This window comes from Archocentrus centrarchus, chromosome 6 (assembly GCF_007364275.1).
Source record: "Archocentrus centrarchus isolate MPI-CPG fArcCen1 chromosome 6, fArcCen1, whole genome shotgun sequence".
Classification (NCBI taxonomy): Eukaryota; Metazoa; Chordata; class Actinopteri; order Cichliformes; family Cichlidae; genus Archocentrus; species Archocentrus centrarchus.
The window spans coordinates 11,522,930-11,811,287 of NC_044351.1; the positions used below are offsets into that span (position 1 = coordinate 11,522,930).

A 288,358-nucleotide genomic window follows, 5' to 3' on the forward strand; every position below is an offset into this window, starting at 1 on the left:
GCTCATATGCACTACAAACTTTTGAATTGTGCAAAAAATGAAATGTTACTGTTTTTCTTTGACAACAGTAAGACACACACTTGTGTGAAGAGAGTGTGGTGAGAAGGTGGAAGGAGTACTCTGAGGAGCTGATGAATGTAGAAAATGAGAGAGAACGGAGGACAGACGGAGGGCAGTTAGTGAATTGGGAAGTGCACATGTATGAAGGTGAAGCATAAACTGTAAGCATACAGAGGATGTCACTGTAATTCTCCTGACAGCTCAGGACATGAACAAGAAAGATGAGAGAGGCTTTATTTATAACAGAGAGAGAAAGACAGAGAGAGCTTGACTGGTCCTCAAAATGGGCCTTACATTAGCTACAGCTATTCTGCTGCAGATACTCAATGCTGGCAAACCATCCATTTAAGATGAATAATTTCGTTTGAGGCAAAGAGGCAGTGATCCTTTCAGCAGCCTAGCTTGGAGTGCTGTTTTTTCTTGAACAAACTTAGACTGTACATAAAAGATAGCAGTTGGTCCTGTTTTTGAGTCCTTGACTTGAGCATTTTGGCCATTGCCCTGTTAGTTCTGATTTACTGTCCTTTTGAACACTAATGGGGAACATAATGAGCCAAACAAGTCCATGACTCTAAACCAGTAATAGAGGCCATAAACTCATTGGGAAAAACCATTCAAAAGGTAATAGGTCACAGGAGTAGGTTTATTTCTCCTTAAACGTCTATAAACTGGGCTTCCTTTGGAAATCAAAGGAGGTGCTGCCCATTATAAAGAATGCAGGTTTAAAACACTTTTGGCTGGCTTTAGTTTTCAGAAAGAATTTATGTCCATCTTTTAAGTACAGTCTATCACAGGCTTCCATAAGGCTGCTGAATATAAAATAAATGACAACACGGTAAAATACAAATGTAATAACATAATGTTTTAACTGGTCACAAATGCAAAAATGTAATTTTTTATTTTTAAAAATCCCTTTGCCATTCACAATTGCTTCACTGTGTGTTAAACCATGTCTGTAAATGTGTGAAAATGAGAACTTGGAGCACTTAGACTAAAAGTGTTTGGCTGGTGAAATTTTTTTTTAACACAAAAACCACTCATAGAACTGCACACATGCTGCTCAAAACTGTTAATACACTGAATTATCTCTTATTCATAGTGCTTGATCACAGGGGCTTCATCATACATGTGCAAGAAGGGAACAGGAAGCATTGTCAAATATGAAGCTACACCTACATTATTAAACATGAGGCACACTGTATACAGCACAACATGTGGAGTTTGCTTCTTTTTTCCAGCCTCAACTGGAACATATGCATATATTTTTCTTCAGGCATATTGATGCAGCAATGATAAATGTTTTCAGCCAAGATGTTTCAGGGAAGTAATAATGGTGGGTAATGAACCTGTTGTTGTGGCACAGACTGCAGCATACTGAAAAGAGGATGGTGTCATTATCTTTAACATGACAAAACGAAGCACTGTGAGAGCAGAGCGGCATAATTTACCGTTTACCCCGTTTGCAGATTAGATGAAGGCATTTCTGTTATACAAAGAGACGATTTTCTGTTTTAGTCTTGAGGAAAAAACAAAACTGCCTTTTAATTCTTTTGGATTGAAAACAAAGAATAAAATCAGCTGCATTTATATTTGAAAACAGATAAAGTCTGAACTGAGGCTTTGTTTTTGTGGTGTTTTAAGTGCGCTCTGCTGTGTGCGTGCCTTCAAACTTCAAACCCATCTGAGCCTAAATGGAGGGAACAATTATGCATAAAAGACAATCCTATTGCTGTATCCAACACCAGGGCTTTTCACATAAAAAAAAAGATGAAACATTTGAAAACATATAATTTATGCATAATCTATAGCGCTGTGCTCAGGGGTTGAAGTCCGAAATGGCCTTTTTGGTGCAGATTTCCTTATGTTGTAGTTGCAGTACTTCAGCATCTAGCTTGCAGTACAGAAGAGGAGCGAGCGTAAAGGCAGTGATATTTTTAAAGTGGCTGGTACACTCAAATGCAACGTTTCTATTGGCTCAACAAATATCAGCAAATACACAAGTGTTTCTGTACAGTTTGTCACAGTGTGTCTGCTAACTAAATGTACAGCTGTAGTGTAGTGGACTGTAGTGAATTTACAGTAAAGCTCTGGTGCAGAGTGGCTGTGGTGTTCATGGTCAGAGTTAGGTTACATCAAGTATAGCATGAATTTGAATTTAAGCTGATGATGCTGAGAATTATTCACTGAATCCATCCTTTACACCAACTGTATACTGTCAGTGGGGGATGGAAAACAGCCAAGATAGCTTGTGAAATACTGGGTTACATCTTGTTGTATTCAGTTGTGTAAATCCATAAAGAGCAGCAGCAGCACAGCTCAGCTGATCACTGTCATGGTCTTGGGGCTTCTGTCCCGTGCTTTGTGTTTTGGGGGTTTTGAAGTTTTGTTATTGTTTCTTGTGTTCTCCTTATGTGTTCTTAGTCAGGCTTCCCAGTTGTGTTAGAGTTTTTCCTCCCCCCTTGTGTCAGTCCCCTGCATTTAAGTCTCGTCTGTGTCGTCCCTGTTTTGTTATCACTTCCTGTTTTATTCCGTGAATCACTAATCTTTGTGCTTGCTTTGAGTTTTGCTTCCTGTGTCTCACTTGTTCACCTGTGCCTCATCCTCTCCAGCTGCCTCACTCTCCCTGATTACCTCGTGTGTCTCAGTCTTCCCCTTATCCCTTGTCCGAGTCTTGTTGTCGTAGCGGCAGTGTTTTGTTCCTGCGCTCCCCGTGTCTCTAATGTTCCTTCGTTAATTTTTCCCCAGTTTAGGTTTCCTTGAGTTTTGGAACGTACCTTGTCCCATCGCTTGTGTTTCCAGCCAAGGAGGCAACGTGAAAAAAAAGAAAAAATTTAGTATACATATTATTACCAATATTATTTTATTAATATTGCTAACTGAACAAGGTTCAGTTAGCTCTGCACTAAAATAACTGGTAGAAAAAGAGCAACTTTCTTGTAGTGCTCAGATTCACCTACTGGCTATATTTCCCTGTTTTTAAAAATTATTGTTATTATTATGACAGGAAAATATTAGTTACTCTCTGGAGGGCTTTGCCTTTTATGATCCAATCCTCTCTCCCTACCCTGATAATTTCCATACACCCCCTCATGTTATTTATATCATATCAGAAGCTTAAGTAAGGTTTTGTACCTATACAGTCATGTAAAGGCAAAAAGGTCAAAAGCTCACCAGAATAAAAATAAATCCTTAATGATTCCACACTGAACAAATTATACAGACTAATACATAATTAATGCAATACAGTGGAATGCATAATGGAGACATCATTTGTTAAAGCCTGCAGGGGAATCAACAAGAACGATCCAGATGAATTTTCTGAAGCAACAAGCTTTGATCTGTGTTTGTGCTTCACGACTGGTTTCAGGCTAATTTGTTCTACTTTAATATCTTACAGGATCCATAGAAGTGCATGAAAACAGAAAAAAAGCAGTTATTGATGACATCAGCTGGAGTTTGATGAACTTTAGGGCAGAGAGAAGTTTTCCAGATTCACCGGACTTTTTCCTAAATCAATAGAAACCTGTGACCTGAGCTGCCTCTTTTCTATATTATTTCCTTTTCTGCTTTTTGATCCAGCTCGTCAAAGACTGTGAAAGCAAAACTTCACATTAATGCAGCTGTCAACAAACCACTGGTCTACAAATACCTTCTAAAAGAATGAATTTAGTCTTTGTGATCCCCAGAGAGAACCGACGTGTCAGTCCTGTTCTGTTAATGGGACACAGCGTCCAGGGGGAGGGACCTGCGCTCCCGTTAAAGACAGTTGCTATAAAGGAGCTGAAGACTAAAGATTGCACCCAGCACACTGAGACACACAGATGAAAAAAGCAGCAGAGTGTATGCGCGTGTGTGTGTGTCCCTCCATGTGAATAAAGAAACAGAAGCAATTGGGTGTAACAGTGTGAACGGGAGGCTGAGCCCAGAGCAGGGGACACGGGAGAGCAGCGAAGGAGAAGGAGGGTGAGAAAGAGTCAAAGAGAGAGAGAGACAGACAGAGGAGAGAGAGAGGAGAGACATCAGAGCGTGGAACAGGTTCTTTCTGCAGCCCTTGCACTCAGCCTCAGCCTCAGCAGACATGCCTAACTTTGCCGGCACCTGGAAGATGAAGAGGAGTGAGAATTTTGATGAACTTCTCAAAGCTTTAGGTAAGCCCTCTCTTTCCCCGCCTCTACCTCCATAGCCAGAGTTACATCCCTGCATGAGGCTGACTATCCATCATGTCCATATAGGAAAAGGCTTTTCTTGTTCTTTGGGAATGGCATGCCTGACTTCCAAAAACATCATACTGTTCGGAGAAGCTCCCTGGGAACAGGAGGCAGAGATCGGAGAGATGCTGCTGCAGGGAAATCCCTTGGCTTTACGGCAGATAAGAAACAGTGGATGCTAAATTCCACCCTAAACAGACGTGGTATTGTTACATGGGGGGGGCACAACATTATTCATGTTAAGTATTTAAGTAGGGCATGCATTAATGCCAGGGGAGGTCTCTGGAGCCCAGTGTTTTCTCTTGCCTCTGTTCTTTTTGGGGGTTTTTTTTTTTCACTCTTTTTTTCACCCTTCCTTTTCACCCTTCTTAAGCATAACTGATGGTTGTGATGGTTTAGGTTTAGACCAGAGTAACTGGGTCATTCAATTGTGTTGCAGCGTTTCGTCACGCTGGCAGCGCTGAAGCAGACAGGGCACGGCAAAGGGCCGGCTGTCTTTAGAATAATGTAGAACCCTTCAGGGAGAAGATCCACTGTGAGTGCACAGAGAGGTTCCAGGAAGTCTCCAGAACTCGTGACACCAAAATACTTTCAGTTTTAGGAGAGAAAAAAATCATCCAGGTTAAAATGGGAATATTGGTTTTAGTGTTTACAAGAACTGTGGAAAAATATAGATTAATATCAGCCTTTTCTTTTAATCTTTCCAAGTCTCTCTTTATATGGGAGTCTCTAAATTGAGGTCTTCAAAGACTGATATTCCTTTGAAAGCTCACCAAAGTAGTTCAGTACGTCTTCAGCACCCCCACCACCCCTTCTCTTATTTTGTTTTTGACATTCACAAGGCAGCACCAGCTGATTTGGTCTTAAGTCCAAGGGGGGAATCAGTCACTCCGCTAGTTTAGCATCTCATCCATTCACGAACACGTTAACATCTGCCACAGCACATGACCCGTTAGCTCTTACATAAGGGCCCGGTCAATGAGAGAGGGCTGTGATGGGCAACTAATGTGGATTCCAGTGCTGCAGGCGGCCACTTTCCGTCAACATCTTTATAATTATCTGCTGACTCCGAGGTTTCCCTACAGATGGAGTTGACCGTTACGTGCAGAGTGAACAGAGCCGATCTGTGCAACCTTGTGTCCAAAGCATGTTGTGAACGCTAAGTAGACACTTTAGACAATTGCTTATTGTCATTTCAGGAACTTATCTTTTCCAGCTGCACTGTGGGCTTGGTTTCATGACCTCGGGCTCCTTTCTAAAGGCCATATGTAACATCGGTAGTCAGGAAGGAAAACAAAAAAATCTGAAACATATGTGCAAATTAAATTCAGAGAAAATGTCATCTTTTTAGACATGAGGACAGCCTGCTTGGCTCACTGATGCTCATGCATATTTAATGCTAAGAAAACACATGGTGTGATCTCCTTGGATCATGGGTGGGGTCGAGTAAGCTGTCAAATTTGGGTTTTTAATCCTGGGTGTTAACACAGCGGTTTTGGGATAGGATGATCTAAACTAATTAGGGATTTGTAAATGAAACACGATGTTGTCATAAAGTCATAAACTGTCTATGAATTGAACTGTAAATCGCCTGTTGGTAGGAAAGGGCACAGAGACATAAAAAAGCCAGGATTTTGGCAGGACATAAGGCCAGATGGCCTTGCGGACTCAAACCAGGCATGCCAAAGACTTGTCACACGCCCGGGTTGAGCCACGTGCAGGATCACCACTTTTGCAACCATCAAACAAAAGGAGAAAGTCAACACAACGTCCTCGAGAGTTTGCTTCCTTTCCTCCCAGACATGGCTGGATAATCCCTCACAGTGATTTCAGTGCCAAAGATTCCACAGATTTCTCCCAGTTTTGTGAAATAGTTGAGGTCTCTGTCAGCGCCACAGAGCATTTATTGTGTTTTCACTCAGGAACAAATACATTGCTGTCATTCTTGGTTAAAATTCAAGCTTGTTTGGATGCAAACCCAAACCAATACGAGGAGACCTGCAGCCAGCTTGTCTCACTATATTTAATGTTGTAAGCTGATAGAAACTGACGTGCAAGCATGGAGAAAACTATATCTGGGTAGAATTGAGGGTAAACTGGAAGTTGTTTTCCCCCTTCCTTTTGTCACATACAAATGTGGCCATTTCTGACTTATGATCGTATTTTCTTTTTAACTAATCTGTCTTTTGTAGGTACAGTTTTTTTTTCAAGAGTGTACTAAGATATTTATGCCTCTTGTTGGCCTGTCCTTGTGACCAGAAAGAAGCAAAACATTGCCTTTTTCTTTTTCTTTCCTCTCTTCCATTGTCCTGTCTCTCTTCCCTCAGCAGCAGATGGCTGCCCCTCCCTGAGCCTGGTTCTGCTGGAGGTTTCCTCCTGTTAAAAGAGGGTTTTTCCTTCCCACCGTCGCCAAGTGGGGGTCACAGGGGGTCGTTTTGACTGTTGGGTTTTCTCTGTATTATTGTAGGGTCTTTACCTTACAATATAAAGTGCCTTGAGGCGACTGTTTGTTGTGATTTAGTGCTATATAAATAAAATTGAATTGAATCAAACTTTAATGAACACAGTTTAAATAATAAGCTAAGCACATCAATATGTTGTAAATCTCCCTGTCCACGGTGGGCTCACACACATGGCAGTTCTTCATGTTGCTGCTACTGGACCTACAAGAGAATTTAGATCAGAGACACCTCCTGATCTTCTTAATGGCATCTGGGATGAAAAGCTCAGAATCAGAGCTGATGTCCTGCACATGAGTAACACTAAGTTCTCTTGGCCCTGGTTGCACCACATTGGCAGCCATGTGGGGTTGCTCATTCCTTGGGCAAGGAGGTCATCCAGTCTCACCATTTCTGACATCCATATTTCTCCCCTTGATGGCTGCTGATGGGCGTGTTTTGGAGTTGAATGATGGTCAGTCTCATGCCATCTTCAACCTCACTGTCAGGTCAGACTTCAGACTATCCTACAGCCCAAGAGTAAAATAAGTTGGAAATGAGCAATAATGGGTTCACTTAATGAACAGCAACCTCTGAAACTATAAAGCAGTAAATAACCCAACAATAATAATGAGATTGACCTTTGTTTTTCCCGCTTGTTGGCCTGGTTTGGGTCGTGTCCAATCAGGTGTGAACGCCATGCTGAGGAAGGTGGCCGTGGCAGCGGCCTCCAACCCTCATGTCGAGATCCGTCAGGACGGGGAGCAGTTCTACATCAAAACCTCCACCAGTGTGCGCACCACCGAAATCAACTTCCGCATCGGTGAAGAGTTTAATGAGGAGACGGTGGATGGACGAAAATGCAAGGTAAAATTGCTGAGCGGGTTTCACTGGATCAAAAAATATATATAGCGGTAAACTTCAAGTGGCAAAATTAAGTTAAATGTAGTGCAGAATAAAGAGTAAAACTAACAGCTAAAGAAAGCTTGCCTTTGTGTTCACTAGATATTATTTTTGGCTTAGTTTAGTTTTTTATTGGCATATTTTTATGCCATCATGACAAGCTCAAGTTTGTTTCTCAGGCTCTTGAAGCTTGTTTATTTAAAAAATCCATTGGAAAAAATTCAGCAGCAATGCCTCTTTCAGAAAGCACAAATACTTAAAACCCTCCAAAAACCTTGTTGTGAGAAGTTAATGGAGAAATTTTTTCTTTCTACTGTCTACAGCCACCAAAAGGAAGGTGTCCCTTTATATCGTGTCCCTAGCATGAGCCTCTTGAGATGCACATAATGAGATGCACGTGTCCTTTTTTAAAATTTTAAATTGGTGTTAGTTTAAGTGTCGGGGTCAGGGTGTGGTGGGCATGATTCAAATCACTTCACTCTGATCTCTGAACTGCTAACAAAATGTCTGAGAGTTAATCAAAGCTGGGTTGAGCCTTTTATACAGATCAAGTTAAGAGTTTGTGTTAATACTGATGTGTGTGGAGTCTTGGCCTCTATAATGAGGTCTTCAGTCGGCATCCCCACAGCATGGGTATTGTATTTATTTAATGAAAAGCTGTGAAATATACACACAATTATGCATTCTTTTCTTTTCTTTTTCAGCTACATTTGTTTTTACCTCAACATTTGACTGGCATTAAACTGTGGTTGACATAATTCAAATATCTACAGATGTCGCATTTGATCAACTATATGCTTTATTCTGTTTACATTATTTGTACTTCTGGTGATTCTTTCTGTATTCAAGGCCTTCAAAGCTGTTTCAGTGCTATTGTTTCAAGGGCTGAATGAGAAAGTCCCATTTATTGGTATCACGCTCACGTCTGAGAATAACGGCAGCTTGGCGAGAGTTTCTTTCTGAACCTCTTCAGTCCCTGAGGGGGGACTCTTTCATCCTCAAAAGCAACTAAAGCTCTGACACAGGCACTCACACACACACATATATGCTATATATATATATATATATATATATATATATATATATATATATATATATATATATATATATATATATATATTATTAGATTTAATAACAGATCCCGCTAAATCAACAACCACTTAGTGTAATTCAGAATTACAACAATCTGAAAATGTAGACATCCTGAAAGAGCAGCTGTATTCTGCTGCTTGTAATGACAGAGAACTGGTCTCCTAGAGACATTTCCCGATATGATCTGAACAATGATGCCTTTACATCATCTATGAAGTAAATGCGGAGGATACACAATTAGATAAAGAGGAAGAGGGGGATCGATTAAGCCTGATAAGGCACATGTGAAAACAGATTTTTATGACCTTTTCGAAGCTGAGCTCCACCTGTGTCTGTGCGTCAAGGAATCAAATGATCTCATATGATCGGCTGCACTCATCTACAGATTACCTAATTGAAAATTAATTGCTTTACTTACCATTTCCTGACATTACAGGGATAATGTCAATGCATTGTAAGCGGAGGCCTTGAGCTTTTTCTTCTTTATGTTTGTTACTGTGTGTGTGTGAAAGAAGGAAGAAAAGGGAACTTGAAGCATTTAAGCATTTAAGCATTTGCATCTGCAAATGCACACATATGACAAAAGTGCATAAAGGGATCAGTTAAACATAATGTTAAATATACAGTTTAAGGCCTGATTTAGACTTATGCAGTGAATCTTTGTAGAACCTACGATGTAACCTATGTAAGTGGTTGACGTTTACGTTTTCCCGGTGTTTTACACGTGGTCCCAGCTGATAGAAATAAGTTTAATATCAACAGATGGCTCAGCTGCCCACAATTACTGCACATCTGCAAACTGCTTTGCGACCCACCTCCTCCTTTCATGCTGTTTCTGACTTCTGCTGTCACTGATGCCTGGTCTGTTCTGTATAGGGGGATCTTGCTGGTGATCTGGAGGTCGCAGACTGATCCATGCATAATATAATATAATATAATATAATATAATATAATATAATATAATATAATATAATATAATATAATATAATATAATATAATATAATATAATATAATATAATACAATACAATACAATACAATACAATACAATACAATACAATACAATACAATACAATACAATACAATAACTCTTCTTGTCCTTTTTGGGCTTATAATAAATATCAAAACTATTCAGTGTAACAGGGAGAGTATTTTAAGATCTTGCTGATAGAAAATGTGCCATTTGTGAAAAACCCATAAAGTCTCGATTTGAGATGAGTTGAAGTGTTTTGAGGACATTAACATACAGCTTAACACGACTAAATGTTTTTTTCACACACATGCAGATTTGCAACCAGTATTTTATAAGGAAGACAGTCACTCTTACGTTTCTTTGTGTTCAACAAGAATATAGAGCGACACAGCAGAAATCCTGCAGCTAGGAGGGATTTGGTATCTGGCAGTAAACTGTCACCCTGCTATAAGAGCCAGGAAAAAAAGTAAGTTTGGAATAAGAGAGAGCTGTGCTGCAGTATATTCACCCACGTGAATAAAGTATTGCAGTGCAGAGAGTTACATAACAGATGCGAGATGGAGAATCTTGTCTACCTTCTCTAGCCTATACATGAATTTGGAGATGAATCATATTTTTTAAAACATTTTGAAAAGCTCTTGATAAGATCCTGTCATATATTCAAACTTTTAGCTCCTCTGTTTTTGAGACAACTTTCCTCGAATTGGCTGCCCTTCTTAGAAGTTTTAAACCATATTAGGAATACTGATGCCCTTTAACATCATACAGAGCCACGAGTAGAAACTAAAGCTTTAGAGGAGTCTAAAGTCTAATCTTTTGGCTCACGGGGATTACTTGCACTGTACATACACTGAACTGAACTGTTTGAAATTCTGTTCATGATAATATTCGCAGCCACTGCAAGACTTATAAAAAAAAATGAGCATAACACATGACATGCCTTCATCAATGAGGGACTGAAGTAGCTTAGAAATCTCTTTTTGTTAGGATTGACCATCGTTCAGGTTCAGTAGCGTCTTTCACAGTTTTCAGGCTGCTTCTAATTATCCTGTATTATATCATTTCCCTGCCAGGTTTCTCTTCCAAAAGGCCAGACAGCTGTCTGGTTCCATTTTCAAATCCGTAATGGAAAAGTTAACATCCTGAAAAATTCCTGGGCAACAGGACACAGTGATATTCATGTTTGTGGAGAAGAAATCCTGCACACGGAAAGGAAAAATGTGTAATTGCATGTATGCGCTAAATTAAATCATTACAATTCAGCCAAAAGCCTGAGAAATTGGAGATAGGGTGTGTATTAATCATAAACCACAGTGTATTTCTCTGTCTGTATCACTGCAGATAATATATGAATGCTTTAGCTGCACTCACCAGATTACATGTGACACACAGACTTCTTGTCTTTAGCTTTCATTTTATGGTTTGAGCTACATGTTGCAGTCCGGGGAGCAGACATAACCCATTTCAGATCCCAGGAGACAGCGTGGCTCCTTCTGTCTGAGCCCTGGGGCAAGGCTAGACGGCGCTCAGTGTCTCTGCTAGGAAGCCGACAAGTCAAGTTGCCATCACACATTTCTCACCTCCAGTTGCTTGGCTTAGTGCATCAGCGTCACAGCATTTGCAGGCAAAATGCTTTTTGAATTACAGTTAAAAGGTAAAAGGCAGAGGTGAGCATGACTCTGGATTTGAATGTAAAAATGTCTGCAAATTCAATTGGCTGTCAGCTTTTATCAGAACAGAAAGGGGTTTGCATTCATTGCGTTTGGCTTAATCAAACTTTTATTATAGTATGTCGTGTAGCTTTTGAACACTTCTGCCTCATAGGCGCTAGAGTGTGAGGAATATGCACATGCAAAACAAGCCTTTCTTTGTCCAGCCTTTAAATTAAAATATAAATAATCATTAAAAACTGCTCTTGTGTTTCTCTTCTGAGAGCAAAGAGCACCTGAAACAAGTGAAAAAAAGAGGAGATGGTTGCAGAACAGTTGGACAATTTTACAGAGGAACAAAGTGACAACAACCTCAGTGTTGGACGGAGTTCAGCCACTAATTAATGGTTATGCAAACAGTGCTGAACAAGGACCAGACACTCACGGGCAGCTGATATTTAAAACATTATTTACCGTAGATGTTATCATGGTATCAGTTGCTACAGAGAATTTTTTAGCAGCTGCCTATTTACAGATCTAAGACACTCCAATTTATTCATGTAAATGGGAATTCTTCTTAACACACTAAAGTTAATTACGGAATTCCACAGGGTCCCTTAGGCAGTATTATCAGAAGACATTGCATATGTTTTCATTGTTATGCAGATGATACCCAGCTTTATCTATCCATGAAGCCAGATGATACACATCAATTAGTTAAACTGCAGGAATGTCTTCATTTCCTGCTTCTAAATTCAGATAAAACTGAGATTATTGTACTCGGCCCTACAAAACTTAGAAACATGGTGTCTAACCAGATACTTACTTTCCTTGGCCTCCAGTAAGGCATCTTGGAGTCATTTTTGACCAGGATATGTCCTTTGGTGCACATATTAAACAAATATGTAGGACTGCTTTTTTGCATTTGCACAATATTTTTAAAATTAGAAACATCCTTTCTCAGAGTGACGCTGAAAAGCTAATTCATGCACTTATTACTTCCAGGCTGGACTATTGTAATTCATTATTATCAGGTTGTCCTAAAAGCTCCCTGAAAAGCCTTCAGCTGATTCAAAATGCTGCATCTAGAGTACTGACAGGGACTAGAAAGAGAGAGCAGATTTCTCCCATATTGGCTTCAATTCATTGGCTCCCTGTTAAATCCAGAAATTTATTTAAAATCCTTCTTCTCACAAACAAGGTCTTGAATAATCAGGCCCCATTTTATTTTAAAGACCTCATAGCACTTAACACAGCCCTTCGCTCTCAGACTGCTGGCTTACTTGTGGTTCCTCAGATACTTAAGAGTAGAATGGGAGGCAGAGCCTTCAGCTTTCAGGCCCCTCTTCTGTGGAACCAGCTGCCAGCTTGGATTCAGGAGACAGACACCCTCTCTATTTTTAAGATTAGGCTGAAAACTTTCCTTTTTGATAAAGTTTATAGTTAGGGCTGGATCAGGCGAACCTGAACCCTCCCTTAGTTATGCTGCAATAGGCCTAGTATTTCTTCTTCACTCACCTCTTTTCACTCTCTCTGTGTTTTACACCAACTCTGCATTTAATCGTTAGTTATTATTACTCTCTGGCGTTCTTCCATAGCATGTCTTTTCTTCTGTCTCCCTCCCCTCATCTCTAACTGGTTGGAGCAGATGGTGTCCTGTTAAAAGGGAGTTTTTCCTTCCCGCTGTTGCCAAGTGCTTGCTCATAGGGGTTGCTTGATTGTTGGAGTTTTCTCTGTATTATTGTATGGCCTTTACCTTACAATATAAAGTGCCTTGAGAAGACTGTTGTTGTGATTTGGGGATTGATAAATTAAACTGCATTTCATTTTATTTCCAATATGCACCCAATCTTATACATATTTCACACTTACTCTTGAGAAACCTGTCTGTGTATTAAACACTTAAATGGACCATTATTACCACCAACCTCTCTGCCATTTATTCCTGGCAGGGTTTTACTGCCCTTTTTGGCTCACAATAGCTGGTCAACTGAGATTAACAAGCCTTTAAATCAAAACAGTAAAGTTGTAGGGAGCTGAAAGGTGCTAAAATACACCACAGAGTCACTGTTTCATTTAAAACACAATAAAACAATTAACTCAATGATTTTAATCATTTTAAACTGATCTGAGCTGCACATTTCAAGGTAAAGCTGAAGTGTTAGTGGTTGGCAGCAAGCCTGCTGTACCCATGTGCGGCGATTATTACACAAGACTAGAGCAAAACCTGCAGGCGGCAGTACCCACTGACCCTGGCACATGTGCCACAGGGGCGAGCAGGAGAGTATGAGTGTTGGCGTGGTTTCAGGTGGAGCAGGTTGGCAGAGGAGCCCTAAGTTGGTTTTAGCCCGAGGCTTCGCTGCTCCAGTGGTTAAGAGGATTATACACTGATCTGTGCCTTGTGAAGAGCAGAGGGCCGATTAATGCCACCGCAAGGTTAAAAAGCTCTGGTTAATCTGTGTGAGTGCGGTGGGCTCAGATGGCCCCTTCCCACTTCCAGGGTAGTAACTGATAAGGAGTTTCATGTCAGCGGCAGAGGTGACAGTGAAAGTGTAAGGAGATGACCTTTATTGGAGAGGCAGGTGATATTGTGCCTGCTCTGGTGGTTTTTGCATTTGGTAATATAAAACATCATCTGTGGTGCTGCATTTTGTCATTTGAGCCCAACATTGCAAAGAGCAGCTCTTCTGGGGACTTATAGTCTATAAAGACAGACTTTTACCTATGGGGTTACACAGAAAGCCATGAGCACACAGGTTCCATGAATTGCTGCAGTCATAATATCCACTTAAAGTTCTTGAAAAATTCTGACACAGTGAAAGTGATTATGTTGATGGAGGTAATACTTATCTATAATCCTTTCATGAAGACCACCAGCCTTTTAGAGTTCGGTGTAAATGGATACCAGTGGGGCTGAAGTTCAAATGTGATTTTCTTGCTTCTGACAGTGAGTCATTTCACAGAGCGGCAGGAACAGGCCTGAGGCGAGTGACAGGCACATCAAAATTCAGTGCTTCACACCGTGCCAGACAGGAGATTTTTTTTTTTTGTGGTCATTTTCTATTGTCTTTGTCATTCATTGTGCTCTCCCCATTACTTTATGTCCACAGGTAATAGTCTTTATGAAACAAAAGAAGGTTTACTTTCCAAATTCTCACACAAATAAACAGCCATTATATGTTTTTTGCAGCTACTTTGATGGCAAAAAAAGGTATAACTTCTTACATCGCCATAACTTGGTTTTGTCCATATTAATACATCCACACTACTCTAAAGTTTTAGCCCTTAAACCTTTAAAACTTTTAGAAACATAACTGACCCAGTTTTATTTTGAAAACTCTGGGACTGTATTTTTGTCTGAATAGGCAGAATGTTCAGAGCTTATGGGGAATTTTTTTCAATGATAATAAATATTTGAGGATAAATATTAAATATTAGCAGACCCCTTTATTGCATGGCAGCTCTGCTGATGATGGTATGCATGTGTGTGAAAAATAAACACACTGTAAAACCAGCTAACGATAAAAATCGCTTTGTAAGTGCAGACCATTTATCCTTTAGTCCAGAAAGAAAGAAAGAAAGAAAATGATGCAGTACTTAGGTTTACACTGAGATATTCATTCAAGGACACTAAATTAAGTTACTGGATTTTAATAATCAACAGTATTTTTTCTTCTCTGTCTTCCCCTTTAATGTGTATACATTTGCATATTTTAATGGATCTTTAATAAAATTATCATGGGATAATGGAAAATATGCCCCCAAAAGTTATTCTGAAACAATGAAAAAAATTGGCAAGACACATATTAGATGAACGAAATGGTCAATGACCATTCATCTGTGATTTTTTATTTTTATTTTTTTTGAGATCTGTGATCTTTTTTGTAGCACTCAGATTTAAATGGTTATTCAAAAAAAGTGGCACTTCTGCCCTGTCCTTACCACCCAGATGCACCTTTTGTACCTTGGTAGCTGCTGCAAAGAATAAACACTGCTGCTAGAGCGACAATGTGATCAAACTGCAAACTGTAGGAAGTGATGAGAGAAAGCTGAGTGTTATTTTAGGCTCTGAAAGAAATCTCAAAAAAATCCAGCATAAAACTTTAAACCGAGCAGGAAATGAGATGTTTTCCCCCACTTCCCAGCATACTGTTTGCATCTGGTAAGACATGAGAGATGAAAGGCAAAGGAAAGACGGGAGATTTTCTGATAAGTAAAACACTACAGAAAACAGAGGAAAAGGTGAAACACATGCTGTGGACAAAGTGAATTTGTCTTGGTCACAAATGTGTTTACATAAGCATGAAAATTTATCTGAGACTGTGAAAAAATCCTTCCATATCAGAGCTGAGACTGACACTCAGGTACCTCTATGGGTTATGCAAAAGAAAGAATGAAAAACAGAGAGCGAAATAAAAAGCTAATGAAAGAGTAAAAGAACGAAAGATTGAAAGAAAGTGCGAAATAGAGTAAAGAAAAAGAAAAGAGTGAAAAAATGAAAGGGCCAAAGAAATGAAGAAAAAGAGAAAGAGCAAAAAACTTGAAACAAGGTGCATTAAAAAAAAGAGCTAAGAAAAGAAAGTAAAAAAAAAGAGTGAAAGAACCAACAAGAGAGCATGAAAGAGGGAAGAACTGAGTGGAAGAAAGTGAAAAAGAGTGAAGAAAAACGCAAAAATGAAAGAAAAAAATTAGTGAAGGAAAAAGTGAAGAAAAAGGGCAAAAACAAAAAGCAAAAGAAAGTGAAGAAAAGACTTTCAAAGAGCAAAAAAGTGAAGACAAGAGTAAAAACTGTGAAAAACTAAGAATGAGCAAAAGAAAGAAAGCAGCAGACAATCTTTCCGCAGGGTCTCAACATTTGACAACACCCAACTTTGAATTTGAACCATTACTTCTTATGTCAGCAGCGCAGCTGTAGTATGTGACTGTACGCGATGTTTGGTAGAATCTATCCACAGATATAAACCTATGAAGACCTTAAAAAGGACTCAAACTGTCTTTGTGGTATAGATCCCACTACAGGAAATCTCTCCAAGACTTTCCATTGACACACACAGAGTCACAAGGTGAAAACTGTACCAGCCTCGCTGTCATGGCTGATAAATTGAAGGAATGCTGGAAGAAAGCCCTGCTGTTCTTCAGCCTGGCAAAGACTGTGGACGGCAGCCCGCAGGGATCTGTGCTGGCTTTGGCTACCTTTGATATGTTGATTAACATTTGCCTCTGAGAAACCGAGACTACCGCTGAATTCAAATCAGAGCACTGGTGCTCTTTTTTAAAATTACAAAATAGCACAAATTATCAAACAAATGATCCTGCAAGGGACACAAATATGTCACTATATGAGAAATTATTAAAAAACAAAAACAAAAAAAAGATATTGCAAGGCTGGCCAGATTTTTACTTTGTTTTATTTAAATGTTGTCTTGGATAATGCTGCGACAGTTCCAGGCTTTGGAGTGAGATCACTTGGTTAATTTGTTACAATGTAATGAAAAATGAGGCTGTACAGAGAAGGAGCAAATCAGAGTCAGACAACAATGAGACAAATAATCTAATATTTTTATTTAGGTATTGAGTGAGAAATTTGGGGAAGTTTGATTAAAGAATGCATTAGAGAAATAAAATGAGGTGTTATAGTAGAGATGGTGGTACACTGAGTTTCTAGTCTTTGTGCTAAACTGCATACCTTACAGCTTAACTCCATTAAACCAGCAGATATGTCAATGATACAAATTTTTTACAGTGTAATTTAACAGAATTTTTCCTTTAAATTTTAGAGAATTTTCTTGTAATTTTTAAATACATGAAATAGCAATAAAATTTAATAAAGAGTTTTTCTTAAAGAGTATAATTTAATGTCTCAGCTTCCTGAAATCCTGCATTTCTTTCAAATGACGACTTCTCAGACGTTCTGTTGTGTAGAAGTCTGTGAGACAATGTCCCTTCTGCTCCCTTCATTTATGAAATGTGAATAAAGATTTTCCTTATGTATTTATGGTTTCAGGTGTTAGTTTCAAATCTTGTTCAATGCAGCTCATTTTTTAACTTATGCTCTCATTTAGAATAAAATAGATGATCGTGAGGCAGCTATGATTATGAGTAATATAACTTAACATAACTTGCAGACATGCATTATGAGTATAATTTGAAAAAGCGCTGTTTGGGAAGTGATCTCATTGCACCTCCTGAAACAGTGTAAAAGGGTTACATGAATATATATCTTCCAGACAATCACGCTGACCCTCCTGCCTTTTCGTCCTTCTCTTCCCAGAGCCTCGCCACCTGGGAGTCAGAGAACAAAATTCATTGTCAGCAGACTCTGGTGGATGGTGACGGCCCCAAGACCTACTGGACCCGAGAGCTGAATGGAGATGAGCTCATACTGGTGAGCGCACACCAATAAGTCATCTTCTCACCGAAAGCCTCCTGACAGATTACAGCTGCTGCTGCTTAGAAGAAAAAAAGAAAGCCCTCTTCTTGCACAAAAGCAGAAAAGGCTGGGCTAAATGAAGAGAAAGACAAAGAAGTTAGGAACGCTCGTAGCAAAATGTTACTTTAAGCAGACAGAGAGCAGGATCTGTATGGTTTGTCTGTTTCGTGGCCTGTTCTCATGGAGACCCAGAAGACATCAGATGCATTAAGATGTGCCTCTCGAGCAGCTAGTGTACTCCGTTTGAGAAATGGTTAATAAAACGAGGCAGTGAGTGTATGAAGTCACCCTGGAGATTCATCCATAAAGGAAATGAGAGAGGCTGTTTCCCAAGGAGGCAAGCTTTCATCTACCCCACAGAGAGATGTGAAAAGAGAACAAGAGGGGCTGCTACGCTGACATTGCAGTAATACCCCCTGTATTTAGCCAGATTAATATGGGCAGGAGTCAATGGGTCTTAAGCCCCTCAAATGATGTGCAGGGGAGCAGAGCAACGCGCTGGACGAGCGGTTCTCAGGGACTCAACAGCTTTCTCTTCTCAGTGTTCAGCGCTCCCACACTCAGCTCTGTTGTTCTTATAAAATGAATGTCCAAAAAGCAAAAGCTTGAAACAATATGGAAGGTTCAGATGACGAAAAGGTCATCACAGAATGTTTGCATAGCTTTATGTTACAGGCCAGAATCAAGCACTAGTAAGAAGAGGAGAAACAGCTTTAATCAAACCCTCAGCGTCTAAATTGCATTTTGCTGGAAGCTCCTCATTGCTTGGACTGACGAGCTGAGAAGGCAGAATATATGAATTCTTCTTGAGGTGATAAAAGCAAAATGTGTTACAGCGCTTGCCCCTCTGGTGACACGTTGTCCCTGCTGCCCTGGAGGAGCTGAGGCTTTCACACACTCATGGAGAGGGAGCTTGCTGAGCTGTGACAGCAGCTGCGTGTTTCTCAGCTCTATTTCTCAGCTCTTCTCACCTCGCATGTCCTCGCATGCTGCTATGCAATCATAGTAGCTCGGCGCCACATTTGTCCATCCTACTGTAGAGCTTAAAGATAGATTCATACTATGAAATTGCCTCTCAGTGTATCTTGCCATCAATCACCTTAAAGAACTGTCCTACTAGGAGTGAAAAAAGAAAAGAAATTCAAAGCACAATGAGTGAAACTGTAGCTCCCTCTCTTAGAAATGTACTTCTGCCAGAGCCATTTTCATTAAAAAAAAAACAATAGTTCAGTCTGCACTAACTTCTTTTTTGTGGTATGGCTATGTTCTGGGACTTCCTTCTTCACGTCTTCACATGCAGTGAGACCTAAAACAGCAAGACACCCCCCGCCCCTCTGCTCCCAGAACAGAGCAGGAATCTATCACAGTGGGCATGACATAATTCAGGTCAGAAATAGCATGAATAGCATAAAAAGGAGTAGGTGGAGTTGATGAGGGGTGCAAAGTGGCTTGCAGAGGTAGCAGCAACTGTACACAGGCTGAGCCACTTAAACAGCACAGGAGATCTGACAGGATAGGACTCACAGAAGGGTGTCCGCTGAGCCATCGGCTGATCTACCAAGATGACGGCTAACTTTGTCTCCATATTTAAAATTTTTGCATAAACTCCAGACTGTTTATCTCCTTAATTTGTCATGAGAGAGCAAAGACGCTGAGCGAGGATACAAATGCAGGACAAAAGAAGTGAACAAAAAGTACTTGTGGCTGTTGCAAAGTCCAAAAGGGAACACAAAACAGGAATACGAGTTTTAACAGGAGAGCAGGGAAGCACAAATAGACGACCTGAAAAAAAGGGAAAGACAAGCCTATATACACAAGCAGAGGGCTACTTAAAAAACAAGACATGTAGGAACAAGGCATGTGTGAAGCTACTAAGGCGGGGCAGACAGTCACAAAGGATGTACAGGAGACACAAGGAAAAGCAGTTATTACAATAAGATAGAAATGGAAAACCAGGGGGACAGGGAACACCAGGAAAACAAGACAAGAAACACAATATTCAACAAACTAATGAGAACCTGGGACCATGACAGAAACAGACCAAACACTCTATGAATCGGTGAATGTAATTAATATTCTTTTATACTCCTGAATTGAAACTGAAAGCTTGACTGTTTTACTTCAAAATCACTGGGGAAATGTACAGAATGATACAGCTTATCCAAATACTTACTTTACCTTTACATCTAAAACACAAAGCCTTTTTGAACTGCTCCTCTAAATGAAACAAAACATCCTGATATCATTTAGGAAACTATATCAGCTCAAATTCACAGCACAGCTAAGATATGCATTAAAATACAAAAACACTGACAAATAAAAGAAAATCTTTTCTAATTTTTCAGCATGTGATGAAGCAGCACTGAGATCCTGGAAGATTTCAAGCATCTCTAAAAAAAAAAAAAAAAAAAAAGAAAGAAAGAAAAGGGCTAGGGATCACAAAGCAAAGATCTGACTGTGGCACTTAACTGGGGCACATTTCCATATGATTTGCATGATCCGTTTAATTGGTTTAGTCTGAAAATACTTGAGGGATGAAGTTGTGTGGACGTCTTTTCGCAGCTGCATCATCCTGAAGTGAAATCAGAGAGCAGAAGACTGGGCTCGAGCCTGTGCATAAATCAGTCATTAAGAAGTTTCCTTTGGTTTCGTCATCAGCAGTGTGAGGTAGACCCAGACTGATGAGCGTAAATTTGACTCTGATGTAGTGACACGTACATGACTGTTAAAAGGATTTCCTCAACATTTTAGGATTAGTTTATTTTTTTAGTGTGAAGCCAAAATCTCAAAGTGTGTAAAAAAGCCCCCATAATCCTATTCTCTTTATACCATCATACCCCAACAATGCAGATTGTGGCTTGGTTCAAAATTCAAAGCAAGAATATTTCCTACGGAGAAAGTAAGTGGATTCTTAAAGCCTTTGAAAGAATCTATCGCTTTGAATATCAATGCATAAAAGGGCAAAAATTAAAGGACATGTGCTGCAGCCCTGAGTGTAACGTGTTGCTCTTGACTTCTGCTCCTCCACAGAATAAAATATATTTGCATATGCACACTTCATTTTGCGTTACTTTGCAACTGAATCCTGTGCCTCAGCGTGGCTACCATATTGTTGCAGGGTAGCTACATCTCCTAATGCATGCTTTTTGAGGTGGCCAATCTGTCCAAATTCATTTAATTTTAATTCATTGCATTTTTAAACAGTTGCTTAAATGGTGTGAGAGAACGCTTTGATTTTAACTCTTGGTCCCACCTGTGCCGCTCCATTTAAAACAATCCTGGAAATGCCCCTGTATATGCTGCATAAATTTATAACCTTAGAGTTTAGACATGAAAACAAAGCAGCAGTTAGAAAATGAAATGAAATAATAATAAACAGAGGATGCATTCAGAAGCAGACCTAAGCTATTTCCAAATGAGCCCATTCCACTTCAACAGTAAGACAAGTACAGAGAACACATCAGTATTTCTCATGTGAGACGCAAAACTTGCTTTAACTTTGGGGGAAACAGTTTATGACCATCAGTCATGGGAGATTGGTTCAGAAACATATTTTCTGCTATTTTAGTGGTCCAGCATGTCAACACAAACTATTTTGCGGTGTCCATGACTGTGTGTAAAGGCAAAAAAAAAAAAAGTTCACATTGCATCAAGTTTTTGCTTTTATTCCCTCAGTTTGCTTAGAAAAGCGGATAAAGTCACATGCTTTCAGAGAGATTGTTTTTTGTGCGCTTATTTGTGCACACACAAAGTGAAAAAGTTGAAGTGCGTTAGGCGAATGTGCTTGTTGGATTCATAATGTGCCAAAAAAGTGCAAGCTACCTTTAAAGTTGTGGGCATTTCAAGTTTCAGATAGTGAAAGACTTTTAGGAAGGTTTTCTGATGCAACGGTTTGTTGAAGCAACACAGCACACAGTTTTAAAATGTGAAAATTACTAATCACTATCAGATGGCTGAAATGATCTTTTTGTCTCCTCTAGATTTTTGGGGCGGATGATGTAGTGTGCACAAGGATTTATGTCCGGGAGTGACGTGGTGCAACCTTCATCAGACCGAGGCAGACGCCCATTTGGGCCACAGCTCATTTAAACCCAACAACAATCTGTCATGCTAAAATGCTAACACATTTCTGAAGTATCCTGTGTTATCTCTAAGTATAAGCCTGCATAGTATCCAATAGCAATGTCCCTGTAATCTGGTTATTGGTAGTGAGTATTGTGTCTGCAGTACAGTAGCTGGGTATCTTCATATCCATACATACAATCCTGGTGTCAGCTGTTTATGTAGAATTTAGTCATCAGTTGCATCAATTAAATGTTCATGTTCAATGAGAAGACACAATAAAAATGGAACAAATGGTGTCTGGGCTCATTTCTTCTACTTCTACCATGCATGGACAAAAGTACAGTTCAGTGCAGTGCTTACATGTTGTTGATTAAGTAAGTAAGCCAAGAAAAATAAGTAAACTACATTAAACTACATCTTTAGTGTTACAGAGTTTCATCATAGAGTTTTTTCCATTTGGTTTTCTTCACTTGGGAGGGTTACAGCATCAGACATCTTAAGACAATTTAGTGTAAGATAAAGACCGTATGAAATTAGAGAGAGAACCCCAGCAATCAGACGATCCCGTAAGGAAGTGCATGACAACAATGGTGAAGAAGAACTCTCCAACACGGAGGGAAAGGCTATGCAACAGTGGCATATAAACATACTGTGAGTGAAAGAACACAGCAGTGGACAAGAAGTGCTCAGTTCATCATGGGCAGCCCCCCCATGCAGCCCATCCATCCATCCATCCATCCATCCATCCTGTGTGTGCTACTTGAACTCTGTGAAGCATTTAGGTGAGCTCTTATCTGGGGTGCTGTCACCTTGCGGTTCCTGAGGCTGGTAACACTGATGAACTTATCCTGTGCAACAGAAGTAACTCTTGGTCTTCCTTTCCTGGGGTGGTCCTGATGAGAGCCAGTTTCCTCATAATCTTTGATGGTTTTGCGACTGCACTTGAGTATCCTTTCAAAGTTTTTGAAAATTTTCGTATTGACTGACCTTCATTTCGTAAAGTAATGATGGACTGTCATTTTTCTTTACTTAGTTGAGTAGTTCTTGCTGTGATATGGATTAGAACGTTACTCAAATAGTGCTATTCACTGTATACCAACTCTACCTCTTCACAACACAACTGATGGTCTCAAACACATTAAGAGGGCAAGAAATTAACTCTTGACGAAGCACAGCTGTTTAATGAAAGCCTTTCCAGGTGACTACCTCATAAAGCTGACTGAGAAAATGCCAAGATGTGCAAAACTGTCATCTAAGGAAGAGGCGCCTACTTTGAAGAATCTAAAGTACAAAACATAATCTACAATGCAGACTATTTTCAAATAATGAAAAACAACTGAATTAGAAGGTGTGTCCAGACTTTTGACTGGTACTGTATGTAAAACATCTGATATTATTGCAGTTTATTTTATTTGCAGATGATACAAATATTATTTGCGCTGGAGAGAATTCACAGCAGCTCTTGGAAATTGTCACACAAGAAATGAATCAGTTAAAAATATGGTTAGATAGAAACAAGTTATCACTAAATTTGAACAAAACGAAATTGATGTTATTTGGAAATTGCAGAAAACATGCTGCAGTAAAATTGTTGATAAATAATGTTGAAATAGAGCAAGTCTTTGATACAAAATTTCTGGGTGTGACAATAGATAACAAAATTTGCTGGAAACCTGCAGGTTGAACATCCCATCATACCCTTGCCTTCCCCTCCTCACTCCTGCTTCTCATCATTAGCGCTGCTGTTTTGCAGAAACTCCAGAGAGACACGTCTTCGTGTCTGATGCAGCACTGAGGCAACAAGATTAAAGACCAAGCTGGGCGACAAGATAAGACCAGACAGACTGAAGCAAAGGCTTCCAAGCAGGGCTCTGTCATTCCAGCTTCACTAATGGAGCTTCACAGCGGCATGTTTAAATGAGTCGACTGTTCATGGAGACATAAGAAGTATGGAAGGGATTTGAAATCTGCCGAAAGACCTGGAGACAGTTGTTAGTTTCAGAAAAAAATGAATGGCTGATGAATAAATACTGTGGCCACAGTCCAAATATTTCTATGAATGTCTTAAAATGATCATTTTTTAATGAAAGAATGTCTCATCACCATATCTGGGCACTCTCATGACAGTGTTTCTGGCAGGAGCAGGTAATATAGCAGATATAAAGTAATTATTCAGCATCATAACAGCCAGGGGAAATAGTCAAGAAAATGTGTTTGTGCACAATTCTTACATTGCAGTCAGCACTACTCTGAGACATATTTTGATTAGAGGAATGTTTCGTGTCTGCAGCACACATGTTATTGAAACTCCTCTGAGGGATTGTGGGAATTGAGGCCCAATTCCAAAAAAGTTGGAACTCTGTGTAAAATATAAATAAAAACAGAATGCAATTATTTGAAAATCTCACAAACTCATATTTTATTCAGAATAGAAATCAAATGTTTAAACTGAAACCTTTTACTATTTCATGAACATATATTGACTAATTACCAATTTGATGGCAGCAACATCCCTCAAAAAACGGGCACTTGACTGCGGATAAAAAGATCATCAGAGGCAGAGTTTCTCACGGGGTCACCAACCTGCAATAACTGAATCGACAAATTGTGGAGCAATTTCAGAATAATGTCCCTCAACATAAAATTGCAAAAACTTTGAATATCTCATTATCTATAGTACATAATATCAGAAAAAAAAACTGTGCACAAGGGACAAGGCTGAAAATCAGTACAGAATGCCGGATGACTGGTGATCTCCGAGCCCTCAGGCTTTTGTTTGAGTAGCCTTCTACTCAAAGTAGAAAACACTTCTGTGCTCAGATGAATTGAAATGGGAAATTCTTTTTGGAAAACATGGATCCTGCATCCTCTGAACCAAAGAGGAAAGGATCCATCTGGCTCTCTCAGTGCTCAGTTTAAAAGCCTGCATCTTTGATGGTATGTTGGTGGATTAGTCCCAATGGACAATGAATACATAAATAATACATAATAAAGTACAATGAATGCTGAAGGGTATATACAGGATTTAGAGCAACATATGCTCCCATCCAAACATCTTTTTCAGGGAAGGCCTTGCACACTTCAGCAAGACAATGATAAACTGCATGCTGCACCCATTCCAACGGCTTTGTAGTAGTAGTGTCCCGGTGCCTGCAGTCCAGGCCTTTCATCAACTGACAACATTTAAAAACTATGAGAAAGAAGATCCTGGAGTGTTAAGTGGCTAGAATCCTCTATCTGACATGAATGGGACAACATTCCTCTCCTAAAAGTCCAGCAAGCAGTTCCCTCCGTTTCCCGACATTTAGAGACTGTTGTTAAAAGACGGGGGAATGCTGCACAGTGGTAAACATGGCTCCTAACTTTTTGGAGATGTGTTGCTGCCCTCAAATTCAACATGACCTTTTTTTTTTCTCAGTTTAAGCATTTGATATGTTCCACTGTGAATTAAATATATAAGTTCAGTAAAGCTCAGAGACCCACAATGAGCGATAGTGTTGTTCTAAAATGGTTATATGTATGATTAGCCAACTTTTTGAACTACTTCTAACAAAGTAATTTGCCCCCAAAATGTGAAACTGTTAGTTTAAACTTTCCTCTTTACATCTTTTACTTGAACTCTCTTTCCTCCTCTGATGTTTCGAGGCTTTTTTTTTCTCCACGGAAAAGTTTCTTTCATGCCTATAGCTTGGAGCAAAAACCAAATGCACCCATTCACACAGGCTGGAGTCAATAACCCAACAGTTTTAATTGGCTTTTTAAATCAATTTATTTGGAAAATGAATGGGAAGTGACTGTATTAATTTTTCTTTATAATCTGGGGTGTTAAAGCTTCTCTGCTGACTTAAAACTTTGCAATTGTTTTATTTAAACAGCATTTCAGTGCAGCTCAGGAGCTACGTTACTGTTGCCTTACATACAAAACTTTCAACAGAAAAACCGTTTGGGAGATTATTCAAAACACTTCCCCTGAGCAGGTGCACAACACATAAGCCTGTGACCTGGGCCAAGAAAGCTTCAGCCTTACTACAGGGAAATGTGTCGCAGCCTCACCAGTGGTCAGAGGCCTTGGCATGGCCTACAGTCCTGTCCTTGGGGTGGATATGGCGAGAAAGTGGCACAACATCAAAAGACAAAAAGCAAATCTGTCTTTGTCCTTCACGGCTGCCAGGAATTAAAAGGTTGTCCTTTCAACAGTCGGACTCACGAGGACCAGCACAGCAGCACGGCGACTGTTCCCATTCCTCAACGCCAAGGCTGCGAGGATGAGCCCATGCCAGTCCTGCTTTTTGACCTGGTATCCCCTCAAAGAATGAGTTTCCTCCTCAGTGCACCGCAATGCTCCGGGAAGCAAGGGCCAAGGGCGCGCGCCTGCTGTGATGTTAATTTAATGACGAGCTGCTGTTCGGATGGCAGGTCCAAACAGTTGAATAAAGCGATTGTTGTCTTTGTGCTTCATTTTGTAAAGATGGGGGGGGCCCTCTGCCTGAAGGGCAGCTCCCTCCTGTTTGGTGCCCAGAAGAGCTGCTCCCTTCTGGGCACAAAACAGTGGATCCTCTGTGCGTACACTGGAGCACAGCACTGCAAAGAAAATACAAAGTTTGCCCCCTCTTTGCCACTTGTTTACTGAAAGAGGCTTATTTGGATTTTTTTTCTCCCCCACAATAAGACTTTACACTAATTAGTTAATTAATCTTAAGTGAAGTTTCACCAAGTCAACTACTGAGATGTGGCATAGCAAACAACAAATAATCAGATTTAAACTTGCTTCCAAGCCAGCTGATCATAATTAAGAGAAACAGTAACATTCATTACCCAGCATTTCTACTTTAATAAACATCGACTTGCAACTTTAATAAGTACCAAAAACTAATTACAGCTGTGAAACATGGACTTCTCAATCTTTCCTCGTGGTTTTGGTAAAATTCTTGCCAAAGTTTTTACAATTCACTGGATTTCATGCAAATCCAATTTATTATCACGGTGACACAAAAAACACAAACATTAATTATAATGTTGACACTAAGAAATATTCAGGGATTTGCTAAAATCGGGTGACTCAATTTCACGGGGATCATAAATGTCTACAAATTGCATTGCAATCTACCTAATAGTTGTTGGGATACTTCAGTCTCCAGCAGAGTGGTGAACCGACCACCATCGCCATCCATGGACACACAGCATTAATATGGCTGCGAAACAATATTTGTTAATGTTACTTTCAAAAGTAACTAGATGACAAGATTACTGCCATTTAACCTCCTGAGACCTGAGCTCCTGCTTGCAATTCATTTTTAATTTCTAGATATTTGTGATTAGATGGACCTGATATGTATATAAACTAAGCTTTCTCTTTGAACAGGAAGTTGTATTTCGTTACATGGTTGTTACATACTTTTGTGGAAAAAAAAAATGTCCTCAGATGTGGACAATGGGATTATTTTATAGCATAACACGACAAAAATAACAAAAAAAAACCCACTGTTGAGCAGAATGTAATGTTCCCATATGTGGACACAGGGTCTCAGGAGGTTAAAATTAATGTTACGCCACTGTGATTAAGTGTTACCTACTATGAACTACTGGTAACTACTACTCAAAAAACTAACATTTTTAAGAATATTTTCATGTTACCAGAATAAAAAACTACTTTGCAAGCAGGTTGCACATTTTGGTAATACTATATTTACCCTAAGGGACATAATGACATAATGAGTTGATATTGGGGGCATTTCCTGCACAAAATAACCAGCAATAAGCTTGTTAATTCCCCTCAGAGAGACAGCCTTAGCTAAAAGCTAGCTTTTGGGGTTTTGGAGTTGTAGAACAGATATAATTCTCCTCCTGCTCCTCATAGGGCCTCCACTGCTATGGAGCTGTACTTGCAAAGTAGCTCTCCTTAGCAGCTGGCAAACACTTCTTATTGGCCCAGCACAAAATAATGCAAATTCTAGCGCAATGTAACAGCCATACCCCCCACCATCTTCTTAGCTGACGCAGTGGATTGGATAAACTCAGCTGTAGCTGTCTCCCAAAGAGTCAGGAGGACAAATTGTAAATGCAAAGCGAAATAACAAGTAATGTTAAACTGCTAGGAACAACAAAAAGGTAATCAGAGTACTCATATTACAGCTGATAAAGAATTGGAATGGTCAGAGCATTTTATCATGTAAAGCCTTGCAGCAGACAACTGAACCATATTCATTGAATATGTATAACCAAAGGCTCCATCCTGCAGCTGAAACACACGGAGGCTTAAAAATGCAAAGTTCAAAAGGTGCATCTTTGTCACGTTAATGACTCAGCTAATTATTATACAGTGCAGGCTTTGAATGATCAGAAAATACAAATTTGAACTCTTTTATTCACCACTGGCAGATGGTGCTTACTTTGGTGTAAAAGGTGTAAAGTGCAGCACATCAACTTACACGTACTGGATATGAACACCAAGGGAGGAGAGAAAAGGTCAAGTTCAGCCAAGTGTGCATGAGTGTCTGTGTGTGTGTGTGTGTGTGTGTGTGCCTGTGTGTGTGTGTGTGTGTGGGGGGGGGGGGGGGGGGGGGGGGGCTGTCACATTAAATTACCTGCTGTGCTTTGTGCCTCTGACATGCTCAGTGTATCTCGTCTTGTGATATATTTAGTCACGCTTAAGTCTCAATAAATAGCTTTCTCAGGACGGGACGTGCACATTTTCAGCACGAACTCTGCCTGCTCAGAGAAGAGAAGACAGGACCAAAAATGATGATGTTGATAATAAAGAAAACCACTTATACTTCTGCCACTTCACTAACAATCTCACCCAGAGGGGAAGACGAGACTGCACCAGTGCTGTGGTCTGTGTAAATATTCTAAATGCAAGGAGAACAAATTCCCCATGATTTTGGGCTTAATTTCCAAACTTGCTAGCAGGCAGTCACTGGTTTCTGTTCATTTTTTGGCAGGAAACGGTCATAGAAGCTTCCCAAACACTTTCACATTTGGTTGCCCTCTCTGTGTCAGTGTCACTTTGATGCTAAAGTAATTTGCATAGAAGCTGTTACCAATTTGACAAATCTTTCTTAGAGCTGTGATCAAGGACATTCAAATGACTGAGAGCTGCTGCTAAACAAGACTTTTTTTTCTACGTCCAGATCCAGTTTATTTCACAGCTTGCTTGTCACAACACTAATGTTTACTGTTTGTCTTTCTGGTTTGACTGGAGGATTTGTTTTTGAGCAGACACATGAATTAAGTAATACCCAAAAGAATAATGTAAATAATTTCAGCATTTCTGGAATACTGCTACGATTTTACTGCTGTTTTGTTTATTCTGTGGCAGGTTTACTGAATTTGATGCTCCAAAACTGTGACTGAACAGCAAATAAAATTCAACTGCATAGAATTTTTTTTTTGCTGCTAACCAAAGTGTCCCCTGATTATTTTGGGCAGAGCATCAGTAACACAACTGTTCCATGAAATCCTGACATGAGTCACAAGATTTAATGGTTTAATGTGATTCAGAACACATGTCCCATTGGAACTGTTTCTGAGATTCATCTCGTGAGAGACAAACAAAGTTGACAGTGATTTAAAAAATATTTCTCTCATAACACCACCCTTCCAGTCACAGATCATCAACAATATAAACTAAATTTTCCTACACTGAGTGCAAACTCAGTCCACTGCCAAAGAAAATGATTCAAGTAGTGTGTGTGGTACCAATCCAGAGGCGCCAAAAACTGCAGTTCCTCTATTGGCCACTTGAGATTGACTCAAAAAGTGAGCAAATTCCCATAGACTGCTACCCTATACTGCCATGTGTATTCACTCAGTCATCCAAATCATTGAATTCAGGCATTCCAATCACTTCCATGATCACAGGTGTATAAACCAAGCACCTAGGCATGCAGACTGCTTCTACAAACATTTGTGAAAGTATGGGTCGCTCTTAGGAGCTCAGTGAATTCCAGCGTGGTACAGTGATAGGACGCCACCTGTGCAGTCCAGTCGTGAAATCTTGTATTTTATTAGTCTGTTACTTAATTAGCAGAGCTGTGTCTGTGTTGCACCCATAAAATTTAAAGAACTAACACTTTGACAGTGAACATGGCCTGTATAATTCAACTCTCTGACACTTAAAATGATCAAAATGTATAAAATGGACTTAATGCTTTATTGAATATGACCCAAAGTGAGTGACTGAGCCCCTTTTTTTGCAACCACAAGTCCTGCCCTTTAAGCACATTAGCATGCAAGGAGTTGCTAACTAGCATGAAACACAAGGTAAAGCTTGGCAGATATGAATTGTTTTGGCAGGAACCAGTTGGTATCAGTTGGCCACTCTTGGCTGCTGTTCAGACTGAGGGTAGGCTTATATATGTAAATTTTGACAGCAGCGACCTAATCTATCCCAGCTACCACAGGGCGAGAGGCGGAGTGCACTCTGAACAGGTCTCCAGTGTGTCGCAGGGCTAACACAGAGAGACAGACAACCATTCACACTCACATTCACACCTATGGGCAATTTAGAATCACCAATTGACCTAACCCCACTAACTGTTCCACTGAAAACCACAGATGTGAATCTCATAGTGGCAGTAGAGGAAGAACAAAAATAAATCAACCTTCGTGGGATTCACTGGCTGGCCATCGGGAATGTCTGTACAAAAGCTGCTCAGATATTTCACTGGGCAAGTGAAAAATATGACCTGTTGGTCAGCGAAGGTCAGGGGATTACCAAAGTCAGAAGGTGAAAACCAGGCAACTCACAAAACACAGTTGGCTAAAACAACACACTGGTATAAGGATTACAGCCACAAAAAGGCAATTATGCAAAGCATCCTTTCTCCATGTAACACTGCACCACAGGATCTGTAGCTTAGAAAGATGAGCACACAAGATAAATAGCACACATCTGCTCTGTCCAGCCAGACTGCAACATGCTACAAGGAGTGGGCTTCAGCACCTCTCCTACAAAACAGCCTTTAAAAGCTTAAAATAGTTTGCTGGGATTTTGTTTGACTACTTTTAGTCGCTGGAGCTGAGCATATAAAATCTTCTGCTCAGCAAAGGAGCTTGCAGCGGTTATGTAAGGGTGCCAGACTCGGCTAATCCTTTTATGGAGGAGCGAGGAGCCTGCGGGGTAGAGCTTTCTCATCATTGAGACAAATCAGCCTATTAAGCAGATGTCTCAGCTGTGCATCCACCACCATACACAAAAAGCCTCTAACATACACAACGGCCTCTGGAAGCAGCGGGTAGAAATCAACCACAAAGTTGGGAGACAGATGGTCTGTGTGAGAAAAGTGATGAGCGCTTTGTTTTATTAATAACAGCTCTGATTCATGCGTCTTATACTTTTAATCCACCAAATTTTATAACTCAATCCAAAAATACTTCTCCTATCACAAAAAGGTTTGGATAATCGATCCTCATTCAGCAATGTCACTGATCTTATACACACAGCAGAAAATGCCATCATGCAGACTTTATGTTATGGCTCCACTAAAAAGCACAATCTTGTTGTTCTGAAAAGAGTGAAAAAATGCATTATGAAACACTTTAAAAGCCCTGCCTTTATAGATACAAAAGAATCAAGCAGAAACCTATGTGGTCACTTTGGGTGAGTTAATTGCTCTGCATTGTGAGTGCCAAGACCGCCAAGCATGGAGCACAATACAGTCTCTGTAGCTGTGATAATAGGTTTGCTCTCTGAGTCAGAAGTTGTGGAAGTGCTCATAGGGAGCTGTTGAAAGTTCAGGAGTGTGCACTACAAGGAAGTAATCACGCAGAAGAGCTTTTGGGGGGGTAGGGGGAAAAAATGCCCTCTACACCCCCCCACCTGGTACTGCCTTTGAGGATCTCATTGTTAGCGCTGCTAGTGGGAGGCATGAAAGGTTCTGCTGGCATGTGTCGGCCTCACTCCTTGTCAGGGCCTCAACACTATGGCAGGAAAGTGGGTGAAAGCTCTGTGTGTGTGTGTGTAAGTGTTTTGAAACGATCTGAAAGCTGAGGGTATACTAACTTTGGGGCATTTTCAGTCTCTTTCTGTACAGCATGTGGGACCACCCACACCTAGAAGAACTTAGTGACCTGTACCTGAACTTGTCCTGGATCCTGCATTTGTTCCTACAGTTCTGTGTCTCCCAGCACAGTCTCAAGAGCATGGAGATTTCAGGAAACAGGCAGTTACTCTAGCAGAGCTGGACAGGGTGTAGAATGTCCTTCACCAATCAGCAGGACCGGTATCTGCTCCTTTGCGCAAAGAGGAACAGGATGAGCACTGCCAGAGCTACAAAATGACTTCCAGCAGGTCACTGGTTTGAATGTCTCTGACCAAACAATCAGAAACAGACTTCATGATGGTAACCTGAGGGTCCAACGTCTTTTAGTGGGCCCTGTGCTCACTGCCCGATTTACCATTTACCATATAGTACCAGAATTGGCAGGTTCACCACTGGTGCCCTGTGATTTCACAGATGAGAGCAGGTTCACTCTGAGCACATGTGACAGATGTGAAAGGGTCTGGAGAAGCCGTGAAGAACGTTACGCTGCCTTTAACACCATTTAGCATGACTGGTTTGGTGGAGGGTCTGAGGAGGCATATCCATGGTGGGATGCACAGAACTCTACAGGCTAGGCAACAGAACCCTGACTGCCATTAGGTATTGAGATAAAATCCTTGGACCCATTGTCAGACCCTATGCTGGTGCAGTGGCTCCTGGATTGCACCTCAGACTGTCCAGGAGCTCAGTGATGCCCTGGTCCAGATCTGGGAGAAGATCTCCCCGCCAGGACATTCATCTCATTAGGAGAATGCCACAGTGTTGTCAGGCATGCATACAAACATGTGGGGGCCATACAAACTACAGAATACCATTTTAAATTGATGCAATTAAATTTCTGCAAGATTGACTAGCCTCCTGCATCGCTTTCACTTTGATTTTCAGTGTCTTTGAATTCAGCCCTCTGTAGGTTGATAATTTTCATTTCCATCAAGAAGAAGAAGAAACAGCCTTTATTGTCCCACAGAGGGGAAATTTGGGTGTAACAGCAGCCGCAGTTATTATAGATATAAATAAAGATATAATAATTCACACTATTAAGAAAAGAATATATATAAAATCAACAAACAATATTAACCTTAATACTACTACTAATAATAATAACACTATATACAATGTACATGATGTGCCTGTGTGTTGAACCTTAACAGGCCGGACTATTTACAGTATATTATATATTATCCTACATTGTGTAGGCTATTGTGGTTTTTGTTGGGAGCAGTGATGGTTATAAAGTCTTACAGCTGCTGGGAGGAAGGATCTGCGGTAACGCTCCTTTGTGCATTTAGGATGCAGCAGTCTGTCACTGAAGGAGCTCTCCAGCTCAGCAACAGTTTCATGCATGGGATGGGAGACCTTGTCCATCAGTGATGTTATTTTGGTCAGAGTCCTTCTGTCTCCCACCACTTGCACTGAGTCGAGAGGACATCCTAGGACAGAGCTGGCTTTCCTGATGAGCTTGTCTATCCTCTTCCTCTCAGCTGTAGACAAGCTGCTGCTCCAACATACTGCTGCATAGAAGATGGCTGATGCCACCACAGAGTCATAGAAGGTCTTCAGGAGTGTCCCCTGCACTCCAAAAGACCTCAGCCTTCTCAGCAGGTAGAGTCTGCTCTGACCCTTCCTGTAGAGCGCATCAGTGTTATGAGTCCAGTCCAGTTTATTGTTTAGGTGAACACCCAGGTACTTATAAGAGTCCACTATCTCAATGTCCACTCCCTGGATGTTCACCGGTGTCCGTGTGGTGGGTCTGCGCCTGCGGAAATCCACCACCAGCTCCTTGGTTTTAGCGGCGTTGATCAGGAGGTGGTTCCGCTGGCACCAGTCCACAAAGTCCTGAGTCCACTGTCTGTACTCTGAGTCATCCTCACCTGTGATGAGGCCAACTATGGCAGAGTCGTCAGAGAACTTCTGCAGATGGCAGCGTGGGGAGTTGATGGAGAAGTCTGCAGTGTAGAGGGTGAAGAGGAACGGTGCCAGCACAGTTCCCTGTGGGGCCCCCGTACTGCAGACCAGCCTGTCAGAGACACAGCCCTGTGTCCTCACATACTGTGGGCAGTCAGTGAGGTAGTCCAGTATCCACTCGGAGATGTGGTGGTCCACTCCTGACAGTTCCAGCTTGTCTCTCAGAAGTCCTGGCTGGATGGTGTTAAAAGCACTGGAGAAATCAAAGAACATGATCCTCACAGTGCTTCCAGGCTTCTCCAGGTGGGTCAGAGCTCGGTGCCGGAGGTAGATGATGGCGTCATCCACCCCGATGCCAGGCCGGTAGGCGAACTGCAGCGGGTCCAACGAAGACGACACCATGAGGCGTAGATGGTTGAGGACCAGCCTCTTGAGGGTCTTCATTAGATGCGATGTCAGGGCTACCGGCCTGTAGCTGCTAAGATCCTTTGGATGTTTGGTCTTTGGTACCGGTACCACACAGGAGGTCTTCCACAGTTGTGGTACTTTCCCCAGCTTCAAGCTCAGGTTGAACATGTATCCCATGATGCCACACAGCTGATCTGCGCAGCACCTCAGGAGCCTGGAGCTGATGCCGTCTGGACCAGCAGCCTTTCGCACCTTGATCTTACGTAGCTCCTTCCTCACATGATGAGTTGAGAGGGACAAGATGGAGGTGGGGGATGGGGGTTGTGAGATGGAGTCCTCAGAAGTGAAGGGGGTGGGTGATGGCTGAGAGCTGAGAGGTGTGAGGTCCCAAGAAGAAGAAAGGTTGGCAGTCATTAAAGATGGTGGGGCTGACAGCAGGGGGGACTGGGCTGGGGGAGGGGTGGGTGGCTGGTCAAACCTGTTAAAGAACTGGTTCAGGTTGTTAACCCACTCTAAGTCTCCCACAACCCTAGGGCTTGGTTTGTGGCCTGAAATTGAGTTCAAACACCTCCAAACCCCACTGATGTTGCTCTGCTGTAGCTGGTCCTCCATCTTCTTCCTGTAGATGTTTTTTCCATCCCTGATTTTCCTTCTCAGATCCTTCTGCACGGCTCTCAGCTCCTCCTTATTTCCTGATCTAAAGGCTCTCTTCTTCTCCTTCAGGAGAGCCTTTATTTCAGAGTTGATCCAGGGTTTGTTGTTTGAAAAACACCGTACCCTCCTGGTGGGCACAGTGTTTTCCACGCAGAAATTGATGTAATCAGTGATGCAGTCTGTGATGCTGTCGATGTCCTCCCCATGGGGGGCACAAAGCTCTTCCCACACAGTGGAGCTAAAGCAGTCTCTCAGAGCTTCTTCAGTCTCCTCAGACCATTTCTTCACTGTGTGTGTCACAACTGGTTCTCTGTGTACCAAGGGTTTGTACACAGGCTGGAGATGAACTATGTGGGATCCTTTTGTTCCTAACACATTACCCAGTCCACATCAGTATTGGTATCCAATATGATTTTTTTCCCATTGAGATTTGATATGTTTTCAAAGTTTTCCTCTAAATTTTTTGAGCAGTGCATTTTTGATGCACTCTCTAAACCATCATTCAAGCTTGGATAACATGTCACAACGCCACTAATTTGGACATCTGTGTAGGAACAACAGTACTTTTTCAACTTTACATTGGATTGATAGAAAGCCAGATTGCTGTCAGCTGATTTTATCCCAGTGTTATATGCAAAACAACTTTTTGTGAGTCACAGAACTGTTTTACTATGTTGAATTTTACAGTCTGACAGCTACTTTTTACAGTATACTTCAGAGTTCATGGGACACCTGATGGCATCGCATAAAAACTTTTTGAAAACTATTCTTGCCTGTTTGATACACTAATTCATGATCATGCTATCAGTCTGAGTTAAAACTGCTACTGTAGTCATTTGATTATTAAACAAAAATGACAGCTACTGCTTTCTGCTTCTTGAATTCCTGCTTGTCTCAATTTAATCATAACCTGAATATATCTGGCTTTTTAAATTTCAATCACTCTGGATTTTCAAAAACTGAACACACCAGAATAATTTTTTTGTTTTTTTAGTAAACATTAGCTGCCCTATAACCAGACAGCAATCTTTTGACAGTTTATTGTTTCAACTTCAACGTCTTTTCTCAGTGAAAGTGATGGAACACATCACAGAGGGAAGAAACCAGGAAATCTTCAGGTATGATGCTCAGAGGACATCTATCTCATCACCTATCCAGATAAATTCAGGCTTTCTGTCTCTTGATTTTTCTCCATAATTCTCCATGTAAACTCTGCACTGCATGTGAGATACAGTGACCCTGGGATGCTTGTGGGCAGTGTGAGGTCTCCCTCTGTAGGATTTTAAGAGAATTGACAATTTCATGGTGGAATTCTTAAACTCTCCCCTGGTGCTAAAAATCATGCTAACACATCCTTAGAAATGTGACCTTTTAATATCTTGTCAAATGCAATTTAAAAACAGCTTTCTTGCTCATAGTATGAAAGTACACTGAAAATCAGTAGAGACTTTCAGGCCTATTATTATATCATTTTCCCAGCACTTCCCAGAAGACCAGAGCAATGGATCCTAAAGATTCAATTAACTACACAATGTGACCTGGATGGGATAATGGAAGGGTGAATTACCCAGTCTAAAAATGATTCAATTACTCAAGTTAATTTCTTGGCTAAAATCTACATCTGAAATGCCCCAGCAGTGAGCTTCTTAGCTGCTGGGTCATTTCATGATGGATCGAAGCGTGTTTCCCACCTGACCCCCTCAGCTTCAGCTCATTTGCAATATCTTTAGTATGTTCAATGAAGCCATGAAAAATTTTTCTCTTTACTTTTATATGATCGATATTTTTAAAACTTCAGGCCATCGATGTGGGTTGAAATGTTGCGTCACTGCATCATTTTTCCAACATTTTTGAGCCCTCATAACTTCATAATTACAGGAGATAACCACATGAAAATCAAGGTTTTACACGCATACCAGTTTTCTTAATTTAAAGCTAAAACCTTGCTTCTTTTTAAAAAAACAAAAAACAAATAACCAACTCTAAGCAGCAAAATTGAACCATTTTAATGTCTGTGACGATGAGTAACAGAAACAAGCACGGATGTTTAATCTGTTTTCTGATAATTCAATGGAGAAAACTTTAAAAAGTGCTTTTAGGGTAAATGTTAAAGGGTTGCTTTACAGCACATGAAAAGTCTCCTTTTTTACCTTATTTTGATATCTGGCTCAACTTTTCCTTCTGCATCAAACCCAGTCTGATTTTAACACATGAATGTAGTTCATGGCCCAATGGAGAAACAACTACATTTATATGTCACATATTCTGTATAATAGTTTGGACCTTTTACGTTGTTAAAATAACTTCAGTGTCTGAGAATCTTTCCAATTGCACTCTGATATTGCTGAGATCTTGAGTCCATTTAAATGGATTTAGTTGATTTTACATGGAATGATCCTGCTCTGCTTAGTGGCATTTGAAGTGTTTGCTGCAGGTCTGCTGGCGCTGACTGAACCTCCGTGAAAGAGACTGAAAATCTTCTGCAGCACCGTCGACTGCTGCGTTAACCCCAATTTAAAACGTGTAGGTTTACTCAAGAGCTTTTTTTTTCATTGAAATGAAACAAATCTGGAAGGTGCCACCCTATTTCAGCTGAGATAAAGAGGTGTTTTTGTGGTTGGCGTGCTGGTGCAAAGGTGAAGGCTTGAATGTGGAAAGATTAGCCCTTTTCTGCCAAAAGCCATCATGGGAAATGCCAACAGACGTGATGAGCTGGAGATACAAGACTCAAAGTATACCATGAGTGCAGTCGCTGTCGAGGAGCGGACACGTTGTCCTGATATTGAATTTTCGGCGGTTGGTATGCGACTGTATTATGTACCAAGAGAATTCAGTCTTAAAACAATACTTGTGTACATTCCACCAAAGGTAACATTTGAAGTTCCACGAGAAGTTCTCCATGAAACTGCTGCTAGAATACAGACTAAACATCCAGAGGAACTCTTCATAATTTCAGGAGACTTCAGTCACGTTTCTCGCTCCTCCCGCCTGACTGGAAGCCATTCTGATCACACACACTTTGTAACATTGTCATAGAAGTAAACAACAACAAAAAAATCATCAGTACTGGAAGGCGCCTTTCTCTCTGTGATGTAAAACAGAGATACAGAATATCATTCATACCCACAGCCATCAATTCTTTTCAATTCTCATACAGCAGATGAGCTAGGTCAGACACAGGAATTTCCCTCTGGGATCAATAAAAGTTATTCTTATTCTTACATCCGGTTGTTAAGTGATGACGTAGAATTCCATTTCCAGGTCCAAACTGTCATGTGATCAATATGCCTCAATGCAGTGTCCCTCGTTTTAACCCATCCAAAAAAAGAAAAACACTCCGCTGTCATTTTACCGATGAGAAAGAAGAGGAAATGGCTGCAGGTGATGAGGTATGTTACAATCTTCTGTAATAGTGAAGTCATTGGTTAAGCCATTGCTGTTTATTTATTAGCATTTGGACCCAGAAATGATGTCAGACTTAAAGACTGTATAGAAGTAAACAACTCCAGAGCACTGAGGAGCAACTGCCTGCCTGCATGAAAAAGTTACACAAATTAACAAGAGGCAAACTGGGGTAGTTAGAAATTTCTTGATGTAATTACAAACTTTTTCTGTGGAAATCACTCTTTATATTATTACTTCTTACAGTGCACAGACAGGTGACACCTCATTTTGTACTTGGGCTGTTAAAAAGTACTGAATTTTATGCACCTCTTGTGTTAAAAAAAATAAAAAATTAAAAAAAAGTTTGTCTTCATATTTCTCACCAGCAATATTGAGATCCAGTGACTGAAAGTAAGAGATGAAAGTGTAGACAAAAATACATAAATAACACCACAACAAAAGGCTCTGTAGGCTACAAATGTTTTTATTACTTTAAATAATGTCTAAATAAAGGGACTAAAGACATGCTCATGTGACTTCTTCCATTATCAAAAATATGGTGTGGGGTGATGTTTGCAGCAGAAATCTATCCAGGGAGCGAAGCATGCATCACAAGGTGAGACTGTTGGAGTCCACTGAACTTTGAAATGAGTCCCACCATCACCACGGACGGTGTCGGTTGTCAAAAAGCAGGGCAGTGATTTTTTTTTTTTTTTAAACCAAATGTCACATCGAGAAAAGAAAAAAAAAATAAAATGTTTGTGTTTTATATAAAAACTGAAAGACCTGGATACATTTCTACTTAACCCCATCATGTTTTACTACAGAAATTAAAAAGCAAAGACATAAAGGAACACACAAAGGGGGCAAAAACATCTATATTATAATCAACTCCCTTTGGTAAAAACGGTAATAAATGGTCTTGCATTTGTCCTTTTCATATACATACTAACTTTAGCCATTTATCACTAAAGTCCACAGTAAGCTTGGAAAGTATTACTAGCACAACAACACAGATCTGTCATAAAAAAGTCTGAGACTATATACAGTGTATTTACAACATGAGGGCATGAGCAAGATGAGTGTGTGTGTGTGTGTGTGTTTGTGTGTTGAAGCTGGTGTATTGGCGTGGGCATCTTAAAGGTTGACTTCCAGGGCGGCGAGGATCTTGTGTGTTAATAGAACTATATATAATACACACACACACACACACACACACACACACACACACACACACACACACACACACACAGGAATACATGTCAGTATCTGACATTCACAAGCTATACAATTTTACAGTCTGAGACCAAACAATGTTGTGAGGCTCATATTTTTTTTTCTTTTTTTACATTAGATGAAACAGTGCTTTTCTATCTTAACCCGACAACAGAGTTTGGGGCTCAGGCACGGTTTCTAATAATGCTGCCATGTGTTTCGGAAAGGAAAATGTAACCCTCTTTCCGTCTGCTTGATGACACATGATTGTGATTTGGCCGCAACACAGGAACGTCTGAACCAGATCCCTCAGACTTTACTGAGCTCCCTCCAAAACTTCAATCTGGGAAACACAACTTCTGAAACATCTCCCCCTTTTTCTACATAAGTGCACTTGTCCATCGTATTGTTCTCAGTGAATACTACAGAATAACACTTTCATAAATAAATCCCTGTGTGACTGATTTTGATGGAACTCGATTACTCGGATGGCTTCAGACCGTCAGTCAAAGGCTGAGTTGAAGCTCAGCTGTGATAAAGTACAAAAAGCACCACGCGCTCTCTCTCTCTCTCTTTCTGGCTCACTGCTTACATCACAAAGCTTAGTAAAAAAGGCTCAGGGAAGTTTGTGACATGGCTCCGAGTGCTGGTAAGAGCTCAGGTCTGCGACTGGAACATGACCGTTCCTAAGTTTTGGCACCAAAGGCCCTGTGAGGGGGGGGAGAAAAGAAAAAAAAAAGGGCCCAGCTAAAAATGCTGGTTTTAAAAAGAAAAAAAAAATTTTTTTTATATATATCAGTAATCCTGCCGCCCCAGTAGCAACACACACGGCAGCTAGCTTAATTGTGCTCCCATGTCGCCTTTAAAAACACATTGATGACCCCCTTGTCCCTACCTCTATTCCTGACTTGTTTGACATCAGACCCTACACACCCAGAAGTCAGTCTGTTTGCCGTTTGTCATCGTGGCTCTGGTTGGCTATGGTGCCTTGCTGGGTGTGCTGTATTTCACACGATACTTATTGATGTTCATGAAGTGAAGGACCTCTGGGTGCCGGGTGGTGCTGCAGGGCAGTAAGCCTTCACGTCCCTCGCCCATCAGCCACTTGTTGGTCTCGGCACTCATGTCGCGCGTGACGTGCTCTTTGACCCACTCCTCTACCCAGGCCTGGAAGCGTTTGTGTAGTCGCGTGCTCACCCTCTCATGTGACTGAGGAAAAACAAGAAGGATGCTGCTGTCATTAAACAAATACTACATCTTCTATTCACTGAGTAGACTTAAAAAAAAAAATTGAAGACAGAAGCAACACTGTAATGTCAACTAAATATGAATGCTTATTCCACCACTTATAACATTATGCAAGTTATAATCTTGGACTCTAGGGTGAGGGTATCAGTTCAAAATAATCCCATTTTTATCTCCTACCAGGCAAGTATGATGCAAACCAGAAGTGCGAGCTTTTGCCTTTTGAAATGTGTTGGTTGCAGCAGAAAGCCATGACTTTTACTTTGAAGGTCAATAGTTTCATTTCTGGTTTGCATCGCTCTTTTTTGAAGTTTCATTACCGCTCTGTGAGTAGTTAGGCAGTGTCTGCAGAGAAGTCCCCATCTTCCATACAGACTTGAGCTGTCCGTGGCAACTAAAGCAGTCATAAGGATGTTTTGGGTGCAGCACCATATACCCCCTTTACCACCAACTTGACCCAGTGAGAGCCAGCAACCTCCAGCAGCCAGGCACCAACTGGTTGGAAAATACATGGTTTTACACAGTGGCTAATGACCAGCCTAAGTCTTTGTGACTGAGGCTCAACTCTCCTCCCTTTCTGCCTGCTCTCTTCAGATTGGCTGCTCCGTGTAAACAGGAGGTTTGTACAGCAGATGAGTGGGGTTTGTCTCTGATGACCATATTAGTAATATCTGCCCTCACATCATACAGAGCCAAGAGTTGAAACAGCCCGACAGCAATTTAGTATTTAAAGCAGCCAGAAGAGTTTTTAATTCGTTTTTTTGGATGATTTATACATACACTGCCGTCAATATTTAAAACTTTGGCCATATGAGCATCCACCACTAAGGAAAAGCTAAACTGTTTCCCTTTAAAAATGGAAGTGAGATATTTTAGGAAGCCTGTTACCTTGCAGCATCTCTAAAGCTCACCAATTTGAAGAGGTCTGGCACATAAGTCCCCTCTGTTCTTTAATCCAGTTTTAAACTTGATGCTATGGCATTTAATACAGCTTGATGAGTGTCTCTATTGAAATAATTTATTAGGGAGAAATAAAGACTTGCATACAAAGACTTCTTGTGTGAGGTATTATGCTTAACCACTTTGATGGACAGGTCTGAAAATGCTTTGCTAAGTGTGAAAACTGCAGAGGCGTCATTAATAATTTTTGAATCAAATGCACTGCTGCTGCTGACATGATGATGGCAGCATTACAACACAGCAGTGAACACAAATGGCCAAGAGTCACTGACTCTCCTTCCTGACATGATAAATACAGGAACGAGTAGAATACCAATGGCATATCAGCTAAATATGATAAATAAATAAAATATTAGTAAATACCTGGTGAGCTCGCAGGAGAGCAGTGCGTCGGTACATGTAATCCTCAGACTTAAAGACGTAGACCATCTTGTAAGAGTTTAATTTGAACATGCACTCCATTTTCTCCTTTTCCAGTGATTTTTTGCCACCCTCGCAGGCCTCCTTGTCCAGCTGCTCTCGGCCCTTCTGGTACTTCCTGATCCGTCTCAGATTCCTGGTTTAGACAAACACAAGCAAAAGTGATGAGTGAGACTTATACCATCCAGCAGGAATACGTCAGGACAAGTCAATTAGATTTGATACAATTTAAAAAAAAAAAAAAAACTCCTGTTTTTGGCAATGAAATGTGGAAAATTCTGTGAAATGACAGGATGTGAGAACTCACCTGGGAAGAAAAACAGGCTTCTGAGCGAGATGCTCCCTCAACTCAGGAGTGGTGGAATCTGGATTCAAGTAGCGTCCCACATAATCAGACCAACGCTGCAAACACAAAACAAGCACAAAACCAAGTTTAACACAGACAAGTCTGTAAACACTAGTACTGCGCCAGTATTACCAAAAGTTTGGCAACAGGTCCTTACTAGTATTGCCACTCCAGCTGGAAAAGCAGACACTCTTACTAGACAAAAAAAATTAAAAAACAATAACACTTATTTGCTGTATAGTCTAATATGCAGTGAACATGAAAATAATAATCAAATACTTTACTGGTTATAGGCATGTAAATGACCAGTTTCTGGACTGTGCATAATAAAACGCCACACAGCACAAGTGTGGGACTAAAAGACAAGTTACTACTGCAACCATAAACACTTATCAATATGTTTATTTAAACTAAATTTATGCAGCATCCTGGTTATTTTACCATTTATTAGGCATCACAGAGCCCATTTAATTAAGGCGAACCTATTATTTTCTGTCATTTCACAGAAGTTTATTTATATAAAACGTATTACATTCAAAATATGACATTAAAAAAAAAGAAACAAAAAAACCCTCCCCCGCATGTGAGCACACCAGCCCCACTGCCTGCTGCTGTTTGTCTGCATGTCAGCCAATAATAAAGATTAAAAGCGAGAAAGGAGTGAAACAGGCTCATTTCATACAGTGGCTTGTAGCAAGGCACAGGATAAGGTAAATAAAGATCATCTGTGAATGATGGGAAGCAATTATAGTAGAGACAAAGAATAAGCAGCTGGAAATTAACACAATAGCTCCTCTTTAAAAAATAAAAATGGGTTAAAATATGGGCTGAATGATATTACTGGCCTCAAAATTGCTCCTGATGCTAATGGACCTCGACACTGACAATTTACAGGTGTGTCTCTTACCTCGGCCTCCATGGGCTCGTCTGAGTTCTCTTCCTCTGTGTCGAGCAGTTCCACTGTGAGCTGCACTTGTCCTCCATTTCTCAGAAACATCACCTGACAAAGTAACAGGACAGTTACGTTCAATTCAGTTCAAGGCACTTTTTAATGGAAGAGAAAGACCCTACAGCAGGGGGAGAACCTCAATCTCAGAGACACTGAAGAGAAACAAGAAGGTGTGATAGAAAGATGGGGGGCGGGGTGGGAGAGACAGTGAGAAAGTGATGCACTAATCTAATAGTTGGACTAAGTATAGTGACAACAGACCAGTCAATAGGGCTGATCAATGGGCAAAAAGGAAATCCTTGCTGTGAAGTTTTACCCTTTCACTCCATTTTATATTTATTGAACTTCAGACTTTCTAATAAATTATAAAGAAAAGGGACGTGTTAAGTGGAAGTTTCCAACTTCACTTTTCCAACAAGTCAGTTTTCAATCAAAGTAAACAGGATGAATGGGTTTAAAACTGGTTTTGTAATTTTTTTTTTTTAACAAAATGGGATAAATGTTTAATGTAAACTGAAGCTTTAAAAGTAGGCCAAAAAGGGAAATTTGCTCATGGGTGACAGGTCACTTTACGCAGCTTTAGTTGCTGGGGCACCTGGGTGGCTTAGTGGTGAAGCTGGCGACTACATACATATGCTGCGTTGCGGTGCGGGTTCGAGTCCCGGCCCGTCACCAGTTTGCCCGTGTGTCTTCCCCTGTATCTTTCCCCCATTTCCTGTCTCTCTTCACTGCCCATAAGAGCCGCTGTGGCCAAAAATGCAAAAAGCAGCTTTAGTTGCTGTAGGCAATAAGCGCTTGTGGTTCATTACTGTAATCATTTTAGAGAGAGAGAAAAAAAAAAAAAAAAAAAAGGGTTGCTGATTCACCCCCTTAGGCACTCTCAATTTAAAACACACACACCATCTGATACCTACTACATGCTCTGATAATTACTAAGGAGGCAGATTGCACATGCCTTTTCACAAACCTGGCTGCTTTGTGAATCCTCGTGTCTTTGCCAAGGAAAGGACTAATACAGTTTCCTCTTACAAATGGCACTGCTTGTGTTTCACTCAAGTTTTAAATTGTTATAATGTGGAGACGATTTATTGGCAGTGAATGCACACCCAAAAAGAACATTTTTAATAAAGAAAAAATATAAATAAATAAAAGAAATTGCCAGTTAGTAAAAGTGGGATGATCCTCACTGCAACAAATTAATTTTGACATCTGGATTGAGTGCAGGAACCACTCCAGCAGCCTGATGGAAAATTACTTTTAAGTATCTCTTTTAAACTTTAAATGAACTCCTCTCCATATTTACCAAGTTTCAGCAAAAGGTCTAAACTCCCATAATGCCACGGTTGGGTTTCATAGGGAACTCCAACTTTATTTTATTTACCTTAAAGCAGTTCTCGTCAGACATGAGCTGCTCAGCTTTCCGCTGATAGATCATCTCTGCAGAGCTCCTGGAGGATTGCGTGGACATGCTTCCTCCGGTGGCTCCGTTAGCGCTCTCCGTCAGGTAGAGGTCCGTCACCTGGACGCAGATCTCGTCGCTCACAATGTGCTGGAGCTTAAGGATAGAGAAACGCATTAGCGACCGGGTGGTAAAAACAACAACAACAACAACAACAACAGTTCTTGCAAATCGCTACTTGAGAGAACAGATTCATACCTGCCGCACGATGCTTTGGATGAGCTTGTCCATTGTGAATGCAATGTAAGCATGGATAGTGAACATTTCCCTCAGGGAGTCCTCGTACTGAGACGCTTCCATATTGCCGTCCAGCAAATTCCGAACCATCTCCAAGAAAGCTGAATAGTAATCTTCCACCTCAATGTCCACTGGAGAGAAGAAGTATTTAACAAAAACAGATCACTAAGTGGAACAGCATGAAGGAAAAATCATTTAAACTTTTTCTATGCTTTTTGTTACAACAACCCAAAATAAAAGTACTGATGTTCTTTTCTCGAGGTGTCTATATTTTCAATAGACCGCTGAATGCATTACTCAGATTTTAACGCTCCTACAGTCGCAGCCCATTTATTTAAGAATTGATTTTAAGATTTTACACATTACTTTTAAAGAACTTCACAGCCCTGCCCAAGAAGATTAATGAGAAATGCAGTCCCTGCGACCACAGCGCAGAGCGTTCGCTGTCAGGGCTCTGCAGTTGTGGTCTGACTTGCCTGAGAAACTGCACCTTTTTTGGTCAGCATCTTCTCTTAACTCACTTTTCAGACTTCTCACGGGGCTTTTTATAAAGTCTTAGGCATTTTTATATTTGTCAAACTGTATTGTATTGTTGACACTGCACTTGAGTCTTGCATGAGTCTCATTTTAAATTGATATGCCAAGTGTTTTTATAATTCACACTTCGGGTTTGAACTATTGGTTTTTACTTTAATCTGATTTCCCCTGCTTATTTTATTGTGTGCTGGTTTTTAAGCATTTTATAAAGCTGGCTTTGAGAAGACCTATAAAAGCAGACAGCACAAAAGTCAAATTATTCAGTTTGACAATTAACTCTCTTCTTATTTCACCAACAGAAAAAACAAACAAATGTAACACAATCGGGGACATGGGGTATGTATGTATGTCTGCTACTCACTGGGCTCCTTCAGTCTTAGCTGGATGGCTGGATTGTCATTTTTCTCCTTCTTGAGCCCCAGGACTTCCCTCTCCCACTCCCGTTCTCTGACCTCCTCCTCGATCTGCCGCTCCGCCTGCTCGTACAGCCGCAGCAGGCGTGAGCAGAGAGTCTGGTGCAGCCGCAGGAAGACATACCAGTTGTTGTTGACCAAGAAGAGGTTGTAGGCATCGTCGCAGCCACGCAGCTTCTGCGCTGCCATGTTGCTGAATAGCAGCTTGGACTTAGAGGGGCTCCCACTGCCAGGGACGCCATTGTGCTTTTTGGAAGCTCCTTCCTCCAGTTCCATTTCCTCTTCCTCCTCCTCCTCCTCGACATCCGAAAGCTCGCCCCGCTGAGAAAACAGCATGTCAGGGATAAAGTGGTAGATGATTTGCTTGATTTTGTATTTGTCCTCCTTCTGAATGCTGGTCTGCCGCTTGACATGGTGGATGATGAGGGCTGCTGCGTCCTCTAGGATTTGGCTATCCTCGTAAGCCAGTGTCAAGTGGGGGCCTGTGCTTGGGGTGGTGTTCTCATCAGATCCCTGCTCCTGTCGCTGCAGAGCAAAGATAATCGGTTGAACATTATGTTTTCTGAAGCATTGTACAGAAAACCTTTACTCATGGCAAGTAGTGAAAATGTCCCAAGACATCACAGAAAGAAAGAAAATGACCTCATCATAGATGCTTTCGATTTCATTAAGCAAGGACTTTGATCGAAGCACTTTGGTGTCGTTCTGTTTGAAGTTAATGCCTTGATGGTCGAGAGACTTGAGGTAATACTTCTCGTTCTGCTCCCTCCAGATCTTGTTGAAGCCTCGCTGGGCTTCCCGCCACTCTTCCTCTTTTGTCTTTAACCTGTTTGAAAAGAAAAGTAATGTACAAACTCCAAATCTGAACAATCTGCATCATTCACATTGCAACACAGAGGGGGTGGTAGAGCGTTTTGTTACTCTGAATCATTTAATATTTGCGCTTCCTTCCCTGTGTGAATTGCTGTGTTTGTAAACTGTGGGTCATAACCTCAGATAGGCGACCAAAAGAAGCTGGTGCACAGATATTTACTGCATGCATGATGAGATCCTGTTATTCAAAAGCTATTCTTACTAAATTAGGAGAAATCTCAACTCAGCAGCTTTATGTTACCTTTAAAATTACCTCCACAAAGACCAAGCAACTGTACAGAGTTACAGCTGTACAGGAAATTATTCAGTCCTTGATTCAAAAGTTACCTTTTCAAAACAATGGGGACAGAAACAGCAGGGTTTTTCTTCAAGCCGTCAATGATGTCGGGCGCTTTGTCTCCATATATCCTCTGGATGGCTTTGCGGTGAATGACCTCTGAGGAGCCACCCAGCATGTTATCTAAGCGGAACTTGGCCTGCTCCTCTGCGGACATGCGGGACAACTTCCGCTGCACCGTCTCCAAGACTCTAATGGTAGCCAGGTTGGTCTCTAGCACAACATCCAACTGTGTGAGGAAAACACAGGTGTTTACATATAAAACCCTTTTGGTGTTATTCTGATCCCATTTCAAAAACTGTTGTTCAGGGCATTTAAAGAAATACTGAATTTCTAGAACCCCCCCGTTTAGGGATATCAGCCTTTTGCTGATATCATTAAAAGTCAAGTTACATGTACCAGCTCACCTCAAAGCGTTCGTCTTCACACCTGTAGATGTGCTCCTCATACTGAGTCTTCTTGGAGCTCACAAAAGTGGAGTCTTCAGACCAGGAGGGGAAGGAGACCCAGGTGTCGTTTAAGACCTGGACACAGGAGGAAAAAAAAAAAAAAGATTTGTCAGATTCAAGCTGCACACTTATACAGCTTGAATCTACAGAGGTCAAATCAAATTATATTAATGAGGATGAGATGCTGACTGTTAGCATTAAGCACAAATTGATCTGAAAAAAATAAATAAAATTTTCTTATAAAATCTTGTTTCACTCTATACAAAAAGAGAATTACTACGCTTATCCTTATTGTGACATATACACACACACACACACTGTCACAGATCATATTATTTGTATACATTATATTAAACAAAGCCAGAATTGTCATCCCTGTGAGCCAAAAAGGTCAAACCTCAGACCTCTCTAAATGCTGTTTTTTTTCCCCCCCTCTGTATGATATCAATGAGAGCAGATAACTTAAAGTCATCTAATGCATACAGCTCTGGCTGTGAGCACAGAAGCCCCTCCCACCTGCTCTACAAATCTTCTGTTTGCAAGTAACAACCAATCAGCCATGAAGAAGTGATAAGAGAGCCACAACAGCTTGTTTCAGACAGAAGATGAACTGAGGAGCCACACCATCCAGTATAAGATAAAGCTAAATCATGCAAAGCTACTCTAGTTGGACATAAAATTAAAAATACTGAGCTGGAAGCAATATAAGTAATCTTATACATTTATATGCAAATGTACATCAGTACCCCACCACATTAAATATTTCTTTCAGTCATCAGTAGTTAGAACTAAAGAAAAACACGGTAGCTTTATGACCCCCGGATTCTGCTCTCTCACCTCTTTACAAAGTGGAGTTCTGCCCGTACACTTGGGCTGCTGGTAGCTTTTGGGCAGGGCTCTATAACTGGAGCCTAGTCTCTTACAGGAAGCATAGTCAATCTCCATGGCGATGCCCTCAGTAGCCCGCTCCTTGGGGTACGTTTCAATGTGGGACATTTCACGATACCCCAGGAAGTTTTGAACCAGTTGAACAGCTCTGGGAATTTTCTGTTTTTAAAGAAAAACAAATTTTATATATAATTTTTTTCTTTTAAATCTGAGATTCTTTTTCCTACTGCAGTCTTCTCATATCATCCAAGACTGAGTTACTCACCCTAAAAACGGCAGCACCAGCTGCACCAGTTCAAGCCCTGGAAATCACCTCCTGGTTAAAGATGACCAGACACCGCAAGAAGTTGTCGTAGGCCTCTGCACTTCGCAAGGCTTTGCGCACTAAAATATATAATTAAAAAAAAAAAAAAAAGTTAGTACACACACACACACACACACACTTCTGCTCAAGTCTTATGGCATAATTCAAGTTTTGACAACAGACAGAACAACTAAAATACCCCGTGTTCTTTGAATAAACTGTGGCTTCAAAATAAAGTTAGGAATTACCAAAGATAATAAAGTCAACATGTTTTATGTTTACTACCGTGATTTAGTAACCCCCCCATACGACTGTCAAAGGAATCCACTTGTGTGTGAGAACAAATCAATAAAACACTACTGTCTGAAGGCAAGTTGCACAAAAGTGGGGTGAAGAAGAGGTGAAGAAAGTGGGTGGAGACAAGTGTCAGGAGTGATTTGTGACAGGTGACAGAAGGATAGCAAGAGTGAGAGTAGGTTTACAAAAACCTACTGTGATGTATGGTTTGGAAACAAAAAGACAGGAGGCTGAGCTGGAGGAGCAGACTTGGAAGATGCTAAGATTGTCTTTAGAAGTGATCAGAAAGGACAAGATTGGAATGACGACGTCACAAGTACAGTTCAGGTTGAGCAGTTTGGAGACAAAGTAGTGGATATACTGGACAAAAGGATGTCGCAGATGGAGCTGAAAGCAGGAGGAAATGAGAAAGACCACAGAGAAGATTCATGGATGTAGTGAAGGAAGACACACAGAGGGCTGATGTGACAGAAGAGGATACTAGGGATTGGGTGAGATGGAAGCAGATTATCTACTGTGGCAACCCCTAAAGGGAGGAGCTGAAAGAAGATGATTTTCTAAAAATCAAGTGGGACTATTGCCTTTCTAAAAATTTCAATCAGTTTTTTTTTTCTCTTATTTAAGCTAACAAACTAAATATAAACTCACCTTCTCAAAGAACAGAGATTCTGTGCCGACTCCATGCTTGCTGGCCTCTGCCACCGAGGAATCTTTCAAATTCAGTAACTTCGGCTTCTTCTGCAGCATTCCCAAAATAGCATTCGAGACACACAGGTACAATAATTATAAAACTATCTAGGACCTGACATAAAACACTAAAATAACTAAAAATAAAAAAATAGGGCTTGAGTGTAGCTTTAGGAGCGTGAGAATGAATGTACCTTGACAGGAGGTGTGGCCCCTGGTGTGGGATGGCGACGAATCTGGCAGCCGTTCTGGTTGGGCCTCTGCTTGTTGTTGAGCTGCAGCTTTTTGGCAGTACCACCGTGGTCGTTCCGTACGGACTCGGCTTCTCGGCAGTGGTCTTATTTAATAGCTATGAAGAATACAAAAACGCTGATTAAGAAAAGGGTACACGAATATGACAGCTCAGAGGCTAGAGGAGAGGGGGAAAAAAGGAACAAATGCACATTTTAATGAATACACTAACTTCATGTTTAAGGTAACTCGAGCTAAATCTGCACTCATGAGCAAAAGGTGGTATAGTTAAGGTCTGGATTCTACTCACCACTGAACTGTTGGCATCAGGCAGAAACTGCCCAAACTCAGAGAGCAGATCCTCTTGGTTCTTGAAGAGCCTGGCCACCTGAGCGTAAACCTCCTGTTCAGTCAGAGCTGGTGTGTAGTTCCCTCCGGCCTCCTTGGCATTACGCTGCTCCTTCTGTGGGTGGAGTAAAACACACACGATAAATGAAAAGTCCATCTAGTCTGCCCCCCCAATATATATATTGTTTCAGGCTTCCCTGTGAGCCAGAAGAGAGGAAGTTTCTGTGTAGCAGAAGCTAAAGGACCAGCAACAGCACAAACATTAGCTGTTCCACATATTTTGACACTGCCCCCAGTGACAGTACAAATCTACAGCTGAAATGGAGCTGGAAATGAGCACAGTAGGTCCCCTTTAAAAGATATCCTCAGCCTAATTTTAAATTGAATTCAAATTTTAAGCTCAGAGTTTCACTTTTGGTTTCATTTTGCACCACTGACCTGGTAGGTATGGAGGATCTCCAAGAAGGCTTTGTAAATGTCAGGCTGGCCCTGGAAGCGGTTTTTGATCTTGTTGACGTAATTGATGGCATGGTTGAATTCAACAGGCTGGTTGTTCTGCATGGGTGGGCCGGTGGGGGTCCCGCTGAGTGGTGGGTGGAGCTGCATGGGTGGGGAGCGGGGAGAGGTGTAGGCAGGGATGGACGGATTGCTCTGGCTGCTTGGTGTTAATGCCTGGGGCTGTAGAGGCTTAAAACAGTAAAGATTTTAAGTGTACTGAAACACATGCTACACAACAAAACTTTGTTTTTTTTTTTTTTTAAAAACCTTGAACCAAGCAATATTCAGTTTCTGCTCCACATTTGGTTCTCACCTTGCTGATCTTGGCAGGAGTGGGCTGCGTTACAAGGGGTGGGGCAGTGGTGGTTGCAGCAGATGGGAGCGGAGGACTGATGTTGGGTAGTTGCTCCCGTTATGGGGATGTTCTGAACTGAAATGCCATGCGGGGTGATGTGGTGATCTGACCAGGCGTTGTCACATTGACCAGGTCATTGGTCTGGACTTCGATCTTGTAGCCCGGTGGCAGGAAGGTGTTGAAGCCCATGATGAGATCAGGATGACCTTTGAAGAGCTGCGACACTCTGCTGATGACTCCAGGAGTGTCAATACTGCAAACACAGAAGCAGAAAAATGACTTTTAAATCCTGTTACACCTGGGAGGCGACTTGGAGTACATTTAAAACCTACCGTCATCTCAGGTACAAAGGGCAATGCGTACTTTTACAACTTTAAATTACTCAGGATAAATGCATATTTGCGGCCGCTAGCTATGACAGACTTGTTGCATGCTCCAGTTGCTTGTTCACCTAAATCGGTGTGAAAATATGCTAACTGGTTTTGAGGAGGGGGGAAGTAAAATGAAAGACTGGCCACAAACGTTTCACGTTTAGGGTTACAAGAGAATCATTCTGTTAACATATTAATAGTGCCGATCCAATTACTTCAGCTACGTGTTGTTATCTTTACATCGCCACACGACAGCAGCAGCTAGCCATAGAGCTAACGTAGCATGAAAGAAGCTAACTCGAACTAAGTTAAACTAAGCAGCAGAAATGTGGCGGTATTTCACGGCTGCCACACAATACCTTCCGTTTGTATGCATGCCAAATTATTATTTTTACTTTTATTTTTTTTACTTAACTGCAAACTGTGGTCCAAAGTGAAATGACATGACTAAAAAAATCCGCTGACGAAGATGCTACTTCCGCTCACTTTCCCTCTCCGTTTGCTCGGTCAGAGGGCGCGTTATATAAGGTAGAAGCGGGAGGGTCGTTGGTTTGGTTTTAACACGCGTCGCCCGCCAACTCGTTAAATACTCTTTAGCAACGACAAGTGTGAGGAGGAGGAAAAAGGAGAAAGTAGCGACTGTGATTGCAGTATTTACGACTCACTTGAACTAAAAAAAACAAACAAAAAACAACAACAAAAAAAAAACAATCTGGTGCAAATAAATTAGATGAATAACACCGATAAATTTTTACTGTATTAATACCAACAATTCAGCAAATTTATTGCTTGGATGTATTTATTTTTTACAAAGTTTAGATTGAGTCTGATGTCTTACACCTATAAAAAAGAAAAAGATTCCCACTCTTCCTCACAGTAATGATTGCAACATATTTATTTGAAAAACTACTATCAGATTCAAGGTAAATGCTGGATGGATGCATCCCCACCATCTATTATTTGTTTATCCTGCTCCTGCAGGGTAATATGATAAAATTTACAATTTTGGTCTAGAAAGTTGGTCAACTTTTGAAGCTACAACCTCGAATTAAAAACAATAGCCTCACCTTTGGGACTTGAACTCTCTTCATTATGTCTAAAAAGTTCATTGTAGACCTGTGGCTGGTTGCCAAACTGCAGCTTCACTTGATCCAAGTAAGACAAAGCATCTTCCACCTTAGAGAGAGAGAGAAGGGAAAGTCAGCTTCACATACTTTTTTTTTTTTTTTTTTTTTTTACATTATTTTTTTCAGTAGCAGTGCAATGTCTCTGATATTAAATTAGTTTCACAGTAAAAGAACCACAGTTTAAAAAAAAATCATAATAACAATAAAACAACAGGAGATGCACTGATTTAACAGCTGACAGTTGGTGTCAGATGATTATGTTTGCAACTGTAAAACTAAAATTGGCTCATGGACCTTGAGTCTCTGGAACTGCTGCTGGCCCTGCGCGGAGGACTGAGGAGCAGCCGTGTGGCTGTGCCCTGGAATCACTGAGGGCCCCATGGGACTGCACTGCTGGGCTGTGGTGGTGGGCGCCCCCATGGACAGGTGGGCTTGGTGTGTTGCCCGTGCCCGCCACTGTTCGGGGCCACGGTGGGAACCTGGGAAAGCAGAGAGGTTTTATTAAAAGTATAGCAAATACTCCTGTGTGACTTTGTCACAGAAGGAAGGAAGTGACACGCAGAGTGAGTGCACAGTAATTCATCTTAATACTCAGTTCTACTTGAAATTCACAACAGTCCACAGCTGACTGGTGGGGGAAACTGGAGCATAAGTGTGAGCACTTAGTAAAGAAAGTTTGTGTGTTCACACCAAGTTTTAGCTCTTCAAACAAAACAATCAAACAAATCTTCACTGGACAAACAAGGTGTACCTGATATCCTTGTGGGACGAGTAGTACTGGACGCCTGCTGTGGGCTGCATGTTGTCAGACACGGCCTCATACACAGCTGGAGCTGGAGCAGGGGCCAGGACACGATGCTGGAAACCCTCCGCGTTGCCAGCGAGGCGCCGCTGCGGGGACGCAAAAAAACCGTTTCCTGATCCTCCAGACGCCGCTTCATTATGAACTCATACTCGTGAGAGCTGCGAGACCTGGGAATACACAGCAGCATATGGAGCCCATTTCAAGCTGGCAGCACTCTGAGAAATTATCAGAATCTATTACAACCACACTCTCATTTTCATTCAAAACTGGTGGGAATATATTATTTTTTTACTAGTACTGTGATATACACAGAGTGCCAGATAACCACTTTTCTTGTTTGGCTTTGGCAGCACCCGATTACATAACCTTCTTCGCAGTGCGATCATAGATTTATTGAAACACTTGATGCTTTCAGTGGCACAAAAAAGCCTGCAGCTTTACCAAGGTCAGTGAAGTAGGACCATATTCATTTACTAACGTGATTTGATTCGTTTGACAGCATTTTTTTCTCATCAGAAACTACATCCAAGTGGCACTGATCTCCTTCAGCAGCTGATCGGCTTTGTGCGTGCTTTAGAAATGTTAGCAGGTAAAGTTGGAATACACACAGGACACAGCACATTGGAATGGTGAGGCACGTATCCTGTTGCTTTTTGGGATTCCCTTTGTTGGTTTGCATTGTGCATTTCTGCACCAGTGTTGAACCTGTGATAGACTGGTCCAGGGTACCCTGCCTCTTGCCCAACTGCAGCAAAAATGCAACTCATCTAAGTTTACTGCGATAGTTCCCATGTGTGCACAGGCCAGTAGCTGAATCACAAATAATGTAGCTACCAACAAGCAGCTCCAAAATGTATATAACACAATAGCTTAATCATAAGTAATTCACTACATCCCAATACTCACTGCACTTGCACTTCATTTAGGCACTTTTGTGTTTTGCTGCTTTCAGCTTCTACTTTGCTATATTTTTGATGGAAATATTGTACTTTGTACTCCAGACTATTTACATCAAAGCTCTAGTTTCATATTTTGCAGGTTTTCAAATATATATACATAACATACACAACCTAAAACTGCTCTATTATTACAGCTTTAGCTATAATAATAGAGCAGTATACAGGTAATTAAATCAGCTGCTACATTAAAGTAATAGACAAATTAATTAATCGATAATTATGATCTAATTACGGGGGTTTTCCTGGCTCAAAATGGGCTACACACGCAACCACTGTTGATCGCATATAATTAAGTGTCTTGTGCATTTTTTTAATTTCTGGCCACCCCACTTAAAATAAGTGGATAAACAATTTCTGTAGCAACTTTTATTTCTCATCAAATATTCAGATTTCTCGTAGATCTACGAGTGTCTCTGCGTGTCACACGGATGAAAATGTTAACATAAACTGAATGTCTGGGCAGCCAATGAAACGCACAGCCTACGTCACCGACAAACAGGTGCTGTGAGAACGTGGGAGTCCGTCTGCCATTCACAACTTCCTCAGGACGGCAACAGCTTACGCTCATTTGAATGAATTGCGTACTTGAAAGATAAAACGTTAAAGTCCGACAGCTAAGAATAAAATTCGACATGCGTTTGTCGAGCAAAAGTAACACAATGACAAACTCGAGTGCCCGTGCGCCGCTGCTGCTACTAACGCTTCCTCACTGCTCCCGTGAGCGGCGGAGCTCCACCGAGCCAGCAAACAGCCGGCTAAAGAAAGCTCGGCTGCGGTATTTATAGCCAGAAGCTCAGCGTAGTAACTTTATAGTCTCCCATATGCAAACGCGGTTATGTCTGTTACATGCTAACAGCCCGCAACTGCGGTCTATCCATCCCGTTTATAGGCCTAGCAACACAAGCAGCGACCTCGAGTTACAGCGCGACGCTCTCTCCACGCCCGCCATTTAGAGCGTGGCGCAGGAGTTCGGCGAATTTACGCTCCATTTTTCAAGCAGGTAAGACCGAAAAGCAACTCGCATGCAAGACACCCTACTGAATGTTAAGCCAGGAGAAATGTATAATGTTTATTTTAGTAACTTTGCTGAGAACTTGGGTCTGTCGACGGGAGCTGTGGGCTGCCAGCTAGCTGCTAGCTAATGTAAACAACATGGGTAGCCTGACACCGATCGCTGTCCGGGGCTAGGAGGGAAGCACATGCAGCTAGCCATTAGCGATCTACTTCGCTCTCGCAGAAACAGCTAACTTTTACTATTGATTTGCCATACTGCTAGTATTAGATCGATTTTGAGTGAACAGCATGCAAAGAAGCATCGATCCTCAACATGATTTACTTAAAACGGTTTCTAGCAGTTAGCTAGCTCCGCTAGCTTGCTGAATGAATTCAGATGAACTCACCCCCTCTCTCCCAAATAGCAAGCAGAAGTTCGGTGATGATGATACGATAATCCGTTAGCTTTTTGTTAACGACTACACCTTTGACTGGAAAAGCCAGCAACTCAATGTATGTATGGGAAGCAACTTATCAGCGCCGTATGAGTTGAAACAAACAATTCAAGCTACAAAGTGAGAATCTTCCCCAGAAAGGAAAACAATCTCCGATCGGTTAGCTGTAGGTGGGCGAGGCTTTCAGCTAGAGTACCGCCTCCTCCTAGAAGCTATTGGTCAGCCTGTTCAAGGAGCCCTGCACAAGGGCGGGGCGACGAATTGGGTTGTGAAATTGAACTGTCAATCAAAGATTTCTCGAGCAGTTACCAAGCACGCCCTTTTTGACTTGAAGCGCGACAATAATGCCAGCGCAGAGCGGAGGCTCGGCTGCAGTATAAATGGAAAAGTATAACAGCACCGTCTTTAGAGACAAACCTAGAAAGCAGAGTTTCTCCATTATCACATTATAACATGGTCGAGGAAGTACTGCATAAGAAACCACATGGGTTTCATTATGTGTGTTTTAGTGTGTGTGTGTCTGTGGGCCGAACAGAGAAAAGATTAAAGAGCATTTGATAAGAAATCTTTTGAGTTTTTTTCTATAATTTGCTTTATTTTGAAAACAGTATATTGTTTTCGCTTACTTGGAAGATGAATTTGAACAATAAAATTAGAGTGAGATACTCAAATAACAGTTATAACCTTTTAAATCACGGTGTATATATAATTCATATATATGCATGGCCTGTTTAACCCATTTGGGGCTCATGGGTAAAAAGTTGCTCTTCCATCACAGAGCACACTGCAAGTTGCTGGAAGCATCATGATATTTAGCCCAAACACTCAAAGGCACCACCACCACACCAGTTACCAGGTTTTCATGCAAGATAATCTGCAGTATTTTAATGTAAAAGCATAATATTTGGACACAGGGTTCTTTTGCAAGACAGTATTGTGTAAGAATAGATTACACATTAGTGTTTGCAACTTCCTAAAGAATTATTTCAGGGAGTTGGTTTACCAGAAAAAAAAAAACCAGGAATTTTCTGCTGCAGTGGCTGGCAATGCCCAGCAAGTAACTCTTGGGTATACTGAAATGCTGTGTGAGTAGCATTTGCCACAACCTGCTCTAACTTTCTGGTTTCTATTTAAATGCGTTTTTGCTACGAGTGCATCTTTGAGTGTGTTTTTTTTTTTTTTTTTTCCCCGTGGCCTGCTGGTTGCTACTGCGTTTCCCCATTGAGATTCATAAAGTAATCTACCCATCCACCCAACCAATAGATGCATTCAGATCTTGATGCACAATTAGCTACTTCCTGGAGTTTGGCAACACGTGACTTTGTGGGCGGGCGTCTGCCTTTGCGCCTGTGTCCCCTCCCATAGATTTAATAAAGGGGGCATTGCAGCCAATCGCGGCACGGCTCCGTCATTACAAATTCCCCAAAAGGTGGAACTTCCGAAATAAACCCTCGCCCACGACAGGCGGAGCTGCAACACCAGCCCGGGATTCCTCCTTCCAGTGCAGGCGGAGGATTCAGCTGCGACCGTAGGTTGCAGCACGCACGCAAACACACAGCGTTTCGCTATTCCGACTGATTTCCCCCGTATAATTACACCCATCTTCAAGAAAGCCGTGCTCCAAACCGAACAAACACACGTCCAAAAACCGAACGCAAAATTAAACCCATTTTAAGTTCCCGTTTGGAGAAAACGCACACAACACACACGGTGCAGCCCACGGAGACATCCCCCAAACCGAGACGCACAGCTAGGAGGATCAACTAGCCCCTGCGCTCTGTGTCGGTCGACGCTGGCTGCATACTCCAAACAAAAGGGTTCACGGCACTAAACGCGGATCATCCGGTCACTGACGCTTTACGCGAACACCGGTGGACTCGGATAAGTGGGGCCTCGGTGGCGATCGTGGCAGCTTTTATAAGCAGCAAGAGCCGATCCAGTTGTCCTTACTAAACAATGCCAAAGTCAAACGAAACGGGAACTACGGCGTAGCTGTGTGGAAACATCGGCGCGGCGGAGCCACGCCATTCTCCGCCTTCTCCCCTCTCAAACGCAGCCGAGCTGCCCAGTTTCCCCACAGACAGGACCACCGCGCGTTTTACAGCCCCTATTCTTTGTTTACTTCAGTAGTCGGGAGTAAAATGTCTAACCTGTCTCACCACAACAACTACACCCCCCACCTCCCCTGCCGATCCATTACATGCTCACACAACGCTGCAGACAAAATGTTTCGACTTCCAGACAGCGGGATGCCTCAGATGGTCACCGCACAGCCCCCGGGAGGTTGTTTACTAGCCGACATAATGCCATCCTGCACATTTATCCATCCAACACGTTCTGTTTTGGGCTATTCAGCTGCCGTTTACGAGCTAAATAAGAGCCTTTCATTTCATTTAAGCGCACAAAAAAGCGCGACTGACACCAAGATCGCTCTCCGATTCTTCTTAACAATCACACACTTGATATTGCAACAATACTCTTAATATTATTTAGTTTAACCAGCCGTTACATACCCAGTAAAAAGACTCCTTACTCCGGATTCGTGTTTGTAACAAAATAGTTGGAGACGCCCCCTCCGCTGGCATTGGCGCAAACTGGAAGACACGTCACTTTGTTTTGAATATCACCCGCTAAAACTGAGGCAGCGTCGCAGAAGCAGCCTCTTCTCTACCACACAAAACCTGCAAGTCAAATACTGGTAGAGGATAAATGGTGGCGGTGGTAGAAGGTATGCAGCGTTGGATAAATGTTTGTCACATGACGCTCAAAACTCTGAATAATCCTGCATTCGCTCGCTTGTCAAAATGTTTCGTAAACCCTGTATTAATGCTGTATAAATAGAGTGATCATAGTGTCTGTACATTGGTCGCATAAAGTAACTTTTCATCAAACAATTTCATTCACTCGGCAATAAAAGCAGAGGGAGAAATTCTGGGGCAATGCCTATTTTTGTATAACTAAAATAAATAACTGCTGTAATTGTTGCAGGGCCTTCATCTACTTTATTTTGTGAATTCATAACTAGTGTAGTGATTAATTATTATTTCTAATTGGGTTTGGTTTTCTTGGAAATATATGCTTGTTATCAGATTTAACTAATCTGTGCAACATCTACCCTTAATCTAACAAAAGCCTTTTATTTATTAATTTATTTTTAAAGAAAACTGTGATAAAGTAGTCAGGAACAACTTTTTCAGTTCAGAGTAGATATTGCTATTAAAATATGATGGCTTCAAAAAATGATACATAATTCTAGGAAAGGATTACTGTGGCAACAGTGGAAAGTAAGCAGATGTTTTTACCTAAATATTTATAGTTTATTTTGGAATTTAGTTTTACTCCGCTACATTTTAATGAGGGAAATGTGCAGGTTAAGTGTATAAACATAATATGATAGTGATCTTTATTTGATGATGATATGAGAAACGCATTCATTTATTATTATTATTATAATATAGTGATCATATTGTCTGTATATTGATTGTATTTGTTGCATAAAGTAGGTTTTCATCAAACAATGCCATTGCGTTTGCTCTAATTATTACCAGCAAAGGCATAGGGAGGAATTCTGGGACACCCAGAGGGACTATTGCTATTGTGTAAAAATAACTATGCTGGAATTGTTGCTGGCCCTTCAGCCACTTTACTTGGTGCTGTATTCACTGTAGCAGATTATAATAAGTTTAAATGTTGTAGTGTTTTATTATTTCTAAACAACAACTTTTCTTAGCAAGATGTAAAGACTTATTTATTAGATTTTGGTTTGCTAAACATGTAGCAAAAATCCTGTTTTTTTTATGTACAATGATCAATGATGCTTCACTTAAACTAATAATGAAAATTTCAGAAATTATTATTTTTCTCATTAGTTGTATTTGGATTTATGTTAAAGTAATTTTTCTTTTAAATCCCATATTCCCAGCAATATCAATCTTGTAATACAAATTCACCAGTTCACAAGAGGTGGCTTAGGACTTCATACAGCATTTTATGTAGAAAATGTAGTAGAGAACAAACAAACAAAAACCCTCAGCTACATGCAAATAAGATCAACGTTAAACAAAAACGATACGCAGCGAAGCTCGCTCTTCGTAAGCTTTACAGCTGCAGTATATGCAGAGCAATACAATCCCCTGAAGACATCATACCACATCCCAAAAATAAGCATTGTTGAGGAAAAAAAAAAAAATACCAACACCCTGCTGAAAACAGCTCCCAGCATTCTTTACGGCTGCAGAGTTTCTGCACACCGGGAGTGCATATATCATTTGGAGGGTATTTCTGTTTCAACACTGTTGCATATACAGCTCACTCCGTGGGTAACCTACGGTGTAGTTAAATTCACAATTTGTCAAGTGTATGCAGTAGTTTTGCAGTACACCATCTATCACATTATTTTAAGGGAAAATTTGAACTAATCATTACCTAGTCTTTTACTGAGGGGTTTATTTTGGTATAGATTTACTCTAAGATGCTAAGAGAGCTTAAAATCTATTGTTTCAAGTATATTTAGAGCCTGGTTGAGACTGGGTCTTTGAGTAAGAAATCTGATCAAATATATATAAAATCTGAATAGTGACCAAGATACTGATCATCTCCTAAAAGATATTACCTCCTTGTAAATATATCTAAATATACCTGTTCAGCATCAAGAAAATATCTCTTCAGCCAGTCATAGCAGCAACAGTGCATTTAGGCATGTACACGTGGTCAAGACAATTTGCTGAAGTTTAAACTGAGCGTCAGAATGGGGAAGAAAGGTGACAACATCGTTGTTGATGCCAGACAGGCTGCGCTGAGTATTTCAGGAACTGCTGATTTGCTGGGATTTCCCCCACACAACCATCTCTAGGGTTTAGAGAGAAAAAGAGAAAATATCCAGTGAGCAGCAGTTCTCTGGGCGAAAATGCCTAGTTGATGCCAGAGGTCAGTGGAGAATGGCCAGACTGCTTTGAGCTGATAGGAGGGCAACAGTAATTCACATAACCACTCATTACAACCAGGGGTTCTAGAAGAGCATCTTTGAACACAAGTTGAACCTTGAAGCAGATGGGTTATTGCGGCAGAAGACCGCATTAGGTGTCACTCCGGTCAGTTAAGAACAAGAAACTGAAGCTACAGTTCACACAGGCTCACCACAATTGGAAAATAGAAGATTGGAAAAACAGTCCCTGGTCTGATGAGTCTCAATTTCTGCTGTAACATTCAAATGGTAGAGTCAGAATGTGGCATAAACAACATGAACGCATGGAGCCATCCTGCTGTAATAGTGTGGGTGATTTGTCTTGGCACACTTTTGGTCCCTTAGTACCAACTGAGCGTCCTTTAAATGTCATGACCACGCCCATCTCTTTATGACCACAGTGTACCCACCTTCTGATGGCTGCTTCTAGCAGGATAACACACTGTGTCGCACAGTTTGAATAATAATCAAACTGGTTTCTTAAACATGACAATGAGTTCACAGTATTGAAATGGCCTCCACAATCACCAGAGTTTGGAGTCTAGGCTTACAGCTCATCACTCCCCACAAATATGATACATACAGAAGTTAGGTAGTGATGAATAAATATACCCGTAGAGTCTACAGGTGGATGCAGGGGTGGTGGAGGGGTTGGAGCAGCTTAAGTAGAACAGCAGATTGGAAGCCTGTTTGGTATGATTTCATTTTCCAAGGTCAAAGGTCAAGCTCATCAATTTTCAAAAAGAAAAAAAAAAACATTTCTCATTGGCAAAATTTTAAAATTAATCTCCGTGAATTTTTCATCTATCGCAATGAAATTTGGTACTCAAATTTAAACAATTACTGCTGCTAATTCGTTGTTTTTTTATTTTAAATTAAAATATAATAATGCAAAGTGAACTACAAATCCTACACAAAAATCATATACAGTTCAAATCTCAGCAAATGATGTTCTTTCCATTTAGTTTTTTTTTTTTTTACTATTAGGGTACATAAACTATATATGCCATTATGCGTTCACGTGGATCTCATTTTTAAACTAATATTTGTTTTTAAAAGCCAATAAAATTAATTTCAAGTTTTTGAGCTTTAGTAATTTATGACGGAGTGGCATCTGTTGCAGCGTAGTATTGGCACATAGAAAATGTGGGGGGGTGGGTGTGCCCTGCTTGTCAACCTAATACAATCATATTCAGTGAAGAACAGTAAAAGTGCAGGACAGCTTTGAAGACCAGGAAACACCACCTGTACAAACACACATGTTTGCGTAGTTTTTTTTATTTAATACAGTATAACTTGAATCACTAGTCATACAAATGATAAACAGGTTATAACAGAACAAATATAAAATTAATGTAGATAATTGTATAATCCTAGCTAATCGTATGAAAACAGTTGTTGAATAATAGAAAAATAAAATAGCGCACATTTTGTGTGCATCATCGAAAGGAAAAGAAACTCTACAAATCAGACTACATGGAGGATGGCAGACAAAAAAAAAAAAATGCTTCACTACAAGCAAATTCAATATGAATTCTGTAGCAAAGAACACTTTTTTTGTTTTTACCCAGCAACGACATAATGCAACATATAACACACAGTTTTTGTAGATGTGCTCAATAATAATGGCAAGATACTGGGACCAAAGCACAGATTTCAACCACAGTCTGTAGAACTGAAAATAACACAATAATAATGAAAATATACTTAAGTTTCTGATGCTCACGTTTCCCAGATGGACGTCATAAGGTGTAGGCACAGATTTGTGCTTGGTTCAACTCTATCATTGTCTAGTTTCCCAGTAAAATCAGCTCAATTTGTCCCAATAAAGCTCTATGCAGATTTTTTTTTTTTTTTTTACAGTAAACATTACTAAATGGTTTATATTTAGGAGTCACTAAATTTACAATAATAATCAAGTTATCCCAGCATCACGTATAGAGCTAAATTACTACTATGAAGCCTCATTTGTCCTCCCATCCTTTTGCCACAATGACCAATCTCAGAGCACGTTGGGAATAGTTATTTCAAAGTGCCAAGACGTGATCAGTTTAACCAAAAAAAACAAAAACAAAACAAAATTATTGCACTACTCATGAGGTCTTAACTGATGTACAGATGCACGCGTAAGTGGTAACTGCAGCATGAACTGCTCTAAACAAGTGTGTGCGCATATGTGTGGGGAGCTCAGCAATACATTCCCACAATAACTAAAGCATTAATGGCACAGCTCACAGAGAAAAGCTGCCATGGACTCCATATTTAGCTGAAACGGTCCTTGAGCTGAAAAGAAAAAAAACAAAAACAAACAAAAAAAAAGGAACATGGACAGTAATTTAAGGAGTGATCACAGACAAGACTTAACGCCATTTGGGATCTGACAGGATTATCATTTTTGGATGTGCTTTACTCATTCAGGCTGAGGAGAGTGCATCTACGGAATGAAACGGCTTCTTGGGAAAATGAATTCTGTGACTGTGGTTTCACCACCTCGTGTTCAGTATGACGCTCCTGAGACTATGTGAAAACTAGCTCGTACCATCTGGAGCCATTTTCACATCCAACGTCCACAGCCGAAATCGGTCATTAGCCGGTCTTCAACCTGCCAGCTCTTCATTAGAAAGTCTGTGAAAAAGCACAATTAGTTTTCCCCGCTACATCCACTGCCAGCAAGTGGGTGTCATGTGCGCCACTTACAGGATGGTCTGATCAGGCAGCTACCTCGCCTAAACCGCACTTCCAGCGGTGTAGGCACGTTTGAACCAGACCATTTCCTCCCAAGTTCTACACGTGAGAAGGGACAGTGGTGGAAAATATCCCAAATCTGACTCTCCCAAAGTTCAAACATTTATCACGAGCTACTGTTACATAACATAGACCACACTTCCACACGTGAACAGACATGGTACTGTTTTCAAGGAATGTTACCCCAAAATGACAACAATGTCAATATCTTATTCCCCAACTTCGCTAAGTACAATTTGTCCAAGAAAACACGAAGCAAGATAGCAGCCACAAGTCCATCTCAGCTCTTGTACAGGAAGTAATTCATCCTAGGTGGAATTTATATGGCCATGAAACACAACAGCAGCAGTTAAGGGAAATGTAAAAGCCTTTTTGGACTGTGCGGCCATGTTAAAGGGTTTTAGCTCTTGGGGTAAACTACTTCCTTTAAAAAAAAACAAAAAAAAAAAAAAAAAAAGGTCCCTAAACCATCAGCAACAAATAAATAAATGAATGAAAGGTCAACCAACATTATCTCACTTCATCCAGCGGGTCTGATCTCACACACGCAACATAACTGCGCAGCACTGAGCAGGTTCTTCACGCCAACATGCAGTTTTGGAGATATGTTTGGCAAAAACAAAAAGTCACATTATTGGCAGCCAGAATGTCATCATATTTAAAAAAACCCAAAAAAACCAAAACAAAAAAACCCCCCAAACAAGTCAACAATCAAACAATCAAGCCGTTTATTGTCACCGTCTTGTCCTGGTCTGCCAGTAAACAATGGCCTAGTTTTAAAAGAGACAGCGTCTGTGAGGAAGTTACTTTTCCTGGGCTAACATGGCTTGGGGTTAACAGACTGACTGCAGGAATCACAGGGCTTATGGACTGGTCTGGAAAGTCATGGCTGAAGCTCACTGATTGGCTGGGATGAGGCCCTGTCTTTGGGCGTGCTCCAAAATGGCGTTGTAGCAGAAGTAGTACTGGTCCGGGGTTTGAATGCTGAAGGCCCTCTGTGTTCTCATGCGCCGCACTGTCTGGCACGCGTTAAGTGAGCCTACGTCCTGTAGCTGGGACAGACAGATGTCCAGGGCACAGAAGGTACCTGTTGACAACAGCCCGTCAGTGACACTTTTTAAGAAAAGATTAGTGACAATGAAACGCCATCATCTTGGTTAAAAGCCTTATTCTCATCCAGTCTGTTAAACATATTGCTTAGGCCTCAGTCACACAGGCATAGAGACTGGTTTGCAAGTAGTTGCTGGTTGATGCAAAGAGGGTGCAGGACCAAAAACTTCTTTATGATTGCTTTGGTTGCTAGCAGATTGCTGTGGTCATCCACAGTTTGCATGAAGAGTCCAACTTCTCTGGGAGTACTCAGCATCTACTTGTCGAGCAGTAATAAAAACTTGAAGTGCGACATGAAACTGAGAATGTTTGCCATCAAAGAAAAAGCCATGGCTTAGCACTGGAGCCAGCATACACTATACTGCCAAAAGTATTCACTCACCCAAAATCACTCCAAATCAATGAATTCACATATTCCAATCACTTCTATGGCCACAGGTGTATAAAACCAAAGCACTTAGGCATGCAGACTGCTTCTACAAACATTTGTGAAAGAATGAGTCGCTCTCGGGAGCTCAGTGAATTCCAGCATGGTACTGTGATAGGATGCCACCTGTGCAAAAAGTCCAGTCATGAATTTTCCTTGCTTCTAAATATTCCACAGTCAACTGTTAGTGGTATTATAACAAGGAAAACAGTACTTGTCTGCCCCTTAGTTCCAGTGAAAGGAACTCTTAATGCTTCAGCATACCAAGACATTTTGGACAATTTCATGCTCCCAACTTTGTGGGAACAGTTTGGGGATGGCTCCTTCCTGTTCCAACATGGCTGCGCACAAAACAAAGGACCATAAAGACATGGATGAGCAAATTTGGTGTGGAAGAACTTCACTGGCCTGCACAGAGTCCTGACCTCACAAATGTGTTTCTGGAAGATGGTTAGAAATTCCCATAAACACTCCTAAACCTTGTGGAAAGCCTTCCCAGAAGAGTTGAAGTTGTTACAGCTGGAAAAGGTGGGCCGACATCATATTAAACCCTATGGATTAAGAATGGGATGCCACTCAAATTCATATGCGTGTGAAGGCAAAGGAGCGAATACTTTTGGGAATATAGTGCATTTCAAAAGATACAACTTTCAACTTGAAGGCAAACCTTCTCCGTGTTTCTTCATGAGTGTTTGCAGATGAGCAGGCATCTTCTATGCAGACTATGGGCAAGCACAGCAATCGGCTAGTGACCAAAGTAACCGCAAGGAAGTTTTTGGTGCAGTACCCTCTTTGCGACTGGTTCACCCACCAACGGCCAGCAACCACTTGCCAACTAGTCAGGGAACACACTTTTTTTTTAAACAACTGGTGGTTGCTGACTGAAATGTGTGACTGAGGCCTTAGCTGAGGAAGAAAGTTTATTTCCTGGACCTCACCTGTTCTCCCAATCCCTGCACTACAGTGGACCACCATTGGAGGTCCCAGCGGGTGGCCTGTCCACTGAGATCCCAGAGCCTTGACCATTTTTCTCTGTTGTCTCTTCACAGCTCCCAGGAAGTCAATCAGAGTCACTGCTGAGGTGGGTACGCCGTAGTCGGGCCAGCTGAGGTACTGGAAATGACTCACTTGTCTCTGTTCACATGTCTGAATACACACACACACACACATACATATACATATATACATACATACACACACACACACACACACACACACACACACACACACACACACACACACATACATACATAAGTATTTTGACAATTACATGCTTTTTGTATGATGGAAAATACATCCTGCTTGTCAAGCATTGTTCAACTACAGTGATAAATGGAGTACTTTGACATTTTGGGGAAGCAAAGAATTGGATGAGATCAATACCACTCTCTGCTAACAGATGAGTAGCTCAGCATAAAAAATTGGATGCAAGCAAAAATGGCTAAATACTACACTCAGTAATCTAACATTTCCTGTGACTTCCCAGTGAGAGAGGAAAATGAATCTCAGATTATTTGACTGCAACATTAAGAGAAATGCATATTTTTACCTCAGTGTTGTGCAGTTCAAGGGTGGTGTGGTTGTAGTGGGTGTGGCGGTCCACCCTCTGGTTCACCACCGCTATGTGGCCGTAGACCTCCTGTCCGCCGTCCTCCAGAGGCCAGTACTGTCCACACTTCCTCCGACTGCCTTCATCTGTCCTGCAGCAGAGGGTCGGGGCGTGCTCGATAACATTAATTGTGATTCATTTTAAAAAAGGAAAAAAACTGCAGCTTTCTGTTTCATCAACTCAATTACCTGGTTGTCATGACAATAACAAGGACATTTTGTTCCCAGACCATCCTCCAGAAATCACCGTAGGTCCTTTCCAGTGGTCCTACACAGTACAACGGGAGAATCGAAGCAAATTACAATTGCAGGGGAAAAAAAAAAAAAAAAAAAAAAAGTCAGTGATCACAGTGTAATGAGTCATATCCATTTAACTGCATGGAGGAGCTCCTTAATGAGATATATTAACTCATAATAAAGACAAACATTATTCAGCTCATTATGCACCACTGACAAATAATTTTGACCTTAGTAGTCCTTTCTGTCTCCTTTTTAATGAACAACTCCAAACTTGCACTAAGAAGCGGAGACAGTTTCTCCAGATGTCTCAAACATCTAACATCTTTTGACCCAGTCGCTGACAAGCATCTGCTTAAAAACAACTTACAACTTATGCTGAGTCATGATGTCCTCACTTTTTTTCCCTTTTAAAAAACAGCAGTCTCAGTGTCACATTAAACAAAAAACTAAACACTGATTTCAATAGTTTAAAGTGGACTTATTATGCTTTTTCTTATTTCCTAATATATATGAACTGTCTCAACGGTGGGAGCTTACATTAAACACAGCCAATGCTGCAAATTATGAGGTCAGCATACGCACCAGTTATCCCTCATGATTAAGGCTGCTCTAAACACGATGTTTTTTTCTACTCTTTGTTCTGTATGAAGTCAAATAGAAGGTATGTCCCTCCCCAACAATGGGGCTGCATGAGATAAAAAAAAAAGGCTCATTCTGGACTTTGAGTCATCAAAAGCGATACTCGTCCTGGAAATGAGCATATTAGGTGCAGTTTAGCAGTCCAACTGCAATAACCTCATCATGCTGTAAATTACAGTGGCATTATTATTGTCATGTTATGAGTAAACATGACGTTATCATTTCTGAAAATGCTCACATAAACATTGGAGTATACATTTACATAAAAAACTGTCAGAGTCGAGCGTCACTTCAGCTCGTTTAGTCTAATTCAAGTTATTCCTCCAGAGTTGTTCTTCATACAAGCAAACATCATACTTTCATATAATAGCTAGCGTTACTCCCAGAAGTGAGCCAAGGGTTTTGCCAGCATTCTTGGAGGCGGCGTGTTTACCAACACAAGCTTAAGTAAAATGCTGCAGATGTTATCAGGTACACGGTCATTAGTGTTAGCGTTCTTCCCACTAATCCTAGAAATGATCCAAGCAGCTTAGGGATTCCTGTAGTGAAAGGAGGAATGCTTCATTATAAGTTATGCACATGGTTGGCTGCCATGTGTGTTCCGGTGCATGTTGCAAAACCCATCAGAACTTGTGGTCCTATCAGTGAATGAGTGATTGCTCTCATGAACCCCCCCTCTTGTTTTAAAGAATGGAATAATTTAATGTCTGGGGCTGTAATTGGAGATCATTAAATGTGAGGACTGTGTGTTCAATTGGAATCAATAACATATTATAAAAGAAACCCCTCTAAATAAAAGAACTAATGAACTAAAAATAGAATAAGAAACTAAAACTTTGGGACAGTTATCGTACCTTGAGTACCAATGTATGCATTCTTCTGTTTGTAGCCATCCATGAAGCTCGCATTGATGTAGTCAGATCTCTGTGAGAGCAACAAAACTCCGTCACATAAGGTGCAAAGAATGCCAAATACACTGTCAGTTCAGGGGAGTGTGCTACAGCCTGTAGAGATGGTACTAAATTGTCTCCATGGGCTGAGGGAGCATTAAACGACTTTAGACTTTAGTTGTCCACTAGTGCTGGACAACCACCAGCTAGCTTGTAAAGCAGAGTACGAGGAGTGTGGCAGCCAGTTAGAATTTTTAAGCTTGGCACATTTCTTGGCAGCCGAGAGTGACCATGAATGGTCCCCCCCCGCCTTCTGATATCAATGACACCAGTGATGTGCACATTTTAAAAAGCATTTACCTCATTCTTTCTGGGTTTCAAACGAACTCTTGTCTGATCAAGGCACAGCACGTCGCCATAGCGATTCCTCTCCTGATTGTAGGCTGCTCTGTAGACAAATTAACAATCCAATTACAATCAACAAAGACTGAACTCAAGTGTCAGTTTTCTGGTCACATTCTACCTACTAACATGTGACACTGGCAGGGATATGAGGTCTATAAATGGGCTGTTAAGACCCAACATTAAATTTCAATCTAAACCTGCGGCTGCGAACTCACTGTGCACAGTGGAAGGTTCCGGGCGGTGCTTCTTTGCGCAGCTCCTCATACTCCTGATGGATGCCTGAGCGCTGTAGCCTGCCGAGGTGGGCCAGCAGCTCCTGAGGGCGCATGGACTCGGGTCCAGGGACATGAATGGAGGTATCTTCAAAGGGGATGGCCACCAACTCATCCACAGGGTCTATTCTGCCATTCTGGCCAGCCAGTAACTGCTGGTTCCAGCTGTATGCGTCCAGAGGCAGCAGGCCACCGAGGTGCTGAGGGAGACAGTCTCTGGGGAGGTGTTGGCGCAACTCAGCCATTTTTACCATCTGAACCTGGAGTCGGGAGAGATGGCATTGTCACAAAAATATATATCTACGGCCACAGACATTTTTCCCCTCTTCATCTTTTCTGACTGTTTTTCACTAGTTTTGCATTTGGCCAGAGTCAGTGTTACTACTGCATGAAGTGATACCTGGACACTACAGAGGGTGCACAGGTAGTCCAACTCCTCCAGGATGCCACATCCATACATGCCATTGCCAGAAGGTTTGCTGCATCCCCAGCACAGTCCCAAGAGCATGGAGGAGATTCCAGGAGACAGACAGTTACTCTAAGAGAGCTGGACAGGGCCATAAATGGTCCTTAACCCACCAGTAGGACCGATATCTGCTCCTTTGTACAAAGAGGAACAGGATGAGCACTGCCAGAGCTACCAAATGACCTCCACCAGCCACTGGTGTGAATGTCTCTGACCAAGCAATCAGAAACAGACTTCATGAGGGTAGCCTGAGGGTCCAACGTCACTACTTGGTACTGTGGGGCCTGACTGGCATTTGCCATAGAATACTAGAATTGGCAGGTCAACTACTGGTACCCTGTGCTTTTGAGAACAGGTTCATTCTGAGCATGTGACAGACATGAAAGGGTCTGGAGAAGCCGCGGAGAACTTTATGCTGCCTGTAACATTGTTCAGCATGACCCATTTGGTGGTGGGTAAGGGATGGTCTGGGGAGGCATCTCCATGGAGGGACACACAGACCTCTATAGGCTAGGCAACAGCATCCTGACTGCCATTTGGGTATCAGGATGAAATCCTTGGACCCAATGTCAGACCCTACGCTGGTGCACAACAATGTCTGGCCTCATGTGGTGAGGGTATGCAGGCAGTTCTTGGAGGATGAAGGAATTGATACCATTGACTGGCCCCCACACTCGCCTAATAGAATCCAATCGACACCTTTGGGACATTATGTTTCGATCCATCTGACACTGCCAGGTTGCACCTCAGACTGTTCAGGAACTCAGTGATGTCCTGGTCCAGATCTGGGAGGAGATCCACCAGGACACCATTTGTTGTCTCATTAGGGGAAGATCCCAGTGTTCTCAGGCATGGACACCAGCACGTGGTGGCCATACAAACTACTCCATACCATTTTAAGTTGATGCAGTTCAATTTCTGCAAATTGCCTCCTGCATCATTTTTTCACTTCGAGTATCTTTGAATTCAGCCGTCTGTAGATCGATCATTTCCATGCGATGTGGCATCCTTTCTTCCCTAACACATTACCCAGTCCATATCAGTATAGATATGCAGCATGATTTTTTTTTCCCCCCATTGAAATTTGATGTGTTTTCTAAGTGTTCCTTTTATATTTATGTAACCTGCACAAAACAGAGTACACTCTCAGAAAAATTAGACAACCTAGTGAAATAATAAATATCAATTTGTTAGAAAGGTTATTTCAAATTTAAAAAAAAAAAAAAAAAAAAAAAAAGAATACAGGCCACCAGTTTGCTCAGCTTCATGTCTGCTCATATTCTCTTTTCATTGAAGAGATGATCCACTTTAACTTATTAATTTATGACTGATGTAAAATTTAACTGATAGCAGTTTTAAAGGACAGCAGTATAGCAACATTCAAAATGATCATTTTAATATCATTCTGTATTTTTAGAGTTTTTATGTGAGCTAAAGCATAGCCTAACATTCACAGCTCATCTGCAAGTTTATAACATACACATAATTTAGTTATGGGATCAGATGGAAAATGCAGCAGTAGTTTACATGATGGTGCATTGCTGTGTTACCTTACACAGGCCCACTGTTAAAGGAGCTAGTAAAGGAAGCATTGAGGCATCTTTCTTAATATTTATAGAATTTAACCAGCTGCAATTACAGCTGCTGTGCAGATACTTTTGTGTCACTTCATTCAGTTAGGAACCTGCCTATGCAAAATTGATTATTGATGACATGGACTTATTGGTATCCTGTTGCAGGCGCATCAAGTCAAGTTTTTTATGCTTATCTTGTATTTTCATTCACAGTTTATCTCCTATTCTTGGCATAAAATAATTCCATGCACAGTGCCTCTTCAATTCCATACTAATAAAATAATCAAGGGTAATAAAGTGGGCGGGTGACTGACTCCAGTGATTCAACATCTCAGGCATGTGTGAGGCAGCAGGATGGCTAAGTGGCTAGAGAATCTTATAATGACTTGCTCAGTTGGTACACTGAATCACTCACTCACCGTCTGCCATTTGAGAAAGATGAAGAACATTTTTCTTTTTCTCTTAATGAATCATCATAAAAATTAAGCTGAAGAGCTGGTTTGAGAAGTAATCAAAGTGTTTACCCTCTCCCTAAGTTTCTCCTTGAGAAGCAGGCTGAGCAGATTGTAGGGCACTCGAAACCAAACTGGGGCCCCGACAATCAACACTTTCTTCAGCCTGGCAGGGAACGCCCCCTGGTGGACAGAGACAGCACAAATTACAGTAAACAATTTGATCCTTTGTTTCAAAGTCATAATTTAAATATTCTGCTAAAAATTCTTAGATTATTGAATTTGAAATAAGAAAAGAAATTCTTTCCTAAAAAAAAAAAAAACACAACCTGCACAGTCTCCAAAACTTACAGGTGATAATTTCCAAGGGTGAAGTGAAAACACAGGAGACAGTCCAAAACATAAAGTCAGGCCTTCACGAGTTTATCTTATGGTATTAATTATACTGTTTGTGACTGAGGACAACTCAGCTGCTCCAGAGAGATCAATATGTGGATCAACTGCTGCTTCTGTGTTACCAACTCCAGCTGACATACTACTACATGTTTAAAGCATAACTCACTTAAATGTAGTAGAACTGCAGGTATCTGCCAATATAAGAACCACTAAGTATTACACAGTCACTGTGTATGGATTAAGTAATACTTAAGCTTGTCCATTCATTCGGTGAGCCATTCATTTTGCCCTTTGGACAGTTACTTAAATCCTGGTAGATGCCACACTAAAAAAAAAAAAAAAAAAAAACACACTTCTTTACAAGATGAACAGAACTCTGCAGCCCTGGAAAGGATCGAAGATTTTTATTTCCTTTTGAGAAATAAAGCAATGTTTACATCTAGTTGTGCAAATAGTTCCAGAGTGTGTGTCTCATTTTTGGAGAGGCGTACTCTGGGCATTCTCTGTATATGTACATAATTATTTACAGCAGCTAGTCACTATACAGCACTGTAATCCCAAACCTTGAGCAAGTTGAGGATCTTTTTGCTGAGGTCCAGCTCAAAGTTTGTGTAGTTGGAGCCTGCCATGTCATAGATAAACACCAAGCCGTTCCTCTGAGTCTCGAAGCTGTGTGGGGGGAAAAAATAAAAATAAAAAATGTAAATAAATAAAAACTGTCTGATCCAACTTAATTAACTTTCAAAACATAATTGCCAGTTAAGTTTTTTTTTTTTTTTTTTTAAATGTACAAAACTGGAATTAAATTTTAAGGATTCCCTCAAAGAAAAGTAAAAGTGGATGACATGCTTGGTAGTCTAGGTCAAGCATGCTATTAGATTACAATGCACTGCATGCAGTATTTTTCAAAATAAAACAAATACCCAGTGCTTATCAAATAGTGTTGGAGCAATAATTCAAAACAAATGTGGCAGTTTTGTTGCAGCTTCTACTGAAAACTGCAGTCTTCACCTTTCCACAGCCCGATCTAGGAGGTAGAAGAGGGCCTGAAGCACCACGTGGTTGCCTGTCTTGTTGGGGTGATGAAGTTTGGCTGTGTACAAGGCGATGGAGGCCCCTGAAGGGTCTCGTACACTCTGAAAATACACAAATACACAACACTGGCAGGTTATCATTCAACCGAGTAAAATCCATTCATCACAATTCTCCTGCCAACTGTTTTCCCCTGTACTGAACCAGGGATTGTTTATTGGCACTGGGTTCATTCTCTGTTGTTTACCCTTGAGCCACGAGTAAAGCAGCACAAAATGAGCTCTAGCTTACACATTTCCTTATTCTGAATATTGTGATGAATATTTTAAATATAGCATTAAAACTTCTCAGATGCATGAATTGTAACGCCATAGAAACTGTGTTTGGAAGGAGTTCACTAGTTCACCAAGTGTGACAACAACACCCAAACAGAGCTGCATAAATTAAGAACTGGAAAAAACAAAAATAAAAACAAAACAAACAAACTAACATACATGACCACAGGGGGGCACTTAGGTTCATATGTTTAAAAAAAAAAAAAAAAAAAAAATTGACAGGATGAACATTACTGATGCTGCAGGTCTTGGACCTCTTTATTTTCTTCCTGGGGTAGACACGGAACACGTTTTCCAAGCCAAAGCTGAGCAGGGCTGAGGCTGGGGGGTGGGGGGTGGGGTGGGGGCTCTTCACTTGAATGGAGGTGTTGAGCAGAGATCCTCCAGAACAGTCCTTTGTAAGTAAATAAGCCTGTATTCTCTGGCATGAGGTCTAAAAATACATCAGACAGGATATGATGCCCGCTGCTGAGACTGGAGCACTCCGACGTCAGGCAAGAGGATATGCAGCATCAATGCCACTGTGGCACGTCAGTGGGGAAGGAAAAAAGGGAAATGCAGGGAAATGGGAGTGAGTGTGTGGGTGCCTGTGTGTGTGTGTACGCATGTGTGTGTGCGCGTGCAGTGGAAGGCGGCATCTTTAATGGTTACAATTTGGCTGACAAAAGGCTAAATTTATCTCACACCGGGAAACCATCTGGGAACGTCAACAAATACCCCCCCAAAAGTGCATCACTATGAGAGCCTGGTTTTTGAGTGTGCAGTCTAAATGTTACTTTCAATAAAGAGTGAAGTAATGCATTTGCAAATTCAAAAAACCCCAAAAAACAAACAAACAAAAAAAAAAAAAACAACAAAAAAAAAAAAAACACTGCTGTGAAAGTAGATGGCTGCTGATTTTCCACAACATGCCTGTGATGTTGCCACTCTATTGGCTTCAATTTCAGTTTTTACAAAAAACAGCCCACAGCCCCCAGCCCACAGCCCCCAGCACACACACACACACACACACACACACACACACACACACACACACACACACACACACACACACAAAAAAAGCTGGGGTCACTGAAGTTTCCAGCAAGCATTATCAAACAGAAACTGATGAAGGAAACTTGTTGTGACAATTACTCCACAACAAATTTTCTCCATTTAAAAAATCAGTTTGATGGAGAAAATTTGTCACGGATTACTTCCAGCTGTGGATAAGCACACATTTCCCAGTGTTTAAATGTCACTGGAAACACTGGGATGAGGTAGGTTATACAAACTGACTAAATATATACACAACATTGGTCTAGCTGTTTTTTTTGGGGTTTTTTTTTTTTTGGACATTTCCATGTGGACACATTACACAGTATACCTTGAATGGATCCTAAATGCGGAGGATATTTAGGGAACGCACTTACCAACACAGTGAACTTTCCACTGAGCAGCTCTGACCGCAGAGGCTCCTCTTGAGGCTGAAGTCTGACAATTCCTTCTTTAAGACGCGTTTCCTGAAGAAAACAGATCACAGCAGGTGAAGCCATAAGATGCCGTCACTTGAGGCAAATTCCTCTCTGAACAATAGTGAATCACCTGCCTGGCTTTCCTGCCGGGAGGATTCCTCTCTGCTAGGTTTTTTTTTTTTTTTGGGGAAGTCTTAAACTCTAACTTGGACATGTCATTTCAATTTACAGTTGAACTTACTGATTTATTTTGAATAATAATAAACTGGAGGTATTTGAAGTTCCCACTGCTGAATTTCCTTTACAGTGATTTTAGACAGAGGCATTTTCCACTCACTGATTTCACTGCAACCCTCTTATTCCTTTTAAGATTGCAAGCACTCGGGTCTGTAATGATAATGGGATGTACAGATAGACCTCACTAGATTGCCATTATGGCCTGAAATATATCAGAAGGAAATGATAGGGTTACATATTAGCACACTTCCTCTCCACAAAACGCAGACTGCCTTTTGATTGAGTGCAATCACATCCTGCATTCTGTAGCTGCCCAGGACAGCATGATCTGTCACGTTGAATCAAGGGTCAGTGTTTCAGGGCTGCACACTTACAAAGACCTGCATTTGAATCAAGAGAAGGCCTATGACTGAGTACATAACCTATAACAGGGACTGATCTGCTTTGAATGTGGCAGTGTGCAAACCAACCAGCTGATGTCAGTAAAAATCCTTCTGTGCACCACTAGGAATGTGTGTGTTAGGCCAACACCAAGGAAGAGAGTATTGACAGGCATAAATCAGATCAATGAAAGCAGTCTCTCATTGCCGTTACACAGTGCTAAATTCCACAAAGACATTCATGATGTTCTTCAGCTCGGAAGTGCTGGGATTAGCTTGCAGTTCCCTCACCATGGAGTCATTTGAGATGCTGTGATATTTTGCTTGAACCAGGCCAGCTTGAAGCTTGCCAGCCTACTTAATGTAACACTTAGCTGGTTTACTTGTGGTTTAATAGCATTTAGTAACATTACAGTAGGATCTCAATCCAAAATAGGAAGAAAACAATCCTGTATACCAAGTGAAAAACAAACAGATCCTTGGTTTATCGTTTATGGCACCGAACCAGGTTGGGTTCTTAACTTCATGGCAAAATTTAAAGCTTTCTGCACTTGCGGTGCTCACCTCGGTTTATTAAAAGGTGCCATGCATGACTCAGTGAAACTGCTCACAGTACTTAAGAGTAGAAGGTATGACACCAAGAAGCAGCACAGTTTGACTGCCAGCCTCTCACTGCTCTACCCCTCCAAACAAACAGCACACTGGAAAATTTCTCTCCAAGTTTTTTGACTTGTCCCCAGCCTGCGTCCTGGTGCTGACACAGCATTAAACTGTGTTAAATGAGCTCTGGGATGGCAGGGGAGACTAATCCTTCTCAAAGTCACATTCACGGCAGTCATGAATGAGTCGCGTTTATGCAGGCCAGCTACTCGTTGCTGAAACCTACCTTGATGATTGAAATGACTTTATGAAAAAAAGGGCCGTGCTAAATTCCTGCTGCATCCTGAAACTGTTCGGGCCGTTAGAATTTGTGTGAAACTTGTCTGGGAAATTTGCTGGATTGGTGAACCAGAGCAGATCATTAAGTCTGATCCCATGCTGCCGCCCAGAAGGTTTCATCTTTATCAGCTTCCAGCTTGATGGTAACAATATCCAACTGTCCCTTTAGTCCTTAAACTCAACTCATCTTTTTTCTCACTGTCAGGCCTCTCGATATCCCTACAGCAGAAGATTATACAGCCAGTTGTTACAGTTTATTTCTCCCCCCCAGGGTGGTGGCTAAGTGCACAACAAACAAACAGGAAGCAAAAAAGGGAGATGATCAGCAATTGGAGGTGACCATTTGAGATGAATAGATGATATTTGCCTGTTATGCTTTGATAAGGCTCGAAAAGACCCCCCCAAACTAATCCTATTGAAAAAAAAAAAAAAAAAAAAAAAAGAGGCAACATGCAATCTATTTCATTTGACTTTTCACACAGAATGTAATTGCATCTACTGCTACTTTTGTGTTAATATGGTTTAGCATGTGTGCCCAATATGTGAAACTTTATGTTCCTCCTTTAGAGCAACTTCATAACCAAACCAGTGATCTTCTCTCATGACAACACAGCTCTTACTTCGATAAGTAACAAGCTTTCTGGAAAGCTCAAAAAGCCTTCTTGAAATATCCCCTGCTGTAAAAAAAAAAAAAACAATCAGTGTGTGTGTGTTGGTTCGTGTGTGTGTGTGTGTGTGTGTGAGGCCTCGAGGTTTCTGATGCATCTGCTCAGGCGATCTCTTGCTTGGCAACAGAAGAAATATGCTCAATGAAAAGGGCCTTGTGTTACTGTTTCTGGGCATGGTGAAGACACCCCACACTCGTCAACCTGTTTATTTCATCTTAGGTTTTCAGAGACGACTTCGATTGCTTTGCATTCGGGTGCAGAGACAGTTTAGTGGACAGAGATAGATACTTGTTGCTAACTGCAACATTGGTTCTGATAAAACTACACATAAATGTATGTCCATCAGAACCAATGTGATTCATAACTGAAAAACAGTACATCTGGCTCTGTCCATATTCTTTTGATAATGTTTAAATAGAATGTATTTTAAGTGATGAGGTACATACTGCTCTAAATTTAGATTTCTAATAACTGGAAACATCTGTTCACCAAAACAACTGAAATAATTTGTTATAGCTAAAGCCAAAGCGAGGCGCTTTTGGCTGTTGTGAGCCCCGGCTGACGGAGGCGTAGCGTCATATAGCGCCACGAGTGACATCACTGTCGCTAAGGTGTTCCTTCACCTGCTCGTGACCTTAAGCTGAGCCGAGAAGCAGCAGCCTTTTCAAAACAACACCTGTCTGCACAGCCCACAGCGACAATACTAATCCATCTCTGCTTTTAGCTGTGCACACCTGATTTCAGCATTATACAATAAAGATGTGTTCTTTTTAATGCAGGACACATCAGCTGCAGGATGAATCATATACAAGTGGGGATTTTGGAGCAGTATAGGTAGGAATCAAAACTTTCCAACCACTTAATTTGTCCAGTTTTTACAAGTTTCTGTTGAATTGAAAGTTGCATGTTGCGCTAATACTGGATCAGAAATTTAGTTATCATAAAGTTCAGGTGACATCCCACCCAAGAGAAGCTTTTACTTTGCTTTTCTAAAGAAAGCTCCAACCTTCCATTCTGACTTGGTGGAAATTACCTAGAATTTCCATAAAATTCTACTGAATTTCCCAAATATTTTGGTTGGAGGCGGTAAATGCAATCAAAACCTTGGGGGTACAAAGTCAAGAACAGTCTTGTATCAAAGCACCTTTTCAACAAGCTTAAACATGCCAGGCAGGTCGTTTTTACACAACCACAGCACTGTTGAGAAACTGTTACGAACAAAAAGACAAAACCTGATCGATTTAGCGGTGCTTGTAAACGGCAGCAGACTCCCTCTTTAGCTGAAGGTGGTGAATCCATAGCAGCAGCAGAGGGAGGAGGACAGAGAAACGGACTGATGTGTGGGTTCTTCATTCTCATGTCATGATTATCATTTTGTTTTACTGACACATTTTACATGTGTTCCATTACACAGTAGCTCTGCAGCAGTGAGACTAAACTAAGTTCTGTTTGATTCTAATCCTCCAATAATTATTTTTAAAAGAAAATAGAGTAATTCTCATTAAATATTAAAAAAAAAAAAAAAATACAGACTAATGGAAAATTAGAAAGCCTCAACCACCTCACAGCTGCAATCGCAGCACTTATGCCCCAAACCCTGAATGGAGCTGAACAGATAACATGCCCACTTCAATATTTGTTTACCAGCTGCAAGTCAAATCACTGTAATGTTACATAAATCATGTCATGTAGGAAAAATCCCTCGCTAAAATGGAAAACTACCGTTTTCAGTCGCCGAGTTGCTGACCTTGAACGTTTGCTCCTGAGAGCGTTACAGCAACATCCAATACCCTTACCCTGTAACTGTGGAACAGCTCGATAGCTCGGAGCACATCAAACTTGCGAGCCATGAGGAACTTGACGGCCAATTCCCTGGACAACGGGGACACTCCATGCTGACTGGTCCACTTGTTGATTTCCTCCAGAAACTGCCTGGTAGCCTGAAACAGACACAGATGTTGTAAGAAACTCTGCGTTGTCCCATAATCTAAGGGTCAAGCAGGAAGGAAGTGAAACTGGGGTTTGAACTTGATACATCCTCAAAGGAAGTGCTATCTACAACCTCAGATTATTTGATGTAATTTTATGGCTTGATGCAGTGTTGTGTATACTGTTGTATGTCCTTGAGAATGAAGTAAAGAATGCACTGGACACAATTTTTTCATGAGGAAAGGCCATTTTTTTGAAGAAGCCATACAGGGAAAGAAAAAATATCCAGGAAATATTTATCCATGTATGTTAAGGGTAACATTTGTTCCTCGAAATGAAACTTGCAGTTTAAAGCGTGAACGGCGGAAGACAACGGAATCCTGCTTAACTGGTGTTTATGACATGAAGCTGCTATAATGACAAGGCTACACAGACATAATAGTACTTGGCAGTGAAGCCTCTTGTCTAGCTGTCGAGTGTTGGCATAAAAACAAGTAAAGCTGTTTGTCTTGGACTTGTTGAAAGGATGTCACTGAAACTGAAAGGTGGGCCCGGCTTTGTTAAAAGAAAACAGAACTGGCTTTTGGCATTGCTCTTCCAAGAGAAGATGATTAATTGGCCATCAAACGTCTGATGGTAAATCGTGCACATGTGCGTCTGAGGTGATGACGCCAATTAGTTTCTTAGGAAATCACAGGAAACCCCAGGAAAGAGCCACAGTGGACCTAAACAGAGATACGCTAAAAACGATGACTGATGTTATGATTACTGGAGATTATGTGGCATCAGTGCCCAATATTTATTCCCCTTTTTTGTTCTCCATTAACCATAAGGGAAACATCTGGCTCTTTAGGTGCCAAATGCTCCATATTTTCACTAGCTTGTTGTCAACTTTGTGTGCCATTTGGTGCTGAGCAGGCACAGAGTTTTTAAGAGCTCGCTGAAAACAATCCTCTGCTGCAAAAAATGACGCTATGAGTGACAAAAGGGAGCCAAAACCATAAAGCTGCGAGCCCAAAAACCAAAACAGAGAAGTGAACTCCATAAAGCTTCATAGAGCTGAGGGGAACTGCAAACTCATGGCACTCCTTTGTGGGTTCATCACATGTGATAGCTATTAATACACGTTTTTCATAACTTCCTTAAATAACAATAAAGTTGACTCTTAAAATGTTGCATTTTAATACTTTTAACATCTTGCTGGCTACATACTGCACTTGTAATTTAGAAAATGTGTAACTTAAAGGCCTTCAACCCATCTTGCAAGCAACGTATGAATTTAGCCCACAGTCATTCAAGGGCTTCCTGCCACTCTACTCTTATTATACACACCCTCAGGCCCCCACACCCTCCCGCTCTCAGAGTTAGCGAGTCAGCACCAAGTGAATCCTCAAAAGGCGACAGAGGAGGCAATGAAAGCTTGCGCTTTTACAAACACAGGGTTCCGCTTTTCTGCTTGGGCGCAGCAGCAGTCGGGCACGCATGGGAGACAGGAAGTCAAGTTCAGGGAATCCGCGGCTCTTTAGGAATACAGAACGATCACTGATGAGCGCTGAGCCTAAAGACAGGACGCCACTGTCTCTCCTCGGCAAAGCCAGGGCTTTCAGAGACAGGAGGGCCTGCAGCTTCTGCTCTGTTCAGACGCTTTAGCATGCAAGGGATGAGGGATGATTGCACCTGACAGGGCTGAGGCCTGTTGATATCCGATTCTCATGGGAAAAATGTGGGAGGAGGACATACTGAATTATGAGCTTTTCACTGGATTAAATAGATGATACAACATGACATAAAATGGTAGCAATGGTCAACAATGAACTGGAAAAAAAAAAAAAAAATCCTAGAATGACTCATTAAGATAAACCTGCTGCATGCTAAATTAGGTCGCTGCAGGAATTAGCAAGCCATATTAGAGGAATCTGAATCGCCCCTTTAGAACATTTCAGGCTGTTTTTAGGGCAGAAAAATGTGTGCATTTCTGGGCATTTGCTTCTGAGCAGCTGAGAAAAATCGCCGGGCATGTCACCCAACATTGATTTCACATGCGAAGAACTGATCTAACCATCTCAGCTGTTGCAAAATGATTGCAACCCCATTAGTCTGGTGTATCACACTGCAATGGAATTACAAAGGGCTGTTTAGGGGTCCATTCCTCTAAACATTTGCCCCACCTCATGCCTGTCCGGAGTTCCTGCCACAGAAAAGTGACAACTGTGTCTGCAAGTTTCCTCCTTTCAGCGCAGTAGAGCTGATTCCAAACAACAGTGTCTATGTTTGGAATCAGAGAAGTGAACAAACCCAAAACGGTCCCGTACTGGTAGTTTAGACAGCTCTATTCACAGATATGTGTGACACCTCCGTCAATTCCACAAGCAGTGGCCTTTGGAGTACTGTGTTTTTTTAGCTATACCTCCTTAATCCAAATTTACTGGAAAGATTTACTGTAAAAACTGCAATAAAACTAACCAGCTACATCAACACAATATAAAATCTGACTTATGAAATGGAAAGTGGACTTGAAGAGCGCAGTCCTCGGCCAAAGCCGATGCAATTAACTTGCAATTTTAAAGAAAATGATCCAGATTCATAAGATTTATTGGCTTCTTCCTCTGGCCTCCACCTCTCCAGCACATTTCATGAAATTTAGTGTAGATACTGTAGTTTCTTTTGCTTTAGCTCTAAAGCATTTAATCAAGTGGTAAAAAGACATCGAGGAGAGAAGGCTTTTCTTAAGATACATTTTTTTTTTAGGTGTTTCTTAGATTAAAAAAATTCTTGTCTCAGAACTGACACCTATCCCTTATTAGATTCAAAGTTATAAAAATGTATTAGACAGTGCTTTGCCACAAGAATGAAAAAAAAAAAAAAAAAAAAAAAAAAAAAAAAAAAGCGCACTCAAATTAATACGGGCCTTCTGCTCTTTGTCGTTGCACGGTGAAGAGTTGACCCTTTGGTTTCGGCCAAAGACAACTTCCTGTCAGATTGCCGTCAGGTACATTCAGGTTTCCAAAATTTCAGTGGTCTGACGGCTGCTCTCGGTCTCTTAGCCTTTTAAGGACAGCCTGCCAACTCCAGGCAGTGACCCTCTGTTTCCGTAGAAGCCGGTCTTGTTTGGTTTTTCTGCGCTAGGGGCCATATCCGCCAGAGTGGAATTTGAGGATGAACCAGTTTGTTTTCATGATAGCACACAGGATTACTGTGGAAGACTCACTGCGGAGGAGTGACTTATTCAATTCCTGGAGGATGCATAAATATTTGCCTGACTTGGCCCACTTCTGAAATAGCTGGAGATTTTTTTTTCCCCCTTTAAATTCTTGATTATTAATTAAAAAACAAAACAAAAAAAAAACTTAATGGGTCCTGACATGAATCGAAATAGCCAGAGAGGTTTCTGCAAGTACAGAATTAGTTTGTATCGGGTCACAAGTCATCCCGAGTGCTGAGTGAAACATTTTAAGCACGTGGTTCCCGGCCTTCCAACACACAGCTGATGTTACATAATCCTGTTTGTTGTGAGGGTTGTTCGCTGGCTGTGTTGACAATGACAGACAATAACTAATTGATCAAATTCACTGTGGTTGGGAGCTGCTGGGTTGGGAGTTAACAGATGAATTTGCAACTGATTTGCAGCTCTAAAAGCAAAAATCCACATGTGCAAAAATGTTCCTCCGCCCTAAACTGGGGGGGGCGGGGGGTCGGTCAATGCTACAGGAGACCACTACAGTCAGAAGGAAATATATCACAAATTGATCACTCGGGAATTAGCAGATTCACGACGGTATGAACCACACCTGTTAGCATCATTAATGTCCCACATGACACCTTTATAATGCTGTACTTTGAACTGTGGACATGATTCCACAAACGCAGCTCACTGGCCATGCATTTGGGCTGCCCTGGTAAGGCGACGGGATTAAATAGAGTGCTTTGCCTAGTAAAAAGCCTCCATTCTCAAAGGCATGTTCTTCGGTATAAGACAAAGAAAGCTACAAACCTTGCAACGAGCAAAAAGCTGGAAAATGTTGATGACTCATTTTTTTTTTTTTTGCTTAATAAAGCAACCTAAGAGAAAGGCAAACAAGATGAATGTTCCTGTCACAGACAGCACTTTAGGTTTATGGGGTGAGGCAAGCTGTAGATCCACAACACAGTTATTCATTGCCTGTTCGTATATTCATGATTTCAACTTTCTGAGAATCATGAGTTGACTAAAAATATTAAATGTTTGTAATCTATGTGCATTATACCCTACACTCCTACTTTCTGTGCTCTTTAAATGTCCATTTCCTGCTGCTTGATATTTATTATTCAGGTACATTTCCCTCCCGTCCATGGATAAACTCATCTACTTTGAACAATGTTGCCAATCAATGATCATGATTACTTTTTAAATAATTTTGCCAATATAGTATACACTATATTGGCAAAAGTATTTGCTCTTCTGCCCTCACACACATATAAACTTGAGTGACATCCCATTCTTAATCCATAGGGTTTAATATGATGTCGGTCCACCCTTTGCAGCTATAACAACTTCAACTCTTCTGGGAAGGCTTTCTACAAGGTTTGGGAGTGTTTATGGGAATTTGTGACCATTCTTCCAGAAGCACATTTGTGAGGTCAGGACTCTGTGCAGGCCAGTCAAGTTCTTCACACCGAACTCTCTCATCCATGTCTTTATGGACCTGCTTTGTGCACTGGTGTGCACTCATGTTGGAACAGGAAGGGGCCATCCCCAAACTGTTGCCACAAAGTTGGGAGCATGAAATTGTCTAAAATGTCTTGGTCTGCTGAAGCGTTAAGAGTTCCTTTCACTGGAACTAAGGGGCCGAGCCCAACTCCTGAAAAACAACCCCACACCCTAACCCCCCCGCCTCCACCAAACTTTACACTTGGCACAATGCAGTCAGACAAGTACTGTTCTCCTGGCAACCACCAAACACAGACTCATCCATTGGATTACCAGATGAAGAAGCGTGATTCATCACTCCAGAGAACACACTGCTCTAGAGTCCAGTGGAGGCGTGCTTTACACCACTGCATCTGACGCTTTGCATTGCACTTGGTAATGTAAGGCTTTACTGAGCTCCTGAGAGCGACCCCTTCTTTCACAAATATTTGTAGAAGCAGCTTGGTTTTATGGCCATGGAAGTGATTGGAACACCAGAATTCATTGATTTGAATGGGTGAGTGAATACTTTTGGCAATACAGTGAATGTCTATAACATTTCCTTTGTGTCTGTGTTAAGATTTGCCAATGGCTTATTTTGGCCAAGCAACAGAAGAAAAAAAATATTTAGTAAACCATAGTGACAAGATCAAAAACTCTTAACTGGAGAGAAAAACAAAGTTCTGTTTATACAAACTTTGCCTGATGAGGGTCTGAGGCCCAACATGTCATGTTATATAATTAAAACAAGTTGATTCTATCAGTGCATGTTTACTTAGAATAAGCTTACAGTAAACAACTAATTAATACTGTTGTATAACCTTTTTTCCTCGTCATTTACTCATTTGGTTAAATCTATCAGTATGTCAAAGACAAAGATCAGTATCAATAATTTAAAATCTGAAGCATAGGTAGGAAACAACAAACAGCAGTGCTGCAGTCATCTCAGCTCCCGCCACTGGTGTCTTTTTTAAATGAACAGCCGTTAGATGTGTTATTGCTGTAATCCCGGTAGTGCCCACATTATCAGGACCCCCTAAGGGACTGCCTTAATTCTTCACAGCACAGATTCAACAAGGTGCTGGAAACATTCAGCATCACACAGTTGCTGCAGATTTGTGGGCGGCACATCCATGATGCCAATCTCCCATTCTAGCACATCCCAGACGTGCTCTGTTGGATTGAGATCTGGTGACTGTGGAGGTCATTTGAGTACAGTGAACTCACTGTGATGTTCAAGAAACCAGGTTTCATGAGATGAGATGATTTGAACTTTGTGACATGGTGCTGGAAGCAGCCATCAGAAGATGGGAACGCTGTGGTCATAAAGGGATGGACATGGTCGATACTCGGGTAGGCTGTGGGGTTTAAGTGATGCTCATTTAGTACCAAGAAGCCAAAAGTATGTCAAGAAAATATCCAACACATCATTACACCAGCAACCTGAACCATTGATACAAGGGAGGATGGCACCATGCTTTTGTGTTGTTTATGCCAAATTCTGACCCTAGCATTCAAATGTTGCAGCAGAAGTTGAGACTCAGACCAGGCAAAGTTGTTCCACTCTTCTATTGTCCAACTTTGCTAAGGCCACACAATTATAGCCTCAGTTTCCTGTGCTCAGCTCACAGGAGTGGCACCTGCTGCAGTCTTTTGCAGCTGTAGCACATCTGCTTTCAAGCTTCAATGTGCTGTGAGTTCAGAGATGCTCTTCTGCATACCCTGGATGTAATGAGTTGTTGTTTGAGTTACTGTCTGACCATTCCCCTCAGACCTCTGACATCAACATGGCATTTTCACTCAGAACATCCGCTCACTGGACATTTTCTGTTTTTCAGACCATTCTGTGTAAACCCTAGAGATGGTTGTGTGGGAAAATCCCAGTAGGTCAGCAGTTTCTGCAGTACATCAACCATGCCATGCTCAAAGTCACATAAAAATCACCTTTCTTCCCCATTCTGATGCTCAGTTTGGACTTCAACAGGTTCTTATTGACCAGTTCTACGTGCTTAAAATGGACTGAGTTTCTGGCATGTGATTGGTTGATTGGAAACTTGCATTAATGAGCAGCTAAATGGTATCTAATGAAGCAGCAGCTGAGTGTAAACTGGAAATCCTATTTCTACCATGATGCTCGGTTACAAGAAATGATCCTGAATGTCTCAGTACTGACGCTAATACTGATGCCAGCACTCTGTCCACTACATTCACATTCTGGTAAGAAGGAGTCATGGTGACTGTATCAGTGTCTCAGCTGGAATTTCACTGAGTGGTTAGTGACAGCAGTGCTGCAGGGTGACTGCAGCGTCATGATTATACCTTGATCCTACCAACAAGGCTGATGCATTTCTTTATTATTATTATTATTTTTTTCCCCAGGGGATTCGTGGCTGCGCTTCACATTGTCTTTCCAGCATCTACTTGATTATAGATGCCATGCCAATCTATTTACAAATGTAGGACTCCTGTTGCCAAGCGGCTTCGATTCACTTCACCGAGTCCCATTTGGCACGAGTCAATACCAAAACAGGAAGTCAATAACGTCACTATCTCCCTATTCCCACTTTCCCTCACTCTGCTGCTTCCGGGGAGTAGACTCAACACACACACACACACACACACACACACAGACTCTAAAGCACATGATAGACACACACACACTCTGTAACTCATAAAGTCCCCCTTCCCCCCACCCCCGAGTCTAGTGGAAATACTTTTAACAGCTGCCTTTAGAATGAAGTACCACTACACCAGTATATACTCCCAAGAGAGCAACCCAACCACACATACACACAAATGCAAAAATGCACACAAACACACACACACACACCTCCAGCCCCCACCCCTTCCCCCCCACTAGGCTGTAGATGTAATGAGGGCGTCCGGTACCCTAGCGGGGGCCCTGGCTCACACAGGAAATGGAGTAGGCAGATAAGGAGCTTTCTGCTGGCCAGATGATGAGGAGTCAGTGGGAAGAGAAGGCACGAGCGTGACCGGCACCGAGAAGGAGTGTATATGAAAAATCTAGCTTGTGCAAACTCATTGTTATTCCACCACAGTAACTGCTTTGCTCTGCTGACGCTGGATTTCGAAATACCTGCTTAACAGCACTATAGTTTTAATGGGTTCTATTTAAACTAGGAGTTGATGAAATCTTATATAATCCAATACAACAGCCACGCAGAAACCCGTAACTTTGTGAGTGTTTCAGACTGGTGTTGATTCAACTTTCATTTATTTTTAGAGGCAGCAGTCTGTGGTGCTGTTTAACTCAATTATATGAGGTGAGTGAGGTGGAAAAACACCAGAAACTGTAGAACACAGAAGATTTTAGAATAATTCTGATGTCTGAGAACGACTGGGTCCATTATATGTTGTGTATGATATAAATAAATACTGAATGCATTAATTTGCAAATCATGTAAACTTTGCATTTCATAATGGATGAAATATCTGGACTGCATGCAGGTCAACTTAGCAACCAAAGTCTGTTGTAATATGTGCAGAATGTGGTTTACACTGCTTAAATCAACAAGGCCGTCCCAGAAAAAGACATCACCTGGGTGGCAGTGAATGAAAAACCTGTTTATATATCGTTCAGCATTCATGCTGCCTTCACACATGTCCAAGTTACCAGTGTCAAAGGTCATCACAAGCTGTGTGCTGACTTTAAGCCCACAGTTCGCAGGATCCACGATTTCCAAAAAAGAAATTTTCAATTTTCAGTTGACCAGGACAGTTTTTCACTTCACCTCAGCCCATCATGTATGAGCTGGGTTTCAGAGAAGGTGATTGAGATCCAGAGATTCTATCACGTTTTTTTTCTTTTAAATCTCTCCCCACCCGCTTCATCTTACATTTGTGGATGCAGTTACTGGTAATGGTCTTTTTAAGTCTCCCAGAGCTCATGTAACAAATTTTTTTTCTTTTTTTTTTGCTCAGAAGAGCGTTTGTTTTTAATGCCGAGCTGCCCGAGGGCCCCAAAAATCAGGGCCAATAAATATTGTTTTTTGGCCTTGTGCCTCATGTGCAGGGATTTGTGTGGATTCTCTGAATCTGTTAATGATACCATGAACCGCAGATCATGAAATCCCTAAATTTGCTGAGAAACATTATTGTTAAAACTGTTGCCCACGCAGCCTTTCCCAGAGTGCTGAGCCCCTCCCTATCTTTACTTCTGACTGAAAAGCCTCACAGGGATGTTCTTTATATACCCAATAATATCACTAACCAACTAAATTATTTCTGAGATGTTCCAGATTTTGTTTGTCTGTTTGCTTTTTTTTTTTTTTTTAAAGGAATACACAGTTTTTCCAGCATTTTGTTGCCCCTGTCCTAGTTTATTCGATCAGTCATTCAAATATATTTCAATTTATGATTTATACAACATCCTATTTTATTTTATTTTATTCAAGAAATGGCTAATACTGATCAGCAGTACACAAACATATACTGAACTGTACAACCTTAATGAATATAGGGCTCATTGTAAGGTTGCCACAATATAGACTTCTAGTTTTAGGTGTACCTGACAAACTGATACCAGAGACTATATTCTGTAGGGCTAAAAATGTTCATTCATGCATAATTCTCCCACTACTCACACATTGTTAAAGACTTTAAAGCTCAGGAATATTCAATTCACAGCCACAAAAGGCAAAAAAAAAAAGAAAAAGCAAACCATCTTCACAGTGGAGAAGCTGGAACAACAGGATGTTGAGACATTACGTCCATAAATAAATAAAACAAACACAATGGCCGACTGCTTATCTGTCCATCATCTAAATGATTTATCAAGCATATCCTTCTGCTCTAATAATCAGGAGTCTCATCATTCCCAGAATAAATGCTCCATTCTTCAGGCTCTGAGTTCTTGAAGCCTTGAATGAGCCAATAGGCCTATTCCTGTTCTTGGAATAGTTTTCTCAGAATTTTCTCACTAAGCCTAAGAGTTGAAAAGCAGGCCTAATATCCAAAACGGGGGTGGGGGTGGGGGGGGGGGTATAAGCAAAGTTTGCAAAAATATTTTTTCATAAATACAATTTTTTTTATATATAGACACAAATATCTGAGGCATTTCCTCCATCACTAATCTTAAATGTGTGACGACATTTGCGTTAAATGGTGCTCAGATAGAACATACACCCAAGTTTTATTGCCACAGCAGTAGCTAAGCCAAGTTTCTACTGTGTATATTTCTGAATGACCCAAATGTGGAACCGGGCAGCGTTTCCAACTCTCACACCAACCCATTTCCCGGTAATATCACGGTCGTTTAACTACGACACACGAAATAAAATATATTTTTTTGCCCCTATTTTCAGGGGCCGATACAGACAAACTCAGCCTGCGCTGCAGCACATCAGCTCAGCTGCAATGAGAGCAACATATGCGCCAGAAATCGATACAATATTTCCGCTCTGCATTCGGGACCATTTCGCAGCAAATCCACCATTGCGCACTGCCATCGCCGCTCGCTGCGGCGCGCACACGCAGTGCACACAGGGCCAAAAATACCTCCAGGTAGAGTCAAGGCTGAAAGGTTTTTAGTCCGTATAACGTAGAAACAAAGAAGTATAAAGACACGGACTCTCGAGGCCTACCTGTTCTTCCTCCGCTGATAAAGTAGCTGCCATGATTCCCGTCCAATCGGTGACCACCTTTTCGCCGAGACGCGTCCGTTTCATACAGCAGAAGATGACGGAGACGTCCGTGTGTCTGTCCCTCGTGCAGAAACGGAGCTTAGGGGTTGTCCCTCTGGCTCAAACTTGAAGGCATCTAAAATACTACAGTTGGAGCTGAGTGATACCGCCTGACTGCGAAGCGCAGAGGCCAATTAGTGTAAATCTGCCAATCCAGAAACTAGAGCCGCTGATGTGTCAGATTTCACCGAGGAGAAAGAAGGAAATTAGAAATGGAAGAGGAAAAAAGAAGAAGAAGGGAAAAAAAAAAAAGAACAGGACTCGGAGCAGCTAGACGAGGGCTTTGCTTCAGCTCGGGTTCACACCATGTTCTGCAGCTCCTCCACCTAACTTAACACACATAAGGCTGCGGCTGACCGCTGGCTCCTCCATGCCATGTATCGCAAGTTTTTCGCTGTGAACCTCGCCTTTATGCTGCGAGACAGTGATACACACACACGACCCTGAACACTGAGAGAGACCGCAGGCTTTTCCTTCTGCGTATTGCTGTGCCCCCCCTGGTGGATGAGACGAGAAAGTGACGAAAGCTCACTGACCTCCGCCTCCATTCATAAAAACAGAAAACTAACAGGAAAATCACCACTCTGAGCATCGGTTAAACATAAAAAAAAATTACATTCATTATTACATTATTCTTCCTGTAAGTTTGACCTCAGTTCATTTCACTTCGGCTAATTAAGTGAACAGTTTTGTCTGGGGAGGTTACATTTCTAGTGTAGCCTATAGGTTTTCTGCATTTATCCTAAAGCAGCTTTTTCTTCTTTTTAATAATAATAAATTCCCTGCAAAGTTGTAATAAAATCCTACTGTTTTGCCATTTTAACACTTGCATTATATCTAGCATTTTCTACTTTCTACTAATGTAAGTTGCTCAGTGAAGTTAAGGAAACATGGTTCAAAAGCTCTTCATAAGGGTGGCATGACAAAAAAAAAAAAAACAGAAGTTGGGGGATGAAGACTGTTTTGTTTACTTTCTAGGAGTGTGTCCTTTGAAAAAAAGAAGAAAAAAAAAACAAAAAACGAGGAACCTGGAGAAGTGGAGGACAAAAGAAGAAGTAGCAGACCTCTATAGCAACAAAGACCTGACACAAGACCTGAGAGATGCATCTGGGTCTTCAGTTGATCCATCTACTGTTTGCTGAAGTCTGTGGAAGGGTTGCTGTCAAGAAGTAATTTTGAATTGGAAGGGGAGAAAAGGCTGAGGTATGGAGGCTCTGTCATGTTTTGGGGCTGTTTTTCAGTCAGTGGTGTTTTTATCCACCGTGTAGTACCACCTGGAAAGCATCTGACTGGCATCGGCTTCATATTTCAAGATGTCAGTGATCTAAACACAGTGTAAAAAGGTATCAGGATAGAAAGTCACACCATCAGTCATGGTTTGGCCTCCCCAGAACCCAGACCTCAACAGTATGGAAGCAGTGTGGGATCATCTTGATAGAAAACAGAACAAAAGGCAGCCAACATCCAAAGAGTAACTCTGAATGTCCTTCAAGAAGCCTGGAGAACTATTCCTGAAGTAATTACAGGAAAGCTGCCTAAGAGAGTTCAGGCTACATTGAAGAATAAAGATGGTCAGACCAAATATTGATTTTTAAGCTCATTAGAATTGTACAAACTGTTTTTCCCTCATATACTGTATTTCCATTTGTGTTTGCACATGTTTCAGTAGATCCGTGTATCTATTTTCCCAGCAAAAAGTAAAGAAATAAAGGGTGGCTCAAGACTTTTGCACAGTACTGCAGGTAATTTATTTGGTGAACTACAACAACGCCATTGATCTGGCATTGTGATATCATACACTTTTTTCCCAGTTAAAAAAACAAACAATGAATCCAGTGAGCAAATCTAGAATAACCACTAGCCAGTAAGCACCATGGGTGGGACTGACTGCACTGTTGTGGCGTTGGTTGAGTTTGTCAAGCTGTGCATTACAACAGGGATATTTTTAAATTGTCAAAACGTGCACACAGTCTGAAGCAATATGTTTGCATGCCCAGAAATCTATGCTAACATATAATGATATTAAATCAAGGTGTATAAATTGGTTGTTAGCCAAAAATTAACAGGGAAAAACAAATCTCCTACTCTTTAAGGATGGAAAGGGATATACAGACAGAATTTCTACAGCTGAGGCAGGCAGAGACACTCCACATGGCTCCATTTTTGCCTCTGCCTGAAGGAAAACAAGCATGTTCCCCCAAAGTTTCTGTTTTTGTGGGAAAGCTTCTATGACAAATTATTATTATAATATAGTGACTTTTCAGGCACTGTAATCTATGTTTAAGGTATATACTAGCTTTGTGCACATTTTTTACAAGTCTGCATCACAACTGCACTCTCCAAACTACTGATGCACATTACTAATGCATGACATAAAATGGGAGGAGATGACTAATAATAGTAGGTCCATCTGTAATAGTTGGTTGCACTTAAAGCAGTTTAATTAGTGAAACCCTCGACTCTTCCTTCCTTCATGCTACATTATAATACAGTACAGATTACAGGAAATGTATGACATCATGAGAATGAGAAATTAAGTCCTATAAAGTCACTGTAACATGAGCCACAGACGCAATGGAGGTCTCCCCAGGAATATTATGAGCTGCTGATATAGTTCAGCAGGGAGGTGATTTTAAGTGCAGTCAGCAGATTGCATATGCTGCAAAGCCATCAATGGCTCTCATTTTCATGCCTTTGGGTGTTTTAATGAGACTGCAAAAGTGAAATGATGCAAAACAGGGCGAGAGGTTGGGATGATTTCGTCACAGGTAGTCAAAGAAGGAAGGGCAGATGGCAGACCTGTTTGTCTATGTGGTTTTGTGGGTCATCAATTATAGGAACCCTGAGATGCATGAGATCTTTGCCTCACAATAAGCAAACTTTAAACATGGAAGCGTGAGAAAGTCTGGCTTGAAAACTAAAGGGAAAAGGGAGTGGACAACAATAGACTTCCTGTGAAACCAGCTGACATCATGTCCTTTGGGAAAATGTGATTGGTAAACCTTTAGCCCTCCCCCCTCATAGTGTCAATCTGCCCCCCCCGAAAAAAAAAAATAAATAAATAAAATAGCACTCAACATGTAAGCAATAAAGATTTAAGCCAATATAAAGGTCAGTAAAAGCTGGAGAGGGAGATGAGGTTATTTATAATTTCCAAAAAAACCCCAAACAAATTGCTTCACTAAAAGATTCAAGTTGTTTTACAGAAGGTCGGTTAATGACATGAGCCACTCCAGACTTTCTACATTAAGTCTAAAATGGGTGCTAAATTGACTTAATAAGACTTACAAACACACTTAACCAAACTCTGTGAACCGAGTGCTGCACGAAGCTGTATGATCTCAGTGTTGTGCGTGGGAACTGAGGAGATTTAATGACCTGAAGAGGAGTTTACATTCTTTACTAACATGCCACACAATAAAGAATTATGACGTTAAGCTCTCCATCTTATTACTGGCAGACTGTAAGAGAGAGCGCTGCAGAAGAAACACAAATCTGCCTCACTCCTTAAATATCTTGTAACAAGGTTTTGTAAAGATCAGAGCATGTGTGTGTCTGTGTGTGTGTATGTGTGTGTGTGTGTGTGTGGGGTGGGGGTGGGGGGCTGAGAGCACTATGAAATATGTAACTGTGAATTGGCAGGTGCTCAGTTTCCTGGAAAGTAATTGGTGCTGCTGAGTCATATCGGAATTCTTGCAGTAACCACACATCTCGCTCTGCTCTGTTTGGCATGTCTCTCAGCGCAGAGGTGAAAGAGGAAGTATCCGACTGTACTCATCGAACTGCATTTGTCAATTTGCTCTGGATTACACAATCCATATTCTTTAGAGATTTCTGCTGAAAATTGTAACCACCGATGGAAGAAAACCGGGAAATTAAATCTATAAACCTTTTGGAAACTTTGCTTTTGTTGTTTTTCGAAGTATCTGCCATTATAAAAAAAAAAAAAAATTAAACTGAGTCATCACAAACCGCATCATGCTTTCCAGGACTTATCGTGTGTAATTGTGGTGTACTGAACTTCCTACAGCTGCATTGTGCAGTTTCTGTTGTGACCTCCTACATTTCCCAGAATCAGTTAACCCCAAAGTGTTAGAATGTGTTATTTTCACCTGTCAGTGTTCCACGTAGGTGGTGAGAACAGTGGTGATATCGCTGTCAGAGCACGACAAGGAGGAAATTATGTTTTTCCAAGTGTGAAAACAGTGAGTGTTGATACAAACATATGACAGTCATGCAGGTCTATCGAGGCAGCAAAGGATGAGTTTTATGAGACTGTTTTTTTAAACTGTGACTTCCTTTTAGAAAGACGAGCATGCTCTGTTTCAGATGGTTCAGAGTGTATTTTTGTTACCAAGGTTTTACACCTCAGTGTCCTGCCAACCTCCGGTTTAACATTCAGTTATCACAAATTCTATCTCCTATTATTTGGGTCAACCTTAACAGACTTCAAATGACATGTAGGTGAAGGGAACAGGGATGACGAGGAGGTGTTGGGTAGGTATGGTGTTAAAGAAAGAACTGCAGAAGGACAGATGTGGTGGATGGATGGAACTGACTGTGGTGAACACGAACACATGAGACTGCAAGGTGGCGGCAGGTGAGAATGTAGCTAGACAGCATTGGATGGTAGTATATCACAGGGACAGCTCTGAGTTGAGAGATGAGGGTGAGATGGTCTGGGCATGTGCAGAGGAGGGATAGTGGATATATTGGACAAAGGATGTTGAAGATGGAGCTGCCAGGCAGGAGGAAAAGAGGAAGACCTCAGAGAAGATTCATGATGTAGTGAAGGAGGACTTGCAGAGGGTTGGAATGACAGAGGATGATGCTAGCTAAGGTGAGATGGAGGAAAATGATTTGCTGTGGTGATCCCTAAAAGATCAATAAATAAGAAGATTAAATAAAAAGTAATTAGCCAATGTAATATATGTAGTTAATGAAGGGGCCATTAAGCCTACAGTAAGTCATTATAACAATTTGGGAATTGTGACTATCTGTGAAAATTTTTCTGCCCATCAAGGCAAGGCAGAGATATTTTATGAGGTAAGTAAAGGTTTTTCTGCTGGTGGAAAAGTTCTGGGGATTAAGTACAAATGCCTCATCCTCAGTGAATCAGAACTGCGGATTCCTGCTAATGAAGCAACCTTAAGTTTATAATCCTAACTTAGAGAAAAATACAGAGAAATGATTGAAAACAGAATGAAGCTACTTAAAAAGGGTTTAAAAACACTAGAAAAGAAAGATGTCAGATGTACCTGCATTAAAAAATATGCTACAAACTTCAGACAGCCGAGCTGTGGTAACCTGAGGCAATCATCTGTGACGTGCTTTCTCAGAGGATGTGCTGGCACAGGTTGCTCAAACATAACCCCGACAGACACTCGCACGTCTTTTCCTGTTGATGGGTTCCAATCTGCTCTTCACGGTTACGCAAATGGCTCAATAAGCCAAGCTTGGCTCAGCGCACAGGAGAAGAGATGCTCATGAATACTGCTAATGACTGATCCATCAACATGACGAGCCATACACCGGAACATCATCCTGCTCGCAGTTATACTGACACAGCAGTCAAGTCTGAACTGTCTGCCTCAGGCTTTTAAATCCAACTCAATTTATTAGTTTTATGTATGTATATGATAAAGCCTTAAATCTTGTCTTACATCGAACTTAACTGATTCTGATACACTGCAGGCTTTTAACTTGCAAACATTCATCAGTCTGTGGTAACACAGTGAGTGAAGGCCAATAGAAAAACATTTATTTAGAAGTACACACACTTTAAAACATTTTCTAAGCAATTTTAAATTGAACATTTCATTGTAAAAAAAAATCCACGTCAGTGTGGCTGATAAGCATTAACTCACAGGATGTGACCTCTCAGCATTACTGTGCCTTCCAAAACGCTGAGTGTTCATTCTGCAGACTCTCTGTAATGTTTGCTGATGATCTACTCACAAAAACCTGCAATCCACTGACAACAGTGAGTGCAAAAAAGTGTAGCGGATCAAACTAACTCGTGATCACAAGTGTTACTGTGCTGCACTTTGGACAACGCACAATTTTACAAATTTGCATATAGTGAACTATTAATCGTAGTGGCAAAATACTGTGCGAGGAAAGTGTTTCCAAGCAGGTACAACCTGTAAATGTCAGACTGGATTTTTAGCCATATGAAAGTACAGCACAGGTCTACTAATCGGCACTCCGAGGATGTCCAGAGCAGTGCCGGATTAGAATTAGCCATGCTTTGCAATTGGTTAGAGCTGCAGAACCATTCAGGACACATTCTAAAGAACTATATGTGGGCTGCTGCCACCATTCAGAAACACTGACTTGGCAATTTGCATCTCGTTAAGCCTCCCACTCAGAGCTCCATATGTGCTTCTCTTATTGGCTTCTGATTCTGAAAGTTCAGAGTGTCCTCACTGCCCTGACTCGGTGTAGACAGGTACTCTAACTCATAGCCCCCGCTTCTGTTGGCCGGGCGGACTTCAGTTGATGTTTTTTTATGTTCCAGGATCTGCTGCAGCTGATGGCTGGCATATTCCGGCTTCTTGGTGAGGGGTCCCGCAGGAATTTCTATACCCAGGATGTCGGTGACCATGTAGGGGCGAAGCCAGCCAACCAGAGGGGTGCTGCCAGGGGTGTAGTGGGTCTGGCGATGGTAGAAGAGGAGACCATCAACCTGCAACCAGAAAATCAGAATTAAGGCAACGAAAGCCTGATGGCAAACCTTTTTTTTATTGTATAAAAATAATGAATAACTGGAGATAAATGAGTCAAAATCCGCTCTTACACTGAAGCTGTACTCTGCTGCCAGGGCTGCCTTTATTGATTCTGCTGTGCAGTCTGTGCTCTGAAGGCCCACAAACCGGAACTGTTGGACCAAACAAAGTCAGAGGACCACACTGCTAGTTCAAAACACAATTTGTTTTCTTGTCAAATGTGAACATTTACTTTCCAGTGACGAGTCCACTCAACAAATAAACCTGATTTGGCACCTATTGAGCAGTTCTACACAAACACTTAAAAATGAATAGGTGAACCTTGAACTCCAAGTTCTCTCTGACTTCCACAAGGCCCATAATCGTCAAGATTTGTCACTTTAGGGCACAATTAATACAGAAATTGGACAGTGATTTCCTTTGGTCTCACTGTGGCCTGAAGAGTTCTGCATTCAAGTTCAGGAGTTTATTCATACCATATGTGGAAATAATCAGCGAGACACAAAACACAACAAACGAAATGCAGAAAATGTGCGACTGTGTAAACATGCAAATAACAAACTATAAGAAATAAAAACTGGGGGCATTAAGAGAAAGGCTTTGATTTCTGATGCTGGTACACACCGGGTTGCGTTTGGTGATCTCTGATAGGCCGTCGGTTTCCTGGACTTTGGACTGGAGCCAAAAGAAGCGGAACTCGGTCTGTTGATGATGAAAGCGAGCACCGTAAACAAAAATAACTCCTTTTCACATTGTGAGCCAATGAGACGGGCAACATGGCAAAAAAATAAAAAATAAAAGGACATCTGTGTCCCAGACTCTGCTTCTTATGCAATTAGACAAGCATTCCTGGATTGCTGGAGGATTGGAAGACAGTCTTACTGGGCAGTCGTAGACCGGGTGGCCTCTCCAGCACATGACATCCAGAATGTAGTAAGTTCTGTCCACCACACTGTAGATGCAGTCCAAGATTGTGTAGTCTGCACGTAACACATAAGAAAGAACACTTAAAGTCTTATAATCATTTCAGTCTAAATGAATGAAAACCAATAAGAATTTAGAACTTCATATTATGGCACTGTACAGTGGGTTCAGTGTGACTGTTCATAGCTCTCTGTTGTGTAAATCACAGTCCTGTGTGATGTTTTGTAACAAAAAAAAAACAAAAAAAAAACCACTGAAAGACACTGAGACAATGACCCCCTTTAACATCAGGTTCTCTCTTTCAGCAGCATCTATATTGGTATAAAAAAAAAAAATCTCTTCACTAGAATTAATCTAACGCTGCCAAAAACTCACTGAAACTAATTTGGAAGCTGTTTCGATGTGGCTGAAATGATGTAAACTCACAGGTGAATGGGAGAACCTGCTGTTCGTGAAGCACTTCCTTGTGTTGTTAAAACGCCTCAGCGGCCCATTACGGAGATCCAAATACACAGACAGGCCCACCTACCTTTTCCCATAGCAGAGTTGTGTCTGTTCCCACCGGGCAGCAGGGAGGGGAAGCGGTTCACACAATAGCCACTCTTGGTGTACGCTGCAGTGGAACCCTTTAGAAGAAAGAGTCAAAACAATACAATACAGAACAATACAGAAGGGAAGAAAGCAGTGTTATCATTTCGTTTGCTTGTCTCCACAGTGTTGTCATTGTGAGCATTAAAGAGCAGGAGTTTGAAACTTCTTTTACAATGTTTACGTTGGACTATAAAAAGGAAAAAAAATAATTATACTGTATTTTTTCCTCATTGTCTCCATACATCAAAGGCATTTGTGTATGCAGCCCATCAGAACACTGCGACACATACAGTACCTTTAAAAGCTGCCTTGAGTCACAATTAAACTCCACATGCAAGGTCAGCTCATATAAACACAATGGGAGACTGGCAGAACTGATAATAATTTACGCTCACAGGCCACTTTATTAGGTACACCTTGAGAATGGGCCAAACTGCTTCCAGTTGATGGGAAGGTAACAATGACTCAAATAACCAACCGCTACAAGTGAAGTATGCAGAAGAGCATCTGTGAATGCCCAGCACGTCAAACCTTGAAGCAGATTCTTGGATATGACAGTAAACTCACTGTACTCAAATGAGCCTGCACAGTTACCAGACCTCCATCCAATAGAGCACCTCTGGGATGCGGTGGAACGGGAGATTCTTCATGGATGGAGCCGACAAATGTGCAGCAACTGTGCGATGCTGTCATGTCAATATGGACCAAAATCTGAGGAATGTTTGCAGCACCTTGTTGAATCTATGCCACGAAGAATTAGGGCAGTTCTGAAGACGAACGGGGGTCCAACTTGATAACAGCAATGTGTACCTAATAAAGTGGCCTTCAAGTGTATATTCACTAAATAAATCATAATTCATTGTATTTTCTGGTAAACTCCTTATGATCAGATTGAGTGCTCCACTGTTATTCAATAAAATGAGGCAAAAGCTCTTCACGTTAGTAAGCCAACAACCGATACGACTCACGTCATCAATATTTAATTGTAATTTAACTACAATCACTCATTTAAAAAAAATCACAGAAAATCAGTAAAATGAGAACACCAGGTAATCATATGGAGCTCTCTTTTTTTAAGGACAACCATCTTAATCAAGCACGAATGTCAGCAGATGAAACCCGTCTCACTGAGTTTTCCTCAGGAAATGGAAAACGTGTTCTGTCAGATCTGTTAATCTTGTGTTGCTTCAGGAAATTTATTGTCAGTGAGGTCGAGCCCCGATATAATGAATGAGGAACCAGATGACTGTGGATGCACAATCATTTTACTCGTGGTTGTAGAGGGTGCGTGAGTTTCACAGGTTTCCCACTGATCACCTCTCATGTTTCTGCGTGCTGTGACAGAGAATTGAGGTCGAGGTGAAAAGGACACTGGACCAGAATTACAACGAACCTTATTCAAGTGTTTTTAAGCCTTTCCATTACTCATAAACAGCGATAACAGGCAATTGAGGCGTGTTATATTTAAGGCTACCTCACATAAACAACTGTTGAAAGTAATTTTGGAAGAAAAAAAAAAAAAAGAAGTACACTTTTTCACAAGAAGCTACAATAGCTCATTTCACTTCTCTAAATTTATGTTCTGGTGACGATATTGAAATTTATACAGAGGATATAAGATGCTGAAGGGTTAGTCTGCGGTTTGGTTTGTGACTTTCAGGTTTCCCATGATTCAACAGAAGAGTCCTGGTGATCACCGCTCCCCTGCCTCCACTCATATCCTGACTCTAATTTGACTCATAAATTTGGAGTTTCGTTTTTCATTTCTGCGGTTTTAAATCTAATGCAAACCTTTGTCCTTACAGTAGTGCACTCTTACCCCCTCTTTAAAGCTAAAACTAACTCACTGTGTACTAACTGGTCAACAAGATTTATCTAAAGGAAGTAACAGCTGTAAAAAGGTATCCAGAGGGGAACCTGCAGGGGCTCTCTTCCCCAAGACACATTTTTCTCTTCTAAAATTAATGAGCAATAGTGTTAAATAATGATTATTTAACTACAGACCAAAATAATCATGCACCTCTAGGTTCCTCGATACCATTTATTACAGTACAAGACCATCCTGACAGCAGTATATGTAGAATGGAAGGAAAGAACAGGGGGGCAAATGTTTGGATATTAAACATCGTATCAGGTATTTTATCTCCTCTAAAACCTCTGAAACTCTCTCTCTCAGACTCGCATTGCTTTTGTTGTTGTTAGCAAGTTAAACGAGCAGCAATACAAACACAACATTGGACTATAAAGTGGCACATTGGGTGATGACGGATGGGTGACCTCGGGCGCTGCTGACCTACTTTAGCTCAAAATCAGCACGCCGCTGCAGCGGGGTTGAAAAGGAGACACCAAACAAACCTCAAGAAAATTACTTTTGATTTTTTGGTGGATATTATTCAGCTTTTAAACCAAATTGTTAATTTTATTTTGCATTTCCTGAATGGAGGAAAGAGGTATAAGCATATGGGACATATTACAACCTGTTACTTTTTTCATCATTACAGGAGCATGCAGTCATCTTTTTAATTTAATCTACTGACTTTAATCGACTGACTGCGACTCTTTGTCACAGCTCCAGGAAAATTCTCCCTCGCTGTTCGCCCACATCATTAGATATCGGGTAGTGTTGCTCAGACAAGGTGGCTCATTTCAAACACAGAGACAGCCCACATCATCCTCTGCAATACCAGGAAGGCAGTGTTGAATTTACAAACAACAGACGCAAAGTACTCGCCTTAAAACTGCGAGAAAGTAAGTTTGCCGTGTCAGCAAGTAAGTTTGTAAAAGTGAATTCTTAATGAGATACCTTTAAAGTTACTTGCTAGATTCTGAAATTCAGAAACAGATATTAATGCTGAGGCAAAGAAAAGAGGAGCGGTTCCTACCTTAGAGGCAACAATCAGAGATCTTTTGCCCACAGGACAAACCAACATCAGCCAATCAGTGTCCAGTTCTGATGGTACATCCACCAGCCACTCTGATAGCATGAGCTGAGGAGGAAGAGGGACAGTTCACCTTCATCAGCGCTGTATTTAAAACTCCAGGAGTGACAATGAAAATACACTCCCGAACACAACAGTGTGATTTATTGCAAAGTTTCATGTAGGGTGTCCAGGAGTCCCACTTTATGAGGGACTGTCATGTATTCAGGAGTCAGTACTGCAAATAAGACACTTTTCTTTCAGACTCAACATTATAAATGCTGTCACACATTGTTCCACACAAACATACTCTATCACACTTTTTGTTTGTTGGGATCTCTTCTCCCCTTTCTCAAACCTGAGAGCAGAGCTGTAACCTTAGCGCTCAAGCGCCCTCTGCTGGACAGGACAGGAATACACCAGAACTGCACAAAGAGCGGGAGTAACATCCACCTATCAAACACTGACCTGGTTTGCATAATGTTTTGGCAGCTTCCTCCTCTCAATCTCCATCCCCTCTTCTTCCGTGTTGCCATCTTGTGCCTGCTCTCCCTCCTCCTGTTTCTCCATATCTTCCTCCCCATCACTGTCTGCCCCCGTCCAGTCCCCGTCAGCCAGACGCCGCGCATGGTTGACGTAGTTTAACCTTTTACTGAAATGAGCAATGGACAGAAGGAGCCATTGAAACATTTTTGCATAGCATGGTGTAAATATAGAGTGCCAGAAAATCAATGAAATAAGTGTGTCCACTTTGGAGGAATTCAAGCTGGAGGAAGTTGAACATTTTTGCAGAATGCTGCTGTTTTAAGTGTGAAGGTTGAAACAGAACAAGGTGGATGATGGAAAAGAGTCTCCAGTGCTCTTTGAGAGCTTGAACAAAAAGTCCAGCTGCCTTCTTTTCAAGCGCTCAAGACAACAATGACCCCGGATGACTGAGAATCTGCACAGAGAGCCTCTGGTGCATTTCGCAAATGCAGTGGTTCTCTCATTTATTGGTAGCAACCCTTCAATGGTGAACATGTGATAGAGTTGCGAGATGGAGGTAAGAGGGACAGAAATCCAACTTCTTGTTTTGTGCCTCAAAGAAACACATGATAACTCAGGTTATTAAAGTACTTTTTTTTTTTTTTACATCAGTGTAAATATACACTCACCCGCCACTTTGTTAGGTACACCTGTTCAACTTGTTCAATGCAAATATCTAATCAGCCAATCACATGGAAGTAACTCAATACATTTGGGCATGTAGACATGGCCAAGACAATCTGCTGAAGTTCAAACTGAGCATTGGAATGGAGAAGAAAGGTGATTTAATAGACTTTCAGCATAGTATGAATATTGTGCCAGTCAGGTTAGTCTGTTTTAGAAACTGCTGATATACTGGGATTTTCCTGCACAGACATCTCTTGGGTTTACAGAGAATGGTCTGAAAAACAGAAAACATCAGGTAAGCAGCAGTTCAGCAATGCCTTGCTGATGTCAGAGATCTGCTTCAAACTGATAGGAAAGCAACAGCAACTCAAATAACCACTCACGACAACCAAGGAATGCAGTGGAGCACCTCAGAACACTCAACACGTTAAACCTTGAAGCAGATGTGTTACAGCAGCAGAAGAGCACACAGAGGGCCACTCCTGTCAGCTGAGAACAGGAAACTGAGGCTACAGTTTGAATGGCCTCCGCAAATTTTGACAAAAGAAGATTGGAAAAATTGTGGCCTGGTCTGATAAGTCTCAGTTTCTGCTGCGACATTCGGATGTTAGGCTCATAGTTTAGTGTAAACATGAAAGCATAAATCCATCCTGCCTCGTAGCAACAGTTCAGGCTGGTGGTGTAATTGTGTGTGGGATATTTTCTTGACACACTTTTGACCTCTTAGTACCACTTGAGTATCGTTTAAACACCACAGACCTGAGTATTGTTGCTGACCATGTTCATCCTCCACAGTCATCAGACCACAGTCCAATAGAGCACCTCTGGGATGTGCTGCCATCCCAATACAGATCAAAACCTCTGAGCAGCACCTTGTTGAATCTATGCTAAGAAAAATTAAGACAGTTCTGAAGGCAAAAGGGGGGCCAGGAAATGTGTGCCTAATAAAGTGTCAGGCGAGTGTAGGTGCACACTAAATAATAAGGGGTACAATTACCTTTTTTGCCAATCAAGAAAGCGCTGCCGTCGCTCACTCTGCTCCAGCACGCTGTACTTGCTTTTGTACTGGGCCAGTCGAGGGTGGGGGCAGGCTGTATTGTTGGGCTCCTTGGACACAGCAAAGCTGGCCGAGAGGGCTTGGGTCAGGTCATCCATGGGGGCACTGCAAAACAATACACTAGTAATTATTTTATATTATACGAAAGAGTGGGTAAAAGATTTGAGAATAATGGCTAGACGTAAGCCTGAAATTAACCAGGTGGCATCAGCAAAAACTTGCAGGACTGATCTGCTTCTGAAGCTAGAGCACTTATGAAGGCTGGAATACAAAATTAACAATATGTAATGCGAGTCATTACAGCAACACTAGTGTTTGTTTGTGATACACCAGTGCTGCTTTCCATTCTTTATGGCAATTCTTCTGACAGTTTGGTTGTCTGTTTAAATTTTACTGGAAGAAAAAAAAAAGGATAAAAATTGCTGTTATGTTAATAAATCACATCTCAACAGCTGGGATGAAAGTGTTATTTTATATAGTACCTTTCAAGATTAATATCACAAAGTGCTTCACAACAAAATGCTAAAAAGATGAGTTTGTAGCTGCTTTTTAAAAGAGATCACAGTCCACAGATCTCAGGCTCAGTCCCACTCCCCACCATGCTGTGGCAGATCTAGCATTTTCTTTTTTTTTATTATTTGAATTATTATTAAAGTTTAAGGATTTCTTTTCGTTTTTTAACAGTTACATGAATCTGCATTTTTCCAGAGTCCTTGAGTAACCGTGTTACATAATCACCTCGGTACTGACGTCAATATTTGTGAATATTTCTCCACAATATGTACATCCCTAATAATTAATCAGCTAGTTTCTGCACATGCAGTCTGTCACGGCAGATGATCTGATCTTCATAAACAAGTCTCAACAGCCATGTGAACATACATGTTACCGTCAACACCAGCTTAGGCTCGTATTTTTAACTTATTTGTTCCTGTGTGTACCCAAAACCAAATGCAGTCTGGAAACCTTAGGAAATAGTGAAGGCAGGTGGTATCACTTCACTTACTCAACTAGGAGCTGCTTGATGTTATTTTATGCTAAACAAACTCTCAAACGGGCGATAAAGTCTCATCTAGTTGGGCATCTAGCTGGATTATACTCCACGGAAAAAGCCCGGCTAAACCTCCGATTACAGACTGCTACAACCGGCCAGTCTCAAAGATTAGCTGCTAGCATAGCATCGCGCCAAACGTGCTAGCATACTGTGGGCCGGTTAGCAGTTAGCAACCCTGACGCTAGCGCGTTTCTAACGTTTTCACACAAACTACAAACCACACAAGTGTCGGACCCAAACTACACATTACACAGGAAACTGTATGAGATATTATAAAGCTAGCGTAAACCAATACCTCGGACATTCAGGGAGGACGCTGCCGAAACGTCACGCTGCTGTCATCGCGTCTGCTTCTGATTTTTAGTTGGCCGACCAAAAAGCGTCAAACTAACCCGGAGTTTACAGTCACGTTATACACATGATAGAAATAATTTCTGACGGATGCGCACAGGATCCGAAATTGATGCAAAAACGGTTTTATTAAGACAAACTCTCCAAATTATCCTAGCAAATAGGACCCGTTAAAAAGATATAGTGGAATAAATAGTGGAATAAAAAAGTAAAATGTAGTGGAGTTAAAGTATAAAGTGGGCCATATAAACAGGAAGTAAAAATCTGCTAAAATACGCAACATTAAAGCTACATTGTTGCTTGTTTGGTTTGTTTAAGCCTTGAAGTAGATACTATATCAGCGTTATTGTGGTAGCCAATAGAAATACGTTTCCTTCCATTGTCATTAAATTATCAAGACTATATTTAATAGTAATCAGCATAATAATTAATAATAACACACATAATCATAATTATCGTCATCATTAAGTCTGATTAACAAGGTTATTATAGGGAAATAAAATTAAACTAAAACAACAAAACCAAAGTAAAACTGCTAGTTAACGGAAATAAAAATAAATGTGAAAATAATGAAAACTGACTGGAAAAAAATATTGTGACCAGAAAACCAGCTAAAATAAAACAAAAATGGAGACAAAATTACATATCTTTAGTTTTAGTCTTTATCTGGAAACAAAAATACAAAAGAAAAAAAAAAAACTTGAAAATACCAAGCTGTAATAACCCCGCTGCCTGATTACATAAACTCTGTTTGGATCCTGTGATCTTCTGTGTGCGTGATAATCCTTCCCCCCTGACGGGGGCGGTGTTGAGCCTGCTTCGCCTCCTTTAAAACGCAATAAAGGAGCTGATGGGGGAAAAAAAGCGAAGTTGCCTTCAATTGTCTGACCTGCGCGTCATGGAAAGAGTTACTTTGTTGCCGCGCACAAATGGATAAACTCCAAGAAACATCACGGCCCGTGATGTGTGTTGATACTCTGTAGGCGCGGATTGTTTGCCGCTCGGTTTCTGGTTGTGGTTTCACTGAATCCCAAAAGGATCGACTGGAGATGCGCAGGGACCTGTTTACAAGGAACACGCAGCAAGTTTCAGTCTGAGGGAATGCAGTTCGGGCTTTAAAAATGCACAGGGATACCATTACTCATCCGGCTGTTTTTCTTCACGCCAGGCCACTTTGTCTTGGAAGTAGTCTTATCGCGGATGGTTTTTAAGCTCTGTAATGAGACACAATTGGACAAGAAGTTAGCAGCGAAGCTACGGTCCACTTTCAGAGGATTAAAACGACCATCGGTGCTTTGGAGGAGCTCTTTGGTGGAAGCACTTTTGGTTTTGAACCTGTTGTGTTTGTGATGCGAAGAGGGACAGGGTTCATCTGTAATGAGGAACCTATTGTGTTATAGATCTTTTGTAGCTTAAAGTTCTTGTTAGACCTGTAAGTATAATACAATAATAGGTCAATAGCCTCAATGGGCTGAGGATACTAATTGTTACATTAAGCCTGTTTTAGAAGTAACAGTTTTATATAACTTTTGACAACCTCTGTGTTTACTTAGTGTGAGATCATTAAATTTACATAGGTCATATTGTATTGTGGTGTGGCACACCTGATCGACCAGCTGCAATGCCATTTGATATGAGTTTAAATATTACAGTGAGCTAGCGTCAAATGTTTCCAATACAGCATGCACCAAGACAGTAGCATCAGTATAATCTAGGCACTATGTGCATGTAGAATTCTCTGGTTTAGCACCCACTGGAGTATCAAGATGTCAGTGAAAGCCAAAGCTCTCTATACTTTTTTAAGTGAAAACAAAGAGGAGATAAGTATCCAGGAGAACGAGGAACTGGTTATCTTTGACGAGAACTCGGTGGACGGCTGGTTTCAGGGGGAGAACAGCCGAGGGGAGAGGGGTCTCTTTCCTGCATCTTATGTGGAAATTATTCGCAGTCGCTCCAACTCTAACGTGACCGACTGCTCCATAAGCCCAGCAGGCTCTTTAGGAAAGGACTCATCCACTCCAAACACCTCGCTCCATTATCAGCAGAATGACTATGATGACGATGATTATGATGACTGGGATGACTGGGATGACAGATCCACTGTGGTGGAGGATGCTGATCACACCAGGAGTGCTGGAGCCAATGGTCATGCCCCTCAGAACCCACTGTCCAACAACCCCAATGTGCATTATCGGCCCAAGCCGGCATCCAGACAAGACAGCATCTCCAGCTCCAGGAAGGGCAGTATGGTGGGCAGGAACTTAAACAGATTTTCCAGCTTTGTCCGCTCAGGGGTCGAGGCATTTGTGCTAGGTGATGTCCCCATGATGGCAAAGATAGCTGAGTCTTACACCATTGATATGAGTCCCCTGGGGCCCCAGTGGAAGGAGAACCCACGACCTTTCTCCTGCTCCATTGAGGATCCCACCAAACAGACTAAGTTCAAAGGCATCAAGACCTACATTTCATACCGGGTGACGCCGAGTCACACAGGACATCCTGTCTACAGACGCTACAAACACTTTGACTGGCTGTACAACCGCTTGCTTCACAAGTTCACTGTGATCTCTGTGCCTCACCTGCCTGAGAAGCAGGCCACGGGGCGATTTGAGGACGACTTCATTGAGAAGCGCAAGAGGCGACTGATACTGTGGATGAACCATATGACCAGTCACCCAGTCCTTTCCCAGTATGAAGGCTTTGAGCACTTTCTGATGTGCGCTGATGACAAGCAGTGGAAACTGGGCAAAAGAAGGGCAGAGAAGGATGAGATGGTGGGCGCCCATTTCATGCTGACTCTCCAAATCCCCAATGAGCACCAGGACCTTCAGGATGTTGAGGAGCGGGTTGACAACTTCAAGTCCTTCGCTAAGAAGATGGATGACAGCGTGATGCAGCTGACACACGTTGCCTCGGAGCTTGTGCGTAAACACCTGGGTGGATTCAGGAAGGAGTTCCAGCGACTTGGAAATGCCTTCCAGGCTATTAGCCAGGCATTCACGCTGGACCCACCCCATAGGTCAGATGCACTCAACAATGCCATATCCCATACTGGCCGCACCTATGAGAACATTGGAGAGATGTTTGCAGAGCAACCTAAATATGACCTCTTCCATATGCTGGATAAGCTGTCGCTCTATCAAGGCCTGCTCGCCAACTTCCCTGACATTATTCATCTACAAAAAGGTGAGCCTGAGAAATTTTAATGCGTGAGAGAACTTTCTGAAGAAGCTTTGCATGAAAAAAAGAGTAACATGTGCAACAGGAGTCAAAAATCGTAAAGATAATTGCAGCCACAATCAGCACCAAATGTTCAGCCTCAAAACTGTTCATCAAACAAACAGATCCAGGCACTGGGCCACATAATGAGCATTTCTGTCATGTCATTTCAATTTTGAATTTATCAGGAGGCTGCAGTGAAGGGTAAAGATTTCACTGGTTCAAGATATTTGTTTTTTTTAACCTAAATTCTATGACTTAGCCATCAATAATCAGAGAGCCTGCATCGGCTGCAACGAGGAAGTGTTTCACTTTGCTAACTGTTAGGAATAATACACAAAGTGCCTGCAAATGGGAACATGGTGAGCTGATGGCCTATAATCATGTTTTGTTATTCAGTCCATGCAGTTTATTTTGTTATGGATGACAGACTAGGTCGGGTCTTGCCTTCAGTATCTCCCCTCCCCCTTTATCACAGACACACACAGAGATATACAACACCTGAACCCAAGACTAAATAATAGTCTTAGCCTGGTCTGAGGGGTGAATATTAGGTCACACAAACTCCCACATCCTATTTGTTTTTTTTTTTTTTTTTTGAGTATTGCTGTAATAAGAATCTTTTTAGTCATTTTGCATGCATAAATGCCAAAAATATTCTTCAGTTTTAGTTTCTTAAATGAGAGTATTGGCTGCTTTTTGTTGTCCAATAGGACAAACATACAAAATTGCAGATTAAATGCAAAGCAAATTACTAAATACTTTAGGATATAGGCTCATACAAATGCATACTTTAAACAGTATTACTCCATAATTTTTACGCTTATTACACTTTTAGGTGTATTAATCAGTGCTATGCTGTATATTATACATTTAGTGACCATTTATATTATGTTGAAATAAGTTTGTAGCTTTGGGTCTTTTAGTTTCTGTTCACAATTTTATGCAAAAAATAGGACTCAGTAGTGTAATAGTGTAATGTTACAGCAGTCAGCCATGTTTACTTTGGTATCATTGACAAGAAGTGGTCTATTACCTGTGTAGTCACAATAAGAGGCATGTTATCAGGTTGTGTAACTATTGTGACCGTGGCCTTTCTCAGTATTTTGGTTAGTTCTGTAGTTTTTACCTAAAGCATTATTTGTAATTTCACATATATAGTACCTATATAAAGTTAGTACAATACTGTGCAAAAGTCTTGAGCCACCCGTCATTTCTTTATATTCTGCTAGAAAAATGGGAAATAGGGTTACCGATTTAATGAAACATGCAAACATACGTGGAAATACAGTATATACAGAAAAACAGAGTTTATACAATTCTGACGAGCTTGAAAGTCAATATTTGGTATGACCATTATTCATCAACACAACCTGAACTCAGCTTTTTTTGTAATTTCTTTGAGTAGTCTTCAGAAATAGGTCTCCAGGCTTCTTGAAGGACATTCAAAGCTCTTCTTTGGATGTTGGCTGACTTTTGTTCTGTTTTCTATGAAGATGATCCCACACTGCTTCAATAATGCTGAGGTTCGGGCTCTGGGGAGGCTAATCCATGACTGATAGAGCTCTGTTGTGTGTTTTTTCCTGTACAAGTATGCGTTTACGGTGTTGGCTGTGTGTTTGGGATCATTGTCATGCTGAAAAATGAAACTGTTCCCAAATCAAATGATTTCCAGATGGTGGATCAAAATCTGACTGTATTTTCTGTGTTCATAATTTCATAAATTTTGACAAGGTCTCCAACAGCACTGGCTGAAATGCAGCCCCAAAGCATGGCAGAACCAAGTTTTAAAGATGGCTCTAGACCCTCAATGTTCTGTGCCACTCTTTAATTAAAGATTTGATATTTGGACTCATCACTCCATAAGACTTGTTAACACCGACTTTCACTCCAGTTCTTGTGTAATTTGACATACCACAGGCTTTTCCTCCTGTTTCCCTTCATTAAGAATAGCTTCTTGACAGCCACCCTTCCATTGAAATCAGTTCTGATGAGGCTTCAGTGAACAGTAGATGGATCAACTGAAGGGTCAAATGCATCTCTCAGGTTCTGTCAGGATTTTTTATTTCCTATTTCATGAGGACATGAGGTTCAGACACTTTTTATCTGCTGGAGTTTTTTTTTTTTTTTTTTTTTTTTTTAGGCCTACCGCTTTTTTTTTTTTCCTCTACTCGTCCAGTTTCCTCACATTTTGTTAAGGACACGTATCACACCGTGCTGATATGAAAAAAAAAAAGTATTCCTCTGAAAATGGTCTGGTACAAGGACTGGACTGAAAAGTGAAAAAGCAGCCAATGTCCAAAGAAAAACTTTGAAAGACCTTCAGAAAACCTGGAGAATTGTTGCTGAAGTGCATTTTGAAAAATTATAAGAAATTTTGGCTCCTTGGATGCAAAATAAAGAAATGAGGGGTGGCTCAAGACTTTTGCACAATACTGTATATACTAGTATAGTATATAGTGTATAGTATAATATTGCTTCTGTTGGAAATGTAAAATGCATCTCATCCTTTGCACAAGCTTTCATAGTTGGTGCTATTGGATAATAGCATAGAAGTGTGCACTGAGTAACTTTATTGACCTGAAATCATGAAACACGCCTTTGTTTTGTAACTCTGCTGGTCCTTATTTGCATACCCATTCATATGTTTGTGATGGCTAATTTTCCTAATCCTACGGTGAGTTCTGATAACTTTGGAACTTGTAAAGTTTTCCGAGTGCTGATAAATAAGCATTCTGTGTCAGCTCTCAAACAAAAAACACACCTCAACTGACTGGAGTTTGTTTGGGAGGAAGGAAAGGGGCTGCTACCAGAGAGAAAGGAGGATTGCTGTTGGTAAATGTTATTATCTCCTTCAAACAGCTGGTATGCATTATCACAGAGATTATTTGTAATACAATTCAGCTAGTTACACGAAAGCACCCCACCCAGGAATAAATGAGAAAATCTGAGCTGTCTGAATGAAATTAAAGGGCCATTCCACTCAGAACAAAAATCACTGGAATCTTTTAACCCTGGTGTTTCAGGTTATGTAGATAGGTTAAGTGTTATGTACAGAGTTTGTTAGACCTCTGATACTGGGGGTGGTTAATTTATAATCTAACCACCCCCACTGTATGAGAATATGGTGAATAGTACATTAGTGCAAGAAAACTATGCTTACCAGGAGTGTTTTGAAGGAAAATCAAAGCTGGTAGGCCCGGCATTCATTTGCTCATTTGGTGCTTATAAGTTGATGCGGAATTCCTGAATGACGTAATTTACTATTATTATTTGCATGTCCATGCATACACACGTGCATGCACGTACATATTCATCTGTGTGCGAAAAATGTCAGTTTTACCATCTTGTACTGCAGCTGGCCATGATGGTTCCTATTCTCTGTGGCAGCCTCATTGAGCCCGGTGTAGCATCACTTGTACCAGATCTCTTTTTGGTAAAGTTCCCCTCCAGCTTTCAGTAGACCTGCAGAGCACAAGGAGGGCTACCGTTACCAACTTCAGTCCAAGATGAAGGAGTTTGAATACATACACCCAGGGGCTGGGATCCTCTCTGTGGAAGCAGCTTATTTATAACAAAGACAACCACAACAACAACCTGGCCAGTGAGCCTGCCTCGTAGGTAGAATATGACACAGGATGGGGCTGGGTCTAGCTGGTTAACAGAGACTGAACCTTCAAAATAAAAGAAAGGCGACTGACCACTCACAAATTGATTGTGGGTGGTGGTGTTCTCTCAGATGGATATGTTAAAATGACTTGCCCAGTTTACTTGGGCAGCTGTTGATATAAGTGGGCAGCCCACCCAAGTAAAGTCTGCGTGTGAGGAAACACTGAGGTAATAAAAGCATAATGTTGGAATCTGTAAAAAGCTTTGGCAGCAGAATTGAAAAGTTGACAAATAATTCATATCACTAGCCAAGAGGCAGTAAATACTGTAGGACACTGTGCAGCAGTATTGTTGTTCAGGCAGAGACCCTTTCCCTCTGCTGAGTCTTCCCTGCTGGTCCAGATAACTCCCCTTTATGTGACTTGTGTTCTGCTGAACCAGATACAGCTGTGGCAACACTCAGAACACAGAGATCTGAGGTCAACCTTTTCCGGTGCACCCTCCTCCTCCTCCTTCATCCCTTATGGCTTTTTTTTTTTTTTTCTGCCTGCCTTCACTGAGGTCTACAGGAGCTGGTTTCTATCTGTGATCCTTGTAAGGATGTGATCTCCAGGAATTTTAACTGGCCTTGAGATGTGGTGGTGGGCAGCGAGTGAATGTTGCTGAATCACGAATCGGGGTTGCGTGAGGAGAAGGTTTTTGGGTAGTGTCAGAAAAATGTCAGGGTGCGCTCCGTTTGTGTCCTCATCCCAATTTTACTGTCACTGTTTTGACTTTTACCCAACAGATATTTACTTTTGCTCTCTGCTGTCAGTCAGTCTGCAACTAATGCTGCCGCAAATGCTTCACCTCTGTTTCGTTATCCTCGTCACATCTTTTCCCCTCCTGTTTCTTCCACTTCCACCCATATCAGAACTCTCTGACTGGGAAGTTTCCTTGGCTTCAGTAAGAGAGAAAGTAAATCTAGTCTGGTGCAGATGCTTCAACTCCTAACGGCGCCGTGCTTTGAACCTCTGCCAAAGCAAATCGCATAGTTAGACCTTGATCTCATTTGAATACAACTGAAATTCTTGACCTGAAGGCTTTATAACATTGCATTGTTAGAGAATAAAGGCCTTCTGAGGCTTTTGTGTGAGGCAGATCTACAGTTGCGTTGCCTTTTACAATTACTTGGTTGTTAGTCATCGTGGCCTCTGAAATTGACTGTGCCCCTTCACTTTGAATGCTTGGAGTTATTGTAGATAATAAGAAAACGAGCTGTGCTCCATCAGCATTCATCAGGTCTTAAATATTAGATGTGTGATCTCGGGAACTAATGATACAATGACAATGACGTTATTGTGCGACATTGGTGAGAATTGAGTTGATATCACGTTCATTGCACTGATCTTACACAAAAACCAGTCCTTAAGGTGTTGAATAAATACAAAAAGAAAGCATAATAGAATGAAACCAGCGCACCCTGCAATGCTGGTATCAGACCAGGCGATCTGGTCACATGCTGTGTAAGATGAGATCTGGGGTGTTGGCTTTGGTTGAACTCTTGTAACATTTCCTGTTAAATTGTAAAACTGAGCTGTTCTCCTTTTTTTTTTTTTTTTTTTGGCTTTCATATCCTTCATAAATGTAAAAAAAAGAGGCTTTTTGTCTTTTTGCTCCTTTAGCAGCTTCATAGTAGGAAAAACCTGCTATGATCCACACCAGAGCAGAGCATTATTCAGTTTGAGAATGAACTAGCTCCCCTGGGATGCCTCATGCAGGCCAGCCAGGCTTTTAATATGGACAAGAGGTTAGTTGTACTCCATATGGCAACACATAACAAAACCACATGTAGGCTCTATCATTGAGAAGGAAAAGATATTTTGTTTTCCAGCTCCGGGGTAAATGTGTGTGCCAAATGCCCCCTTGATCTGAACAGATAATACACAGCCATCTTACTTTCAGTTTAAGTATTTATAAAATCACTGCACAGCTCTTTGTTTAATTTCCAAAGAATTGACCAGGAGCACATAATGTGTTTACATGATCTGACAAACATGTTAAGGATTAATATTCCATATACTGGTGAAAACCCAAAAGAAAATGCAGCATTATCCGCAGGTATGCAAACAGTAATCTGTGAAATTAGGCTTGCATTTCGTGAGCGTATAGTGGCCAAGTTATGGCACTTCTGGATTTTGGCTGATAACAGTTCCTTTTACCAACTGTGGTGAGTCTGGAGAGCAAAGGTGTTTCGCTCCCGTTTGCTTACTCATAAATCTTGACAAAGGCTAAGGCCTTGGCTTTATACACACACAGCTTATCCACATGCTTCTGCATTCCTGTCTGTGTTGGCCCAGTGTGATGTTGTTTCACACTGAAGGAGAATACAGATGTCTCAGAGACCTCAGACTTTACCAGCCTCCTTTCTTCTCCCAAAGAAGCACAAATTTTGCAGTGTTAGACTAAAAAAGGCATGAGGTAAGAGTGGAATTATCTTATATGGAAAAGACCGGCACTGTGTGCAACAGTATTCAGTGCTGTGTGTAATCCAGCGAGATCACTAACCATGAGCATAATGACAATACAGTTTGAGACCTCTCTGAACATTATGCTTCACAGATATTCCATAGCTTGGAAAATGAAGGCGAGTTTGCTAGCCAAGCTGGCTTCTCAAGTTTAAACTTGGCATATTGGTGTGTAGCTACAAAGGCTGTGTCATCTGCTTTGGCACAGTGATCAGCATAATTTTACCGTAAATGGGCCAATCTCAGACATAATCAAGTTTCAACGTGGCAAGCAGACGGTGGTGTTAGAATTATAAATTTGGAGAAAACGCTACTTAGGCCAGATCTAGAAAGTCACGTGCTATACATCCAACAGCAAGCGTCCAGTGTCCCAGTAAGACAGGCCACCCTGCCAAGACTGAAAAACTCACCAAATGCAGCCATTTTATTTACAGCTGTGCTTTATTGGAGTAATAATTTACCCTACACGAGGAGACAACTTTTAGCCAAACTGCATAACTGCAAACATTGTAGCCTCTCAAACCTGACAGACAGCAAAAGCTTCTTCATATCTTCCTCACTTAATGTCTCATCACCTGAAATCTAGTTCCTGTTGTTTAGCCAGCATGCACACAATGCTGGCAGCCTTGCCGTCAGCATCTGTGTTTCATTTTTTCTACAACTTGCTGCTGTGCTGCCATATTAGATGCATCAATCATTTTAAAATATTTTATCATTGCAACAGCAACAAAATGCTCTTAAACTTGACAACGGGATGACACCATTCTTTACTGGGTTTCCAACTGTGTATTGCAAATATGGAGTGGCCCAAGGACACTTTGACTTGCAGACTGTAGGAGCTGGGGATTGAACTGGGGGATCAGATTAGTAGACGACCTACCCTACCTCCGCCTGCCTGCCTGTCTAAGAGCCCACAAATATGACCTGGCTGCTCAGGTAGCTGACCTGGCCCTCTAAAAGATTACTGTGCAGAAGCTCTTGGTGTGTGAGATTAATCAGAAATATCAAATGTGGTGTTTGTGTGTCTGTATATATATGCAGCAGACTCTTATTCAGTGCAGGCTGTATCGTGCTTCACCACGTAGTGACTCCTGACAGCATATTATGGATGGATGGATAGCTTGTGTTAGCTTGATTCTTTGTTTGCTTGCATTATCATGAATAAATGGAAACTAAAAGTCACTGCCATCTGTGTTTGTTCATAGTTTGAGTTTGTTTGGATACACCAGTTAGCTCACAGAATGGTGTTTTTGCCCTGTCTATTAAGCTACATTTCAATTTCTACATCCAGTGCAGCCCGAGTACCCCAAACTAAAATGTAATCTTTTTCTTCTTCATATTTCTGTCTTTTATACAAGCGTTTAGTTCAAAGGCATCATTATTCACATCAGTCTCTTGGAAAAACCAAACCAAAAAACTGTAAAGATGTTTAAAGAAGAGATAAAGAACTAGACAAATGTCATAGTTTTATACTGTTTTACCTGTTCAGCATATCTGCCCACTCATGTGCACTAATTATGGATTACAGTAGGTATTTGGTGCCCTCTCTTGTAGGCTGTGAAGTGGGACATAAACTCCCCATGTCTGTTTCTTTCTCTGTTGTCACTCGTTTGCAGAGACACACCTAGGCCAACACCCACCTATGCTGCAAACCTGTCTTGAATGCACTGTTTCCTGTGTGCTACATTTCACAAAAGACAACTGTGGAAAATATCCTGACCCCATTCTCCCCAAATCAGCTGAACTACATGTGTGAAAATGCATACGACAACAAATGTAGTGGCCATGATTTTGATGTTCAAAGGCCCTCACTAGAAATGTTTGTCTATTGTGAGCTACTGTAAGATCATGGCAGGCTCAATGGAGGAGGACCTGCTCCCTGTCCAGTTTAGGGTTAAGTGATGCTTTCCCAACTGGCCACCGTCAAACAGGTGGAGGTACGTGTAAAGAGTCTCTGGAGCTGAAAAAGGCGACTGGACTTCTTTTTGTTTCTTGAAGACGTTTCACCTCTCATCCGAAAGGCTTCTTCAGTTCTCAACCAAATGGTGGAGAGACCCAGGTATTTAAACCCCTGTGGGCGTAGTCCCCTGGAGGTGGTTATGACCCTCTATTGATCATGTGCTTGAACACATGTGCCCAGGTGTGAAGGGGGCGTGGGTCATATTTAATCAGTGGTTTCAGTTGAAACCAATTTAGGACTCCGCTCCATTGTTTCCTGTGGCCTATTGAGGTCACTGGAACAAAGGTGTGAATGGGGGTTGAGACGTCTGGGAAGGGAGCTCAGGACAGCACTGTAAGCGGGGGAAAGTTGGTGACGTAATCCACCTCCTCTGTTCAATGATGGTTGTTCACAGTGGACATAGATGGCTTCTTTCACTCCTCTTTCAAACCATCTGTTTTCCCTGTCCAAAATGTGGACATTGGCATCCTCAAAAGAGTGCCCTTTTTCCTTCAGATGCAGATGTACTGCTGAATCTTGTCCTGTCGAGGTGGCTCTTCTATGTTGTGCCATTCGTTTGTGAAGAGGCTGTTTGGTTTCACCAATGTAGAGGTCCGAGCACTCTTCACTGCACTGAACAGCATACACTACATCGCTGATCTTGTGTTTGGCGGGTTTGTCCTTGGGATGAACCAGTTTTTGTCTTAGGGTGTGACTTGGTTTGAAGTATACTGAGATGTCATGCTTGGAGAAAATTCTTCTGAGTTTCTCTGACAAGCCTGACACATATGGGATGACAATGTTGTTCCTCTTGTCCTTCCCATTCTCTGTAGTTTGTGTTTGGCCTTCATTCCTGTGCATCTTAGCTGATTTGATGAAGGCCCAGTTGGGGTAACCGCATGTTTTGAGGGCTTTCTTAATGTGTGTGTGTTCCTTATGCTTCCCTTCTGCCTTAGAGGGAACACTTTCCGCACGGTGTTGTAGGGTCCTGATCACCCCAAGTTTGTGTTCCAGAGGGTGGTGGGAGTCAAAGAGGAGATACTGGTCTGTGTGTGTGGGCTTCCGGTAAACTTCAATGTTGAGGCTTCCATCTTCCTCGATAAGCACCGCACAGTCCAGGAATGGTAACTTGTTATCTCTGGTGTCCTCCCTGGTAAAACGTATGTATTTATCCACTGAGTTGATGTGACGAGTGAAGGCTTCTACTTCTTGGGTTTTGATTTTGACCCAGGTGTCATCTACATATCTGTACCAGTGGCTAGGTGCCTTCCCTTTGAAAGAACCAAGAGCTTTACTTTCCACTTCCTCCATGTAAAGGTTGGCTCCAGAGACTACTATGACCTGGATAACTGAGAATCTACACAGACATACGTGTAAAGACAACAAAAAGAAAGGAGGCGGGAACTTGTGATGCTATTTACAATTGTAATAGAACCCTATAAACTACACTCTTAATATGCTCTCAGTTCCTTGTGCTTTACAAGTAAATCATTTACCAAGCTGAGTCCTAAAGGAGAATGACCACTAAATTAGAAAATGAAACTCGGGCCAAAATTTTTGGTCAATGAATATTGGTATTCGGTGACAACTGGTATATTCATCCAGGTGGCCGGCCCTGATGTAATTATGTAGTCGATTATGTTATCAATCCATCCATTTTCTTCTCCTTTATCCAGTTCAGGATTGGTGGGGAGGGCAGCACGCACAAACAGGCTGAACTCCACACAGAAAGGTCTTAGCCTGGATTCAAATGCAGGACCTTCTTAATGTGAGGTGAATGCTAATCAGTTTAAATCTTTGCCACTCCGATTATGTTATAATGAAAACAACTTGGAATACTCCATCCCAGTTGTGCTAATAGGTCCCACTGTACAAACTGGTCCTTCAATTGGGGGCGGAGCTAATGATGGGATTGACAGTGAGCTTATCGTGGTTTATCTTCCTTTCTGACTTAAACTACTTGGGGTGGGGGAAAATTGATACAGCACAGTATCATATTTTATGTGGCAAAATCAATCCAGGGACATCAAATAGTGATATTTTATTAAAATTAAAATATTCTGGGAATACTATGAACAAGAGGGCTCATCTCATGTACCACCATCCTGAGATAGCATTAGCTGAGCAAGCTAACAATAACACTGACTTGTCCGAAAAACCCATAGCTTGACAAAGCTACCTCCTAATTCAGAGCAAGCTAATGGCTCAGTCACATGAGTAAAAATAGGACAGCAACCTCCTTGCATGTACAAGGCTGCCTGATGATTGTGTTGAATTTTTTCACATTCTGCGGCCGATTGCAACTTGTGAGTAATTGGTTGCCCAGAGCTTGAGGGTGTTGCACACTCACGTCCACTTTTGATGGCAAAGCGATTGCATAGGTCACCTGATAGGAGGCAAACTTTCTGCAGTCACGGACTGACTTGAACAGACTTCAGTCACTCTCAGGCTCATTTATAAATGAAACAGCAATTGTTATGTTGCCATCAGTCTGAATGAGTCTTTGTCAATGAGCGCAACTCGAGGGGACTCGACTCAACTGGCTGCCAGCTGGTTATATTCTGGTTATATTTGTATAGAACAGGAAGGTTGCTGAGTGCAAATTTAATAATTAAATGGGATTTTCTGTTAAATGTGAATGTCTATGTAAACAGCAACAAATATGTGATTTTTGACAGTTTATCACAGCTAATTTCTGTATTATCAGAAACAGATTGCATGTAGCTGCCATCCTGACTCCATTCAATCACAGACTGATTGCAGATTGACTCCATCTTATGGCAACATTTATGGCAGGTTTTAGTGACAATGTTGGTATGCTTGCTTTGAACTGCCTTGCTGCTGAAATGTGCTATACAAATACATTTTTACTTACTTTACTTGCTTGACAGTCTCATTTTGAAGCAAAGAATAACTGAAGTGAGATAACTTTATCTTACTGGATAAAACAGATGATAGACAAAATTTAATGCTGAAAAATCGCAAAATATGTTATGGCATATTGCAAAATGTTATCAATTGTAATAATATTGCATCATGACTGAAGTACTGTGATAATATATTATGAGGTGTCTGGTGATTTCCACCTTTAATAACTACCATAATCTACTCATTTAAATTTTATCCAGTGACACTAGTGGTTGAACTGAAACTAGCGACTGAGGTCCTGTAGTCATCAAGAAAGTGGTCACTTGGGTCCAAAGTTAGCAGTGGACTGTGGTGGTTTCCTGGTTGTTGTTTTGTTACTATATCTAAGCTTTAATACAGTAGGTGTTGGCTGAGGTAGGAGGTCCCCAAATGAATGGGAACAGCCTAAAGTTATACCGGCCAGACATTCTTCATTACAATTGCATGCCTTACTTATAAAATTTTTATTTATTTTTTTTTTTGATTTCCTCTGCCTCTGCCAAACCATTGCAACACTTCCCAGTAGATAAAAGTAAACAGTACATCTGTTCCACAACAGAAGAGCTGACACTATTATATATTAATTTAATGTCACAACCAGAAACACAACAGAAAGCCTTAAGACCCTGAGGGATTTCATGGCATCCTGACTCTTGTCTCACAAATCTCAGTAATGAAAAGTTATACAAAGGAATTATGATGTCACAGTCAATGCTAACACTGCTCATTTGTTTTGCTTGATGTGCGATGACAGAAGCGATGCTGTTGTTGTCTGGACTTTGTGACGCAGGGCTGAGTTTGAAACGCTAAGTTGTAACAAAGCCAGACATATTTTTTTTTTTTTTTGCTCCAAGTTGCAGCTGGAAATCCCAAATATTTTCATCCTTGTCCAGTCCAACTTTTGATTTCAGTGCGACAACACGCATTTTTCATACAGATGTAGGAAACCTGAGCTGAAGAGAATCTAATATAAACACAGACGTTATTAGCAGTAATGAATTACACTCCCATCCAGAAACATAGCTGAACATATCCTTCTTAATAAATACAATAAGTACAGCATAAATGTTTGGCACGGGGGTGGATTTATAACTCCCATCTGTGTGAATGTGAAATATACAATAGCTTAAAATTAGATTCTCTTTACACATTAAAAAGAAGAACAGCTGTTGAACATCTCAGAGCATGGCTTCAATTAGGAGATTCAGTTTGAGCTCTGGAAGCTTCTTTCATAGTTCTTTGAGTGGAACTGTTGTTGTCATGGTCGAAAAAAGTATCATCCAGGGTGCAGAGGAATTTTGGCCGATCGCAGATTAAACGTTTCAGGTAATTATAATTCCCCATGAAGGCTTGAGGGGGTGGTTCAGTTTTTGTTTTTTTTTTTAAATCAATCCTCATCTTTAAAGTACTGAAAAATCAGAGACATTTGCTTTTTGTTTCAGTATCATGCAGCCACTGCGTGATAGTGCACTGGCTTTAAAGATAACATTTCTGAGATGGATAAAATTGGTTGTGAGCACATTCCAGCTTAGGTCATTAACTCCAGCTCTGTTTTATCTGTGTATCTGATTGGCTGCTGTAAACACTATTACATTTCCTGCTAACTCAGCAGAGGGTTTTTTTTATGTTTGTCTGTCCTCGAGGCTTTTGAAGCCAACTTTAAATGCTGAAAGATATTGCAGAGTCCTTTTGACCCTGTCATGCATTCTTGAAGCCTTCTCTGCTCTTCTCTTCTCTTCTCTTCTCTTCTCTTCTCTTCTCTTCTCTTCTCTTCTCTTCTCTTCTCTTCTCTTCTCTTCTCTTCTCTTCTCTTCTCTATTTTCAGCTCTTCTGCACATGATGTTCTCTTCCTTTCCTGTGTTTTGCTCATCTCCATGAAGCCTAAATGTCAGTATTTATCTTCATCTTTGGATTTCAGTGCTTTGTTTCCTTGTTGCTTTTGTACTGAATAGTAACAGCCTGACATGAAAACAGTCTGAATTGGAGCCTAAAGGTTGTGCTAAAACACGAGAGCTACAAAGTATCTTTGGTTCACTAGGCAATTTGAAGCCATATCCAGTTTTCCGTAATGCATCCATGATGATCCAAAATGCAATCCTGAAAACAAAGTGTGAGTGGCCATTAGATTAGCAAGCGGTTGTTTGGTAACTGAGGAGACCATACCATACCCCCGCCCCCCCAAACTGTACCCAATGACCCAATGGTATCAATGGTATCAGTGGGTTTTCCCTAGTTGAAAAAGAGGGCAGCCATATTCATGGAGATGGAGTAGGTTCGAATAGGCTGCAGCAACCAGTGGATACAAAATACAACTGATTAACAACAAAACCCCTCATCCTTCAGAGGCAGGACTACTGTCTAAAAATGAGTACAGATTACTGCTGATGTGTGTGTGTGTGTGTGTTTTTCCCCAGTTAGTGAAATCAGTGAGGAAGCGTATTAAACCTACCTTCTGTTTAATGTTGACGATTGCGCTTACAATCACTCACTCACTAAACAATTTCCCGATGACTGTCAGCTCAGTCACTAGTTTCATGTCATACTGAATGAAAAAGTCAGTTTTGTAACTCGAATCATTCCAAGAGTCAGAAAGGAGGATTATCGTGCTCCACACTGAAAGTGTAAAACCTTTGTCTTTTTTTTTTTTGTTCTTGTTTTTTGCTGTTTGTGTTTTCAAACTTGAGACCAACAAAGAACAAATATCTCATCAGTTCACTGTGGTGCTTGACACAGACGTCAGCCCTTTTACACACACACACACACACACACACACACACACACACACACACACACACACACACACACACACACACACACACACACACACACACACACACACGCACACTCAGAGGTCATTACTAATGGTCAGTGTTTTGTGGCGACAAGCCTCACTTGTCCTCAGTTAAGAAATATTTATTCATTTGTCCAGTGTAATAACATCCACTAATCTTACTCAGTCACGTTAGTTCTTCTGGTATTTGAAATCTCTGAAACAAATTTCCAGATTTGTTTATTTTACTGTTCACCCATGATTCATTCTGATTACACAGACTCAGAATGGTTTTCTTGTCAGTGCTTAAAATTTGAAGGGTTATAGGCTGCCAGTGTTTTAACTTTGTCTGCATTCTAGTAAAGTGCAAAGTGTTATTCAAGCAGTGGCTGTTTCAGTTCGTTGTTTCAGTAACTATGGCACATTTTTATGGATTTTAAAATGTCATGGCGTCACCTGCAAGATATTTTTCCTTTTGCTTTTCAGTGAGAGAGAGAGAGAGAGAGAGAGCAATTTGCCCATTCCAAGTGCTAAAGGAAAAATGTTGTGTGTTTTGTGGTTTGCATCGCAGTAGTGATGTCATTACATACTGGAGGCTGCACTTTCATATAGTATCCCAGTAAAGTTTAACTCCTCTTTCTCTCACACACACACACACACACACACTCTTTAGAGAACTGTGAAGCATTTCTTAAGTGTGATCACATTTAGCCTTACTTTTAATGGTTTTTGAGGAAGTGTTGATTTTGTAATAACAGGCTAATTTTAGTTCAGCTCCCTGCCACTCAGCTTATTGCTGGTAGGAAAAAAAAAAAAAAAAAAAAGGCAAATTATTGTTTTAGAAAAAGCATGGTTACAAAAGCCAGCTTACAATTTCACTATGCAGATAAGAGACCCTGGTAACACTTTATAATAACAGTTATTGTACTGCTAACAGACAATAACATTATGATTACTAATGTTTACTAGTCTTTGGTAGTCTTCTAATTTGTCTTCCTTTATGTCATTAGGTTGTGAAATAACTATTTTATGAATTATGTAGTTATTACTGTATGCTGTATGTATTCTTAGCTGATAAGAGAAGTTTCATTAGTGATTGTTGAACCAGTTTCAGTGTGCCAAATACTGCCCTTTAGTGGGCATGAGCATTCAAGCAAAAATATATTTGATTTTCACTGGGAGCTGTTCCAATATCCTTAAGAGATCATACCCCATCCCACATTGCTCTCCAGTGACTGTGCATAATTGTGTTAGACCTGTGACTGTACAGTACAGCAGCATCTGGTCTCCTATGCTTTACTGTTCAGGTGCCTGGTAGCTGGTAGCGCGTTCTTCAACATTCTTCTTCTGTTGCTGTTGTTTAATGGCAGTTGTAGGTATATTACCACCAACCTCTGGTGGTAGTGGCAGATTATTTTTTCCAGTTTTTTACTTATTGACTATTCAAATATTTGAAAATCATGGCCATAATTTTGGCCTGAGTTAGTACTGTCACCTCACGCAGTTCCTCCCGCAGTCCAAGGACATGCATGTTAGGTTGGCTGGTGATTCTGAATTGGCCATAGGTGTGAATGTGAGCATGAATGGTTGTTGGTCTCTACGTGTTATCCCTATGATAATCTGGCAGCCTGTCCTGGGTGTACCCTGCCTTTTGCCCTATATTAGCTGGAATGGGCTCCGTGGCCATCCCTATCATTCAGACAAAGATGATGAGTTCTCATAAATACCACAAGGCATCTTTTAGCATCAGTTCTATGACACACATGTTGTTGCAATAGTGAGAATGCCATGCTTCTAACTAACTAGAGATATGGCAAATCATTTTTTTTTCCAGTTCCTGTAATTTTAGGCAACTGTCAACCCACCTGCCTTCTTATGCTTTCTTTAAAATGTGTGTCATAAGCATCTGTTAGAATTTTATGAAAGCCATTCAGATAATATCAATGCATTACACATTTATGATTCATTTACAAAGACTTTTAAGCATGTATTGCAACTTTGTAACATACAAATAATCTTCATAGATGGTTTAGATAACCAGTTACTAAATTTAATTATAATTTCATTGTTTATTCATAGTTAAAAAAAACTATTAACTTAAAATTTAGTTGGCTATAAAGTGACAATTTTTCCACATTTCTAGCTGCCCAGACAGGCTCATTTATATCACTTAATAGACACTTGTCACAGTAAATATCTTGTCAAACAGTTGACACTGTCAGTCTGTGCTATGGTATGTTGCTGAGCTGCGCTAACCTTGCTGGTGTCATCAGATTTATACAAACTAGCCGCATCTAAAGAGGCACTTCTTCAATTTAAAGATGACTACACTTAACGATTAATCAGGAAGAATGATTTAATTGACTGTGACTGGAATTGATGGTCACAGATGAAACTGAGTTAAAATTAGATACACATGCCTCAAGAGTGCTGTGTTTTAATTTCTGGATGGAAAAGAAATCTGCAGTCTCTGGAGAAAAATAACAGTGCTTGTTTAACAAGGACAAGTAGACAACTAAAGCACATGCAAGCATCTTTCCACTGTCAGATTTTATGATGATGACAAACAGGATGCAGATAGATGCAGAGCTAGCAAAGATGTGCTTTTCCAGAATTTGCCCAGCAACGACCCCCGGGATAAGAGAGGGCTGTGGGAACGAGGAATTTCGCAGTTGTATGAGTTCAGACATGCTACTAGTTGGTCACTAGTATCTCAACTTTCTTCACTTCTTTTCTCTTCATCTTAAACCTTAAATGTGTAGCGGCATATATCAAAAAGTCCTAAAAGAAAAGCAGTAGTTTACAAAATCCTGATTGCACAGGTAGTCATGTTATTTTAGATAACATTATTTTAGCGGATTACAGCAGGAGGTTGTATAATTCTTTTCTTGTGGACTTTCAGTCAGCAGCATCAGACCTGTTGGAAGTACTGCTACAATCGCTAGAAAGACAACTATCTAGTCGCTTAAATGAACTCAAATGAATTAAACCTATTTAACTAGTTATGCTATCCATCCAACTCCTGCTTATCTGCATCCACTTCCTCTTGATTCAAGAAATTATAATATAAGGAAGAATGGTTTCATGCTTCTAAACTAGGAACTTAAAAATTAACATTTAAATTTGAAATATCTGCCAAGCTCTGCTAGAAAAAAAAGTTTTCTTTTCTTCATCTCCCTTTCATTTTGTTTTCTGCCTCTTTGACTTGCTTTACGCCCCCAACCCAACCCTTATGGAGTTCCACTATCTACCCAGCACACACCCATTAATCTGTCACACTGCGGTAGCTGGTCTGGTTAGGCAGGATAAACAAATCTAGTAACTTTCTGGACCACTGGTTGTGTATCAGTGAAAAAGAGGAATTGGTTTGTAGAGCAGTTGGAAACCAGCTCAGTTTTACTTTTAATCTGACACATTTTTTTTTTCTTTTTGTTTGTGGGTTTTGTAGCGTTAATAGTCTTGTGTTTAGCTGTAAGCAAGAGCTTCTTGGTGGTGAAATTTTTACATCAGCTGAGCCAAGAATTTTAAGAGAGGAATTTTTTTCTTTTTTTTGGTGGAAAGCTAAGCAACAGCATTTTGGTATACAGTTTTGCATGAAGTCAGAGAGCACATTTAGCTGCAAGGAAGAGCACGTCAGGCTGTCTTTGTTGTGAGATTCTGCATGATTTCAATCTCCACACACACACACACGCACACACACACACACACACACACACACACACACACACACACACACACACACACACACACACACACACAGCCATGAGTGCCTTGCCTTTGTGTCCCACAGACATGCTTTCTTGAGATGCACATTCTCCTCTCATGTGGAAAACAGAGTACATAAATAGGTCAGAGCTGCAGACTCTAGTCCACATGCCTTTTCTGCTTGAACCGGCTCCAACTGCTATTCATGCTTTCCCAAACTTCTGCCAGGAGTTTCATATGAAATGCTGTGTAGCATGACCTCACATTTACAGTTGATGGATAAGATTCAGGCGAGTACTTAAGAGGTAGCACACCTAGCTTGTCCAGACTAGTCCTGCTGGCTAGATTCACACAGCCTCTGACTAAAATCTGCCTGCTTCCTTTATTTCAAGCTTAGGTTCTTTGAGACAGATGATCTGATGGGAAATGCAGCATGGCGTCGTGCCATTAGACTGCCATGTTCTTTGCTTTGGAAAGTGACCTCATAGCAGTCTGGGTGAATGCGGTCCCAACTAGTTCTCAGTACACTGAAACTAGACATTTGGTATGCAGTTAAACAAGAAGTGATTGTGTGGTTTCTTCGCCGCTCTACCTATAAAGTGTGTCCGGGGAGATGGTTACAATGTTTAGCTTGAGATATTAAAATCAGCATAGCATATAGTGTGTCATGCTGTAATGGAGACCAACCCAAAGACTATTAAAACTCTGTGACTGTTTCTATGCTATATATATGCTTTTTTGTTTTGTTTAAAAACAAACAGAAACCCCCCAGACTCTTTTCAGTGTAAAGTGAAAGAGGACTAGATGGAGAAAATTGGGGGGGGCAGTGGTGTTTAACATGAAGTAATGTTTGTTTTATTTGTGTGGTTTGTAATTTTAGATTTCTGCATCCATGTTTTAAATAAGTCACTTTTATTATCCTATCAGTGCTTTTTCATTGGTTCGTTATCGTGTAAAGGGGAGACCGAAACACATCAAAACATTACCGTTTTCATCTGAAAACTCGCCAAAAACGGCATATTTTTGATGCGTTTCCGCCTTCGAAAACAGAGTGAAAACGATGTGTTTCGAAAACGGGGTCCAGAGTGGAGCGTTTCAGAAACACACCGGCTTGCGTTCTCGTGTAAACGCTTGAAATCGGCGTGATTTGAAAACGGGTGACTCGCACATGGTTGCGACGGCCACAGTTTTCCGCGTATGCGCAAATTGATAAACCGTACTCACGGATTCACGAGTGCTTCTTGTGCTTTTCTTGTGTTTTTACCGTTTTGTAATTCAGCGTTGTGTGCAGCAGCGATCCAAACTCATCGTCTGTCCACACAAAACCTCTCACATTGACCGTTTTGTAAGTAATGAACAATTTGCAGCACTTCCTACTGTGTCCCTCCATGCATGCGTATCTTGCGTAAACAAGTTTTGCAAAGAAAAAAACCAACGCCAACTTGTGGTTTCACGTGTCACCGTGTAAACGCAGATCGTTTCTGAAACGCATCGAAACGGTAGGCGTTGTGTAAACGGGGCCTAAGAAACGATTCACCTCATCATCCCTGTGAAATGCTGTTAAAAGAAACATGGCTTCATTGTATTACAGTAAATATGAAGGTGTTAATGTAAATAGTCCCTGTAGGCCATCAGAAAGCTCCACACATTCTGGAGTGACCACCTGTTCCTGAGACCATTCGCTTTCTTTACTTATTTTTATCGCTGTTGTTGTAGCCTGGTACCCCATGGCCCAATGACCAGACCCGTTGTTATTTGTATTATATTAGCACTCCTTCCACCAGTTTCTGTTACCCCACTCTAGCATTCTTGTAGTAGTAGCATTCTGGGTTGGTTTACCTGCACAGGCCCACTCTCTGTGTCTGTAAACCCACCGTATGCCAGCATACTTTAATAAACACATTGCAGCAAACTAAAGGAAAATGGGACATGGTGTAAACTTTTTCTTCAGCATCTGGGGATGCGATGTTGTGTTCTCCATTTGGTTCAAATTCATCGTGCGTAGCCCGTATGTAACTTAATGGTCACCAAAATTTGAAAAAACACCCCCCAAGAAAACTGGCAGTGCAACGGGTTTTTCCTAGAGTTTATAATGGACGCCGTTGCCAGTTCTCAGAAGCTTGGCAAGTAAAACCAAAACAAATGTGCATTACCGCACACCACAAAGGTAAATGAGAACCTGTTGTCATTTGTGGGAACTGGACCTTTCACTTATGGTGTTGTGCTCAGCTTCTAGCCTGCCTACTGTTTGTGCAATAATGCAATAATTAAAAAAAAAATGACATTTGTGTAACTTTCTCTTGACTCAGGCGCCTTTGCCAAGGTGAAGGAGAGCCAGCGGATGAGTGATGAAGGGAAAATGGACCAGGATGAGGCCGACGGCATTAGGAAACGCTGCCGGACTGTGGGGTTCGCCCTCCAAGCGGAAATGAGCCACTTCCATCAGCGGCGAGAGGTGGACTTCAAAGACATGATGCAGGCCTACCTCAGGGAGCAGATAGCCTTTTACCAGCGTGTTGTCCAGCAACTGGAGCGTACCCTACGCATGTACGACTGCCTGTAGAGACACCAAACTGCTTTCTGGGTCAAGATGCCAAGGAAAAAGGAAAAACACACAAAGAAGAGAAGGAAAGGAAGATTCAAGATTCAAGGTGTTTGGTTCAATTAAAAAAACTGAATGAATGAAGCATTAGTTACTGGAAAGACATACAAAGGCAGTCAGTCTTTGACTTTGATAGATTCAAAGTTCTTGTTTTTTTTAAAGACCTACTGTATCTTTTATTTCTGAAATACACGCCACACATCATATGTTTATTTGACACAATTTAAGTGTCGGATAGGTTAAAATAAGAACATAGGTTTCAGAGGTAGTTGATTGTCTATAGAAACGGGTTCTGTTTTTAAAATTGTCCCCTTCTCTGGAGCATTGTGTACTGTGGCTTCATCGGTGGTTGATTCAAGTCACATCCAGTGTAAATTGTTTAAAACCATATTATTCTGGTTTATTAAAGAGCTGTCCTTTAATATTCCTGATTTTATTTTATTTTTTTCCTCAACAGTACTTTCTGGCCAAAGACACGCACTGTACATTAAAGTGGAATTTGCCTTGTCGAATGCTCACTTGGCTCAGGCGTTTTGTACTAAAAATGACAAATGGCTGTCTAAACTTTGCACCATGTGAAAAACATACTGATACCACGTCATTTAGTGAGTCCTCTTTTTTTTTCCTCCATGAAGTTTGTGCCTTTAAGGATCTGATGTAGTAGATCCAAGGGGACCCTCGTCTGTCAACTGTAGTGTGGCTTGTGTTTTACAGGGCGAGTTGTTGGAATGAGCTCAGTTACGAGACAAGTTTGCACATGTTTGTTTTTTTTTATATACTTTTTGGTCATAGTAATGGGTGTGTTTGTGTTGTGTGGGTTAAGGAATGTAATGCTGTGCAGATCAATTCCCTTGTCCATGATGGATATTAAAAAAAAAAAAGGTGTATCTTTATTTGTAGCAGCAGGTGTATGTTAAAGTTTTATATGAAAAGTGTTCAGATAGTTAAAGCGGATTAAGTGATTGTATGAGGCAAACATCAACTTGTAATCATATAATTAAAGCAAGACCACATTCCTGTTGTATTACCAGAGTTTTGTGTTCATAGTAAGCGTTTCAAAAGACTGAATGCACAAAAAACAAAAATACTTTATATGGTTTCGATAGTCTCTTTCCTATAGCCGTCATAAAGAAATGAATGAATTCACTTCCTTGCCCTGAGTTGGATGAGAAGATTGATAGCACACTGGGCTTTATTGCACTCCCTCAGATAAGAACGATGCTGTTTTAGCTCCCGTCCCTCTAAGCCGGCTTTCTTCCGATTGGTCGCCCCTCACAAACAAGACTTGAAAGCAGGTGTGTGTGGGGCTTCTGAACTCACAATCGGGAATTAGGTAGCCTGGCTCTTGTCCATTGGTGATTAAAATCAATGTCTGCATTCCCACAAATTAAAACTGGAAAAAAAAGAAAAAATCTGCTTTATTAAGGCTTTTTGTTAGTCCATCACATTGCCCCCTGGAAACCTCCAACTTCTCCTTAATTCTTCTTTTTGTACTGATTTCAGAAAACCAGATGCAGTGTGCTGGTCAGAGGTTTTGAGGTGCTTGCAGATTTTCTTTTCTTTAGTCATAGCCAGGCTAGCTGTTTTCCTCCTTTTCCAGTCTTTACGCTGAGCTAAACCAGCTGCCGGCTTCATGTGTAACCGACTCGACTAGAGAGTGGCACTGATCCTCTCATCCGATTTACAAATCAAATACATGTTTCTCTTATTTTCCAAATGTTAAACTATAACTTTACCAGTAACATTTGAGGTTTTGAGGTCCACTTTCTTCTGCCTGAGTTAGAGGAGTTCAAGCCATGTTACTCATCTGGTTTAACGAGGAAATTTTCATGGAGTTTGGAGGAGACTATCTTTAGCATTACCTCAAGGGAATGTTTTTGTAAGCCTGACACGTTTCCTCAAATGGTTTCCGGAGTCGGTGGCGTGATGCTGATTGTGGAGTGAAGAGGGGGTTTAGCTATTGGTGGTGTGTTCGGGTGTGGGTGAAAAGTGGAATGAATTCATCTTTGTGAAAATCTCTGCTGCGAATTTCAGTCTTTTAGAACTTTATTATGAGTGTCCTGTAACAGAAACGTGCTGAGTCAGCATGCAGGCAAATGCTCTGTGTGTGTGTTTGTGTGTGACTCAGCTACTGGTATTTTTCAGTCCACATCTGCAGCCTTAAACTGCCTGTTGTTTATTTTTAAACAAACCTTTTCTTTTTGTATGTTCTTTTTTTTTTTTTAAATAAAAAAAAATCAAATTTCTGTCAGAATCTACACTGATTGCAGACCAAAGACGTGTTCTGGGCCACTCGGATTTGTTGTGAAATGATATGTGCTCTCTGGTTTTCTTATTCAATCTGTTTTAAATATTTGGAAAAACTAAAAAAAGAAAAAAAAAAAAAAAAAAGAAGAAAGAAACAAACCACAAAAATGATCATGGAGACTAAAGGCTGAAAGAGAATTTGGACAGAAGAAAGACATGCAAGGTGAAAACGAAGCCCTCTTATGTTCCAAAGCTGTGTGATAATTGAAATGGCAGGCATTTCACACAGATGACTGTTTCTGAATATGGATGTGTGACTCTGTGAGTTGCAGGAGCTTTAGCTTCTCGCACTGAAATAACAGATGGTGATTTTCAGCAAGGAATTTGTCACTTGATTAAAGGGAAGAGGACGTATAAATCTTAATAAAAAAGTAATGATGGTAATCACACTTTTGTTTTTGTCATCCTTGAAATATTTCAAAAATCATGCCCCGCACGAGCATTGCTCTGTTAGCGTGCACATATTTTATGTCTGTTATTAAGTTGTTGTGTTTTTGTTTATTCACAGTGACCCTCCATTTCACTGAAGCCTGCGTTTACCATATCCATAGAGCCTCTGCTGGTGGTGTCATATGCTTCTTCTCAGTATCTGCTCAGGATGTGATGACACATGCAAACAAATTTCCCTGAAAGTAACCAAAGCAAAGACTTCCGGGAGCTGTTATCCTAATTTTCCAGTTTGGATAAACATATGTAGACTGCAACATTATAGCAAAAATAAATTCGCCTCAAACAAATATATGGACATCCTGCTGGAGCGCTTTAACACTGTGGCTCCTGACTCAAATATCTCAACAGCTACTGAAGGTAAATCCTGCGCTGACTGTGGGGGCTCCCCTTAACACTTTGCTGTCTACACGCATTTTTGATGAACATTTTATGAAAAGTTTTCCTAAAAGCCAGAGGGCGTCCCGCTGCGTTGCTTCTTGGACACATTCTAAATGCCAAACTGCTGCCTAAAGAAGCATTACAATACGCTGAAGTGAAACGCAGGCTTTTCTCTTTAATTTGCTCCAGATGTTTCGGAAGCAAACATTTCATTCGGGCTGCTCAAATCAACATGCTCTGTTGTTAAAGGGAATGAGTTGTTGGCATTCGTCTTAACAATCTTGAGCTCCCTCTTCTGTTTTAACCCCAACAGCAGGTGTCTTAGTGATACTGCTTTGTAACCTTTAAGCTCCGCTGTGATGACATCCTGTAGAGTGATGCTAACAGACTGAAGTTACAGCACTGGCTGTCAAGAACAAATTATTAGCCTATTGCAAATAAACACACACACACACACACACACACAGAAATCCAGATGTTTTTGTTGAACCTGGTGTGTGGGGCTAGTGTTTAGGCTCTTTCACATTTTTGGAGTGGTGGGATGATGTCACCTTCATGATATGTACCAGGAGGAGACATCATGCCATCATCAAGTTCACTCAGAAACCCAAGAATGACAGAAGGATGAAAATGTAAAGGCGAGGCATTAATCGCTGCACTAATTTGAGTCGTGAAAGTAGAATATTTTCAGACAAATTGTCTTCCACACTCTTCCATGATGGTTACTGCAGAGTGTTAGTGAAGCCAAAAAAGGCCTCAATGGCAGTAAAACGACACCATGGCAAAAGTTCCAAACCCTTGAGGTACTGCCATAGTAATGCTAACAGTGCACTTCTCCACGGCAACTTAATTTGTGTGAGGAAGTGTTGGGAGGTGTGTGTGTGTGTGGGTGTGGGGGGGCTAAAATAAGTTAACTTTGCTTTCTTTGAGGCTTTTTCCGTCAGACGCAACTGAAGCCTGGATGAGCCAACCCCCTCTTTTCCAAGAGAAGGAAATAGTTGTTGAAACGGATCCAGCTTGGTGCAAAAAAAAAAAAAAAAAAAAAAAGATAAAGCTGTATTATAAAAATCTCAAAATGGCTCGAAGCTGTTTTCACATACCCGTTTCTACAAGTCTCATCATGCTTTGGAATCAAGTCACCTTTATACTACAGCTCACAAGCTTTTTTTTTTTCTTCCTCTTAAGATCCTAAAGCAAGTCGCTTGGCTCATTTAAAGGGAAAAAGTTTGGACTTCTTTAAGGTCCAAGTGCTGCTGCAGGGGCACATGGTAAAAACGTTATGGCCCAAAGTGCCAGCAGATGTCTATAAAAAAAAAAAAAAGAAAGGATGCTGCATGAAGGAAAGGTTTCAGCCTGCAGAGTCTGGGGAAGAAAACTGCTCCTCCAGCCCCATCGACAGCAAACCTCAGAGGACACGACATACCCAGAGTTCTCATTTGTTTCCCTTAATGAAAAATCAGTCTGAGCTCCAGAGCACAGCCGCTAATGTGTTTAGGTCCCAGCAGCAGAACAACTGTCTGCATCAACAGTTGGACTGCAAACATATATCGCACATGGGCTTTTAATCTCAAATTTCCCAGTCACTTCCCTGGAGTTTGCAGTCAGTGTAAAGCATTAAAATGCATATACTGACGATGCTACTGCTTTCTGTGAATGACCAGGGTGCTTGTTTAGCTTCTGAACTGTCTGCAGTGGCATGGACTTGACCTCTGTGATGCAGAGGATTACAGTCCTCCTCCTTGAGGATCTGAAGGAAACAAAGGCAACAGATGGTCGAATCAAAACACGTGGTGGGTCTGGTAATCCCTCCTCCAGCTCCTCCCGCTTGCTGCTGGGGCCAACGTCACAGCGGGGCCAAAAAAAAAAAAAGCCAACATCAAAGCCAGATTTGTGCCTCCATTAATTTTTGTTTGCAGGGGGGGGTGCAAATCCTGGCTTACTGATTTAACTTTTTAGAGAGATAAGTTTGCTCACGTACAGTTCTGTAATCCAGATAGAGACATTTTAACTGCTCAAATTAATTGAAATAAATGCAAAAAATTCCTCAACACAAGAAGTTAGTAAAGCTAGACTCTGCACAATAGAAATAATTAAAATTTTTGTTTTAATTTTAGCAGTTAAATTTATGTCTTGGGACCCCTTTAGGGTCCCAGTCCTTATGCTGAAACCCAGCAGCTTAGAACTACTGAGGATTTCAGTGTGTTTAACACAGACACCTCAAATGTGGACTTACATCTTTGACAAGTTGGTTCAAAACTGCTCCAGAAACTTTATTTGTAAACTGCTGTAAACTGACACATGTATGCGGGAGCCATGCTTCTCAACAAATGATGAGTCATGTATGGCCTCATCACGAGCCCAAAGCCTGAGAGAGAGTAAACAGTATACAGATGTAGTGAACAAAGCTTGTTGTCTAAATTCAGTCAGTGTTTGACATGTCAGCTAATAGTTTCATTAATATGACAGCAAGATGAATGCAGAGGCAGGTGGGATTTGAAGCTGATGAAAACATAGCCACTGTAGTGTTTCTGAAACATATGGAAATGATTTTTTAAATACTTGGCTTCTGGGAAATTCTGAGAATGAGTCATCATAAAAGAAAGAAAGAAAAAAACACCTTAAAGGGGCTGATTTAACACAAGTGCTCTTTAACCCAAATACCTAATCAGCCAATCACATGGCAGAAATTCAGTGCATTTAAGCATCTAGATATGCTCAAGACGACCAACCGATGTTCAAACTGAGCATCAGGATGGAGAAGAAAGGTGATTTAAGTGATGTTGCATGGTTGTTGGTGCCAGACAGAGCAAAAAAAAAAACTGAGGCTGCAATTGCACGGGGGGCTCAGAAAAACTGGACAAAACATCACCTGGTCTGATGAGCCTTCATGTCTGCTATGATATTTGCATGGTAAGGTCAGAATCTGGCATGAAAAACATGAATCAGCTGCCTTGTATCAACAGTTCAGGCTGCTCGTGCTTGAGGGAACGGTGTGAGGGATATTTTCTTGGCGCACTTTGGGCCACTTAGTTCCAAGTCAGTATTGTTTAAACACTACAGCCTAACTGAGTGTTGTTGCTGACCATGTCCATCCCTTTATGACTACAGCGTATCCATCTTCTGATGGCTGCTTCCAGAAGGATAACAGACCGTGTCACAATGTTCAAATCACGTCAAACTGTTTTCTTGAACATGACAGTGAGTTCACTGTACTCAAATGGCCTCCACAGTCACCAGATCTCAGAGATTTGCATCATAGATGCACAACTATCACATGTGCAGCAACTGTGTGACAATATGGACCAAAATCTCTGAGGAATGTTTGCAGCACCTTGTTGAATCAGTGCCATGAAAAACTAAACTTGGTACTTGGTACAACTTGGCAAGGTGTACATAATAAAGTGTCTAGTGAGTGTAGTTCTTAGTATGGCTCTATCTCATACTTCTTTAATTCTTTGTATTAAATCTCTGTTTGCCTTTGGCTGCTATTCTGTCTAGACTTTTGTCTTTTTACCTCTCTTTGGCTGCCCTCTTTCATCCCTCTGTCTCCTTGCCCTCCACTCAAATACTGATAAGGGGGTGGGGTGACCTAGACTTCTGCCTGACTGGTTCCAGATGCATCACAATGGCAAAAAAACGCCTTTCAGATGGTGGAAGTGCTTTCTTCTGCCCAGTAGACAGCTTTGACCTATAGTCTTGCCACCTATAACACATTTCATGTGTTGCAGTACAAGAAAATACACTCAGCCATGGTGAGTCAGTAGAAATGGAAGTCTTTTTTCTGAGGTTTTGTATTTAATTTTGCTGCATGATCATTTGCTTTGAGTAACTAAAACGCCAGTCTCTCTCTCTCTCTCTCACACACACACACACACACGCACGCACATTAAAGATGCCAACACTCTAAGATTAAAGGTCACATCTCCATTCGCTCCCCCATTTCCTCTCTTGGTCCTGTAGCTAAAAGGGAACCATCTCTTAATACTTCTTGCTAAAATGGCCCAGGCTGAAGGCTGGTTGAGAAAGGACATTCCAGTGGGCTGGACGAGCAAGCTTCCACATTCTTCTGGAAAGTCCCAATAAAATCTTTTGCCCTTGTTTATTTTTTGCTTTTTGTTTGTTTTTTTTTTTTGATCAGTGCAGCTGTGTCCCAAAAGACAGGTTGTATCATAGAAATCATACTGTATATCTTTTCTTACTGACAGGCATTTTAATTATCTGACTTAGTTTTCAGTCCACTAAGCAGTAATACATGTGAACAGTCCTCTGGCAAAAATGGAAGGCCAGAAATCCATGAAGTCAGACTGATATACAGCCTGGAGCAGCACCGCGAACAAGAAAGTAAATACAGTGAGCCAGCATCATATTTTATCTATGCTAATGGCCTGTAAGTGTATACTAATGTGACATCAGAATGCAGGGCGTGCCTGGGTCCTGGCTTTTGAAAGACACGTGTAGTAAATACTCATTGCCATGTACGCCTCAGTGCTGTCACATTAAGCTGCATTTTAACAGCTCAGATCATGCAGTACTTTATACACTTTGTAACACTATTTGCTTTCATTTGCAGCTGGGTGGAAAAAAAAATGTCATAGATCAATCCTGCTAATCTACAGGAGCATAATTGGACTTGCTTTAAAATGATAAGAACCCTGCAACAGGTCACAGGCCCAGACAAGTAACACATGCTTTAGGCACGTCACTTGGCAAAGCCTTATTTCTCAAGACGTAAAGTGATTGCAAAAGCTCCAAAAATTTTTAGACAGCAAGCGAGTCAGGCTTGAGGTAGCTGAGCAAACTGCAGGACCTGCTGGGAAAATAAAGACAAAACAACTCAGGCTTAGATCAGACAAATACACGGCATGTAAACAATTCTGCCAGCACACAGAGAGCTGCTGTTGCATCCAGACTGCTGTCTCTAATTCAAACAAAATATAGACACAGGACTGCTGTGTCATCACATGGAAACTGCACTGAGGGTTGTTCTAATTTGAGCACTTCTGTATCTGTTTTAACCTTTCCCCATTCTTCATTAGGCAAACCCGATACTAGACACTTTACCTTAGCTCTGTTTTAGAATTTGGGCTGTTATTTAAAATTCACATGTAATGGTCTCTTACTGTCAGACAGCTGAACTGATGTTTGAGAAAAAGAATTCAAGCAACAGGAGCCAATCAGTGGCACCAGCAGTTTGTCTTAGTAAAATCAAAGCAGCAGTAGAAGTATCATCAAACAGCTTTTGACTTGTTACTATTGTGTAGTCAGTGAGGATATTACAGGGGGAGCTAGTGCAGGTTTAGCTTCCTTTTTTTGAGAAAAATGTTTTGTTCCCAGTGCATCATCATGTAGTGTTAAATAATGTTACACATAGAGAAAGTACTGGTTTGATGGAAAAGAATAAATTCGTAAGTTTTGAAAGATGGTTCCCCACCATGTGCCTCACAGTTGTTTGGTCCCCTGCCTGCCATTCCCTGAATCATTTATTTTGCAAACTGTAAAGAAAGGCTGTGTGAGACACTGCTATTTACTTCTACCACTTATCCATCCATCTGTTTTTTTTTTTTCCTTCTGCTTATCCAACTCAGGGTTGGAGGAGCTGGAGCTCAGCCCAGCTGTCATGTGGTGAGAGGTACACTTTGGACAGGTTGCCAGTCTGTTGCAGGGCTAATGCACAGAGATGCTCACATTCATTTGAATGGCCAATTCAGAATATGGTTAATCAACCTATCATACATGTCTTTGGACTGTGGCAGGAAGGTGGAGTACCTGTGGAGAACCCATGCAAGCACAGGGAGAACATGCAAATTCCACACAGAAAGGCCCCGGCCAGCCAGTGGATTTGAACCCCATTATGCTGTGAGGCCACAGTGCCAGCCACTGCTACCAGTGAGTAAAACTGACCATATTTACTGTTGTAAGTAAGTCTGTGTCCTATTAGCTCTCTGACTTCTGCTTCAATGAGACAGTGGAAGTGTTACTGGGCAGTTACATCTCCTAATACGTCTTTATGGAGGCAGGAGGTCTGTACACATTAAAATCATTATAACACACTGAATTTCATTCAGTTTTTAAGTGACTGTCATGGCCCTCCAGTCATCCTGTGCTGGCTCACCCATTCTCTCTCTTCTTCTCTGCTCTTCAGCTTCTCTCTCTCCCTCTGTCTATGTGTGTGAGTGTGGGTGTTTGAGTAAGCCATACTTTGTGTTTCAGGGGTGGGTCCTCCCTCTGCTCCCACCCTGCAGTCCTGCACACCTGGGATTAATGAACTCACCTGTCAGCCGTCTGATTTGCTGTGTGCTATTTAAGAGGAAGGAAGACCTTTGGCAGTGTTTTTATTGGCTTGGGTTTTATTTCTGATTAGGATATTTCAACTACACTTTATTTGGTATCTTTGTTGGCTTTATTTCAAGTGCTCTCTTGAAAGTGCATGGACCTGAGCTTCTTTAACTGGAATAATCTGTTTGGGCTTTCCCTGCAGTTTCACGTCGACTCAAATTTATCCAAAGACGGCTGCGTTTGCTGGAGCTATTCAGCAGCACATTTGTGTTTGGAGGACAACTGAGATGTGGCTCTAAAATGTTCTTGAACGCTGGCAACAGAAAAGATCTCAGCTTGTGGAAAATTCTCATCAGAGCCTTCAACCTGAAGGCTTTAAAACAGCTGCCAGAGATTGCTCATCTAATGAGCTGTCAGAGTGATGAAGAGCTGCAGGATCCTGCAACTGGTTTTAAAATAATACTCAATTCAATTTCAATTTCATTTCAAAAGAGTAACTTTACTGAAGAAAGTTTGTGAATAGCTGCAATGGAGAACTGTTGCATTCAGCCTTCACCCTTTGTGAGGTACTTTGATTACATCCTGTAAAGTTTTTAACAACCGTGTCTTTTTAAATGCTCTTTAGTGAGCAGTATACCAAATGAAGTCAAGATGTGAAAGTCACAAAACTAGAAAAAAATTATTTTAAGACTGTTATAAGTTTGATTCAGTGGCAAACACTAAAAGCACAATAAAGCCACCCCAAACAATAAATCTGGAAGAAATTAAAATATTAAAATTGACCCCAATAAAAGGCCACAAGCCATAAAGGGTTTGGGATTTTTAAACACTGTATTCTGCACTACCTAATGAGCTACAGAGGAAAAATTGAAATCGGTGCTGCTCATTAACAGCAATTTAAAAAAAAAAAAATCCATTTATTTTTCTCTGCACTCCACAAGAATATGAAGGAAAAAATTGGTTAACCAGCCACTGCTCATCTATCCACAAACTGCTCTGACTCAGCAGCAGGTTAATGAGAATTATGCGCTTCCATCAAAGTAGCTGCAAAACCAAGCCTACAAATCAGCAATCTATACCTCTGTGCATAATCCTCAGCAGTCCTCCTCAGCATATAATCAACACTTGTTTTCTTTACTTACAAACACACAAACCCCTCTCTTGTCTCACTGGAAGATGACACCATTCACCGCACTGTCACATGCCTTTGTTTTCAATTTCAAGGAGAGAAATTAATACATGGCTGGGAACACCACATCCCCTAATAATTAAATCTGAGATTGTATTCCTGCTCCTTGGAAACTTCTGAATGTGCTACTGAAGTCTCTCCCTGTCAACCTTTTCCTCTCCGGATTTGCAGTAGAAGTTTCCTCTGGAGACGACAGCCATTTCCTCAGCCTGCATTCCCGAGACACTGCCCGATCCCTGTAAACAACATTCCTGCTATGGGAAACAAAAGCCACAAAAAAACATTATCTCATTATCTGATCCAAAGACTTCAACCATCCTTTTATTCTGCAGATTACCTTACACAGTAATGAGGGACACGTTTTTTCCCCCTAACATTCTCCTTGAAGTTATCAGATACGTTAAACAGCAAAGATTAAGGTGAAGCATGCACCATGTTAGCACCGATTCTCACTGACTTCATTTTATACACTAGATGACTAAACTGACAAAAAAAAAAAAAAAAATCACACAACAGCAACAGAAACAAGCAGTTTAAAGGGTACATTTGGTCTAATTTCTATAGGTTTCCTGTAACTGTTGCAAGTTTTCCGCCAATCTGAGTCTCTGTTTGTGTTGCTGTTGATGAAAGCTGAGTGTATTTTGGCTCATTGATTTTAATTCAGAAATTTTTCCTTATCATCTTGTTGCCCGTGCTGTTTATCTAGCAAGCCTATAAACTAATTTGAAAGTTAGCCACAGCTTTCCAGAGAATTTGTGATTACACACTAAAATAGTGCACAGATGTGGGCAGATGTTAATATATCCACCCACTACTTACAGATGGGAAAAAGGAGGAGAGAAAATGAAACAATGAGCTGGAATTCATGGTGACTTTCAAAATCAGTAAGTCTGAGCCAACACACACACACACACACACACACACTGTATAAACTAATAGACTTCACATGTTATGTATGAACATGGCTACTACCGTGTGCCTGATGTTTTTGGTGTAGAAAAATAATTGCACTAACAGCAAAGTTGTCAAATTCACAACAAATGCTTCTTGTTCCACCTGAACACAAACCTGCAGCAATTACTACCTGATGAAGTCCAGCATTTTCTTTCTGGTCTCTTTTCTAGATCCCGAGAGAAATGTCTGTCAGCTGCTGAGGGCTCTCAGAATAACTAATAACTAGACCCATATGACCAGATGCCATGGCGTTCATATGGATCATAAATCCTGGTTTAAATGACTTTAACAGTTAGTCCCTAACCTTATTTGTCTAGCTGGTGCTGAGCAGATACTGTACAGTAGTTTTTTTTTTTTTTCTAACCATTTAAAAAAACAACTGCTTGCTACATCCAAAAAGGAGTGAGAGGGAGTGAGACTGAGTCAGAACAGTAGAGTTTAAGGCTATGGCAAAACAATAGCCCTCTTTCACAGTAGATATTTAGATTTGTTATAGCAGGAAAAGTGTAGGCAGGGCAAACTTATTAATGATTAATCAATTCCATTTAGCAGCTTTCTCAATAAATCATAAATGCACCAGACTGGATTACAAGTTTAGCCCACCTAAATGGGATAGTCATTTGAATGTTAGGAACTAACCTACAACTACACTTTTCCTTCTAAGCTAAATATGACAACAGAAAAATGTCAGATGAAGGGAGCTGTAGTTTTGGATGAATTTCATTGCATTCAGTTTCATATACATTCAGACTTTAAAGTTATATTGTGTGTAGTATCACCACTAGATATCAGTAGATTACAGTCAACTGAATTCTGTTTTCTTGCCCTTCCCAATTCAAGTCCACAATCCTATCTATGGCAGCCACTCTAGAACAAACAACTCTGGCCACCTTTCATCCGGAGTGAGTGTAGGCTGTCAGTCCACTGTTTACCTCATCTGTCAGTGTGAGTCCAGGTCTATTTACTCTGGAGGAGGCTGTAAAACTTTGTGAAAGGAGCTCTATAGTGAATGAGTCAGCGAAGCTCACTTCTGTCCGATGACAGCGATACTGAGGTGAGTTGTTGAGGACATCCTGAACTTTTCTGGTGGGAAGCTTTGCTGTTTTTTCCTCTGTTAGCCGCTGTTAGACAGTGTTAGTGACACTTTCTTTAAGATGGAAAATTTGGATATTTGGCAAATAAATTCTCATGCAATGTGAGAATGTAATCAAACTGTTAATCAGAGGGAAAGTGGGATTTTTAGGACACTCAAGCCTAATATTAGCTCATAACCAGCTGTTATTGTTTAGCTGGCTCATTGTCAGCTGTCTGGAGAAGGGAGAGTTGCATGGCTAACATGCTGACAATAAGTAAGTTTGACAATAGTGGGAATAAATATCTTTATGCAGGCGAACACATATGTGGCTGTCTCTAGCCACATACATAAAATGCAGTTAGGTGGAACGGGGAGATCCATCATGGCCACTGTATTCAAGATGGCACACAATAAACAAATCACATTCTGTGCCCATAGCTATCAGGTAAGTCAGCCTGTAACATTTTGACATTCAGACGATCAGTGATTCAAATATTGTACCTTCTCTCTTTTTAAAAAATAAAAATAAAAAATAAAGGCAGAGACCACTGTGAAGTAAAATGTCAGTGCATTGCAAACAAACAGAAAAATACAAAAAAGCTGTTAAATATCAGGCAGGCGAACAAGACAGGATGAAATGCTGTGACTGTGGAAACACAGCTGACAGCTGATTAGTACTTAAGGGGAATGAGAGGCAGGTGTGCTGGCAGGTGAAGCTCAGGTGACTGCAGATTACACCTCCATCACAGTATTCTGACTTGTCACAGCAGGGCTATTACTCATGGATCTATTTTTTTTTTTTATAGTCCCAGTAAGCCAAAAGCCAACAAGTATGGGTAGTGTAGCAACTTTATTACAATACAACATATAATGTGCTAGTACAGCTGCTAGTAGGACTGACTGCACTTAACTGGAATGCTATGAATAAGAGTGCTTGATTGTAACACTGAGTTCTCCACTTGGAGACATTGTAAGTGTGAACTATGTTTTGTGTTCAAATGGAGTACTGGCCAAAATAAATGCTGAAATCCAGAGGTCTAACAACGGGCCAAAAAAAAAGAAGAAGAAGAAGAAGAATAAATTAAAAAAAAAAAAACAACTAGTCAGTTAAATCATCAATCAGTCAAATCCTGTAGACATATTTTTATGGCACAAGCCAAATAAAAATCTTACCTTCACTTTCATTTTAGGTGGAAAGTTGGAAAAAAAAAAAAAAAAAAAAGCACGGGCATTTTTTTAAACTGACACTGGAATAATGATTTTAACAGTTTCAGTCATCCAAGCAAAGCTATCTCATACCAAACTTTCCCCTCCCCGTGTCACCCGGGACAGAATAATCTGTTCATGAAACAAAGCAAACGTCAACACTGAAAAACCAACAGTGGACTGTAGAAATTAAACAGCCAAGCGTAACTAAAAGGTTTTATTCCAACAACACAGACATCCATGCTTAGTGATTCACTGCTCTCTGATGTAATGTATGTATTGCTTAATGTTTCCAGAGAACTTAAGTGTTATTGACCACACTGTTCTGGCAACAGTGTGACTCACTTTTCATATGTTAAATATGTCCTGGATGGGGGAGCTTTTGGAGTACAGGGGATTATGCCTGTTGTTGCTGTCTATTTGGTCCCCATACAACTGTAGGAAGGGCCTGGTTCACATTTCCAGCAGTAATCCAGACTTTGTTCAGACAGAAAGTCTAGGTGCTGCCAGGTGAAGAGCGTGTTGGATTTGATGGTCTCAGGATCTCATCTCTGCTTTTGTGGTTCTGTTGGCTTCACTGAGTGATAACGTCCAGCTTGCACATCCCAGCTGCTTCACAAGTGCAGCGTGTTCAGAGTGTGAAAACAGCTGGGAAGAAAATTAGCACCTCCAAATCTGAAGCCCATGGCTCTCTGCTTGACAAGAGTGGAGTGCCCACTCTTGTTGGATGAGTTGTCAAGCTGTCAAGTTACTGGTTTATTTAAGTTCCCACCCACACCTACGGTCATGGACTCTGGGTAGTGACTTAAAGAATGAGATCACCAATATAAGCAGCAGAAATGAGCTTCCTCCAAAAGGTGTCTGGCTGCCCCTTATAGGTTAAAGAGCTTGGTCATTTGGGAGGGGCTCGGCGTAGAGCTGTTACTCCTCCACATTGAAAGGAGCCAGTTGTGGTGGCTTGAGCATCTGACTAGACTGTCTCCTGGACATCTCTGCTTAGACTGCTGCCGACATGACCCAGACCCGGATAAGCAGCAGGAAATGGAACGGTATGGAATCTTCACAAATACAAATCAAACCATCCATCCATTCTCTTCCGCTTATCCTGTTCAGGGTTGCGGGGGGGTTGGAGCCTATCCCAGCTGACATAGGGCGAGAGACAGGGTTCACCCTGTACAGGTCGCCAGCTTGTCGCAGGCCCAACACAGAGAGACAGACAACCTTTCACACTCACATTCATACCTTTGGACAATTTAGAGTAGCCAATTAACCTAACCCCCCTGAGTGCATGTCCTTGGACTGTGGTAGGAAGCTGGAGTACCAGGAGGAAACCCACGCAGACACGGAGAGAACATGCAAACTCCACAGAGAGAGAGAGAGACAGAGGGGCCTGGGCCAAAGTGAAATCAAACCCAGGCCTTCTAGATGTTATTCTAGCTGTGAGGCAGCAGTGCTAACCACCTCGCCACCATGCTGAAGAAAAATTGGGAGACACTGTCATGATGTTCTCATGCAGTTATCACAAACTAATCCTGATCCTTCTGGATCCAAGACGTCCTTGAGTTCTTAAAAAAAAACACACACCAAAGAATCTTCAGGTAATACAAAGAATTTAACAGGAAACTGTACAGTAGTTCTCCCCAGAACTCTAGTACCTCAATATCAGTTCAGTGAAGCAGGCGGTTCATTAAGTTTCCCTGTTACACTTTAAAGGTGAAATTCAAAGTAGGAAAATCCAAAATCCAGATAGCCTTATCAGACAGTCTACAAATAAGTGTGTGACCTACAACACAGGTGTGAATGAGCTGCACCTGGTTATCTGGTAATCTCACACTGTGCACATGCTGGAGTTTAAGCACAGACCAAAGGGAAGATGATAAGAGCACCCCCCCCCCCCCCCCCCCCCCACACACACACACACACAAAAGCAAACGTACACACACAAAAAACAAAACAAAAAAAAGCCATGCAGACATGCCGTATTCTTTCCCCTCTTGTTTGCAGTTTGTGAGTATTTTTATCTTTTTGTCTCTGCTATTCTTCCTCTGACTCAAGCTCTCCTTGATGGTTTGAGACTAAACTGTGAACAGATATTGCCAGGAATTAGCTGCATCCCAGCGAATCTTACACCAGTAATGAAAACATCCACCCACTTAGTAAACAAGTCACATTCCTGGTGTTTAAGCTGTCAAATGAGCTCGTAGGGGATATGCCAGTATCGGTCTTGTGCAAACAACCCTGTTTTCTTGTTTCAAAACAAAACGATGTCATGTGAGAAGTGAGGATATAGCTGTCAAATATGCTTTCATATTAGAGTGTAGGAACACTGCATGGCCATCATTCATGGTTTTTTTTTTTGACATATTTGGTCAAGCAAATGCTTGATCTTCTTTAAACGAGTGTCTGCAGCACGAGGGAAATTCACTTTTTAAAAACATTCATTCTTCAGTAGATGATGTCAGTACACACTTGGTCTCAGAAACAAGTATTGCCTCCCTATAATTGAACTAATTTCTTGTCAGCATTTTCCAGAATTGTTTGCCATCCCTGTTGAAAGCTGAGATGAAAATGGGACTCATTTGTTCTTTTTTCACCAGCCAACTTCATGAGCCTTCATTTCTTCTTTTCGAGCCATTACTTTGTGCATTTTGGTACCGTGTGTCTAAACAGCTAAAAGGTCCATTTCTGGTTCAACTTTGGACAAATGCTTTTACATCATCTCCAAGCATTTATAAATGATGATTTAGTGTTGAATCAATGATTGCAGGCTGTCCAGTCCCTTAGGCAGTTGACAGTTGACATGAGGTTCTCATCCTAAAAAATCAGTTTTTGGGCTGCACCTGTGTAACGGTACTTTATTCCTATCTTTGATTCTTTCCTCAAAGTCTCCCCAAAACTGTGTTTTTGCTAGCATGCTTTCCATTCTGTGGTCTTTGGGATCAGATTGGAGCAGAGTTGAAATTTGGGGTTATTTTGGTGACTTCTCTCTCTCTGTTTTTTTTTTTTTTTTGTACCAAGCAGACTGATCTTGGGCTGACTTTGCTAGGGTGCACAGCTCTGGGCAAACTGTCATTTGTTTAAAGTCTGCATGACCTACAGATGGTTTTCTTGCACTGGAAAGCCTTAATTCAACTCATTTATAGATATTTTTACTCCCGCCACATACTTCTGGTTGTTTTAGTTTTATACTGTAGTGTCTGAAGCGACACTTGTGGGTAAGCGAGCCTCTCATGCCTGCACAAACTACCTCATAAGCACGTTTTTATGACCAATACCTACGTCTTAAAATTAAGTGACCTCTAGCAGTCGTACACGAAAGGTCGTGTGAATAATGGGTTCGGCTTTTCCTGGCAGACTCCAAAGAAATACGTAAATATCAGATTTCTGAAAAGTCTATGGGGTCTAAATGGCATTAGATACCACAGGAAAAGCTTAAACATTAAATGGACTAATTCATATATAGTGCTTTTTTACTTGAGCACTCAAAGCGCATTATCCAACATGCCACATTCACACCCATACAAGCACTTCAGTATCTGACCCCAAGGATACTTTGGCAGCCTAGAGCAGCCAGGGATCAAACCACCAACCTTCTGATTAGAAGGTGACCTGCTCTCCCTTCTGAGCTACAGCCACTTTACACACATATTATTTTAAAAAGTAGCCTGTAGTTTATACGCCATGTCACAATAGCAGGCTGCGTTGCCTCCTGCCACCTGTAGGGGTGCTAATATGGTTTGGATAGGAGGACATGCTGGGCTAAGCGCTCGGTTTTTTTTTTTAGCACCTTTCAGCTGTTTTGTTTGTATTGCTTGCCGCTTTGCTATGAAATTAGTTTTCAGCCAAAGAACAAACAAAAGAGAGTGAAAAAAGGACAGTTAGAAAGCAGCTGGTGACTGTGTCGAAGGGTTCAGCTGCTGAAGAGTGGAATATTTCACACGAGTTTCTGTGGACAAACTAAGATTTTTTGTTGGGTAATTCTAAAAAAATTATAATATTTTTTTTATCTGCTGGATGTTTGATTGGGCAACTGTTTGCTAACAGGGTAGCATTTTTTTAAAGGTTATCTGTAAATTTTTTCACATTCAAATGGAAAAGGGTATGAAAAAAAAAATCCACATGAAATACTACTTAAAAGTTTGTTAAAGCATTTTTTCCAACCATTTGGATTTTGATTAAAGAACTCAGTTTTCCACCCACAGGATGGTTCACATTGTTAGATGGTGGCCTGCGGAGCAGCCTCGATGATGGAAAGCAGTGGAAGCAGACGTGCTGTTGAATTTCCAGAAGGGCTCTCACTTAAAATAACTTCCCAGTCGAGTCTTGCGTATCATGTCTGGGCCACTGCCTCACCGTGCTCTCGCACCTTCAGGTCCACCTCAGGACCGCACTTCCTCTGGTCGAGTTACAATTTGGTGCCTTCCATCTCCAAGATCAACACAGAGAGCTTGCACAACATTTCTTTTCTTCAAACCCTTTGATTCAAAAGCAGACTGTAAAAACACATGCCTGCCAGTTTGTAGAACAACAAAGTCAGTAAGAGGAATGTTTTTTGTTCTCCAATGTGGGAAAAAAAAAAACCTGTTTTCCATTTTTTTTTTTTTTTCATTAGTGTGTGGATTCAAACTGATGCAATTTGTTTTTCTTGCTGCATGTAGTGACACAATAAACCCTGGAGGGCGCTTCCACCCCATCAGCTGGCTTGAACAATGACACAACCTAGATCCCGCCTTCAGGGTGGGGTGACTGCGAGCCACCCTTATAATTCCCTGCCCATGTCCAGGCTCTTGGCCTCCTCTCGTAATTTTGGGGGGCATAAGGATGGATGAAGGGATGACAAGGATGGCGTGTGGGTGGTGAAAGAGGGGAAGATAATGAGGTGAGGTGGATTGAGGATGAAAGGAAGGTTGGAGGCAGCATTCTGTTGTTCTTAGTTCTCTGTAGTCTGTCCCACTCCACTGCAGGGTATTACAGACACATGCGCACACTCTCACACACAAAACAAAACAAAGATTTCCATGACAATAGTGCTCCAGCCAGTGGGAGTAACAAAGCAGGGTGACCACAGTGCTTTCCTCACAGGGCAGGATACGGTGAAAGTCTTGCTCAGAGCTGGCTCGGAGGAATGTCTGTTTTTCTGGCCAGGCCACGAACCAAAGAAGCCATTTCAGTGACTTCAGAGGCAAGCTGTCCTGCTATAGTGGGGGTGTGTAGTCAGCTGAGGAATGAATTGTATAAAATTAGAAATCAGTGGAAATCAAGTGCTGAACTCATGTATATAATATGGAGTAGGCTGTCCTCCCTATCATTAATCAACTAACATCTTGGATGCCATCTACAATGCCAAACTGAGCAAAAAAAGGTAAAATTATTCTATTTGTGTTTTTCTGGGCAGTCAGACAGCTCCAACCCCCTAAAACAGCAACATTTCCAAAGGAGAGCAGCCTGCTAATAGCATCCTAACATTCCCTCTGAGTCTATTAACTTTTTAAGAATGACCAGTGATAACCAGAGCCAGTGATCGTTTGTGCACTGACCAACTGGGTGACAGCAGGAAGTACATATGGGACTTTCTGTTGTCATCAGGTACTTAACAGTGACTGAACTGTAGCTGAGATCAAGAAGGTGGGATCAAAGGTGGGAGCTCACATTGTGATAGTTGTGATTATGCACAATATTAAATCTGCTACTATCCCCCAAATATAATCGTTATATACAATTAACAGAGCAGGCAGTAGCTTAAAGTTCTAGGCAATTATTAGCATAACAGAAGGAGTGCCAGTTGCTAACTAGTATCATCAGTATTGTTTATTGTCACACACTGGGCAGCAGGCCCTTCACAAAGCAACAAAAAAACTATTATCTGTTATCTACCAGCTGTTTGTGTCCAAATGAAAGGCCTTTCTTCTCACAGGACCAACTGCTGCAACAGGGTTGTCTTTCACTCCTCTGTCCCTGGCCCAGCATATACCGGCCATACATGTGGCCCATAGGGACCACCTCAAACCTCCTCTGACAGCTGTGCACAAGTGCAGACTTGCTGTTCGTGTGTTCAGAATGAATCTCAGATGATCCTTTCAGAGTACATGCACGATGTATCGGTTTTCAGTTTCTTGGTAGCTTGGAGCATTTATTTTAGTGCTGCATGCATGCAGTTCACTCCTTTCACTTATCACTATAATTCTAAGAGAGATGTGCAGCAGTACATTTAAATGTGATCCTTTTTTGGCAGGTACAAGTGTTTATAGCTGCATTTGTGCTGCAGGAACTCCCTAGTAGGAATCTCTGCAGTAATTCAGTGACTTTCAAATTCAAGTGCCAGGGTCTAAATGAAGCTCTAATGAACTTAAACAGTTCCTGCTTGGAGGTAGTATAAAGTACAGAATTGGGGGTTTTCTGATTGGTCAGGTGCATATCTTGTGTATTTCCACCACTTACTTGATTGAACGGAAGCAGTTGCCTGTAAAAATGGTGTGTAAAAACAGCATGGTCTAATTTTACCTATTGCAGGTCATTAGACGGTGGTGGAAATGCAGACTACCAAAGTTCTGTAGAAACCTATTGTTTCCCCTGATTAAAAGTTCAGAGCACTGTGTGTGGAAACACGGTTATTTCCCTTTGTATCTGCTACCCTGAAGCAGACTGAAACACTAATCCAGCTGTGTATTCATGGCAACAGGGTACGAGGTGCAGAGTACTCATTCAAAAGAGGTCAAAACTCCAGCAACACGGGCGTCATCAGGGTTATAACTACAGTCTCATCCACACCACATCCTGTTTTAAATGCTATCTCTGTAATGTTTTATCCTGACACTGATGAAGGCCTCAGGCTGAAATGTGTTGGTTTATGAAGCCCTTCTGTATACTTCAAGTGCTGCTGGAAATTTGACCTCCTCAGAGCCTTTAAATTTGACAGCACCGATGAAACAGTCAGGCATGCAAGTTTTATTTTCAGGTCATAACTTTCTGCCACGCAAGTGGGAGATGTCATGGGAAGGTGGGAACAGCATGCACTGAAACGCATTCAGTTTAGGTGGATTGCACTGTTGCATGCTCTGAGAACTGACGGAGAGTGTAGATAATGTAACCAAATAAAATCCAGAGCAAACAAACAGGCTCGGAGCCAGTGCGTAAGAGCTAAAGCCAGTGTCAACACAAACTCTTATTGAAGGTTAGCATACAAACTAATGCTGTAACTCAAAAAGGCTGGAAATAATGCTGACTTGAAGCTTTCATTATAAAGTAATGCTTTTATCTAGAAGGTTTTTTTTTTTATTTTTTATGACTGGTCGTGTTTTGGACAGACACAGAGAAGATAATTTTGCCAAAAAACATATGATACATGTTTTCCATGCTTTGCTGATTTGACCAGCTTCGACTGCAGGCTTGTAAAAACAACTAGATGAGGGCGCGTTTTGTACCCTAACTCTGCACACACAACAAAAATCTGATGTGTCACTTTTTCTAGGCCTTGATTTTCACAGCTGAACTTTTTTTTTTTTTTTCTTTAATGGTATCTCAAGAATGATAACTCCTCCCTCCCTCCTTCATGTGTTTTCATTCTTGCTGGGCTTTTGGGAGAGAGGAGGAGTCCAAACCGAGAAATTGGTGGCTCATTTTCTTTGACCTGGCCAAGACATACAGAAAGGAGTCCTACATTAAGAAACACATTTCAGTTAACATCAGGATGCTGCAGCAGGGACGGAGGATCCCGTGGTTACAGAGAAACAGCCACTACTGAGATACAATCAAATCTGTGGGAGGTGTCCACTTAGGATCAGGAGAAGGAAATGATTTCTTCAACAAAAGCACATATTGTGGGTCAACAGGGTTTGCATGTTTTGGCAGCAGTGTTGAGATCTGCAACACCACAAACTTTTTCGACGCCAGAACATAAATTATTTTCCTCCAGGGCGCCTGTAACTCAGCCTAATAAGTGCTTATAAAGGCATGGCAGCACATTAGGGTGGTGTTTTTTTAAAAAAAAAAGCTACATGTACTAATTTATTTTAGCGGTGACCCAAATGAACTTTTGCCTTTGGTTTTACTTTGAACTGAGGATTTGACTTGATGCACATACCATGACACAAACTGAATTCCAGGTTCTTTTTCCTGGTTTCATTTTCAATTTCTTCACATTTTTAATCGATTTGGTTTTGGGGCAGTTTTTAAGCACTATGCAATCATTTTTCTTATCATTTTAAAATACATTTAACTTGAGACCTGTCATGCGCAGCTCCTCTGTGTCCATGACCTAAGCAGACACATGTGGACGAACAGCTGTGCCAAGCAGCTTATGAAACCTGCAGGACGAACACCCGAATCCGAGCACAGCGGACCAATGAAAAGGCAGGAGAAGACAGGAGAGCGCATGAAATGTAAGAAGCTGAGAGAAACCATGAAGGCAAAGGCCATTCACTGGAAAGAATGACAGATGGAGGCAGATTGAGCTTTAATTCAAGAACAGTTCTGCTTTCCACATTGGCCATCTGCACCCTAACGCCATCTGGTGGCCAAAAAAAGAAAATAATCCATATAAATAAAGCCGAGAAAATTATGTTTTTCTCTCTTGGACAATTATTATTATTTCTTGAAGGGACCAGTCAATGAACCAGTCTCCCGGTAACTTATATTAGAAGTAAAGTAAGAATGCTGTATAAACAATTTGCAGTCTACAAATAAAAAATTGTCAATCATTTTTTTTTTCAAAGCAAATCCATTTTGTACGAAATATCAAACAGACTGGCACAAGAGCTGCAAAACAGAATTATATTATTTGATTTCAAATTTTTAATTGAGAAACCCCTTAGAGGGAAACACAGCAAAAACACAGATGTACTCTATTCTAGCATCCAGCACACTCTGGTTAGCCAAAATCCAGAAATTCAAATACATCTGTCATAAACCTTTATATATAAATATAGATGCCGGTGCTCCAGTAATGCTCTTCCTGCTGCTACTTCTCGACTGAGGAAATGCTACTGAATACCAGCAAGTAAAGCATGTAAGAAGGGGGCTATATGGGTAACTTTGCAGCCTTGACAGCAGTCATTTCAGCAAAAGTCACAGACAGAATAATGAATGCAGGTTTTTGTTGCACAAACATTTTATTTCCATTAGTGCTGAGAAGAAAGTGTGGGACATACTGCAGCTTTAAAGGACATTTCTCCTATTCCAGAAACAATTTGCATTTCCCTAATAGCACTATTTATTCTGTAAAGGCACCTGCAGTTTACAGATAAGCTTCATCTCTGACAAAATACACATAACTTGAATATGAATTGATGTATGGGGAGTGACAGAAATAATAAATAATGAATAAGGAGAGGAGGAGGTGATGAAACCTGCAGTAAGCAGAAAACAGGAAAGTGACGGGCACCTGCACAAACACACACACACACTCACACACACATATAGCTGATCAGTCTAACTGAATGTAGTTACATGTACATACAGAGTACCTTATGATGCAAAACATGATATACACACTCCCTTGCCACTTTATTAGGTATATCTGTAAAATCTAATGCATCCCAATACAACAGCTCTGCCTATTTTTTTTAAGCTTGTGCATTTTCAGTGTTTGTTGACCTTGAAATATTATGAAAGCATAGGAACTATATCAGCCAAAGCTAAGTATTTATTAGCATTGTGAACATGTAAAAGATTTAAAGGCTGAACTCTTTACTGGATTGGATTAAATTTCACAGCGTAAATAAAGTGATCGGTGGGTTTAGATATCAAAAATGTTAATCAGGCCCAAAATTGTACTCAAAAAACACAATATTTACACATAAAACTGGAATGATGCAGATGTGATATGCTGCAGGAGGGAACCTAGCTTTTCATTTCACCCATCTGTAAGAGATAATGTCACTGGAAATACACAGTCTCCTTAAACACATCACTTCCTGAGCTCTGTGCTGTCTAAAAAAAAAAAAAAAAAAAAAGCTACCTATATTTACTCAAAACACTACAAAAATAGAAGATCAATAGAAGATGAATACTCTGTGGTATATTCAGTATACGACCAGCAAAAAAAATAAGCTGTCATTGGTAATACAGTATGAGGAAAAAAATGTACAGCAAATAGTCAAACCATCTTAGAAAACCAGTCTGTTTTCTCTTTATGGGATCAAAAATTTTTTATGGTGCATTTTCACTTCACCTTAAATGCTTCATTTAGCTTGAAAAAGATAAACACACAGGCCAGAGTGACAAAAAAAAGAAGAGGTTTCTACTTTTCTTAGGTTTAACATTAAAAAAAAGTTGAAAAAAACTTCTTATGTTTACCGTCTACATATTCTGCTTACACGCTCAAAACCAAAGCTACTTTAAAAGGCCTCCTGTGAGTTACCTCTTTAATTAACATAACAAGTGGATCATTTTATTATTCCCATCCCAATATCGATTATTTTTATCATTTAATTAACTCCTAATTCCACACTCAGGAAACTGGAAACGTCCCACTTTGGGATGACCTCACCCCCTGCCTGTCGGCCAATGTGGATGTCTTACAGGCCACCATTACTAAAACAACATCCTGCTTGAGGTCTACAAACTGTGTGGTGTGTAGTTATGCGGTCAGTGCTGTGCCAGTCCAGTAAATATTTACAAGTACTTTGGAAGCATTTAGAAATAATAACATATGACAGATGATGACGTGACTCAGAGCTAAATTCAATTAAACTTGTGCATGTTGTCACAACAAGGTTTTTATTATAAACACCTTTAAAAAAAAAAGATTTTCTCAGCAAAACTGTGATAGAAGTCAAGTTTAATCATGATGAAATTAAAGTTCTGCACTTAAGGAAACACATTTATTTATTTCCTCTCTTAGGTGACGAGCTTAGTACAGCCCAGTTATTTGTGTATTCAATACAACCAGAAGACCTTTAGGTTAGCTCTGCCTAGCTTGGTATAAACACTAAAAACAAGAGAAAAGTTTAGACTATAGCTTCACGTTCAAGTTTCGATCAGTGACACGTGATGCAGCGAACAGTATGCACAGATATTAAAATGGTACCGGTCTTCTTATCTTTTTTTTCTTTAGTGAGAAAGTGAGTGAACGCGTGTTCTCCTTTAAACTGAATTTAGCCCTGAGAAGCGAAGGAGCTTTAAACAATATAGAGCAAATACAAAGAGGCAGTTTTCCCATCTTCTTGATAAGTGATGAAGTAAATCAATGGAACACTAACGCGCTTAACTTTTCTGAACCAAAAACTGAATCTCACCATACCCAGGGCTTTAAATTTTCTATCCACTCACTGAATAATGTTGGCTTATGGTAACATGTGGAATGCACGAGCAGAACGCCCCCCCAAATACTTCTTTGCAAACATATGGCATGTTTATGTCTTCATTTGTGCCCTGTGACAAAGAGGAATGATAAAACTAAAATAAATAGACGCGGCATGAGCCCCTGTAGATAAGAAACTGCCTCTTTCTTTACCAATAACTATTCAGTGTTTCATTGCCTGAGAATTTGTCCAGAGCTATGCTGAGATAAGTAAAGGGCTTAAAAAATTAGTCTCATTTAAATTGCTGTGGCAAGAGGTCTTTAATACTGAGAGGAATGATTTGAGGAGGCTTCCCAACACTCCTTCTGTGTCCGATCTCAAAGTGTTTCAGACCCAGTACTGGTTCTTTTTCAAGGCCGGGTTTGTTGTCCGACAGTGCTGCAACAACTCCGGGTCTGCATCTTTGGAGTCCATCTTGGACATTGGGATGTTATTGGCTGGGTCGGTTTTGCGAAAGGTCTCTGTGGTGGCCACCTCACCGTTTTTGGGCTTGGATGCTGCCGTCTGGACATTGTGCTTGCCTGTCTTGTTTTTACGAATCACATAGTAGGCCAAGACGGCTGCCAGTAGCAAGAGAAGGAGGATTACCATGATAGGAATTAGAATATTCCAGATGTTGCCACGCTGGGCAGCCTGTGGTTTCCCTTGTGGGCTAGAGCCAGAAGTTGTAGTGGGGATATTTCCGTGGGGCCAGTCTATGTTGCCCTTCCAGTGAGGGCTTGCTGGAGTGGCTTTAGGGAACACAGGGAGGTCATTACTGCCTTTGGATGATCTTTCAGAGGGAATCCTCAACAGAGTGACAGGGTAGACCCCAGAGGCATTATAGGGACCGGTTTGGAAGGAAAGCACACATTCTGCAGGCGGGACCCCGTGGGCTTTGAGCAGGAAGCGGGCCTCGTCCTGAGTGACACCACCGTGAGATCCAGAAGAACTATTTAAAATTTCCATAGCTACACGGCCCTCATCCAGGTCCTTTTGGCTGAATGAGCTCACGGAGTCACCTGCATTAGAACCTCCAGACTTTACAAACCGAGCCCCTCTTGGTTGCTGGATGACAGTGAATATGGGGGTGGCTCTGGTCTTGTTGGCGAGGGGAGTTGCATCCAGAAGCTTTTTGTCCAGTTGGACAAGCGCACCCTGGGGTAAGAGAGGATCCTGAGCAATGTTGGCTAGAGGCTGCACAGTGATGTTGAGGACAGAGGAAATGTTAGCAGCCTGGCTGCGGGCTATAAATGAAACACTGTCTCGAGGTGAAGTGGACTTGACAAAGCGGACACTGACTCGGCCTTCTTTGATCAGTTTTTGGGTAAAGGCAGACGTAGGCTGCCGATCTACCATGACAGCTGCGTACTTGGGAACACTTGTGATTTTGTAAAGGATGTCCTCCTCAACAGGGCCCCCGGTACTGACCCTCAACATCTCTTCAGTCACTATGGTCTCATCGTTGCCCTGTTTCACCTTGATCTCAGGGGCTTTGTCAAGAAGCAGGGTGTGGGCCAGGACGACAATGTGCAGTGTGTGTGGTTCTGTCTGGTGTTCTCCATCTGATACTGTGAATTCCATAAAACTGTCTGCAAGGCTGTCATCACTGTAGAAGCCCACCTGTCCACGACTGACCATCTCTTGTGTGAACTTAGAGATGGACTCCATTGTGCCCGAGTCAACTAGTCGACCATTGCTTGGTGCTTTGGTCACTTTGAAGTGCACCTCATCTGGAGGACTATCCTCGTCGTGAGTGTTCAGTTGTTTCTTGGTCAAGATGGTCATGGAGCCTTGAATAACCTCAAAGAGTGTTTCTGTAGTGACTAGTTCGGGGGGGTCAGAGCCCCTCCGCTTAATTGAGATGTTAAAGACCTCCTCCAGGACCACAGACTCGGCAGGTGAGGCCAAACCACGGCCCTCAGACTTCAGACGGGCTCTGAAAGCAAAGCTGTCAAATGAGGCTCCTGTATCATCGTGGACATATTCCACCTTTCCTTGAGTAACATCTTCCTGCATGAAGGTTGGGGCATCACGGGGCAGGTCCCGACCATCCAGCGTGATACGACCATGACCAGGGAAACGCTTAATTTCAAAAACTACATCCACATCGCCTTGCTTATCTTCTGGTAGGCTAGCCAGAAGGTTGGAGGCATCAAGAATTGAATCTTCAAAGGTTTTCCTGTGACCCTGCACGATATCCAGACCTGAGCAGAAAAATCACAAACAAACAAAATATTACATTTAATCAAATAATATATTTTTTTCAAAGATACCTAATATTTATGTTTGTCTTTTACTGGAGGCTTGTTGTTTTGGGAGCAACAGAAGTAAACAGGGTGATGGATCTGTTTGTGGCTTTAGACTCTTAAGAGTACATTACTGTAAGGAATAAGGAAGATAATTTAAAAGGAAGAACAAGCTGCAATTCACCTGCATATTCATCAGAAATTGATTTTTTTTTCTTTTAACTGTATTCAGTATTAGATCTTTTATTCCAGCTTTAGACTCATGACAGTACCCAAGCAGTATTGCATAAAAAAAAACGTCTCGTATGGATAAACTCGGTTGACTAGCTGAAAAATATTTGACACGTCTGTTTAAATAATGGCTGCAGCTGGAGTCCTCTAATGGGGCTTTACAGGCTCAGATACCTAACATCTGCGCAAATGTATTTCTAATACGTTCGGCTTTGGTGGGTGCTGGAGCGGTCATTTAGGAAAACGCTTATTTATCACAGTGGCCTTTAAAAAACATGTAATTTATTTAATTGAAACTGTTGCGTGTGTCCCTCGTTTCATCGTTTACCTTTGTTCCTCCACAGCTGTGAGGAGATGTTGCTGTGTGCAGCGTAGTAGGAGACAGTTATGGGCAGCATGTGGTGGACGTCTGGAGCTGGCTGGGATGAGAGAGTGAGCTCAATGGAGTCCCTCACCACCCAGAACGGTTCCTCAGGTAGCTGGTGCTCGTAGTAGACCGTTCCTGACTCCAGCTGTGCATCAGAGGAAACAAAAACAGGAGATGCTAAGTTGTGAGGTCATAAGTTGGCATGTTTTACCCTTTTATTTTCTTAATTCAGTAATCTCTTTAAAACATCTTTGTCAGCAAATATTTTATTTTTACTTATTCCTGCTACCTTTGACAGCAATATCAAGAGCTTATGGCATACTGCAGTCAGTCACTTGTTTACTTGAGTAAATTTATAGACAAAGACTGACATTTTAGCTTGGTAACATTTTTTTTTATTGCTTTCTTTCCCTTTGCAGCAGCGGTTTGGCTCAGCTGAGCTCGATTACAGAGTACGGGAACTGGAATGTGACAGCCTCATATCACCGTGTCTCTTCTCTCTCTCTGGCACAAACACAGAAAGGTGCACATATGAATTTCTGCATGCACAAACAAACACCCTTCTGAATAACTCAAATCATCAAATGCTTTTGGCTTGACGACGTGTTAGATTTTCTGTCACACTCCAAAGGGAGTACTTTTAAGGGGAAAGCATTCGTTCTCATGCTCGTCCAAGCATGGTCGGATGTCAAGAATAGTCCTGATTCCACTGCTGCCAGTGCAGCTGCATGTGTAGTGGTACTAAGCTATAAATGCTGTGTACGTCATAATCTTTCACCAAATCCATTAGAGGCTCAAACTAAAATCAGTAATGTTTCAGTATTCCACATTTTTTTTTTTGTGATCTTATTGGACAATGGAGGCCTTTGGAATCAAGATTCCCATCATGATGACTGTTTTTGCCAAAACAAGTTGGTCTTAGCCATGAAAAGCATTTTATTGTACTTAGAAATCCTTAATTTGAGATTACTCTGCCAATTGTACAGTGGGTGGTTTAAATTATTATTTTTAAAGTACATAAAGGTACAGTAAGAGCAAAGCTTCAAGCACTCACTCCTCACACAATATTAAAAGATTTCAAAGGAACAAAAAGCTTCTAAACTAAGGACCTAATCCCGGGGACACATTGTTAGCAATGACGCCCCCTGCTGGGAAAGAAATGTTTATGCCTCATAAACTGAGTTTGAAAGATTATGCATTTAAATTCAACAAACTGCAGCTACATGCATATAGACATGAAACAAACAAAAGCTGTAGACAGCATCAGATGATAAAGCAGATCGGTCATGACTTTCAGGGCTTTGGGGTTTATTGGTCTTTGGTTTAGTAACTTTAAAGTTACATTGTTTAAAGAAATGCAGTTATTGGCATCTTCAAATGTGCTTCCTATTAGAGCAGCAGCAGGATTTTAACCCATTTTATAAAAATATATAATCCCAGTAAACGCAGATCATTGCCAGTGCTTTGCTTTTATTTGGGTAGGCTACAGTGAAGATGGGATTTCAAGATTATCTTCATATTCAGTCTTAAATATCTAAAAAAGAGTTTTAAAATCAGTTCTCCAATAAAAAAAAAAAAAAAAAAATCACTCCAACCAACCAGTGATTTTCTAATAAGGACATTTTCTACAGTAAGAAACTTTCTATCGTGCCAATGAGTTCTGCCTGTTTGTCCAGACTGAGCGAGCCTTCCTGCTGAATTTGCTCCATTAAATTCTCTCCTATAAATGAAAGTAAAGGCTGAGGAAAATACTGCATAGAAAACAGCACAAGCTGATCCTGTACTACCAGCTTATTTTGAAAGGATTAGCTGTCTTACATGCATGGCAGAGGTTTTATGTTTTCTCGTAAGAGTGCTTGATGGTCTGTGCAGCAGGTGACTGACGTGCCTCTTACAGCTGTCACTTCTTAGAAATACAGACCTGCTTTTAATAGTGATGTGAAATCTCTAAGAGGATTTACTTTAGAAAAAAGTATTTTCAGTGTGTCCTTTATTAAAGGAATGAAATTGTTTTTTTTTAATTTATTTTTGTTTCAGTTTCATTTCCGATTTTATTGCTTTGATAGATACATATATGCCAGAAATACATATTTAGCAGCTCCCACAGAAAAAAAGCAATTACCTGTGTTTGTGAGAACTGACTAATTTCCTCATATTGGTTCCTGTCATTGGCCAAGATGAGTCTTCCCAACCGAGGTGGGCGGGTAAGTGAGTAGCTTATCTCATTTCCATCCTCACTAGTTACAGCCCCCAGATTGGCACTTGTGATGAGCTGCCTTGTTCCTGTGAAAAGACACACACACACACACACACACACACACACACACACACACACACACAGACACACAGGCGGTCCTATGAGTGCTGGTGACGCTGCTGAATATGGCCTCTTGGCAGTCTAGTTCAGCTTGTAAATTTAAAGCCTCAAACTTTAGAGGTTACTTTAATGCACAGAACAGAAGAGCTCCCTGATGTGGGGTTGGGGGGGGGGCTCGGTGGTGTCCACACTTTAAAAACATTATCATCTGATTGTTTCATCTCCACGTTCCAACCTTGTTGTTGGACGCTGCTGCATTTCTGCATTTTTAAAGAGCACAAATCCATCACGACTCCTGTGGCCTCTCTGCTCTGTGTGTGTGTGTGTGTGTGTGTGTGTGTGTGTGTGTGTGTGTGTGTGTGTGTGTGTGTGTGTGTGTGTGTGTGGCTCAGCCTTGTTGTTGGTTAAAAACAGACCTGAAGCTTATTATACATCCCTTCTACAGACAGGAAGGGAAAGAGAAAACAGTAGATGGCGACAGCATGGACCCTGCAAGCTGTTATTGGCTGAGGGGTACACACCCACTCCCTGAAGACTGCAGCCCAGAAATATCCCAAAAAAAGGATTAAAGTAAGAAAATTCAGGAAGAAAATTACACCTCCACACTTTCAGTAGGTCACAAGTGACAGCTAAATGGTGCTGTCTGTAGAGAAGGTTGTTGTTGAGAAAAATCCTGCTTATTACACCTTAAATAAGCTTCGGGCAGCGTTGTATGTTTGGGTAATAACCAGAATAAGCACAATTCTTAAAATGGATTTTATTGCTGTAAGAACTATATACTGCATGCGAGACGACACATTCGTCACTGCGGCTATCACTGCCGTCGCCAGGAGGATTTTTGGCATCTTACCTGGAAATACCATGAGCGCCTCCTGCGTTACCATAGTGATGGTGTGCGGCCTGGCTGTGACGACAAATCTGTAGAGAGGAGACGTGTGCTCGCCGTCTGTCACCGTGAAACTGAAGCTGCCAGAATCCTCACCTGGAGGAGGACAGATTGCAGGATTTTAATGGGTCCATTTTTTAAGTTCAATCTTTGATTGTGCTTGTGTTTGTTTGTTTGTGCCCTTTTTGTCCCTCTGAAACTTTCCAGTTGCTACACTTACAAAGGCAGAGTGTTATTTAAAGCTTGTTATACCTCTGTTTCCTTGTTTAACAACAGAAAAACCCCAACACGTACTATCACAATAAGGTCCAAATAAATGTTGCGTTAAAGTACATTTTTTTTTCACAACCGAGCCACAGTATATCTCTAGGGTTTAATTGGCCTATCGATCAATACCGGTGACATACTGATTACATTATAAGGTTATTGAGATTTCTGCTCAGAGAAACATAAAGACCTGTGTTTAAGCTTGTTGTATTAGTAGCACTCTAAGACAGATGCAGCTAAAGGTCACAGCAATCAATGTAACAATGGAGATACAGCGTGATTGAACACTTAACCTCTTATTCTAATGATCTCACCCCTGTGAATGAAGATGACCTCTCCTTTGTTTATGTGAGCCTGCGTAAAATTTAGGATCTCATCATCAGGAGCCTCTTTCAGTGCAACCATCCCATTGGTTTGCATTTCAATGTTGTAAATCAGCTCCTCTGCAGGAGTATCAGCATCCTCAGTGCTCAGCATGCTGGAGGTGATATCAGCCTCCTCACCGTGAAGAACCTGTGAAAGACAACAAGATAGATAAATAGACAGATAGATAGATAGAAGCTAAGAACAAAAACAAAACCATGTTTATCCCTAAAACAGCCAGCTCCAAAGTAAGAATTTAAAAGGTTAATTATTCCTCCATGGCAGTCTGCACAGTCCTGTTATCAGAAGATGGAACACAGCAGTGCAGACTGAATGACTCTCCCTAGGTGGAGAGCCCTTAATGGACTTCTAATGGTTGGCTGGCTGAAAAGAGCATTAATTGAAAGAAATGGGCCACATCTCTAGAAAGACATTCTTAAATAGCTGGAATCAGTTGGGAGAGTGAGCCCAGAGTGCCTTGAGTGAGAAGTACATATCGATCTAGAAAGCCATTCACCCTTCAATACCACACTCCCTCTTTTTACAGACCCTGGATAAAGACTAAAAAGCCTCTGGGCAGAGGAAGAGAGGACACCTCAGTGGTGGATATTCATGCAGTAAGTGTCAGTCATTGGGAGACAGAAAGCAGAGACAGATCCTAACAAAGTACAGGCTCTGTACCACAAACTGGTAATCGAACAAGGAAGACACACAGAAATAAACAAGAAAACAGAACATGTGATCACTGTTTGACAGGTGAGCTCAAAACAAAGGTGTACTTCCTCCTAAAGTGTAAAGTGTTCAGTGAAGTAAGGAACACCTACTTTAACCAGTTCAATTCTGTAATTCCAAATTCCAATGAACTAAACAACATCTGCAAATTAAAAATAATCCTAGAAGAAGGAGACCGTGCATATCTGGCTGGGCTTTTCAATGCCCCATAAAGTCTGGGTATAAATTTCTGGGTTGCATGCACAAATTAAGAGACATTGACAAGAATGCAGGCAAAACCTGGGGGGGAAAAAAAAGGCATCCTATCTGTGTAGCATTCTTTTTTAATGAGGATGCAACTCACGGGTTAAAAAAAAAATACTTCCACAGCTACAGATTTCTCTGTGTAGATTAATGGCGGCTGTTTTTCAACACCCCCACCCCCATGCTCATGGATGATATCTAAATAAAAAGCTGATGCTGCTCTTTCAGCTATTATCATAGTCACGGCATTAAAATCTTTTAATGATACAGGATTTCAAAATGCACCACTAAATATTGTGAGTAAGGTATGGGACATAAATAGTTTTAGGTCTTAAGTGGGGTTTAGTTTTACTTTAATAGCAGCTGAAATGCTTAAATGAATATTTAGGTTCATGCTGTAGGCAATTCAAACATTAAAAAACCAATATTGCGTTATGGCGGCAAACACAGTTAATGAAATGTAAAGAATTATTTGCAACAAGCTCACAACTCTCTGAGACTGTGTCTCTATGCAGTGGTGCTTTGAGCTAAATGCTAAAGCACTATGCTAACATGCACACATTGAATATGGCAAGATGTTTAGCACGTCTACTGGTATAATGCTTATGATGTTGACCTTACTTTAGTCTGTTAGTGTGCAGAAAACAACAAAAAGATGGGCATGCTGTGAGGCTTCTGTGTGTTCACAGACCCTGGGTGCTTCTGAGTTGAGGGCTCTTTGTGGAGTTATTTGAGTTTGGGTTCCTGTTTGGATTTAATGTGTTCCAGTGTTTGAAATTTTGGATTCCTGCTTGGATTATAACCAGATTTCTGGTTTGACATAATGTTCTAATAGTCAGATACTTTGGTTACTTCCTGGTTTTACTTTGAAAGTTTATTTTCTTTGGCGTTCTGAGTTAGTTTTGCTTCCTTAAGTTATATCACGACAGCTCAAGTGTTCACTGCATTCAAATTTTTTAATTAAAAATGTGACTGTCAATAAAATTTAAAGCAATCACCTACAGAAGACCTGTACAAAAAATAATTAAACAATCAAATCTATATTTCTTGGCGTAGCTTCACAAAATTCTAGTCTAGTGGACTACTGCAAATTCAGTCTTGAGAAATGCTGAAGACTCATCAAACAATCCGCGTCCCTGGGGCTGCGTTAGCTTCTATTTCCCCACTTTATCCACTTTTAAAGAAAGTTTAATCTTCAGTTTGGAAGCTTTTGTCTCTTTAAGTGCTTTATGTCATTTCTGGTATTTCAGATACCTCTAAAGTTCTGCAATATAACAAATGTTTTATGAAGTGTATAATTTAGTTGCCTTCCAGTCCACTGCTTACAACATCCCACTCAATTTGACACTCCATCAAAGCCCTTTCAAAGCCCAGACTGCATCAACAGTTCAAAGCTGTGATCCATCATTATACACTTACTGCTTTTTCTGTTGCTAGATTTTGTCCTTGTTGCACTTGAATGATAACGCTTAAAAAATGGTGATGAGTGCAAAGATAAGTAGATTTGGAGTCCCGTTCAAAGCAAAAACTAACTAGTTTAGACACCTCGGTTAAAACTAACCCAAACTTATTTGAAAGGAAAGGTAAATGTTTTTGGAAGTTGGATATATAGTTATTGCTTCAAAGGCAACCTATATGAGTAAATTTAAATGTCTACTCCCTGACTCCCTTGGGTGCCAGGGTTTGGAAAATGGAGTTGGTGATGTTTTGAAGCAAATATGTGGCAGAATTTGGGATAATGTCCAAACTCAGCTTGGAGGGGACAGAAGCATGCTTCATGAATTTGGAGAGGCTTCAGCCAGCAATCTACCAAACATGTATCTCACACTGTGGTACCACTGGGACTGCTGCCCACTGTATACCTACAGAGCCTGTTTATCTGATTGTGACTGGGCCTGGTGATTTTTTATTTGTTTAGCCATAAAGGACCTGGACCAAGAAAGAAAAAGAAGGGATAATAAGCTTATGTGTGTACAGTTCCTTAATGAAAATAAATACCTAGATGAGCAAGAACATGCGCGCGGTGCTAGGTAGAACTGACAGCTATATCACATCAGCCTACAACAACAAACAGGAAAGCTTTATCCTCCCTGTTGCAGAAACCTGCAGAGACCTTGTGATATGGGGCTTTAGAGAATCTCAATCTCCTTGGGGCAGTTTTCCTCTCAGGCCTGCAAAAAGCACAGTCTGATAGTTTGTCCGGGGGCACCCTGATGGTGGGGGAGTGCAGACTAACCCAAACATTGCGAGCCAAATCTGGACTCTGTCAGAGAGGTTTGCAAGTGGATTGCCTTAAGGCAGAACACCCACTTCCCTCTTTGCACCATGGATGAGACAGCTGCTCACTGCATGCCCACCCCTCTACTTTAGGCCTATTCTCATAGAAACCTTCAGTGTACAGTATGCAGACATGACTCAGCTGAAAATAGCACCACCCACCTGGCTAGATTCTCAGCATTAAGTAGCACTTCCGCAGACAAATTTAGTGTCCCATCATTCAAGCTAAGGGGAGATGCTGCTAGTAATGAGGTATTGGAGGAATCATGTTAATGCTGAAAACTGCTCAACGACAGCCTATCACAACCTTAAGAAAATCTTTCAAGTCAACTAAAGCACAGGATTTATTCACCTTTACAAAGAAACTGCAGTTAAATGCCAGCTCTCATATGAACTAGGTTCAACTAAGTTTTTCAATAGGCTGGCACAAGAAAGTACCCTGTTGGTCTTGAATAGGAATTTGCAAAGAGCAGATGCTCTTTTTTAAAGTACACTGATTTAAAAAAAATTTTTTTTTTTACTTTCTTGTGATGTCCACAATCTATTCAATACTAATTATTTGCTGAAATGTGCACCGTGCTTCCTTGGAAAATGGTATATGTTAGCTGACAGGATACAGAATTTAGCCGGTAAGAATGCTCAAGTTGAGGTATTATAGATATAATTACAAGTGCAATTCCTGGTCTTTACACTAGATGGCCACATTAGCCCATTCTCAACCACAGCCAATGTAGGGCAGGTAATCCGAAAATGGTCTTGCAAACTGATAGGTGCTAAATGCATTGATTGTTATATAAACTAAGAAGATGGACTGCAAATTCAATCTGATTGGAGATAATGGCTGGCATTTCATTTGGAGGGAATAATGAAGTAGCTGCCATAGGTAAATGACTTAGTTTGCCAATGACTTGATGTCATCATTTAAATGTTTGAGACTCTGAGGGGTGCCAGATGTGTGCAGCTGTATCCAAAACTGTCTGGACATCTAAAGTATTGGCTTGTTTAAATAAAAGGTCCACCACTCCTCTATACTGAGGAGTGGGAGCTAAAGCCGGACAACGGCAACAGGAAAGATTATAATGGCTGTAGTGGCCTGTAAAGATGACAATAATGGTATTCCATTTCGATTTCCACTCCCCTTGTGCATCCCATTTTTCTCAGAGATACAGGTTAACTACATGCCCTCTCTACTCCTTTGTGTTATAATGAGAAATTAAACAAATTTACTAAGCAAGGGTAATGAGGCTATCACTCAAAGTCGAGGTAATCTTGTAAAATGTGAAAGAGGCAAAAGCAAAACAGGCAGAGCGAGGAGGAACTGTTCAGGAATACAGCAAAGCAAGGAGGAAGTAGACGAAGACAGACAGGGTTTAAATTCTAATCAAGAGCAGCTGTATCCTACACACTGGGCCAAATGTGATCAGACTGAGCAGAACCTGATCACGGTCATGTTAGTCATCGTGTCTGCAGAGGTCACTACATGTACACTTCCTGCTCTAAATCAATCTAAGTGCCACTGGGCCAGCCCCTGCTCTGTGTGGGTTAGACATCCACATATTATTATGTTACATTCTGCAGCCGCAGCAGAGGAGTCGCAGGGATTGGATGCTGCCCTCACTCTGCCAGAAAGCCGCGGTCTCATCGACCATCTTGGTTTTCCAAAAATACGGGTTGCCAGGGAGACGAGGAGCCGCAGGCAGAGCGGGGAGGGCTGGATGACACAGTTGGTTTCCAGTTCTGTGAGCTGATTACTGTCGACTTTTTCCAACTGCGTGACTACTCCTGCTGTAGAATCTACGTTATTCATCCTTCTAAACTTTTCTTTCATGACTGACGTAAATCAGTTTAAAAGCTTGCCACAAACTCATTATAAGCCTTCACTGGCGTCATTCAAATGCCCTGTTAGATATTCACCTTTCTTCTTTCAGCATAAAGTTCTACAAATTCAGTGTGGAGGTGTTTCATCCTTTGACAGTCTGCCACTACCAACTTATGAAACATTATCCAAATCACAGGAGGAAAGCAAATACACACGTCCATCAAACTTCTGTATCGTTACACTAATTTTACTTGGAGCCCAGGCACAACTTACCCCTCATAAAAGGGGAAGGGCCTGTTTGGTATATTGTGTTAGGACAGTGAGCCATGTAATGTGAGTTACACATTAGTGTAATTAGTGAACGTTAGCTAACTGAGACTTGAACAGAGCATATTTCCATACTAGACAGATTTGACAAATATTTAAACTGAGAAAATTTACCATTTAAAATAAAAAAAAAGGTCAGTCTGAATTTGATGGTAACAACAAATCTCAAACCTTGGGCGAGCGCCATATTTACCGCTGTGTAGCATCCTTTTTTCTTTTAACAACAGTCTATGAATGTCTGAAAAATAAGGAGACCAGCTGCTGGACTTTTGGGAGAGGAATGTTGTCCCATTCTTGTCTGACAGAAGATTCTAGCTGCTCAGCAGTCCTGGGTCTTCTTCGTCATGTTTTACAGTTCATGATGTAAAACATAACTGCAGGCAGGCCAGTTCAACACCCAGACCCAACTACCTTTTAGCAACATAATGGTGCTTCTCCACGTGTGCAAGCTGCCATTTCCATAACCACTAATGCACCTCCATACCATCAGAGATGCAGGCTTTTGAATGGAGCACTGATAACAGGCAAGCTAAACAAGCTCCCTCTCCTCTTTAGTCTGAATGACACAGTCTCTGTGTTTTCCAAAAAGAACTTCAAATTTCAATTTGTCTGACCACAGAACAGTTTTCCACTTCGCCTCAGTCCATTTTAAATGAGCGTCGGCCCAGAGAAGATGCCAGTCTTTCTGGATTGTGTTCCCATATGGCTTCTTCTTTGCATGATGGAGCTTTAACCTGCACTTGAGGATGGCACGGCGAGCTGTGTTCACAGACAGTGATTTCTGGAAGTGCTCCTGAGCCCATGCAGTGATTTCCATCACAGAATCATTCCCGTTTTTAATGCAGTGCTGCCTGAGGGCATCCAATATTGATTTGTCCATGGCAAGCAGATACTTCTCCAGATTCTCAGAGTCTTTTGATAATATTATATGCTGTAGATGATGCGGTATTCAAAATCTTCACAATTTTCACAACGAGGAACATTATTCTGAAATTTTTCCCCAATTTGTAGACACGGTATTTTGCTGATTGGTGAACCTCTGCCCATCTTTACTTCTGAGAAACTCAGCCTCTCCAAGATGCTCTTTTTATACCCAATCATGTTGGTTATTAACGTAATTAGCAGAAAAATGTTCCACCAGCTGTTTAGTTTTAGCACCACATACTTTTCCAGCCTTTTGTTGCCCCCATCGCAACTTTTTGCCGACACGTTGCATTTTTTTTTAATGAAATATGTTTTCTATGTTCTATTGTGAATAAAAATGGATTTATGAGATTTTTAAATTATTGCATTCTGTTTTTATTGTTGCACAGCTTCCCAACTTTTTTGGAATTGGGGTTGTAGCATTCAGGTGCTCTATACCTGAATATCTGCCTCAGACTTAATAGTGGGCACACAGTAGTGAATCACTGGCCCTCTATAGTAATGTGACTTGCATGACTCATGTTCTAAATTTTCACTTTTGAGAAGGTCTCTTTATAAAAAAGCAAACACTGAGGAGACAGTGCACATGTCAGGTCTGCATAGTTCAGACTCAATGTATAAATTCCATGCATTCATTTTACTTACTGCATGAAGTGAATTTTATATGCAGTTCATACAAGATTCATGACTCTGGACTGTTACTGCAGCTGAAACTATAGTGTGAGAAACATTGGTAAAGCCTACAGATTTCATTCAGAGAAGATTGATAGATCAGCTTCTACTGACAGATAGATTTGGGTGTTATTTTGTTAGAAAATCAAACTAAATGAAGACTAAAGCATGGAGCACTATGGGGTAATTCTCATAAATTGACTGCCTTTCAACATACCACAATCTCATCAACGTTATAAAGCCATTAATCTGTCAGTCTTTCATATTTTGTGCGACTCGAACATGAGACCAGAGTTTGAAGCAGGTGGTAATGCCTATAGCCTGCCAATCACATGCACAAGTCAAAGTAGGTCTCTCTTCCTGCATACAGCAGCAGAGAGAGCAAATATATTCGTGAAATAAACCGTAGGGAAGCAAGTTAAGTTTTTCCCACACTTTCAGCTCATAACTTGTTCCCAGATTATTTGAAACGCTACAAAAAAAAAAAAAATCTCTTTTCTCTTTCACAGGGAAAGAAAGCTGGTGGTCAGCTTGAATTCTCATCAGGTAAAAATGTACAAGACTTTATGGGCACAAATGAGTTCTCTATGGCAACATTTATAGCTTGTTTAGCATGCGGGAGAAATGTTCATCTATCGCACTTTCATAGAGCAAAGGATTACCTCCATTCCGGTGTTGCGTGTCAGTTTTGGCGGCTCATCGTTGACAGGTATGACCGTAATTGAGATGGTGACAGAGAGGCTCCTGCGTTCAATCTCATAAGCAGTGGCAGAGAGTGTGAAACTGTCCTCTGTGCTCTCTGTGCTGTCATGCATGTAGTAGATTTGTCCAAGTTTCATCTGCAAGAGACAAAAAGGGTGCCAGCTGTCATTCAACTCTCGTCATGAATCATACCCGAATAAAATGGAGTGAAGGTTGGACGAACCTAAAAGGTAGAATTACATTTTACAGTGTGAGTGTGTCTCTTAACATCAGCACACAGTGGAAACCAGGGAGTCATAACTTCCTGATAAACCTGGATGAACCTGTTAAGAGGAACTCAAAATCATGACCTGCATCTAATACAATGCTGTTCACAAGTTTTGAGCCATTTTTTTTTCTATATTTTGCGTCCAAGGAGTCTTGAGCGATAGCTCTCCAGGCTTCCTCAAACTCTTTCAAAGCTTATCTGTGGACATTGGCCACTTTTTCACTCATTTTCAGTCCGGTCCTTGTACCTGACCATTTTCAGAGTGAATGTTTTTTTTTTTGGTTTGTTAAGCTGCTTAACACTGACCTACAAATCATTCAATCATAAATAAAGGCTCCCAACTCAAGGGATGAATCAGTGTTGCGTCTACACAGACAACTTAGCAAAGAACCAATCAACAGGTTTCATGGAGTGATGAATCCAAATTTAAAATTTTTGGTTCAAATCTTTTTCAATATGTATGGAGGACGACAGGAGAGAGGTACAGCAGTGAGGGTCTAGAGTCATCTGTAAAACACGGTGGAGGCTCTGTCATGGCTTGTGGTTGAATTTCAACCAGTGGTGTTGGGGATCTTGCCAAAATTGATGAAACTGTGAATGCAGAAAAGTACCATCACATTTTGATCCAGTGTCTGATTGGCAACGGCTATCTTTAGCATCAAAATGATCCCAAACACACTGCCAATGCAGTATAAGCATGACTGGATAGAAAAACACGATCAGTCATGGATTGGCTTCCCCAGAGTTTGGACCACCACATTACTGAAGCAGGGTGAGATCATCTTTACAGAGGACAGAACAAAAGGCAGCTTTGAATGTCCTTCAAGAAGCCTGGAGAACGATTTCTGAAGACTACTCAAAGAAATTACAAGAAAGCTGCCTAAGAGTGTTCAGGCTGTGTGGAAGAATAAAGGTTGGTCATACCAAATATTGACTTTCAAACTTGTTACAATTGAACAAACTCTGTTTATATATATATATATATATATATATATATATATACACACTCAATTTGCATACATGTTTGCACATTTCAATAAAATGACCAAAATGAGGAGTGGCTCAAAACTTTTGCATAGTAATTTCATTGAAACATGTGGCTGCCTGCTATTTATGGGTGGAATCAACTTGTTTATCACACCTCTTAAATGGCACAATATGCTCATCCTTCACAGCAAAACTCAGTCCAGCTGAATTGCCATCTTTTCTGATCTTTAAGAAAGGATTGCATTTGAACATAGAGACAGTAAAACTACTGCCACAACATTATATTATTATAGTCGAGTAAAATAAAATCAAGGTACTGATAAGGGTAGTCCACAAAATGTTGCTTGGAACAATTTGAAACTGCACTTTGTTACAATGCTCTTTGTAACTTTTAAAAGCAGTCTAGAAATAGGCTCTTTTGCTTTCTTGCCTGGAGCTACTGTAGATGAGAAGATAAATACCACTCTCTGGTCTGGGTCATAAATCAATTGGTTAAATATGCCAAATTTGCCAAGAAACCGTTCCCCTAGCTCAGCATAAAGACTGGTCTTTTGCATAGATTAAATAAACAACATATGGTATGTGAGCGGGTTGTTCCTGGTAACTGGATCTTTTTTACTTTTTCTTTTCTGATAGCAATTTAGTATTTTATGAGAAGCCAGACCAACCATCTTCTGATGTAACCTTTATTGGACATGTCTTAGGAAAGAAAGTGGTTGAAAGTATGTCTGCAAACTATTTCTTTAAAAGGTTTATATTATTAAAAGATGAGCAAAATATATTGTGTATAGCACAGACTGTATTTTTTTTTTTTCCAACCAAATAATATAATCCAGGGTTTCAGGGTTGGGAAAAGGGTATAATCAGGCCTAAAAGTATGATAGCAGCTCAGGAGCAAAGAAAATCTTGCTCGTGAGATGAAACCTCGAGAAAAACCAGATGCAGAAAGGAGTCAGTCATCCTGGGCCAAACAAAATCCTTTACCTTGTTTCAAAGGTTTGCAGTCTGGGTCAAATAATCTAACTAAACATGCCTTATCACTGATAGTGTATGACAAATTTACAGATTCTGAATGCTCCTCTGCAAAGAGAACAATTAGAACTTTGTCTAAACAAAAGCCAGAATGCCACTGAGATGGGGGGACCTGCTTCAGAGAGCATGAATTGCCAAATGGATTCCATATGACTGGCATCCTTCTGGAATAGCAACCCTCATCATCATTACTGATGAGGGAAAGTCAGAGAGACAATCAGTCTGCTTGCTGGAACAATAAACAGTTGCTGGTAATTGGACACTTGGCCAACTCAGTAAGGCTGATGTGTAATGCTGTGTTTATTACTAGCTGCAGACTTTATGTTACTCTAATTTTAGATTGATAAAAAGTCTCTTGGTCTGGTTGGCTGCTGTACTTTGAAATATAAACTGCAAAGGTATGCTCAGTGTATTCAGGAAACATGTACTTTGTGAAAATATAAAGACGACAATGTAGACTTTAACAGGTTACCACAGATGGGAGACCTGATGGAAGGCTGAACCTGATTAAAACAAAGACACGTGTTACTGGATGTGTATATGACAGATTCTGTGCTTTTGTGACACATCTTGGCCACATGGCACATAAAGTTAATTTACATTCTCGTATCAGGCATTCATGTGAATCTGTATGAGTCACAATTTTTCTCATATCAGACCCTCTGTGTTATTGAAGGCTTACATAATCTCAGTGCCCCAACTAATGTCTTTATTGCAGCACTATGACCAATATGTCCAGTGTGCAATCCCAAGTGACAGTGGGAACTTTCCTATTTGAGCTTCAAACAATATAGCAGATAAAACACAGCTTTGCCAAGTGGCAGCCTCTGGAGGTGAAAAATTAAGCCATGCTAAAAACAGTAGTGTAGTTCCGCTAATGGCCACTTGAGGCTGGCTCCTAATGTGAGTGCATTCTCTTTGATGCACATGTTAAATTTCGTACTTTATGGCAGAAATAAAAATGTTTACAGCCTAGTTCAAAAAACTGCTTTGGTCATTGGTGCTTAATTAAAAGCATGGCTGCAACGACCCAGGTGGCAGTAGCTGCAAGCCAATAAGCAGGCACCTGTGTCTGTATGATGCACCCTTACAGAACGTGGAGCCAACTTGCTGACTACACTAACTTAGTGCACCATCTGCCTCAAATATGGTCACATCTGTCTCAACCAAGCAACCAAGCAACCAAACCAATACAAGATGTTGATGGCCAAACTGGGAAGCTCAAGGCTTCAAAATGGTGACCGCAATCAGTGTATGACTTCACGATGGCTGCAAGCATCCCGTTTTCTATAGTGTACAAAATGTAGACCTATACACAACTTTAATTTTAGAAGAATTGTGGCTTCATTTACAAAATATGTGAAGTGAGGCTTGGACATATATTCTGAAGTGCAGATCATATTTGGGATAACTGAGTGTACTGCATTCTTTGAATATAACATTTGAAGAAAACACAAAAAAGTACAAATAGGGCAAAAAATATAAAGAAAAGTGTAAAGAAAGATTTTTTTTCTTCTCATATTCACAAGGTGGCAGATGTTGATGTCTATGTTCATTGCACTAGACTCATCAGACTCTTAAAGAGACAATATGAGTGAGTCTGGCAGTAGTAAAGTGTGGGAGAGCCTGTGTGCACTCGCACATTATTATAGGAATTCACCAAGCCAGTTTATTTTGGCTTCAGGCGGTCCAAAGGCATCGTCAGTTTTTCCACAATGCTTCAGCAAAGCAGAGCAAAGTACTGGGTTAGATGTAGAGTTATAAGATATATGTCTAACTAGCTCCACTAAACTATGCAGTCCATTCAGAATGCATGAGGTTTTTCCACCGGTAACTACTCATGCATTTTTCATATTTTCCGAAAGCTGGGGTGCCTGAACCACATGGAGGGAGACCAGCTATCTGTGATGCAGAAGCTCCCAGATTCTCTCTCCTCTCTCCATCTGGTACAGCAACACAAATCCAAACAGCACTGAGTAGTAGCTGAGAAAAGTTCCAAAAATGACGCATTGTTGTGGTAAGCCTCTTGAACAACTGCCCTTTTCCATAAGTGTGAGAAAGATGTTATTCTGCCCATTGCTTTTTTTGGGGAATATTTTTGGACCCAGTGTGACAAAAATATATGAATCTTTGGCCAAATGAAATTCATTTTTTGTGCGGACATCCCTAGGAAAAAAGTGATTAAGTCCATTTCATTTTTATGATGTTATACTGAGAATCAAATGTTTTGGTGCACTTGGCAATACATGTGTTGCACATAAGCTAACCATTTGGTGAAAGCAGTCATTTGGTAAATAAAAAGTTTGCACTTCATCTTCCTGCCAACAAGCAGGGCAACAACAAATGTCAGATTTTTGAATGGAACTTCACAACACACTTTCCAAGGATTTACGATAATTCTTCTCCTCCAAACACTCCTCTATGTGCTGGTTCCTCATGACACTGGAAGGTTAGACATTTCTGGCAGACATTCACCGTTAATGGAAGTGTATCACTGGTGCATGCATGTACTAGAAATAATGAATGCCAAAATAAAATGCATAGAGCAGAAGAGCTCATTAATTATGAACTTATGTCTGCGTACCTCTTCAAATGTAAAGTAAGAAAGGTCTTCTCCATCCAAGTAGCGGAGATCCCCGTGCTGTGGCAGCTCTTCCACGTTAAATTCAATGTGTGCTGAGCTGTAGAAGGGATGTGAGATGTTTATAATTTCTGTATTAATTGCTCTGCTAAGGCCCTCTTTCACAGTGAAGTTAAAGGTCTGGATGGGGATTAGCCTGGGCACGATGTTCACAGGGATGTGCAGGTCCTCCACTGTGGTAAAACCATTACTGACGTCCACTGTGAACACATCCTCTCCCTGAAAGAGATGAATGTAGGAAATAATTTATTGATATTCAGAGAAAAAAACCTTGTACCTTAAAACCGTTAGAGGCTGTGGTTGCCTTTCGTCTAGTTTCCGTTTCATTGTGAATGTGAAAGGGAATACGATCCTACATCTGATTAATTACAGCTGAATAAGTTAAATGAAAGAAAGGAAAAGAAAGAAAAAGCAAACCTGGATGGGTGCAGACACATAGAGAATCTGCTCCTGATCAACGTCTTCCTGGGTGAAAGAGTGAATGTAGTCGAGGACAGGCGTGGCCGAGCTGTTCGTCAGCTTGACCACATGTCCGTGCCGAGGAGGTTCTTTAATTGTGAACACCATTTCACTTGGCAAAATATCAGCTTGCGCCACCTAAAAGGCAAAGGTACGTTCTGTTAATTTATGATTCAGCACGTTAATATATCCTAACTGTTTTACAGCTTGATAAACATGCAGACTGTACATAGCAAGCTTTGCAAGAACCCTGTGCCACCTATGGGGCATTACATGCATTAGGAAAAATTTGAAGTGCAGTTTGGATATATTTTGCTCTACTTGGAGTGGACAAAAATGGCGATGCACAACCTCAGCAGCTGGCAAAAAGCTAATTAGCTAATAAAACTCTGGAAAAGAGTTTTCATTTGAAGGTGGCGGTGCTTAAAAGCTGCAGTTAGATTTACTTGTCTTGTTGTTGCTCTGTTAAAAGAGGCACAATAAGGTACAATAGTTCTGTTGCTGTATTAAAACAGTTTAATGGTAGTTTACAGTGCATAATTAATGGCCCTGCTATAGTGTCTAATATAGAGTTGAGACGCATTGTTAGACAGCACTGTGAACAGAAACTTAAATAGACATTTGTGACATTTGGCAACAGTTAAAGCCATACTGCAGATTTACGCACAGGCAGATTTATGGTCATCCCGCTTTGAGAAGTTTTAATCTCTGGCCTGTGTGGAGCCTTGGAGTGTTTAGGTGTCATGCTTGCATACAGCAATATTTCAAAAGATCATACCACTTTTCATTTCATTGTACAGACAGATACGGGACAAATTCCCAGAAACAAAGTCAATATTATACCTCTGGTAAAGGGCACTCTGTCAAGGCTTTGTTCAATGCATATTTCAGAACTGTGTATACTGTGCAGTCATTACTGTACAATTAATATGCATTCAGTACCGTAAAACCAGTGTATGAAAGAGATAATATTTTATTCTCAAAAAAAATTTAAAACTCATTTATTATTTTTATAGTCAAGGTCTTAAATATATACATAGTTTGCTATGAATGTATCAACATTTTAAACTGCATTAACTGCTTCCAAGATAAACTGCATGCAGGCTCATCTTATAAATTATGGTGGGATTCAGGAAGCTCCTCAGGGGATACTTAGTGCTCTGTTTTCTGCACTTAATAGAGTGCAATTTAGTACATAAAGCAAATTAAAAGCAGTAACTGTAAAGTCATATTTAACCCTGCTTTCATGTGGTTATAATATAGATTAAAGGCAGTGTTTAAAAAAAACAGCACCGTATGCTTGGCAACTCATGGGAAAGATTGTTTTCACAAAGAGAAAATACATTTTTTAAAGACAATATTTCTGTCATATGAAGAGTGCCAAACTGCATAAATATCTAGGGTCTTTCTTGCTAAATAAAAGCAAATGTGTGCTGCACAGCTTGAATGTCAGCAAAGCAAACTGTTGCCGGTAGCTCATCAAAGTATTGTAATTACAGAATCAATAAACATTACCTTGAGATGAATATGGCTGATTACGGTGTGCTCGCCCTCATAGGAAATGATGACATCATTGTTAATCACTTCAGGCTCAGAGAAGTAACCTTGCTTGAATATTTTAATCTTGAATATTCCCTCTTCGGAACGTCCATGTGCTTGGACAGTGAAGCTGAAGGAGTCCTTGGACTTCAGACTCTCATAATTGTGCTCATATGACACAACGCCTTTTTTCAAGTCTTCCTGGGTGAACACTGATGCCTCAATCCCACTCACAATAATCCTGCCATCTCTGGGTGGAGATGTAATCTGGAACTTAATCTCACTGTCATCTCTGATGTCCATGTTGGATTCTGCACTCAGCAGGGTGGTATTAAGGGTCTTGGTGCTTCCATGATCAATGACAATGATTGTGTTGTTCACCACTCGCAGGTAGGGCTCGCCTGCCTGGATCTGAAGCAGCGCAGTGGTTTTGTGGAAGCCATCTGACACCTGGAGTGTTAAACGTTCCCGATCTGCTCCGTGGTGAATGAATAAGACTTTCTTATCTTGTAGGTCGGCTTGTGTAAAGCGGAAAAGGGGTTGCGATGGATTTAATGTTGAGACAATATCGCCCGAAAGGATTCCCTCACGAGCGTAGACAATTTGGCTGTCATTGAAGCCTGAGTCATCATCCTTAAATTGAACGACGTCTGTTGTTAGCAGGCGCTGACCATTACGGACCACACTGAAGACTTTATCCACTATCCTGACAGGAGCATGCTCGTTTTTGGGATGGATCGATATTCTGAAAACATCACTCAGCATCTCTCCTTTTTCATCATTTACTAAGAAATTGAACTCATCGCTGCTCGTCTTGGAGCCATCATGCTTGTAAATAAGCCTTCCAAGCTGGAGATCTTCATTACTAAAAACTCTTATTGCCCCCTCAAATCTAGGCATTCCAGGTGGGGAGTCCCTTATTAGCCTTCCATGCTTTGGCTCTAGAGTAATCCGATACACAAAATCAGTAGAATCCAGAGAATGTAGCCAAAGGTAGTTTTTGTTAATGGCATGCTCACTGCCCTGTAAGACAACCAGCCTCTCATTGGTCAAAACGGGGGTACCTGCACGGGCAATGATATTAATTGGGAAGGTGTACAGAGGAGAGTGCTCATCCCCAGCAAAGACTTTGAACTGAAACTGATCTGTAGCATCCATAGCTCTTCGCACGCTGACCCTGTAGCTAACAACATGGTCCAAAATATCTTTTTGGGTGAATATGTCACCCTCACCCAGCTCTTGGTCTGACAGCAGGAGGCTACCCAGTGTTGGGGGCTTGACGAGGATGTATTTAATTTCTTTTTGTTCTAGGATTTTGCCAGGTACTTCAGCTTGAAGCTCTGTGATTATTGGCTGTTTACCATCCTCCACTTCCAATGGTACCAGATTAGAAACTTTCACAGGAGCAGGGACAATCTTGACTAAGAAGATATTGTTCCAGAGGGATAACTGCCCCAGATGAGCACTGAACTGGATCCGCTCCTCCACAATGTCTTTCTGGTCACTTGAGTCTGTGCTGATGTATCTAAGGAGCTCTTTATCTAGATCAGACTGATGGAAAGTTGTGACTTGCTTGTACATTCCATCATTGGTCATAATCTGCAGTTCTCCAAATGTTAGCGGTTGTGTGATGTTATACGTAATATCTCCATTAGGAGGATGAGCGAGAGCAGCCAGCTTGTGAAAGCCTAGGGTCGCATTATTTCCTTGTGATAAACGAAGGCCAGCGTTAGTGACAATAGTTATCCGTGGCTGTGTCACAGACAACTTAGACGTAGTGGAAAGTCTTACTGACTGTCCATCAGACACTTTCAAGGTAATTTCACCAGCACTGCCACCTCTGTGTACAAAATAAATATTTCCATCTTTCAGCTCCCTGCAAGTGAACTTTGAGATGCTCACTCCTGGTTGCTCTCTATTTTCCAAGTAACCAACATCCCTGAAAGGATCTGAGGTAACAGTTACAACCAGTTCATCACAAAGGGCGTCAGAATACACAACCTTGAGGATGCTGAGGCTCAAACGAGTGCGGCCATTTTCAGTGATGGCGATTTCTTCTCCACTAAGTTGTGGCGTGTCGACTGGAAGAGCATACACCACACGTGGACGGATTTTAACTGGGAGGATGTAATTGTGAGGGGTTTTTAAACATTCAGGAAGGTAGGTATAACTTTGAACAACCACCTCTAGCCTGATTTGATCTTCAAGCCTTTCATTTCCATCATGCATATACTTGATTTTCTTATTGACAACATCAAGTAGAGTAAACTTGTTTACGGCTTGTCTGTTAATGTTCATGTCAATCAAGCCATACCAGGGATCACTAAGGAGAGTAAAGACAATCTGTGACTGATGCATGTTTGCAGCACTGAGGTCAAATGTAGGGTTTAAGTTGTTGATATCAAGAAAAACCTCTCCACCTTCTGGCACAAGTAACGGGGTGACATCTAGAAGCTTTGTTACGTTTCTATATATCTCTGGCATATTTTCTGTTGGGTAGCACTTCTGTTGTTGACTCAAATCAACATCAAAAAATGGGCTACTGACAGTAGGGGAGGTTGTGGTTAAGTCTCCATCATAAGTTGAGTAGTCATAGTCCTCTCCTTCACATTTAACATGAACGTCTTTGGTCACCAGAGCATCCTGCAGATTTCTGTCTTTCTGATTCACTTTAATTTCCTGCAAGCATCCAATGAAGGACTCGTCTGTCAAATCCTCCTCATAGAAGTGACTCAATGGCCCACTCTCATGAAAGAATTCCTTCATTTTTGCCTGGATGCCTCCCAAATACAGGCTTCCAACCAAGTCCAATTTTTGTGATGGGTCAAGAGGAAGGGAGGAAGACTGGCTGTCTACATTAAGAACAAAAGAATCCTGACTGATTATGATCTTAACTCTGTGCCACTGATCATCATCCAGCTGCACCTGGGTGTTCTTCAGGGCTTTTATACCACTACCGAGGTCCAGTAAACCTTTGAGATGGCCTTTCACAACACCAACAGCAATGAAGTCAGAATCTCGGCCTGGGTGGAAAACAAGTAAGGCATCCTCAATGGTGGTTTTCATCAGAAACTCCAAGGCCCTTGGAGAACCACTAGCTCCGCTCCAGGTGGGGAAGGATACAAAGGAATCAGGAGTGCTGAAACTGGTGGCCTCGCCATCTCCAGCCTCAAACTCACTGCTGCAGGATTCCTTTGTGTCATGGCACTGTTTAAATGCTGAAGTGAGAATATCAAACTGATGGGATTTAAATGTGACTTCAGTTATGCAGCCACGAAAAGGAGGAATAGCATTACTGAGGTACGGGGTAGCCAGGTCTCCGGTTCCTCCAAGCCAAATGCCCCGGTCAATATTGAGCTCTTCATCATCATTGCTCACAGGAACATATGTTGGAAAGGCATCATCGATTGTCATGGTGAGCGTGCCGTCTTGCAGCACCAGTGAGACTTTGTGGTACTGAAGATCGCTCAGCCGTACAGCTTGAGATGAGGACATTGTTACGTTGACATTGCCCATGCTCATCCGAGCCTATGAGAAAACAAACAGTTTATTTCATTTAACAGTTACATTGTTTTGTGTCATTTGTATATTGTGAAACATGGGGTATTTTTGTGTGCACATTTAACTGGAATGGCTATTATATGAAATTATCTCAGTTGGACAACATACTTAGAATGACTTCCTTCACGATGGTGTGATTAAACAAGGTTATAAAAAAAAACTCTATACAGCTACAGTACTGTGCACAAGTCTTGAGTCATCCCTCTTTTCTTTATATTTTGCTTCCAATCAGACAGATTTTCTTGTAATTCTTCCAAGTGGTCTTGAGCAATAGTTCTCCAGGTTTCCTTCAAAGTTCATCTTTGGACATTGGCTGCTTTTTCACTTCCAGTCCTTGCACCTGACCATGTTTTGAAGAATGTTTTATTGATTCTTTTGTTAAGCCACTTACCACTGACCTGTGAATCATTCAAGCATAGAAAGGCACCAAACCTAAGGGATGAACCAGTGTCAACACATAATACAAGAAAATCCAGGAAAAGCCTGACACAGGACCTCAGAAATTATCCGGTTCTTCAGTTGATCCATACACATCTACCTCAACATTACTGAAGCAGTGTGGGATCATCTTGATAGAAAATAGAACAAAAGGCAGCCAACTTTCAGAGGAGAGCTTTGAATGTCCTTGAAGAAGCCTGGAGAACTGTTCCTGGAGACTACTTAAAGAAATTATAAGAAAGTTTGCCTAAGAGAGTTCAGGCTGTGTGGAAGTTATAACAAATATTGACTTTCAAAATCGTTACAATTGTACAAAGTCTGTTTTTGCCTTATATGCTATATTTCTGCGTATGGTTGTATTTCCCTGTTTCAATAAATTGCTGCACCCATTTCCCATTTTCCCATAAATATAAAAAAAAAAGGGGTTTGCTCAAAATTTTGCACAGTACTGTATGTCAGTATTTATAAACCACAATTTTCTCATGAATACACACATGCAAACTAAAATGCTGTGGTCATTATTATTGCTGGATCCTCTCAGTTACCAATTATTGGAGGTTAATTATTTGCATAATTGAAGACTTGAATTCAAGCCTTATTTTTTTAAACAATATATCCAAGCAGTGTATTATACAAACCAAGAGAATTACTAAGGTAATCTAGTGTTTACTAAGCTATATGTTAAAAATGTATTCCTAGAAGTTTCACTGACAAAATCAGAGATCACAATATTCTTTAAAAAATGTTGAACTACATGATTGTTCAACAGCTCTGACAGATAAGGCAATTTCATTTTTATGAAGCCTTGACTCTATTTGCTTAGTGTATCTCATATTGCTGAAATAACTTGCACTGGTAATATTTCCTTTTATTACAAATAACCTTTGGTTTCCCCTCACTGGAAATGCAGCAATATCATCCTTTCTGGGGAAAGTCTGTGTGTCTTTGTTGTTGCACAACTGATGTTAATTCTGCTACTTTTATTTAGACATAACCTATTTCTATTCCAGTGAGACAACCAGAGAGGACAACAAAAGAATCTAATCAATCCACTGTTCTACACCTGATGAAATGTAATACATTTATTGAATCTAAACAGATTTCAAAACTACATTCAAAGTCATGTTGTTCCGAACCTGCTGCACATTTTGATACTAATTTCATACCTGATCTCTTTGGGATTTTAATGTGTGACAAATTAAACAAATGATCCTGATGAAATAACTGTTTTGAGCTCATTTTTATGTGGAAAGCACTTTTGCTGCACATTATTTCACTGAAATTAGAATAACACGATGCTCTGCACTATGCATAGGTGACTCCAACAATGAAATATTTATCACTCTAGCTGATGTTTGTTGAAGTGTGGCACTACAGTTCACTGTGAACGCTATAAACTGCTGATCTAAAGCTGCTTTCCCTCCTTCCTATGTTAGAAATATACTTGTTTGTGTATTTTTGCCTATTCTTTTGAATAGTTGCTCTGTTTTTGAATTTTCATTCCAATAGGTGCTAACGCTACTTTGTTTAACAAGAGTTCTAAGGGCTCAGATTTTTGCCTTGGCTAAAACTGCACCTGTATTTTCCCATTCTGAAGCTCGAGGAACAGGTAGTCCTCGTTTCCCGCAGCCAGGAGCAGCAGCCCGCTTCGTCGACTTGTCTTGATCTGAAGTGACAGGTGGAAGGTGGAGACATCTTGGAAGGCATGCAAACTGCAGAAACTGTCCCCAAAGTAGGATTCTGTAAAGAGTGAATGTAGGTTATTGCATCTTAAAGTATAACATATACATCTTACCCCACATATAACACAAACGCATACTTTCTTTGCACCGTTTATTGTCTTGTTTGTAATTTTACCAGGAAAAGGTAAAAAATGTTTTTTAGGTAAACGTAAAATATCCTCATTTTCATGACCATTTGCATTCTCTGCACTGTGGAAGCATAACATGGCCCCCTACAATGGCCCACACAAAAAGACACCTGCACAAGATGCTACGTTATGAACTCATCCTGAAACTGCTGACTGGCAACTCTCTGAATTCTGATGTGGAAGTTTGGAGAAACCAATTAGAGGAGCATTTTTTTTTTATCCTCTCACGTCACAGCGCAACTTTCTCAGGCACTGATTTCTATATTATCAGGTGTCCTCCAGCTGCTCCTGGCTGAAGAGGAGCTCCTCCGGCCTCAAAGGGATTCTCTCACTGAGACATCAGTCATTACCCCTGCGGTGATTTTCCGGGCACATAGAGACTTGGGGTGCAGGATTTCCCAGGCTTGAGCTGTCTCATTTTCAATGATATGCTAATTCAGCCACCTGCTTCGGACTGTGCTCTCCGGAGCCCTTGACAAAATGTAAACCAGGGAGGAAGTCAATTATTTTCCAGTGCACATGCTCTGAAATTAAACTGGACCACCTCCAAGACCCCATTTTCTCAGCACTGGTTTTCCATGGCCTTAGCCAAAAGATATAGAATTAGTTACCCACTTGCCATCACAAGGGTGGTAGTTCAAGACACAGAAGCTCACAGCAAAGAAGGCAATGTTCTGATCAGGCTATGCTAATGCTTTGGAATATTTGGAATAGTCCAGCAGAAACAGACAGTGCTGTGTCAAAGTTAGAACATTCCTGGGAGATCATGAGGGACAAAACCATCTCTTAAAATCAACAGCAGCATCCACTAACCTAGCAGGACTGGCTTCACGCAATAGGGCATAAGGCAGAGGAGAAGAAAATATGATAGGCTCGAAAATTCACATTCATAGCTATAAATGGAGAAAAGTATTTTCTCAAGAGTGAAGCAAATGAGTGTGTGTGTGTGTGTGTGTGTGTGTGTCTGTCTGTAAAGGACAGCCTGTGTCTGGCTTGTATCTACATTGATGTCATGCTGCCAACTTCAAAACACTGAAGGGTGCATTTGTCCTTTAGTTTCTCATCTTGCAAGTGAACCTTTCCACTGCGGATCTGCAACAAACATTGAAAATGTAAACAAAGGCAATCATTTTGATGTTAGCAAGGACGAGCACAAAGCTTTTTTCATCACGCCCATAGTTGTGCATTTTAACTGAGAGGCATTTGCTTTTGGTTCCAGGGCTGCTCTGTCATGAAGAAAGTCAGTGATGAATGGCCTAAGCACAAGGCCAAGCACACAGAGAGACTTCCGACAACACACAGTCATAGAAACATTATAAATATCACAAGAAATGGCTTTGTAATTATCACATGCTAAACTCTCTAATACAGATTGTGTGAATGATAACAAATAGAAAGTGAAAAAGATCAGAAAACATACTGAAAGACAATGAAATCAAGCCTGGTAATTCAACAAGAAAATGTGACAGAACATGGGAATATCTGTATTACAGAACTGAATGAATTTACCACAGTTACACATCATTCATTTTCAAAATGTCACGTTTTGGAGGCTATTGTCATTAGAAGTTACTGACTATGCCAGAGGCTATTATAGTACAGTTCAGAGTTTTTGGTTAGACTGAGGTATTCTAAATGAAATACTAGTGCTAATTGCATAGGACCCTCAAGGCTGAAACTGAAAAAAATGGGGGAACAGAATCTTTTCTTACAGGCAATTGCATTAACAAAGAAAATCGCAATGAGCTCCATGGTTCTTAAACCCAAGCTTTTGTTGGATTGTTCACTGAGCATGGGGATAAAAAGCTGAAGGAGAGAGCGATGCCAAGACAATTCTGCCTGGGGATTTTCTGGTTCAAATTCAGCTCGCTGCTGTTGCCTTCAGGAAAAGGAGCACATTTTCTAATGATACACACAAAAGCTTTACTCTCTGCAGTGTACCTGGACCTGCAATTCATTAGTTCTCCATCTAAGCTGTGTAAAGCTCTGTGTAGAATAGGCTTCATGTAGGAAAAGCACATTTTCAACATGCTATCTGTACAAATGTCCCGCTCCGTGAGACTTCTTTTGTCTCTGCATCCTCGGTTAAACCTGTTCAGTGTTAACACTTTCTAATAAGCTCGCAAAGAGATACCTCCAGGATGTCAGAGAAGGGATTTCGATAACGTCACAGTGCATCACACAAACCTCTTCTCTACTCTTCTACTGCAATATAACACTAAACTACATTCTCCATCTTCCAGGCACTTGGGGCTGGGTGTAGATGGGAACAGGTTGAGGGGATTCTGCTGACAAGGCATCATCGTACAGAAAGGAACATCATTTCTCCCAAAGGGTGTAGGCTGGAGCTGTGATTCTTCTGCCACACTTGGTATCAGTCTGTGTGCTGAAGTTTAACCACCCAAGAGCACGGTCTCTGATAAGCTTCAGCTACCACACCCCCCCTTAACACCACTTTAACACAAACCATTCTGTGTCAAGCAGAATCCTGGTCTCAGGCCAATGCAGATGGCTATAATTTGATGACTGACTGCACTTGTATTTATAATGCTCGGAGGAAACTGAGTCTTCCTCTCTTTCAAGAATCACTGAATGAATTACCCTGTTGTCTTCCTCTCCCTTTCCTCCTCCTCCTCTTCTCTGTCCTCTTTTGGTCTCAGTCTAGCGACACATGTCCGGAAAAAAGCTACGGGGAAGAGAGACACGCTGACCACAAGTGCCGGAAGGTTGGAGACATTGAGCTGACTTTGTGTCCTGTGACTTGTCTGTTCTGAACAGTCAGAATCTCTTCAGTCATATTTTAAGTAACTGTGAAGATGTCAAACTGACATGAATTAAGGTTTCAGGATGCTGATTATTGAACTACTGATTGCATTAGTCATTAAGGAAATCTTTAAACTACACACACACACACACACACACACACACACACACACACACACACACACACACACACACACACACACACACACACACACACACACACACACACCATTAAAGTTAGTGCCACTGAAACAGAATCATGTTCTTACTTTTATTTATTATACTTATTCTACTTGTTTAAAATATTTAGCAGAAGAAGGAACCTTGTGTGTGTTTCTCTCCTAAAATTTTGCCATGGTAACGCTGCCTGCAATCCAAACAAACCACCTACTTGTGTAACCCATGGTTAGACCATGGTTAGCCTGACTATAAATAGAGGTTATGTTTGCCATTTCTTTCCTTTGCAGGGCTTTGCCTACTGCAACAGGGCATAGTGGCTCGAGAATATGAAGAATAGGGTGTTGGTAACCATGGATAGAGCTGGAGATCTTTTAAATGTGTACTTGTATTTACTATATGGCAACATAGTCATTACCATGAAACAATTATAATCCTTTGCAAGGGTCAATAGCACTTACGCCTGTGGTAAACATTAGTTTTACAATTCTGTCTGCAGATAGCAGCTCTGTGAACTGTTATGGATGAGAATAGGAGTAACTGCACTTTACAAATCTATTAAACTAATCAGCTGACTGAACTGCCTTGATAATTAATTGCTGTTTATCACACCAAAATGCCAAGAATTCAGTTGCTTTGACTTCAGCTGTGAGTGTTTTCTGTACACCCTAACTCTGACTCTTTCTACACTTATACAACCTGCGTTTTACATGCCCAAAATCCACCTCAACCACCTCCTTCAGTTCTTTGCTCTGACCAAAACTAAATAAAATATGCCACTAAGCATAATCAAAGCAGCAATTATGTAATTTAAAAAATATATATTGGTAATAGAACTAGTCCCAGTTGTCAGCAACCATAGTAAGTTTTAACTTTAACTTGTTTTAACTCAGATAAGAGTGCTAACCACTGCAGGACATTGCCACCCCTCTATACTAACTATGAATACAGTTTTCAAAAAATAATATTTTAATCACAGCATCCTCTGTGCTCTTAAAAGGAAGTGAGCAACATGTTCACAGACCTGACTCTGAATGCAGCAGCCTGTATGAGACAGTAGTGCTAACTCCAGTGCAGTTAAACAGCAGAGAGCTGAGCCACAACTTTACATACCTTGACAGTGCTGCTTTATGAGGACCCCTTCCAGACTTTTCAGAAGTCACCAGGGACACACTTTTACAGGCTTTATGGAGCCATTTCTCAGATCCAGCTATGTTAGCGTGAAAGCAGGCTGCATAATTTAGCCCCCCCCCCCCCCCCCCCCCCCTCAAATCCCTATCTATTTCTGCATCCCTCTGAGACACTCCAATCACAGCCAGATTGAAGAGGTACAATACTTAAAAAAAAACAACAAAAAAAAACCAGGTTTGTGGAGTCACAGCTGGAGGCCTCCTCCCTGGCAATAACTACAACTTTTGAGGCTCTCTCTATAAAACTCACACTTACAAAACAGACAAGGGGTAGCGGCAGCAACGAAAAATTATGACCTTTCTCTGTGAAAGGAGAATGGAAATGCAGTGCAATTTTAGGTTAGGAAAATGGACCTGTGAGAAAAGGGAGGGAAAGCATGGAAACGGAGGACTCATGTTGTCCGGGTTTGTGCTGTGAATGTGAGCGGGTGGTCTGAAAAGCTTGGTTTCTGTACAAAATGAATGGAAGCCCACTCTCTTTGGAAGGATATAAAAGTAGTAGCGTTTTAAAGTTGTGTAACTGAAGACTAACGATTTGCCAATAAATAAATAAACACCTCACCATAAAACATAAATTTGACAGACATGCTTCTATTTATGTTTTTGTTTAATATATATACCTTTTTGTTTTTTCTTCACTCGTGCATTTTAAATGAGTTTGAGAAGAAAAAAAAAAATCTGGATTAATCAGTGGTTGTGGGGGAGTAGCCTAACACTGTTCAACATCCAATCACATCACTGGAAAAACCAAACAACAGTCTTGTTTTATACTCCAGAAAGTTGCCATGAACTCTTCTTCTGTCTGTACACTGACTCGCACAAAATGTCCCCACAAAAGTTGGCTGCATTTCACTTTAAATGTTCACCAAACTGTTTCAGGCAACAACAGACAAAGATATATTGTGACAGTTCAAAAGTACACAGTGGGACATTCTGAAACTGTCAAGCTATGCTTTGGGTACAAGCTGCACATCTTTCCTCAGTCTTAATATTCCAGCCAAATCAGCTGTTTGATTAATTTTCAGGCTGTTGGCTCCTAACAGCCTCGTTGGTTCTAATGACTTTAGCTGATGATCTCACTCACCGAACAGCATTGTAAGACAAACACAGCCATGAACAGACGCATTGTAGTGACTCAGGGCTCTGCTGTAGTTTATGACTGACTAATACAAAGCATGCCACTGTCAGCCCAGCTGAGCTACGGAAGCCATCAACCGCCAAGGTCCCACTTGGTGAGTCCTGTTAAAATAATCTCTCCGTGACATCAGAGGACTTCAACCTGCAGTTCTCCCAACATTAAATGACCCTCACTGTGCCCCTGCACACATGCTTTCTTTTGTCAAATGCTCATGCACTGAAAGAAATATTCAAACAAGGGATTGTTTATACACGTGGCTGTGACTTTCTCTGTTTTCCCTCAGCCCCTAAAATTGTTTATGCACTTGAACCGAAGGACATTTAAACACACCAGTAATGAATTGCAGCGCGAAGTCTCACAATGTGAAAAGCGAGTATAATAGGGTGTCAAGGGAGCAGACAGGAAGGAAGAAAGTATCAATGGAAATTACATGTAAACTATCAAACTTACAGTGATATCTTTTATCATCCTGCAGAACAGAAAGTGTGCTGTCCTTCAGTGCCTTTTCATCTGAAATCTAATTAAAGGCCAGTCGAGAATTTTCATTAACCTACAGCACATTGAAAGGTGATTGAAAGGTGACAGAACAAACTGAGAGCACAGCATTGTAATGCATGGATAGCCAGAATGGCCGGGCCTTTTTCACAGCATTGATGGACCAAAGAGTAATAGCAGCAGGAAATTAGCAGGCAGTTAAGTACAGCCTCTTAAGTTTCTAACATTTACAATGTCAACACAAAATGGGAGCGCAAAGAGGTTCTGTGTCCTGTTGTTATGTCATGATTAGCACGGATAATTAAACAAAATTATTTTAATGTTGGTTATTTTAAGCCATCGGTGTGAAGTGCTATACCACATCACGCCCGTGTTAAAGTCTGGATTTAATTAATAGACATCGTCACCCCCCCAATTTTCCTATGACAGAATTCAGTTTAGGGGATTTTTTTTTCACATCATTATGATTTATCTGATGCAGCCTATGTTAGCATGCTGATACAAGCCCACTTCATTACAGTACATCTCTGGAGACTGGAAAGGTGGTCTCACTTCAGAAGACTTTCACCCAGGAAACAAGTCTTTAAGTGGGAAAAATTTACCTTCAGTCTGAAAGCTTTCTGCATTTTTTTTTAAGTATTATTTTAAATTTTTGGACATGTAAGGCTGCTGGCTCCACAGACCAGTGGCCATTCCTGTTATACTAATTTTAATTCCACTGGAAGTCCAGCCTGAAGGCTGCATGGGTAGTTGGCACATGCAGACTGTCACAGAAAATTACCCAGTACAGTATGTGGATGTCTGCACGGAGCCTCCTGCTCATTATCCGATGATGAAATTTACATCACTCACACCTGACACACTTGGTGAAATTATGTCATGGATTTAAGGCAAACTTTATTTTTATTTTTTACATTTTTATTTTCGCTCTGTTTTTGGTTAACTTTAAGCACCAAAATTATTTTGTTTTGGGAACCAAAACTCCACAGGATGTAAAACATATAGCAGTTTATTACCTTAATATATTGTTTTTAATGGGATGCAGGGGGTGTTAAAGAAGTTTCTATGGATATGTTTCACACTTTTTTGATTATTTCCCATAATTCCTCATCACACTCGCAATACACTGTAACTAACTACAGTTAAAACTAAAGATTGGCATCTTAAATACACTTATTTGCTTTCTTTCTAGAGAAGGCTCTAAATTTAGTGGCGCTGCAGCCAGAGTCTAACTAGCTTAGCATAAAAACCTGAAGCAGGAAGAAACAGTTAGCTCTGCTAAAGTTAAATAACATGAAGGACAACACTTCTCTACAGTAGGTCAGTACTCCACAAATAAATATTAGTTTGCATATAAATGCTACAAGTTGAAGAGGTCTGGGTCTTTAAATGTAGCAGCAGAGCAGGCTACGCTACAAAGCTACAAGTTTCAGTTCCAGAATGCTTTTATTTGTCATTATACAGAATGTACAATGAGACTGGAGGGTACGTTCCCCAAATTGTTTCACTTAAAGCCACTGAAGAGAGCACTGTGGTCACAGGAGAGACTTCAGTACTCCATTCTGAGTTTGCCAGCTTTGCTAGATAAGCTGTCACATGCAGCCTGTGTTTCTGTGTCTCACCTCAAATCCCCCTCTACAATTAGTATTTCACTTAATGTCTGCAAACTGTGCTCTTGAGATTTGTGTCTTCTGCTGTGCTCGGGGTTTTAATGTTTTCATCATACATATGGCTGATACGCTGTTGCAGACTTCTGAGAGTGCCTGAGGCATTTTTGGAAGTGCCACAATTTAAGCATGAATGAGCAGAGGACACTTGACAGCACTACGATTTGGTCGTGTAATTTACGCAGCCACACTTTTTGGGGGGGTATTGAAAGTGTATGTCTGCATGTTTGCTCTCATCCTAATTCTTTCATCGTTAACAGTCATTTCTGACAGTATCAATAGCTCCATTCAGCTTTCGCACTGAGTACCCTCATGACTGCAGTACTACAAGTACGATTGCATGCATCAGTCACTCCTCCGCTAATTATCAGCATGACATTGGCTTTTCAGTGGCTTGGAACATACTTTGCTGAGTAGCAGTTCACTGTCATAAATCATTCCACTTAAATGTCAGCACAGGGAATGAGATTTAGAACCTGAACCCAAAAACCTTGCTCAGCTGGGGTTCAGTGCCTGAGAACACTTGATGGAAATGGGGTTTAGGTTTGGCTTGGCTCTAAATATGTTCCATGCAGATCATATAAATTAACTTCTTTTTATGTCTTTCTCTCATTTGGGTCTCATTGATTAAAAATGCAAAATGATTTGTCGATTTTACGTGGCCTGCCTCCCACTTGAACTTGAGGCCCTGTCTATATAACACACAATAGAAAATTTGCTTTACTTAGTTTTAAAGTGGAAAGTATTAACATTTTGGGCACCTTTTAACTTAATTTCAGGTACCTTAAAGATGCTACAGTTTTCTCCCCTCACAACGATCAAATGTTTAAAAGACCCCTTGTTACATCAGATTCAACCTCTGTAGCTACAAAGTTTTCCATGAGCAAATCAGAAGGTGAGGCTTTTCTATAAATGAGGCCCCCTAGTCTCATTGTGCTCCAAAGAGGGGAACCTGTGAGGTTGCACTGAAGGGGCCTCTCAAAAACCCATATCCGGCTTTAAACCCAGTCTGCAAAGTCAGTGTGTGCTTGAGATCACAGTGTCACATTAGCTCCATAATGAGAACCAGCTGAAGGCACACACCACCAGACTGACCCTTTCCAGCTCAGACTGCCCCCACCTTCAGTTCCCTACCACCCTCACAGCCTTACCCCAGATAAATGCTTTATCCAGATGCTTTCTCTCAAACCCTTCCATCAACCAGCATTACTCTAAACCGTTCTTAGTGCACACACCCAAAGACAGAAGTACATGGTGCAAACATAAACACCCACACTCACCCTTGCACCTATTAGTGGCTATGAGCACACACACACATGCACTCTCTCCCTCCCTTTGCCACGAGTTAAGCATCTTACAACCTAACAGTCATTCCTTCTATGCCTGCTGGCTGAGTCAGCCCACCATCTCCCGCCATTCAGACAAATGTTTTCCACCAGGCTACCGTTGAGGAGGCCCACCCTGCTCCACCCAAGCTCCTTTCCTCCAGCTCTCGGGAAACATTAGTAGCACTCCCCATCCCCCAAACCTCTGTTTACCCTCTTTACCATCCCTCTGTGCTGCTCTCACTCTTCCTCTACCCACAGCCTTCAATCCAAAATAAACAGGATTCAACATGGAAAGCCCGGGAACGCTGCGTAACATCTTAAACAGCACTCTAATGTTCCAGCTCCAATGAATACATCTATTTCATTTTTTCCACAATTTTGCAGGGTTTGGTTTTGTTATTGAAGTACTGATTTGAAGATGGATAATACTGGTTTTTAGCCTAGTAGTAGGCATAGTAGAAAAAGATGAAAATGCAGGGGATTTAGACTTTATACTCAACTACATATTAATGCATTGCTCAACTGTACAAAAGCAGATTAGATCTGTAAAAAATAATTTATATCTTAATATTTCATTTAATGGTCATAAGATTTATTGTTTCATATTCATGTACCTCGCAGTGAAATTTGGATTATTTAAAGCAAATGTAAAACCAAAATATTCACAACAGACCACTGTGAAAACAGCATTTATTTAACCCTTTATTAAGCTCCATTAATGCTGTTCATATTTACATACACACACCCGGATGCTCACATGCTGTTCTTGCCCAAATTTGTCTATGTGCTTTGGGAATCAAACCAGCAACCTTCGGATCAGCTTCTTTTTCTCAGTGCAAAAACAGAGAGGAAAAAAGAAGTCTGACATCCGTCCAGTCACAGCATGCCTGCCTATACACAACAGCAAAGGCTTCAGCATAGTATACTCATTAAAAGCAAACACTTGGTTGTTGGATCTTAACATTCATGCCACATCAGTGGTAATGATTTAAACATGTGGTGACAAAACTGACCCAGGGGGAAACAGAATCTGTGCGCTTTCCAAGTCAATCAATGACGGCGGCCACTCTGCACACCGCAGTGAGCCTGAGGGGACATCGTGGCAACATGCATTCTCTTACACAAGCCACTGTTTACTGTACATAACTCACACCCTTTGGCAGTCGTGTCGTGTACAGATGTAGCAACAGCGCAAATCCAACACTATAATCTACGATGGCTGCAACAACCCTCACATTGTCCGTCTCTCTTGGAACCATTTGCCTTTCAAAAAAAAAATCTTTAAAGCCACGTTTAGTCTAAATATCTGCAATATGGCTGCCAGCCATTTCTTCACCGCTACTGCAACTACAGTACTGGATGGTAAATTGACCAGTTCTTATATAGTGCTTTTCTACTTGAGCAATTAAATTGCTTTACACAGCATGCCTCATTCACCCATTCATCTGAACACTTTTTTCTATCTAACATTCACACACACTGATCAACGCATTGGAGAGCAACTGGGGGGTTCAGTATGTTGCCCAAGCATTCTTTGGCATACAGACTGGAGCAGCCAGTGATTGAACCGCCAACCATCCGATCAGATGACCTGCTCTGCCTCCTGAGCCACACCCACCCCAGGATAAAAGTGCAGTGACCGCTGCATCTTAGCCATAATCCAAAGGTGTTATTTTGAGCAACAAAGCCACACCTACCTACTGTTGTAACCGAGATGTTGTTCTTCAAAAGTTTTTATATTTTGATGTAAATTAATTTAAATAGAGTGTTGTCACATAAACTGAAGAGTCTAAGAGAAAAAGACATGTAGGCCAATAAGATGATGTTTAGAGGTCATGTTTAGGCAGCTGAAACTACTTAGTGAAAAGAAACTATTCTTCTGTGGACTTTAAACTGCTTTTCATGCCAAGCTCGCCACCAAAGCCTTGTTGTTTTATACAAAGTGATTTCACATCTGCCTTTGCTAATTACAGAGGAACATTTCATTTTCAGTTTCATTGTGGGAACCTGAACATGCTGTATTTTTTAATGTTTTGTTATTAGTGGAATCTGTTTGGTTTCTGGTGCGAAAGGACTAACTTGTGACAAGGGTCATGAGTCAGAATTGACGCCACAGTGCCACGAGTTCATGAGCAGCATGGCACCTCAGGGATGCCTCGCAGACAGAAAGTACAAAAAAAAACTTTAGAAAGACAAATGTTTTCAGAGAAGAAATATGATGAAAAAAGAAACTGGAAAGCATGCTTGTTGTGGCTGGAACAACAACAACAAAAAAGTCTTAGGAAATCCAAAGAGTGAGCACAGAAAGATTCAAAACTACATCAGAGAGCCTTTTTTGTTTGCGGTTCCTGCAAGTTGGCATGGAACATCAGCAGATTGACAGAGGTTCTTATTACATACAATTTGCATTTAGATGATAACAAGAGCAGGGAGTTTGAATTGGATGTTGTTCCAACAACAACTTCTCAGATCCAACAGATGTAATTACAAGTAATGCACCTCATTGCATTTGTCTGATTACAATGCTATTTCTTCATTTTATGCGAGGGAAGTTGCTCATAATCATCCTTTGTGTAGCATCGCCCCCCACCTCACTCCCCAAACTCCCAAACGTGCATGGCTGAATGAGCTAAATGCTTTTCACTGTGTTAAAAACTACCATATGTATTGCAGATGACTGAGGAGAAATCAAACTTCCTCCCATACTACACCACCTTCCTCTACGATGACAGCAGATCAGAGCAGTTATTGTTGGAGGTTGACTGCTTTTTAACTCCAGAACTGATCTATGGAAGTGTGTGTCCTGAAACGATTGTACTGCAGTCAAAGACATGTCTGAATTGCCAGAACACAGGATGCAAAGACTGTGACAGCTGAATGTAACCACAGGTAAGCTCAGGAATGATCTTAAATGGGAACAACAACAACAAAAAAGCTCTGCTGGTGCAGAAGAAGTGAACATTTGTACCTTTTGTATGTAACCATCCTGTGAAAACACTGATTAAGCTATAGACAGCACACTATTAAGCATTAGTAAGATATTAGTTAATACATGATCCATGATTTATAAAGCATTATTCCTCCTTAGTATGTAATTAATGGGCATGGATATAATTGGCTTAGTCTTGCTTAATAAGTTCATAAGGTATCAGAAAGCAATGGGGGATATTTCACAGAGCTTCACAAACAAATGTAAACACCACAAAGTATCCATATTTAACAACAAAAGCTACGTTAGACCGCTCCCCTGTCACAAGGGGTCACCTGATAACACAGGAAAATGTGTCCGGGACATTTAAGAGGACATATTTCAGGAACACTTTAGAAACCTGATTTGATTCTGGCTTGTCTGACTAAAGCTAGCTAACTGACTACAAACCAGAGGAAAGCTGAATCTGAGGAATGAACTGAAGAAATTCCAAACTCTTAAACATCCCCATTATATACAGGCTGAGGTTTTGAGATTCCATGGAAATGCCATTTGCTTTGGGAGTCTCCTTGATAAAAGATATGGCGAGCCACCCCTGACCCTGATCGTCTCCTTACCCTCATGATCTGCTCTGAGTTTTCACTGTACTGGAGAAGGAGACCGTCCACTACTTCATTCATTTCAGCTGACTTCATCTGTGTGAAAGCGCAGGACTGGACAGCCTGATTGCTTTGTTTAATTTAGGAGTGTTTTGGAATGGCACCAGACTTATCTGACGAAAGCTAACCAAGTGACAAGCCAGAGGAAAATTGAACTAAAGGAATTACAAACTGCTAAACATCCCAGAGACGTTTTCCTGCACCGTTTAATATTTGTTTTTGGTGTTTACACATAATATTCCCCACTGATTTGTGATAACCTTGTTCATATTTTATTTTAAACAAAGAAGCTTCAATATATTTAAATTACAGCACTCTGTGGCTCCAGCTGCGCAGTGCGTCTCTTTCTTTCTTACCCCCACTATGAACTCAGACTCTGACCCTACTTACATTTCAGTACTCTGCAAATATTGAGTTATGTTTGCATCAATCAATAAATATTTGTATGCTGTGTATCACTTTGTGCTTTGTCTGTTACCTCTTTCTGTGGTGAAGATAGCTGAGACTTGTTTGAGTCTCGAGGTCCTGCTGACCTTTCAGTTTCGTTTATAAATGCTTGCGACGTGTAGATGACCCTCACTTTAGATGAGGACCATCTAACTACAAAATGTGTTAACTGCAAAATAACACAAGTATTCATAAAAGCTCTATTAACACACTCACAAATAACATTTCTATATATATACTCTATATATAGATAAATGCATTGTTAATCATTTATTTGGACTTTCTAAATGATGCCGTGAACCATTAACAGCCCCTAAATTACTAAATTGCACTTGATGTAATTCTTTATTTAGAAATGGTTAACCCATCATTTATAAAGTATAAAAATGCTGTCATTAAATATGTTATATGTGAGCTTATTCAGCAAGACTAACCCATTTATATCCATTTAGATACCAAGGAGAAGTAATTCTTTATAAATGAAGAATTAAGTATTAACTAGTACCTTACTAATGCTAGACAGCATGTATAAAGTGTTACTTTTATTTCTAGATGCAAAAGTCATGTTAGTGAAGGTTAAAAAATTCTTTATGCATTCAGCATTTTAACCAGTTCACATTTGGGTTTGGTTAAATGAATTTACAAGCGATCAACTGATGATTACTGTCATTATCAATCAGTCCTGAGAATGATTTTCTTGATTCATTGCTTTGTCTATGAAAAAGAGAAAATGGAGATAAATGATGACTATCTCTTCAGACAGCCCAATGGTTAATCAATGATTAAAATAAATTGCTTTATGTTTTGATGAATGACTAATCAATTAATCAGATTGGTGAAGGTCTGAAATTCCACAACCTTGATGAACTGATGATTATTTTTGCACAAAACAATAAGGGAGGGGCGCTCAGCTGCTGGAGAGATTCTGTATTATTAGTAGAAGCATGCAGACTTTAATCTACAGGTTTTGGCAAGAGCTTTGATTATTTTGTAGGCCTTTTCCAATGCTTATGCAACGATCCCATAGCGGCTCTGAAAGCCTTGTTAAAATTACTGCTGAATGCTACAATTAATGTTGTTTTAGCTGTATTTGAACCTTTATTGACCAGCCAATACCCGTTTACCTCGGGATAGAGCTAGAACAAATATAAGTAGGAATTAACCTAACATAGGACAGTGAATAGCAATGAGCTACAGGCTCATTTGTTTTTATGTTGTAACTTTTGACTAGTTATTAGTCTAAATGTTGTTGTGTCTTGTGTGCACTGACTACACATTATACAGTAGTATTAAAAAGCCATTACAATTTACCGGTTTCACAGTCTATGTATCAAACATGTTCTTCAGACTTGTGCGCGCAGCGTTGGAAATGTATCTGCTAATCTAAATCTGGTTCATCCTGTGAGCCTTTCATCCATCATCACGTCGGCAAATCTTTAATCTTGACAGAGCATAATTACGTGTACTGATGAAAGTGCCACACACGGGTGAGTAATTTGATGGCATAAGACATGCCTGGCCACAGATGGCTTGCACAGATTTTTGTGCATAGTACCCAAATCACTGCATATAGTTTTACATACAATCCCGACAACTCCTTGTCTATATTTAGATTTATGAGCACATTTGTTCATCTCATTGAGGCACAAGATGGCTTTTTTTCACAGAATATTGACAAGGCTGTCAGACTTTGATGAATTCAAGGGTTGGAGGAGCGCATTGTTTGAAATACAGTGTCAATGGGAGCGAGTGAGAGCGAGATCATCAACAGGGCCGTGCGAGTGAGCACGGGCAAAAAGAGAAAATGAGGAATGTGTTTTTTATTCACGGCTGGAGGCGAAAGCTCCATTGAGACAGAGTCACTGTCTTGACTGAAGACCAAAGCAAAGCCCGTGACTAAAATCAATGCTCGCCTTCACAAAACCCCGCAGCTGTAAACAGAAAAGAACCTGATAGGGGCAGCCACTGTAAACTCTGACGTGGAAGATAAAACAAAATAAAACAAAACAAAACAAAACAAAAAAACATGGTCTTAAAAATCTTTCCAGATAGCTGGTGATGCCAAGTATTGATTGTATGAAAGGTTTTACTTGTTAAGTTTGTAATTTAAATCTGTGCCTATACTTCAGTCACAGTCCAGTTCCACATAGACACCACTGTAAGCAGTGATTTTATGCTTAACTATTAAAACAATAAAACAAAGGGAGGCATCTGCAGTTGCAGCACAATAAGAAGGCCCTGCGTTTGAACCATCGGCTGGTTGGAGCCCCCTTTGCATATTCTCCCTGGGTTTGCATGGGTTCCCTCTGGATACTCTGGTTTCCTCCTATAGTCCAAAGACATGCATGTTAGCTTAAGTGGTCTGAAATGAAATTGGCCGTGAGTGTGAATGGTTGTCTGTCTCTCTCTCTGTAGCCCTGCAATAGACTGGCAATATGTCAGGGGACTGCCCCACCTCTGACACCCCAATGACAGTTGGGACAGGCTCCAGGCCCCCACGACCCTATGGTTGAGTGAAGGTATGTTATGATTATAGCTCCTTGTCGAGCAAATGCTCTGTCCTTCACCCATTTTCATCACCACTTTCTATTTTAGGTTTTATGAGCATGTGTGCAACATGCTGTCATTTGGCAAACACATGGTTCTTAAACACATGTACTGCATGTTTATGGTTCTGCAGATCAGTTATATTGTCCTGCACATTGACTGGATCACCTTTAGTTTTGCAATGTAGACTTTCACTTGCTGATTGAACTTTTCTACTTTATAATTAAAGCTATGTAGCTTTATAACAAACCTCTCATGTTGTTAAAATAAAGTTGGGTTTTTTTTGGCCCAAACTGCTCAGTGTGGTCTCAGTGCTAAAAAAGAGTGAAGTGGTCACAATTGTATTGTAAGACCTACCATCACTCACTAACCACTAAAGCATTGGTTTATAAGGCCTTGCAATACACCTGTGCAGTCACTAACATTGGGTTTGTGTTCTAAATTGTACAAGGAAGTTAACACATAATAATATTCATCAAGATCATTATGTGACTGCGTGAAAACAGAGCAAGCAGGACTATCCAGAGGGTCATTTAGTCTATCCACTACTTGAGAAGATCTCTGATTTTATCATTTTAGTTATCGTTTTAATCAATTCCTGTACAGCTATGAGAAGGATCAGATTGTAGTCTTACAGCCCAAAGGGTGGGGGCAGTATACAGCATCTAATTCATTAACACCACTGCAGCACTGATCCAGTGCTTTATCATACTTAGTGTGCACACTGGTAATGACTTCTTCAAGTTAATGCCTTTAAAATCCGGGCATTCCAGCACTGGGTCGGAGTCTTCCATTTCAATGATGTGTCTAATAGGTGCTGGGCTGCCTCAGTGACTGCTGCTTTAGTCTAATACAATAGGAGCAAACAGTCTTGGCAGGTATAATGGTTTCCATTTAATAACGAGTGTCTCCAACACCAAAGAGCAGGCCTGCGAAATCAGTGTTGCCTGTGCGCCGCCTCTTGTTTACATAGAAACACACAACTCACCCTTTCCTCCTGTGTGAAGCCTCTGCGTGTTATAGCGTTGACACCTACATCCAGCCAAGTTTTGGTGAAGCACAGTACAGAGCAGTCTGCAATATCCTGTCAACTGTTGATAAGGATGGGCAATTCATCAAGCTTATTAACCAGGGAGTGTGCATAACACAGTAAAGTGCTTGATGTTTCCGTCTTAAAAGCAAAACCAGACTGCCAGCTCTTTTGCCTCACTTTCTTGGCTGCAAAAGGCATTTGGGGCTTATTTTGTGCCAGCTCTGGTATTCATGGATCCAACAACAAAGTCACTCGAATAAAAGATCATCGCTGGTTGGTAGCAGACAATGTTGTCTCAGATATGTAGTAGAACCAGTCTTTCATATTTGAACAAGCTTTCAACATAGTCCACAATAACACATGACAAGGAAACATCTTGTTGCCATAAGATGGTGCCATCTTGAACTCGTGTGTTATTGGGACTGCATTCAGTCTGACTCAAATGCACCAAATTGTTTATTTAAAGTTGCAGAGTGTAAAATCTCACCGCTATTCAATATTTTTGTGGTACTTTATGTTTTTACCTCTAAGTGACCTCAAAAACTCTAAAGCTGCTGTACAACTATACTGCATGTACTCAGCAAAGGGATTCCAGACTGGAGCTCCCCCAGAGTCTTTTCAGAAGTGTCCACATCTATTTACTCTGGAGGAGGCTGTAAAACTTTATGAAAGGAGTCCGAGACGAGTTTATGAGTCAGGGAAGCTCAATTCTGACCAATGACAGTGATACTGAGGCGAGTTGTTGAGGATATGCTGAACTTTTCTGTTGCTGTTAGCTGCTGTTAGCCAGTGTTAGTGGATCTAACATCGTTGGACTCCGTCTCTTAGCGAATAAACTCTCATATGATGTGAGAATTTAATCCAACTGCTTATCAAAGGAAAAGTGCAATTTTTAGGACACATTGCATCGCATGTCTAATCTACTGACAATAAGTAACTGCAACAATATCAGAAATAAATAAGCATGTTTATGCACGTTTTCAGGTGTTAGAGTCATGACTTCAGTTCAGGAGATGGGGTTTGAGGTGAGGAGGAAGAGGATGATGTTTTATCCAGATGACGACGATGCTGTCTTTTTCCTTCGTGTTTTGGCTTCTTTGGTGAAGAGACCCCTTCTCAGATGTTAAAACATGTTTATGATCCTTCTTATCTTGAGTATGAATTGTCTCCGTGGCACAGGAATGCCTACGAGTTCTCTTCTCCTGGATAATCGGAATGCTGATTAGGCGGAACAATGATATCTATCCCGGCTGCTGTATTCAAGATGGTGGGGCAACATGGTGGCTTCCACAAACCGGTGCCTGTTCCTATGTATTTTTAATGGATTCATTCAGCACATTGTTGCTGATTGGGTAACAACCACCAAACGAGAGAAAATGTGCCTTAAATTTCACAATGTTTCAGGGACACAGCACTGTCGTACTGAAGGCGCCTTTGTTGTGTTCACTCAGCTGATGGGTCTTTTGGGATTCAGCAGACAACCAAATAACCTTTGCCAGACAGTGGTTAAAAATAAGTGTAGAGGCTCCACAGTGTGGTGGTTAACACATTGCTTAATGTGCAAAATATCCCCGGTTTGAGACCAGGAGGAAACACAAGTTATTGGGAGGATTGTGTCAGGAAGGGCATCTGACGTTAAAGTCTGCCAAATCAAATATGCTGATCCATCTGCTGTGGTGATGCCGTGTCAATAAGGGAGCAGCTGAAAGGAGTTTGCTTGCTTGCTGGTAAAAAAAAAAAAAAAAACTGTAAAATATAAAATGTCCCTTCAGAAAATTTTATTGGCAAAATAGAAGCATTTTTGTCACACTGGTTCAACTTAATATTTTGATACACAGTAACAGCTTGCCTAATTTAGCCTCAAACAATACACATATTCCACATTATCTACCTCTGATCCGTCTCTGCTGACATATGTACAGAGTTTCTGCTCTTTCAAAATCGCAATGTGCTGTTAAAACCCTCTTCCTGGGATACACAGAGGAAAATGTCTATGAAAGGATTAAAGTCCTAATCAAGCCAAAGTTTCAAACTGTCAGAAAGCACAAAGTAAGACCTTTTTTCAAACTTTTTTGTTCTGACAAGGCTCTAGGTAGACTTTCTCTCATACCTTCACTCTCCTTTTGACCTCCTGCAGAAGTCCCTTTTGCACACCTGTATTTGGGATGTTCATTGTGATTCATTACCTGTCATTTGAATTTTGGAAATATAATAAAAAGAAACTTTTTGAGCTTTTTCCAAAAAGTGAATTATCATGCACAATGGCCGGTCTGGATCATTTGGGAGGAGGAAAAGTTTGTGGTGATTAATATTTTCCTCTTTTTTTTTGGCTTAGTAAAGTAAAACTGATACATTCACCTGTAAAACAGGAAGGGAGAGATAATACGTCTGGAGGCCTCCCACAGTAAAATTCCAAACCCTGAACCATCCGCACGTGTTTACTGGTGCTAAGTAAGCAAACTCTGAGAATGCCAATATATGTGCGAACTGATGCACCACATGGCCTGAGCATGCACACATCTCATACCTCACAGGGAGATTAAATTCCATGTCAGTGGATATGATAATCATAAATCTGAGGATTAGCTTTTTGAGTATTTCACAGATCTGGATGATCTGTCAAGCTGGCAACGTTTTCTGTCGCAGCTCTCTCAAAGCTTCTGTTTCACACATCAGAAAAACAAGCGATAAAATCACAAACTTACTTTATCACGAAAAAACAAACAAGCAAACATCTGTCACAACAAATCGAACTTTTGACGAATGGAGAAATTTTTTACGTTTTCTGAAATTTGCCTGCACTTTAAGAAAAAGTAAAATTAAATATGTGACTAATTAGAGTTAAGAAACAAAAAATATGCAGTGGCAATGTCTCACAAACCTGGCACAGACATGAGTTGTTATGATATGGAGATTCACAAAATTGCTATTTATTTTTTTCCTGTTTTTTAAATGATTAAAATAGTTTTATATCATCTGCGAGCTTCTTTTCTACTTAATGTGCACTTTCAGGGAAAGAGCTTGAAAAAACCCCATTAATTTCCCCTCCAAACAACACAAGCAAACCCAGTTGAAAGCTATCTGAGTATAATTAAAATTCCTACAGATTTAAATACATTCTCGAGTGCGCATGCTAACAGCCCTTTTGGGAGCTTCTTGGACTAATCGGAGAGAGTGAGAAGTGCGTTCCTTTTACTAATGGGTGAACACATGATTTCACAGCTCCCAATGCGATTATACTCTTATTAGGGTCAGACATTCATAAAGGCTCATTAGCAATTTTCCCATCATGTGTGTGGGTGATATCATTTCTATCTCTTTTGGTGTGTGCAATATTTTTGCTTTGATTTCAGTGACTCAATCCCTTTTGAACCAATTTGTAAGCCACTTTGTTCTTGCACCCAATCTTAACCCAGACTTAAGACAAAAAGACTCAGAGTCTCTCTCAGCCAGTTTGATGTTGCAAATATTCAGATGGTTCAGCGTTTAAGTGACTCTGAGGGATCGAGATGGTTACTTTTCTGAGAAATGAACAGACAATTTCAGTCAGATGGTGGTTATTTTGACCAAAAATTAAAAAAAATAAATAAAAAAATCAAGTAACATGTGTTGTTGACCTGGATCCACTCAATCATTATACACTCAGCAGCCACTTTATTAGGCGGAGCTTGAAAGTGCTGGGTTTGACCCCCATTTGCCTTCAGAACTACCTTAATTCTTCATGGCATAGATTCAATAAGGTGCTGGAAACATTCCTCAGAAATTTGGGTCCATATTGATATGATAACATCATGCAGTTGTCGCAGATTTGTTGGCTGCACACCCATAACGCAAATCTTTTGTTCCACCACATCCCAAAGGTGCTCTAGTGCATTGAGATCTGGTGACTGTGGAGACTGTTGAGTACAGTGAACTCATTGTCATGTTCAAGAAACCAGTTTGAGATGAGTTTAGCTTTGTGACATCGTATGACCAGGCAAAGTTCTCCCAGTCTTCTGTTGTTTCGGTTTGGTGAGCCACTATGAATTGTAGCCTCAGTTTTCACCTTTCTTCCCCATTCAGATGCTCAGTTTGCACTCCAGCAGCTCATCTTGACCAAACTGCTGCCATGTTATTGGCTGATTACATCTGTTAATGAACGGTTGAACCGGTGTACCTAATGAAGTGGCTAGTGAGTGTAGTTATTTATGACAACAGCAACACATCCTCACATTTCTGACAGGTTACTGCAGGCGCTTCTTCTCTGCTTTTTTTTTTTTTTTTTTTAAATAAAACTGCTAAAAATAAAGAGCCAGATTTTGCTGAAAATTGAAAGCCCACCTGCTGAGCTAGTTTGCACTCAAGTTAATTGAATAATGTGCAAGTGCTCAGCAATGGCAGCGTAATTAATGGTTAACAAGCCATTGCTGCAAATACTTGCCTGTGTATGCGGCTCAGACAAATGGGGCTCTGTCTTTTCGACACGTTACGTGCAATTGGGTCAGCAGTTTTGTAAAAGCTGCATGACATTTAGTTTCCTTTCTTTGAGTCACTCACAGGGTGTGGTGCTGGATCGCATATATTAGATTTGGCACAGATAAAAACCCAGTAAGTTCCTTATTTTACCATTACTTTTATATGTTTTTTAATGCTCCATGAAGTGTTTTTTTGTAACTTTTAATGTTAACTCCACTAGACCTCTTTCCCAACAGTACCTGGTATATGGCTGTGGCCCAAACTCTTATGGCATAATTTGATTAACAGGACATAAATGTACAGGCTTCCACCAAATACATATTAATAGGAACCTGAATTCTGAACTATATTAGAGGTTTCACAAGAGCACAAAAATATGAATAAAAATAAAACAACAGAACCTAATGTATTGGCGGTGATAAAAGTGAGAAGTTTAAAATGAAGGACTCATCCATCTGTCTCACGTTACAGATGGTCACATGCATGAAAACACATACACAAACAAACACACAAGGACTGCCATTTCCTACTCTCACAGAATCCTCCCAATGAGCCACAGACACGCTCAATTCAAATCCCAAGCAAAAACAGACACAGACGCGCAGCCTTTGATGCAGATAAAGGACCACCTGATTAAGCGAAAAGCATATGCATGTGCCGATGGCATGAAGGTTATAGTGGAAGGTTTATGACTGCAGGGATGTCACTCTGAATCCCCAAATGAGCTCTAGGTTGAGTAATGCCATTTCTTCCCACTATAAAGGTTCAGTGAGGTGCCCTTGAGCAAGACATGCAAGCTGCAGTTACCAGTGGTGGCTCCCTGGTGGGAATATCCCTAATGACACGACTGTTGAGTGGAGTGTGGCTAAATGTTGAAAAATTCCTTATCTTTTAAGCACTCATCACTCTATACACCTGCCATATGGAGAATCTATCAGCAGCCACACAAAAGCTAACTGTTGCAAATATGAATCCCATAAATCTAAGCAAGCTTATGTAATTATCACATTAGCAGCTGACCGTGAAGTGACAGTAAACGGCTGTGCAGCCAAAGACAAGGTGAACTCTGGAAAACTGGAAAGACTCAGTTTAAAAATGCACAATCTTGCCTGCACAGCCAACCGTGTTTTTCTGTAGCTGATGACATGGAATGTGTTTGATATGTTTTACTGCATTCGCCCTTTAACTCTGCCAAGCTTTGAGGTGGTTTTGGATCGAGCAGAAGGAGACTCTTTTTTTTAAACATTTATAAGCTGCAGGGCGACTCTGTTGCAAAAGGGAGGAGCTGTCCGACCTGGGCTGAGGAAACGCCCCCCCCCCCCCCCCCCCCCCCCGAAAAAAGAAAACCAAACAAATGGCACAAAAACTTAGTTTTCAGATGGCTACTGTAAAAGGAGCCTTTGTGTCCTCAAAAATCTGTTCCAACCGACACTTGACTAAATGCAGCAAAGGAAAGGACAAATGGAAAGAAAGACTCAAAGAGAAAGTACGCAGTGTACCCGATGGGAGGAGGGGATTTTGGGGGAAAAGCGCTCATTCTGGAGGCTTCTGATCCGCTGTTTCACCAGAAGGCCTTGGCGTAGCGTCAGGGTGTTGGTCTTATTTCCAATAACGTCACTCTGTGTGTGACAGCAGCTTCATAAGATCTTAATAATGTGTTTTATTTTTAACTGCTTCAGATCACTGATGTGGTAGCACTAACTGCAACAGTCATCCTCAGTGGGAAGCTCTAGTTCAGCCAGAACACACACACGCAGTATGAGGAAGGCAGATTTCTCTTGACAAAGAGCTAGCCAAGATAAAATATGACTGATCTCAAGGTTTGTTCATAAGAAAGCTGTGTACACTGAGCACCACTCTTTCAGTGCATAGATGAACAAATATATAACTTAACTTAACTTAATGCCTTTGGTGGTCTGAGCGCCTAACAACATGCTACACACTCTCAATCCCTCCCAACATCTGCAGAATAAAAGACCGCCGCTGTGACCTGTGCCGAACAGATGCAGACTGGCTGAATTACTTGTGAAAATTAATATTGCTGACTTTGTAATGCAGTTTACTCACAGGTCTCACATTTCCTCTTTCCATTATTATAAAATCTAGACTTATCAGTGTCTCCTGTGCTACCACCCCAGATATAATAATGGGTGTGAAGCATGCATGTAACGCAACATATGTCGACGCTTTTCAAAATTCACAGCCCTGTTCCCATAAATCAAATGCAAATGAGCTCTGGAGTTAGTTATGAATATATTTACAGTTGTTTATAAGAATTTAAATGAGGTTGAAGAATTGAATTCCACAGGCCAAATGAAGCAGCGCATGCATTTCTGACTGCTAATGAATGCCGCTCCATAGTGCACTGATTCTCGATAATCCTGCCAAAGGCATCCCATGCCATCCGGCTGGCACTCAGATGTTACACAGATGTGCTCGACTCACCAAGAAAAGGACCCATGGAAATAAACACATCCAGAACACTGAACTGCAAAGTACAAAATGGGTGAATGATGCTTCTTCATAAGCATGCTTAACTGACGGGCTTCTAAGCCAACAGTGTGTACAGGAGCAGTGCTGCGAAGACATCATAGTTCATTTGTTATTGTGTGGCTCGTGCTATGCGTTTGCCTCAAATGAGTTGACCAGTGTTTGATATTTATTTTGTTATTGCTGGAGAAAACTATATTTGGTTGCATGCAATTTGCGATCTTTCCAGAAGAGATCATTTTAAAGAGTATCTCGGTGTGGAGATGTGACAGCAGAAAGCTGGCAGAAAAGTGGGGAAGGGTGGAGCAGAGCAGCACAGGGCTGCTCTGTTGGATCTGGCATTAAAATGTCCAACCGCAGCATCCTCCTCGCACAGTATGTGCTTCATGTCTTCACATCGATTCACTTAAATCTTACCATATGCCCATATGAGATTATACTCATGAGGTTCTGTGTTTTAACAATATTTATGTCTTTTTTCACTCAACAAAGCATGGTAGCACCCCCCACCACCCAAAACATGTACTTGTTGTAGCTCAAGACTCACAGGGAAGAAGTTTATTGTATCTGTAACACTGTACAGCTGCTCATAGTTAAAGCCTCATTCATAAATCCAATTCAGTGGCCTCATGCATTACAACTCCCCTACTTCTCCACACAGACTTACTATTTTGAGGCCACAAAGTTTGTTTCCAAATGACCTCACTCTGAAGTGATGTGAATCAGGAGTCAGCAGTAAGTTCAAATGCAGATCACCATCAATAATTTAAGACTTGGATTTGAAAGAGACCTGAGGAGGTCTGCTCTGGTCCAATAAAAAACCATTGTTGTCTGTGGATGGATCACATGTTCCATAGTAATACTAAAAGCCGTAACTAATTGCATCGTACTTATGTAAAGGGGTCAAATGGAATATCTGACAGCAAACTAACATATAAAGCAACATATGGGCTATTCTGCATCTATTCTAGATCCTTAACTTGTAACTTATGTAACTTTCCCTGAAGAGGGGTGCTACTGTAAACCTTTGCACGTTTATGGTACCCCCCAATTTGCGTATTACCTCTGTGGTAATCACTGTTACGCTTTGATAAACATTGTACGTGGACTAATCTGATAGGTTATATTAAGGGAAACACAAAGAAAATAAGCCCCAAATTTCACAGAAAGTCAGCCATTAGAATCTGAAATAACTTATCTTGACCAAAAATCCATAATAACCTTTCAGCATGTTGTAAATCAAATGGTCTGAGAGGGGACTAGACTTATGCACCTCCCCTGGGCTCTGTTTTCTAGCTTTAAATTAAATAAAGCCCATGATGTGAGACTTGAGCCATTTGCAGCTCTTTTCAGACCAGATTAGGTGAGTAGTATAAAGTAGTAGCAGTAGTAAAAGAGAAAATTTGATAGAAAGTTAGAAAAGAGGCAGTGGGTCAGTGCGTTAAGCCAAAGACTTCACCAAAGTGGGTTTCAAGCCTTTGTATAGCTATGAGCAGCACCGACTAATTCATAGCACAAATGAAGCATCTTTATATGGTTGTCCAGCAGGAGGGGCTTAGAAAAGAGGAACGTTAAGAGGAGGGCTGTCATTTATAATTTTGACATTTATTTTTCACCTTCTTTCAGTCGCAGATTGTGCTGTGCACAACAAAAAATGGACTTTGCTGACACTTTTGTGCAGCTCTTTTGCATTTCATTTCTAATGGCAGGTACTGCAATGGTAATTTGCTACAATAGCTCCCAAGCTGTGTCCATGTAGCACATTGACAGGCTCAGGAATGCTGACCCACATGCACAAAGACAGATGTCAGGTAAAAGCTGAACATTCCCTGGCAGTAGTTCAGTATTTCAAATTTCAAGAGACTGTACTGAATCATGCCGTTTTACAGTCTGGACTGGGTTTCACCTTCCAGCACAGCACTATGGATGTAATGCTGAAAACAGCATCTACTTCAGGAAGAGCGTGTTCCCAGTATGAAGAGTTGGATCTTGGGAGAAACTGTTCGAAGAGTTAGTCAATTTTTGAGAGCTTAAAGTTTCCCGTTTGAGGTCAAGGGAAAGGTTAGAGAAATGGCAACATGTTTAACAAGCACATACTCTAATTTGTTATAGGCTGAAAGCAGAAGTGGTAGCCTTCAGTGAGCCTTTGGTTATAGTGTGCAGCCACTAATAAGGATGTTCATTAGTAAGCCTAATCAATGATTCACCATTTGGGTCTATACTTGATTATGTGCAATTTCAGTAATTATTATCACATGATTCAGAGATGTTTCAGCTGCCAGTGCAGCTATCTCTGCTATTTATCATGTGAATGAATTAGAAAACAGAAGTTAAATACAAGAGCCCTTAACAGAAAACTATAGCTTTCTATACAACTGACTATCCTCCTTTACATTGCAAATGAAATCCACATTGCCTTTGGCAAGGCAGTGGGCTCAGTTTATTCCACTTTCAGTTGCCAGGAAAATATTTTTCCTTGCACGTTGGATGACAGTATGATTTCACTGCAACAACAGCTGCTGAGCAAGGCAGTGTTGAGACTTCCACCGAAATAGACATGTGACAAATTAGTGAAAACAAATCTTTACTTCTGCAAAGATAGAAAAAAGTAGTTTTTTTCACCCCCACATTTCTTTGACTGTGATTGATTGTATCAAACTCTATTTTTGTCCAATCAGTTTTCTGAAGCTTTCCCCTGACAACAGACTAATTTCCTGTCTGGGCTGATAATGTCTGGTTGCAAAGTGGAAAACATAAATTTTGTTTAGAGAAAGTTTATTGTGGCTGTAATACTGCTTTTCAGATGAGACTGGAATCTAATCATGGGGAGATATTCCTATTTGAAAGTTTGGACTACACTTTCCTGGCATCAGATATTGAGTTTTATTCTCTTGACCTCTTTCACTGTCTGCTAAAGTATTGTGTGTGTGTGTGTGTGTGTGTGTGTGTGTGTGTGTGTGTGTGTGTGTGTGTGAAACCTAAGACATACCCTTCCTAACCATCTATGATGTCTCAGTTGGCTCATACTGCAACTGTAACTCCCCTTCACCTACTTGTCCCAACTGAGACAGATCTCAGGCTAATTACTCAACTCAGTAAACGATTGCTTTCACCTGCTGATGCAGAATGCTGATGTACAGTAGCTGGTTGTATATTACAAACATATGGGCTTTCACAAATGGATACAGTGACCCAGTGCTAGTTCAACATTAAAAGGATCTAATCCTTTTCAAAGTATGTAAGAACTACAGTCCTAAACTACACTCTAGAGCTTCCCCTCAGTCTGCTTGGACTAAATGGCCATCTGTTTATGTAACACAGTTTGTTTACTTGACCATTTTACCCTTCCATACATCTACAAGATTAGTTTGCGAGTTTACTGGAAGGGCAAAGGGCAAAGAAGCACTGTGAGCTTGGTAATTTTTCGAATAAATTTGTGTGCATTAAAGAAGCAGGAAGACAGAAAAACAAGTTCAGTTTTCCCCCATTAGGCCGGCCTTGAGCTAATTGCCGTCCAGCGGTTATTGGTTCCCTTATGTGTAGCAAATGCTCTCTCTCACTGCAAATTTACTATGCAGCCTCTGGGGGGGCATTCAGCAAGGATTGGACCACATTTCTATGAGAATTTAATACTTAAACGGGTTATGTATATCATTGGTTTGTTTCATGAAATCAAGTGGAAGCATTCTTGTAGCTGTAAACCTTTCCCTTCAGAAGACCATGAAAAGCAAGCAATTACGAGAACACAGCAATTCAGTTGTGTTCAGTCATATTTATATAGCACCAGTTCACTGCACAAGTATTTTCAGGTCACTTCACATTGCAACTTAAAGACCGTACAATATTGTAGAAAGAAACCCAGTGATTTACTATGAGTAAGCAGGTGGAGATAATTAAGCTACCCAAATCTAAACCAAACTCAGCAACATTTCAAACATCTAAAGCATTTTCTCTGTGGCAGACTATAATAGAGAGTTACTCTGAAGAGAAACTTAGGAATGTGCTTTTGGCTGTTAAAGAGACAGGTTGCTCCGGGGTCACACATGGTCAGCCACCCTGTTCTGTATCCTCACATTCCCCAGGCAATGTGAGGTGAAAGCACGGCTTCATCGGACACAATACGGTACATCAGATTGCATAGCTGGCCACAAAAGCACTAGTTGTTCTGGGTTCACAGTAATCCCTCCTGTCATCTGCATTTTTGGTTTGGCTGATCATTTGTTGACTTCAGTGCATTCAGCTGCTGCTGTCAGTTGCTCAAAGAGTCCCATTTGTTTCTCTCATCTTCATTTCTTTTAACAGAAGTTAAAGGAGGAAGCATATTTACTTTAATTCTGTTTAATAAAGCTTGCAATTGTTTTTGAGTTTGTTCTCCACCTTCATGACAGGATGATAATATCTTCAAATGGAAATACGTGCTTAATGGTGATAGATATGGGAGACTGTGGCGGTGTAATGGGTAGAAATGGTGTGTGTTTTGTGTGTTTGTGGCTGTGTACATGTAGAGAACTGTGCAAAGGTTTTAGCCACTAAGTGAATAAACAATCTCTAATGAGCTTTAAAGCTATGGGAAGGTCAATTTTGTGAACTTCAGATGGATGCTAAGGTAACCCATCTTTGTCTAAGCCGTAGATTTATTTAGTGTAAAATGAGTATGATATAACATTTCTCTTACCTCTTTTAATGTCAACTCCTGCTACCAGTTAAGCATAGCATTAGAAAAATAACTAGCCCCTTAGCCCCTAAGCATTAAACTAGCAATTAGCATTAAAATCTTGGAGTCATTTTTGACCATATGTTTTTCAGTGCCTTTTTGCATTTGTGCAATGTTTCTAATTTTAGAAATATTGCGCAAATGTGTGATGTTGAAAAGCTAATTCATGCATTTATTACTTCTAGGCTGGACCATTGTAATTCATTACTATCAGGCTGTCCTAAAAGCTCCCTGAAAAGCCTTCAGCTGATTCAAAATGCTGCAGCTAGAGTACTGACAGGGACTAGAAAGAGAGAGAAGATTTCTCCCATATTAACTTCTCTTCATTGGCACCCTGTTAAATCCAGATATGAATTTAAAATTCTTCTCCTCACATACAAGGCCTTGAATAATCAGGCCCCATTGTTTTTCCTTCTCACTGTCGCCAAGTGCTTGCTCATAGGGGGCCATTTTGATTGTTGGGTTTTCTCTGTAATTATTGAAGCGTCTTTACAATATAAAGCCCCTCGAGGTGACTGCTATTGTAAATTTTGCTATATAAATAAAATTGAATTGAACTGAATTAAAATAGTTGGGCTCCTTCGCTTTTATTACTTTTCTGCATGTAGCTTGACTTGAACTCTACATCTATGTGGCAATTGCATGTTATGTGTAAGTCAAAGCAAGGAATTCTAACTCCATCATTACAGCAAGTCATCCTTGTCTTGAAGCAGCAAAGCCGCCCCAGACCATCCCACTACCACCACCAGCGTCTGACTGTTGGTATGATGATTTTTTTATGAAATGCTGTGGTAATTTTACTCCAGATGTAACAGGATGCAAACCTTTAAAAAAGTTCAACTTTTGTCTTATCGTCCAAAGAATATTTCCCTGAAAGTCTTTTGGTCTTCTTTTGGTCAGTATTAGTTTTTCATTTTGGTGCTGTCCTGTGGATGCCATTGTTACCCAGTTTCTTTGAGGCCTGCAGTTCTTTAGATGTTCTGGGCTCTTTTCTGACCTCCTGGATGAGTCGTCAGTGTGCTCTTGGAGTAATTTTGGTAGGCCGGGTGACTTCTGGGAGGCTCTCCACTATTCCAAGTTTTCTCCATTTGTAGATAATGGCTCTCATCATGGATGTCTGGAATCTCAAAGCCTTAGAAATGGCTTTTTTTTTTTAACCCTTTCAGGACTGATAGATGTCAGTGTCTTTGTTTCTCAGTTATTATTGAGGTTCTTTGTATTGTGGCATGACGTGTTGCTTTTTGAGATCTTTTCGTTTAAGTGATTTCTCGATTTAACAGATCTGCCAGTAATCAGGCCTGGGTGTGGTTAGTGAATTGAACTCAGATTTCCAAAAAATGTAGTTAATCACAGTTAATTCATGATTTAAAAAGGGGAGGCAATTATTTTTTTCACACAGGGCCAGGTAGATTTAGATTTTTTTTAGATTAGCTTTTTTTCCCTTTAATAAATGAAATCATTGTTTAAAACCTGCATTTTGTATTTACTCATGTTTTGAAGAAATGAGAGGGGGGGGGGGTACTTTTTCCACAGCCTCTGCACATTAAAGTTTTGAGGATCTGTTTTTGCCATTACTGTGTGAAAGATTCAACACATAACTGCACAAGGAGCTCGGTTGTGTAACTTGGCAAAGCAGTGATGTGTGTTTCAGCTCCTCGTGCAGCTGCTCTCTGCTTCTCTGCAGAAACCCGTACAGTCAGTCAAACTAAACTTCATGGGACACATTATTTCCTCTGGTTATTTAAGCCTTCGTAACCAATGCAGTGACGACATTTGCTCTGGCCCCTCAACACTGGGATCTGTGTGAGCCGCAGCGCATAAAGAATACACGCCCTTTCAAACACAACATAAACACTGTCTCACACACACTGAAAATCCCCACCCTGGATCCTCTTTCCTCCTCCCTTGTCTGTTTCGTCAACCTCATGTGAAGCAACATGCTCTTGGTTGGCGCTACTGTCTAGCTATATTTAACTAGGCCATGCTATTCCAAAATGCCAGATCCCAGGACTGGTGCTACCCCTTCCCTCCTGATTCTGTATGAACCCAGCTTGTAATGAGGCCACCTGGCTTCAAATTACTCAGGTCCCTCTGTGGTGTTGATGAAGATGTTCAACAGGATGAGAGCTGGCGCTGATCTGCATGCTGTGAAAAGTGGCCATCCAAACTGCAGCCTCCCGCGCCGTGTTGTGGGAATGATAGAGCAGGAGACCAGCTATTTGGATGAAAAAAAAAAAGTGGGGGGTGGGGTGATTATCACTGAAAAGCATGCATGAGGAAAATAACAAACAATCTGCGTTACATTTTTGGAGAAATTCCACATTAGATGCAAGGAGTTTGCAGGAAAACTCTAAACTTTGTCAGTAACCAAATGCACTAAGTAGAACCTTTTCATTTGTGCCTGGAGGATCACATATTCTAGCACCTCGTGGCTAAACATGTCATCTTGGAGCAAAGGCTAATACACCAAGGAGTGGACGACTAATTAGAAGCACAAAACTATTAGTCTGAGTCTGATGTCTCATGATTAACCACCGCAGGCCTTGTGCTTGTGAGTCATACACCCTTCGGGCTGGAGGTAGTCCCCACAATTGCAGTGGATTTCTCTATATTTAAAACAGTGAGTCATATTCATGTGCAAACTACCACTGCTCCACTTATAAATAGCAAGCTCAGTTCTCTCAGGAATACCATGGAGAAACAATTAAACTTACGAATGCACAATTCAACATATAACACATTCATATAATACTGCTTTGCCATGTTGCTCTTTTTTTCACTCGCTGTACAGTATTTGATTTATTTTGCCTCGGCTTACTGTTGGCTTATTGTATACAAAAACTTCCTTTAAGGAGTTGGAGGGTTGCTGGGAGATTATAATCGCTCCTGATAACAACTCAGTCTTTACATGTGTTTCACAGTGATCAACAACCGACCCTGAGAACTCTTCAAAACTTGGCTAATTGACATTCTTTCACCGCAGTTGTTTTGTCTATATTCGGTAAGAGAATCCTAACTGGTCAAGCCAACTCCAGATGTTGGAGTGGAAACCAACGTCTTTTTCCCGGGCACGTCTCATATGAATCAGCTCAACACTGGAAACATTTCCCTCATGATTCATGCTGCTTTTCCAGAGCCTGTGGTACCCTTTTGTTACCCTATTGGCTCCAACTGTCTGATTCCACAGCATGAGAGTTACATGCAGCGCAGTGTTCAACAAAGCAAGCACTGTTGCTAAATCCAATAGCCATAATTTATATCATATGATGACTAAACAAAAGAACAACTTATGATTGGTTGATAATATCCATGATAACAAGAGAACTGATTTACAGGGGACACTGAATGAAAGGCCTTTGGGTTGAGAAGAAATTTTGTTATTTCTTTATTTCCATTTAAATTTTTTTTGTGTTGATAAAGGAAACAATGGCAGCCAGATAAAATAGACTCTGCTAAAAAAAACAAACAGAACAAAACAAACAAAAAAACATAGCGGCAGCTCATATCGAGACATCTGGTCATGCATAATTCCTGCTTACTGAAACTTGGCCATTCTGTGATGATGAGAATTTCCTCTGGAGTTTTCATTTTGGGCACGAAACTCCCCAGCCGCTCTTATCAAAAATAAACACAGTTCATTTTCTGCAGTCAGTTAAGAATATACAAGTCCGTCATTCTCAGGGTCATAACACGCTTTGAATATAAATGTTCCACTCTACTCCAGAGCTTGGTCCCATTGTGGTCCTACAGGTATCAGTATCATCATGTGGCATAAAAAATTATCACTGTGTTTTTTGGGGCTTTTGTTTTTTTTTCTTCTTACATTTATAGCACCATGCACAAAAGAATCTTCAGTGACAAGAAGAACAAGGAGTACTTCAACAGATGGCATGGACCCCAAAGAGTCCTGGTCTTAACATCTTGGAATCAGTCTGAGGAGACAGAAGGTGGTGTGACAGCTTAAATCCACAAAGGGATGCCTCAACAATCTACCTGCCACCGCTTTGTAAAACTGCGTGTAACTATTTTAAGGAGAACTGATGCCAATTTAAAGGCAAAGGGGCGGCCACAGTGCAATTCTTTGTTTAAAAATAAAAACTGTTCCTGTAACTGAGAGCTACTGGGACATTTTCATAGAAGTGTTTGCAATGAAAATCTCTCACAGAAAGTAAAAATTATACTGTGTGCCGATATATCCCGATACACTGTCACCTCTCTCTCCTGAGCTGTTTAAAATGATATTTTTTCCCAGTCATGTTTACTGGTGGTATTCATTCACTTTGGCTGTTTTTCCATGGTTTCAGAGAAAAATATTATCAAAGTTTTTTTGTACAATGCTTTGATAAATGCTGGCTATTTTCCTCCTGATATAGCTATAACCCCATGCTGTTGCTACTGTAGATAAGAATTGCCTCAAATTGCATGGCGACAAGGTAATCATAACAATTTGAAATCCCAAATTGTCACCTACAGACCTGAAATCTGGTTGCAGACTATTCCGTTACTAAGCTGTACCACCAACTTATCTGATTGTCTTAAAAGGGGTTAAAACAACACAGGAGGCCACTGTGGAACGGCCTCTGAACTTCCACCTAGGGACAAAATCTGGGCTTGTGTTTATGTACAGAAACTCTCTTGTGAATACACCTCTAGCTGAATGAGTTCTGTGTGCGGGCTGTCTGACTGCTCTAAGCATATCACAGCCCTAAACTATAATCCAAGCAGCATTCCAATGACAGCCAGCAATCTCAAAGAGAACAATGTTGGAAAGATCATCTGCCAGAGGAGTACAGAGTCCTTAAGGCAAGGGACATGGATTTCTTTTTCCAGGGTTCTTGCATCACAATGAGAATAAACTGAGCTGTGATATGTGCTTTATGGTCTGTGCTTTTGAAGTTACTGAATGCTTCAATGCCACGATGAAGTAAACAGAATTTCTCTTTTACTTTGGCACGTCTACAGCTGTGTGACAGACGACTTGATGGCTTCATCTTATGTTATGATTGAGAAGCTACTCAGATTTAGTTAATAGGTCATATTTTTCTCAATATAGCGATCTTTCCTGTCAATACCTATGTTTGCTTAAAATCTGTAGATAACATTTCATTGGAAAAGAAGCCAGATAACGGGCCCCTGGGGGCAAAATGACCAAGACTCCCAGTGTCTCCAAATTCTTTGCACTGACTTCATTTATGTGGTGATTTAACCACAAGAAATAAAGGACATCAGACTTTGATCAGAGCTTGAAAATTTTGACTCCAGACTCTCTCACAAATCAGGGCCTTAATCAATGATCATATAATTGTCATGTGGTGTTTTAGAAGCATATGCAATATTATCAAGACACTGACAGTCAAGAGCTCTGGGGCAGTTGCTTCAAGGTCATCCAAATTCCTGGGATCCCAGGGCTCCTAGCTAATACAAAACTATGAAAACACCTTGTAAGTGGCTGTGGCTGTGCTGCAGTGAAATAAATGATAAGACGGTCAGCAAGCGACTGTTCTAAGGCCCTCTTTTGTATTTTACATTTCTTGCTTGTAGCTGACTTGCTTATCTGACCGTAGCAGCATGTTGTGAATGAGCAGCAGCGGTCCAGTGTCTTGCTCAAGGACAACTTGACAGGAGTTATTGCTTTTACAGCAATCAAACCTCTAAAAACTCCATTATTGGCCTGCCACTGTAATCACTGAACAGACATCCTGCTCATTCTGTAGCTGCAGGTCAACTATAAAATTCTACCTGTAGTAACAAGATGAAGTTATAGAAAGGAAGGGAGCAGGGTGAGGCAGGTTGCCTATAGAGCTAACTTTGGATTCTTGCAATGATGTTTGCCTCAGGCCAGAATCCTAAAAAACAGTTAATAAACCATGACTCACTGAAACTTTCTCTCTGAAAGTGGCAGGATGAAACATCAGGCAGGCAGAAGTGAGGAAGGTTATATCATACGAGAAACATTATCAATATTGATAGTCGTCCATGCTTAGAGATGAAATAAGGGTCTCATTTCCATGAAGCCAAAAGAAGGAGCTTGGCAGTGAGCAGAATTTTGTCTAAAGTACAAGGGCCACTCATATACAGCACTTAAGTTTCAGATGAAATGCAGCTGCATAAACCACCAGAGGGTTTTTCTTTCTTTTTTAAAAAAGGCTCCTATTCAATTATGGGATTTGCATTATTGTGTTTTGAAACCGATTATATTTAATATTTTCTTGGAAAATAATACATGGCCGTGTCTGAATTGGCCACCCATTCACTATGCAGTGCATAAACCTCAGCTGTAAATTTAATGCATAGTACACTACAAAATAGTCAAGTGACACTACAAAAAGTAGCGTACAGAAGAAGGAACACTACATCCATCGACAGAGACCATCATGTGTTGCAGCCGGTTTATCTGTTTCAGAAAAAAAAGGAGACATCAGATATGAAGCTAATGTGATTTTCTTACCCTTTGAGAGTGACTGGCGAGCATAATACTCAACCCTGCAATGACTCATCTCCTTCTATGCCAGAGCAGCATGACTCTCATATTGAGATCTCAGTTGCCAGCTTAAACTTTAAATATGTTAGTGATACACTGGAAAGTAGCTTGCTGTGAAACTTAAAGTATAATAATGAGAATAATTTGTAACGATTAAAGGAGTTGTGCATAATAGCATAGTTACAGTTGAAGTTTTTCTCATGCTTTTTTTAAAAAAAAAGTGTGCATAAATGTGCATAGATTGATGTTAGCATTTCTTTTCAATATTGTGGAAGGCTATATCAGTTGCACTATGTACCTATCCTAACTGTGTCCACTATGTACTGTAGCAAGCACTATATAGTGGATGAGTTGATCAGTTCAAGCACAGCCTCTACTGACATGTGAGGGTACCTCCAGAGAGAAAAAGCAGACAGAGCTGTGCATTCTGTTTTTTGGATTTACTCCAAAAGCCACATTTCTATCCTGTCCTAACATTGCGCTTTGTTTTAAACTAAAAGGTGAGGGAAGGGTCACAAAGCGTGTCTGTGGGACCAGCACAAGCTAAAATACAGGCTAATCTCATCAATTTCTCAATGCAAATATTGGACTTAATAATCTTCTGTGCAGACACTTGTAGTCACACCGTTTTCCCTGCCAACTCTCAAGGAACACGTGGAGACCTTGTATGTGGACACTTCACAACAGCAAGGCAAATTCCATATTTATTTTTTTCTTGTTACCATAGTGACATTATACCCACGGGGAGAAAGCTGGCTCATATACAGTCTTAGGATGCAAATCCCTTCGTTAAGCTTTGCAATTGAAAATGCAAACACATTCAGCAGCAAGACATCTTTAAAACACTACAAATGTGCATAAAATATTAGATATTGTTTGTAGTGGATGTTCCATCTTATTGTACGTTATCTAAGCAATTTAAGAAAAGCTTCCTCAATTAGATATATGGTAATTCACATAGTGCTGTTGCAATGTTATAAGGTACCCATTTCATAACATATTTATTGGCAGTATTTTACACAGCAGCATTTGTTCTGCCAGCAGGAGTTTGTCTGTTCATATCTGTGCTTTAGAAATGCCTAAATTCTATAAATGGATTTTCAGAAAGCAAAATTAGACAACAAACAAATGCTTCATATGGAAAACTTTGTAAGAATGGAGTGGATGCAGTAGATGTGACTTCCTTAGGAACATCAACACAGATTTACATCAACGGAAACATCAAACCCATCAACAGACAGAAAAATGAGGAAAAACACTATTACCAGGCCAACCAAAAAAACATGCATGCACCAGGGAGCAATTTATGATTTGGAAATAACTACCCTTGCAGTTTTTTCCAAACTTTGGTGAAAGGGCAGCCTTAATGGCTGCTGAACAGATATAGAGCTGCAGGGTGTTTTAAAGACTCAAAACAGGAACACGTCAAGTCGAATTTCAGACGCAACCGTGATAAAGTGAGCATCGCTTGATGTGGAAAAAAAGTGCTCTCATGGCTGATGGATACAGAATCGTACAAATTTTCTAGCTTTACGCCCGCGAAAAAATATCACCTTTATAGGGTGAAATTATATTTGCTGATGAACAGGATCTAAAATGGTTTACAGCATTAACATTTTTACTGCACATGCAGAGGACGCGGGATTGATTGGTTTGATTTATAGTGTGTACAGTGCTGTGAGTTTGCTTTGACTGTTTCAGATCCTCAAACAAATTTCAACATTAGACAAAAAGAATCTGAGTAAATACAACATGCAGTTTTTAAATGATGATGTGTGCCACAAGCAGTTGGGGTATTCCTGGAAGACTTGGATGCCTGTTGACCCCCCACCCCCGCCCATAAAAAGAGCAGGACACCAAGAGTTAAACATGGTGGTGGTAATGTGATGGTCTGGGGCTGCTTTGCTGCTTCAGGATGATTGATGATGGTTTGGATAGCTTTTCTCCCTCCATAAATGAAATCATCATTTAAACATTTATTGTTTGTGTATTTGGGTTATCTTTGTCAAATATTATATTTTGTTTGATGCTTTGAAACATGTAAGTGTGACAAATATGCAAAAACAAGCAAAAAATCAAACAAAAAACAAATGAGGCAGTGATCTGGAGTTGGTATATATAGTAATATAATAACACAGGTATTCCCATTAAAAAGCCGCAAATGACTTCAGAAACACCAGGACATCTGGACACTGTGTGGCGCACGTTATACGACATTTGAAGACTTAAACACTGGGAAGAAATGAAATCCACTCTCAGGCTTCTAGGATGCCTGTGGAAGAATCCCCCAACAGCTTGTGGCGGGCATTTTGTAGAGCAAAGGGGGGCTAAAATCTAATCAGTGACTTGGTACATCTGGTCAACATTAGCATTTAGTCCTCTAGGGTCAGTGGGTGAGTGCTGTTCACACTGAGGCACCGAGGATTGTGCCAGCAGATAATTAGATGAGGAGAATTGTTCCCCGGTGCAGTTTTTCGAGCTTTATCCTGCCATGTTTTCGCATAAAGGGAAATTTTGGTCTTAGATATGTGGAAAACTGCAAAGGTGACTATAACACTAGCAACTGAATGTGCACTCTGTGTTTGAATGAAGGCATAAATTACAGTTCTGCAAAAAGGTTCCTGTAAATCATGAGCAGATGAAATGTTTCTGCATTCAGGCCGCGCTGTTTGCTCGGTGTAAAGCTAATTCTTCAGCAGAGGGGTCACTGTCACGCCAGTCAGTGGGGTTTATCTAGAAATGAGCAAACAGAAAGGCAGATGACTCTTTTCATGCTTGCCGTGAACAGATCACAGTGCAGAAGAATTGAGCTCCCTGGCTGAGCTTTGACTATGTGCCACCAAAACAAAGCGATTCTCCTCCATTCAGATCAAAAGATGCTTTTTCACTTTTTCTGCCAATGGAGACATTTGTCCAGACTTAATTGGAGTGGAATTTTAAGCGAGGGTTTGAAGATCTGACAGCAGGGGGAAAACAACGGGCCCAACAGCTGCTCAAGCCCAAGGCTGAACATGCCAACTTGCCATGTGTACAACTTTGTGGCAGTGCGAGTTATTTAAGCTGTTTGAAAACAGGGGGTTTTAGTTTCCCATTAAAATACTGAACACTCTGCATCTCACACATATTGCACTTGCATCCAGCAGGACTAAGTCGAAGAACTGCTGCATCATACAGAGAAATATATATCTGTAGCTCTTTACTCTATGGGACCACTGTATGGTCCTCGGCCATCAAGCCGCCACCTCCTGTACACAAACTGCCTCTCGCACTCATTTACTAGTACCTCTCTCTCTCTCACTGTTACTTTCATCTCCTCTCTCTGGGTGGATAAGGAGTGGCTCTGCCTGCCACTGTGCACTTCCCTCTGAAAGAGCCATTCATTGCTGCCGGCAGCAGAACCTCAGCTAAGAGGGCTTCGACTTCACCACCTCCTGCCTTTTGGCAACACGCTTTCAGTGCAAACATTCCCAAGGTGAATGTGCTCACACATTCAGCCCACCACAGACTGAAAGGCAAAGGAAAAAAAAAAAAAGCTTTAGATGAGAAACTGACAGATGCTGTCTCAGCCATTGGACCAGGGGCAGACCATGGCTCATCTTTTCCCCAATGTATTGAGTTTCATCGAAGAATAAGGAGATTTTACTATAGTGAGTGATGTGTGTGCTGTAAGAATGAATAACAAAAAAGGAAGAGAACTGAAGCTCTGATGTGGAGTTATCTGTAAAGGATAAAGTTAATATTAGGTTTGTTTTGCGGGATAAACTTGTCAGCCTGTCATGGTTTGATTTATGCAAAGGGGAAGCCTCAGAGAGGGATGGTGATCTGGTCTCTTCCCGTGTATCTCTGACAGATGGGAGCAGAAGGGGAGAACCAGGACCCTAACAGAGTGATTTGCAGTGGCACTTACCTCCATGACCAGGGCTGGGGAGGCAGAGCAGCAGAGTCAGGAAGGCACCGACAAAAACTGGATGCAGGGCTCTCATATTTTCGTTGCTGAAAGTTAAGTCCTCCACTCCTGTGTTAAAGACACTCCATTCAGAAGAGACTGAATGACTTTCCAGTTTTGGGACCTGCTACAAGATACTTCTCTATCTGAAGGGGCAGGGCTGGGGAGGGACCACTAGAGGGACGCCTTCTTTCAAACCCCAGCCCCTACCCAATACACTTACACACACACATAGATCTGCATAGTCTGGAAAAATCATAACCAGACTCTCTTTGCTGACCCGGCACTTACACATATTAACAAGTATGATCCCTGTTCATACATATATGTCTCTCTCTCTCTCTCTCTCTTACACACACACGCACACACCTTTACATGCATCAATTTACATGCCTTTTGTACCACTGCACAAATCAAAACTCTGACACGACGCTCTCGGTATCTCAGTGGATTCCTTCCTTTTGTCTCAGTCTGTAATTGGAGTGCCCTTTGGGGACCAGCAGCTCCTGTTTGCAAGGATAAACCTTTTACTTTTAATTAAAGACAACTCAGGTTGCCATTGGTGCTTTATCTTTCAAGCCTTTCCCTTGATCAATGTCTGGTTTTCATGTTTTTGTTCAACAAACCTGCTCCTGAAGCTAATTAAGCTCACACTTGAGTGTGGAGTAGAGGTTGGCTGCTTTGGATTTGCATTCACTCTTGTTTCCCTATTGATAGGGCAGGGACAATAGAAAAGTTTTACTGCTCAAATAAAGCACTCAGGGAAAGACTTTATTCGTGGTGAGTGCTGTTACTGATTGTTCTCCACTTGGCTTATACTTTCATTTTGGTAATGAACATGCATACACTCATCACGAGGATTAGTATTTTCTGGCTGGATGCTAAGATTAAACCTCAAATTCACTCTCAGAGCTTGAACGTTCAATTTCATCTGTCTCACAGTCAGCAGATTGGCAAATTATTCGTCACTCTTGCTGACAGCTGAAATGGGAATACAATTAGAATATTCTTAACACTTCCTCTCAGGTGTGGAATGACTTTACAACAACAATTCGCTGTTCACTGCAGCCCAAGCAGTTTAATTAGACTTTTTCCTTTTCAGCTGAAACAAACAATGCCTCAGAAATTATCGTCAAATTAAGCGGCATGTGAAATATTACAGATAATTTCAATAATGACAATCAGGAGTGCATTTTGCATGAACAGTATATTGTGGATTGGTTGAACTGCATTTTTGTTTGCAGTGAAATGTTTAAATTAAGCACTTTGTTCCTTCCATATGTATTTCATACGTCTGAGCAGAAAATAATAAGCTTCCTTTCAACCGCTTGTCCTTGTACAGTATGTCTTTCCATTGGTTAAACAGCACCTCTTATGGAAAAATAACATAAAAACTGCACCCACAAAACCTTATTTTGCTGAACAAAACAAATGAGTAGATCCGTTTAAGATGAAGCAGACCTCTCATTTCTCCACACTTCAAAGCAGCATGAGCGACTGTGGCCATAAGACCTGTAACAAACACGACACTTGTAACACAACACCATTTATTGCAGGTAAACTTTCCTGACACCAAAGACTCCCTTGACTGCTTTGACATGACACAAGCTACAATTAAAACGCTCCCTCTGAGCCTCAGCCAACCGTTCGCACCAATGACATGCTCTCACCTCCCCGGGGATGCATAACTTTCCCTGGAGGGCTGTCACCCACTGATATGAGTGGGCTCCCACCGTATGTGAAAGCACAGGCGGGCTTATGTAACAACAGGAACCCCTTTATCATAAGCACAACAGATTATGCAAGCACATGTCTGTGAACCCGTCTTAATCAAAGTAAGTCAATGCTATTTATGAGAATTTTTTTTTTTGTTGCTTAACAATGTATGGTCACGCAATGATTAAAAGGGAGCTTTTAAACAAACAGGGTTTTGTTCACATTCAAATATGCTCACAAAACACATTATATGTTATCCTCAAGGCCGAAAAACCATACTGAATGTATTTCCAACCTCATAAAACATCTGCTTTTTAATCTTTTGTTTACATCAGGTCTATTTTTATAGCTGCGCTGGAATTTTCTGTAATTCCTGTCTCTTTACATTATGCTAATATTCTGCATGCATGCGTTTATTATGGTGAGACACAAGACTTAAACAAATAAAGAGTCACTCAAGCATTACACTACAAAAATACCAGCAGTGAAAAACATCACGAAATACCATTAAAGCTATGTTAATTGATGTTTTTTTGTTTGTACCACCAGGGTGCAGCAGGACTAGCTTGAAGCACAGCATCCGTAATGTGATGTTATTGCTGCAAACTTGTTCGAAATCATTTTCCAATTAACATATTGAGCAGCAACATTAGCATTCATTTGGAGTAATGTTTCTGTCCAGAAGGGAAAGATAAGTTTACTCATGCACATGGATAATATGGTTCAGCCTTTTTTCCACTGGCTGGTCCGTAGACCCAGAGATAGTTGCTCCTCCTTGCAGACTGCTTTTTAAGACATGACTAAACAATTACATTTTAATTACATGAATTTAGTTCTTCGGATAAAACATATAATTTATGCATCATTTATAGCACTGTGCTCAGGGGTTAAAGTGGGCCAGAATGATCTGGAACAGCGTTTTTGGTGCAGTTAAGTTGCAGTCTCAGTTTTTTTAGCATCTAGCCAGCGCTACAGAAGAGGAGCGAGCGTAAAGGGTGTAACGTGTAGTGGCAGGTAATTTCAAGAGAGGTTATATTTAAAGGTAAGGACTGCTCAGTGGAATTTGATAAACTGGAAATTTAAAGCTTATTTGTAATGTACTTTGAAATGGAAAATGACTAAACGAACTTTCACCTACTTAACATATGCAGAATCATCGTGTGCTTTGTAATCTGTTCCATCGCATTTGACAGTTATCACCTTAAAGCAAAGGTTAATCAAGTATGTGTGCGTCTGCTGTGACAACTGTGTAATATGTGTAAACAGTGTGTGTGTACATGAGCTCATGCAGATGCGCCGATTATCTTGTCTATAAGAATTGCCTGCTTGTAGAGTTTAGTTGGTCAGACTTCTGCTGCTGTTTGGCAGTAAAAACTCTGTCCCTGTTTGGCCAAACAGAATTGGTAGTGTTTGACCTGACTTGGACTTCTAACGTGACTTTCTATGTTGTTGATTTACTTGTATGTTTACACAGTTTTATTGTTATATAAACTTTCAAAATGTTTTGCTGTGATAGTTTTCATTGGGAAAAGTAAAATTTCACAAAGATTTCACAAAGGCCCTCCCCCTCAAAACAAACTGAGGTATATTAACTTTGAGTTATTCATTGGTTGCATGAAAATAGTGCAGTTTAGCACAGGATAAACCGGTTAGCTTATTGTACTGTGGTGAATTTATTGTAAAGCATTGTGTTGGCCCTCCTGTAGGCCCACCACCCGCAGGAGGCCTCATAGGGGTCGGGTGCAATGTGTGTCGGGCAGTGGCCAAGGGTGGAAGTCCTGGAGGACCAATCCCCGGCTATTGAGACTGGCTATCGGGACATGGAATGTCACCTCTCTGGTGGGGAAGGAGCCTGAGGTTGAGAGATACATGCTAGATATAGTCGGGCTCACCTCAACGCATGGCCTGGGCTCTGGAACCAGTCTCCTGGAGAGGGGCTGGACTCTGTTCCAGTCTGGAGTCGCCCTTGGTGAGAGGCGGCAAGCTGGGGTGGGTATTCTTGTATCCCCTCGGCTCGTATGTTGGCGTTTTCACCGGTGGATGAAAGGGTTGCTTCCCTGCGCCTTCGAGCTGGGGAAAGGGTTCTGACTGTGGTTTGCGCTTATGACAGTTCAGAGTACCCTTCCTTCTTGGAGTCGCTGGGTGGAGTGCTTGAGGGTACTCCGTCTGGTGACTTCTGTGCAAACCACAGTTTGCCCATAACGAACACCATGTGCATGTGGCACCAGGACACCCTAAGTTACAGGTTGATGATCGATTTTGTAATCATTATCAACAGGCTAGGGTGTCCCAATCTAGTTATAAGCATGTTCACATGAAAGGGGTGGCATTGGCAGCATCTGACCAATAACAATTGGATAAGTGTACTAGCAGCAGAGCAGCTGATTTTACAAAAGAAAACTATAACAAAAACACTACTGCAACAATATGAAGATGTTAAACAGGCTGAAAGCAACAGAGCTGCTGCAGGGAAAGCAGTGGTGTGAGTGTGTGACTTTACACACACAAAGCAGCAAGCCTGGAAAAGATCCATTCCATTAATAAAGTTTAGCCTATTTAAAGGCAGGAAGGAAAGCCGGCAAATGTGCAATTATGTAAGTTAAAAGAATTATCAGTATCACAGTTCTGCCACTAAAAACAGAGGAGAATTTGATGAATTATAATCGAGTGACTTAAAAAATGTATGTGAGACGGTGTTTTTATTCTTTCAGCTGCAGCCCTAACGGTGTTAGAGCAAGTAAGAATCAATATAATAACAAAATTAAAACATAAACTTAGTCTACGTGCAAATTTGATATAAAGTCCACAGGTACAAATACGTGTCCTGTTTTAGGATCACATATGAATGCTTAAAGAACAAAAAAATGGTTGTAAAATAGTTTGCAGCTGAAAAAAAAGAGAAAATCAAAAAATCATTGCATCTTGTTTTACTCCTGTCCTCTCCAAGTTTTGAGTCACAACTGTCACTGATAATAAAAGGCCAGGAATAATGACAAGATTGCAAACTAACAGATATGTAAATGTTGCCACTGAAGTGATCTTTTCCTCCTGGTGTTTGAATTTGTGTTAAAGCTAAATTAGGGCTTTGGTGGACCCTTCAACTCTGTCTTATTGTACCATTCTTTAACATCAGCAAAGAGACAGAAAGCACAGAGCAGAAATACTCAAACAAAATGATTCTCATTTGACTTTGCCAGGGATATTTTTGACTGATGAAAATCTTATATTGAAACAGTTTTACATAAAAAAAATTTTTTATAAATAAGGACTATAGATTTTATCCCTCTGACTTTTATTAGCGTTAGCGGGGGGATCACTTCACTATCCCTGTGGGCAAGAAGAATGATTAATGTATACTGTAATAAGTATCTACTCTTTAAATAGAAATGTTTATGCTCTGCTGCTACAGTGTAACACATTTGATTCGACCATCTCATCATATTACTTTACCGTTGTGTCTCCCTAACTTTCCCGAGGTTAGAGTCAGTTCACCAAGTTTTATCAGATCTCATTTATCTTTGTTGATGCAATCTTCTCATAGAGCAGAAACTGGGCACATATTGCTGAAATATCACCTCTCAAGTTATGCTGTGGAGAGGGAGCGAGCTCGTCTTTCAACACATAGTCTCAAATATCACCTCCGTGCATTGCTGCAGCCGTCTGGCCAGACTGCCCAGACTTGATTAAACCACAAAAACTACGTCAGTGTTATTTGAAACCATTTTTCCAGTGTTGGGATGGAGACTTGAGCTTGATGCCAAATAATCACAGTGGTCTGTTTTGATCACTGTGATTTGATGCTTTTAAGACACACTGTAATAATCAAGTACATCCTGAACAAAGAGTGTCGGTGGCACTGCCAGTAGTGAGGACCCTGCTGGGGAGAAAATAGAGGAGCTTCATAACTGCACAGTCTTAATTTTTTCCAAGAGATATCACTTCTCCATGCCTTTTTAGTTAATACGAACCCACTCACTTTTGGTCTCCTTGGTACAGTGTAATAGCTCACTTTTCATTCATTAGTTCAATTGATTGACTAATGTTCACTTTTCTGCTCTTTAATCTTTGTCCTTTGATTTTTAAAGTGCCATTCAAAGAGGAAGTACAAGGAATATAAAGAAAATGTAGCTTCATAACATCAATATTTGACTATTCTGTCATTTTTTTCATCGTAAATTCAGTTCAGAAAGAACTTAAACCACCTGCAGAACATCAGTAATAACTATATGGTGTGCATATTATATATGCATACAGCATATTGAGAGATTACCTGAAACATGTGGTACAGTATGTCATTATGTACATTACAAGGGTTATTTCAACAATCATTTGATTGTTTTTGTTGTATAACAAATTTATATTTATGGAATAAATACAGACAGGTCGCCAGTCTGTTGCAGGGCTTACACAGAAAGACACACAGCCCATCACACTCACACCTATGGGCAATTTAGAATCACCAATTAATCCCGCTAACTGCATGTCTTTGGACTGTGGGAGGAAACCCACACAACCACAGGGAGAACATGCAAACTCCACACAGAAAGGTCCAGGCTAAGATGGATTTGAACCCAGGACCTTCTTGCTGTGAGGCAGCAGTGCTAACCAGCATGCCACCACGAAAGATGCTGATGCTTTGGCAGAGATTTGATGAATTTGAACTGTTTCTGTTGAGGAACAAATGCCAGAGTCCAGAGAAGATTTTTTCACACACGCAGTAACATTGTTCAGATTAGATTAGCATTGTCTGTATAGAAATAGTATACACTACCAATTTGTTAAATGTGTCCTGCACAGGAGATGTTAACAGAATTGTGCTGGGGGTATTTCAGTTTAGATGTATTTTTTTGATCTGTCTGAAGCCATGTTTCCCTAACCCTTAAAGTTAAAGATGTTGGAGTGTGAATAACACCCTTAACACTGCCAGAAAAGTGTTGATTGGGCTCAAATTTTGAAGTTGAGGCCTGATGTTTATGTCAAGAAAAAGAACAGTTTTAATCAATATAAATGATCCAGGCTACATCTCAACACCCACAGCAGTTTACTATCCTTACTGACAGTCGACGGTGAAGTCAGTTCACTTGCAGGACACATTTTCAACTTAAAAATATCTTCGGTGACCTAATGCCAAGTTTTTTCAGGTAATCACAAAAGCGTGGAGAATACACTTTTCAGGCTTCTAGTTTATGCTTCCCACAATAAATCTATTACTCTCCTTTTTTTTTGACAATCCATCAACAGAGTCAGCTTAATTAGCTTTTCTCACCTAGCCAATGTATGACAGCACTGGAAAATTTGCATTGGAATCCACATGTAATATGTGTCCCACATTTATTAATGATGCTAATTCTTTTGACAATATTTGTGTCATGCTCTTTTTTTTTGGTAAATATTATACTCATTTACATGTTGACATGCAGTCATGTTTAAAAAAAAAAAACACTGTACATTCCTGCAGCACTTCTCTCTTTTTTTTAAACCCTCTATATGAAACCCATTGTTTTATCTCCCGTCTCTTTAAGCCTTCCCCCAGCTACAGTACACTTTTGAACCAGGAATTTGTATTCAATTATCATCTATTGGTTTAAAATTGATGTTAAACAGCCACAATTTTTGATTGTCCCTGAACAGGGGTGGAGCTTCTGGGGGGGCTGGGAGGGTGGCATTCCCCCGACCCAGACCTTAGAGGGGGCCCGGATGGGAGAGAGAATAAGATTTCAGGTAGCCAGGCCTGTATCACTTCCGAGGAGAGCTGGAGAAGGCGGGCCCTCTTCTGAGTGTATCCAGATGAGCACGGTATATGGCCAAAGACACAGCCTACTTTACATTACCCATCATTCATGTTTTACACAAGGGTTTTAAAGATTGCCACAGTCAGGACTGAGTCATGGTTGCTAAAAACTTTACAAGAACGACTGACTTTAGTGATGTAGTAGGTGTAAAATATTAAATAAAATGTTGTGCTGCCTGACTGGCTTTATTTTTACTCTTACATTTAACTTTATGACACACTAATTTTTAAGTGGATTGCCGATACGTTCTCCAAGTGTATTTTGGGTAAAACTTGTCACCAACCGTCCACCAACGTCATCATCAGTCACTTGGCAACAGATTGTAAACTAAGTGGAGCATTTTTAAGTTAACATGAGTGGCACTTCATAACATACACATGCCGGTTGTTGCAGGCATGTGTATGGGTATAAAGGGCCTGGTCATTTGCCCCGGCCCGGGCCCGGCTCTGATTAGTCTAGTGTCCCTAAATATCAGATTTTTGACATAGCTTTCCCCACAATCACTGCTAATGCTAATATTAGCCATAATAATATGCTCCCACGAAGGATTTTTCTAAAGTTACGGGGACATTGCCATAAAAAAAAAAACAAAGCAGGTCAGTCAGATACTGGGAGAACAAGATTTGCTCTGCCTGTAGCTGAGCACAAGCAAAAACTACTCTTATCAGTAAATAAAATCATTGACTAGTGGATGGCTGTTCATTACTTGTTTAAGCAGGAATTAGGGAAATGTGTTACTGTACATGGTAACAGAAACATCTGGACTGCCAACAAGGCTTCTAAAGCTGTTTCCAGTTTGTTTGTTTTTAGGGAGAATATATGGCTTTGTGGTGAAATTTGAACTTTGTAACTCTGCAGAGTTTTTACATGCACAAAAAGCTAATCAATAAAATAATTTAAAAAAATATTAAAAGATTTCTTCAGCTTTAAGGAGATGACAGGATTCAAGCTTGCCAGTCAAATAATTCCACTACCTTTAAAGTTATATAACTTGATAATAAGTGGTCCGGCATAAACACTGACACATTTATTTCAGTATTTTATTTTTACATTTATTTATTAGTATGTAGTTTCCTCAGCACAGGGCTCAGTGGCTAAGCCCTCCCTACATCCATGTTTGTTTATCTCTTCCCTGATAGCTTTGTGCCTTTGAATCTCCATCTCTGATGCAATGCGTAGTCTGAGGCACATTGTTAGCTGATACAGTAGCTGGCAATCTTTGGGTTTCAAATGAAGCTTCTGAATAATATACTAATAAATTAAACACAAACATTCAGGGGAAATGGGAGAGAATAATGAAGTAAAACAATAGTTGATTATCCTCACTCACCATCAGCATGTTTACCAGTCAGGTTAAATTAGCTATAAATTCAAAATCTCAAGCAAACTAAGTACATTTAATAGGATTTAACACTCTAATAAATGTACTTGTTTTGCTACAGAAGAAAAAAATTATTAAATAAAAATAAAAATGTTCCCGGTCTTATTTCTGGGCACATGCTTAATACTGTAAAGCATGAAACCATAGCAAATCATCTAAAACTGGATTTTCCCTCCATCAAAGCCGTGTGACAGAGTGGGACAGAAATCTTTCTAACAATCAAGCGTGTGCCAGAGTCAGCATGTAGTCAGAACTAAAATCTGAATTTCATGCACTGTTTCACTCGATAAAGAGGAATGTCGTTTAGCTGCTCATATATCCACTCGCTAAATGGTAGCAAGGATGGGAGGGTGGCAAACATTGTTTCTGTAACACTGAGTCCCCCTGCTGTGAATGGAGGGCCTCAGAATATCACAGTGCTTAGAAGCAGAAAATGTGCAGCACGAAGTAGGCAACACATATGAAGCGGCCAGTTTTCGTTATAGAGAAAGTCAGGCAATGACAGAAACAGAAGAGAAGAAAAGAGTCCAGGCTTATGAGACCGTGAGGCTTTTATATTTGAAGTAACAGAAAACATCCTTTGATTTCTTACCTGAAATCAATAAGTAATGTACTGTGGCATTTTTCTAAGAAAGGAAAGAGCTGTAAGCGCTGCATGAAAAACCTGTTTCTACAAACCAGAATATGCTATATGCAAATTGCTTGAAATAAACAATAAACTCAGTTTGTGGGGATTTTGCCATCCCAGGAATATTAAAGTCCCAAAGTCAAGGTTAGTATTGGCAGCAGATGAGGCCGGCTTTTGTCAGTGTTCAGTGGAGCTTTATAATAAAACACATTGAGGCTATCAAGAAAAAAAAAAAAAGCATTTAGAAATCATACTATGAGACCACAACAATTGAATTTTTCTACAAACTTAAACCACAAAGTTAATTGCATACATATGCTGTTGTCACCACATTTCCTTAAACCATGTTTTGTATTATTCTTTCACAGGTTCCTGTTTTATTTTGCCACACTCAGAGCCCCTTTTGATTCCGACTCTTCACTTCCTGCCCTCAGGTGTTTCCCGCCCTTGTGAGCGTTGCCCCTTTCCTAATGTGCATCACCTGTATTTAACTGTGCTACCCACTATGTGTACTTTTGTGTCTTCCCCTCTCTTTCTCTGTGCCAGACGGGCTGGACTGTCTTAAGCACTGAGACAGCCTTTGTTTTTTCCCCCGTAGTCTCTTAGCGTTTTCCCTCGTTCCTCCCTCTGCTCACTCTCTGCCAGACTTGTTTTCCTCCCTCTGATTGATTATCCATACACAAACCCCCCTTTTTGCCAAGTAAAGTCTGGCTTTTTAAACTTTTACTCCTGAGCCTGTGATTTGTCTGTGTTGCTCTCTTGAGTCCTCTATCTGTTGTTACTGGTTGTTACAACTAATGAAAATACCAGTGAGTTAACGAGCCCTCCCAAGAAATATCTGTAAAATCCACTTTTACACTTTTGTTTTGCTTTTCATTTGAATTAAATAGAAAAGATAGTGTTTAGGATGTTAACTACAGCAGTGAGCTTTAGAGGTGCTGGTAAGCAAATTTTGTTCAGATTGAGCCAAGCTTGCTGTTTAAGATAACCAGCAGCCCAGTGTTGGGTTGAACTGGCTGCAGCTTTGTAGCTGTTTTGTTTGGTGCTGACGTGACAGTGTTATTACATTTTTTATTGCCCCTGCAGTTCTAATAAGTACAATGATGAAGCTGATTGTAAACATGATCATGCAGTATGTAATGAGCATTTTGAAGCTACCTACTTTTTAAAATGTAATCAAGATTTACATTATTAAAAAAAAAAACTGGACTAGACTGCATGAACTATAACATCTGTGGAAATAGAGCTGTAGCAGCAATCAATAAAACTCAAAGTGCTAAGAAAAGATCACACATTGCGCTGATAATACAGTTCATGCATCTCAGACTATCAACCACCTGAATATGGATTGACGGCTTTTTTTCTGTATGCTGTGTTAAAATCCATGAACATGCACTCTCTATGAAAAATGACTTTTTTAAACACATCGTTCCACTTATAACAGCATGTATTCACCCCAAAGTCTTGCAAGTCTCCTTTCTGCTATAATTTATTCATGTAAAACATGCCATATGTCTCTTAATTTACACCCACTGACGGGGACATAATAACCACTTTAGAGTTGAGCTTTATTAGTTTCTGAATTGAGAACATATAGAATATTTATATCAAAGAATGTGAAGCAATCTCAATGCCAAGCAGTGGGTGTTGGGACACTTGTCTTTCCAGAGGTGAGTGCAGAGCTTTGCTATTACCATTGAACAATGCATTTATAAGCTAAAAACTGACAAATGTGTTGTTTATGGGCATACAAATTATTTATGGAAGAGTCACACAGATAGCAGACAGATTAAAGGAAAAAAATAACATAAAGTATCTTAGTAAGGTTCCATTGGGCTTCCATCAGGGCACTCCCATGAGAACAGGAAGGTTTCATAGGCTCATGGGATTAAGGTGAGCCAAAGCAAGGGGTCAAGTGTTCGCACTTTTCCTTCAATTTCTTTCGCAAGCAGAAGCTTGAGCTCGAATGTGCACGCTGGAGATTATTTTAGTGCCTTCTAATGCTGACTGAGGATGTCGTGTGGAGAACGGGTATCATTCATTTTTAAAACATTTAAAGAATCCTGCTGGGAACCTAAAAAATGTCTGTGTTTGCGTCGGGTTTGTTCAGACACAAAAGATACACTCAAAGCTTACCACAGTGCGACAAGGCGATTATTAAAAAAAAGCCCCATTTTGGTGCGCTCAGTGATTTTTGTGCATCCTCTGTTCTTATATTCTTTTTTTTTTTTTTTTGTGTGCAGGGTGCTGGCAGAGACTCAAAGCACATCCCCATCCATGCTTCGTGCAAAGAAATGATGCATTTTACCACGGCGTCAAAGAAAGAAAAGTTCCATCCTACAGTCTGCATGTTAAAGCTACACAATGCCTGCTAAAGAGTACAACACTTTGCTGGAAACCAAAAACCCACTGGACAACATTTGAGATTATTGTGTGCATGTATGTATCTGTATGTGTGTGTGTGCTGAGTGCTAAACACAGCTCAGAGGTACAGGAGTAGGCAGGATGAGTTACAAGTGTTGCACCACTGGAGAGTTACGAAGAGCTCTGAGGTCAAGAGAGCACTTAGCAGTGCCCTCTGGTGGAGGATGAGATGAGCTTTGATGACCACCCATCAGGTCTCTATGCCGGCACATGCTTAATTGTGTAACTATAATTACAGTAATGAACAGATTCTTATAAGGGGCATAAGTTTTTCCTGTGCATGACTCACCAGAATATCTCCCAAGGGAAAATTCTCACATTACATGCTTCCGTTTCACAGAGTAGGGACTTTCAGTCTTCTTCAGTGACGTTAAACACTCACTGAATTAGTCGACCATGTAAACAAAAGCTGTAGTGAATAAGCAGTTATTTCCGCTGCAATAAAATGGTCAGAAATGCAGGGTCAATCTCTGGGTCCCTGGGAACGAGACAGTGCAGGGTGCTTGAAAAATGAAGTCATGCATATGAATAGGATTTCCTGTTTTAGTTGTGGTCAAAGGTTATCATTAAATGAGACCTGAATAAATCAAAGAAAGTGATCTTGTCTTAAAAAAGGTGCAAGACTGTTGTGCGTAAAGCTGCATTTAGCCTAATGTAGCGTTTTTAGGTGATGTCGATTTCTCCCTATTTTTAAAGGACAGCTGGTTCCATCCTTCAAATCCTGTTTTTAATAATAAAAAAAATCTCATCACAGCTCATAATTTCAGTGACATTTAGCAGTGAGTTATAGTTTCATGCCAGCAATCAATCTGAGGAAGATTTCCCATTTTTCAAAACGCAGCCTTTCTTATTTTATGAGCTGCGTAAAACCATGTGGCAGTTGATTCACATGTCAACAATACAACATTGCAGAATGATGCGAGGAGGTTCCGCTAAGTACCGTAGCGAGATTTTGCACAGTGCAGCGTGAATAGATTCTAAATCACTGTTCTGAAATGAGCAAGATGGCCTCCTGTCGCGTTCTGTAGGACCTTGATGACTTGAATGATGCTGAAGGTTTGTTTGAAAGGAGGTGTTCATAAAAAAGAATAGTTTCACAGACGAGGACGTGTACGTGTGTAGGATTCGTGCAAAATTGACACCCACTCTTGTGTCCCGCCAGTGTTGCAACTCAGCTCTGTGAATACGCCAGTGCTGAGCCTATATTTTAGGTGTTTATGTGAGTTATGGTGTTTTTTCCCAGCAGACCTCGGCTGTCTTTCTCTCTCTCAATCGGTGCATCTCTGTCTCTTTTGTTTCTCTCCCTTTGTCTCTTCATCTCACTCGCTCTCCTTTTCGCTTCCATTCTTTTTACTCGGTGCACAGGGGCCATTGTAAAACACTGGCCCGAGTCCCAAGCCCTCAGGAGGCTCAGGGGCTCAGGGTTGACTGATCGCTGGATTTCACCACAGGCTCCCAGAACGGGGATTGTTGAAGAAGCTTTTCCTTCCCACTGAGACCCCTGTGGATTAAGGATTCCTGGCTTCTGTTGCAATAATAAGGCCTCACACACTACCAAAAGAAAATACTGCAGTAAAGCTCTGCACTGCTTTAACCAAAGATTCTGTGCATTGCAACATTTTGCTCCTAAGAATTTTTCCCTCTCATTGTTCTTTTAGTTCTGCTATCTGCTCATATTGAAAGGAAGCAGTTAAGTGTTATATATATTATATATTGCAAACATATTTGTCTCATAAAAATGTACTTTTTAAATTCATGGTTTAATCAAAAGTGAAATACCTTAACTAAGCATATGCACACTGTAAAGGTTTGCATAGACTCCTGCCCACATACTGACACCAGCGCAAATAAACACATCAGTGTCCATATACATTACATATGCAGATGCCAACAGCAGCTTTGCAGCAGCTAAGCTGCTCTGAAACAAGATGCATTTGTTTTCCATGTTGCTCTTTGGTAACACTTTATTACTCTCTCAGCACTCTCAGCTGTGTGAGTGCCAACAGGTCGAATCAGAACGTCAGAGTGCAATAAAGCTGAAACAAATCCTCAAGCCTATAAAGATACTAAGAAGGAAAAATGGGTTGTGAATAAAGAAGGAGAAATTTATATAAAAAAGGAAATTTATCATTATTGTTTTAATATGGAAGAGGCGCAGTGTGTACTGTAGGTCAAAAGCAACAAAACAGCAGAGTCTGCAGTTTCAATAAATGCATGCAAACACTCATAAAATGATATGAAAACATATCTCGCTGTTAATTAGATTTTTTTTATATTGGCATGGTATCTGTGATTTCCATAAAATAACAGTATTATGTGAAGATGTTTAAATACCTGCATAGATAAGCAAAATGCATGCTGTTTTTAGTGATATTATTAAGTCATTCATTTTTGAAGATCAAAAACATCAAGATAATATTCACACTGGTTATGACCAAAAAGTGTCATAAAATATCCAAGCCCAGGTATTCAAGGTAGGTTTGAAAAAGTAATAAAAGGCTGATATTCACATTCTTAATATTTTTATGACTGCAAAGGTAAAAAAACAAAACAAAACACAAACAACAACAGCAACGAAAACTGTGATGTCAGTTAAACCAGAAAAGCTTTAAGCATACTGATTGATAGCCGAGCTAGCAGAGACACAAATCACTGCTGATAGCTGTGCCTTTAGACAGTGTTTTGCTTGCAATTGTAGAATAAGAACCACATTTAGAGTTCATGGTGTGTGACATTTTCAAGTAAGGCGAGCGGCTTATTAGATATTTAGCTCGCAAACTGACATCAGCAGCGCTCGTTCCTCAGCGGATGCCTGTTTGCTAGCTGGTTCAGGAGATCAAAGGCATGCCTCCATGCTTGTGGAAAGGGAAGCATAGATTAGTGTGAAATAAAAAGAATGAACAGGCCTTTTTCATGGTCACTGTTGTTTGGGTCAACATTGGAAATACAGGAAATACATACTAGTACACAGTGGTACTTGAGTAGGGTGGAGCAGGATATTAGATAACGTCTTCCACCACCTGTATCTCCACAACCTTGCCGACTTTTTGCCTTGTGACCCTAAATTTAGTTTGCAGTCTGCATTTTCAGCTTGCTGCAGAAGAAAAAAAGCATGTGTAAAAAATTTTAAGCATTTGTTTTCCAGTAACCAACAAAGTTTTTAATCAACAAAGTTTTTTTTTTTTAATATCAGATATAATCAGTCCCACATCAAAAGTAATTTTTCTTGGTTTTAAAGGTTTTACACATTATGCTGATGGCCTGTCAGTGTGTGGCCTGTGAATCAATTGCAGAAAATGTAGCTCTGTATTGCTGGATGAAACATTTATTATTGACCCTCGTGCTTACAGTATGTTAAATAAAATATTTGGTGTTGGGTTTTGGTGTAGAAGTAGCAGATAAGTTGTTATGCCATATGATTACAAATGAAAAAAAAAACCTGGTTTACATAAAAGCATCATTCTTTGTTTGCCATTAAAAATTTTAATGCAGATGTTCATGCTCACGTGCCATTATGGGAAACACCCAACTGATAGGAAAAAAAGACAACTTGAGACTTCTGTGTCTGTTTTTAAATTGTATAGACTTTTTTTTTCTAATACAGCACCGCAGTACTTTCAAACTGATTTCTTTTTTACTTGTTGTGGAAATCACACAGTAAAAATATGTACAAAGCATCATCGACTGTAACAATAAATTGTCTTTAATTTAAATACTTTCTAATTTAAAAAAACATATTTTTGTAAAAAAAAACCAAACAAACAAAAAACAAAGATGCGATACGAGGGACAGGATGTTGCAACCAAGACAGAAACTGGGACTAAGTCCCTGTTACCCGCCTCCACACAGTGGGATGCATGTGATGTTGATTGGCTTTGGTACAGTAGCAGTACTCATTGCTAATGGCATATCCAGGCAACTGCAATTGGGCTGCAGATCCAGATGGCTCTCTGTGGTGTTTTTGACGCCACAGCCTTCTCCATGCAAATTAGTAGCAGGGAGTGACCACCATTAGCTCTTTATGGAAGTCAGAATCCATTAACACCATTGTGTTAATGGATTCTGACTTCTGAATTTCAATCTGACTTGGCACTGCCTCAAAAAGCCATTGCTCACTTATCATCGTGCTCTCCTTCTAGCCCTGCAATAAAGCGGGGACAAAATGATCTGTGTTTTGGACACAGTTGTGAACAGTCAAATAAAGCCTTCTGGAACCAGAATTTCAACCAGCTAATATAAAGAAATGTAATTTAATACAGAGACAGAATGAAGTAAATGAACAGTAATGACAAAGTTGGACTCCAACACCAGTACAAAAGCACTACTGATGTGACCAGATGCTAAATTCTTCACAGTTTAGAGACTTGACACGATGCCAGTTAATTAAATCTCCATCACTCTAATGCAAAATAATACTAACACACCAACCGACATCCTGCCGGCTGAGTCTTTCAGAAAGCGTTCGTCTTAGCGGCCTCCATCAACATGAGCAGTAAGTTTTAAAGCAAGCTGGACAAATGTAAAGGGACAACACTTTTATTGTACAATAGCAGGGATTACGGAAACCCACTTCCCCAGTCTCCCTAAGGTGAGAGGAAAAGTAATTGCTGGACTTTTAAATTTGAGAACACCAAGCTAGAGACAAATGGGCAGCCTCCATGGTTTCTGCCTCAATGGAAAACTAGACAATAAGTCCTTTGTTAATCCTTTCTCCTTGCTTTGAGATCTCTGAAAAAAAGGAGCTGACAGAGAAGCAGCAGCGCTGCTATGTTGTTAACAGTCAGACAGATACTTTTTTGAGTTATTCTTTTATTTTAGTGAATTATTAGGCGTTCATATTTCGCTACTGTATACATGTGGATCAAACATGATCTTACAAAGGTCTTTCACTGTCTATCTCCAGACTGCGCAGTCCTGTGGAGAACTTGTTTTTCTTTCTACTGACAACAAAGTGATATTGATTGCTTAGTTTTTCTTTAAGCGCCACAAAATTGATAGACTGTAACCCCCAAAAGACGATGGAGAGACATAAGCTCCAGTTATGAATATTGTATGTCTGTGGAGTCAGAGGCACACAGATACGCAACAATTCAGAGCTTTTTTTCACTCTGGCTCTGCTGATGTCTGTGCACCAGCAGATGCATTTAAAGATTAAAAAAAGTGGCAATGCCATTTGGATTTTTCACTTTATTCTATCTAGAAAAAGGCCCAGTTCCAAAACAAAGAGCTAGAAAATGAACACTTCACACCACTTTATGATTTAGTTAATTATTTAGACACACCTGCACAGGATCTTTCCTGTGGCAGCACTTCCTGAAAGGATAAAGTCAGTCAGCATAAGTAAGCAGCTGGTGGTAGGTGCTAAACCTCAGATAGCTCGGTTGGTTAATGAACTGCTGACACCAGTAGCATTACTCCCGTCCTCACGATCTCCCTTGATGTCCGCAGCTGCAGGAGCTGTGCTGCTGCTTCAGCCTCCACCACTATTTTCAAATATCCATGTAGTGATATTTGAAGAATTAGCAAACACTCATTGACAGAAGTTGTCCATTTGTGGATAGACCCTCCCAAGCACAGCAACACAAATCAACAACACAGTTTCAATCCCCATTTTACTGAGTGCACAAGTCAGGTTGTACTGTAGGTTTAGGCTAACTCAGCAAAATCTAGACATGTTTCTTCATATACTATATTTTGGTAAATAACTATAGAGTATAAGAGGCAACTTATTCTGGCGTTTATGTAAAAATACTGCAGTTTTCATTACTGTCTAACAAGCCTTAAAAACATTTTATTTGATTGAACTGTCGCACATTTGATCAGATACAGCACCTCATGTTTTGTGTTATTTGTAAATTCGGTTGTTCTAATCAGCTAAAAGACCTTGTAGATTATGATCTGCAAAACTGGAATTAATGGCTTTCCCCAGGTGTATAACTGATTATACTGCATCTTGTTGCAAGTCAGCTTGGGGCAGCTGAAATTAGCCCAAATCAGTAGCCAAACAAAAGAATAATCAGAGATGCTCTTTGAGAAGTAATTAATCAAATACTTGTAAGTGAATGCTGGTGTGTGAGTGTTGCAGGAGTGTAAATGAAGCCCCTGTTGTAACCAGCTGGGTCTCTTCAAGGATCAGCCTTCATCTGCAGCATTAGTGAGAACCAGTGCAGTACTAATACTGTGGCAGGATCTCCCCTTGCTCTCAAACAGCCACGGTTCTTGGAGATATAAATTCCTTGAGATTTTGGAATCATTCTCTTGAGACTCTGCTTCATTATGACACGATCAGATCAGATAATTGTCAGCTGCACATTCCTGCTTCAAATTCCCTGTTCTACTGCTTGCCAGAGAAGTTCTGCTGTATTTAAACTGTGGAGATTACTGAAGTCCACTGAGCACACCATCATGTTCATATTTCAGACAGCTTCTGCTTTCTGACATGCTGCATTATCATACTTAATTAAATATTCAGTAAATTCTTTAAATGAAGACTGATTGGTATTAAGCGGGCCAAAAAAACAATCCCCACACTATCACACACCACATGTAGGCATGTTAAGTTTATGTATTCATGCTGGTGAAATTCCGACCATTTGTGTGCCTCAGAACAAATGAACAGGCTACATGTTTCCAGTCTTCAGCTGTCTACACTGAGCCTGTTCCCTCTTACACTCAGATGGAATGCCGCTCTAATGTTGCATATTGGTTTAAACAGTGGAGCTGCTGCTGCTGCAGACACACTGCTGCTGAGAGTATTTACTTCCCACTTCCAGCATAGAAGAGAAAGTAACATGGGCTGTACTAGTCAGAGAGCACAGAATTGCTGTTAATGTTATTAATATTGATTGTGATGAATGATTTAGCCGTCTGTAATTAGTAAACTTAGGGGAACAGATCAAGGATGAATGGGGGCTTAATTTAATACACTGGCTGAAAGTCTGCAGTATAACAAATACTTAACAACTGGACTTTTTCTCCTAATGGGATGCTACCATTTTCTTGTATGTTGTTTTACTTTCACAAATACTTAATACTTCAACCATGAGTCGTGCATCTTTGCAAACCTGTACAAAGACATAAAAACACCCTCCACCTGTGATCCTCACAGACATACAGAAGTACAGCAACTGTAGTAACTGCTGGTATTTATTTAGACTGCTTCTCTCCTATTGACGTCTCTGAGCTAACTTATCATTCATCTAAACCAACAACATGCTCATCAGACTCCATCCCTACAGGATGGTTCAAAGAAATCTTACCTTTACTTCATGCTTTGATTTGGAAATACGATCAATTCATCTTTATTAATAGATTACGCACAACAGCCTTTTAAGCTTGTCGTATTAAACCATTACTTAAAAAGCCTTTACTCTATTCAGCTATCTCAGCTAATTATAGACTGATTTCAAACCTTCCTTTCATTTCAAAATTTCTCAAAAGAGTTGTTATAATGAAGTTTCACACTTTTTACATGATACGTGCCTCCCTTAGGTAATATTGTTAGAAAAAACTGCTTATATTTTCACAGCTGTGGAGATGATACACAGTTATATTTATCTATTAAGCAAGCTGATACAAATTAATTAGTTAAACTACAGGCGTGACTTAAACACCTAAAGGCCTGGATGATCTCTAATTTTCGACTTTGCACCAAACTGAAACTTGATCCTGAAAATCTTAGAATCCAGATATTCGACCTGGATGGGATTACCGTGGCCTCTAGTACCACTGTGAAGAACTGTGGAGTAAATTTTGATCCCTGTGTCTTGTTGAGTTTTGCTTCCTGTGTTTTCATCATGTGATTCTGTCCACCTGTTCTCCCCAGCTGTGTTCTGTTATCCCTCATCATTTCCTGTGGATTTATTGGCTGCATTTCCCTCTGTTGTCTGTTGCGTCCTCCCTCACTGAGGTGTGGTTTTGTTTCTGGCTTCCTGTCAGTTTAAGTTTTGTTCCAGTGCCATTCCTCTGCGTTATGTTTCAAGTTATCAACAATAAAGCCACCATTTAAGTTCAGTTTTGCCTTGGAAGTCTGCTTTTGGGTCCACCCTGCCTGCCACACCGCTCACACATGACAGGAACAAAACGATGCCACATTGTTTGATGGAAATGAAAATTATCAACCTACAGAGGGTTGAATTCAAAGACACCCCAAAAACAAAAGTTAAAAAATGTTGCAGCAGGCATGTTGCAGCAATTTCATTGCAGGAACTCAAAATGGCACTCAGTAGTTTATGTTGCCCCCATGTGCTTGTATGCATGCCTGACAATGTTGGGGCATACGCTGAATCAGACGATGAATGGGATCCTGGGGGATCTCCTCCCAGATCTGGATTAGGGCATCACTGAGCTCCTGGACAGTTTGAGGTGCACCCTGGCAGCGTTGGATGGACTAAAACATAATGTCCCAGAGGTGTTCTAATGGATTTAGGTCAGGCGAGAGTGGGGGCCGGTCAATGGGATCAATTCCTTCATCCTCCACGAACTGCCTACATACTCTTGCACCACATGAGGCCTGGCATTAATGTGCACCAGGAGGAACCCAGGACCCACTGCACCAGTGTAGGGTGTGACAGAGGTCCAAGGATTTCATCCTGATACCTAATGGCAGTCAGGGTGCCTGTAGAGGTCTGTGTGCCCCTCCATGGATCTGCCTCCCGAGACCATCACTGACCCACCACCAAACCGGTCTTGCTGAACGATGTTACAGGCAGCATAATGTTCTCTGCACTGGGAGACACAGCAAACCTTCTGGTAATGGCACTGATGTGCCATCCTGGACGAATTGGACTACCTCTGAATGGGTCCAGGTATTGCCTCGTGCTTCCAGTAGTGACACTGACCGTAACCAAATGCAAAACTAGTGAAAAAAAGGAAAGTCAGAAAAGATAAGGAGGGCAAAATATCAGTGGCCTCCACCTGTAAACCATTCCTGTTTTGAGGGTTGTCTCATTGTTGCCCCTCTAGTGCACCAGTCGTTAATTTCATTAACACCAAAGCAGCTGAAACTGATTAACACCCCCCTCTGCTATTTAACTGACCAGCTCAATATCCCAGGAGTTTAACTGACGTGATGTTACACTCTGATTAAAAAGCATTCCTTTAATTTTGTTGAGCAGTGTAGTTCATGCATCTGTTACACTGTGTTGGACGATTGTATTATTATTATTGTGCTGTTCTAAAATCTCCCTGAAAGGCCTTCAGTTGATGCAAAGCACTGCAGGAGAGTACTAACAGGGAGTAGAAAGAAAAGTCTTTCTGTTAAAACGGCGTTCCTCCTTCCCAGTGTCACCGAGTACTTGACAAATGTTGTGATTTGTGATTGAAATTGAACTCAATTTAATACTCAGTGTTTATATGAGTAGATACAGCATCATTAGCTTGTCATTCATACAATAAATAAAAATAAAACAAATAAATAAACAGACATCTATGACAGATACATTTGTTTTATTGTGGGTAATTTAGACTTGTATTAAAAGTAAAAGAACACACACTAACAGACATGTTACCAGAATTATGCTTAAGAGTTAAGGTAGGATGGATACAAACATACTCAGAGATACAGGAAGCTGTACAAGGAATAAAAGGAGAAATGAAGGCAGGCATTGCTGGCAGACTGAGCATAACAACTATCTCAGGAAGAGAAAACTCATAAGAATCTGAACACAACAACAATAAAAAAATAATAATCCCCAAACAGCCAAAGACTGCAGACTCAGAGTCTGCTCCCAGACTCAGCCTCCTGTATGTCTAACCCACTGTAGTCAGCATAAAGGTGTATGAATTAAGATCTCTGTGGATGTCTGCTTTGTTTCTGGAAGGAGAGAAGAATGCGGAGAGAGTCCAAATTCTGCCTCAGGACACATCTGGACTGTGGAGTTCAATAGATCCAATGCTAACTGGCCTTACTTCTTCCTACTCTTTATGGCACAAATTTTGGATCTCACCATGCTCAAAGGGGGAGCTGTTGCTTAAAGCTCAGCATATGCTGTCTTCCTGATCTGCAGATCATCATGCAGCAGTGTGGGTCAGTTATACTGTAGTCTGCTGAGAGACAGCTTGTCACATCACAGCTCATGGGAGCTAAAAGACCTCATTTGCAATCAGTCCATCAGGAGTTCAAGCACTTAACCTGATGGAGATGGTTCAACAGCTTGACTTTCCTAACCTCGTCTTCTGTCACCCATTCAAAGCTGCAGGCTTGGCAATTTCATTTGTAGCTGTCTCTTACAATAATACTAAGTGTTTTAATCTCCTGGGCTCACTGTTTCATCTAGTTATTATCATTTGCATGATAATAAAGCAGACCAGCATTCAGCCAAATTATTCCAATTTTTCTAAAATGACTGTTAGTATTACAGTGGCTTGCAAAAGTATTCATACCCTTTGAACTTTTCCATATTTTGTCACATTACAACCACAAACATAAATATATTTCACTGGAATTTAATGTGAAAGACCAGCACAAAGTGGTATACAATTGTGAAGTGGAACGAAAATGATGAAAAATTATGAGGCGAGTGTAGCCCAGTCCATAATGATTATGGGCATGAGTAAATAGTTTTAAAATGTTCAAATAACTAATAGTTCATGTACAGTTTTTATAAAGTTCATAAGTGAGTTGTGTTAAAACAATAGTGGACCAAATCATTTTGTTTGTTAATAAAGTAGTATGTCACTTTAATTAGTTTCACTGCACTTTCACGCATTTTGTGTTGTGTACAACCTATCCTCACTGAGCATCAGAATGTCAGTCTTGACTTGTGTTTATTTGTATTGGTTGTTTGTGACCTATGTAACCAATCAAGGGATTGTGGGGGCGGGATGTGAGGTTGACCTAGTAGAGGGCAGGTGCGCGAGAGGTACAGAGATGCCACAGACGTACATCAAATGTGTGTGTTGACCGCTGATCGTATCGGAGTATAAGTGCCTTTCATCGTGGTGAATGCAGAGCTTGCCATTCTGTGTTAAGGACTTTGAAACATCCGAAGGTAAATATTCCTTTGAAAGTTGTATTGAACTGTTTCTGTCAGATGCAGTATGTTAAAATGGAGATGCTAATCGCGGATAGCATATTAGCTTGCTAGCCGTGTCGCACATGTATAATATAGTAGCTGTCTAAGTTGCTAAGTTGTTAATGTGTGCCGATGCTGTTAGTAGTTTAAATGAGAGCGATTATAAAGCAAGACTAAGATATTTTATATGCTCGCTAACGTGTAGGACCAGGAGACTATCCTTGGACTTTTTTTCCCCCCTTGCTACGTGACGGAGCATAGAAGTATCCAGGAGTCGCCATCTTGCTTGGATTTTGTGTCGGAGACCGAAGCCGTTGCCGGACGCCCTCGTCGCCCTCACGAATGATTCCCTAAAGGTTACCAGCGACTAACATTAACCAGGTTGCTGACTGACTGACTGCTCGAGGTTGTGAGTACTCAAATTGCACGTGCTTATTATTTTATTGTTTTGTTCTGCTTGCTTTGCAAGCGAAAGGGTCATAAAGTTTCTGACCACACCGCACCCCAGCGTCGACACAGGCCTGCACCGTTTGTTTTATTTTATTTTAAAGGACTGATATTGAGTTGCAGCTTGAGTGTGTGAGTGTGTGTGTGAGCTGCAGGACTATTGTTTTCACAAGTAATTTGATTTATTTACAGGTGTTTTGAAGAGACCCTAATTGAAGTAATTATTTTGTACTCTTATTGTGTTTATTTGAAGTTGCAAATATTAATTTTGATTACTAAATTCTATATTTTTGCGGTTAAGAATCCTGTGTGTGTTATTTCTTTCATGTAAGGATTTTCCCCTGTTTATTAAATTTGAACCAGAGAAACGTGTTTCAACACTGGATGATAACAATTCTTAGTAGGATTAAAGGCCAAAGGGTTGTATTCTGCTAAGTGGAGGCACCAATCACCAAATTTCTTATCAATACAGGTTAGTACGGAAGCCAATAAATTAAAGAACCCAGGGCCCCGCCCATAGTACTACAATACCCCTGTCTTTAAATGATGTTTACCTATTAGCTACATGGGTCGGGTGCTACACAAATTGGAGGCACCGCTGGGATATTTTCCCTAATAAGGTATAAATTTTAATGTCAAGTAGTTGAGACTCTTTCTCATGGTCAAGCCTGCAAGCACATAAGACAAAATAATGGCAAGTTTGAGTAATTCCTCGCAGTTGGAGTTAAGTAACTGGTGTAGAGGGGAGGGTATAGAGCTAACACATGCCCTTATGGTACTTGGAGTCCCCGAAGATGACGACATCTCTTGCATTGAGGAAGCACTGGAAACCATAAAAGCACTGGGAAAAGTAAGGGTAAGAGGAAAAATGTTTGACGCCAAACACCAGGCATTAAGCGTGCTTTGCGAATGTCGTGAGCCAATCGATCCCTCTAGAGTCCCATGTGAAGTCTTCTTGCCTGCCAGGGGGCATGGCTGGAAGATAGTGGTAGCTCAGCGCAAAGAGAGCAGTGCAGATGATTTCTCAGAGAAACTAGCACAGTTCCTCCAAGAACAAGGAAAAACAATGGAAGACATTTATCCAATGTGTGGTTCCGCCACAGAAGTGAATAGCACTCCAGAGTCTATTATTCGCGCTGTAGGGGAAGTGTTGCATAAAACCACAAAACCCACTGAAAGCAACAACTATAGACGTTTAACCACTTAACTGGCGGCTAAAAAAAACAAAAAACGCCTGAAAAAGCATACCCAAATTAAATCAGCTGCTGTTCCTGAACTCTTTGGAGTACACACAAAAGTTTAGTGTCTTTGCGAAGCAGACAACCTATATTTTTCATTTATGTAGTCAAAAGCACTGTAACTGTAATGAGTTTGTAGCTATTAAGTTTGGAACACAGAAAAAGTAGACAATTTTTGCCTCGCCTAGATTTTTCCTGATATCATGTAACTACACACTGAATATAGAAGGTAACGACTGGAAAATACATTGGAGCTGTAGAATGAAGTCTTTTTGTCGTGCATTTCGAATTTCATCAAGATAGCACAAAAGCCTATTGTTTTGTAAAGGTTTTTGTGCATTGATGCCCTGGCGTGCTCTCTCATGTGCCATTTGGATAGTCCAAGTGCCGCATCTAAGCCCCCTTTGACATGCAAATTTTAAAGGGCTGTAACTCCTCAATGCTTCAACATACAGTCATCAATGAGGGCTCTAATCAAAGATACTGTCCTGAGGAATCCTGTACTACACACAAAATTACTGAATAAATCATAAATAAAGCCATATTAATCCAATAAAATATGAATGACACTATTGTACATTGTAAAAAAAAAAATAGTCACAAAACAAATCACCATTTCTGTAAATGCTATTTTATTTTTCAGAGTAATGTAAAAAAAAAAACACAGCACAGCAAACTGCAACTATTTACAATTATTCTGCTCTACCCCCACCCCCCTCACATGGAATTTTCAATGTGCCACCGGTTATAGCAGTCTCTGTTTGGGACAAAGCACAATGGCTTGTCACATGTGGTGCACTGGCCCTTCTGGCCTGTGCTGTAACAGGCATTAGATCCTCTTCATCAGATGAAGAAGCCTCTTCCACCATCTTCTCTTTGGCTGGCTGCCACTCATGATCAGAGGTTCCCCTAATTTGTAAAAGAAGGAAAATGTCAGGCCTTCATGCACCAAAAACCCAGTCATTTTTCAGTGATTCCCTTACACACACAAATAAATACATTGTATATCAAAAAAAGTTACAGTAAATGCAGACAGTGCATACACACATAAAATAAAAACCACACAATCCTCCCAGTAGTCCTTGTCTGATACAAAATGTACAACCTCCTCCCATACAATAACCCCCACCCCCAACTTGTAAAACTTTAGACACTTACTGGTCATCTCCATCGGAAAACAAATCTTCTTCTGATGTTGGATCATCAGTTGAACCCAAAAAGTCTGATGCTGAAATGTCGCTCTCTCTCCGTGTGAGCAATTCCACAACCTCCTGAGCGCTGAACTTGGTCTTGCCGGCGGCCCGCTGTGCCATTTCGCAAAACTCCAAAACAACGATGCGATCACGACGAATCTCAAATGAAGCTCTGAGACGTTGTCCACCTCACCTTGCCCTTTTATCGGGTGATGCTGACGTAATAGAGAAGCCCGCGAAACCCCCAATCGATACTTACAGTACACCTTTCCCTACCCCCAAACACCTGGCACATTTCAATACGTAAATCACACCACTATACAGCGCCCACGCAAACACACAATATAAGTGGCGCCACAGCGGCGCACGGTTATATTTTCTGTGTAATGGTGCATGCCAAGCTCAGCATTACATACATATTTACATCAGAACGGCATATAATACGAGGACGAGCTGAGAATAAAAACTTACCTTCTGCCTTCTGAGTAACAGGTGTTCATTTGCAGCGATAAAACTGGTCAAATCAGCGACGACATTCTCTAATACAAAATAATCCACTCTCGTGAGTCATTTAGTCACTTCGTTGAATAAATGTAGTCTGTTTTTGATGCATTCTGACAATCCATTGCCGAGAGAAAACACTGTAAATACTGTTTATGCACGTCAGCGCATAGACTCCTACTTCCTGTTTGGTTTACGCATGGAGGACGCAGCAAATACGCACTGAATACGCAGGGAGTTTATGCCTTCATGTGAAAACACACCCCATAGTGCCATATACCCACGTGTCGGGAATTTTATTGGCTATCCATCTGTGGTTTTAGATTTCAGGTTAGAGTTGACCAATAAGAACGATTGGAGAACATTTGGGGGCATGTCCTTAAATGTCACATGACGCTCTCTGGATATTATTGGCTCTGGAAAATCCATTTCATAACATGATTGGCTAAATGAGGTGTCAATCGAATTCTGAGGGTCCAGTCTGTCATATAAAAGCATCGTGAGGGCGAACGGCAGCGTTACTGTGACGCTATGAGGCTTCAAAGTCGGAAATCGCTACAGAGGGCCCGGGGGCGGGCCCTTGCCAGTTAACAGGTTAAGGACTTTTTCTGGAATCAGCCCTGTTCCACTAGGTGAGGAGTGTTTGGATAACTGGCTTGAACAGGCCAAGCTTATGGTAGAAGAGTATGAGTGTTCAGAAAAAGAGAAAAGACGCAGGATAGTTGAGAGTCTCAAAGGTCCGGCTTTGGAGATCCTTCAGGCTGTACGCTTGTCGAATCCTGATGCTAGTCATTTGGAGTACATAGAAGCAATAGAAAGTACTTTTGGAACCTCAGAGTCAGGAGAAGACCTTTATTTGTCTTTCAGGTCTCTTCGCCAGGAGTCTGGTGAGCCCTTGTCAGAGTTTTTGCGCAGACTTGAAAGATCCCTCTGTAAAGTAATTAAGAGAGGTGGTCTCCCAGTTAGCGCAGCCAACAAAGCTAGGCTTGAGCAGCTTATAAAAGGAGCAACTGAGTCTGATCTCATGTTGCTTAAGTTGAACTTGCGAGAGAGGAGGCATGATCCTCCTGCTTTCCTAACCTTGCTCAAAGAAATTTGTGCGGAGGAAGAACGTGAAGCCGCCAGGCACAGTCTCAGCAAACCTGTGCACCGCCAGCGTGTGCATGCAGTGCAGGTGGAAAAGGAAAACGAGTTGGCAAATAGTCAGCAACTTGAACTTCGAGCTGAGATTGAAGAATTAAAATCTGCCCTGAGTGAGCAAGTGAACAAATTGTCTAAATCAGAAAATGATAAAACTACAAAAAAGCCCAAGGATAAGAAGAAAGTAAGAGCTGAGTCAAACCCCGAAATACAGTCTTTAAAGAAAGAACTGAAAGCTCTAAAGGAACAGATAAGTGTGATGACTGTGAAAACCAAATCAGGCTCAACCGCAACAGCGAACTATTCTAGCCACAAAACAGCTGCAAATCCACAGTGTGCTACTTCTAGAAGCCAGTTTGTAGCAGAGTCTTCTGAATATTTCTGCTATAGATGTGGTGAAAATGGGCACATTGCATCAAAATGCACAGCTCCAGAAAATACACAGAAGGTCATAAAAAAGCTCATTCGCCAAGTGCGCGGAGCAACTTGTGGACCAAAAGAATCCAGCAAAGGTTCCGATGAATCTATTGCTAGAGTCAATAAAGTCCATATTCCAGAGACAGACACTAACTTACCTGAAGGTCTGGTAGGTCCATCATCTGTGGTAAAAATAAAAGTTAATGAACTTCCTTGTGATGCCCTCATGGATTCTGGTTCCACTGTAACCATTATCTTTGAAGAGTGGTACAAGAAACATCTGTCACATGTCCCTATTCGTCCTATTTCTCATCTAGCTATATGGGGTCTCGCTGATTCAGAGTACCCTTACAGAGGTTATGTGGTAGTGGACATGGAGTTCCCAGAGGACTTGGCAGGAGTAAAAGGGCCAATCACTGTTCTTGCTCTTGTGTGTCCCGAGCCACAACATTGCAGCCAAGTGCCTGTCATTGTAGGCACTAATGCCTTTCTCTTCCGCAGACTGTGGGAGCTTTCAAAAGAAAGTGGCAGTCAGAACAAAGTACACTCTTTGAGAATACAAGCAGTCTATGAAAAGCTACAGACACAAACCCTGAACCCCCAGTCAAAAGCTATTGATGAGGCAGTTGGGCAAGTGAAATGGCAAGGCCCAGACCTACTGTCCATAGCTCCTGGTGAGAAGTGTTATGCCACCTGTAAAGTGGAGAAACCGACTTTCTCTTCTCAAGACATTATTCTTGTTGAAGCTCCTGTGACGCAGCATCTTCCGGCTGGTGTATTTGTACAGCCCGGAGTGCTCCCTAACAGAGACATTGACTCCAATAGTTTCACTGTCCTTTTGCACAATGAATCACAAAAACCCACGTCTATTCAGGTTGGCACTGTCATTGCAGAAATGTATGCAGTAGATACTGTAGCCTTACCTCAGCCTTCCAACTCAACCACTGACCTCCTTGACCCCGAGCTCTTTGATTTTGGAGACTCACCAGTTCCTGAGGAGTGGAAGAAACGGCTTAGCCGAAAACTTGCTGAGAGACGAAATGCTTTCTCTCTCAATGAATGGGATGTTGGTTTGGCACGAGGAGTTGAGCACCAAATACGTGTCAGTGATCCCACTCCTTTTAGAGAACGATCACGTCGCTTAGCCCCAGCTGATATTGACGATGTAAGGCGACACATACAGCAGCTACTGGCTGCTGGCATTCTGAAAGAGTCCCGAAGTCCTTATGCCTCACCCATTGTGGTAGTGCGCAAAAAGAATGGAACCATCAGGATCTGCATCGATTATCGGACCCTGAACAGTCGCACTATACCGGATCAGTACACAATGCCGCGCATTGATGATGCCTTGGATTGCCTCACAGGCAGCCGATGGTTCTCAGTACTGGATCTTCGGAGTGGATATTATCAGATAGCCATGGCTGAAGAGGATAAGGAGAAGACCGCATTCATCTGTCCCCTCGGATTTTATCAATTTGAGAGGATGCCCCAGGGCATCACTGGAGCCCCAGCCACTTTTCAGCGGCTTATGGAGAAAGCCGTGGGTGATATGCACCTTCTCCAAGTCATTGTCTATCTTGATGACATTATTGTCTTTGGAAAGACTCTTGAGGAGCATGAACAACGATTGCTGAAAGTTTTGGATCGCTTGCAAGAGGTTGGCCTAAAAGTGTCAATTGACAAATGCCAGTTTTGTCAACCAAGTGTTAAATATGTGGGCCACATTGTCTCAGAATCTGGTATTGCCACTGATCCCGAGAAAGTGAACGTGGTAAAAGACTGGAAGGAACCCACTGATCTCAAGTCTTTGAAGTCCTTCCTTGGTTTCTGTGGCTACTATCGGAGATTCATTGCGAACTACTCCAGCATTGTTCGCCCACTGACTGAACTTACAAAGGGCTACCCCCCAGCTCAGAAAGGGAGACAAGCACAAGCCCCAGGCACCTCTAAGGTGTATTTCAAAGCATCTGAACCTTTTGGCGAACGGTGGGACCAGTCCTGTCGAGATGCATTCAGAAAAATCATTGACTGTCTCATAAATGCTCCAGTGTTAGCATTTGCAGACCCAAGTAAACCATACATACTGCATGTTGACGCCAGTATGATTGGTTTAGGTGCAGTGCTATATCAGGAACACCCAGAAGGTCTACGGCCTGTAGCATTTGCGAGCCGAAAACTTAGCCATTCTGAACTGCGATACCCTGTCCATCAGCTAGAGTTTTTAGCGCTGAAGTGGGCAGTGGTAGATAAATTTCATGACTATTTGTATGGAGCTAAGTTTACTGTAAGAACTGATAATAACCCCTTAACCTATGTGCTGTCCTCAGCCCGGCTAAATGCCACAGGACATCGCTGGTTAGCTGCCCTTGCTACCTATGACTTCAGCATCCAGTACCGTCCTGGCCGTCAGAACACTGACGCTGACTTGCTCTCCCGACAGTATGCAACTGAAGATGTCAGAAACTGGACAGACATCCCACCATCAGGCATTAAAGCAATCTGTAGGCGAGCTTGTGTTGTTGAAACACCCAGTGTCCCTACTAGATTGGCTGACCAACTTGGTGTCCCACCGACGGTCATCCCTGATGTGTATGCTTATCCAACGCACTTGAGCTCAGATGCCATTGATCAGCTAAGCCCAAGAGAGCTTAAGTCTGCACAAGATTTGGATCCTGTCATCGGTCCAGTGAAAACAGCTCTTGAAGCTGGCAAGATGCATGTTCAATCTCAGAATGATCCCCCCGATGTTGCTTTGCTTAGCAGAGAAATCTCTAAGTTGGAGCTAAAAGATGGAGTTCTATATAGAACCAGACAAACACCATCAGATAGAGAGATAAATCAACTTGTTTTGCCACAGCGATACCGAAGTGTAGTACTCAGGTCACTACATGATGATTGTGGACATTTGGGAATAGACAAAACCTCTGAGCTGCTCAGAGACAGATTCTATTGGCCCCGCATGATCGCTGAAGTTGAACAATATATAAAAACATGTGGAAGATGTGTCTCCAGGAAGACTCTTCCCCAGCATTCAACTCCATTGAATCAGATCACTAGCAATGGTCCCTTAGATTTAGTGTGCATTGACTTTTTGCAAATAGAACCCGACAGTAGAGGGGTTGCAAATGTGTTAGTAGTGACAGACCATTTCACGAGATATGCACAGGCGTTCCCTACAAAAAATCAAAAAGCTACTACTGTTGCAAGAGTATTGTGGGAAAAATACTTTGTGCATTATGGTCTTCCCGCAAGAATCCATTCGGATCAAGGCAGAGACTTTGAGAGTCGCTTGATAAAGGAGCTTCTCTCTATGCTTGGCATACGAAAATCTCGCACATCCCCATATCACCCACAAGGTGATGCTCAACCTGAACGATTCAACAGAACACTCTTGTCCATGCTTGGTACGCTGGACACAGCAAACAAAAGGAACTGGAGTCAATACATCAGTCATCTAGTGCATGCATATAATTGCACAAAAAATGATGCCACAGGACATTCTCCCTACTTTTTAATGTTTGGACGTGAAGCAAGACTTCCAGTTGACACTTGTTTTGGCACAGTTGTGGATGGGACAAGTGAAGTGTCACATCTTAAGTATGTCAAACAGATGAGACAAGATCTGCAACAGGCTTACAAACTAGCAATGGAAGCCGCAACCAAAAATCACATGAGAAACAAGTCTCGTTATGATCAACATGTCCGAGATCAACCGTTGGCAGAGGGTGACAGAGTGTTGTTAAGAAACCTTGGCCTGAAGGGGAAACACAAACTTCAAGATCGTTGGAGATCTACTCCCTATGTGGTAGTGAAGAAGTTGCCCAATCTACCTGTTTATCAAGTGAAGCCAGAACAAGGCTCTGGAGTCATTAAAACCCTCCATAGAGATCATCTCTTGCCAATTGGTTACCTGGTCAGAATGCCACATTCAGTGGAAAACGAGAAAAAAGTCACAAAACCAGCAGTCACAAGGCTGCAGAGTGTAAGGAAAACCCCCAAACAGTCTTCGTTGTCTGAGCAAGTAACCAGCGACTCTGCTTCATCAGACTTGGAATTTGAAGGTGTGCGTGAGTACTCATCCTTGGATATGGATGAGGTGAAACAACAGCTTTTGCACACCCACCATCTGGAGAAACCATACCCAAGTTCTGTTGATGAGAGTTCACAGGTGTCAGACAGTGAGCAAAGTGAAACTGACCCAGTTAGACAAAGAGAGGAGTTGTCGGATGACACTAGCTCTCCAGAATCGGAAGATGAAGAGTTGCAGTCCCAGCCTACAGAAACTGAGATGACGCAGGAATCTCCTTCTGTTTCGAAAAGAGCTGTGAAATGCAAAGAGACACCAGTAGTTAGGAAATCTCAGCGCGAAGTTAAGCCAGTCATACGCTTGACTTATGATGAACCTGGACATCCTACTGAGGAACCTGTAACCATTGTGCATCATGGGATGGTTATTCAGTTGAACCTTGGTTCACAGGGCGAAGGTATTAATCCATTCAGAGAGTCTACACCTTTCAAGAGATCAGCAAAACAAGAAAGGAAACCCTTAACTACCTCAGGCAGAAGAGCCAGGGTTAGATGAGGACATCTACCTTTTTAGAAGAGGGAGGGTGTAGCCCAGTCCATAATGATTATGGGCATGAGTAAATAGTTTTAAAATGTTCAAATAACTAATAGTTCATGTACAGTTTTTATAAAGTTCATAAGTGAGTTGTGTTAAAACAATAGTGGACCAAATCATTTTGTTTGTTAATAAAGTAGTATGTCACTTTAATTAGTTTCACTGCACTTTCACGCATTTTGTGTTGTGTACAACCTATCCTCACTGAGCATCAGAATGTCAGTCTTGACTTGTGTTTATTTGTATTGGTTGTTTGTGACCTATGTAACCAATCAAGGGATTGTGGGGGCGGGATGTGAGGTTGACCTAGTAGAGGGCAGGTGCGCGAGAGGTACAGAGATGCCACAGACGTACATCAAACGTGTGTGTTGACCGCTGATCGTATCGGAGTATAAGTGCCTTTCATCGTGGTGAATGCAGAGTTTGCCATTCTGTGTTAAGGACTTTGAAACATCCGAAGGTAAATATTCCTTTGAAAGTTGTATTGAACTGTTTCTGTCAGATGCAGTATGTTAAAATGGAGATGCTAATCGCGGATAGCATATTAGCTTGCTAGCCGTGTCGCACATGTATAATATAGTAGCTGTCTAAGTTGCTAAGTTGTTAATGTGTGCCGATGCTGTTAGTAGTTTAAATGAGAGCGATTATAAAGCAAGACTAAGATATTTTATATGCTCGCTAACGTGTAGGACCAGGAGACTATCCTTGGACTTTTTTTTCCCCCTTGCTACGTGACGGAGCATAGAAGTATCCAGGAGTCGCCATCTTGCTTGGATTTTGTGTCGGAGACCGAAGCCGTTGCCGGACGCCCTCGTCGCCCTCACGAATGATTCCCTAAAGGTTACCAGCGACTAACATTAACCAGGTTGCTGACTGACTGACTGCTCGAGGTTGTGAGTACTCAAATTGCACGTGCTTATTATTTTATTGTTTTGTTCTGCTTGCTTTGCAAGCGAAAGGGTCATAAAGTTTCTGACCACACCGCACCCCAGCGTCGACACAGGCCTGCACCGTTTGTTTTATTTTATTTTAAAGGACTGATATTGAGTTGCAGCTTGAGTGTGTGAGTGTGTGTGTGAGCTGCAGGACTATTGTTTTCACAAGTAATTTGATTTATTTACAAGTGTTTTGAAGAGACCCTAATTGAAGTAATTATTTTGTACTCTTATTGTGTTTATTTGAAGTTGCAAATATTAATTTTGATTACTAAATTCTATATTTTTGCGGTTAAGAATCCTGTGTGTGTTATTTCTTTCGTGTAAGGATTTTCCCCTGTTTATTAAATTTGAACCAGAGAAACGTGTTTCAACACTGGATGATAACAATTCTTAGTAGGATTAAAGGCCAAAGGGTTGTATTCTGCTAAGTGGAGGCACCAATCACCAAATTTCTTATCAATACAGGTTAGTACGGAAGCCAATAAATTAAAGAACCCAGGGCCCCGCCCATAGTACTACAATACCCCTGTCTTTAAATGATGTTTACCTATTAGCTACATGGGTCGGGTGCTACACGAGTTTCTGTTATCTGGATTCAGTTACCCTAACACGGGTGATCAGGATCAGCGGTCACATGAAGCTGGTTATCAACTCCAGGTTTTCCTGACCTAAGTACAAACGTGTTCACACGAAAGGGGTGAGAGTGGCAACATCTCTCACAATCACATTGATTATTGCACTGGCAGCTGAGTGGCTGATTTTTCTAAAGGAAGATAAAAGTACAATAGAAAAATATGAAGAGGTTACACACAATAAAGAATGAAAGTAACACAGCTGCTGCAGATAAATCAACAGTGCGAGAGGAAACGCTCTGTGCAGTAGTTTAAAGTTAAAAGTGCTGTTTGAATGTGTGTGCGCTAAAACAAACATTTTGGTCAGTAAGACTGGAAACGAGCTACTATATTAATAAAGTGTAGCCTGTTTGAAGGCAGGAAGAAGAACCAACAAAAATTCCAATTGTGTGAGTTAACACACTTATTGATATCACAACTATCATTAATAAACTGGTGAATCTGATGGATTATAATCTAGTATCCCATTGAAGTAATGTTCAAATTTGCATGAGACAGTTTTAGTTTCTGTTCTTGGAGCTGCAGCCTTGATGTGTTTAATGGTGTGAGAGGATGTAAAGTATAAACATTTAAAAAAAACCTGATTTCAAACGTCGACTTAGTCTAACTGTGATTGATATCAATTCCACAGTGTACAGCAGAAAGAAGTGCAGTGTAAGCCGCTTGTTTTAGGATCATTAGTGCTTATCCAATTAAACTGTCGTAAAAGCGTTTTCAGCCAACAAAAAATATTTATTACTGATGCTGATCAGGAAAACATAGAACAATCAGACACTACTGAATAAACTTTAGACTCTCCTACTCTCCATGTATGGAGGTGCAAGGGATCTTTGAGAAATAATGATGCTATAGGTCTGTATTTCATACCCAATGATCTTAGTTATGAAGTTACAATGGTGATGTAAGAAATGAATCACCTTCAGAGTACAGGACACCCAGAGTTAACCCTGAAATTACCTGTGTAAGACAAAATCATTCTTTGTACTGTAGTCCAGGCCTCTGTTCTCCAGGTGTGGACCTCTGTGTAACTCTGAAGAGGGTCAGTTCGCTTTTTCTGGAAATCTGCCCGTCTCATGCCGGTCTGCCGAAAGTGACTTGTGTGCTGAACCTGTGGAGAATTGTAGAAACTTGCCTGAGAGCTGAGCTGAACCAGTCTGACTGTATTAGAGAGACCTTTGAGGAACTCACCTGAGAGCTGACCCTGTGAGTTGACTCGTGAATGTGTGAGTCTGTGGAACTTTGCACAACCTGCCCAAGGCAAGTCTTAAAAAGTCTGAACTTCAACCTTGAGAAATGAGAAGTTTGAGTTATTGTTAAATACAATATTCTTACATTCTTACCTGCTGTTTGCAAAATTAGTAATTAAATCTGTTCACCTCTTCTGTGCGTCTCCCTTTTGAGTCCTCTGGAAAACACATAGATTATCAAGTATTTGTGTCTTGTGTTTAGTTTAACTTCCTTACCTGTCTCATTGTCTTGATTGTCACCAGTTTCTTGATACCCAGCTGGTTCCACTCCCTTAGTTAACTACAGGTGTGATTCTGTAGAAACAGCCTAGTCTATCATTTGTTCTGTGTCACATTGTACTGTGTGCACTGCATGCTGGTCTCTGCTTTGTCTGCCCTGGTTAAACCTCAGTATTGTTCATCACTTTCGTCCTTTGCTGGATTTATGAATTTTGCTTTTGTGGACTTTTCATCTGCCAGAATAAAACGGCTCCCTTCCTGTTTGACATCAGCCCCTGTGTTTTGCATGCTTTGTAGTATCACCTGCCAACTTGTGAACAAATTTAAGGCAATTTTAACTTCATAGTTCTACATCATCGTGTAGCTCACTATAATCTTTTATCTACATTTTTGGCCATTACCAGCTCTGAAGAAAGTATCTGAGTCTTTTAGCTGCTTAAATGCTCACTCTGCTCACCATATTGATCGTACATGAGCTGAAAACAGCTGTCATGTCCACAAACAATGCTTTTTGACCACAGCTACACATTTAGGAGTCAATTTTTATGCTACGATGATTATAATGATGGGAAATTATTCTGATGCAGTGAATATTTACATACTGGAATATTCATTTTTACCGGAATAATGTTTAGATATGTGTTCAGTAATGCAACAACATATATAGCAGCTTTTAATTCTGACTCTGAACAAGTTTCTAAAGGTGGTTAACTGGCAGAAAGAAAAACAAACTTTAAGAAAGGTAAGACTGCACCAAAAGTGAGCCAATCATGAGACATTCTCTGCAAAAGTCCTGTTTCAACAGGCAGTGACATTCACATTTAACAATGTATGCAGAGACGCCAGAGACACTGCTGCCTAACAAACTCACCCTGGAACAGATCTACTGTGACATGCAAATGAATATGCAAATGGAAAATTTTCGGGCCTCTCATCCACTCAGCTGAATTAAATACCTGGTCCCAGAGAATGATGAGTGACTTTTCTGACTCAGATCTAGGACCTTCTCTGAAAAAAGGCTACAGTGAGAGGAGTTTTCTGTCTGAAATATGAGATACTTTGTTTGCTTAAGGTTTAATACATTAAACTTGGTCATTGATCAAGGTTTTGCTGGGGATGTACTTAATGATATATTAAGAGCTGAAATTGTTTGCACAAGGAGTTAAACTTGCAAGATGCCATTATGAAGTGCTGCCAAAATCTGGGGAACTGATTGTAAAGATAAATTCATGTTATTGTTTTTATGCTCATGGGAGCAAAATGATAAGTTTTGTCATTTCACTGACATGGCAGATGGTTTGACAAGCATTTAATGGGCTATAAGATTTCTTATTCCTGCAGCTCATGTAAACATTATTGAGCTGTTTCGTGGCACAGACTTTAGTCATAACGTAACTTTATGTGCTGCAACAGACAGAAAGTCCTGTCAAATAAAGGACCTGAACTGTCTCAGAAGTGTTGCTTTTTCTTTGTTTAAAGATGCCACAAGACATTTTATAGAAAAGGTAAGATGCCACCTGCGCTTCAGTGTTAGTGGTTTCTTGTGAGGCAGACGGTAATCACTAAAACAGATTGCACTTTTCTCTTACAGCACAAAAGGACAGAGAGGACAAGAGAAAAAAGCAGAGCTGCCATCTTCCAATCTCAGTCAGATTGTCCTTCTGAGTCAGAGCCTGATTCAAGTCAGAGAAGAACTGTGGTAGCAACAGTAACAGCCCGCAGCTCCATATTTAGCTATGAAGAAATAAAATAACTGAGACACATTTCCATTATAATGCTTTTCTACTGAAGGAAGAATGTGTGGATTTAAATAGAATTGTTGGAAAACTTCAGAAAAAAATGAAATATACTTGCAATAATGACGAGCAAAAGACTTTAATGTCTGACTGATAACATAACAACCACATTTTTACTTCACAGACTCACAAATTCGACAAGGCTTTAAGCTCCCTAGCATTACTTAGATTAAGCCCTTTTATGTTGAAGTAAGGTAGCACGATGGTTCTGGTGGTTAGCGCTTTGGCTTCAAGGCTTCTGGGTTCAAACCTTTCTGTGTGGCACTTACATATCCCCCCTGTACCTAAGTGTTGTTCCACTGGGTGCTGTGATTTCCTCCCAGTGCCCAAAGACATGCATTTTAGGTTATTTGGTGATTCATGGCCCTAGTTGAATCAGTGGTTAAGAAAACTGATGCTGAGGATTAATTCATGATGCCCTCAAAAAAAAAAAAAAAAAAGTTTACGCGCACAACTAAAGCATCTCTGTGGCAGATCAATAACTGTCTGTGTAAACTGAAAGAACTTGAATGACAGCAGAGGGAACCCAACTGAGCATGGATGCAAGAAAATATCTCAAATTCATTTTCTTATCAGTATAAACCAGATATATTATTTAATGCACTTTTTGATTTAAAGATGTACCACCTAGGAACGAGATCATAAACACCTTTTGAAGAGCATTTAATTGGATCAAAGCACCAAATAATGGCACCAAATAATCAGCGCATACAGGTTTTAAAAGCAGCAAGAGATCCTCACCAATATGATATATATTGGTGAGATATATATATATATATATATATATATATATATATATATATTGCACATTGTGTCAATAGAAAAAAATAGGACTAATAAATAATTTTTTGTACTTGTAACCTTGTCAGTCTCTCAGGTCAGCATACTCCAGAGTGATCAGTACTTGTAAATTAAAGTTGAAAGTCTGCACTTCAATAACATATTGACTGTTTGATTTTACAAAGTCTCATTGTCCAGAAATGTATGGACATAACTGTTCCTGCATTGCTGCACTCTATTCTCCTAGCCTAACTTTTCTGCAGTAAATATTTCCATGTCAGACATTTCAGTCTCCTGAATGTTCTTCTTGCACGAGCAAACCTGGTCTCACAAGATTTCCACAACAGATGCCTCTCACATTTAATTTCTAAAATCTGGCTTCAGTTCACCATCTTACCATCTGCATCATCAGTTTCTCCATTCTCTAAAATGTTCACAGGCATGGGTCAGAGTGTCAGTGGAGGTGAGCACATTCTGCCATTTGTTTTTTTAACATCCTCATTTCTAGGTTACAGAAAATAATAGTCTTTGGTGGTTGCTAGTGAGGTTCTGTTTTTAAACGTGCTTATGGTTTAGTTTTTAGGTTTCATAGTGGCAAAAAGTTTTGTCCGTTGTGTTGATAACTAGGGGAAACAAAACAACAGTTAAAGCGCTTGAAGGCTCAACATTTTCAATAAGATAGAGAGAGCTATTAAATTTAAGCATAAAAAAATGTCCATTAAGGCAAAAGCAATATATTCAAAATTAAATTAAACATTAAAGCCAGCAGTGCAGTTTTGCTACCAGGTCTTGCACAGTTGCCCTGCTATTATGCTGATGAAATTTATCTACAGACACCCAGACAGACAGAAGGAGAGACCTGCCAAAATACTAAAAAACCACCTTTGTGATGGTTTCTGCTAAAGCATGTCTCCACGACCACATTTTACTTTTTTTATTCATATATTGACAAACTGAGAACAATACCAGCTAAGCGATCATGACTACTGAATATGACAGAGAGACATGACATCATGGCATCATGACTTGCATCATCACTGGTCTGAATAACAGTTCTGCCTCAGTTCTCACTTTAATCTCCATTAGCTGAATTTTGCTTGCATGCTCATTTCTTATTTACCTTTTACTTTAAGCCCATAAAAACACTTCCTACATATTGTATCATTAAATGATGTTGAAACCTTTTCACATAACTGCTAGTGTTAAACTTAAATTGTAATGGTCCCTCTGTCCTCCTGGGCTGACTTCTCTCTCCCTCTCTCTCCCTTTCGCTGTCTCTTTCTCTCCACTGTCGGTGTGAGTGCGTGTTTACTTGTGTGCTTTGTTGCAGAGGCGTAGCCTTGCGTGGATCTCCGCCCCACTAAGCACACCCCTGGAAGATATTCCCTAATACAAACATGCACAACGTTTGAGCTGATGAGGATCTCCACTAGAAGAGGCTGGTGTTTCCTCCTAGTCTACGCTAGATCGTTACACCGCATGTGGTAAACTAGCTTGGCTCCTGCAATGCTCATGTGCAATCTACTGTTTTCGCTTTACCTCACCTTTAGCTCCTTTCTTCAGATGAATCTATGCAGAGAGAACTCTTTTGGGAGTGTTTTGAAAAGGAGAAAGAAGCCTGTCCAGCTTGTTGTTCCCAAGGACTGACTCAAAGAAAGACTGTTTTAATTAAACATCTTTTAACTTTACTACTGCACTCTGCATTTGTGTCCAAGAGTCCAAAACGAGCTTAACAGAACGATCTGGCCAAAACATGGACACAGCAGACACATACAGAATAAGGAAGGCTCTCTCAAGCTAAGGAGCAATGCTGGGGGGAGCATGGAAAAGCCCACATCTACCCCAGAGTTCTTCTCTGGTGAGAGGCAAGAGTGTTGAGGGTTCCTGTCACAGTGTTGGTTGGTGTTCAAGCAATCTCACTGCACTTATTCCTCTAATGAGTTGAAGATTGTTTTTCTGGAGCTCACGTGGTACTGGCCAGTAATGCAGACATTTACTTTTTGGATTTTTTGGGAAAGTTTAAGAATGTTTTCAATAAGATTCAAATACAGCTTTGGCTGCTTCCAAGTTTAACCTTTGGCAGGGAAGAAAGGTTGTTGCCCTCTGTGCAGCTTTTTTGTATAGATTAAGCGAGTATATCCAAGATGAATTAACCACAATGTATAAAGGTAGATGATCATATTCAAGACCACTGCTGCATGAACAAATACAACTCCTGGCAGGCCTGGGCCCAATGCACTTCTGGTGATTCACTGGAAGTGGTGAAATGGGACCTTGTAGGGCCCAGTGAGTCATTGCCCGAACCTATGCAGCTCAGCAGTTCCCACCTTACTCACACAGAGCTGTGGAGGAGAGTTAAAGCTGATGAGTGCTTGTTTTGTGGGAAAAATGGACATTATGCTAGCACTTACCCTGAGCATCCAAAAGAGAGTACCCGGCAGTAAAGGTGGGGATACTGGTGGGCAAAACAAACATGGATTCATCTCCTCCAAGGCTGTTAATCTCCCCAACATTAAGCACCCAGGCCAAGTGCTAGTGAATTTTTTCCCCCCATTTTTTGGGGAAAAAAAGAAAGAGACAGGAAATTGGGGAAAGACACGGGGAAGACACGCGGGCAAGCTGGCGATAGGCCGGGACTCAAACCTGTGCTGCCCGCACTGCAACGCGGCATATGTATATGGTCACCGGTTTCACTGCTAAGCCACCTGGGTGCCCAAGTGCTAGTGACTTCTGTAGTGGAACAGTTTCCTGCACCAGGAATTGCAGCTCATCTGGGCATCTGCTAATTAGCTTGCTAAAATTAACTGCTAAATGCCACGCCTGTTTGCTAATTAACTGATGGTGAACAGTTGACTTCTGCCTCGGGTCTTTGCAGGGCCTACTCTGATCTAGTGAGAGAAAAAAAAACAAAAAACAGTCTGGTATCAGCGACAGGGCAGAGTGCAGAGCTTAGATTAGATTTAACTCATTGTCATTGTGCACACAAGGCACACAATGAAATGATCGTTCCAGATCACTCATCCAGAGACAAGCATCTGCGGTCATGCAGCCAGAGACCGGCGCTACCATTAGGCAATGTGGTTTAAGTATCTTACCCAAAGACACAACGCAGGGACAGGGGCTTAAACCTGCAACCTTCTGACTGCAAGGCGAACGCCTACCCACTGCGCCACTGCCATATTGCAGTAATAGTGAAGAGTTCCAATAGCAAACTGGTGAAATTCTCTGCCCGGCTCAAAACAACCTCAGCATGGCACAGCGCCTGGCGATCAACTGCTGGCTAGAACCCTGCAACCTGAGTTTCAGACATTATGCACCTGAGACACCACTAGTGCTTGGTTTCACATGGTTGAAACTTCAGTCTCAATAGACTGATGTCACCAGAAATGAACTAGCTCATATACTCATATAGAAATGAGGTGTGTTTGCAGTCAGCTTCTCTACTGTGTGTGTGGCACCTGGGTGTAGATGGAGGTAGAGAAATAGATGCCCCCCCATTTAATTTTTACTCTATAAAAAGGACACATTTGCTTGGGACAAATACTATTGGTCTTTTTGTTACTGTCAAATCATCTAAATGTGTGTTTTGAGTCGATATGTAGTTCCGCCAGCAGGGGGTGCTTGGTGCCTAAAGCATTAGCAGCTGACGGCAGAAGAAGAAGGCTAGTCAGTTGTAATGGCAGACTTTACACCGAGTGCGCTCCAAAAATAAACCTTTCTCTGTATTTTCACAGGTAAACTGGTTGTAAACAACACTTAAATGATAGACAACAGTAGCGATAGATCATAAATGCCCAGTAGTGTCAAAGAGATCGAGCTAAAGAGTAGATCGTAAGGTTTATGTTTGGTAGGATCAAATCGCCACACTGTTATTGTAAAATGGCGGACGCGCGTCCGTGGCGACCGCTGCGATTAATCAGACGAGTGTTCATTGTTTGTGAGAGCTAAAATGGTAAGAGTAAACTGCCAAAGGAAGCAGATGTCCAGCACAGAAGCATGAGTGGCTGGCGAAGAGTATGTTGGATAGAGTGAGTGTGTCAGGATAATGAGATGACATCAGAGCTAAGTGTAAAGCTAAGCTAAAGCACCAAGTGGTGGCTGTGTAGTAGCACAGACCCAGTTACTGAGTTGTGATTAAAGTCTATGGACTCTATATGCTTGTTATGTGTTTTAAAGCAAGGATTTTTTGCACTCCAAAAATAAACCTTTCTCTGTATTTCCACAGTGTCTGGAAAAAAATAAATATGTTGCAAGGGTTCTGACTAGGCCCATCATTTCCGTCTGTGCTACATGTGAACCCTCTTTCCAGACAGAGATGGAGCCTCCAGACTTTACTGCCTTCCGATTTGACTATCATGAGCTGAAGGAAGTATTCTGTAAAGACCTCACCCTGCATTGGCCATATGACTATGCGGTGTAGCTGCTGCCCAGAGCAACTCTACCCTCTAGTTGCCTCTTCAGCCTTTCCAAACTAGAATGGGAGGCCACAGAGAAGTACATCTGCGACTAACTGGCAGCTAGAATTATCTGTCCATTGTCCTCACCTCTAGCAGCAGGCTTCTTCTTCGTCCAAAACACAAGACTCTCTGACCACGCATAGATTACCAAGGTTTGAATGACATAAAGGTAAAAAGCAAATATGCTCTGCCTTTGGACTGTTATAGGTGGGCACCATCTTCACTGGATTAAGGAAGGTTACAAATGGAAAACTGCCTTTACCACCCACCTTGGCCACTTTGAGTACCTTGTCATGCCTGTCATGTCTCACCAACGCCCCAGCTGTTTTCCAGGCATTCATGAATGATGTTCTTTGGGACTTTCTCAATTGGTTCATCTTTGTCTATCTCAACAACATTTGCATTTTTTTCCCATTACTCTCACGGAACACAAGCAACATGTCTATCAGGTAATGCAAAGACTGTTAGAAAATAAGCTATTTGTGAAAGGTGAGAAGTGTGAATTTCATGTTAATACAGTTTCATTCCTGGGCTTCATATTTAAGAAAGGTCATGTAGTGACGCCAAAAATGTAGTTTATGGTGGCAAAATTGTAGTTTCATGATGTGGTTGAAGAAATCCTTCGCCGACAGTCTTAATGTATAACATAGAGTTTATTTACAAAAAGACAATGTCAAAACAGATGCTTCTCATAGACATCTGGGGACAGGGAATTCCAATCGTCCTAACTCCAGTGAACAAAAGGGGGGACAGACATTATATAGTGTTAGCAACCCCCACATCCTGCCTTCCATACATGGTTAAGAAAACAGCTCCAGCCTCCTAACCTACAGCTAAACATATGGTCATTCCTTATATGGCAAGCCAGAGAGCTACAAGGACATTCTATGCATTCCTTCTGGCTTGAGGCCAGACCTTAAAGCTCAGGTTACCCTTCTGCACAAACAATAAAGGCTTTAAGGAGAGACCATATATGCATACACATAGAAAGTTTAACAGAACAATACAGACACTACATAAAGTATTTTCTGAATAACCAGGTATAGCTTGTTTCCTGCATGTATGTGAGGTCATTCCTTTTTTAGAGAGAGCAACAAAAGGTTACACTCTCTCATACCATTCACTCCTAAAGCAGCCCTGACTCAAGGCCATAATCCTAAAGAAGAAAACCTATACATAGATGCAGTTTAACACACAATTTAACACACAGATCGATCAGACACTACAGTCAAGTGTAGATGGAGCCAGCCAAGGTCCAGATGGTGGTGGACTGACTTGAGCCAACTACTTACAAACAACTGCGGCAGTTCCTAGGGTTTGCCAATTTCTTCCATCGCTCTATTCGGAACAACAAATTTACTCTGCCTCTCACTCTCACCTCTCCAAAGGTTGCATTTTGCTGGAGCGATAAAGCTCAAGGAGCCTTTGACACTGTTGAGGAACCTTTGACATCCTCAAGCAACTATTTGCCCAAGCAGTTCATCGTGGATGCTGATGCATCTGACACTGGGACAGGTGCTGTTCTGTCACAATGAGAAAATGCATCCTTTTTCTCCCACTGGCCTTGGAGGAGTGGAGGTAGTGGCTGTAGGGTATAAAGCACAAATCACAAGAACCTGGCACATTTGCAGTTCACCAAGCGACTAAGCATGACTTAATGCGAGGTGGGGTCTTTTCTTTACAGGATTCAATTTCACCATGACTTACCATCCAGCTTCCCAGAATGTCAAGCCAGATGCCCTCTCCTGGCAGTTCTCAGCTTAAGAAACACCTGAAGAACTAGAATCCATCCTATTTCCCTCCTGCATTGTCACGGTAGTCACCCTGGGGATTGAGTCTCTGGTCAGGTCAGCCCTGCAAACGGAGCCTGACCTGTGAATTCTCAGGTAATTCACTGGGCACACACAGCACCATATTCACTTTCATCCAGGTCAGAACCAGACCATCTCCTTCCTCCAGAGAATGTTTGGATAAGGATGTCCAGGAGTACATTGCCAAGTCTGTGCCTAGAACAAGACTTCGACCAACCCTCCTGCTGGTCTCCTCTGTATGCTGCCCATGCCAGGGTGACCTTGGTCCCACATTACTCTGTGACCATAGTGCGCATGTGCAAGTGCCCCATTTCCAAAAAGCATCGTATTTGTCCATTTACACGAAGACGGGGGCTGGAGCATTTCAGAAATAGTCCATTCTGGAGCCCATTTCCAAAACGTATTGTTTTCACTCTGTTCTTGTGTAAACAGGAGGCCAAAATGCATCAAAATGACACTGTTTCTCATGTAAATGAGAGGCCAAAATGCATCAAAATATGTAAATGGGGCCTCAAACTTTCCTTTGGCCTTAGAGACTACCCGGTTGGTGACGGACCATGTCTTCAGGTTGCACAGGATCATAGTGGACATCATATCAGACCAAAGACCACAGTTCATCTCTCAGGTCTGGAAGGAATTTTGGACCACCATTGGGACTAAGGTTAGTCTTTCTTCTGGCTTCCACCTGCAGACTAATAGACAGGCTGAATGTGCTGCGTGGTCTAGACCACTCAGTCGACTCGGAGCTTGCACTTACCTTGGTCAAATATGCCCTGAATTCCCTGACCTCCTGTCTGTCAGAACTGTCTGTTCTGTCAGTCCAGCACCACCTTCACTGCTGTCGACTTACCCCTGACTCTGTCTGCCTAACACTCCCCAGAAACATGCAGCTGAAGCCAGTTCAGTCCAGTGCTTTTTATTTTCTTTTTTCAGACACCCACTGCCACTGAGGACACTGTGGAGAGAGAACGATTTTGGGAGTGTTTTGGGAAGGAGAGAGAAGCCTGTGAATATTGCCTGCCTGTCATTCTCAAGGACTGATTTATAGACCGTTTTAATAAAACATCTTTTAATCTTACTACTGTACTGGGCTCTGTATTTGTGTCCAGGTATGTGTCCACAATAAGCTTAACACAAATACACAGTCCATTGGGTTAAAATAACAAACAAAAAAAGAGGTTATCAGTCTTGCCAGGGAATGGGATTGTAGCAGGTTCTCTGCCACCGTAATTTCCCCAACGCAGACACTTGGACAGAGATCTTGTGTTATAGATGTACTCCCTTAGGAGAATAGAAGGAGCCATGGTAAGCGGAGGTGATCCACATTAATAGACTAGACCAAAATGTTTTCCAGCACCTGGGTGTGCCACTTATCCTGGGCCTGCAGACTTGACATGACTTTTCTACTTGTTGGATGGAGTTGGGCACCAGTGTAGCAATCTCTCTGAGGCTCTCACGCTGCCATGAGTTTCCCAACACACACTTGGATACAGCTCTCATGTTATGCTCACTTATTTTTATTCTTGCATGCTCACACAATGCAAGAATAACCAGTGATTCCCAGAGTGTGGGCTGTGCAAAGGTACTGCAGGTGGGCTGCAGTAATAACAGAAATTCAGTTTGCAATTACTCACAAATATGTACATATTTACATATTTATTATATATTTACAGGCATGTTTATATAAATTTAATAATTTGTATAAAAATTTAATTAAAACTGGCAGTATGAGGTGGTTCGTTTCTAATATTACTCATTACACTAACCTAAATTTGTAATATTGGCATTAGCACTTTACATATGACTGGGTAGCATTAGCAGTTTACAGTCAACAGCCTGTGTTGTTTATGTTTTTTAAATACAGTTTTCAAGGAAATACATCACATGTTTGATTCAAGTGAAGATTTAAAATTTTTTTTGGGGGGGGCATGGGATTTTCAGATTTTCAAGTTGGCCGCAGCTCTCTTGACTTTGGGAATGGCTGCTTTAGACAATTACCCAGTCTGCTCAGTCTTTTCAATTCCCTCATCCTTCTGGCTGCCAGTCCAGATGACCCCAAACACACTTGGTCCCAGGGTGCTAATGCATAAATAGGAGGAACATAATACGATAATGACCGACAGCAAGCCTCTCCTGGCACTGCCCCTTGAACCCTCTGCTCCACCTCTCCCCTGCCGCCATTTTCACATCCAACCACAACATACCCCCACAGCCCGATTTAGGCCTGGGAACACCACTGGTGCACCTCCCCTCAGATACCTGGTCAATGGAATTGGGTCATAATTTGGTCCAGGCAGGTTTATAAAGAGCCGACAGCTTTTCGGCACCAACAACTGGGTGTTTTGCTCTCCTGTGCAGTGTCACAACTCACTTGATGAAGTCTGTCCCTTATCACTGCAATAAAAGAGGTATGTTTGTGTGGTGTCAGGGCACACCATTTGGCCATCAATTTTGATATCTTGGTCAAAGGCAAAATGTAGAGTGTCATCAGGATACTGTTCCAGTGGAAAATCTTCCCTGGAGTGTATCGCCCTCCCTAGCAGCAGCGTCAGACAACATTGTGTCACCACTGAGTGGAGCACAGATACCACATGTCCCTAGCTGTTGTGAACACCCCCCCAAACATTGTTCCATCAATTTATCAAATCCAGGCCAATCTGTCCCTAGAATTAGAGTGTGTTAAAGGCGGGAACTAATTGCAGCCTTAACTCTATGCGTTTTGTGCTTGTGTTTAATTTCCTCTGGCAGTATGAGATATTTGTGAATGTCACCATGTACACACTTATCATCTACCCACTTTGCTTCTAAAAATGCCTCAGGACAAACCAGGTTCTAGTGGACCTGGATCTGCATGCAGCCTTTCCATCATAGTCCGGGTGTGTATCCCCTTGGCACTTTTCCTGGACTGGGAATGCTGGCCACACGGATCACCTGCCACCATAATATTGTGTATACTTTAGGTCTGTTCTCTCCACTATCTGGAAGCCTTGCTTCAATGAAATATGTAAGACATAAGCCTTACTTAAGAGATCTGCAATTATTAAAAAGTACATCAATGTTTGGTAAGTTGTTAATCTTTTATCTCAAACTAGGACATATGTAAATGCATATATATAAAAAAGAAATTATCAGGAAAAAGAATATGTAGAAAAGGCATGGCTTGACTTATTGTTGCCACAACTAAAGCTTAAAGGCATTATTTTTCCACTATGAGGAGGTCATATTTCTTGTCTGGTGCTATTTTTTTTTTCTTAGTCCAACTTTCTTTAATTTCTATGGCACACAGATATCACAGGGACCTGTGTTTGTTTTTGCCAATGCTGGACAGCGATACAGTAATGAAATCCTGTACAGGAATCTGCGGAATAAGCTATGTATTTGCAACTTGCTGAGAGGACCAGCTTTCCACTGCTCTGTGTTATCTTAGGTAGCGAGGGGACAGGATGGCATAAGTGCTCTGGGGGAAGCAGGATAGCAGAGGCCAGTACTATGAAGCAGGATTTTGTCTTATCCAGGTTATTTCAGGGTTAATCCTGGGTTTTCTGTACTACGAAGGTGGTTCACTTCTTAGTGGGGGTATATCACCATAGCAACTTATGCTGCAAACCTAATCTGCTCCAGAGCAGGTTAGGTTCCAGATTAGAGATCAGCAGCTATGAAATCACTGCCTGTTGACCAATCCCTTTGCTGGAAAATAGCATCACATTCCTGGAATTTCCCTCAGACCTTGGAGTGCAGATAGAAGAAAAGTCAAAAGTTTGTTAACAGCATCTAATATCTTTTTGTTTTCCTGATGATCAGTTAGAAACATTTTTTATTCTTAGGTATATATATTTTTTTTTAATTCTTTGATTTTTTTCCCCTGTTGGCTACAAACATTTTTTAAAATTTTTTTTATTGTAATACAAACATTAATATATGATCCTAAAACAGAACACCTATTTGTACTTGTGGACCATATCAAAATTGCAAGTAGTCTAAGCTTGTCTTTGAATTTTATTTTCATATTTATTTTTTAATTTGATCTCAGTCCATTAAACACCACTGAGGCTGCAGCTAAAAGAACACAAACTGTCTCACACACATTTAAACATTAATTTAATGAAAAACTTGATTATTTTACATCAGATTCTTCCTTTTTTTAATCCTAGAGTTCTCGTATTGATGAGTCTGCTAACTCACACAGCAGGCATTTTTGTCAGCTTTGTGCCTGGCTTAAAACAGGCTGATCTGTCTGCAGCAACTGTAGCCTGCATTGTGTGTTTAACCTCTTCATATTTTTCTAATATAATTTCTTTTTTATCTTATCTTATCCTTAATATGTGACTGGCAGATGTTGTGACACACGAACGCACAGGGGAAAATGTGGGTTAACTTAGCAAGTTGATAACCAGCTTTGTGTGACTGCTTATGCAGATTGCTGATGATAGGGTAAGTGAATTCAGATAATGGAACAATACCCCAGGTATGTACATAGTACAGAGCTCTGGTTAGGGCTAGGCCAAAAACAAATGATGAGAAGCACTCCTGTTAATCCCTTTGTCCAGTGGTTGCTTTTCAAGAGCTTCAGCCATCTTTGCAATGACTATTTATTCACTTTGTGTCCTTGAACATAATTGCCAATAGACATGACTCTTCAGACTTTCTTTAGAGCCTAATGGAGACTGAATGCTTTGGCCCAGCACTACCTGCCCTGTGCAACACAAGGTACAGACATCTGTGACACAATATCAAGACTGATATTTTGGCCAATACTATTAATAGACTTTTTGTTAAACAAAAATTTTGATTGCAAAAAGAATAGATATTGCTATTCTTTTGCACACCCTCACACATTCTAGATGTTATGGTTTCAGTTGCATTTTTACCATGTATTTTTTTCCCTCTTCTCTTCTTCCTATTTTATTATATCCCAAAACTATTGCTGGTAAAACTAATGGGAAGTTTGTGGCAGGCTGCTGCTGTCCTAATTTTCTGTGGTGTTTCATGCATATGTTTATCTGGATGTAGCAGAGCTTGTTTTGCTCCATTACCTGCCATTTATTTGCGTACAGTCTGAACAGTAACAAAAACAACCTCCACTGGAGTGAAATAATCCACCGCAGCAAACACCCAGCCTAAATTTAGGTTCGACGCTGTTGGTGTGTGTTATGTTATTGTGCTCAAGCGTTTTTACATTAGTGCACGCATTACATTACGCTCTACTTCCTGTCACTCACCTGATGCCACAGGAGAAAATATAAGTCTTTGCATGTGTGTGGGCATAATATACTTTATTAAGAATTTCACATTATTTTTAACTGGGACACAGCATCAGTTGTGGTAACAGTTAATTTTGAACTAGGTTCAATAAGTTTGTGGTTTATATTTTGGAAAGTGTTAAAATAGGAATATTCCACCCATCCATACAAATAAATATGTAAATAAAAATTAGAAATTATCTTTTGTTTCATTCTCAGAAGGAGCAGATCCATTAATATTATAAATGCTCATTCCTTTGAGCTTGATCGCAGTAAAATCTCTATATTTTAACACATCGGGACCACCCACGTTTTAGCGCACAACGAACTCCTGTTACAACACCTTACAGTTCATTAGGTTGTAAGGGAAGAAATGGCACAGCTGGAGCCCTTAGGGTATTAACTGCTACAAAAATGTGAAACTAAATAATAGTTAATAAGTGAAAGTTAACATTTACAAATGCACCTCTAGTTATTGTGAGCTAGTCTGCTGTTGCTATTTCTGCAAAGCCTGCAGCTGCTCCACTGAAAACAAAGGGCAGGCCTACTTTTGGGGCACAGATGCTTTATTTGAGGTTTGCACTTGAACAGGCATTATTTTCTATGCCATGCTCCCTCAGTACACACAGTGGTGACATAGTGATATCTACTGTCCATTGTTGTACTCGTTGGCTGCGCGTGAAGCCCTGGTGGTCCTTCAGTATGTGCATATGTTACACAAAACTTCTAGCAAACAATAAAACTGTTTTGTTTTTTTTTTTTGTTTTTTTGATTATATTGCCTATCAGTTTATTTAATGTGCATACTGGTTTGATAGGTGTGAGAATGATAAAAAAAAAGAGAACATAAGTTTTTGGACATCAACAGCAGGTAATGAAACCAGGTGTGGTCTTGAATGGTTGTTTAATGCTTGTCTGCATTCAAAACTGGAAGAGAGGGGAATAATCAATGTGAGTGCCATCTCGCACAAATTTAATACACCATTGCGGATGGAGGGCAAGCCAGCAAGACAACACCAAGCAGGAATGCACTGTATGGTAAAAGAGAACAGGAAAAGACGTGCTTGATGCCTCAGGAAGAAACAGAGGGAGAGATGGTCAGAATGTAAGAGAACGCCTGAGAAAGCAGAGTAGACATGGAGCCAGAGGAAACCAATTAGGACAGTGATGGGCACTTAAATCAGGCTGTTATTCAATATTGCACAGTCTGTGTGGGAGTGTTACAATTCCCCGAAGCTGTATGGAGTATTTCTTGTCTGTAGTTGACAACGGTTTAAAAGGGGATAATACAGATTTTTAGCTTTGTGTGTTGCTCTTGTGCTTCAGGAAAACTGTCTGTATTAGTGAACATTCTCTGCAGCTTCTTATAGCCAGAAAGAAGAACAAAGCATGTCCAGCATTTTAAGCTGTGCTGCAGCGCCTTTTGATTATATCCTTTCCGTACAGCACACTTTTTAAAGATTAGCTGCAACATAAAACCTTTCTTTAGTTATAAATGGCTTCTGTTTAGCAACATTTAGCCATTAAACACAACACAGTTCATTTTGTCAGAATGTGATCACAAAATGTGCTAAATATATCCAACATATTTTTTTTTAGCCAGCCCTCTAGTATTTTAAAGAGTATTACATCTTAGGGCAGATAAAAAGACATCATCTGACATATTATTATCATATAGAATTATTATTTCCACAAACAAATCCCTATTTACTCACCCAGCACACAAATCAATGGAGTTTGTGGCCTGAAACCAAAATAATGAGCTGGAACTAGTTTCTGTAATGCTGATGGGAGCTGCAGACTCCAAGCTCTAAACTACAAGTGCCTCATTGAGCAAATTTTTCTACATATTTGCAATAACTTGGTCTGCAGTTAAAATGGAAATAAATCAATTACTATGGGTTTAAAAATAATCAGTTGATTGGGATGTTTATAATTAAGGACCATTGTGGGGTTTTCAGTCATTTCTGTTCTGCTCAACAACTTGGGCCAACTCTAAGCTGATTTTAAGAAACCCAAACTACAGCGATGTGCAAAAGCTAAAAGAAAATCAGCGACTGTTCTAAAATTACCCTTTATTATTAGCATTTTTAATTTTTTAATATTCTGGCCCTTGTAATCAGTGGAACAAGCTGCTACCATTTCGCTGACATGATTACCTTTTTCTTTGTCGATGTTTAATTTATGTGAAGTATTATCTCTGGCCACTTCTATCTACTTTTACCTCCTTTTTTGTTGTGAAGTTCATTATGCTAACATGTGTTCTTGCGTGCTTCACTTAAATTGCTTCCTTGTGTTTTAGCCCCTCTCAACAAGGCTCTCCCTCTCTGTGTGTGTGTGTGTGTGTGTGTGTGAGAGAGAGAGAGAGAGAGAGAGAGCGAGGAGATGTGAGGAAAAGGCAGAGTGATGGAGGAGCTGAAGCTGCCAAATGAGAAATTCTTGGTTCCACAGTCAGTGTTTAGTAAAAAAGCTGTATTTATTAAAACATGTAAATACTAGATTGACATAGACAGTTACAGGAAAATAGTATTCCTGTTGTTGATTTTCTCATACTTCGGTACAGTATGCACGTAGTTGGTGCTAAGACCAGCTTTTCCACTAAAAGCTGTTTTCTTTTCCTGCTCTAAGCCAGAAAAGAGAAGGAATACTGAACCAACACAGTGAATTAATTTTGCCTGTTATAGTGGACTTTCTTTTATGTTAGATTCAGACATAATTTTGCATTCATTAAGATTTAATAACAAGATGAAAAAAAAAGTTAAAATTTCCTTGTCATGCAGTATTTGAAAATGACGGCACCCACATAAACCAAGAGCCAAACAGTACAGAAAATACCAAAGAACTCTGCACATATTGCCCATTTATTATACAAGGGATGTCAGTGAAGGACTCGACATGAAGCATTAAAGCTACATTCTTAAACTTTGCTGTTTTAAACTTTCTTGATTTTAAGGAGAATCTTTTCTCATGCTTGTAAAACCTGATAAGACTCTGTAATCCAAACAAAACTGATTAATGTACAGCTCCATTTCCAATAAAAGTTTCAGAACTGTGTGAATATAAATAAAAAGAGAATGCAATGATTTGCAAATCATTTAAACCCGTAATTTGTTTTCAAATAGTACAATGGCATATCAAATGTTGAAGATGAGAATGAGAAACTTTCAGTGATATTATATTAATGATGTTATCTGTTTTTGCAAAGTTGTCTCGTACTATGTTTTAATATTAAATATATAATTTAAATGATTTACAAACTATTGCATTTTGTTTATGTACATTTTAAAAACCATTCTAACTTTATTGTGAACGTGACTGTAGGAACAGGAACATGGCTGATGGATTTGTATACTACTTTTATACTACCTCTGTCCCATATTTATGCAGTCATACCTTTTTTTTAAAAAAAATTGTAAATGTACAGTTCTTCTCAGACACACAAATACTGTAGATACTACTTGGACACGTGGACTGGACAGGTTGGGGATGGAACCAGTAGCATTATGATTGGTGGACAAACTGGTCTTCCTCCTGAGCTGCTGCCTTACCTGCCAGACAGCCTTAGGAGGTGTGTCTCACAAGAGGCACGTATGGTATAAAAATTGAGCAATATTTATGAGACAGGGGACAAATAGTAAAATACTAAAAGATCTGCCAGCTCTGAAATTCTCTCAGCTAACAAAATAATCATGTATTGATATGATGATATGTTGCAGCTGTAATTACCCTAAAAACTGATTTTACTATTGATTACCAAGATGAGTCTTCTCATTATGGGTCTAATCCAACTTCAAACTGATGTCAGCTTTAATAGCCACTGCCATTAAAACTGATACCCTTAATCAAACATGTGCAGCATGCAGTCCTTTGTTTAACTAGAGGACTTAAATCCTTTCACAAACACATACGCGCAGCACACACAAAAGCCTCCTTTCTTCCTGCCGGAAGAATCTAATAGTATTAGTGAGTGTAAATAAAAAAGGTATAAAGCAGGAAGGCTTTACGTCCCATCACCTCAAATCTGTGAGGAAGGGTGCTATTAAACGAACAAATATCAGGGATGGAACACAAGCAGCATCAGTTTTATGCTTAAATGTCTTGTGTTTGTGGCCCCACCTCACGCATGACCTGTCAGATTGATCCGTTAGGGGAGTCAACACTGAAGAAGCAGGGGCTCATCGCCCTATTTTAAAAAAAAGACATCTTCATTTGTATTGATTTGACCTGAGAGTGCGTCTCACCAGTCATGCATCCTCAGTCTTGTTCTCCACAGACCTATGTTTCAACACTCGGCACTCTATTGTATTGTATGCTAAGTGTGCAATTCCAATCAGCAGTTAGGAAATGGCAGAAACCAAATCAGACATTTTATCCAACTTGCCACACGATGAGCCACAGTAACTTTATTAGCAGAGTGTCCCTAGGTGGCGGACACATGCACAAGCACACTGTACACACACATGAAAATCATCAGCTTTGATTTCCATGATCTAAATCAAAAATCAATTATCAGCCAAGTAGCTTAAATTAGTTAAAGCATGAATATATTAAGCATAAAGTGGGAGTGTTTATCTAAATGTAAATGACGTTCAGTGTTGTTCCCTCTCTCAGCCAGCTGTTAATGCCCCTAAAGGCTGAACTTGCTACTGTTGTTCAAATGGAAGGCTATAACAACGGCCATAACCATCACGCTAATGACAATAGCAGCACAAAGTAGGTAACGCCTGTTGGTCACAGACAGGTGATCTGAGCAAGTTTAGATGGATTGTTATTAATCGCGTAGTGAATGCAGTGAATCAAATGTGGCTAGATAAACTAACTTGTCACTACAATCAGTAGTAATTCTGCTGTGCACTGTATGGGGCTGTAATATGGGTTCAGATATACCTTTGTGTCTTACCTTTGTGAAACTTAATATCATACTCTGTAAACTATGTTTACGAGGTAATCAATCACAGGTTGTGCTTGTGCTATGATCACACTGTAACAAGATTTATGATGCCAGCCACTTGTGACCGCAACAGCGATGCATAGTCAAATCAGACAGGGTAATCCCGCGGGGCAAAGTCATCATTTTTTTTTTTTTCTATTTTAATAGGCATTATTGTCATTGTCAAGGTTACAGCTGCAGCTATGCTTGCTGACATTTTGTGTTTGTGAGGTGTAGATGATGCATATTCTTCCTTCACTGCACATGGTTATTGGATTCCCCCAACATATTTATGTTTTTAATCCACTTTGACAAAAGCCACCGGAGGGAACATGCACAAATAACCAGTCATATCTGCTGCTAACAACCGAGTCCAGTGAGAATCTCTATCATTTTACTCTCAGATATATAAAGAATTACAGCTTGAGGTCTTGAGATAAATGGCTCCATGAATTTGCTTTGGCTTTCTTAGAAGTAGATATACAAAAAAAAATGTTAATGGAAAAAAAAAAAAAGGGAAGCAGTTTGTTTTAATCTCAACTTCCTGAGAGCAATTTTTGATTGTCGAGTTGGTGGGCTACAGTGTTTAATGCGTGGTTCAGAAAACACATCTATGTGCATCATTAATTTGTAACTATGCCTTTATAAATTCACATCATTCATCCGGGAGGTGAGCAGTAAATTTGATTTTTACAACTTCAACACACACACAGCAGCAAAAAAAAAAAAAAAAGAAGTCTACTGCAGCCTTCTTTTAAGGAGTGACAACATGCTTCGGTTAAGCAATCAGCTTTCCTCTCTGCTTTTGAATTTTTACCACCCCTGTGCAAAGTTTCGATTTTCTGCCAGTGTCCATTCAATTAAATTTGGAAAAAAAATCAAGTCTATGTACTTAAATCAATAGTGAGAAGACAATATTATCTAGAGTGTTTCTTTATTATTTGTGCTCGTGTGATGGATTTGTTTTTTTTTTCTTATGAATATTTTTCCAAGCAGCGCTTCAGCCAGAAGGTCGTGAGTTATTGACTGCTGGATTAATCATGTTGCAGTCTGCCCCGTAACACTCTGTTAGGATATATAGAGATATTTTATGGATAATCAATCATTGATTTCATGAGTCATCAAGTTTATTGAATTATTATGGTTTGGAGCAGCAACACTTCTGAGTCACACTACACTAATACTGTACCTTTGGACTATTGCTCATATGTGGTCATATTTTGCTCTAAGAAAGGTTCCTTTACTAAGCATCAGCTTTTCTGTGTTTTTTTTTCCTCTCTGCGGTCTTTATGGTATAGTATGTTAAGTGTGTAGTCATGCTGTCTGTCTGTGTAGATTCTCAGTTATCCAGGTCATAGTAGTCTCTGGAGATTGAAAAAGGCGACTGGACTTCTTTTTGTTTCTTGAAGACGTTTCACCTCTCATCCGAAAGGCTTCTTCAGTTCTCAACCAAATGGTGGAGAGACCCAGGTATTTAAACCCCTGTGGGCGTAGTCCCCTGGAGGTGGTTATGACCCTCTATTGATCATGTGCTTGAACACATGTGCCCAGGTGTGAAGGGGGCGTGGGTCATATTTAATCAGTGGTTTCAGTTGAAACCAAATTAGGACTCCGCTCCATTGTTTCCTGTGGCCTATTGAGGTCACTGGAACAAAGGTGTGAATGGGGGTTGAGACGTCTGGGAAGGGAGCTCAGGACAGCACTGTAAGCGGGGGAAAGTTGGTGACGTAATCCACCTCCTCTGTTCAATGATGGTTGTTCACAGTGGACATAGATGGCTTCTTTCACTCCTCTTTCAAACCATCTGTTTTCCCTGTCCAAAATGTGGACATTGGCATCCTCAAAAGAGTGCCCTTTTTCCTTCAGATGCAGATGTACAGCTGAATCTTGTCCTGTCGAGGTGGCTCTTCTATGTTGTGCCATTCGTTTGTGAAGAGGCTGTTTGGTTTCACCAATGTAGAGGTCCGAGCATTCTTCACTGCACTGAACAGCATACACTACATCGCTGATCTTGTGTTTGGCGGGTTTGTCCTTGGGATGAACCAGTTTTTGTCTTAGGGTGTGACTTGGTTTGAAGTATACTGAGATGTCATGCTTGGAGAAAATTCTTCTGAGTTTCTCTGACAAGCCTGACACATATGGGATGACAATGTTGTTCCTCTTGTCCTTCACATTCTCTGTAGTTTGTGTTTGGCCTTCATTCCTGTGCATCTTAGCTGATTTGATGAAGGCCCAGTTGGGGTAACCGCATGTTTTGAGGGCTTTCTTAATGTGTGTGTGTTCCTTATGCTTCCCTTCTGCCTTAGAGGGAACACTTTCCGCACGGTGTTGTAGGGTCCTGATCACCCCAAGTTTGTGTTCCAGAGGGTGGTGGGAGTCAAAGACGGTGGGAGTCTGTTAACAAACAGGACGACACGATAAGCAATGGAAACCAAGGAAAGTGGGTGAAGAACCTATCAGACAGGGTCCTCACCAAACCAGAAGAAAATGTGCTAGCCAAAGGACTCAACTTTGCCATAGCCCCACAACAGCTTCCTATAGTAGACCTCATCACAGCAACAGAAACCGCTATAAGGAATAACAAACTTTCTCATCCTGTAGCAGAACAGATCAGGATGAAAGTTTCAGCCACTCTCTCCAGTGCAAGACTTCCTCCATCCAACCTCACCATTCAGGAGAAGAAGGCCATCACAGCCCTAAGCAAGGATCAAAACATCACCATACTGCCAGCCGACAAGGGGAGGTGCACGGTTGTGCTGAATTCATCGGATTACCACAACAAAATTACTACACTCCTCAGTGACAACAATACTTATGAGGTCTTGAGACGTGATCCCACAAGCAACTACAAGAAAAAAGTTGTTTGCTGCCTGCAACAACTTGAAAAGGAAAAAGCCATTGACCGCCCCACTTACTACCGCCGGTACCCTGGAGAAGCCACTCCATGCATTTATGGACTCCCAAAGATCCACAAAGAAGGAGTCCCACTTCGACCCATTATCAGCAGTATAAACTCGGTCACCTACAACATTTCCAAACACCTCGCCACCATCTTATCACCGCTTGTTGGCATCACACCCCACCACATTGAAAACTCTACAGATTTTACTAACAAGGTCCCGAATCTTGTACTGGATCCAGATGAAACCATGGTGTCCTTTGATGTGGTTTCACTTTTCACTTGCATACCTACAACTGAGGCAGTGGAGACCGTCAGAAGACGACTACAGGAAGACGATTCCTTACTGAACAGACCCAGCTTCACCCCAGATCAGATTTGTGCCCTTTTAGATCTCTGCCTTACCACAACATATTTTAAATACAATGATGGATTCTACAGACAGAAGCATGGATGTGCCATGGGCTCCCCAGTGTCTCCCATTGTAGCCAACCTTTACATGGAGGAAGTGGAAAGTAAAGCTCTTGGTTCTTTCAAAGGGAAGGCACCTAGCCACTGGTACAGATATGTAGATGACACCTGGGTCAAAATCAAAACCCGAGAAGTAGAAGCCTTCACTCGTCACATCAACTCAGTGGATAAATACATACGTTTTACCAGGGAGGACACCAGAGATAACAAGTTACCTTTCCTGGACTGTGCGGTGCTTATCGAGGAAGATGGAAGCCTCAACATTGAAGTTTACCGGAAGCCCACACACACAGACCAGTATCTCCTCTTTGACTCCCACCACCCTCTGGAACACAAACTTGGGGTGATCAGGACCCTACAACACCGTGCGGAAAGTGTTCCCTCTAAGGCAGAAGGGAAGCATAAGGAACACACACACATTAAGAAAGCCCTCAAAACATGCGGTTACCCCAACTGGGCCTTCATCAAATCAGCTAAGATGCACAGGAATGAAGGCCAAACACAAACTACAGAGAATGGGAAGGACAAGAGGAACAACATTGTCATCCCATATGTGTCAGGCTTGTCAGAGAAACTCAGAAGAATTTTCTCCAAGCATGACATCTCAGTATACTTCAAACCAAGTCACACCCTAAGACAAAAACTGGTTCATCCCAAGGACAAACCCGCCAAACACAAGATCAGCGATGTAGTGTATGCTGTTCAGTGCAGTGAAGAGTGCTCGGACCTCTACATTGGTGAAACCAAACAGCCTCTTCACAAACGAATGGCACAACATAGAAGAGCCACCTCGACAGGACAAGATTCAGCTGTACATCTGCATCTGAAGGAAATAGGGCACTATTTTGAGGATGCCAATGTCCACATTTTGGACAGGGAAAACAGATGGTTTGAAAGAGGAGTGAAAGAAGCCATCTATGTCCACTGTGAACAACCATCATTGAACAGAGGAGGTGGATTACGTCACCAACTTTCCCCCGCTTACAGTGCTGTCCTGAGCTCCCTTCCCAGACGTCTCAACCCCCATTCACACCTTTGTTCCAGTGACCTCAATAGGCCACAGGAAACAATGGAGCGGAGTCCTAATTTGGTTTCAACTGAAACCACTGATTAAATATGACCCACGCCCCCTTCACACCTGGGCACATGTGTTCAAGCACATGATCAATAGAGGGTCATAACCACCTCCAGGGGACTACGCCCACAGGGGTTTAAATACCTGGGTCTCTCCACCATTTGGTTGAGAACTGAAGAAGCCTTTCGGATGAGAGGTGAAACGTCTTCAAGAAACAAAAAGAAGTCCAGTCGCCTTTTTCAAGCTCCAGAGACTAGTCATGCTGTCATGTGTTGAGCTTTTAATAGTGTATCTGTGGCTTTCAGCCAGTGGGCATCTGGCAAAAAAAGGAGTTGTGTAGCTGATGAGGTCGATGTGGGGACAAAACAGATGGCCAATGAAGTGTCATAATTCAAACCAGCAAAATTTTAAACGTATGTGATAAAGATTCTTATTAAAAAGAGCATATGTCATTTTCCACTGGGAATGCAAATGCAGAGAAGTATGTAAAATGCAAGATAAGTAAGTGCAAGATAAGACCATCTAAGCATATAAAATCACAACTGCTACCCTTGTTAAATTCAAAAACAGATGTTTTTCTTTTTACCATCCAGCAGGTCAGTAATGATTGTAATAACCTCTGATGCCTGATTGAAGGTGCATATAATCTATACAATACCTTGTCTTGATATGTTGCAAAACTTGGTGCTTTTTTATGTCTGTCTGCGATTCCCTTGTGCATGTGGTAGTTCAAATGCATCAGTAGGCACCTGTTTGATTCCACGAGCAAAAAAAAAAAAACACGCATAACCCTTCTGTGGCGCCGTATCCCAACCTCTGCTAGAAAAATGAAAGTAAAGCTACTTTCTTTGATCTAAATGTTGGGGCCTGTGATCTTACTTAGACTAATTAACAACATTCACAGCCTTTCAGTCATCTTTCTGGCAGGTTTATTTAGAGCCAAACCACATTTGCATGGTAATGATCAGCAGCTCTCTAGATTTTAGTTGATATGCCAGGTCTGGCATTTCTCTTTTTCTTTCACTCTCACTGTATCATCTTTAGCTGCTAACCTGTAATTCTTTCAGTTAGCTGTTTGCTTTACCTTGCATTGTGGTGGTTGGTAAAGCTCAGCCGAATGTCCCAGTGTTGTACCCGTCCTAGAAAAATGATTACACTTCAGTCAGAGTAGATCTACATCATCCTTGCAAGTGCCCATGCCTAGTTTTCTGGATGAGATTTTGAAGAGAAAGAGAGGGCAGCTGTTGCTGACTGGGTGAACAAGACCTAGTTTTGATGTGGCTCTACTGTCAGATCCACTAGGGTAGGGAGATGGACTCTTACCGCAGCAGAACTGGCATCCTGCAGGGGTGACGAGGTGGAGTGGATAGCAGACTGACAGCTGTCATCAATCACTTGCCCCGCTAGCCAGATGCAGGTTGACAGAAAGCAGCACATTTGCTAGAATGGTGATTTGTACACAGTTTACCGGTGATGTCTTTTTGCCAGACACTCTCTGGTGGAATGCTGTCTGTCATTAAACCATCCGACCGTATATCAATCAATTACTTTTCCAGGGTCAGTGCTGTATGTGGCATGCTCAATTTCCCTGTGGTGGTAAGGAGTTCTACATCTGTTTCTTTGATATTTTCTCATCCAATAGGCTTTTTCATTCCCATAGGAAGAAAAACTAGGCCGGCAAACGTCGCATGATTTTTATTCCAAAACCAAGTGTGATCATGACTTAGCGGACAACGCAACGAATGGAAAAAAAGTTGTGTAAACTTCTTTTCAAACTCTTTTTGCCTCACAGATTTGGAGAAAAGGCAGCAGAATTGTGAAAAAAAAAAGTAATACTAAAGGCTAGAGTTGAGACAGTATAGACCAGGATGACCAGAAGCTAAATAATGCCAGACAGGGGTAGTTAGATAGACAGGAGAGATACGACTTTGTCTCTAAGGACTTTCCATTGGTTGAAGCTCACTGATGCTGAACACTCCAGACAGCTTGAGCTAACTCTGAGCAAATCTCGTTTTTGCAGCCTCCTATATTGATTTTCCCCAGACAACATGTTCATGTATACTGTAGAGTCTGGCAGTGAGAGCGATGAAATAAATACATCCAGAGCATGGAAATATTGCATGTGTCTGCTTATAGTGTGCAGTATAATACAAAGTTGCTCAACCATTTTGAAATCACAAAACATAAAAAAAAAAACATTCTTTAATAATTAATCATATAGTTTGGACCAAATCAGCAGCATCCAAACCACATCAAACCCTTGTTCCCTTGTGGACTCTGTCTCTACTTTGTTCGTTTTAACTTACATAATAAGCAAGTTGTTATCTTACGATGGTCAAACTAACGTGCACGCTATATTTTTGACATCTTTGAATGTCAGTGTCAGTTTAATACTCTGCTTAGTGAGTGCTGCAGTCAGTCCACTGTTTAACTCAGCAGTCAGTGTCCCTGGTGAGAAGCATCCACGTGTTTACTCTGGTGGAGGCTGGAAAACTTTATATATCAATACAAGTCGGTGAGTCACTTCTGACCAGCGTCAGTGATATTGAGGTGAGCTGTTGAGGACACCCTGACCTTTTTCTGTTGGTAAGCGCTGGTGTTTATACCGCTGTTAGCCCCTGGTAGTGAAACTGTCTTTGAAGTGGATCTGTCATCACCGAACTGCAACACTTAGAGAATAAACTCTCATACAAAGTGATGATGTGATCAGACTGTATCAGAGGGAAAGTGGAATTTTTGGAAACTTGAGCCTAAAGTTAGGTGGCATAAAGTTAGCTTATAACCAGCTGTTGTTGCTGCAGCTAGCTGTCTGGACAGGTGACAACAAGAAGCCACAAGGAGCGAACCAAAATGGACACTTGAAACATGAACAAATCCGAAACAGCTCTGGGCCGCATGAGTGAGGTCCCCTCACTTCCAGATCTGTAATTCTGATCCACTGCAAATCTGCACCGATGTGCAAGTGGACTCCGATCCTGACTTGGTTTGCTGATCCATTATGGAATCTGTGATACATCCGGGGCGAATCCATTCCGTAGTCACTTTGCTGTCCGGGGAGCCTCTAGCATTTGTGCTTGGGTTGAGTGATTTTTAATGAACAGAAACTTTGGCTGTTTGAAACCTAAGTCTGTACATTGTTAGCTGTTTGTTAGTTTTGGACAGATTAATATAAAACTTTTTTTGCACTTACAGTAATGAAATGAGCTGTTCTCAACTTTAAAGGCATAATAATATATTCAGTTCACCTTTCTGTCCTCAGCTTTGGGCCTTTTGTGAGACCACCTTTTGCACTACTGTTTTGAAGCTTTGAGTCTGACAATCTGGTAATCACCATCCTGTTTATGTTTGGGCAAAAAGTCAGAGGCAAGGAGTGAAATTTTAAATCTCACTAGATCCACACACAGTTGAAAAAATGTATTTGCAGTGTAGTATCATGTCCCATGTAAAAAAAAAAAAAAATGTGTGACCTCATCCATTAAAAGCATTAAAAGCAAACATTTCAGTTATGTTATGGCAAATGTTCTTCCTTGGATATCTCAGGAGCTTACAACAGAAGTCTGCATTGGCACTCTGACCCTGGGGAGGAATTCACAGTTCAAAAGCTTGCACATGACAAAAAGCAGCATACATGCTATTGATTGTGCTTCTCACCTGAAAGGTGCCTTCGGGCTTGAACTCTGCAGACTTCTTCAATGAGTCAGTGCCAGGGACCCAACCCTATGATCTTCATCATGAAAGCTGGCTCAGTCTGACAAAGAAGTTATTTGGTTGGGCACAAGTTTGAGGTCAGTGTGATATAACATATAGGCACACATAAGTCACCAGAACAGGACTTCCATGGAGTCATCCAAACATAGCAGGACCACTAGCACACTCACAGTTTTTCACATGGAGAGCACCTCAGAGGCCATAGTGGCCATATTTTAATGAACTACATTTTTTTTCTATTATTATTGGCCAGGTCACAAAACCTTTGATCAAAGCTTTCATCTGCTTAATGATGGAATTATTTTTTTAGTGGAAGAGTCTTGTTGATAAACCATTATTCACTTTAATATTAAAAAAAAAATCAGAATCAGCTTTATTGGCCAAGTATGCGTACACATACAAGAAATTATTTTATTCTTTAATTGGAGTCAGAGACTGTTTGGAGCCAACAGTTAGTTTGTTAATTAATTAATTTATTTTTTGCTTAATTTTTTAAACTTGGTGGTTTGACCATGTGAAACCAGCTAGTCCTTAAATGACAGCAAGAATAACCCTCCCACTGACTTTGGGGCACCAAAGACTGGATCGATGATGCTTCCCTCTGTGCATTCTGCGTTTTCATTATTTATTTGTCTATTCAAGATACCAGCATATGTACTGTTCATATATTTGCTTGTACTGAGCCATTCTCACTAGTATTCTGACACTGTGTGAAGTCAGTAAGTGCAAAAGTTATTGAATGGATTTTACTCATCCATAAACCAATATTACCTCACCAAGCCAGGTTATGTGCTTTCTTCAGTGGGTTAGGTGCATAATGCATGGCATTAACAGGCAATCCATGGTGCTGGTGTAAAACAACATCTCATTCAAAGGGCACTGGAGCCTGTATTTTTCCAAAGGCGAAAGAGGTCAGCTTCCATTTTACAAGTTGGGGAGTGTACATATTGGGTTTAAGTGTCAAAAAACACTGAGGTGACAAGCTCTTTGGGATGTGATCAAGTGTGAATATGATTGGAGTGCAGCAGAGCACTGACAGTGCTGCCTCTGGGGTGGGCTTTGATTATGCCAGTAGCTGGCTGCTAAATCAATAGAGCCGGGTGCTATTGCAGTCTGCACAACAAACACCGGAGCTTTAATGTACCTGTCTTTTCTGAAAACAGCGGCCCAAACTGACTTACAGTTCTCCGAAAATGAAATATTTGTCACATCAAATTTTCTCTCTTTTATGAGTTTGGATTCGCTTTGGACAATCAGGCACAGCCTTTCACCGAGCAGATTTCATCTTAAATATTGGATCTACTCAAGTGGAGGATGCACAAATGAAGAAAATGCACTTTAAATGTAATGTGGTTCTGCACAGGCATTCAGCCATGACCAGGTTCATCAATTGCCCTGGAGTATTGAACAAAATTTTAATAACACAGTCTGTTCACTGCTGAAAGATGACTTTAAAGGCCTTTGGGCATAACAGTGCACAACACAGAATGATAACGTAACACAAATCTTTATTATTTTGTCCGATGGGTATGTAGGACCATATATGGTCTTCAACTTTTCAGTTAAAACTGTGCTTTTAGAAGACAAAGACACAGGGCAACCTGAAGTAGTCTGTTCTGCAGAAATATTTAATGTGATCAGTTCAACAGAAAAAATAAATTTTAGCACAGTGGTGATAATGTTAAGAAGAAATGTACTACATTTATTTGAGCTACTTCTTGGGTTTAAATGGTCATTTCAATGGGTAAAAGAAACAGTCTGCACTGCCTAAAAACTGCTCAAATACATTTGCGCACAATACACTTTGTTCACACTGAACTAGACTGCCACTTATATAACACTTTTCTACTCAATTTGAATACTCAAAGTGCTTTCATACTACAAGCCTTGTTCACCCTAGGGGAGCCAAGGATCAATCTACCTCTTGAGCCACAGACAGCCCCATGGAGGACTTGGCCAAACAAGATAACACTCATCCAGGCAATCTGCACCAACCAGACAGAATCTTGCGCTGTCCAGGGTTGCTGATCATAGCAGTGGCATCACGTGCGCTAAACACTTAGGTAGCATGCACTGTTCAACTCGCGACATCCAGTCCAGTAGCTGTCCAGGTCTGTTGCCTATTAAGCATGAATTCAATATTTAACTGACTCATTTCATTTGTTTTCATCATCAAAACATTTAGAGAAATCTAGACATGCTGCACATATGTGTAGGCTAAACACAAACAATATTAACAACATTATATGTAACATTCCTCTATACTCGTGTAGCGTTTGTTTATGTACTGCTCAACTTCAGTTACAGAAGTTCACAACTAAAAACATAACCACAGAGAGGATATTACTACCTTTTTAAAAATATCCTCAGCCTCATATTTTCCTCTTCAGACACAAAGTATCCAGTCAAGCTTAACAATAGAATGTCAACAGCACAAAAATAGTAAATATTCTTACATAGTAGATTTGGAAGAATGTTTTAATGACTGACTTTTTCTGCTTTCCTGCGAAGAGCAGCGCACTCCCAGATCTGGAGATTGCCAAACATGGAAGGAGGAAACTTAGATTTACTGAGATCAGCAGCGGACTTTTGAGTTTGAGAGTTAATAAGTGTGTGAAAATGACCCAGCTCTGTAATGTGTTCTGCAGCATCCTGGATCAAAGGTTCTAACTTGTGAATGATGCAGTGAACTATGGTCAGATAATGGTTGGTCTTTTTACACAGGAGTGTGCCTGCTCCTCTCTATCATTTCATCACAGCAGCTGCACCATTATTTGCAAAGCCAGCAAACCATGTGTGTAGCTTCTTCTGAGATGCCCTTCATAACTGCAGGATATGGCAGGCAGCAGCCCCTGCGCATAAACTGTTGTAAATGATCAGGGAAGTGTTTGACAAATGCGAGGAAGATTTGTTTTTTTGTGAGTATCCTAACGCTCTGAATTTGGTGATTTTCTCTTTTATTTAATTAATGATAGTTTTTACTCTGCAGCGCAGTGACTTAATGAAAAGTTGAAATATAATGTAATGTAAAAAGGAATTTTTCACACTTGTCTTAAGAGTCTTTCTTGTCTTTTAAGAGATCCCCTTTAATTGTGTTTTAAATGTAAGTGATCCAATTTATCCATGCAGTCATTTTGTCCAAAAATGCATTTAATATTTTTTATTTCATATTAGCGGATAACGACTATATTTACATTGTTTTAGCAGAGAATTTCTTTGTTTGCAGTGTTATTGGTGTTGAGCTGTGGCAGGATTGCAACAAAAAGTAAGGTTTTGTTGCTGTTTTTACTAATTTTGACAATAGTAGCTTGACATCAGGAATCGGGGATGGGGGGAACAACATTGGAGGCCATCTTCAGGTCAATTGCACAAGTCACCATCAAGTGCAGGATACCAAGGTGATGCTCTGTCCCCACTGCTGTTCTGCATAGGCCATAGGCCATAGGCATAGGCATATGGAATGGCGCACAGATCAGTCACCTCCTCTTCGTGGATGACATCAAACTGTATTCCAGGAGTGAATGAGACATCAGTTCACTGATCCACACCACTAGGATCTACAGCAGTGACATCGGAATGTCACTTGTATTGGATAAGTGTAGTTGGATGGCAAGAAAGAGAGGGAAGGTAGTCAGAACTGAGTGGATTGCACTACCAGAAGGCAACATTGTAGACATTGAGGACAGCTACAAGTACCTTAGAATCCCACAGGGAAATGGAAACCACGAAGAGGCTGCCAGGAAAGCGGCAACAGCGAAGTACCTGCAGAGAGTAAGGCAAGTCCTGAAGAGTCAACTGAATGGGAAGAGCAAGATCCGGGCAATCAACACTTGCAACCTGCCGGTCATCAGATACCCTGCTGGGATAATAAGCTGGCCAAAGGAGGAGACCTCAAGACAAGAAAGCTCCTTACCATGCATAGAGGGTTTCACCCCAAATTCAGCACCCTGAGACTGTACGCTAAGTGGAACGAAGGAGGCCGAGGAGTAGTCAGTGTCAGAACCACGATCCTGGATAGGACTTCCAGATACAGACAGACAAATTGGTGATGGCTAAAGTGATATATATATATATATATATATATAAGAATATTGCATGTTAGGACCGAACATGTTATCATAAGTCACTGAGTTTGATTTAATTATTGTAATGTATGTACATAATAATGTCAGATGTGTTTCTGACACACAGCATTACTCTGCAGACATCTTACACAGATGCAGATCAATGCAGAAGCAGAGGAAGTGGTTGTTATTTCCCAGTAGGTGAAAAAAAAATGAAGCAGTCAATTAAAACAAAACAAGGAGAAGAGAAATTTCAGTGCTTCTGACTCTGGTGTTTCTCTTGATTTCTCTTTCCTCCTTCTCTGTTATTCCTTCACTTACAAATGACGTTTAGCAATTCAATTTTACCTTCAGTCTCCTCAATTTCAGCTGTGTTTCCTCTGTATTAAACATATGCATATTTGTACATGTGTGTGTTTGTGTGTGTGTGTGGACGCACGCGCGCGCGTGTGTGTGTGTGTGTTAGATTTCTGCAGTCTATCTGGTGCTTCCTGAGATCCTTTTACAGTCCACAGAGCAAAAAGTTTAAGCGTAGCAGCAAACATTTTAACCTGATACTCCTGAATATCCCAGTTGCCTTTAGACTTGGGAAATTTGTAGAAAGCTACAGTACAGTGCCTGTGTGTACAGTTGAATCCTGTAAAAGCACTGCAATGATGCATCTGCATCATGATATCCTTACAGAAAAACTAGCATGTTAGAATTTTGAGTTTTCCTCACTGCTTCTGTCACTCCTGTGAGGCTGACCAATAGGAGCCCAGGGTGCTCCGCCGTCTGTTGACAGTTTATTTTTCTGCTCTGCTCAGCTGTGTAAAAGTGTAAACACAGCAAAGCCAAAGGATGATTATGTTGCTGATTTGCTTGGTGCAAATGTGTAATGGAGAAGCGAGTCAGTATCACGTACACAGCTTCAGTTGGCATTGTCTGCATACAGTTAGTTCCATAATACGTTGGGCAAAGACACATTTTTGTAGTTTTTCTGCTGTACACCACCACAGTGGATTTTAAATCAAGCAATCAATATGTGATCAATGCATGGATTTTCAGCTTTAATTCAAAGGTCCTACAAAAAAATGGCATTAACTAATACGTAATTACAGCCATTTTGAAACCTAGTACCTCATTTTCAGAGGCTCAGAATTAATTGGATAAGCTATGATACTTTTAAACGGGGGGGGGGTTGCTTTTGCAGCATGTTTTGGGTCATTATCCATTTGCTCTGTGAAGGGCTGTCTGATCAGTTTTGGAGCATTTGGCTGAATCTGAGCAAAGAGTATTGCCCTGTAGATCTCACAATTCATCCTGCTACTTCTATGAGCAGTAACATCATCTATAAGCAGTAGTGACCCGGTTCCACTGGCAGCCATTCATGCCCATGCCTTATCATTGGCCCCATCATATTTGACTGATAATGTGGGATGCTTCGGCTCATGAGCTGTTTGTCTCCCTCTCTGCACTTTTCTGTTCCCATCATTCTGATACACGGTCATCTGGAAAAAATGATTTGGACAGACCAGGGTTATAATAGTTTTGGATTTTACATTATAGTTTAGTTTTAGTTAGTTTTTACTTTTTTTTCTCTAATTCAGTTAGTTTTAATTAGTTTTCAGAGTGGTTTTGCTCGTTTTTATTAGTTTTTATTTTTGGTTTCATGCTTAGTTTTAGTTAGTTTCAGTTAGTTTCAGTATTAGTTTTAGTATTTTCATACCTAATCAGGTGCAAGATTCAAGGCGCAAAAGTGACTATTGTGTAATGAAAACTTGACAAAAGATACAGTTTAAAGAAATATAGTCAACAATCAACTGTTCACAAGACATGCTAAATTTGTGTAATATTAAGGACACACATGAGCATAACCAGGGAGAAACAAAGAAAAACATGAACTCCCAAACTCAATAAATTCTACAATAAACTCCACAATAAACTTCAGCATCAGTGCAGCAGATTAATAACACCTACATGTGGTGTTAAACAAAAACAAACTCTTTGAAGGAGTCAAAGCTCAAATCCAGCTGCACCCTGATGTTCTCACCACCTGAAGCTGCTTCTGTTTTGGAGCTAGCTTGGTTAGATGCTCGCTAATTAAACCTGCAGGGTCTTTGCGGCCTCTGTACACAACCCACGGAAGTTGCCGACCTCATGTCCGCATTTATGCTTGTGTAGCTGGATTGTGTGTGTTAATTACCTTGTGGTCGTGTGCAGGTGTTTGTACTCAAAGAACCTCCATACGGGACTCGGCAGACCGCAGCCATTACTTTGCGGACCAGCGCGGTGAGCGCACGCACATGCGCACTCACACAGTTGTCCTGTGGCGCTCCCAGCTTAAACTCGGAGAGCGGAAACAATGATTTCATATCAATCCACAAGGCTTAAAAAACCCCCCAAAAAAACAAGTAAATGAAAGTAAGTATATCGATTATTTCAGTTAGTTTTAGTTAGTTTTGTAAACTCACAATTCAGTTTTAATTAGTTATCGTTTTTTCCTTTTAATTATAGTTTTTATTTATTTCAGTTAACGACAATGTTTTTTCAATTTCAGTTTTCGTTATTTCGTTCGTTTTCGTTAACTATAATAACCCTGGGACAGACGCAGAACGGCTCTTTCAGAAGTTTTCTGGCAAACTCTGGTCTGGCCTTCTTCTTCTTGAGTGTAACCAGTGCAATTTACCAGTGCAGTGGTTTGAACCTTGTTATAAACCCTCTGTATTTCCATTCATGAACATGTCACTTGATTATATACTTTGACAATGATATGTTTACCTCCTCGAGAGTGTTCTGAACTTGGTTAGATGTTATGAAGTTGTTTTTTTAACCGTGGAAATAATTCTGTCATCGTGTAATTTACTTGTCTACTGTGGTCTTCAAGGCCATTTTGGTGTTGCTGAGGTGGTCGATGCATTCCTTCTTTTTAAGACTGTAACTAGATTCTTGAGTTGGCCGCTTTTTGCTCTTTATCTAATCATTTTTTTTTCCAAATTAACTTCAGATATCATATCTGCTTCACTGCCATGAAATGGCAAGGAAACAGGACTCACCTGGCCATGAAACTGCTGTCAGCCAATCGTCCAATAAATTTTGAGCCTCTAAAAATGGGCGACTATTCTGTTAATAATTGTTGTTATTCCTAAACATGGAATGAAACGCTTTTGTCAAACCCATTGAATTAAAGGTGAAACGCTGCACTTCAATCACATTTTGATTGTTTAATTTAATATCCATTGTGGTGGTGTACAGAGGCAAAACCATAAAAACTGTCTTTGTCCAACAAATAATGGATCTAACAGTACAGCATGCATGTGGTAGAA

At 40.8% G+C, this 288,358-nt stretch overlaps 6 protein-coding genes across 7 annotated transcripts; 2 read left to right on the forward strand and 4 right to left on the reverse strand.

Moving 5' to 3' along the window:
• The first annotated feature begins 3,852 nt into the window (after nt 1-3,852).
• On the forward strand, nt 3,853-22,112 carry crabp1a (cellular retinoic acid binding protein 1a). The gene is made up of 4 exons (XM_030731369.1): nt 3,853-4,208; nt 7,395-7,573; nt 17,593-17,706; nt 21,732-22,112. The coding sequence occupies exons 1-4, from the start codon at nt 4,139-4,141 to the stop codon at nt 21,780-21,782; spliced, it is 414 nt and encodes a 137-aa protein (XP_030587229.1). The 5' UTR covers nt 3,853-4,138; the 3' UTR covers nt 21,783-22,112.
• Nucleotides 22,113-38,678: 16,566 nt separating this feature from the next.
• On the reverse strand, nt 38,679-53,228 carry sin3aa (SIN3 transcription regulator family member Aa). The gene is given in 24 exon segments (XM_030730781.1): nt 38,679-40,634; nt 41,994-42,186; nt 42,358-42,452; nt 43,304-43,396; nt 44,727-44,900; nt 45,003-45,172; nt 45,940-46,516; nt 46,634-46,817; nt 47,192-47,430; nt 47,609-47,725; nt 48,488-48,666; nt 48,669-48,697; nt 48,804-48,841; nt 48,843-48,923; nt 49,788-49,877; nt 50,021-50,148; nt 50,151-50,175; nt 50,368-50,520; nt 50,844-51,092; nt 51,217-51,511; nt 52,697-52,713; nt 52,715-52,732; nt 52,734-52,805; nt 53,051-53,228. Coding segments are annotated over 24 exon segments (3,573 nt in total). The 5' UTR covers nt 53,177-53,228; the 3' UTR covers nt 38,679-40,403.
• Nucleotides 53,229-62,210: 8,982 nt separating this feature from the next.
• ptpn9a (protein tyrosine phosphatase non-receptor type 9a) lies at nt 62,211-89,912 on the reverse strand. The gene is made up of 13 exons (XM_030730782.1): nt 89,399-89,912; nt 78,997-79,140; nt 74,935-75,024; nt 73,167-73,291; nt 72,719-72,824; nt 71,832-71,942; nt 69,211-69,527; nt 68,951-69,038; nt 68,555-68,624; nt 67,011-67,089; nt 66,763-66,913; nt 66,152-66,359; nt 62,211-64,763 (listed from the first exon to the last, which is right to left on the reverse strand). Exons 1-13 carry the CDS (start codon nt 89,480-89,482, stop codon nt 64,573-64,575), a joined length of 1,764 nt encoding a protein of 587 aa, XP_030586642.1. The 5' UTR covers nt 89,483-89,912; the 3' UTR covers nt 62,211-64,572.
• Nucleotides 89,913-95,236: 5,324 nt separating this feature from the next.
• On the reverse strand, nt 95,237-104,357 carry snupn (snurportin 1). Of its 2 annotated transcripts, none has more exons than XM_030732369.1 (9): nt 104,217-104,357; nt 102,808-102,972; nt 101,127-101,310; nt 100,623-100,727; nt 97,679-97,775; nt 97,108-97,205; nt 96,850-96,927; nt 96,297-96,377; nt 95,237-96,185 (listed from the first exon to the last, which is right to left on the reverse strand). In XM_030732369.1, exons 2-9 carry the CDS (start codon nt 102,963-102,965, stop codon nt 95,865-95,867), a joined length of 1,122 nt encoding a protein of 373 aa, XP_030588229.1. In that variant the 5' UTR covers nt 102,966-102,972; nt 104,217-104,357; the 3' UTR covers nt 95,237-95,864. The 2 variants fall into 2 exon arrangements, with proteins under 2 accessions (XP_030588229.1, XP_030588230.1); XM_030732370.1 differs by lacking the exon at nt 104,217-104,357 and adding an exon at nt 103,874-104,181.
• A 762-nt stretch (nt 104,358-105,119) lies between these two features.
• snx33 (sorting nexin 33) lies at nt 105,120-130,217 on the forward strand. Its single transcript, XM_030732225.1, has 2 exons — nt 105,120-107,458; nt 127,238-130,217. Exons 1-2 carry the CDS (start codon nt 106,039-106,041, stop codon nt 127,489-127,491), a joined length of 1,674 nt encoding a protein of 557 aa, XP_030588085.1. The 5' UTR covers nt 105,120-106,038; the 3' UTR covers nt 127,492-130,217.
• Nucleotides 130,218-150,453: 20,236 nt separating this feature from the next.
• cspg4 (chondroitin sulfate proteoglycan 4) lies at nt 150,454-218,362 on the reverse strand. The gene is made up of 11 exons (XM_030732451.1): nt 218,236-218,362; nt 179,522-179,685; nt 173,923-177,474; nt 172,366-172,545; nt 171,892-172,167; nt 166,981-167,157; nt 159,276-159,474; nt 158,659-158,790; nt 157,614-157,774; nt 155,453-155,636; nt 150,454-154,851 (listed from the first exon to the last, which is right to left on the reverse strand). The coding sequence occupies exons 1-11, from the start codon at nt 218,309-218,311 to the stop codon at nt 152,993-152,995; spliced, it is 6,960 nt and encodes a 2,319-aa protein (XP_030588311.1). The 5' UTR covers nt 218,312-218,362; the 3' UTR covers nt 150,454-152,992.
• Between the last annotated feature and the right edge of the window lie 69,996 nt (nt 218,363-288,358).

Excerpts from the sequence above, each read along its gene's own strand:
- crabp1a (XM_030731369.1), top strand. The coding sequence starts at position 4,139 with ATGCCTAACTTTGCCGGCACCTGGAAGATGAAGAGGAGTGAGAATTTT. Across the intron at positions 4,209-7,394 it reads TGAACTTCTCAAAGCTTTAG|GTGTGAACGCCATGCTGAGG; the intron begins GTAAGCCCTCTC and ends GTGTCCAATCAG. Across the intron at positions 17,707-21,731 it reads ATGGAGATGAGCTCATACTG|ATTTTTGGGGCGGATGATGT; the intron begins GTGAGCGCACAC and ends TGTCTCCTCTAG.
- ptpn9a (XM_030730782.1), bottom strand. The coding sequence starts at position 89,482 with ATGAAACGGACGCGTCTCGGCGAAAAGGTGGTCACCGATTGGACGGGA. Across the intron at positions 79,141-89,398 it reads TATCAGCGGAGGAAGAACAG|GCTACCAGGCAGTTTCTGGA; the intron begins GTAGGCCTCGAG and ends TGTCTGTTTCAG. Across the intron at positions 69,528-71,831 it reads AGGAGAAACTTAGGGAGAGG|GTTCAGATGGTAAAAATGGC; the intron begins GTAAACACTTTG and ends TCCCGACTCCAG.
- snupn (XM_030732369.1), bottom strand. The coding sequence starts at position 102,965 with ATGGATGACCTGACCCAAGCCCTCTCGGCCAGCTTTGCTGTGTCCAAG. Across the intron at positions 96,928-97,107 it reads ACCCGGTCTACGACTGCCCA|ACCGAGTTCCGCTTCTTTTG; the intron begins GTAAGACTGTCT and ends CATCATCAACAG. Across the intron at positions 96,378-96,849 it reads AGATCACCAAACGCAACCCG|TTCCGGTTTGTGGGCCTTCA; the intron begins GTGTGTACCAGC and ends TTGGTCCAACAG.
- snx33 (XM_030732225.1), top strand. The coding sequence starts at position 106,039 with ATGTCAGTGAAAGCCAAAGCTCTCTATACTTTTTTAAGTGAAAACAAA. Across the intron at positions 107,459-127,237 it reads CATTATTCATCTACAAAAAG|GCGCCTTTGCCAAGGTGAAG; the intron begins GTGAGCCTGAGA and ends CTCTTGACTCAG.
- cspg4 (XM_030732451.1), bottom strand. The coding sequence starts at position 218,311 with ATGAGAGCCCTGCATCCAGTTTTTGTCGGTGCCTTCCTGACTCTGCTG. Across the intron at positions 172,546-173,922 it reads TCAGCCATATTCATCTCAAG|GTGGCGCAAGCTGATATTTT; the intron begins GTAATGTTTATT and ends TTTGCCTTTTAG. Across the intron at positions 155,637-157,613 it reads GTCAGTTCTCACAAACACAG|CTGGAGTCAGGAACGGTCTA; the intron begins GTAATTGCTTTT and ends TCTGATGCACAG.